This window comes from Calypte anna, chromosome 2, assembly GCF_003957555.1.
Source record: "Calypte anna isolate BGI_N300 chromosome 2, bCalAnn1_v1.p, whole genome shotgun sequence".
In the NCBI taxonomy this organism is placed as follows: Eukaryota; Metazoa; Chordata; class Aves; order Apodiformes; family Trochilidae; genus Calypte; species Calypte anna.
Window position 1 is genome coordinate 145,776,732 of NC_044245.1, and position 288,358 is coordinate 146,065,089.

The 288,358-nt window shown below is 41.3% G+C and overlaps 1 protein-coding gene across 1 annotated transcript; it reads right to left on the minus strand.

Moving 5' to 3' along the window:
* Positions 1-3,350: 3,350 nt before the first annotated feature.
* Positions 3,351-211,764, minus strand: COL22A1 (collagen type XXII alpha 1 chain). The gene is made up of 63 exons (XM_030445839.1): positions 211,674-211,764; positions 206,594-207,160; positions 162,362-162,436; positions 146,042-146,153; positions 139,450-139,573; positions 136,756-137,031; positions 135,631-135,711; positions 134,898-135,011; positions 134,346-134,390; positions 128,099-128,152; positions 127,290-127,325; positions 108,300-108,353; positions 106,943-106,996; positions 102,539-102,592; positions 100,430-100,474; positions 94,694-94,747; positions 92,844-92,897; positions 91,123-91,158; positions 89,932-89,961; positions 88,992-89,045; positions 88,083-88,136; positions 80,488-80,541; positions 70,438-70,491; positions 70,023-70,076; positions 68,998-69,051; positions 67,996-68,049; positions 67,556-67,591; positions 64,836-64,898; positions 63,359-63,412; positions 62,051-62,092; positions 60,052-60,084; positions 56,051-56,104; positions 55,477-55,530; positions 54,314-54,367; positions 52,300-52,353; positions 49,688-49,741; positions 48,907-49,011; positions 48,330-48,374; positions 46,179-46,256; positions 39,319-39,354; positions 38,358-38,411; positions 29,270-29,314; positions 28,778-28,825; positions 26,810-26,923; positions 26,592-26,645; positions 24,568-24,621; positions 23,729-23,782; positions 22,199-22,252; positions 20,955-21,008; positions 20,040-20,093; positions 18,428-18,481; positions 17,813-17,857; positions 16,788-16,841; positions 15,742-15,795; positions 13,749-13,802; positions 11,228-11,299; positions 9,410-9,445; positions 9,078-9,122; positions 8,593-8,772; positions 6,125-6,191; positions 4,750-4,932; positions 4,471-4,548; positions 3,351-3,778 (listed from the first exon to the last, which is right to left on the minus strand). The coding sequence occupies exons 1-63, from the start codon at positions 211,762-211,764 to the stop codon at positions 3,591-3,593; spliced, it is 4,791 nt and encodes a 1,596-aa protein (XP_030301699.1). The 3' UTR covers positions 3,351-3,590.
* Positions 211,765-288,358: the final 76,594 nt, after the last annotated feature.

The window sequence follows — 288,358 nt, forward strand, 5'->3', positions numbered from 1 at the left end:
CTTCATAGCAGCAGCTAATTCAAAAAAGCTTAGAAAACAAGCAGAAATTGTTAAATAATTTAACAGAAAAAAAGATACTTGCCCCAACTTATATTGGTATTTTGGTTTTTAAATTTATTTGAAAAGCAAAAAATCTTAATGAAATATTGATCTATTTGCTATAATTGCAATAATTTATACACTTGATTTTTTTAAAAAAACAACCCAAACCATCCAAAATGGTGTCATAAACCCCATGTGCACATTTTCAATATGTAAATAATACATTGGCTCTCTAATGCAATTTTAACAATGTAGCCTCTCTCACCACAGGACCAGAAAAAAACAAAAGTTCAACAAAAAGATCAGTGTATTCACAGGTTTTAACCTCAGGCTTGCTGAGTGGGCTTTGTGGTGATGCACCAGTGTGGTGGTGTTGCAGAGACTGGAACTCTGAGAAGGAAAAGCCACAGCATTCCCTTATTCAGGAGCATGCATGGGAGAGCCCATCATAGCATTTCCTCTGCCCTTCCTGCCACCTCCTGCCTACATGGTCCCCTTGCAGGATGCTGCTTGTCACCTCCCAGCACACACAATCACCTGTGTAGGGACAGAGGCATCTGCATTTTCTGAGGGCAGCTTCTGACCATGCCTGAGGCTGTACTTGTAGCTTTACTCTCTCACCAGATGGCAGACCTACTTTGGAAAATAATCTCAGGTCTCTTTTCCAAAGACTGTAAATATACAGAAACAGGCTGAGGCAAAACCTGTTGTAGCTTTTGGTGTTCGTGCTTGGAGGACAAATTCTGCCAATACACCCTCCTGTCTTACCTTTCTTACCTTTTATTGCAGGTGACTTTTTAGGCACATTCACATTGAGTTTGCTTCTGGAAGAGGTGGCACCTATGGGAACTTCCCTTTGATGGCTCTATCCATGGAAACTGGGTGGACACAAACACACAGGGCTTGACCTGGGTCTGCAGCATGTGTCTGGTACTCCTTTCACTAGCAAGAGTTTATGCTGGTAAATGCCATTTAACTGGCTGGGGAGAAAAAGAGATCTAAAAAAAGAAAAAGCAGGGAAATGGCACCCACTGAGTTCAGGGCACAGAAAGTCTGAGGTGTCTCCAGAAACAGAATGAACAGACAGCCATATGCTGGGGAATATGCTGGAGCAAAGGGAATTAGGCTGTGTCCCCTTTTCAGGGTGAAGTTGTAGAGCAGGAGTCTGTGCCTAACCCAGACAGATCTTTAAATTGCTACTAAAGACACAGGTCTGGCCCTCGTGTTACTAACACAGGCAATGGTCAAGAGACATTCAAATGAAAAGGGTTATGCAAAAAAAAATATAAAGCTCACCCTAGATCTTCTTCAACTGGATCCCACTGAACTATCTCAGAGTGGGGAACGACTCTGAAATTTGTTTAATAGAACATAAGTACATACAAACCCTATGCATGGTGTATTAAAGTGTATGTCAGGCACAGTGCATGCAGACACCCATGACAGATAATCTACAGAGGCTGAGGAGTCACTATCCTGACCAGAATTAAATGTCACATTAACATGGCCTGGTTAACATGACTGACCTGAAATCTGATCACTGCCATCACATTTCTTCACACTCGTGCCATGTTGGGAAAGATCTATTGCTTAGGAAACTTGTCCAGCCTCACCACTGGAGGGATGAAATCTTAATCAGCCTGGAATGCTAAATAAAAAGTGGTCAATGTGCTTGCTGAATACTGACATACAGCAAGCTGACCTAAGATGGTGTAGAGTAACAGATATACCACTGAGAATTACTTAAAAGCAGTATGCTTTTCACTTCATGCTTTCACTTTGATTGGTCTTTCCATAGGAAGAAACACAGTAAAATCAAATCAAAGAGTTTATTTGCATAGGAAATAGCAAAAAATAGCACCACTGAGAGCTGAACAGTAAAGATTTTGTTTAACTCTGGCATGTGAACATGTTATTTAATATCATTTTTCAGTAAAGCAGAGGCAGATTGTATCTCCTACTGGGTGAGAAAAATGCTCCAACACTGGCAAATGGTTATTTCTGGGCTCTGGCCTCAGATTCTGGGGTAGTTAGAGACAGATGTGACTTCTGCTTGGCTTAGCCAGCTTGGCAGCACCATGCCATGTGGTTAACATGCCAGCAGGGCATGGTGCCTCATTTCTGTCTCCAAAAGACCTGATGAGATTTCCAATACACATTCAGCATTTAGTGCCTGTGTCAGGTTCGTTTCTCTGATCCCCAACACAAACTGTTCTGTGCAGAAGAGCTTTGCTGACTGACACATAGGTCCAAGGCCTTACCACCTCTCAGCTCTGCACCTTTGTGAGTGGGTTTGTTTTGGGTTAAACTCATAAATGCCCCATTGTGAAGGTCTTTTCAGACTCCATCCCCTCTTTGTTTTCTCCTTGCATTTTTTGGGTTGAATTTGGCAATGAGCTGATAAGGGAAAAGGGACAGTGTCTGCCTTTTTGCTTTCACCATCAAACACAATTTCCTCCAAGGTTTCTGAACATCTTTTTGCTCTTACCCTTTTATCAGAGATCAACCTTCTCCTAGACCAGACTGCAACTTCTCATCTATCTTCTAAAACACAACTTTACCAAGTTACTGCCATAGTGGATCATCCAAAAGAGTGAAGCTGGGTCACTTTGGCTTCCTGAGATTTTTTATGTCATCTCCCTGTGCTGCTCTGGCTGATTTTTGGGTGAAGCAGCAGTAGGGAGCTGTGTGTGCACTGATAATTTAAAGGAGTTTTGGCAGCATTGAGTTGGCAGAGTACAGACACACAGCTTCTTGTAGAGGTATTTGCCTGACAGAACAAAGCTCAGCTCCATCTGATGGGACCAAACCCATACTGAAGTTCTTGCCCAGGGAGCAATAGGGAGGTATAAGTCATCTCTGTGGTCTCTCTTCAGGTGTTATGGTGAGATTCCACATGGTCCCATAAAAAGTATTTCCTGTAACATACAGATTCACTTATGACCAGAAAACCAGTACATTTAATAGGGATCTTCTGGGAAACACACATTGGGTGCTCCTAACTCTCTGTCCACTATGAGTTGAATGTATTGGAGACCCCTTCCCCAGCTTTGGCATGGCTTTGCCTTTCTTCTCTCCAAGTGAATGACAGATAGCACCAACAATCCTGCAATCAGCCTGTGCCTCACAGTTATGCCCCAGGCTGCACAGTGCAGGATTTTTGCTTTTAGTTTCAAGGGTAAGGGGTGAAGCTTTGGAAAGAAGTAACCAGAAAGCAAACAAAAATTTTGGCACTGGAATGGTTTTGTGTAAACAGCTACACAGTGTGTTGATATTATATGCTCTTCAAAAGGGGAAAAAACACTTACTTTTAATGTTTTAATATGCCCTGATGTTAGAGAAAACAAAAACAAATTCACATATCACATCAAAGATAACAATAATAATAATTATAATAATTATAAATCATAAAAATAATCTGACCGACCGGCAGCATTTGTTGGCTTTAGGAGGTCTCCCATGAAAGAAACACAGTTGACATCTGAGAGCTCTTGGCAGGCATGATGGATTCAAGTTTTAAAAACAAGTCTGGGGATACTCCCTTCATGCTAGGGCCCTTTGACGTTGGCAGGTCTGGCAGCCAGGCTTGCATAGTAAGCACACTGAGTGGGATGACATTGTCCATTGGCTCCTGGAGGTCCCTGGGGACCCATGAGACCAGGCACCCCAGCTTCACCTTGAGGGCCAGGTGGTCCTGGCATCCCATCTTTGGCATAGCCAGGCTCCCCTGGGAGGCCTGAAATACAAACAAAATAAATGCCCTTGGTGAGTGACCCCCCCAGGGTGCAGTACTCAGCAGTGTAACATCACAGGAGATGGCTTTGCTGCCAAACTGGGATGCAGACATCAGCTTCCAGAGATTCAGGCCTGGCTGGCATGTCTCTCTGCAGGGATGTATAAGTGTGGCTCATCTGAAGACTTCCACCCCATCTGCCATCCTTGCTTTGCACAACCCTGCTGTGTCTGCACTTCCTCTCTGTCACCACGTAGAAGTTGTGTAGCTGCAAGAACCAACCAGTAACATCCCATCCTCATAGAGAGGAGGTGAAGATGGCAAAGCTTGAGGCAAGACCCAACTTTGGGCAGTGACTTATTTGTACAAAGCACAGTTGGTTCATTGTTATTTTAAGGCAGAGGGCAACAAATGAAGCCCATGGAGTTATGAAGGCTTCCCATAGTTTCCTCCCCCAACAAAGCTGAATGAATGCAAAACTGATCAATGGTTCCTAATTTCAACTTAGAAACGAAATATATTTGCTGGCAGAGCAAAGGCTGACAAACGAGCTGTACACCTGAGACACAGGTGTTGGATGTGACCTTTTATCTACCCAGATCTCTGCGTTCAGCCTGGTGAAAATATGGGACAGACCTGTGTCTTTCTCGTGTTTCTGAGTGATTTGTTTTGTGAAGTGCGCTGAATTAACACACCTGGAATTCCTGGAAGACCTATTTCCCCTCGTTGGCCAACACCTGTATCTCCTTTTTCACCCTTTGCTCCTCTTTCTCCTGTAGAGAAGGAAAGAAAAATAATGAACAGAATGGTGGAACACCCCAGCTGGTCCCATTCACTGGTTCAACAGACTGAGCCTGTCTCTACCATACTTGTTTTGAGGACCGTTGAGATACTACTCACAGGAAAAGTAGATGCCCAAGTGTGGTGGACACATCCTTTTATTTGACTTACCAAACACACCAAGTTTCACTCACCTTTAGGACCCATAGGTCCAGGAGGCCCTTCAGACCCAGTTTGTCCAGGCCGGCCAGGCTCTCCTGGAGGACCAGTCCTTCCTGGGAGTCCTTCCTTCCCAGGGGGTCCAGGAGGTCCTGGTCTGCCATGGGATGCTTTCACATGTGCAGGCTGTAGCTGAGCTAGCAGATAGTCTAACTTTGCTGTAAAGAGAAGGAAATGGGTTTGTTAGACCAGAAGGTCAGTGCTCCAAGACATGGTGACCCAGAATCAGTGGCCCAGTAAAGTTCAAGTCTTATCACAGATCAGTTTTTCAGGGCCACCTGTTTATTGACCCCATGCAATCCTTCCCCATAAGCCATGCCAGTGCCTCTCTGACCCTCTCAGAATTATTTAAATCTCATTTCTCAGTAGCTTTAAAATTCTTCTAATTTTCCTACTTAATCCTAAACACTTGTCTCATCCTGAGTTCTGAAAGCCTTATCCAAGGCAACAAAATGTGCTTTCCTAAAGCTGTGCAGGCAGTGGTTGTTTGTCAAACTGGAGTAATTGGTGCTCAGAAACGAAGAGCACATTTCCACTCTGCTGCATAGATTGCGATGCTACATGGATGCTCTGCAGGAAGAAAGCCTCCTTTCCTTGTTCTGGAGTGTAGCACATGTGGAGTTAAAGCTGATGTACCCATCTCTGGCTGTGAAGTCAGAAACTGTAACCAAGGCAGCTCCCTGCATCAGCATATTCTCCTGTTTCCATACAGGCAGCCTGCTTGCCACTTCCAGATTCAGACCCTGAGCAGCCTTGAGAGCTCTTAAGGCATACTCAGCATCATAAAACCATCTCACAGAATGGAGGGATAAGGGGTTTCTGTCTTCTCTTCATTAACCCAAAATCTTGAGTGCAGGGAATCTGAAGGCAGGGAGGATGTAAATAGAATCCTTCAACTAAAATCATTCAATGGAACCATGACCTTTAGCCTCTGTAAAATGCCTGCAGCTACTCTAGCAGTTGTGTGAGATAAAACAATACAGCTCAGGATTTCACTGTTGAGGAGGTCAGTGATGATCTGCAAACCATGCACTTTGAGAGAAGCAGCAGTCCCCATCTACTCCACTGCTGCTTCTCATACTGATCAGTATCAAATGTCACAGCCAAAAATCAGGAATATTTCTCCTCCACCTCAAAAACAAGTTTACATGGTCCTCTGATTAGTGTTCTGCCTGAGGGTAGAAAGGCTCCAGAGAGGGACCTGGATTGATGGGCTGAGGCTAATTGTATGCAACACTACTTTCTGTAAGCAGGAAAGATTCAGGTGCAAGTTACACCACCACAACTATGGAAAATTATTTTTTCATAATCTCAGATATACCTCCTGGCTTCCCAGAGCTGATTACTTACCATCTAGCTGCTTGGTTAACTCCTCTTGGATGAGTCTTCTCAAAGTCTCTAGCGATGGGGGTTCCCCCTAGAAAATAATCAGAGAAATAATGAGACCTCATCAGGGAATGTTAAAATGAAAAACTCCACAAATTTGGGGAGCCACAGGGCTGCAGTGGCTGCCTGAAAGAAGAATGTAAAAGGACTCAACACATCCCAGATTCCCCACCTGCTGGCAAACCATGGGCTCAATGATGTAAGCAGGGAGCCTGGTGAAAGGGCTTGACTGGTACAGTGTTCCTGCTCCTAGGGAAAATCTCCCTCCTATAAACTCACAGGAGAAGCAGTAGAAATTACATCAAGAAGCATGTCTTTACTGAGGGAGTAGTTAGGCATTGGAATGGGCTGTCCAGGGAGGTGGTGGACTCACCATCCCTAGAAGTATTTAAAAACCATGTAGACGAGGGACTTCAGGACATGCTCTGGTGATACAGATATTGATAAATATAATTTATTGTGTGGGGGGGATGTTAACAGTTGGATGTGGTGATCTCAGAGGTCTTTTCTAGCCATGGTAATTCTGTGATTCTGTAATACATCAGGAGACATCTTCTGGCCTACTAGACCATAGTGGAAAGACTGCCTCCTTCCTCAGCACTGCACACTTCCTTGCACAGTGAAGCACACATATGAGTACACATATGTACTTCCAGGGTGGTCAGAGGGGGTGTCTGGACATGCTACAAACACTCATACTGGATGCACTGCCTGCTGACAAGTCTTATCTTGGAAAAAAGAAACCAGTTTACACATATGATACCCATCCTTCCAAACAAGTATTAAAAAAAAAGATGTAGGGAGTTGGGCACACACAGCTCAGATGGACCTGCCTGGCCTTGGTCACCTTCCCAGCCTCCATAAGATGGGATCTTTCATCCTCTCTCTCAGCTCTTTTGTCCACCAGTGCTGTTGTACAGCTGTAATAGCTGTCACAGCTCATCTCTGTCACTCAGCATCCATCAAACTGAAAAAATGTTGAAGACCTTTTTGGTGGGCTGAAAGAAGAATTTTTTAGATTGTACCTTTGCATATAAATTGTAAAAAGTGCTTCTTGGGTAACCAGACTCTCATCTTTACATAAACTCAAAATAAAAATTTCAGCTGTGCTTAAAAAATATTTTGAACCAACAAAACCAAATATTTTCCTTTGGAAATCACCAAGTGAGTTGTTTCAGTCTTAATACACTTCTCTTTTTTTGGCATCAATGATTTTTTTGAATTTCTGCCAATTTTTAAAATACTTCTGGTCAACCTAAAAATTGCATTCTTCTCTGAATTTGCCTGAAATTCAGCTATTTGCCTGAAAGTGGTGTTTTTACCTCTTACCTATCCTTTTCAATACAAGGCTGCACTCTATGTCCTGCCTGTTTATAATTAAGTCTTCTGACCCAGAAGTTACTCTACATTTTTAAAAGTACATTTTATTAAATAGCTACAAGACATCTCAGTTTTAACCAACAACATTGTTGATAAGTACAAAGTTGGCCTATTTGCTGCCTCCTTCCCAATACAAATGTTCCGTTAGAAAAAAGAAGTGTTTTCTGGTGACAAAAGAAACACTTCTGTCTATAAGTACTAACCATTTGTGATGCCTCTTAGTAAATATCCCAGTAAGTAAATATGATTGTGGAACATACTTTGAAGGCTTAAAAAAATACCTTTTCAATTTTTAGCCCTATTAAGTTGCATTAGGTCTCCATAATCATCACTGGTTTTCATCAAATCTCTGTATTGTTGAGACACGCAAAGCAATGCTTTGCCTAAAATTTACCCAGGAACTTTTTACATCAGGAATTATTTCACTGTTTATTCCTCTCTGTGGTAACCTCAAAACCAGCCTCAGGATAGGCATAGCAGCTTCACTAGTGTTGACAGTTTTTCTCATTTTTCTACATGCATTACCCTCAGGCAATCTCAGTAGCGAGATCGTTTCCCGTTAGGAAAAAAAAATTAAAAAAAAAAAAAGAGAATATTAAACAAAAAAAGGATTTCATGACTACTGATGAGCTGACTCCAGGATTTCCAGGAATAGAGCAGTGACCTTTCCACGGCTCAGCATTTTGTCTCTCATAACAACCAGCAGCAGAGGAAGGTGTAAGACCTCAGGGTGAAATGCATTAACACCCTTACAGAAAAGAAGCTTTTTCAGCCTCCAGACTTGTGGCCACATTACCTCATTTAGGCTTCTAGGTGTATAAAGTGTCAGGGATGTGGATAGAGGTCAGGATTGCTCAGCTCTCCTGAAGTTCAGGTCAGTTTTCCCACAACACATCCCTGAGATATGTTACAGCATCTCCCTTTTAGGTCTCATGAGCTATAATCCCATTACAACCCACACTTGCTCTGATTTCTGTCACCCTTACTGCAATCTTAGGTACTTTTCTGATCACACATTCTGGCAGTACAAATTACTTCTCTGGCAGTCTTACCCTTGGTCCTGGAAATCCTGGTTGTCCTGGGGGACCAGGAGGTCCAACTTGCCCAGTGTCTCCTGGGGGTCCATGAGGACCCATCAGTCCTGGATGGCCTTTATGGCCAGGTATCCCAGGATCACCTGGACGTCCCTTTTCTCCTTGAGGGCCTTTTTCACCTTTGATGCCTGGCTCTCCCTGAGTGAAAAAAAAAATGATGTTATCAACACAAAATAAGAGGCAAAGCACTGATTTCCAAGCACAGCAAAACACAAAGACCTGAGCTGGCAAAATTACTGAATACAACATCTGGTGCATTACAAATGATCCACAAGTTACTACTGACAGAGAATGATTAAAGAGAGGGTTGGGAGGGTGGGAAGCACAGCAGATCTCTACAGGCCACACTTTACTCTTGAATGACCTCTTCCCCCAGCCCCTAACTCAAACCAGACCTCTTTATTTCAATGTAATGAAATAGCCCATAATATTATCCAACCTACCCTCTCTCCTTTGGAACCAATTGCACCTGGTTTCCCTGGTGTACCCTGCAACAAAATAAGAATGAGTAAAAAAGAGCTATCCATAATAACAATAAATAATAAAACCCATGCCTCTGCAATTCTTGTGACCTGGGGAAAATTTATTTCCTTGTCAGTCCCACAGATTACTGAGTCCTTCCTATTTGCTCTCAAATATCAACAATTCATAGGAAAAAAAACAGTTACTTGCAGCCCAGGAATAAACCTTAATTTTTTATTTTATTTTATTTTTTTTCTTTTTTTTGTCTCGACACCAACCCTACTATGAAAGAAAAAATGGGTATTTATCTTACCTCTTTTCCAGGAGGACCTTTCTCTCCTGGTTCTCCCTGAGGGATACAGAGAGTGAAGTTAGCATCACACTACATGGAGTCAAAAGAAAGACCCCACATAATAACCACAAGTCTTGCTTCTTGTTTAGAGCCCAGGTTTTGTGCTGCCCTGTGGTGGGTTTGGATACTTGTCCTGCTGCTATAGATCATTCCTGGAAAGACAGAGTCTGCTATTTAGAAAAATGTTTATAAATAAAAGGAAGTAATTTCTACCAAACCAGCCAAGAGCAGGACAGATGCCTCCTTGCAAGCATGTTCCTGCTCTCAATGAATTTTTTTCCTTTTCCTTACAGATGTTTCACAAAGCTATGTACACTTTACTTGGGCTGGTTTACCTTAAGCATCACCAATGTTGTAGCCATAACAGCTGAAGATGTGAAGGAAACTGATTTTTTAAGTAGAAACACCATTTGGTATAACACCAGCTGAGATAAATCAACAGCCAGTGATAAATCAGGTTGAAACCTGAAGGCTTGACTGGGTTTCAGAACTATGTGAAAGAATCATAGAATGGGTTGGAAGGGACCCTTAAATGCTATTTAGTCCAATCCCCAATATCAAATAACCTCAATTTAAGCAAACACTCTATTCAGATTATTCTTTTTGGCATACTCTGCATTTATAATGTGATTATTAGGCTCTATAATCTTTGCATGTTATAATTTCAGTAAAAAAAATGTCCCTGCAGTCTTTAAATGAAGCAGAGCAAACATTACAACTAGTTATTGCTCAAATTCTGCCCACTTTCCTATACCATGAACGAAAAGATTAATCTTTATAGTCCATTTACAAACCACACACATGATCATATCTATAAGGTGGACTTGCAAGTGGTATTTTTCCCATAACCTGGAAAGACATATAACAAGCATACACCCATGTTTGCATGACCAATGTGACCAATAACAGATGTGTGATCACATCAGCTCCAAATTAGACAGTGTCAGAATCGCTCAATTATTTCTTGGGGCCACTTCACATTTAAATGGCCACCACGCTTACTGCTTTAAATTAATTTTCCAGAAGAATATTTCTTTCTCCTCTTTTTATCACGTAACTCTCTTTCCAATCATAAAAAGAAGAAGAAGAAAAAAACAAACAAACAAATCATCCTGTGGAAAATTCAGCTCTGCTAGGTTGACACAAAACCCTTTTAAATCTCATTTTAAGACACAACAGAGCTAGAAACAAAAATATTTACCTAACATTCACCTTTTCCATCCTTCCAGTAGAATGTAATATATTTTACTCATCCTTCAAAGGGCTAAAAATATTGGATTTCAAGGCTGTGATATTTTCACATGCATAGGTACTATTTTAGATGACTTTGGGACATGTGAGTGCTTCAATTGCAATGTACCTCTGTTGCTGGTAACAAAGGCATTTTCCTTGCAAAAGAAAATTATTAGAAACCCCTGTATTATTATCAACACTTACATTTTTCCTATTTATCCCTTCCAGGGTTCAGGCAGAGATTAATCTGACTAACTTAAATACCCTGTACACACATGAAGTAGACTACTGAACCATCCTGATTAAAAATGCATACATCACCATGGCTGACTGACAGGTATCAGCTCAGTAAATGAGATTATAGGTGCTTATACCTAAGAAAAATACTAAATTTGCAGTCCAGTTTCCTTTGATGGCTTCTGGATCTGTCAGATCTCCTGCTCATGTTTTTCTTTACCTACTTAAGGTGAACATGTCCCATCTTTATCAGTCCAGCATTTAAAGACAGGTAATTAGTGGGTCTAATCCATCACCAGACATACTTACAGGTCGTCCTTGGGGTCCTGTGAAGCCAGGGAGACCTGGGCTGCCATTTTCTCCTTTATTTCCTTTAGGACCCTTAGGAAAGAAACGAGACAGACACTAGCAGCCCTCTCTCCAACATCTCTCATCCAGAAAATGCATTTACAGAAATGCATACAGAACTAGAAACTTTCACTGTAGCAGCAGGACTCCCAAAACTGACAAGGAAAGGAAGAATAAAATAATATAGAAAAGAGGATTGCAAACACTATGCTTGCATGATTAATTACTTATGCAGGGTCCCTGTGAAAAGATGAAAAGGAGGTGACAATAATAGCAGTGAAAGGAAGTATTTTCAGTGGCTATTCTGGTGCTGTATGGTTTGTAAGGTGGAAATGCTGGGGTGGGTGACAACAAGGAAACAATGCAAGAGGGTCATGCTATTTGAATCTGAGAATAAATGCAACAGAAAGCTATGGAGTTTGGAGTTGCTCTTTTGCCTTTATTTCCAGGTTCAATTAAAAAAAAAAAAAAAAAAAAAAAAGTCTGTTTTTTTTAATTTATCTCTTGTGATATTCTGCCAAACTAGCCCTTCTTCTTACAGACCAGGGCAGCTTAAATGGCAGTTCATGCTACGGAGCCATTCCACATACACTTTTAATTTATTTCTTTTACTCTTATTTTAAGCTTTTCCTTTACAACCCAGCTTCCCCAACTCCTAATTCAGAATATAACTATTCTTATTATAATGTTATAGTAAAACATATCTACATTTAAGCCCTTCTTGTGCAAAGTGAGCACCAACACACCTGAGAAAACATCTGGATTTGGAGAGTGCAACCATCCCTGCAAGATGCAAATGCAAAAAGAGAAGACACCTAGCAGGTTTTAACTTTTGATTAGGAGTCAGCCATGGTGAAGGGAAAAAAGAACCCCTTCTTGCCATGATAACCTTTCTTGCTGCTTCTTTCTTATCAAAACAGAAAGACATCAGCTTGCCACAACACATCATACATTTCCAGTCAAGGAATGGAAATAAATGGACTCGTGTATAGCACAAGGAAATACTTCCTATAATAACTTTATGAAAGGGAGAGGATTCATTTTAATGACAGAGAAGGATGCCTATGAGATAACTGTCTGTTCTGCTGACCAACACTGTCTCACTGTTTCCCCTTCCTCATCCATCTGACTTTATCCTTTGTCAATCTCCTATGTTATTTTTGGTCAGTAAAACCTCTGAAGCAGAGGCTGCTGAAGTTCTGTGTTCTTGCAGAAAGCCACCTGGTTAGTCCCTGGGTCACTAGCTGACTACTAGGTAATGTGATAACATGAGGATGATTAAAAAATAGCTCCCATTGGGCACTGACAGAGAACCCCAAAAGTGTCCTGGCAAAGACTCAGGAAACAAAAAAAACCCAAACCCACAGTAACAGGAACTGGGAAAGGGTTAGGCAGGATGAGGAGAAGAAAGGAAGGTTGAGAAAAGCAACAGCAGGGATCTGCAGGCAGTAGTCCCAGGATGGCAAGAAGTTACATCAAGGACAAGAAAGCAGCAGTGTTAATTCTTGGCTGCAGAAAGGCTGGGAGGCTGCACCACTCCCTGTCATCTCCCCAGGCAGAGAGGTGTTGCTTTATTCACTGAGACCATTTAGGAGGCAACAACCCTGCAGCAAAGCAAGAGATGCTCAGGGCACACAAGTCTTGTGGCAAGGCTGAAGTTGCTCTCCAGCATTGTAAGGGCCACAAATCATGCAGGCTTGCTGCAGTTTTTCAGATTCTCCTCTTATGCCTTTGTTTCTATCTGAATCTAACAGCCCAGCTGTAATGTCTGGGCAGATAAAGAAATGCTGCTGGATACAAGGGTATTTGCATGGATTTGCTAAGTCCTGAACAATTTTCAGTGGCAGAACAGAGAGAGAAAAAAAAGACCAAAAATCAAACATAAAACAAAAAAAACCCCACCACAACTCTTCACTCTCCTTCTTCTTACAGCTCTTCATTGCCATGCTGTTCCACACAGGATGGCCTCACAGGGGTTTCACTCTGCTTCATTATCTTGGTTTACTGCCCACTGTCTGCTCTTTCCCCAGGTGCCTGGGGAGGAATTTTCTGCTGCTGCTATTCCTAGATGGCAGCCTGCCAGCTCCCCCAGGCTCCCTCCTTCCTTGTGACAACTCCTCTCTGGCTGTACATTCTCTGCTCAGCAAAATTAAATCCACTGGTGAAGATGAGGCATACCAGGCATACCAATGTTTGTTTCTTTTTATTTTTTTCATTTCAGGTAATCAGTCATTTCCTTTTTCTGTGAACACTTAACTTTTGCTGGGGAAAAATGATGACCCAGCTAGCAGCTCAATTCCAGGGATGTAGCCAAACTCCCTTCCATGTCTTGGCCAGCCAGTGATTTTCAGATCACAGATCTTCAGATGTGGCAACTTCAGGGGTGGCAAATACCTACACATAACCTACTGCATCTACACTTCATCAGTCACCTGCCCTTGACATAACTACTTGCTGCACGGTTTCCCTTTGTGGTACTTACTGGGTTACCTGGTGGGCCAGGTTCTCCTGCAGGTCCAGGAGATCCATTCTTTCCCTATGTCAAAACAAAAAAGGTTAGTGAAATAATGTATACTGCATTAAAAATATCCGCTACAGCTACACCAGTAGAGATTTCTTTTGCATTTTGCACTTTTGCATTGTCCAACCTCCTCTCTTAGCAGACTGAAGAGCAAGTGTTTATCGTTTCAAATTGACTCCACAACTTCTGCATCCCTTCTTTCATTGGTAAACCCATCTCAGGACAAAAACTTACAGATTTGGTCCCAAATCTCTCAGTCTGAAGACAACCACACAAGCACTCCTTTTCTTCACCCTTAATCCTATTGAATGCAGCATCCCACTGGATAGATGGAGCCACTTACTATGGCTGCTCCAAGTCACCAGTGTTCAAACAAGCCTCTTTAACCCATCTTTGCAGCACCTCTTGGAAACTCACTGATCAATGTTAAAGTGCTCTGCACAAGTTTCTAGGTATGTTCAGATTCCCCCACACCTTCCTGTATTAGAAAACTTTCTCCAATGACTGAGGCAGTCACTGGAAAGTATTGCCTACCACCCTCTTTCTCAGGGCTGACATCTGAATCTGAGTCCAGAGGCCAAACATCTATTTCTTAATCACCTCAGGCATCCCCATTTTGGGGCAAATGGGGTAAACATTTATTCCAAAAGCTTAAGTCATTTGATATTTAATCAGACATCTCAGAACAAGCCAAATCATCCTCTAAGAGGAGCTGTTTCTCACCATTCCTTATCAAAGTTGCTGAGCTGACCACCTGCACTGCCTGAAGTTTTGCAAGATAAAACCCTTCTCTTCTGACCTCCCAGGACACCATGCAGAGATATTTTTCCTTGCATTGGAGCTGACCATGAAAACCAGCCCTTCACTGGCAATATTCAAAATCATGCTTAACTCCCCTTGTTAGAGAAGAAACAAAGCAGAGGAACAAGATAAAATGATACATTGCCTTCCAGCATATAAAGCCCCAAGCATCTCTTCTCCAAAAAATAATATGGCCTGGAGTTATGATAATTTCTGTCTCTTCAAATCTTTGTATTCATTGCTAGGGTTGTGCAGGGGCACCACACATTACTGAGAGATGCCAACAGTACAGGAACAATGACATAAATTACAACCTAGGCACAGAAGTTCTCCATATGTTCCTGAAGCCTAATTTAAACCCCTACCCTTCCAGCTCAGAGGGACCTGCTGCTCCAGCTCTTGGCATTGCTGGCTGAATCAGCATTTTGCCCTGATTATGGAACATGCTGTAGAATCTGTTTGACTAACAGGTCTTCCAAAAAAGGAAAGGACATCACTCACTGAAGGATATTGAAGATGTGTCCAGGTTCAACAACTGAGACCTGCATTCAAATTTGGTAAGGGCTGATTTTTAAGAGAGAATTGAGAACCCCGTGAAATTAATAAAAGTAATTTGTCAGCCATCTTATATGACCCTTTCTGAAATGTCACTGAATTTGCCATTTCTCCACTCTATAGGTGTTCAATTAAACAAATATTTTCCTAACTTTATGCCTTTTTTATTTCTCTCAGAAAAAATTACAGAGAGCATGACAAAAATGGCTAATGTCACAACGGGACCCCACATATCTCAAACTAGGCACCCACAATTGTTTTTTACCTTTGACAGCTGAGGCCACATGAGAAGCAAGACAAATGCCAGAGGCAGGACTGGAATATGAGCCCTTCTGATACTGCAGTCCTGGCAGAATCCATTAAGCTCTTCCTCCCACCAAGTCAGCTACATCACCCCATTGCACTATTATCAGCCTTCAGCAGCTTCTAGCAATAGCATTCTGACCTGTTGTTCTCAAAGTACACAAAAAGTTTTTCTCAAACATCACCTGAATCCCATTTAAGCCTCTTCTTCCAAAACAGAGCTCTCCACTGCAGAACATTCCCACTATACACAGTGAACATCCAGAAATGGCTTTTGTCAGGAGAGAAAACTCACCGGTTGCCCTCTGAGTCCTCGAGGGCCCTGTGGGCCTATGGGACCAGTATCACCCTGAAATGAAGAGTATTCAGGTGAGTGAAAAAGGCAAGTAAAAAAGCACTGAAAAATGTTCCTGCTAAAATACACTGTTCACATACTAGAGGAAAACAGCAAAGAAGTCTCTTTGCCCCTTTCAGTTATGAATGAGGAAGACCAGTCTTTTGAGTTTTAAAGATCTGTCAGTTAATGCAGTCTGATTACAAGCAGAAACCATTTTTATCAGGTTTTCTTAAAGCTGGATTTCTTAGGGACAGATATTACCTCGTATTTCTGAAGAACTGACAGCTTTGTTCTCTCTGTAGGGAGGCTTAGGACCTGTTTCTATCTTCTCCGAGACATTCCTTAGGCTTGTCTTCCATTTTACTTTCTAGGGTACCATTTACAGCACAACAGTTTTCCCATGATATAAGGGGTTGGAAATGAGAAACCACTTCCCCAAGTCCCATGGCAATGGCCCATCAGCCCTTGCCACATTGCTCAGCAGATCCTCTGTCAGCTACCCTCTCCCAGGGCTTTGTTATGTGACTGCAATTCACACCAATAATGTCAGAGGATCTGCTTGTACCACCTCTCTTTCCTCTGAGCAGCAGCATCTTATTCCACAGGTATTTCCCAGCTTTCAGTAGAGCTATGCAGGCAGCAAGGAACAGCTTTTGCAGCAGAAACCTGGCAGAACCTGGCTCAGTGGGAACTGCAGAATGAAGCACTACTTAGAGAGGGGTGGCAGAATCCCAGGTGGCAGCCTGGGATACAAAAAGTGCAGCCTTGTCTGCTTTTCCAAAGATAGAGTTGACATTTGAGTGCCAGCAGCTGAGCCCTGACAAAGGTCCTCCAGTTCTTTGTCACCCTAATGATCTTTGAACGAATCATTCCCTGTGCATCAGTGCAGTAATTCACCTTTTATTGCAGTTTCCACAGCTGCTTTAGGTCAGGGTCAATGTGAATTAAAATCTTCATTTGTCATGGAGAAAGAAATTAGTTTCAGCTCAAAATGGAACACTTACATCTTTCCCTGGTGGCCCTTCCCGACCAGCAGGACCTGTTGCACCTGGTTCCCCCTGAAATTCAGCAAAAAGGAAAGTAAAATCTTTCAGGAAAGTGATATCTTTCAGCTGATGGTGACCTCTAATGACCTCTCAGCTGAAGGGCAAAGACAGACCAGTAACACAATTGTGAGTGGAACGGGGTTTCTGCAAGACTGGACTGAGCTCCGTGAAAACTTTTGAGAAACAACAAGAACCTTGTACATCATATATGGCACATGGATTACAAAAATAACTCAAAAGTAACTTCTGTAAGTGATGCACAAGGCAGTGCACTGCTTTCCAGCAGAATATTTGCTGCTGATAATTTAGTGACTAGAAACCATCAACCTACACGTGACACAGAAACTACTATGGCAAGGAAGAGATGAGAAATGCTGGCACTGGAATTTTCAGTTAAATTCCTGCAAGAAGAGCATTTTATTCCCCTGTAAAAAGCCAGAATTAGGCATAAGGACATTTATTTTTGTATTCCACTTCCTACACCAGGGAGTTTTTTGTATTGCATTGCTCAGAACTGAGAGCAGACCAAGTTTTCATGTAAGACTTGAGTTTTGTGTTTTATGATCCAGAAGTGACTAAGTCAAAGGGCAAGTGACATTTCTAGCCTGATTTCTGTAAGTTCAGCTCACTTTACCTTTCTTAGGCATTTTTGGTGGAGCACTGACCTTGCCCAACAAGTGCAGTAGCGCTCCTCACCTTGTACACCAGCATTTGTACCAGAGGGATGTGGTTTGGAGGCACTCTTGAAACTTTTTACAAAGGGGTATTTCAAAGAGAGCTTCAGAAGACTCAGTTCTACCATCTGCCTCACCTTACCTGGACCCACAACTTCAGCAGAAGGAATGAAGACAGATGCTGTGATTTTATGCCATGGATGTGACTCATGAGAGTTGCAGTTGAAAACAATTGCCTCAGAAATATGAAATTCAATTCACACACTCTTTTGTCAAAGGATCACCATGCATGTAGTACATGCTACTTACCCGTGGACCTGGGGGACCTGTATCTCCTCTCTGTCCCTTGAAACCCTGCAAAAGAGAATTAAATCAATAATGATCAATGCCCCGGATGCAGAAAACACTAAGAAAATCCTAGCTTGAGTGTATACTTAATAACATATCAATTTTGGCTGGGGAATGGTCAGAATGGAGTTTCCCTGTCCCATGGAGCAAGTAGGAAGGGACAAAGGAAGAGCTTTCCAAAGCTCCCTAGGCTGCAAGACTAAGACTGTACTGTGTGTTTTCTTGGTTTGACCAACCAATAGATAATTTAACTACAAATTTCATTATTCCCATCCTTTCAGAGGACATGTAACAGCACCAAGGCTACAGCTGTGACCATGCCCTCTGGTAGAAGGGGTGTCATGAGGTTATGGACTTTAACTTCTAGGTAACTTCCACTCTCCTACAAGTGTGAAGGATTTGGAAGTGCCTGTGTTCCATGATTGTTGATGATTTAGTTAGATACAATGCCATGAGTATTCTCAGCTAGGCCAGATCTTTATTTACATGTCTGCATCAGTAAAGGACCTCAGCTGCTGGACAAAAGCTTCCCAGCTACAGCAGAATGGAGTCTGAACCCTTCAGAGCTGCACCTACCGGCAAACCTCTGGCTCCCTCCTGGCCTGGGAGCCCTGGTTCTCCAGGCTTTCCCTATGGGAAACAATGACATTCATGTTAGTGAGAGTCTCAGGTACATCTCTCTGCTGTTCAAAAACTTCCCTCTCTTCTCCCTTAGATGTAACAGCACTGAGAGCTCTGTTTGCTCAGGGTTTCTTAAGCAACTTTTTTACTCTGCATTGGTGTGGCCCCATATTGAGCACTGTGTGCACATTTTTGAGCTCCACAGTACGGAAAGGATGCAAAGATACTAAAGAGTGTCCAGAGGAGGGCTGTGAGGTTGGTGAAGGATTTAGAGGGACAGCTGTATAAGGAGCAGCTAAAGGCACTTGGTCTGTTCAGCCTGGAGAAGAGTATACTGAGGGGAGACCCCATGGCAGCTCACTGCTTCCTCACTAGGGGAGGAGGAGGAGCAGGTGCTGACCTCTTCTCTCTGGTCATCAATGATAGGACCAAAGGAATGGTAGGAAGATGTGCTGGGGGAAGTTTAGGTTAGATATAAGGAAAAAGTTTTTCACCAGAGGGCAGCTGAGTCAGTGGAACCCATGGAAGTAGTTATGGCACTAAGCCTGCCTGAGTTCAAGAAGTGTTTGGATGGTGCTTTCAGGCACATGTGATTCCTGGGTTCCCCTACACAGGGACAGGAGTTGAACTTGATGATCCTGATGGGTCCCTTCCAACTCAGCAAATTCTATGATTCTATGAACATTGGAGTCTGAGCAAGGAGAACAGTAGCCAGACATTCCCTCCATGTCCTGTGATGAATGCAGCCTTTGAGGTTCAAAGGCAGCTTACAGCTTTGGACTGCTGCACTTTTACAGCATTTTAATGTTGGAGGGGTAAGACCCATAACTGGACCAATACTTGATCAACACACACAAAATCAATATCTACACATAGAAACCAGGGGTTTTGATGCAAGCACACAGCTCTACAGCTGCTGGAAAAGCCCTGCTCCATGTATTGGTTGTTCTAATGACCAGGGATTTGGCTCTTCACAGAACTACTAAATCCCATTTCACAGTTCACAGGAGGAGGCTGGCAGTGCCAGACACTGGAATCATATTCACCCCACAACAAACAGTCACAGCCCAATTTATTAACATTTACTTTTGGCTGACAACTTCATGGCTCAGCTTTTTTCCCCTCAGCAAACACAAGTATAGACCAAGTAAAGAAAATAAAATACAAAACCTCTAATCCTGGACAACAGGACTGTCAGAGAAATCCCAAAAAGGCTTCTTCTCCTCTAAACTTTTTATGGCCCATAATCTTCTGCCTAAAAAACTGATCACTAGGTTACAAGACAACCTCCCTTCTCTGCAGTATTTACGTTAGTTGTAAAAGTAGAATTGCTACGTTTTAGTGCATTTATTGTAGCTGTAAAAGTAAAAGAACCCAGTTTCTTTTTAAGATTGGTAATGTGTGACTCTTACAAATTGCTCAAGACAATATAGTCCTTCTGGCGTTTAAAAAGACATGGAAAGAGACTCCCTGCCCTGTTTAAGGAGTTCATAGATAGATAACTCCAAAAGCAATAACTGGATGCAGGCTCTGATTGCCTGAGAAAAACAGTTGTAAATTACATTACCGGTTCCCCAAGAGATCCTGGCTTGCCATCTTTGCCATCACTCCCTGCAATGCCCTGTAAATAAAATGCAAAATAGGGCATAAAGAGGGAGTCAGTAGGAAAGATTGGTGAGGGTTTTGTCAGTGTCAGTTCCATAGTGACAGCTCTGCTTCCTCATGGCTTCAGTTTGCCTAACCCGTCAAAACCTACTGTATTTTTGTAGCTCCAGGCAGAAACATCTCTTTGCCACAGGACTGTAACATGAACTGTTTCTCTTTCCAGCATGGAAAATCTAAGGGATTTCCTCCTTTTCAGTGAGGCGAGTACTTAAAAAAAACTTAAAACAGGATTCTAAAACCAGCTGTTCTAAATAATTATAAAGCCATTTTCATCATTCAGTTAAGCTACTTTGCACCAGAAATATCTCTGGCCCTATTCCAATGACAGATTAAAAAAAAACAAACCTCAAAATGTTGTACTAATACATTTGCTAGAAGAGAAGAACCTATGCCCAAGATGCACTTGGACTTGAGTTACTGCAAACGAATTAGTTTGCCTGTGGATTCAGATGAAGAGGGTATTCAGGTACATGAATCCTTGTGCCCTTGCACTGAAGCTCTTCATTTCTGTGCTCTGTGTAAGAGTATATTTGCCATAGAATGAGGCATATGAAGAATAGACCTGTTTCATGTTAGGCATTAGCACTTAGCTTTAAAGATATATACATTTATATAAAATACAGCATTAACGCCGTCCTGGATCAAGGATACAGCATCAACCTGACAGATATCATTACATATCATGCCTAACTTTCAAAGCTAAAAATATCTAAATGTTTAAAATGTCTAAAAATTATTAAAAATATCAACGGTTTGTTTTACATCCCTATATGCACAGTTCAATGTACTGAATGAAAAGGAGATGAACTGCACTCACTGGAATTCCAGGCAATCCTGGTGGTCCCTGTGGACCTGGAGGGCCATCTTTACCCTGGAAAGAAAAAAGAAACACCACAGCTCAGACAGATCTTGCTCTTCAGATCCTTCTATCAGATGAACATTTAGAAAATGTAGAGTTTGACAAGGATCAATTGTGAGATGTTTCAAGCCTATGTCACACAGCACACAAAGTTCCCTTGAACTTCTGGTTGAAACTGCAAGGTTTTATTTTCACATAATACATCTGGTGTTAGTTATATGTTGTTAGTGATGGAGAAACTTCTGAAATCACTGATAATTCTTCCTGAAGTCTAATTATATATAATATTGAGTCCTTAACTTCTTGCATGAGGTGTCCAGCTAGGAAACAGAGGGCCTGTATTTTATTCCCATCAAATCAGTAGTTATGAAAAGTGTCTCACTGACAACCCCAAGAAATCCCCTCTTGCTCTACAGTATTGGACAGGAGCATCCACTGTCTCAACCTTGATCACCTATTTAAAAGAAAATTCCAGCAAGCCTGCCCTGGCCTCTCTGCTAAGAGTGCTCACTCATTTCATAGTAGTCACCAGAAGGACCATCACTGTTCACTTCTGATCAAGTTCTGGTTGAAATGGATCTCCAAAAGGCATCTTGCTAATTAGGAAACCTGCTCTAGGAATTTATCATGGAATTACAGTCTCAGGCAGATTTCCTGTCTCTCCTTGGGTTTTCTGATGTGTTTAACACAAAGCAGCATCTGAGCTCCCTTCAAATTAAACACCAGTAGCAAAATTCTTCATGGACTCCTCAAAGTTTACATCTGTGCTGGTATTTTCAGTGGTGCCACTGAATGGTTTTAGGCTCTGATATCTGAGTAGTGGGTTCTGTGACATCTTTCAGCAGGTTGCTGGTTTCATTTTGCCAGTTTACACACAGAGTTCAGGTGTCATCCCAGGTCATGAAGCATTCTAAAAGATTTAATCTCCCTATTCTAGAGGCTAAGAGATGTTAATAGCAAGGACAGTCAAACAAGAGGTACTAGACCCTCCTTATAGAGGTCCCATGGACTGGATTATGGCAAAACCTGCAAGAACCAAGCAATCTGTGGTTATTTGTGGAGGTCCTTGCAGGTGTAGAGTTGACTAAGGCAGAATAGTTTGGGGATATGTCAAAGAACATCATATGGATTCCAGCTCAGTTTTACTTCACAGAAGGAAATATGGGTGAAGATGGTGATGAAACACACAGCTTAGAGCTTACTATGTCTCCTGGATTTCCTGCTGGTCCTATTGGCCCCGGTGCCCCATCTGATCCCTAAAAAAATAAACCAGAAACAACACAAGTGATTAAGGCAATTTGTACATTTGTTAACATACACCCTACAACAGCTGACAACATGGAAGTTTTCTTCAGTCATTCAGTTCAACATTCCTTCCATCATTTCTTTGTTCATCACAGAAAAACAGTGCCAACCTCTGCATTCAATCAGTCTCCAAAGCCAGAAATAATCAGAAAATAGAAAATTAGTGAAAATAGAAGATTAGGAAAAAGCCAATCATGTGACAAAAGTAACTTTGAAAAACATAAATTATGTGAGCAGTTTGAAGCATATTCTGTAGCAGGCAAAACCCTGAAGCCATGGGTCAGTGGAGATTGGGGGAAAAGTGATCAAAAATTGAAGAAAAATAATCTACATAACATTTTGCTCTGCCTTGACAAAAATAATTTTAGTTTGTCATTTCCTCTGACTCTGAGTCTATTCCAATAGTATCACAGGCCAATTTTAGGAGTTTTAATCTTACTGGAATAACCCTATGTGGCAGTAAGAGGTTAAAACAGATATAGCAAATGTGTCTGTCTTACTACTGTCTCCTAAAATAATGCCCATGGGAGCCTGTGGCCCACAAAGCAGGTCCACATGTTGTCCCAGGGGCAAAGCATTCAGCATCCTTTAGGCACTGTTGCAATCTGGAAAGAGAATTCTAAACTAATCCTAATTTCTGGTACATCTTGTCAGTTAGTCAGTCCAATGTAAATTCATCTTTGAAGAGCCTGTGCTGATCCCCTATGGAGATGAAGGCTGCACATCCTCAGCCTGGCAGAGCCAAACTTTGCTGTAGGCAGCAATTTGAGTGGTGATGGCTGTGGGCAAAGAAAAGTCCTTCACTCAGGAAGAGTCCCAACACTTGGAAGGTGTAAGCAGTGATAGCACAAGCAGGAGAGACAAGTTATTTCAGCCCTGCTTCTGCATGTGTTCCCCCTTTCTAAATACAAAGAAGCATAATGGTATTTGTGGAGAGTAGAGCTACTACTAAGGAGAAAGCATGTAATGGGGAAGTATGCATGTAAGAGACCTTTAAATTCAAAAAGGTTATGAAAATTGGAGAAAATCCAGACTCATAGCTGTGTAAAACTGAGAATTAAAATTATTATTTTATCTTCTGACTCTAGGTTGACAACTTATTCCACATATAAGAAGACACCTATACAAATGCCACTAAGTAGTCTATGGGGAAGAGCATTCATGATCCCATCCTTGCATAAAGACAACACTGAAGCCTGGCATCCATTTACAGAGTGAGTTGAAGCAATAACTGAAAAGTGGCCAATGTATGAAATAGTAATTAGCATGATTGGGGGACTCAAAGGACCATCAGGAAATGCATATATTGGAAAATGCAAATGCAAGGCACAGAAGGTAGGAATGGTCCTTTGTTTCTATGGAGCTTGAAACGACCTTTATTCATAAGGAAAATACAGAATAATCTTCTTTGCAACAGAGGAACTTACAGGTGGACCAGGGTTTCCAGGAGCCCCTGAGAAGCCAGGCATTCCAGGATGGCCCTGCAGAATGAAAAGAGACTTGCTTTAGCTATTATTCACATCTCTAATTATATAAAAGTTAACTGGTGTTTTAACATTGTGAGGTAACAGCAAATTAAGACAATATGCAGAGAACTGGTTATAGGAAACTGTGGGTTTTTAAAGCAAAACCTTGGTTTTCAAAGTATACACTTCAGAAAACATAGTTTGATTTAAGGTGTATTTTTAGTAATGTATACTTCAATCTATGCTAATGGCAGATGAAAACAGATATTGTGGTTTTGCATAAGGCAGGAGATCAGCCAGAAAAGCAAACTTGTTTACAAATCTGATTGAAGAGGTGCTGATTTGCACCTTCAGCCTTTGACTCAGCCTTTGGCAAAATTAACCATGAAAGCTGGCTCTAGTTTAGTCCATTCTCCTCTTCCCTTTAGCATCTCAGTCCTTCCTAAAAGAGGTGACCTTCATTTAGTTTTTAGGACAAACTGTCTTTTTTATGCCAAAGACACCTGTCCTCCTCCTTGGCATTATTTGGGGAAATTATGAGAGGTTGAGGAATGTTGGGAGTTGAATGCCACCCATCTAGAGGTGAGGGAACAGATTATATGGGGGTGTTTATTAGAGATGGGGACAGAAGTCTGTGGAGAACTGCTACAGTTCCACTCCTCAGCCTATTTGAGGCTTATCAGAGATGAAGAACTCCCTCCTCTGCCTCTCTGAAGGACATTTCTATGCCAGTAACACAGGGTTTACTGATAAGAAACACTCACAGTCAATGGCACAGTTGGGAAACACACTGTTTTTACCTGTTCACCTTTTTCTCCTGCATCCCCAGTCATACCACGGTCTCCTTTAGCACCCTGAAAATATGAAGAAGAAAACCAAACCAAACCACTGAAAGTCACTTAGATTTACTATTGTATCAGCTTTTTCGCCCTTTCCATAAAACACTTGGACATCTGAGCATAAAAATCATAAATTAGGACAGAGTCCTGCCTGCCCTCCTCTTAATTTCTTCCCTACACTTTCACTACCAATCCTGGAGCCAGAAATATATGTGAAGAATGGCCTTTGAGAAGCCCCAGAACTTCCTCTTTTATTGTGTTGTATTCTCATGGACATGAAGAGGACATACACATCCTTATAAAGTAGACAGGATGTTAACAACTTCACTAAATCAGATCTTGGTAAGGAATCATCTGGCACAACACAGGCATCCACAGTATGAGGAACAGCAGCAATAAAAAAGCCATTGATAAGGTGTGGTCAGAAAATTCATACCCAGGAAGTGCTCTCCCCCTCCCGCCCCCCCGCCCGTTAATACTCTGGTTTGCCTCCTGAGAGCTGGGAGACCAGTGGGGAAGGGTGGACTGCTATTCATTAATTAAAAAAAAAGAGTAATTCACAGTGCCAGAAGGCATGAAGCTGCTCAAGAGCAAAGATTGGCAGTTCTAGTGCTCTGTTTCAGAATGGGACCTAATACTAATTTGGATGGTGTTGGTCTGGAAAAATATACTACATTGTCAAAAGAGCAGAGCTCTTTGGGTCTTTCACTGCAAGGATCCTCCTAATTTCAAAATGAGTCACAAATACTGTCTTTGTGTTTGCACCTTCTCAGGAGTCTTGTAATATTTTCTTCAAAATTTGTAAACTCTGTAACTATGTCTTTTTACTGGCTAGGAGTTAGACTATCAATTACTTGATTTTATTACATGCATGTGCCCAGTTTAAAAATGATTCTGTTACTTCACCTAAAAATCCATTTTGATGCTCAAATCTCTGCTTTCTCAAAGCAGCAGACACAGTATGTTTCAGATTGATATTTCTGCCAGCTCTTGTCCTTATGGGTTACTAATTCTTTTGCAAATCTTATCCTGGAACTTACTTTTATTTCAATCAACCCTATATTTACTTTTGAGATGCTACTGCTCTCCCCATCACACTTTTAATTATAAGAGACACAATTAATTCATGAACCTCTATTAGCTTGTCTTACACTAATAAGTGCAAATGCAAAGATGATAAAATAGCAGAAGCTATTTTAGACAGGTCAGTAATGCAGTTAAGCCTGGAGGGAACTGTGGTCTGTCAAGAAATCACCTTATCTCTCCCCCCATTGATTTCTTTTGGTTTATTTCACATTAAGCAGTAATAAAGGTTTTGATTATGACCAGGCATTGGCACTGTGAACAAACTGATGACAGACCTCTTCATGGGAAATGCTTGAAATGTGTAATTACTGGAATCCTTCAGACATTGGAAGATTTATGTTTGTTTATGTCTCTAGACCACTAGGCAGAAGGAAACTCAAACAAGGAGTTCTTCCTATAGAGTGCTTATTCTTCCTATAAGCATGCAGAATCCACATGGTTTTATCTACATGGTGGATAAAATGACCATGGCAGATAATGTATATGGAGCCCAGTAAACTTCACCCTGAATTTAAATGATTCAATCATATAGGATTCAAAGAGGAGAGGGACAGACAGGGTGGTGACTGCTGAGGCTGTAACATCTTCCTCAACTGATCTGGACTGAAACTTATTTTCAATTCCTTATGTTATCAAAATACTATCATAACGAAATTTAACATCAAGAAGCAGGTCCTTCACTTGTGTGTGTGTGAACAAAGGGATGGTAAAAGACACTATTTAAGTGACAGAGTCTTCACGTGGGTAACTGGGCAGTCCAGTGATTTGCCAGTACATGGCCCACCCAGCAGGTCAGTCCTACCTCTTTACACAGAGATGGATGCCACCAAGATCCTGATTCAGTGTACTAACTATTCACAAATAAGTTTTCATTAGAAAACTGAAAAAAAACAACCAACCTTTGGGCCATCCAGCCCAGGTGGGCCTGCAGGACCTCTGGGGCCAGCAATCCCCTGCAATGCAGAAGAAGTAAACACTAGTTTAGTCCATTGACCCCACAGACATCTGAAAAAAGATTCTGTAGGTTGTTGATGGAAAAAAAAATTAAGAATATAAAAATATAATAAAAACAAGGCTGCACCACATCCCAAGGCAGTCACTTCCCCAGCTCTCTTACCATTTTCCCATCCTGGCCATCTCTACCTGGTGGTCCTCGGATACCTTTATCACCTTTGAAACCTGGGATACCTGGCAGTCCTGGTGGGCCAGGAGGGCATTCACTGCACACATCCTAGGAGAGAACACGGAGAAATAAATCAGGGATAGACTGAAGGCACTTAGCAGACCCTACAACACCAATCATGAATACAGCCTTGGCAGTTTGACCATACTGGGTAGAATCTGGGTTACTTTGCCTTACAGAACTGGAATAAGGGCATTAAGTAACCCATTAAATGAGAGCAGAGCAAGGGAAAACAGCTGAGCTCACACACATTTCCATGGGAGTTTCCTATCAGCTCCAGCTGAACATGTCCTGAATGATCATCCAGGATTGAGAAATCGAGCAAAAGCTCTTGCCAGTGGGGAGGACACAGAGCTGCAGAGACAGACTGTCAAAACCAACTTTGCTTTGAAGACAGAAGACAACTAAAAAACTGTGCCTATACCCCTCGGAAAGAGCTGGGTTGCTGCTCAGAGGACAGATTGCTATGGAAAGCCCAGGTGCAGCACAGTGTCAGAAAGGTTGTTCTGCAAGGTAAAATATTCAACAGACAGCATGACCAAGGAGAACTCATCCAGTGGAGTTTGTGAAGACAAAAAGAACATCATAATATCCTGGCCAAATTCTGTCATGGAGAATTACTACCTCCTTCCTTCCAAAACTCTTTGAAGCATCATCTCAGTAGTCTTCACATTCCTACAATCCTCAGGAAATTAAATGCCATGGGAATGACATTTCCATTTCAAAGGAAGGCTCCCATCAGTGAATCCTGCCTCTAAGAGACAGCATAGACAGAACATCAGGCTGAGTGTTAGGAGTCCTTGCTCCAACACCCAACTCTGCTGAAAAATTGTGGGGTAAATTGTCTTTCCAAGTCTCAGTCCCTTCAGGCACAGTTACCTACAGACAATGTAAGTGCCTGAGAAACACTCAGAAAGACAGAAATCCCTAATCTGGGATTTCAAGGTGCTGCTTTATATAGATCTGTACCAAGTGTGGAGTGAAAAAGTACCAAGCAGAAAGACTATGTGAGGTATATGAGTGTGTTTAACCAGAAGGTAATAAAAGAAAGAAAACAAAGGAACATCATCAAAATGCCATCCTGTACCCATACCAGTGTCCTGCTATTGTCCTGATCAGAAATGCCAAATAATACCATAAAATAATATCTCCAGGAAAATATTTGTCTCCTTCAGTGAAGCCATTTCACAGTAGTGATTTTTAAAGTAGTGATCCTTTTGTTAACGGGTTAGTTTAAAAGGGCAATTTTTTAGTTTCTTTTAATCAATAAGAACAGATTTCTTGCAATGTTCCAAGGCTGCTTAGAAGTCTCCCAACTCAGCCCATGTAAATCTACAAAGATTTTGCAGTCAGGACCTATTGAATACTTATTTCCCAGACAACTCTCTATGTGGAGTGTAAAAGCAGACAGACAGATCATCACTTTTGAAGCATGGGTGCATCTGGGGCTAATTACCTGCATCCTTTTAGATGCACTATGCCAACTGGCTTCACACCCACAGCTCAAAAGCATACCAGTCACTCTTGAAGGTATACATGAAAAATCAGACGTTTTATTTAAATGGTTTCCATTTTCTGGCTTAGGCAATACATCTTGACAATGTTTATTTCTCTTTGGGAGTGCATGCTTCAGAAAGAGCTTTTGTAACATCCATCATTTTATAAAGGTCTTTGTAGGTCATTTCACTGCTGGGATGGTCAAAAGGCACTGGTTTTTCATCTCCAGCATGTGCTCTACTGTCCCAATGCCAGTGGCAAGTAGACCTGTAAGTTTCAAGGTTTAACACAGTGTTTAAAGGCACCTTTTGCACTTGTAGCTCAGTCACTTTCCTATCACAGAGTGTTAGTCAGGTATGAATCAAATGTACAGATAAGCTCCCACAATTGTTAAAGGCTGATTACCTTCACTAAGAGATTTATGTCTTCTGGAGAGAGAGGGGGTGAAGAACCCTGTGGAATAAGAAATTCATTATCTCAGGCAATTTTAAAAGGCATCAAGGTATACAAAATTTTCCTGAACATGCTTAGATTCTCATTGGTTTCCCTCATCCTGACTAGGGCTCACTGGGCCAGACACATACTTCTGCCCTTCATTATCAATGCCCTTCATCACACCTGGGATGAGGGCACTGTATAGTGGTTCTAAGAAAGGGCCTTTAAAATGTTTGCTTTTGTTTACATGCAGAATATCCAGTTATTTCCATACTGTTCTGAATGCATTACTTCAGTGATGGCTATTTTTATCATAACCCCTTAGTATTTCTCAGTGTATTTTTCCAATTGCTCTGCTGGGAAGAGCAGCAGTGGAAATGCACTGAAATGCATTTTTGAGGTGAGGTGTCCAGGTGGAGACTGAGTTAAAGGAAGATGAAACATAGAAGTGAAGTTACATACTGGTTTTCCAGGAGGTCCTCTTTCCCCTGGATTTCCAGGTAGACCCTACAGAGTAAGAGAAAGAAAGAATTGTGAAATTATCATGGAATAACCCCCTTGATGCTTCCACATTCTACTGACTTCTCTGGATAAGCACACATTTTAGTTTCTAGCAGTGAGCACCACTGCTCCTTGCATGAGACAAACAGGAAACTCCTTTAAATATCTGCAACTTTACCATCCTCTGAAACCCTCCTAAATCACACTGTGTGACCTTGTTAAATTCATCTGGGTCACACACAGACTGAAATTGCTTTAGTTTGTCTGCTGGTCACAGCAAACACTATGAATTGCAACAGTGAGAAGGTTGTTTAAATCCTTGAAGATTCCTGTAACATGCAAAGTTAAGACCCTGCTTTGCATGTACTTTGTGGACAAGTCCCTTGCACCTGAAATAGCAATGAGCCTGTTTGTTTGTTTGTTTGTGGGGGTGTATTGGTTTCAGTTCTCATGAGATGAAGGTATAGAAATGATCAGCATCCTTAGAATTTAAGGTCCAGGAAGTCACAGTTTTGAAAAGAGACACCCTCTGCCCCCATGGGCACTTCTTGCTTGTCATTAACAGGTTATTAATTTGTTAATTAAAACCAACATAACATTTCAAAAAAGAAGATTTTTGAAACTTTGCATAAAGTAATGCTCACATGGGAAACCAAATCTTTTGAACAGGACAGCTGGTCACTTTCCATATGGTGACAGAAATGTGCATTGCAAGGATCCTTGCTGTGATGTTTTAAGTTGGAGTGGGTGAGATTTCCCCAAACAATTCTCTGCTAAATTCCTGTACCTCCCTGTTTTCACCATGTGTCATCACTCAAATATATGCATATTTTATCCATATTGAGTCCCTGAAAGAACACACAAAATATCTTCAAACTCCTAACCACATACAAAAGGCTGTCCTACTTTACCATTTTTGCAGCTGCAGGAAATATTTCCACTGACCATTTAAAAACGTCTTATCTGGGTTTGATTTTTCTCAATTTTAAAGGAGAAATCACTTGAAGAAGTTTCTGGGATGGTTCCCCACCCAGGAAGTTAATCAACACATCAAAGATACAAGCAGTGGTTTTCAATTGGGGTAGGCTCAGGAGGTTTTACCTAAGGGAATCTCTGACATGACCCAAAATTTCCACTTGGAAAGCTCCTTTAAAAATTGGCCAACTGCTTTGCCAGGAACGGGACCAGGCGTTCAGCCAATCACCTTGTCTCTTGTTGATCCTTGGTCTCCAATCAGATCATTTTGTTGTATGCAGAAAATCAGATGCTGCTGCCTGGGGATTAATGATTTCAGCACATGCAGGAAAAGTCATGATACTCTGCTACATCACAATTATAGTACAGAGTAAACTTGAAATTTCATCCTTGTATCTCACTTCAATTAAGATCTCTTACCTCTTGCTAGAGGAGAGAGAAAGTGGGAAATTTATTGATTGTTATTTTTCTATGTCTACACTAAAAACTCCTGGGTGAACAACAATCCTTCAGTTACCTTGACTTCCTAGGAAGTGAATATTAAATATGAACTGAAGTGGAGTTAAAGAGGAACTGAAGTGGTACTAAAGCCCAAGGACTAAAGCTTATTTCCCAAGGAACTAAACCCTCAGCAGGTGAGGATCAAGAGAAAAGGTGTGAAGAAAATTCTTAGCTCATCATTCCCCACAAATGTCTTCTTGGACAACTGTGAAAATATAAGGGAACATAGCAACCATTTATAGTTTTGCTTCTTCTACAGAGCAGCAGTGTGAATGTAGAAGACTGGGATGTTCCCAAAGTTTCTTCTCTTTCACAGGTGGTAGTTGTCAGATCATGCTTTCAGCATCTTCATCACTGTGGTTCTCAAACACTTCCGCAAGTGGGAAGAGGGTTGTCTAAATAACAATTACACAGAACTTTTATTCCCAGACCTTTTTTTGGGGAAGACTCACACAGCACTTCCTTTAAGGAGTGTGGTGTAAAGATTAGAGCTATGAGAATCATCCTGTATCAGAAAACAACACAGAAAAGACAATTCAGAAGTGTCTTTCTTGCTGACTATTAATGTAACTAGAAATAAACTGTTTCCACCATAGGCCTGACTGGCAGATTTTGCTTAGGGATCTTCAATATGACATAGTACTAGTAGCGGACCTTGAGCACTTGAAGAATATTTAAATAATATAAGGAAATATTTCCTTTCCTCCTTAGTTATGAGAAATGACACACAAGAAGGGAGTGGCTAAAACTGAAATCCTAGGCAAGATTGAAGCATGGCTTTGATATCCACATGGTATCAGATTGCTTTGAGGCAAAAAAGGTTGGACTTGCTTTCTTGAGCACTGTATGATGTGGAGCTTACGATGTCTTTAACAAGGTGCAAATAAGGCTGGATAAGAAATTAAGCTGTGTGCCATGGCTGACATCTGCAAACCACTGCATCCCCAGGAAAAATCAAACAGTTGAAAGGTACAAGTCTGCAAAAAGTGTATTCTTTAAAAATATTTGTGTGAGCTGAAATGAACATATCAAATAGAGGATGATGGCATTTCCATGTGCTGCATCATCAGAGTTCAGGCTCATGGAAGCAGAGTCCAGCTGGATGTCTGTAGGCCCCTAGAGGACTGGGGTTAGAAAAGGCTGACAACAAAGGTCAAGCTACAAACATTGCTCAGAGTAGAATGAAAATGCTGGAAGACAGAAAGGGAATAATTGCACCTGACAAGCTAACTAATAGGGGAAGAAACTGGAAAAGAGAAAGCCAGAACATAAAAAAAGAACATGAAAGAGTCTTCCCTGCATGGCACTGAAAGAAACGTTACAAATGCAATATGGAAACATGCACAGACCCAACTAATAATCAGTGTCAGGAACACTGGAAGACTGTCAGGAGTTTGCAGCCAGCAGTGGCTGGCACAAAGTAGAATATGCAATGAGTGGCACAGCATAGCAGTGCAGGAAGAAGATGTCAGCAGTGAGGAGGTACCACAGGATCCAGGGTGCTCTGTCTGTCAGTCTGGAAAATCAGACACATAGGAATGGTCTCTGACTGGGAACTGGTGGAACTTGTGCAGATGATACACTGAAAAATGATGCTAAGGTAAGTGATGTATAAAATAAAATAAAATAAAATAAATAATAAAATAATAAAATAATAAAATAAATGGGATGAGGAAACCAGTCACATAGGGTTTGGTGGGGTAAGATTTATTACAAGACTTAAAAATTAAACTTGAAATGCAGTAGCTTAAGCAGGTTATAAATCCCAGGAAGAAAAGTATAAGAGGTTTAATAAGTGTCCTGTGGTTTGGGCTGTATGTACCTTAAAACAAATGCAAAGGCTTCCTGGAACTGCCCTTTTGAGGGTATGGGAAAATCAACCCCAAACAGAAAATTCTGCTTTTCAGATCTGATGGCAGCAATTTATGAATCCACAACGTTTTTGTAATTATGATAATGAATGCAAAGGAAGATTAACTTCCTGGTAGTACTGGAACTTAGTTATAAATAATTAACATAATTTAAAAGTGTTTAATTCAGTGCTTATGTTAATTGAAATTATCATAATCAGAATACAGAAAGAGCCTATTAAATGTGTGACCTCACTGCTAACAGTAGGATAAGAGAATGTCTCATTCTGTTGTTTTCTAATCTAAGGGAACTAAGTAGGTGTGTGGAACAGAAACATTTTGTCTTTCATCTGACAGACAGAGGGGAGTGGATGCTTCCTGAAAAATGTGTATCTTTAGAGTATTTGGCAAAAGAGTGTCTGTCCCCTTGGAGAAAGCTGGTCCAGGACTTTTTTCAACTAGGAAAAATAAGGAGGACACCATCATGGCCCAAACCTGACCAGCAAAGAAGGGAGGCAGTGGTAGGAACCGAACCTGGACAGTCACAATAATTGATGAAGGCATGGAGGGGTTTGAGAAGGTTTCTCCTAGCAAGGTTATCTGGTCTGAGACCTTGTTTATGTGGAAACTAAGGGAAAATGAGGAAATAAGAAACAAAACATACCAAGACATAGACACATAACAAGAACCAAAGCTTGCCACTCACACTGCTGGACTATCAAGCAACCACAGGTGGGAATTCCAGGAAGACCAACCTGGACTTTCCAAGTAATAAGATTGTAAACCAAAGGGATTCTGAACTGGGAGGGGTTCAGGAACTGGTAGAGCCATGGAGATGCATGAGGAGATGTGCAAGGGAAGCTGGAGCAGAGGAGTACAAACAAGAGAGTAGACAGAAAAGGGTATAAAAAGATCAGTAACATGTAAAACAGGGCTAGTCAGTGAACTTGTCTGGCTGAACCCTGCACCTAACACTATGTTTTGTCCTATCATCTTATATCTTCATATAAAACTTTTATCAGCTTTCTCTCTGCATAATATGGATGTGTGCTGCAAGGACTAAGTGTGAGCTACTGGGGAAGAGAAGGTTTCTGGAAGATCTCATAGTAACCTTGATTACCTGGAGGGGGCCTGCAAGAAAGCTGGGAAGAGACTTTTACAGGAACATGAACAGTTAAGATGGGGGGGGGGGCTTAGGGGGCAGTTCTAAGCTGAAAGAGGGTAGATTTAGATTACATTAGATATTAGGAAGAAAATTTTTCCTGTGAGGGTGCTGAGACACTGGCACAGGCTGTCCAGTGTCCAGGGAAATCATGGATGCCCCAGCCCTGGAAGTGTTCAAGGCTGGGTTGGATGGGGCTTGGAGCAACCTGCTCTAGTGGGAGGTGTCCCTGCCAATGGCAGGGGGGTTGGACCTGGATGATCTTAAGGTCTCTTCCAACCCAAAGCATACTATGATTCCGTGTATCTGTGAGTGAAAACTGGTTCCAGCTACTGGAGTCAGACTGGGGGATGTAGGTTCCCCGAGCTTCTGCAGTCAGCTTCTGAAGTGAGTGGTTGAAATGCGTGCTGAGGTATTTAACCCCCAGCCACCGAGGCAGAAGTGGCTTGTGTTCCCAAAACCACTGCTCAGGTCATGTGAGTGAGGGGCTCCACACTGGTGACTCGTGTGGGACCACCAGCCTGTGTGTCTGGTACGGTACCAGTTGGGATGGGGCAAGTGTCTGCATCTTCCCTAGTCCTGGTGTGGTTGTGTGTTCATTGGAAAAGTTCAAGCTGGACAAAGTGATAAGCAGGAGGACTTGGGTCCACTCTGGGTTATCAGGTGGGCAATGGATACATGCTTGTATGCCCTTGGAGAACTGCAAATGTGGGGTGCATGAGGGACAAGCTTTGTATATTTGCAGTGAGCAAATAGCAGGCAAATAGGGGAACCATGGGATGGGTAAGGGGGGCTGGGATTTGGGCAGGGGTTCCAGGGAAGAGGGGCTGTGCCATTGCTCAAAGGATTTGCAAATGCATGTATGAACCTCGAGTGCTCTGTGTGTGTGTGCCAACACCAGTCACCTCCTGCCAGCTGAAGAGAGCAGGGGGCCTGGCTGTCTGTGCTTATCATGGAATAATTCTGATTGGAAAAGACCCTTAGGATCATCAAGTCCAACCATTAACCTAACAGCTGAATCCAGTGCTAAATCATAGCCTTAAGCACCACATCAACATGTCTTTTAAAATACCTCCAGGGATAGTGAGTCAACTCCCTGAGCATCCTGCTCTAGTGTTTGATAACCCTTTCAGTGAAGAAGTTTCTTCTAATATCCGATCTAAACCTCTCCTCAAGCAACTTGAGGCTATTTCCTCTCATTCTACCACTTGTCACTAGGGAGAAAAGCCCAAAGCTCACTTCACTAAAGCCTCATTTCAGGTCATTATAGAGAACAATAAAATTTCTTTGAGCCCAGTTCCCTCATATGCTCCTCATAAGACTTGTGCTCCAGACCCTTCACCAGCTTTACTGGACTTGCTGGACTTGCTCCAGCACCTAAATGTTCTTCTTGTAGTGAGGGGCACAGAAATTAACACTATTTGAGGTACAAGCACATCAGTGCCAAGTGCAGGGGGCAATCATTTCCATGTGCTGCTGGCCACACTACAGCTGATACAAGCTAGGATGTTGTTGGTCTTCTTGGCCACCTGGGCACACTGCTGGCTCATATTCATCCCCTGCAGAACAACACCCCCTAGTCCTTTTCCAATGGTCACTTTCCAGACACTCTTCCCCAAGCCCATAGCATTGCTGGGGCTGTAGTGACCCAAGTGCAGGGTTATTATGTTGTCTGTGAATCCTGTAAGTATTGGTGCTGTTGAAGGCATCACCATGTCTGTGGCAATCTGTGTGTCCATGTCTGCATCTCTGGGATTCATGTGCAGCTTTGTTGCTGGTTGAATCTAAAAGCATGAAAGCAGCAGCTGCATCCCTCCACCTGGGCACCACAGGCCAAGCAGGAGGGACCTGGTCTGGAGGAGGTGGCCATGAACATAATAACATCACTTAGCATGTAGAAATATTTTTTGTAACTTAGAACATGAAACTGGGCAATTTCTCAGAAAGAAGGTACCCAAAGCTATAAAGTTTTAATATGAGATAGAGGAATATTGACAGCTTAGACTGTGATTTGGAATTTTTTTTTTTTCCAAAAGCAGGTAGACCCAATATATACTAGTCCTGTTAGGAAACAAATTAGTCCTACTATAGCGAAAAATAAAGACCACAAAAAAGCCTAGAGAAAGCACTTTTCAGGTTTTAAGAACTGAAGCTTTAGTTAATAAAAAAAAAAATAAATTGCAAATTTAAAGAAAAAAATGTAATTTATATGGAACAAGACAATATGTCCCAGCTTTGTCCCCGAAGAAGAGAATCTGTAGGGATTTATGGACACACTGAACTCTAGAGAACAAATAAATATTAAGCCTTTGCAAAGAGGAACAGAACAAAGCCAAGCCAGCACAACTCTATTGTAAACCTAGACAAGGATTTACAAACCTAAATTTTAATAAAATACCACCACACAGAATACTCTTGATACTTAACTAAGCTGCCAACAGATGGTTCAAGAGGTGTTCCTATGCAGTACTATTGCAGAAAATATAGCACATGTTTTTAGGGAACTAGAGAGAGCTAGAATGTAATAATGAAGAAACTAAAACTATGCACCCATGATAATTCTGGCCAAATCTATTGCAAAAGAAGTATTAATTCTTCCATCTCCCCGAATACAACTGTAAATCTGATCTGCAGTATCAGGGAACTCAGCATCTTGTAGTAAATATTTCCAAGAGCATCTGATGAATCTGTAACTGGAAAAAAATAATGCAGAGAATAGCCTAGTATATGTAAATGTGATTTAAAAGAATTATTCAGTCTCAAAGAAGCAAGGAATACATTTGCAAAGAGCACAGCAAAAAAACAAGACATTGTAGCAAGTCATTAAGGCTATTGCCACTGAATGGCTTGGGAATTGCATGGCAAATTCATATTAGCAATTCAAATTGGAGCTTTCCTAACTGATGACACACTGTTTAAACACAACAGAGTACAAAAATGGGCATGCTTCAAAAACCTACATGAACACTATGCTGATATAAAAGAGTGCAAATGCAGAACAAAAAAAATCTCTTGTACTAGTCAGAAATGAAAGTGGAGATGAAGAAACTGCAAAGGCAGGATCTTGTAGAGACAGGCATCCCTACTGCTATCCCCAAAAATGCTGGAATGTGCTCTGCAGTTGGGTTTGCACTCCTAAAACAGAGGGAGAATTGGGTCAACAGGTGATCAACCAGTTCCTAAAAGATATTTTGAGTGCAGTTAAAACACTGGGAAAAAGGATGTGTTTTGTAAGTACCTTAAGAAATGGTTCTATTTGGGGAATTTTCTGTAGGGAAAAAAGATATAATGATTGCAGTACTGCCTCTCCAAGAGCTGCCCAGTCAATCCTGATTTGAGTAGAGCCAGAAAGACTCAGAAAAGCTGGCTCTGTCACTCTCCTAACACAATACAGTTGTAATAAACCCATCTACTGGTTCTCCTGTTTAAAACTTCTGAATTAAAAATCTTGAGACCAGGTGAGGAGATGTAGGGGCAGTCAGCAGGTCACAATCAATCCTGAATTTCTGGTTGCTCAGATTCACAGGGGGGCTGGAGACAAAGGACCATTCCTATTATAATGGACTGTGGAAGAATACTATGGCCATAATCAGTTGTGTCTTGGGATAAAGTATATGGGAAGAAAACTAGATCTTCTTCTCCAAACACTACAGGAGGACAGCAGATCCACCCCATAGGAAAGTACACCCCTTGGGGGCTAGCTACTGTGTGTCAAAAAAGCCACATAGGCTGAAAATCACTTGCCATGAATTTCCTGAAAACATGTACCCATTTCAGGCATGACAGCACCACAAAGCAGAGCTGAGAAGGGGAGTTGCAAAAGGCCACTGCCCCCAACCCACAGCATTCCTTCAGCAGCCACAAATCCAAAGATGAATCCCTCTGAAATCTTCAGACCCTCCTTGCTGGTTTTCCTCTAGGACTTTTTCCACATCAAAGAGCTGGCTGACCAGCAGAGAAACAAAACCACAAAACAAACACCTCTCCTCTTTCTAATTCAACACTGCAAAAAAGCCAGACAGTGAGAGGGGTCAGGTTCCCATCTGGGAGTCTGCTGTGTTTTTCTCTATCCCTCAGCCGCATGATTCACCCTCTGAGATGGCAGGAGCAAGGACAACACACCAAGAGTTTAAAATGCCATCTCTCATGCACAGTAGTAGCAGTAAAACAAACTCAATAAAGAGCTTTTTAACAGCTGTTGCCCTTTTTCATAGAAATATTACAGGTTACTTATCTCAACAGCTTGTAAGAGCTTTCTACACTACTTAACAATCATCCTTTTCCACTGTAGGACTGCTCCCCTGCATATGCTGTCAAGTCTGTTCTCCAGTCATTTTAAAATGGTTCAGTGGTAAAGTCCAACACTTGTGACAAACCTCCTTAGAAGAATTGTTTCCCCCCCTGACATCCTAACTCATTACATCTCCACTTATGTGAATCATCTCCCTTGGACCATCCCAGTAATACTCAATGACGTCAGTTGACTATGAGGACAATTTTTAAGGAAATTACATTCAAGCATTGGCACATTCCTCAATGTGTACACTTTTGTTCTACTTACATCCTGCCCAGGAGGTCCCTGTGGTCCAGGAATACCAGGTAGACCTCGGGGACCCTGGTAGGGAGAGAAGAGTCAAACCCAATCACGTGTACAGTACTTATGAGGTGCTTCTTAGCTGAAGAGAAAAAATCCTCAACCCAATAGCTATTGGGAACAAAATTAACTACCAGTTCAACAACTAGGAGAGAGTTTATTAAGAAAGAAATAAATCTCACGTTGTGCTATCACAGTATCAGTCATTTCTGTGCCTCAAGGGACTTTCTTTGCATCACCAGAGTGAAGTCTCACAGATCTTGATTGGAAAATAATGATGTCTCTTTTTAGGGGGCAATTTTATGAACAGGGAGAAAATATGAGTGAGCACAGGACTGCAGAGAAGAAAAGAAGGTCCTCAGTACCAAGCTAGTACACTGCCTAGGACTGGCTGTTGTGCTGGAAATTCATGCCAGTGTATATTGAGACCACAGTACACAGGTATTTGTCTCACACTAATGGACTGCATCCTTATAAAATTTCATGTGTACTAAATGTATTTGGTCAACACCAAAATGCAAGGTTTTCTGTAAGATTCAAGAAAAATGCTTTAAAATGATGTATTTTAAACCTTTGAGGCCTTGGCTATAAGGATCAGCAGCGTACCTTGAGTTACATGCCTTGAAATACTTTTTTCTTTTTTTTAAAAAATTGAATCATTCTTTCTTTTGTAGGAATATTGACAGGTAAGGTAAAAGTTGTCATCATGCCAAGAGTCTCAATCAGCTCTTTCTCACAACTCAATATAGCAGAGAAGCAGCTGGTAATGTGCAAGTCTGCTTTGGAGCATCAGCTACCCTGGGACCCTGCCACCCTTGGGCTAAAAGAAACTAATTAAACATGCCTTCATGAAATCAGAAAGTGAAAAAATGAATGTGATTGTCCCCTTCCCATAAAATCTGGGTGTAGTTAGAAAGACATACTGTACCAAGGATCCTTTGTCTCCTGGGGGTCCCACAGGGCCCTGCAAAGAGAGAAGACGCAACAATCAAAACATTTAAAATTAACAAACACACACACACTCTCCTTGGCTGAACAAGGTGGGTCCTGAAGTACCAAAATAACAAAAGTTGGGCAAGGAAGGGTGAGGAAAATCAGAAAGTCTGACAGCCTGCTCACACAGAAATTTTCAGAGTGTGTAATATAGCAGGATGTTTAGGTGAAGGATCAAAGGCAGAGAAAAAAGAAATACAAGTGGATCACAAAGGATAAAATGTGAGGGGAAAAAAAAAAAGCACAAAAGGGTTCAGAGAGGTCAGCTGTGTGCTAACAGGATGCTTGTCTGACTGAGCCCTGTGTTTTGTCACCACAGTCATAGAATCATAGAATGGCCCAAGTTGGAAGGGACCCATGAGAACAGTTGAGTCCAATTCCCTGCTCCTTACAGGGCTTCCTAAAACTCAACCATATGCTCACTGTCAACATGAGCATTGTCCAGATGCTCCTGGTGCTCTAACAGGTTTGGTACCATGACCACTTCCCTGGGGAGCCTGTTCCAGTGACTGACCACCTTCTCAGAGAAGAACCTTTTTGCTGGTCACCAAAGAGAGAAGATCAGAACCTCCCCCTCTGCTGCAAACCTATGATGAGATCACCCTCAATCTTCTCTTCTTCAAGATGAACAAAACAAGTGATCCCAGCCATGGGCCTTGCCCTCAAGATCTTTCACCAACTTGGTTGCCCTCTCCAGGACATACTCTAACAGTTTGATGTTTTCTTCCTACTGAGGCACCCAAAACTTTACACAGCACTCAAGGTGGGACTGGATCAATGTAGAGTGAGACAACCCCTTCCCTTGCCCAGATTAAGGATGCTTGATGTACCCCAGGACACAGAGCACACTGCTGACTCCTTTTCAACTTGCCATCAACCCAAATGCTCAGATCTTTTCCATGGGGCTGCTATCCAGTCTCTCATTCCCCAGTTTGTATGTATAACCAGGATTATTCTGTCCCAGGTGGAGCTGAATTTCACACAGCTGGTGATTGCCCAGATTTCTGATCTATGCAGATCTCTCTGTAAGGTCTCTTTACCTTTGAGGGAGTCCACTATCACCTCAGAGTTTAGTATCATTGGCAAACTAACTTAGGGACCATAAATTCCTGCATTCAGATCATTTGTAAGAACATTAAAGAGCACTGGCCCAAAAACTGAGCCCGGGGGAGCCCCACTGGTTAACCGTCCATAAGCATGATGTTGCCCCACTTACTATATTTTCATTAAAGCCAATCTGTAACACTCCTCAGCATGGGTAAGCCCTTAAAACTGAGCCCATGTGGTTGCATTTCAGTAAGATTTAAGCCAAATGAACTTCTGAGTAGAAAAGGTCTGGGTGCCAGGAACTGTGTTGCAAGGCTCTGAACCCAAGGGGCTCACTCACAGGTTCAGGTGCCAGCAATGGGAGGACACTGGGGAGCAGAGGCCTGGGTACTGTGCAGATCAAGACCATCTGCTGGAAAGATCCATTTTTCATGTATATATTCCACTAGTGGTCTTCAGACCTCATTGGTGGGATCAAAGCATCCTTGCCCATGTGTCTGAGAGTGCTTTTTAGGTTCACATGAGTGCTGACAATGGCACTGTCCTCTGTGTATGTACATGTTTTTCCTGGCTCACTGGGGACATCCCAGATGATTGGAAGTTGGCGAATGTCACGCCAATCCACAAAAAGGGCCGGAAAGAGGACCCAGGAAACTACAGGCCCGTCAGCCTGACCTCAGTGCCTGGCAGGGTCATGGAACAGATCATCCTCGGTGCAATCACACAGCACCTGCAGGATGGGCAAGGGATCAGACCCAGCCAGCACGGTTTTAGGAAGGGCAGGTCATGCCTGACCAACCTGATCTCCTTTTATGATCAGGTGACCCGACTGGTGGATGAGGGGAGGGCTGTGGATGTGGTCTACCTAGACTTCAGCAAAGCCTTTGACACCGTCTCCCACAGCATCCTCCTGAAAAAACTGTCAGCCCGCAGCTTGGACAGGAGCACCCTGTGCTGGGTTAGGAACTGGCTGGAGGGCCGGGCCCAGAGAGTGGTGCTGAACGGGGCTGCATCCAGTTGGCGGCCGGTCACTAGTGGTGTCCCCCAGGGATCAGTGTTGGGCCCAGTTCTGTTCAACATCTTCATTGATGATTTAGATGAGGGGATTGAGTCCATCATCAGCAAATTCGCAGACGACACTAAGCTGGGGGGGAGTGTTGATCAACTAGAAGGCAGGAGGGCTCTGCAGAGGGACCTGGACAGACTAGAGAGTTGGGCTGATTCCAACGGGATGAGATTTAACACGGCCAAGTGCCGGGTCCTGCACTTTGGCCACAACAACCCCATGCAGCGTTACAGGCTGGGGACAGAGTGGCTGGAGAGCAGCCAGGCAGAAAAGGACCTGGGAGTCTGGATCGACAAGAAGCTGAACATGAGCCAGCAGTGTGCCCAGGTGGCCAAGAAAGCCAATGGTATCCTGGCCTGTATCCGGAACAGCATTGCCAGCAGGTCCAAGGAAGTGATTCTGCCCCTGTACTCAGCCCTCGTGAGGCCACACCTTGAGTACTGTGTCCAGTTCTGGGCCCCCCAGTTCAGGAAGGATATCGAGGTTCTGGAGCAGGTCCAAAGAAGGGCAACCAGGCTGGTGAAGGGACTCGAGCATAGACCCTACGAGGAGAGGCTGAGAGAACTGGGGTTGTTCAGCCTAAAGAAGAGGCGGCTCAGGGGAGACCTTATCGCTCTCTACAACTACCTGAAAGGAGGGTGTAGCCAGGTGGGGGTTGGGCTCTTTTACCAAACAACTTTCAACAAGACAAGAGGGCATGGACTTAAGTTGTGCCAGGGGAAGTTTAGGTTAGATATTAGAAAGAATTTCTTTACGGAAAGAGTGATCCGTCATTGGAATGGGCTGCCCAGGGAAGTGGTGGATTCTCCGTCCCTGGAGATATTTAAAAAAAGACTGGATGTGGTACTCAGTGCCATGGTCTAGCAACCGCAACGGTGGTTCAAGGGTTGGACTCGATGATCTCTGAGGTCCCTTCCAACCCAGCCAATTCTATGATTCTATGATTCTATGTTTATGTGTGTGCATGGCATATGCATATGCCCACTGGCAATAAGTGCTCAGCCTCACTACTGGATGGACCTGAGGGCACATAACCACAGCACCTTCTCATCTGTTGGCATGGGACAAGACAATTCCCCAAAATCCTGAAGACCAGCATATTCAGCTACCTCCAACACAAGGAAGAACACCCCACAGGACCAGTGTGCTCTTTAAATGAGGTCAAAAAAGGTAATCCAGTGGGTTTGCATATACCTTCATTTGGAGGTATAACTTTAAAAGGTGCAGCTGAGTAGCATGAGCTACTATAAGGTAGTATATACCTACTTCTATAGGAATACCACAGAAGTGATGCAGTTCCTATATCAAGCATGGATGAGTCTATCTGGTATTCCAAACACACCCAAAACAAGGCTTGATCTCACATCTCTGGGGCTGTGTTTGAATAAATTGGCTCACACTGTGACTCCTCTCTCTTTGGTATCTATTTCAGGCACAATAATTCACCATTCCTCATACCATCCTCCATACAAGATACCTTAATATTCTGCCCAGGCAAAGGCTAAATACACAATTCTGAACCCACAGTTACATAAACAGGGCAAGGCAGAGCAAGAGCAAAACCCTGTTACTTATGCAGCACATGTATCCATTAGGCAACTTCAGCATAAACATGGAAATTCACTCTATTTCTCCAAGCAGTCCCCTCTTCTGCTTCTGGTTCAGTTGAGAAATACTCCACTAATAGTTTATGGCTCAGTGTTATGTAAATAGTAAATACTTCAGCAAATAAAGTAAAAAAATCTTCATCTATATATATATATGTCTTATGCAGGGAGCAAAGCCTGAGAGAGGGTAAGGGCACAGGAAAAAATAGGGTGAGGAAGGACTCAAATTAAACAGTTGTCAGCTCTTAGCTCTGAAGCTGAAAGTATTATACACACAATTTTGTGGCGTTGCTAAAAAGGGTATAAGCTGACACCTTTAATTCAGCACATAATATGTATGCACTGAAGAAGCTCCACTGTCTTCTCTATTTTTTTTTCTGTCAGACTCAGTTTTTGTGAAAGCCTGGTGGATTCAAGGTTATTCAGGGTTTCTTTCAAATTTCAGAATCTCTACACTGGAACTAAGGTTATGATGAATCTACTGTGAAGAAAACCATCATAACAGTTGGTAAAAAAAGTATTCAGTGAAGTAGGTAAATAAATAAAAATTAATTTGGAACAGTGTAGTATGGAGGTGGCTGCTCATCCTGACAATGGTCAAACAATAAAATAAATTTCAGGTATGAGATGAGTGATGTCAACATTTGAATTCAAATTCTTAGCCATTTGTGTTCATGGAGATGCAGAATCTAAAGTGCAAGTGAAGAATAACTTTGTCATCTGTATGTCAGTATGCAGAAGTAAACTCATCTATCCCTGTACTGAATCTTTGAAGAGTAATTAAAAACTAGCCACAGCCTAGTGTCTTTCAAACAAGCCAGGTACTAACTTACTATTTTCATTTAAAATTTAATTCTAATGATGAAACATTAAGAAAAGCAAGAACACCACTGCTCCTTGGATAAACCATAACAAATAACACCCAGCAAATCTTCAGTCATCAATAACTCCATGAGGATCACAAAAGCTATGATAGTCACCATGCTTTACCTTAGTAAAAATTCAGCATGGTAAAAGCAAATATTAAGTGGAGACACAGCTCAGAAAGCTGGATTTGTCAACCACTACTGCACAACAATATGACTCATCATTTCAAGGTAATTTCCTGTACTAATCCTGTACTACAACTGGAAACTTGTATCTAGATTACCAGAGCGTGAAAACATCGACTGTGTTTGGCACAGTGTGGTGGCACTTACAGGAGATGCAAAAAGAATGCAGGGTCTCAGGTGTCCTCTAGCAATTACAGCTAGGAAAGAATTTTGTGTCCTAAACTTATTTCAGTTGGAAATTCAGTGTACATTTGGAGGACTCTGAGCAGGGCTACAGACAGAGCCCTCCCAAATCCCCCTCATCTCAAGAGGAGCTGAAAGCTGCTGTGATTGCAGAAATCAGACCCTGTCCTGGGCTATATGGACACCCAGTAAAGGGAGGGGATTCTCCCCCTCTATTCTGCTCTTGTGAGACCCCACCTGGAGTTCTGTGTCCAGTTCTGGAGTCCTCAGCATAAGAAGGACACAGAGCTTCTGGAATGTCTCCCATGGAGAGCCACTAAAATGATCAGAGGGCTGGAGCACCTCTTCTATGAAAACAGGGGGAGGAAGTTGGGGTTGTTTAGCCTGGAGAAGAGGAGGCTCCAAGGTGACCTTATAGCAATGATCCAATATCTGAAGGGGTCCTACAAGAAAGCTGGGGCAGGGCTTTTTACATGGGTGTGTAGTGAGAGAACAAGGGGAGATGGTTTAAAAGTTGAAGATGGGAGATTTAAGTCAGACATTAGAATGAAAATTTTCACTATCAGGGTGGTGAGACACTGGCACAGGCTGCAGTGGATGCCCCATCCTGGGAAGTGTTCAAGACCGGGTTGGATGGGGCCTTGAGCAACTTGATCCAGTGCCAAGGGTGTCCCTGCCCATGGCAAGGGGATTGAACTAGATGACCTTTAATATCCTTTCCAACCCTATGGTTTTATGATTACAGGTACTGCAATGATCAGACCTCAGTGATATGAGAATCCAAACTTTCCAGAGCAAACTCACAGATAAACCATGTGGTCTACTGGTAAACAGGTAAGGACAGAGATAGATGAGGTCCAACAAAATATTTGTGGGATGTCACAGGGACAATGGCTCTCATGCAACTCAGTAATTTAAGCAATCTGATTTTGCATTTCTCTATCAGAGTGCTGACTATGTCACTGATGTAGGCAGGTGTGTCACACTTGTCCCTTCTAATAGAATAACAGCAAGGTTACATCTGCCCAGTAGACCAAACCTGCTGGCTCAGGACAGATGTCATTCACATCCACAGTCAATCTGTCAAGATGAGGCAGAAAAGTCAGGAGTATCAATGGTATCAGTGGTACCATCCAGTGGTGTAAATCACCCCCACAGCACTTCTCTGCCTTCCTCTGTCAGCTAAAACTGGATGCACCAAGAAAACCTCACTACAGATGTGTAGACATGGCAAACTCTGAGCCAGTTTATAGCTTTCATCTTCAGAGGGTAGAACATCCCACAAGCTCTTGGCCCATCTGTGTACAAGCAATGAATTCCCCAGGTGGTCATGGGTAGGTTTTCATCTTTTTCAGGTGCAGGAGGTGCTAGAGAAGGTCCAGCACAGAGCCACTGAGATGACTGGAGAACTGGAGCATCTGCCATATGAGAAAAGGCTGAGATCTGTATCTGTTCAGCCTGGGGAAGAGGAGACTGAGAGGGATCTCATCAGTGATTACAAGTATCTAAAGGAAGGTGTCAGGAGGATGGGACCAAACTCTTTTCATTTTTGTCCAATGACAGGACAAGGGGCAATGGTCACACATGGGAACATAGGAGGTTAAACTGAAACATAAAGAAATTGTTTACTGAAAGAGTAACAGGGCACTGGAGTAGGCTGCCCAGAGAGATGGTGGAGTCTGCATCTCTGGAGATGTTCAAACCCCACCTGGAATCCACCCTGTGAAACCTACTCTAGCTGAACCTGCTCTGGCAGAGGGGGTGGACTAGATGATCTCCAGAAGTTTTTTCCAACCCCTGACATTCCATGATTCTGTGATTTTGTGATTTTGCTACTTACAGGGGGTCCAGCCAGCCCAATTCCTGGCACACCTCTGTCCCCTGGCTGTCCAGGGAGGCCAGGAGCTCCCCTCTCACCCTGAAAAAGAGGAAGAAGTTAAAGGTTTCATGTGCTGGTGAGAAAACATGATGGAATATGTCAGCTTTTACAACAGGATAGAACACTGATACATGCTGGATCTGGCCCACAGAGGAATGGCATCAAGTCATGGCAGTTGCCATCACATCATGCCAAGAAAACTGCCCATTCCCTTCACAGCACCCCAGCCCACCTTTGTGAGCACCCACACAATATCAGTGTGTGCCCTGTAACACAACTGAGTGGGAAAACAGCCTCTACAGGTATTTTAATTTATTGTAATGCACAACATCCAGTTTCCAGCATTTGCAGTTGCCTGTAGTGCATCAAGCACCCCCTTGGCTTGGGGAAACACTCAGCACCATCACATGCTTTGCTTTCTCTGTGTTTCTGTGGTAGATGCCTGCAAACACTGCTAAATACAGATTATTTATGCAGGGAAGAAAGAACTGAGGATTTTTGGTTACATCTTCATGTTCTCTTTCCTTTACAAACATCGTCCTTCTCACAGAAAGGGATGAATAATTTTTGGTAAAAAAATAATTTAAAAGTTCTATCACTCTCTCTAGAGGACTGTGCTGCTAAAGGAGATATGTCACTTCTAGACAACAGGATTTTCAACAGTAAAACCTAACTTATAGAGAACAGGAAACCACTCTAAATCATTTAATAGACATTGTAGACCGAGGGTTAAGAAAGAATTCAGCTTCAATACTGGAATTTAATGTCTGTTGTTTTGTTATAGGGAGAAGTCAAATAAGATTTTTATGGATTTTATTGCAGCTGTGAGATTCAGTCTCATGTTGGCAGTAGACTTACAACAATGAATCTTATTTATGTTATTTATTATGACACTATTTCCAGTTATATAGAAGCATGATAGAAAAATTGTTACTCAGGGATTTTGCTCCCCCCCATTCAGTTGGCAATATCTCCTTTTCTTTCAGTCTCCTTAAATTAATCATATATTACAAAGAAACAATACTTCAAGGACAGTGATAGAAAATGTATTCTGACTAGTTCAAACACTCCAGCAGATCCCTTATCTGTTATTCAAGACTGTAATTTCAGTCCAAGAAGTTCAACAGTATTTTCCCATGCACAATTAAGATTCTTACCATCCTGTGTTGATATTAAATAGAATATTTCATGAGATTCTTTTAGGGGTTTTTTCCTTGCTTTTATATTAATTCTCCATCTATTCTTGTGTGTTCTGAATTGTCTAAGATACATGCAACAGAGTACAATGCATTTATACAGCATGTAATAAAACCAAAATAAAATACTTCATAACAATTTGGTTATTTAAAAATAATTGAACTTAGATGGGCTTGGTCTCATACTGCTATATTCCTAATTATGTAGTTTAAAAATCTATTTCAACATCCTCACCTTCTTCCAATCCAGATCAGGACATGGTCATTTCAAAAAGATTTTCTGACATCTGTGATTGGAGATTCAAGCACAATCCAGATGCTCCCAGAAGCAGATATTTTTGCTGTTTATCCTTTTCTCTATTTTTTGAATACTTATAAGGGAATAAGCATTATTTTCAGGTGAAATTAGTATCCTTAACCACCTACCTTGTCTTAGCCTTAGCTATGAAATAGGAGGGTAAACCAGGATTATCTGGTCCCACAGGAAAATAATTTCTATCCTCCTTGAAAGAGGTGAAGGAAATGAGTGCTAAAGAGGTCTGCCCTTTGAGGGGCTGCCAGGTAGTGTAGGACTTGGTCATCCTCTAGCTATGCAAGGTCTCTCTTGCTGTCTGGATTATCTGTGATCCCTAGTCATAATTGCCCTGAAAAAGAGTGCATTTAGTCCTTACTCTTTTAGTTGAATTCACATAATGCTGGAAGATATTTTACATGTGGGAAGTGAACACAGCCAATTAATATTATAATATTTACATCTGCAAATATATTGGAATAAAAAAGGGACCTTCTAAACAGCTCAAAGTGCATTTTTGAGTGAAAACTTCACATTTCCCAGTGAAGGAAAAACAGGTCGTGTTTTCATCACAACTTTTCTCCAGTTCCAGTGATGGAGAGGAGCAATAAAACCCATGCTCACCTTAAGTCCAAAGGGTCCTGGCAAACCTGGTGGGCCTCTTGGCCCCTAAAGTGACAAAGACAAAACCAGAATATAGTCACTATGCAGCCAAAGAGAAGCCTGGACTTTGAGACAGTAAAGGCAGCAACCATCCTCATCCCCACCTTCCTTAGAGGTCTGGGTTGAAGGGACCTTTTTAAAGGTGATATTTTACTGATAGCATGCAAGCAAATTAAATACTCTGTAAATTCAGCTAGAATTAAATACTTTTAGGGAACTTTTGTCAAGTTCAGCATTTTTGTACTGGTCACAAGTACAAAGGTTGCTCCTCGTGGAGATCTCAAATCTCAAGGGCCACCATAGCAGACTGAAGGATTAATGTTCATAAATAAAGCTTCAGTTCTCTGTGCCTTTTTGGATGCAGCAGTGTGATCTGCAGCATCTTGTACAATCAGGCCTTTTGTGTCTTCAGTAAGCAACTTGCAAGCACTTATGACAATGCAGCCTAATTCTACCAAGAATCCACTCCTCTGCAGAAGTCATGCTCCCCTGTTCCACGTTGAAATGCTCAAATGCAGAGTTTTCTGGCAGTACTTACCTGTTCTCCATCTTTACCCCTACCAGGCAAACCTGGTGCTCCAGCAGGCCCAGGTTCACCACGTGGCCCAGGCAAACCAACTTTTCCTTCTTCTCCAGGATCACCCTGTAAAAGACAAATCAGCAAAACTGTTAGCAACATCCTGAAGACCTTCTCACCTTAGTTTCTCCTCTTCCCTCCTTAAAAGGAACCTTTTTCCTTTTGTAACCTCCAGAAATTTGTAATTTTCCTTAAGGATAACAAGGCTTCAAAATGTTTTGGGCTGTATCAAACAGTTCTCAAACATGATGCTGGGGTAGATCTCAGCAATTTGGAAGATGATCTTACTGCAGGGGCTATTTCAGCAAAGATCAGGACTCCAGCATGCTGGGCAATTAATGGTCCAGTTACAATAGCTCGTTAAGAAAGCAGAAATCTCACTTTCCTAACCATGAAAGGCAGATTCAGGAGATACTTAAAACATCAAATCCTGCTCTCATCAGGCAGCAGGACAGTAGAAGATCATAACTACATAAATGTGTAGCAGTCACTTCACTGTATCCAGCTTTATCTCTGTATCTCAGTGGTTTTATAAAGTAAATTATAAACAGGGTTTATACGTAGCAGGGTGAAAATTTCATATCGTGTAACAGAGGAGGTAAGACAAGATGATCTAATAAGCTCACATCTTTTAACCATCTACAAACTTATAAAATAATTACCCACTTCAGACTGCTTCTGTTCCAGGTTATTTAAAATGCCCAAGAAGAAAAGAAACGAATCCATGAAAGAACAAACTCACCTTTTCCCCCTTTTCTCCTTCCCTTCCTGGTAGTCCTGGGTTTCCAGGCACACCCTGGAGAGAAAAGAATGCTACAGCTTAAAACTTTCTTTTTAGGCAGTATTTGATCCTAAAGCAAATGGAAAGACCTGTGGGTTCAGTACTATCTATCTCAAGGATTAGTATTAGTTTAACATTTCCTGCTACAGACAAAGTGCAATCCAGAGAGCACCATGGAAGAGCTGTGTACCAAGTACTCAAAGCTTAGTTACTTTTTTTTTCAGTATAAAAAAGAGCTGAACAGCAAAAGGAGAAATAGAGCTAATCCCAGAGCTGTGCATTCTCCTTCTACCTGCTGTAAAATCATCAGCAGTTCCTAATCCATTACCAACAAACCCAAACCTATGTATCGGAGAGGCCAATATTATTTTTCAATCCTATTGCTCTCCAAAGCTATACAATTAGAAACAGAGCTATGTTCACTTTACTATCTATCTCAGTTTTCAATCTGTTTCTCTTTTTGGCAGAACTCAATGGATTCCTTGTCAAAACAGAGATTATTTAGAGGTTCAAATTGAATGCTCTGTCTTCCTAACTCACCAATACACATTATGGAATGGTAGTACATTTTAAGATGTGAAATGCTATCTTGGCACCAGTAAGATTGGATTGACCTCCTTGAAGATGGATATGATAATTATAATTATTTTCCTTTTTGCACAAGTAAAAATTATTTCCAACTCTATTAACTTTTATGGGTAATATATTGGTATTACTGGTATAGAAGTTTGATGAAAGGAATATTAAATTGCAAAAGGACTTTTTTGATATCTTCTTTCACTTAGAAATTAAATTGCTACCTTAATACAATTAAATCAAATCTATCCTACCAACTAGTTGAAAGGCAATTTAGACTTTCTTGGATTGCTTAGGTAATAAACTCTGTTTTCAAGAGCCACCTGTGCTAAACCACTCTGTCTGAATATATTATAACATGGGGTCTAACTATTGCTTTCCACTTACTCAGGTTTAAACCTAGACAGAATCCATGCACTAGAAAGAAAATTAAACTGGTGGAGTATGGATTAGAGTTAGTACAAAGATTTATTTGCAAACATGAAAAGCTCTATCACACACAACTACATAATGCTGATGAACATCTACCAAGGTAAGGAGGACAGCAGATTTCAAAGCTCTGACTGCAGGGTCAAATGGTTTAGAACAGCAGAGAACAGAACAGAATAGAACACAGTTTAATTATTTTGCTTGAAAAAGACACCTAAAATCATTAAGTCCAACTGGTAACCTAAGCATGCTGCCAAGTCCACCACTACATTTGTCTGAACACTATATATAACACCTTTTAAATGCCTACAGAGATGGTGACTCCATCACTTCCCTGGACAGCTGGTTCCAGGGGTTGACAACCCTTTCAGTGAATAAATTTTTCCTAACATCCAATCTAAACCTTCTCTTGATCAGCTTGAACCATTTGCAATTGTTCTATTGCTTCTTACTAGGAAGAAGAGAATGATCCCCCACCTCACTATAACCTTCTTTCAGATATTTGTAGACACCAGTAAGGTCTCCCTCAGCCTCCTTTTCTCCAGACTAAAAAACCCCAGTTCCCTCAGGCACTCCTCTTAAGTTCTCTAGACCCTCACCAGCTTGTTGCCCTTCTCAGGATGTTGTCCAGGCCCTTAATGTCCTTCCTGTAGTGAGGGACCCAGAGCTGAAGACAGAATTTGGAGTGTGGCCAAGCACAGGGATCACTGTCCTAATCCTGTTGGCCACACTATAGCTGATCCATGCTTTCATCATAAAAATGGGAGTTTGCCATGTAAGTTTATATGAAGGGGCTCGAGCACAGACCCTATGAGGAGAGGCTGAGGGAGCTGGGGCTGTTCAGCCTGGAGAAGAGGAGGCTCAGAGGAGACCGCATCGCTCTCACAACTCCCTGAAAGGAGGTTGGAGCCACGGGGGGGTTTGTCTCTTTTCCCAGGCAACTCTCAGCAAGACAAGAGGGCACGGTCTCAAGTTGTGCCAGGGAAGGTTTAGGTTGGATATTAGAAAGAATTTCTTTACAGAGTGGGTGATCAGACATTGGAATGGGCTGCCCAGGGAAGTAGTGGATTCTCCATCCCTGGAGATATTTACAAAGGGACTGGACATGGCACTCAGTGCCATGGGCTGGGAACCACAGTGGCAGTGGATCAAGGGTTGGACTTGATGATCTCTGAGGTCCCTTCCAACCCAGCCAATTCTATGATTCTAAGAAGAAGTCAGGTTTTCAAAGGAAAGGAGAAATGAAAATGAGGCAAGGTAAAACCAAAAGACAACAACAAACATTGCTGGTTTTCTCTGGAAAAACTGGCAGCAAAAATTGCTTTTGAAAATCTGATGAGGAATGAAGCAGCTCTGTGTCTCCCTCTTGCTGCAAATGAACATAAGAATATGTTTCATGGATATGCCATTCCCAGGTGCCTCCAAGGCTTTCAGTACAACTATAAAAACAGTGTCATGAAACACAGACTTTTGAGCCTGATCATAAACCTGGTGCAAAGAAAAACTGAAGACTTAAATAAAGAAATCAGGGCACAGATGGGAAAGTAAATATATTGGTGCATACATACCACATTTCCTGGCAAGCCTCTTGGACCTGGAGGCCCTGCTGGTCCAGTAACACCCTGTTTTAAGAAAATGAAGTGTGTGTACATATGTAATTCACAACTTGTACCACTACCAGAACAAGATGTTCCAAGTAAAATTGGAGTTCCTGTCAGAGAAAGTTTTGTAAAAGCTTAAAGCAAAAACCAGCACTTTTGTGAAGCACTTTGCAGTGTAAAGAATCATGAAACAACAAAAAATGGGCAAAGATTCTCTTTGGGAGCTTAAAATCACATTTCATCAAAATTAATTCTAAATCTAGCTGAGGTAAAGGAAGAAAAGTGTGGGCCTGAAACATCAAAAGAACAGAGCAAAGTACATTGATTTACCATAAAACAACTAGATATACAAAATATGCTTTGCTGACAATTCTACTGAAAACACTCATTTGCTCTAAATAGATGAACAACACAAACTCTACAGAGTGCTACATCTCTGAAATGCAGGCCTTTCAGTCTGCTAGTGGAAGGTTCTCAGGTGGGAAAGCCCATGTGTGTTCCTAGAATCTCATGTGGGACATGAGAGGACATATATTTGGGGATTTAGGCTGCCATAGAGATGACTGTTTGGGGTTCCCAGGCTATATTTAGACATTTTCTTTTACACTTGACCATATCAAGTTGAAGTCGCTACCCCTGTAGTCTCTTGACACCCAAACTAGGTTCACCTCTCACCACAGCTTTGCAAGGAAAAGGATTTATATCAGCATGCCTAATATCCATGGAGGGCTGAACCAGACAGACTGTCTAAAAACATCTGCACCAGCAGACTGAAATAATATATCTGTCCTGGAGCAGAGTACAGAGGAATCTCTTCTGCTGGAGGGGCTAGGCAGCTATATATTACAGAAGGACAGATGATGAAAATCTTCCACAGCACAGCTCTTCACAAAGTGAATGTCTATCTGCTGCATTTGGCTTTCTAAAAAAACCCTAAATGTTTCCTCATTTCTGTGTTATTTACAGTCACAGGTCTGTGAGCCAATGGTAGTTGATAAAAGTTTGGGGGGAAAAAAAAAGATGCCTGCATATGGACCTGTACTCCCATATTATTGACATCCTCCAAGCCACCAGGTCATACAATGGAAAAAAAAATAGATGAGGTTAGTGGAAGGGGGATGGGTGGGATTTGTCTTTTTATTTATTTATTATTATTCTGGCCAGAAATATTAGAGTCCTTCAAACAAGAGTGAGAGCAATTCAGAGTTTAGTGTCAGCACTGCTGGAGACAATATCTAAGAACAAGCCCAAGACTTACAATCATGAACACAAAAGTGGAAGAAGAAATTTCAGTACTCTAGGATGCTTGATTTGTATTTCCTATTCCCTCCTTCTCCCAGACACAAATATCCTATTTTCTCAACTTTTATTTCACACAGTTCTTTAGTTTTCCCTTTCTGCTTGCACAGAAAGTTTCCGGCCTCTTACTCAGCTGCAAAGTGCTTGCACACTCTCAAAATAACAAAATGATTCTTGAACACTTTGCTGTTCTTTAGCTCATAGTCAGGCAATAGCAGCATTCCCTACAACATCCGCCTCAAAAAGCGGCCAGAGATGTTTCCTCTGGAGTATTAAAGCAGAATTGACTAAGAAGCCTAAAAGCAACTGTGAACAAAAACTTATTCAAGCTGCTGATGAGAAGTGAGCTCCCTGCACCAGCTGCTGCCTGGGCTTGGTTGATAGCACAGTGCAGTAACAAAGCTCTGCCAGAGCCTCACCCAGCAAAGAGGGCACTTTGTTAGAGATGGAGAGGTTGGGCCAACAAAAGATGCACAATTGAGAACTGGGATGACTGGGACATTGATCTGCTCGGTGCAGCTGTGCCAGTTTGCTCACAAGCAGGGACTCTTCCAGCTGCAGCTTAGGATGTGCCCTGGGAACAAGCAAGCCAGGCAATGGGTATCTGCAAGGAGTTGATTTCAGCATCCCTACAGGTGTGTTACTACCAGGAAAAAATGCTGAAAGGGAAGCAGTTACTCACAGCTTCTCCAGGGGCTCCAGATTCACCTCGGGCTCCTTTCTGGCCCTTTGTGCCCTATTTGAAAAGAAGAGAGAGCAGCTGATTAGAGATGGGATGACTGTCTGCCAGACAAAAAGACCTCAAGATGACTGAACCTGAACTAGGTAATGGTTTTCATTAATCAATTCACAGAGAAGTTTAACATCTCGAGGAAATGGCTCCCAGTGCTCTGTGCAGTGAGAAAATGAAATATAAAAATAAAACCCTGAGACATAAGAAGAATTACTAATGACTGAGTGGCTCAGAGGCTGTTTCTCAGCACAGGATGCTGAAACTTGCAGACACCCCTGTGGGTGAAACATCCTCAGGCCCACCAGTTACTTCATTTCCAGCTCAACTCTGATGATCTCCCTGCACAAAGGAAGTTTTGCCTGCAGTTGTCAGATACAAACAACAGCAATTTAAAAATGGCCTGACTAGGTCACAATGCAGGGGATTTGTCCCTGTCCTACATATCATGTAGCCCTTTCTGAAGGATTTTGGCAGAACAGTCTACTCACTGAACAGTCCCCCATTTAGCAAAGGTTATTTAAAAGTTCCTTGTTATTACTCTTTTTTTTCATAATTCAGAGACTGCTGCTAAGCTGGTCAAGCTGTTGATGGACAAGCAATAGCTGACTCTATGGCTTTGGGCACAGCACAGATGACGGCAGAGTGAACATCCATCCAATCTGATGTGAATACCAAACCTCAGTGATGACTGGACATAGAAATTTTCAGAAGATAATTGAGATTACAAAACGATTTCACATGAGCCATAGTGCCTTCAGGGTCAAGTGGGGTTTGAATCTGAATGCTCTGAACAGTTTTGCCAATGTACTGCAGTAAGTTATCTGAAAGACCTGTGGTGCAATGGTATCAATACAAGATGCTCTCTGGAAGGAGTCTCTCAGACAATACTGAACATACCATAGAGGTTCCATGTTTCTGCTTTGGTTCTCCCAAGGTTGTCTTGATGCCCAGCATAAGTAAATATCTCTGCAGAAGTCCCTGAACTTACAACAATGAGGAGGGAGAAAAGGGCTGCTGGTGTATAGGGGAATAATTACTTACAGGGCTACAGACCTTGAAAGTACCCCCCTCTGGGCATGTCAAAGATATTCTTAAAGTCTGGGCCCTCTTACCGGTAGTCCTGCAGGTCCTGGAGCACCCTTTACTCCTGGGATTCCAGGTAGTCCCTGTAAAAACAGAGGGTGGTTCAAAGGAGTGTCAGAAAACGTCTAATTTATTTTTCTGAGGAAAAGGAGATGTTTCTCCTTCCTCCCAGTGAGAAAAAAAAGGGTGTTTTTCACAGATGCTGTGACTGCACAAGGCTGTCTTTTTTGAGGGATCCATCCAGAACACGAGCAAGGCAGGAAACAAATTGAGTAATCAAATGCATGATCCACCTGAGCCACGTAACTTCAATAACAGTAAATCCTGCACAACCTTGCTGTCAGCAAAACTCTGTGTGTAGCCAGCCCCATAGTCCCCTTCTCAGTTACTAAGGCCCGGAGTTATAAATTAGGTTCTGAGTTTCATGTTATTATTTAGATCCCTGTACAGTCATTACAAATCCGAGCACCACTATATCCATTTCTGATTCGAGGAGCATCCCAACAATTCATGTTCTCCCCTCTCCCTCCAAAACAGGCAACTCTCATGTCCTCTCCTTCCTAAATGTCAAAACCACCAGAAGAAATGCTTGAATGTGCTTACAGGTTCTCCGCTTGTTCCTCGATCTCCTTTCTCCCCTTTTGGTCCAGGTTCACCCTGATACAAAGCAATAAGAGAATTAAGAGCTGTTTTCATAGCTGAAGTCACACCAGTCTTGCTTGGGAAGAGAGCTCTTTCAATCAGTTACCTATTTCAGACATGAAACATCTTCCTCAAGGACCTTGAGGACAGTGAATCAAAACTACCTATATTGCATACTAAGATTTGGAGACCTTTGTCTGGACTTCTGAGACTGTTATGATACCAACAGCAAAGATATTCAGTTTAAAGAGAGAGAAGTTTTCCCTCAGAGAGAGCAGTAGTCAAAGGATTTACTATTCCAAAATTCAAGCAGCTTCAGTGCATTAAAAGGTCAGATGGTGCGACCCAGAGCAAAAGCACCAACACCACTGCTCTGCCTCTCTGTAGGACCACAGACCTAAAATCAACCTACAGCTGGGGAAATTTCCCCTCATAGATGGAGTTCCATATTCCATCTATAAAAGAGGACTGTTCAGGGTCTCATCTTTACCAGTTCCAGGGATGTACACAGCTTTTCCTGATCTCTAGTCCTGTTAACATCTCCAAACATTCATGCAGCTTCCCCTCCCTCCTGCAGTGTCAGTACATTATTTCATGCACCACCATCACTGACTAATAGTATTAATTTATTCCTGTCCTTTCTCCTTACAGGAAATTGAAGATGCTTTCAGACAGAAGTTCATCACTTTTGTTCTGAGTTCGAGAATAATAATCAATAAGTCCATATTTATCCATTTTACAAGTTGAAAAGGAACAGCACACATTTGTGGAACTAGCTCAAATAGTGGAACAGGGACTACATGAATACTCACATTTGTGTATTTATATGAACATATGTATTCAGTCAACAGCAATCATTTATTATTCATTATTTATCATGCAAGGGTTTTCAATTATGCAATCAAGGAATAGGAAGAACATCAGTGATTTAAGCTACATATAAATGCAAGGAATAGTGATCAGTCAAAATGCAGAGCCCAAGACAAATCAGCTTGAATTTTATTCACAACAGCTATTTACTCCTGCAACACCTGGGAATTCAAAGTCCATTTGCACATGATTATCTAACAGAGCAAATAAATGTAACTGCGTAAATAGTACTCATATCTGTATTTATTATGCATTATGGATAAGTATTATCACCTGTGATAAATAATAGGAGGAATTTTACTCCACAAGTAGCACCTCGTTAGAGCAACTTTTAATCAGGCAGTCCCTTGTGCCATCTGCTGGCCTTCAGGAAGATAACGGGACCACCTGAAGGTCGAGCAAACAACAAATTCTGCAACAAACCTGGATGGTTGTGACTGGAAGTTGGTTTGGGCAATGACCCAAACCCTTTTGAGAGCTGCAACCTTTTTGAGAACAACAAAGCACAGACATACAGCGAAAAATCTGTAGGCAGGGATGGTGTTACGGTGTGGGAATAGGGGCACATATTACCAGTAATAAAAAAAAAGCCTGCAAAGGGAAGAAGTAACTCAACAGGTAAAAGAAAAAAGCTTTTTTTAAATATTTTCCTTTCCCCCACTTCTTCTACGGAGCTTAATTTGCATGGTAATGCAAAATTGGCAAAATTCTGATCCAGTGTCCTTGCTCAGATATAAACATGGTACTTACAATGTGTTTTTGTGGTGGAGTTGGCAGTGCTACACTAATGGTTGAACTTGATGATCTTAAAGGTGTTTTCCAACTATAACTCTTGCATGATTCTATGATTCTAAGCATGGGTAGATGCAGCATTTCTAGATGAAACCTGCCAGCAAATCTGCTTGTGAATCATTTCAAATTTGCTGAATTCATGACTGCCTGTCAAGACCACTAACACTATCTGCTAGTCCTGCACCCTGCAGAGACCTCTCCCCCCCGGCAGCTGGGCTTAATCCACTGCCACCTCCACTTCTTCCAGTGAACAGAAATGACATGGTGACAGCTAACAGCTGCTACCAACCTGAGCCTGCTCAGTGCTTACAGCCTCCCTGACCTGCCCTCAGAAACATCTTCCTGTAGTCCCAATTAAGGCTTTACTTATTTTTGTGTCACTTCAGGGAGAGCAAAGGCAGTGGGGGCTCAGCTGTGCCCCCACAGTGGAGGCCAAGGGAGAAGCCACCCCCTGCTTTGCTGCTTTTGCCTCTTCCCACCCTGACCACCACTGTGGTTCTCACACTCCTCATCTCCAAGAAATATTTAACTTAGTGGCCTAAATACACATGAAAAAGTTCCCCCCTGGAAAAAAACTGACCACACCCCCACTCCCCCCCTATGCCATGCTGCATCAGTGAGTTTCTGCAGGGTGTCCCAAAACACACAACAGAGATGCTGCGGTTGGTGAATGGGAGCTGTCCTGGTTTGGGCCAGGATAAAGGTAATTTTTCTGTCTTGTACTTTGCTTTCAGCTAAGTCTCTTGTAAGGAGCTGCACTTGCTGACATTAACAGCAAGTTTCTCAGTCAATGTCTGCTTCTGGGACTGATCACACATCGATGTCTATAGTTACAGCTGGAGAATGGTGTGCAGAACCAAGGCCACTGCTCAGCTCTGAGGAACATTTTACCCTCTGGAAGGAGAAAAGGAGTAAAGAGGTGCAGCCCTCTTTTGGGGAGGAACAGACAAGATAGATGCCAGAATTGATCGAACAGAGTATTCCATCCCATACACCTCATACTCAGTATAAACTGGGGGGATCACCAGATCACCAGGGTCAAGCAAGCCTCGTGCTTCCTGCCTTTCCTGCTTCCCTTTCTTCACCCGTTCCCTGTTTTGCTTCAGCATCCTGGGAGGATTCCATCCATTCCTCTGCCTGTGCTCCTGATCCATGCCAGCCTGAATCTGTGTGTTCCTGCCTCCAGCTCCCCACTGCTGCTGACCCCAGGAGTCCAGCCTGGACTTTCCCAGGGCTGCCCTGCAGCCTCGGTGGTGATGTGAAAGTTATTGGGGGGAAGGGGGGAGGAATGTGGGATCATTTTTCCTGTATATTTGTATATATTTAGTAAATTTTTTCCTGTTTATCATTACTGTTTCATTAAAGCTGTGTAGTTTAGTTTCCAACCTCTAAGTCTCTCTCCCTTATTCTCTCTCCTTTGCATCACCCTACTGGTCCTACAGCCTCTCTAACGTGACCTACACTCTCCTTGGGCTTACTACTACCTTCTGACACTTGAATTTGTAAAGCTGTAAACCAAAGGTAACTCCTTTCTGCCCCTTCTCTCAAAGCTTGCAATATTCTGTGCTGACCCCTGCTACAGAACATAGCATTGCATTCACCTTGAGGATGGGGAAATTCCCATGATCTAAACTACTGACACACTTCAAGATTTTTACTCTTTACTGTCTTGCAACTCATTTACAAAAGTAATGCTGCCAAAGCAAGAGAGAACTCCTTCTGGGATTGCAGCACTGCACAGACCACATAAGAAGTCATAGTTTGCCTGTTTCCTTAGTGTATATGTTAGCAAACCATTAGGCAAGGTGAAAAGTGAGCCAAAGAAATCTTGTCTCTATTCCCACTACTACCTCACATTCCTGTTTCCTTCTTTGGCCTCTAAAGAACATGGCATATGCAGTTTCCTGTTTGATGGCACTCTCACAACCTACCTGTGCATATACATGCCAGAAAGCCTCCTGATCCTTAACAAGCTTATTCACACACCAGTGGTGTGATCCTACCTAATGCCAAACATTTCCCACTGTGCACCGCAAGTGGGAAATAAAACTTCATTTTAAAGTTTATTTAGGAGGCTGGGACAGCTGGGACACAATTATGTCCTGGTCACAGTTGGCTACAATGCTGCTGTTACCAGGACCGCATGGTTAGTGATGATGATGAAGTTGACCAGAAGCAGACTCAAGCTGAGTTCTTTACTGAAAGCATTGAAATAACATGGAAAATATCAAGGTGCTGTGTGTCTGTCAGATACAAGTGGAAATAAGCCAGGGGCCATGTGGGTTAGAGATGTTACTTACAGGAATCCTAGGGTGTGGGGTGAAGAAGGCTGTCTGGAAGAGAGACAGGATTGTTAAAAGAAGCACTGCCAATTTTTCTTGAAATTCAATAATTTAGGTATTCTCCTTGTCATTACATATTACACATTCCATACATCCACCCGCAGGTTTATAAGTGAGCAACTTACTGTAACATCTGGCTGCTTGGAAAAAAGCCCACAAATATCTGACATATCCCAGAGTATTTGAAATATGAACATGAAATAAAAAAAGCCCTGCAGGTCCCACAGCTTTGGAAAACTAAACCATTAAACCTTGAGCTTTTAGCAATCTCCAGCTTACTTTTCCACTTGGAGCCACCCTCACTATTATTTAATTTCCTGACTCCATGGATGAGCTTGGGTGTGTTTTCTGCACCACATACAAACCATTTAGAACTCAACATAGTTGTCTTGGGGATTAAAAAGTCACCTTGAAGGACTAGCAGCAAAAAAAAAAAGGATCAAGTTTTGTAGAGAGGAAGTATCTTTATCAAATGGTTTAAGTTATGAAACAAATAGTCCTTGATGAAAGGAAGAAACTTTAAAATTGTCACTGACTTTCACAGCTGAAATAGAAATTATTTCTCCCTGCAAACACGGGAAGCTTGAGCAGTTGGGCACAGCTTCTCTATATTTGAGCATGTTGTGCTGTGTTTGTAAGCTGCTTTCTCTACCTTTACTAAGTCAGATTTATCCTTGATGTTGTGACTGGAACATTCTTGTGTGATACACACGGAGTGTTTCTACACAAATCCGTGAAGCACAGTTTGGCACAGACTAAAAAAGCCCAACTGACAGTAGGGAATAAATTACAGCACCTCCTCCATAGCTGCAAGAAACTCTGTAGGCACTTGATTTTCAGGTTCTCTCCATCATCTGTGGATGTGGCAGCTGTAACCAGCTGTGATAAGCAAAGCTGACAAGTGGATATCTGCCATTTTTTTGAGGATCTGTGGCTGGCATCAGCCTTCCTGCTGCAATGACAGGCTTGTTCCTAATGCTCACTCAGATTTTGCTAGAGGAAACTGAGGTTTCTCTCTTACATTCTCTGGATGCTGTTTAATTGTCAGAGAACTTCCTTGCCATTATGCTCAAGCTCTCAAAAGTAATTTTGCAGACTCGTTTGAAAAACAATGGGGTTTTTTGTCTCTTGTTTGTTTAGGTTGTTTTTTTTTGTTTGTTTGTTTGTTTTGTTGTTGCTGTTGTTTTTTTGTTCTGTTTGTGTTGTGTGTGTTTTTTGGGGGTTTTCTTGGGGGGTGTATTTTTGGTTGCTTTTTTTACATTTTTTTTTTTTATTAGGTTTTTTTTTTCTTTGGCTTGTTTTTTGTTATTGACGGAAATGCTATGTGCAATCAGGTATGAGTGGTTTGTATGCTGGATCCAGTACTGAACTGGAAGGTCTTTCTGGGGTCACAGCACAGCATGGCACTGTCAGGGATGGAGGCTCTGGGAGGCCACAGCACCACTGATGCTGAATTCTCCACTCATGTCAATGCGAAGGGGAATCCTCTGCTATTACTGGAAGAAGTGACCTAAGAAGGAAAGTTGTTGTTCACTGGTATCACTGGTATCACTGTTGAGAGTATGACTGTCTTACCCTAAGATCCCAGTGGGAAAAATCCAGTTTACCCAGGAAAATCTAAGAATTTATCCTCCTTTTTCAACCATGACCTCCAAACAGACCCCAGATAGATGTTAAACAAGTCACAAATTCAATTTAGGTGCGGCCACAAGGCAAGGCCATACAAAAATACTATTTGCAAAGAGGCAGACGAGGGCAAAACCTCCTCCAAAAATAAAAAGACTAAATACAACTTGAAATTGATTCTCTGAAGCAAAAGGAAATAATCTCAGAGTAAAGGGGTCCTGAAGTTTCTGCAGAGAAGTAAAGATCTTGAAAAGTTTTCTTCTGAGGAATTTGTGTTCAGGAAGTCTGATGGTGTTTTGAATATTATAACCCAGAACAGAATCTCACTTACTGTTCCAGGTAAGCCTGGTGGTCCAGGGGAACCCATCTCACCCTAGAGAGGGGAGAGAAATACAAGTAAGAGTATAAAAAGACACCCAAATGAAACTTAACATTATCAGTTAGAAGATGGAACATTACCAGGTGAGATGTTCCCAATGACAGCCTATCAGCTCAGTGACAGAAAATCTCATAGCATTTCTCTGCTGGGTAGAATTTACCCCAGAATTTCTGCTCTTCTTGCTTTGCTGCAATCAGGATGCTCACTTGGTTGTCTTTATCACTTTATGACTTTATCAGTGACCTGACCTCACAGATTTCTAATGTTATCTCATCCAAGATAAGAGTGATATTGACTTTAATTTGCATCTTATGCTAAAGCTGATAAAAATTCTTGATTGAAAAACATGTTTCAGCTGAATTTGTGTGGATGTAAAAACCATCCTCTTTTTCATAACAAGGTAAAATTCTAAATCCAGTTCTCCCTTTAATTTTTGAGTGAAAACTATACTGTTGCTGGAGTATTTCATGAGAGTTACAGTCCAGGTGTCTTAGTTGCCATTGACTTTCCTGTGGGCTGGGGTCCACAAACAAGGTCAGCCCCCCTGACACTTCTAACCCAAGAACTATGAATAAAATCTGTTAACGTCCCAGACACAGGAAATCCAGGTGTTTCATTGGAGATGTCATTTGACCACCCATAAAAGAATTACCAACTCCACAGATAGTTAAAGTCACTGGTAAACTGAGTGATGATGTGTAATATGAAGGAAAACTAAGTGGTACCCACTGCCTCATGGCTATTGCCACCATAATGGCAGCAAACTTTGCACCATATGCACAGGCATCTGCAAGGTCACTGCTTCATCTTCACCTCCATGTTCATAGGGACCAAATATAAATTTTAGTGGGCATCATCTTTGTCTAGATCTCTCATTTTCACTGAATTAGTGCTGTGATGGCAGAAACCCCAACTAATCCTTAAATTATTGTTCTAGCACATCACAGGCAAGCACATAAAACCTGTTTAGAATGTAATTCCAGGTTCATTTATATCAGACAATTCTAAAGCAAAGAATATATTCCTTGCATTAAGAAATTTTCCTTTCATTTCATCAGCTGCTTCCTGTTTTTTGCAGTACTTAAGAACTTATTGTCTCCACATCACACACAGCATTTTCTGTTGCTTCCCTGGAAAGACCAACTAAAAGACTTCCAATGTTTCTAGCCCTCCTCAGATACTTTCCTCTACCACTTCTTTCTTCCCCTTGTCTCTTTTCCTGCCTTGCCTAAAGAGGAGCATGCTCATTTCATGACTTACCTTTTCTCCTCTTTCACCTTTCAGTCCTGGGAAACCATCTTTTCCTTTTTCTCCCTAAGAAGAGGGAAGGAAAGCAGGATATACACATTTCTATCTAAATCCATCAGTCCCACTAGAATATTTTACATTTTCAGTTGATCTTACCTGTCCTCCAAGATATAGTGCAAGCAACTAACTTCCCAAAAGTCAATGAATAGCAATTGAGTTCATGGAAAGGAAATTACCAGTCTTATAATAACTTGCATGTAGAAGATCTTATTGCCTGATGCAGCTTTAAAAAACTTACTTGTTTTCTATTTGGTCCAGAGGAACCAGAACAGTAATTATAGCCAAAAGTGGACATTTATCCTACTGTTTATATACAGTATTATTTAGTATATTTAGTATATTTAGTTTATATACAAGATTTGGGAATCATCCATTCAGTCTTTATCTTGCCAAGGTAACCTGACTGGAAGATGCTTAACAGGGCTTATGTGAGTACTCAAAGTGCATGCACAAAATATATTTGTCTTGCATTCAAACAGGCACTATCTGACCCACACTTCCATGAAACTTGAAGAGAGGAGATTTAGGTTTTACCCTTGCACAGGATGTCCAGGGAAGTTGTGGATGCCCCCTCTCTGGAAGTGTTCAAGGCCAGGTTGGATGGGGCTCTGAGCAACCTGAACTAGTGGAGATGTCGCTGCCTATGGCAAGGGGGCTGGAACAAGATGATCTTTAAGGTCCCTTCCAACTCTACACATTCTGTGATTCTATAATTCTATGATTTTATACATAGAGTATCTTATACATAGAATATTTTTAATCTCTACACTCTGCTCTGCAATACATACAATGCAGAAAACTGAATGACAAGACCTCAGTTCATTTTAGGTCCTTTTCAATAGCCTGCAAGCATGCAGTCAATTATCAGGAGCTCAGGCCTCATTTACACGGCAAAATTTACTGTCAGGCTCCCAGTCCTGCAATTTCCCAGTATGAAGATTCCTCTGGAAATCTGGAGCTGCCCAGAGGAAGAAGTAGACACCAGGACTTGGGTAGAAGTTAAGCCATCAAAAAATGATGTAGCCATGTGAAGCCTTCCCCAGGGCTGAGTGACAAGGGAGATTTGTGAATTATGTTTTGTTGTTGTTAATACAATTTTTTTATTTTCTTAGATCAGGCATTTAACTCTGAGACCTAAAGAGCACTGGACCTCTTCTACAGCCTCACAAACAGCACAGTCATAACCTTCTGCATTGAGGGTAGGCACTGTTCATTAACACCTCTGCTGTAATTAGGAACAACACCAGGCACTAAGGTACCCTCTGGGAAGGGGTATTTGGTGATTTTGCTGGATACCAATCAGCTGCTTATCACAGCAGCCACACCAAGACAAAACATCACCTGGGTACACTCAAGATTAGTCCTCCTGGTACCAAATGGGCAAAAAAAAACCTAACAAAAAATCAAGCTGTAGCTCAGAGCCACTTACTTGGTCTCCTTTTTCTCCTCTCAGCCCAGGTAAGCCCTGAAGTCCAGGAAGACCTGCTTCACCCTGGAAGTAAGAGAAAAAGTGTGTGAAATCCAGGAAGAGGCATCAACCATGACTTCCAGGGAGAAATCCCATTACTCTCAAATATATTTAGGAATAAAAAAGCAGCATGGGGGGGCCAAACACTTCTCTTACTCATGTCAGGTAGGAATGCATCAAGTCTGGTCCTCAGCGTGGGCTAATGTGGCCACAGTGCCCTTAAGCTGGGGAGCATGAGACCTTGATTTATCTCTCTGTCTCTTCACATGTCTGACTGTGTGGCTCTGAATTGTTCAGAACTCATAACTGCAGATGATTGCTTCTTCACATCATCATACATACATGCTGCCTATGCTGTAGGTCAGAACGTGCCTCAGTGTTTTCCTGCCTTATATAGCTTGCTGGGAGTGAATGGGATTAGTTTGATTATCAAATAATTACTTATTCTTGAAAATTATTACTTTAAACAGCAGGTAAGACCTCTCTTTTTTTCTTTTTTTTTCTTTTATTCTTTTTTTTTTTTTTTTGCTTTTACACTGTTAACTGATGCCATGGAATTTGGGGCATGGGTACTGTGTGATTGCTACTAAGCAAGCAAGTAAAAACAGCTTAAAAAAATAATCTAACTTTTCTTTTCATATTTAATCATCTGATGTACCATGGAAATAGAAAACCTGCACTGTATTAATCTGAAAGGTAAAGATATTACCTGGCAAACAGATGTAGAATTTTCTGGATGTACTATTGCATATTCAGATAATGTGATATCTGAAGATTCTGATCTGATTCAGATCTCCGTGTCATGTGGTTTGTACTAAATATTTGAAGTATTCTAAAAGTTTGCTTCTGGTTGACCCAGTTTGTCATCTGAAAATAACAACGGGGTTTCTTTTATTCTGCTACCTGCATTTGTACTGCGATAGCACAAAGGATCTCAGGCATGAACAGGGCAAAAATACACCAAGTGCTGTACAAATACTGAACCAAGTAAAGGGGATCCTTTGAGATGGCAAGACTCAAAATATTATCATGATATAGATACAATGAATCCGCAGAAGAAATCAGGTGAGGAATGCAATGCTGTGGTGTCTGAGTGAGCAGAACATCAGAGTGATATTTGGAGATTTCTAAAAAAAAGTGACTTTGGAGGACAGAGGGGGTGGTGCTTTATGAGAGCCACTTCAGGATCCTGGGTGGTGATGAGATCTCAGAGATTATGAGGACAAACAGAGGGCCTAATACTAAGGAAGAAAAAAGAAAACATTTATGAATGTATAGAAAACATTACACTGTGGAAAGAGAGGCAAGTGTAATGGAAGATGCTATTAGACTTCAGAACATTCCTGTGTGGGGAGACAATACAGACTGAGAAGCAATGCTTTGGTTGAGGATCTGACCCTTCTTTGCACTGGGCTCCAGCTTGCCTGGAAGCCTCAGAGTTTGTCTGACAGCAACATTGAAATGACAGCACTGGGCAGTGACCACAGAAACCAAGGAGGAGAGGTTTAGAACCCCCTCTCCAAGAGCCGGGTGTGATTGATCTTGATGAAAGGCTGACCCACACCACAGTGGTCTCTCCTTACTTGGGGGGATTAGGTAGATTATAAAGAATTAAGTAGATTATAAAGAATTTTGGAATAGAAGCAGAATAATCTGTATTCACAGAGTGGTGTAATTGTTATACACTTAGGAAGTGCCTTATCCCAATAAACCTCACTGCCACAGCTTATGGAAAGCTGTTAAATGAGACTCCATAGAGTGCTTGTTCCTGTTCTGCTCTTAGGTCCAGTTTTTGGTGCATGTTCTGCTTTATTGCACACGACAGCATAGGAGCTGAGGTCATGACCATTCTCCCATTTTACCTTTATAGTAGGTGATAGGACTGAGACTGGTAGGAGTAAGAGAAGAATGAGGCTCTGTATATAGATATAGAGAGATATAGATAATAGATACTCTGTCTTATGCAGATTTTTCTTTCTACAGATTTTCATACTACAGCTGAAAATTTGGGACATGGACAACAATGTTAATACCTATGGTTAGTGCTTCTGAATGGGCTCTAGAGAGCTGTGTGGTTTAGAAAATGACAGAACTTTTCCTTGGTTCTTCACTGAGTTCAGCAGTTCTGCTGAAACCCAAATCCTAGTACAAAAAGACTAAACTTACTGTGTAACTTCTAACAGTCATAGAAAATATTTACAACTTAGAAATGATGGAATCACTCCTGGCATCACATAGCTACAAATAAGTTTCTTGAATCCTATAACTCGAACCCTGGGTTAACATGAGGTGTGAAGGAAAACAACCACTTTTAAGCCACTTTGCCTTCCTTTTCTTCCCTTTCCACTGGAAACAATGTGGTTTTTTGGTTTTTTTGTTTGGTTTGTTTTTTTCCAAGATACAATTTTCCAGGACACAATGAAATATTTGACTTAGCATATTTTTATTCTGGAATTTTTGTATTACTCTGTCCAACCATGCATCTCATCTCATCTCATCTCATCTCATCTCATCTCATCTCATCTCATCTCATCTCATCTTATCTCATCTCATCTTCAACCACAGATGCAAATGATATGCACAGATGTTGTTATAGGCAAATCTTTTTTGTTGTTGTTGTTGTGGTCACTTCATATCATCCTGACAGGGCCTTGCTGCTAAGAAATATTTTTCCTGCTCACCTGCTCACCAGGTTGTCCACGGCTCCCTGGCTCACCCTGAAAAACAAAAGCAAACTTTAACATTGCAAGAACCTGATCCTTTTGGAAGAACACTTTCTCATGAGTAAAGTGTGTCCCTTACTGGCCTGTCCTGTTTTGTTCTACCTACTTCCCATAAGGCATTAAATTTGCCCTCTTGGTGGCTTGGGAAGTCAGAACACAGGGAGCCAACACAAGGGCCAGCTCAGATCTTACTACCCATGTAGAACTGAGAGAGAAGCATCAAACAGGTCTTGGTGATTTGGAACATGAATTCTGAAAAGCAGTGAGCCAGACTGGCATGTCTCTTATGCCTCCAACTTTAAAGGAATCTTACTCTCCTGAATTCAATATAAGACCCTCCAAAAGCACACCTTGACTGACTCAATGGCTACAGGAAACCATGAAATTAAATTCCATACCTTAGGGCCAGCTTTTCCTGGAAAGCCTTCCTCACCCTTTTCCCCTCGTTCTCCCTACAGGGAATACAAGAAGTTAATATAGAAAATCCTCTGGTAGTGCAGCATGTTTTCAGGTAATCACAAGGAATATTTTGACTCAGATCCTCCATATCAGCCTCAGGATGTGCACAGAGCCATATAAGAAAAAGTTTCCTGGGACATTTTTCCCTTCTAGCACTTTTGCAATCAGATCTCCAGCATTGGTCACTCTTCTGGAATAACACCAAGTCAGCCACTGTTACATGGGAGCTGGGGACTCAGCTGGCCTCAAGCATTCAGTGGGTTGAGAGAGGCAAATAAAACTGCAGTGTGTTCCTGGAACAAGTACAGGTCATTGTACTCAAGTATCAGAGGGAACAAGAATGCTGCCAATGCAGTTCAAGGCAGGAGGTAGTTAAGTGTTGCTCTCCTTATTCCAGTATAATCTCATCATCCCTTAAGCCTACCTTAGCCTTCATAAGTAAAATATGGCACATTTCTTTGACACTTATTTACACAGTGATGGCCATTCAACCAAAGTGCCTCCTTCCTCTAAATCTCCCATCTCCCTTTTCCCACTGGAGGGAAGAAAGTAAGATTTTTGGAGCCTGCCACACTTCTTTCTTCTTCTTCTTTGTGCCTTGGACACATGCCCTGACTGCCACTTGGCTTTCCTGAGAGACAGTAGAAACTTCTCTGTTTGCAGTGCTCAGCTGTGTTTGCCAAATAGGATGCCCTAGTTGAATATTGGAAGAGGATCTCTCATCCCTGCTCTATTTCCAGCTTCACCTTCACCAGGACTCAGTCCCATGCAGCCCCAGCAGCTGACTTGGCCCTGGAGCTTCATCAGTGTCTCAGTGATGTGGGGTTGCTAAGGTGGAGTTTGCCTCTGGAGATGTCCCCCATCCCATTATATTTGCTACTTCACCCTGATGTGCTGCTCAGGTAAGCAGCTTCATGCCAGTGGGCATTGGTGTCACTTGCCTTTTGACCTGGTAGCCCAGGAAGCCCATTCAATCCATCTTTGCCAGGCAATCCCTAAGCAAGAGAGAATTAGAAACTGTGAGTGCCTCTCTAAGAAATCATTAACATCCAGCTCAGCAGAAACGTGCTCAGTTCTTCCCCCTTTCCACCGACCTAAGTTTTTAGAAGAAGCACTTTATGGGTTTTGTTTGACTTCTTCCTTCTTTCCAAAATATGAAAAAGTTCTTACAATTCCCATCCCTTCTCTGTCTTTTTTCCAGCATCCCAGTTTGGGTGAATGACCACTGGATGTCAGTGTTGTTACACAGAAACAGCACTATAGAGTTTTTATCCACTGTGGATTTATAAATAACTTTAAAATTACATTTTTACTTATCATTCTCTGGAAGTCTCTATTATCTGTAGCCATAAAGATTTTTGAAAGTCTATTCCTCCTTTAAATATTGGTAATTTCTTATACAATACACAGACTCCTGAAATTAAATTATACAACACATAGTGACAGAACAGTTCAGTAAGATAAGAATTTAAATTACTTCCTTTAATGCATTTTAAATTATGAGGAAAAGTTTTTTTCCCCTTTCCTAGTGTCATTCTCTCCCCAAATACTGCAGGCTGTAGGTGGTACTTCTTATTACCAAGCATTTCATAATTCACTTTTTTTGAATTAACAGCCAACAGAAATTGCTCTGTTCAGCTAAATCTGAGATTTTAATTGGGATTTGATTTTTTTTGGCCTGATTTAGGAAACTCCAGGAAGAATAATGTCTTACCAAATGCAAAATTACTTTTGAAAGGAATAATTAAATAAAACATCATAGTTCTAGGTGTGCAGTGATAGTGGAGGTGCATCTGGTAAAATTATTATTAGAAAAAGGTATCAGAAGCTAATGTCTGCATTAGAGGCAGCAGTGTTAGAGCCCACATTAAACCTTGTGTGAAGACACACTGCAGGAAATGAAACAAGAACTTAAATAAGGTATCTGAAGGCATGGAGACAAGGGAAGCAGTTCCTCAACACTTACAGGTGGTCCTGGTGGTCCAGTTCTACCAGAAACTCCAATTTCTCCTGGCAGTCCCTGAAAAATGAAACCAGAACAAAAAAAGAAATAAATCAGTGTTTCTCTTTTTTTTTGCAGCTACCTTAATAGAGGTGCTGCTTTCAATTTAAATGCAATTTTCCCTTCCTCAGCAGTCAGGGCTCTGCTGTAAGGGGTCCTGCAGACACTGACTTATCCCCAGGTAGCATTGAAAATGGTTCCAATGCTTGGGATGGAGAAGCTGTGGCTTTATAGGGAGAAAATAAAAGATAAAACATACATTGCCAGAGTCCTTGATTTAGTTCTTCCTGAAACTAGTCCATGACCTAAACTTCTCCCCACATGTTGTTTTTTTTCCTTCATATAAAACAAAAATAAAAACCCAAGCCTGTTTTCTTACTGGTGCTCCAGGTGGTCCAGGGGGTCCAACATTGCCAGGTGGCCCTGTAGGTCCCTGTAAGAAAGGAAGCAAAACCAGTTTATCAAACTCTGATAGTGGCTAAAAGCCTCAGGTCTCCTCCCGTGCATTGGGGTCCTATTCAAAAGAGCAAAAACACTGAGATCTATTTCATTAACTTATTTAAAAAAAAAAAAAATCAAGATAGCAAACTGAGCTCCCAGGGAACCATGCTAACCAGCAGAGCTGGGGCTCTGGCTTAAGCCACTAATTCCTCCTGACAGAAGATCCATCCTCCACTCCAGTACAAGAGATGGAGTTCAAGGCTATCAGTGGTGAAGTACAACACAAAACTTCTCCAATAAGATCCTTTATAACATACAACCTAATTTAATTTTTATAAAAGTTGTTTCAAAGTGAACAATTTGCCTGTGCAAAAATATCTCTGAAGTAAGAAATAGGCGGAACAGGCTTGTGGTTTGGGCATTTTTAGGAGGGATGTAAAAATATGAATACAGGAGTATGAAGCAACAGTGAAGTGGATCAAGTGTTTCACAACAAAAGCACCACCATTTTAGTGTTCTACATCAACGTTGTTGGTAGTAAAAGGTCCTCTCAGACTTCAACTCCACTCTAGTGCACACATTCAGGTGGAAATGGCCTTGCAGTCTTTATTTCTCATCTCCCTGCAGCAGCTGTTCCCTCAGGGAAAGTCTTCTCTTTTCACTCAGTTTTCAGAGGGATTTATTTTTGTGCATTGAGCAAATTATTAAATTTGGCTTCCTAGCTGGGAAATGTTTTTCCATACTCGACAGATCTTAACAGGTTCCCTGAGTTGCAGAGGTGTTTCTTACTTCCAGCTTCCACTGCAGACAATATTTCTCCTGTGCTCAGAATAAATAATGGGTTTGTGTATTTTTTGGATCAGGACCTAAGCAAACAACATGAGGATGAGATGAGAAATGAAAATATCACTTTGTTGAAATTTGTACCCTGGCTTTCTCTTTCTGTCTTTATAACACAATTATTTCATTTGTTTTAATTTTTCAGCATAGAGAGAGTTTTGGTGTGTTTGTACTTAAAATAAAAACAGCAAACATTGCCTCCCTCCCCCAAACTGGAGTATATAAAGAATTGAAACAAAGCAACTGATAGAAGATAGAAAATGGCCAGTCAGCATTTTCCCTGCTACACCTGTGTCACCATTTTATATCCCAGAGCAGAGTTTTTGTGAGTAAAGTATTAGAAGTCATGGATTAATATTAGCATCTCACATTTAAGGAAAAATGTAGCTGAAGAGAAGAAAATGCTGTGTACAACTGAGGACAAGGAGTTGTTGGTGCCATGGTTTGACAGAGAAGGAAGCAGTTAAGCAGTCTTCAGAACACATGGATAAATTACAGCCAGAAGATAACTGCTTCTCACCAATAGATGGGGCAAAGTGACCAAAAAAGGGACCTGCAGATGAACTTGGCTCCTGTGATAAGCTGTCACTGCATCTCAGAACAGCCATGGAGTCATCCCACAAACGACAGCACTTGTAGTGTCCCAAATGTGAACACCACGTATAAATCCCCAGAAAGATGTCCTGTGGAATGCATCGATGCTCCTGACATAATTCCTGGGAAGCCCTGCACCAGCTTTTTGGAGATGGTGATTCAGATGCTATTGCAGAAAGTTAAGGAGTTAAGTTAAGGAGTTCTAGTCTCATCAGGGGACTTGTGGTTGAGACCATCCAACACTTAAAAAGGGCCTTGCCATTCAAAGGAAAGAATTGACAGTCCAAATTAACACAGTCTAAATGCCACACTGTGGACACCCCTCTGCCAGGGGTCTGGAAGTTCTGCTTGGCCCTACTCCATCCCTTCAAGAAAGGTATTGCTTAGCTGCCCCACAGAAGGTATGGGCTGAAAGAAGGGTGGTTCATGAAAAGTTTGTGCAACATGGAGAGAGGAGGCAAAGGTACCTTTAGAAAAAAACCAACAGACTGATTCTGCAGCAGAGTGGACCATGCGTAAGTAGAGGAAAGAAAGTGCAAAACCTGCCTTTGCACTGACTTTTCTTGCCAATTCCACTGGTTCCTCCCAAATAGCCTAATTTTCTCTCCCTCTGCCAATAACTAAACCACCTCCCACCACAAAACACTTCTCCTCCATGTCCCTACAACAGGCAGTTTCTATCAAGAAGTGAGAAATGCCAACCAGAACCCAGTCTCAGCCCATTCCTAGTATGTTCCAAGCTACCCCACCCAGTACAGACAGGGCTCCATTTAGCCTAAATCAGTCTCACTCAAGCATCTGTCAGCAACCAGCAAAATCCCTGAAACATGAGGTCCTACATTCCAACTATTTCTCCTAGTAACTCTTTATGTTTGTGCTACCCAAGACCTTTTCTAATTATTTTCCCATACTTTCTATATTCTGGACTGCAATAACCTTATGCAACCATAAGCCTGGAAACTGAATCACCCTGATCCTTTCCCTAAATTGCCATTAGTAATTCATTTTCATTGCTCTCCATGAGAGCAAACATACAATCATAGAATAGTTTGAGTTGGAAAGGACCTTTAAAGGTCATCTAGTCCAAGCCCCTGTAGTGAGCATGGGCACCTGCAATTAGATCAGGTTGCTCAAAGCCCTGTCCAGCCTGATCTTCAATATTTCCAGTCATGGGGCATTTACCATGACCCTGGACAACCTGGTCCAGTGCTTCACCCCCCTCCTCATAAAAAATTTCTTCGTTAAATCTAGAATAAATCTACCCTCTTTCATTTAAAAACCATTTTCCCTTGTCCAAACACTGCAGGCCCTGATAAAAAGTTTGTCCCCATCTTTCTTGTAAGCCTCTTTTAAGTACTGGAAGGCCACTTCCTCTTCTCCAGGCTGAAAAATCCCAACTTTCTCACCCTGTCTTCACAGCAGACGTGCTTTCAGATCATTTTTCTGGCACGCCTCTGGACTCCATCCAACAGCTCCAGGTCTTCCCTGAGCTGGGGATTCCAGAGCTGGATGCAGAAAACCAATGCTAGTTTACTGATGTAGCTTCACCACATGTTGCACCAACAGATGTTACACCCACTAATGGAAAGATCTTCTGGTAAAAGCCTCCCTGAGACGGGTGCAGGAAGAGCAGTTTCATGTAATTATAAAATAGCAGAGTCACATGAAAGCTGAAGAAATACATCGTACAGGTCCTTTACAGAGCCCTCCCTTTTGCTTCTGTCCAGAGCAAATCAGTTTCACTTATGCATCAATTTCAGGTTTTGTAACTCTTCCCCTGACTTCTGAGTATATTTCAGAGCAAGGAGCATCCTTTCTAAGTATTTTAAAAGGACAGCACTGACACCATTTACTTGCACTTACAAAGCAAAGCAAAACTACAACATAAAATAGCAGGACATCTTGTAATGCTTAACCCCAAAATCTCACATCATCTGTTTTCTTCTCTTCCCTTTTAAAACCGAATCCAGAGTGAAGTACTTGATTTTAATAATCACCTTTTCCAGTGATCATTTGATGAATTACACAAATGAGAGCCCGAGTCCCCAGCACTGTTCCTTTAAAACTCTGATCTAGAAGCAAACAATCATGGAGTGCTTTGGTTTTTGGGTTTTCTTTTTTTTTTTTTTTTTTCCTGTCAGATGAAAACTAATGTGTGCTACCTACACATTGAAGGTAAAACTGATCTATGAAAATTTTATTCTACAACAGGCCTACACATACTCAGTTTGGAAGGACATACAAAACACAGATCTTTTATCAAAATGTTCAAACCACAGTATTTTCAAACTGTTGTTCTGAAAAAAAAACATTAGTTAAAAACCAAATAGTGCATAGTGGGATGTGTGTGTTGTGAGGTAGGACATCTCTGAAAACATTGGTTGAGGAGGTGGATTTTGTCAGGCTTTTGCCTCCATTCCTTAGATAAATATAATGTAGGGACAGTTCTCAGGAAAGAATCTGACACTGTCCATACCAGAAGAACATCTGTGCCTGTCCTCCAGGATCCACTAAAGGATGCTCTCTTCCAGTGGGCATCTAGCTGAAAGACGAGCTAGGAAAGGCAGAGCTATTAACGTTTGAGTTCTGAGCTCTCTAAAGGAAGCTCTGTGACTGCATCAGTGGGCTGCTTGGCCTAAATTTCTTTTCCATGAAAAAAGGGATGGCTATGTTTTAGAGGGAGGTGAATAGCTGCCATTCCAAGATGGAAACTCAAGTCTGATGGCTTTTCAAGATAGCTGTCTCTGGAGGCAAAGCTTGCACAGACATTTTTTCTGCATATTATTCCATGCTGATGACTGGATACTCTTACACTATGAGAAAGCCTTAGATAAGACCTTAACCTATGTCAACCCAGAGTGTAGTCTGAGCGCTCTGGGCAGAATGCCAGTTTTGTGAAGAAGAACCTGCAGGATACACAGGAGCATCCTGACTGCTGCCACAATGATACTGAAAAGCACAACTATGGTGCCAGCAGCCTTTTCCCCTCCAGTGTCTCTGCTTGTCTCTACTTCAAACCAAATTTCTCCCTACAATTTTACATCACAGGGAGTTCCCACAGCTCCTGCCTGTTGGCTTTGCACTGTCTCCCCTTTATTTCTTTTTTTCCCATCAGAAATGAGGCTGTTGCTGTTGTTCTATGGAGTAGTCTGTGCCTCTCACTATAACCCTTGCTACTTCATTTTTCCATTCCTCCTCTGCTGTTTCTGACTGTGTTCTGGGATCAGCTCCTCAGATCTGCTCTTCATATCTCACCCCAGGCACTACAGTACCCACCAGCACTACTACTGTGAATTATTTTCAGTAATGCTGCCTTAGACCACTGTGTTGCTCTTACCTTGAACTGTCCCTTATAAACCAAGAAAAGATAAGAGGATATAGAAAAGGCTTTTGCTGATGACACAGAACCAAAAGATCCAACAGATCTGAACATTTACCTATGATGCATGCCCGATAATCTCTTCCTGTACTAGCATCAGAAGTAGAGTACCAACATTTGTGAAAAGTAAGGTGTTTTCTTTTAAAAAAAAACATTCTCTAAACTGTCTTTCCAGCTCTGTGAAAGAGCTGAATAAAGTTGAATTTGTACAGAGAAGTCTCTCCAGGAGAATTTTTTCTTCCACTGAAAGGCAGTATTTGTTTAATTTCATCATTTAATGAAAGATATGGACATGATCTCTTTTGTCTACAGAGGAAGATTTATTCCTCTTTGTGTTCACCTTGAGCTGGTTTACTGAGTCAGTGCAGCAAATGAAAAAAACAACTAAAAAACCCTCCCTTATAGTCTTTCATTTCAGTACTATTAGTGATCTGCACTGGTGAAGCCTTTTATTTTTTACCTTTTATTTTTGTTAAAGGCATAGATCTTATTAAAGATAGGTCTGAGCAATACCTTCCAGTTTCAAGCAGCACTGGCATAGTTTGAATGCAACCTGAGCTTTGCATTATTAACTTGCATTGCCAAAAAGGAGCTCAGGACACTGCACTTTGAGAGGATATAATTTATTTTCTGAATTACATAAGTAAAGCTGGTCTTGAGTTCACACCCTACAGACAAGTCTATGCTAATTAAATCACTGCCAGCCACAACTGTAAAAGGTACAGCTTGTACCAGTCTTCCTTGCAGGTCTCAGATATACCACCAGGTTATCCTGGCTCCAGGCAAACCTCAGTAACAGCCCAGAGACCCTGCAAATGTGAGGTATGGCATTTTCACTGAAAACTTAGAGTTTTGACTTGTTTTGCTCCCTCACAGATGGACAGCATGTGCCTGCTTAGCTTGGAAAATATAGAAGGTGGCTGAATGGAACCTTTGTAGAATCATAGAATCGGCTGGGTTGGAAGGGACCTCAGAGATCATCAAGTCCAACCCTTGATCCACTACCACTGTGGATCCCAGCCCATGGCACTGAGTGCCACATCCAGTCCCTTTGTAAATATCTCCAGGGATGGAGAATCCACTACTTCCCTGGGCAGCCCATTCCAATGTCTGATCACCTGCTCTGTAAAGAAATTCTTCCTAATATCCAATCTAAACCTTCCCTGACACAACTTGAGACCCTGCCCTCTTGTCTTGCTGAGAGTTGCCTGGGAAAAGAGACCAACCCCCCCCTGGCTCCAACCTCCTTTCAGGGAGTTGCAGAGAGTGATGAGGTCTCCCCTGAGCCTCCTCTTCTCCAGGCTGAACACCCCCAGCTCCCTCAGCCTCTCCTCATAGGATCTGTGCTTGAGTCCCTTCACCAGCCCAGTTGCCCTCCTTTGGACCCACTCCAGCACCTCAATCTCCTTCCTGAACTGAGGGGCCCAGAAGCACCTGCTTTAGGAGAGCTTCAGCCTCCACTGATGATATTTTCTGGATCTTCATCTGCTGAGCTCTGACACCTGCATCCCCATCTTTAACCCAACAAGTGCTGGGATTTGGAGCTGAATCTCAGCCCTGGTATTTCAGTGGCACAGCTCAGAATATCTGAGCCCTGAGTTATCACTGGGGTATCAGCTCCCCTCTCTGCTGTGCCTGCCAACACAGCCTCCACAGCTCACTGAGCATACAGTGCCCAGCTGCAAGACTTCTTTCTTCCCAGGATGCTCATCTTGCCTAGAAAGGCATTTGCAATGACACCCCATGAACTGCCTTCAGCCCCTTCTCTGACTCCTCATCTCACCAGATGATGGGATGGATGAGCTGTACAGACATCACGGGTGTCAATGCAGAAATCCCCTGCCCCGTTGTTTTTATCCTTCTATTTCAACTGAAAGTGCTTTACAGAAATGCCCATTTTTCAGTCTGCATTTCAACAGCTTACTGCAGTGGAAATAAACTATTCCATGGTTAAGGTTCCAGGAAACTAAAATAGTACAAATAAATAATAACAACATAAATACATTATGAGTTCAGATGGCTGTGCCCTTGCAGCAGGAAAATTATTCATATCCAGGGGGGACATAAGCCCCAGAGTGTCTAATTCAGGGCTTAATGAGGTTTCAAAATGCACCATTTCTGAAGGCCCCTGGAAAATATAATCCCATTTTTGGGGATCCTGACTGGACATTATGGAACAAATAAGTACATGGGGCTTGTTCAGCACGACAGCTGATTTAGAAGGAACAAAAATAATTTAAAAATCTGTTCAGATTAAAATTTAATTTGAATTAGTGTGTGCAAGAACTAAGAGGCAAAATAAGGCTGCCCCACTGTCACAAAGCAGGTTCCCAGGCTACCTGAAAAGTTGCTGCTGCTTCAGGATTTGACACTTCATTACCTCTGAAATGTGACCACACTGTCAGTGGTCCCTCACTGTCAGACTGACATCATCTCTACTGATATTCATCACTGGATCTGCTCCAGAGAAGTCCTTGCACAGCTTTCTGATCCTTCTCTGGCTTCTCACTTGAACTGGGCATACCACCAGATGCTTTTCCTGATAAAGCCCCCAAATAACCACAGATATCTCACTTTGTCTGTGTACACCTCAACACAAGTCCCCATCATCCACCTCAGTAGGAGGAAGGGTTTCCTACCACACCTCACTAGGAAATGTAGCATCTCTCTGGAGGTGCTTCAGGAATTCAGAGATTGGACCAATTTACCCTAAGGCTTCCCTGGGTACAGAGAACAGGGGATCAGGACCTCCTGGCACCTTTACACAGTCTCTTCAGGGTTTCTACAGCTCCTATATCCACTCCTTCCTTTTGCCCATACAGCTATCAATGGGGAATTTAGGCCAGAAAACAAAGGGATATATAAATTTTAAATAGCAGAAGAAATGAGGTTATTTTAGTTTCCTAATCTATCTTATGTATGGCCAGTTCAAATCCCATGGACTTCAGTGCCATGGAGATAGCAGATGAGCAGGTGACAGATCTCCCATACATGGCTTGGGAGAATATCCATGTGACTACAGCATGAGGAAACCATTTTTCTTTTTGATATTTTCAGGCATGGTCTGATCAAGACTAATAAAAATGTTGATGAAGTGCCAAAAAACCCTCTTATGTCGCCAAAGCTGCTGTTAGGATGAAAAGGAGTTTTGTCACTAACTAAATGTAAACTCTTTCTCCCAAAAGAAATATGGAAATCTGTAGTTATATGCCCAGAACAGTGTGCCACTGCAGGAAGAGGAACATTATATTTCCATTCTTAGACTTAGCTTGGGGGAAAGGTCAATTTAAGTATCTTTCAATGAAGCTAGCATTATATGCAGCCTTAATTAAAATAGCATTGGCTAATTTTATTTTGCCTGTGTGGAAAGGAAAACTACTTAATGCTATGTCAGCAGTTTTCTCAGATAATTTTCTAAAATTGCTAACACACACACACATATATGTATATTAAAAGTTAAAGGGAACTTGATCAAGTATGACTTTGTTTGGATGGATAGTGTCAGGTATCTCAGAAGCAACTCATGGAGAAAAATCTTCCCCTAAGAGCAAGGAAAATCCTGTCCCAATGGCTGCACAGAGGTTTCAGAAGACCTGGCAGGAGCTTTTAATGTTATCCAGTGAAACAAAACAACAACAAAAAAACAAAAATAAAAACCAACAAATAAACATGAAAACAAAACTCCAAAAAACAACAAAACCAAACCAACCCAAAAAGAAACACAAAAAACCCCCTAACTGAAACACAAATAAAAAAATCCCTGAACAATCAAACAAAAACAAAACAGAGAAACATCAAAAGATTTAAAATCCATTAGAAATACTTTCTTCATTCTCCTTGAAGGCAGCTGATGAAATACTTGCAAGCCACACACTGTGCCAGAGAAAAAAGGTCTTAAAAATGTATAAAGCAGAATCAAGTGGTGTTTTGCAGGGCAAAGTTCCCAGCTAGACACAAGGGTCCTTACCTGCACAGATGTCCCTGACAACCCAGCAGCCATGTGAACAGCTCATTACTGTCTGCTACAGAAGCCATTTCTAGATCATGTTTCCTGGTGACCAGGGCATAGTTTGCCAGAGGAAATAGAAGAAAAATCAGCATTTGCTGTCTGGCACTGTGCTGTTTATTACAATACATCATCAACAGATGTAGTAATGGAGGTTCTTCATTCCTGCCTAAAATATAACTGAAAATCGACAGAAAATACCAAAGCCAAATACTTGGTTTGTTAATTTATGATTAAAAATACAATGAATGAAATGCTTTGTTTTATCCTGCATGCTCAGTTTAAAGTGAGGTTGTATCTTTGCTGTGCAAGGTCATTCACACAGATATTTTTTTGTATTTCAGTGTGACCCTACAAAGCGACTCAGGTCAGTTGAATCTGGCTACAAAGTCAGGATGAAATCAACCCAGAGGCAAGTGTCAGTATTATAATACAGAGCAGCATGGATTGATCCATGATGGAGCCAAATCCTCTCTGAGGATGCTTAGCACACACAGCACTATTTTGCCCTTGTGAAGTTATAGGCGGTGCTATATGGAACACTGTCTTGCCAAAAGCTTTTTTAATAAAGGAGCCAAGGAGTCATTAAATTTAAATATCCTTCCTCAAGGGGAGAATAAAAATTTAGTTTTAAGCCCCTGTCTCTACTTTTCCCAATAAGCCAACACCTAGCCCTCTATAACGAGTGGAAATGTGAGGAACAAAGCCACAAGAAAAGACTTCTGCTCAAAGATGTGTGCTTTCCAAATAGCAAAAGCCTTTTAACTGTTTCTTCCCTCAACAGAGGAGGTAGATCTGCAACCAATCCACACAGCCAACAATTAGGTGAGACACTCTCCTAAATATTACAAACCCCAAATTGTTGCTTTCCCTCTGGGATGCTCTACATACAAGCAATGGGGGAAGCACATAGAAAACATCTCCTTATGCCCCTGTTCGAATATTCTGAAAAACTGGAAGGAAAAATAATTGCTGCCAGACAGGCAGACTTCTCTCAATCAGAACAGGATAAATTATTTTGGCTCTTAATGGAGAAACAGCAGCTTCAGAGATGGTGCAGATGAGAAGAGAACAAGGTCACAGAGTGCTGCATTGTGGTTCCAAGTCACCTGTTGTCACAAAATATGTTTTTCCACATATGATATAAAAATAAAGAAATCATCACCTACCTGAGGGCCAATTAGACCATTGATTCCTGGGAATCCTGGTTCTCCCTTTTTTCCCTGTATGTTCAACAGAAGAGCAAGTGTTAGATACCAGGGCAAAGACTACTGCTGACTTTCCTTTCCCCCTCAAACTGGTAAATCCTTGTACTGTGGGTACACAAAACACAAAAGTTAGAAACAAAGTCAGAAGAAACCATCTGGATCTGAAACTCTTTGACAGGTCTGCATCTCCCAGATGAGGGCTGGTTTCATGCTCATCTTGGTGTCTCTTAAATTCTGCAGCCCCACAGTGCTGAGAGGCAGCCAAGAGAGGTACCAAATGTAGACAAATGCTAAGAGGCACTTTCCTTGCTGCAGTCCAGCCCCTCACCTCTTCTCAGCAAAGCCAAATAATACCCCTTGTACTCTTTGCACTGTTTTCACTCAATAAGTAAGAAAATAATGAAGAACTCTGATGCATGGATGAACAGAGAAGATTCATAATCTCTAAGCCAGAAAACAGGAACCCATGAGCCATTTCTACCAAGGGTTGTCATTACCTCCAATGGATGAAGCTCACTGACTCCTCTGCAAGCAGAAAAAATAAAGATTCCTCCAGAGGAACCAGAGAGCTTCAACAGTGCAAGAGAAGGATAAGCCAGGAGCTGGGGTATAACCTTGAGACAAGTTCACCTATAAGGATGCTGTGGCACTTGTGTTCCACATGGTTTGACCTCAAATTGTTCACAGGGAAAAGTTCTAGATGAGAAAAAAGAGGAAGAAAGAGTGGAGCCTAGATGCATGAAGCACTGGAGTTAAGGCCAAAGATGGATTTGTTTCTGAACAAAACAGCTGACTTGATATGTTACTTTGGGCACGTCAACATATTTTGTGACTCAGTTTCTTGTAAAAATCTATCCTTCCTTGGTGTATAATGGACACTGAATCATTAATGCTTCTGAAGTTGTTACTAATACACTAGGAGGATATAAGAGGAGTTGTGTAAATATCTGAAAGACAAAGAGAAGTGATCTATTCTTCCACCATTTCTACTTTTTCTCCAATATAAATTTCTGTTTAGAAGAATGTTACATGTAATCAAGTTTCATCTCACGGATGATGGAGTTGGTCATTCAGATGTATGAGCCCAGTATAGAATTATGCCTTTATTTTTCTCTATTGAGATATGTCTAGAAACAGTACCTGTAAACAACAGCTTCTTGCTGACTTAAATGAGTGAAAAAGCAAAGATATCATGAGTGGAACAAGTTTTCATCATGTTTTCCTTGGTTTTAACTAAGCTGCATTATCTGGTCCATGAAGGTGACTGGTTCCACAACTACAACACTGAGGCCAGCACACACTCCAGTGTAGCTGAATCCTTCATGTCCCACCAACCTTCTTGGTCACTGGGTATATTTATGAGTCACTTTGTATTTCTCCTTTCAATATTTCTGCACCTCTTCAGACTACAATTCAGAGACTGCATTAGAGGTAGGAACCTGATACAAACACTTTTGATAACCCAGATATCACAAGTTGAAGAGCATGAACACTCTCCCTTGTGCACTCTCTATGAAACCCCAATGGGTGATAATTACAGCAGTGTTCAGGACAACAAAATCCCAATGAGCCTTGTAACCTTGCAAGTGAAGAGATGCAAGTAATACATCCGGACCTTATTCTGGAGGTCCATAGGATGAGGCTTAAGCAGCTTTATAGCTTAAGGGCTTTATCTTGTAATAGTTTGATCTTGTAATAGTTTGCAAGCTTGATTCCACCTGAAAAATATAACTTGAGGAATCTCAGGAAGGATGTAGCAGCATCACCTTCTACTCAAAAGAATATCAAAAGCTGAGAAGGGGAAACTAGGATCTTGCCTCCTGTGATAAGTATCCATGGGTTGTTCTGTTTCCACACTGATGGCCAGACATGATAATCTGTGTGAAAGGAACTTATTCTTTCCTTGAGTACAATGTTAAGAAAGTTTGGTGCTTTTTGAAAACACTGAGAAATCCCTTAAAGTAGCATATAATTATAGTGACAGGGAGGTTGAGAGTGTAATTTCCCATTATGAAGGGGACATTTTGGCCACTCAGAGGTCAGACAAAACCAAACTGCAATAGATTTGCTCCATGAGATTGCAACCTGTGTAAAGTACAGAAATACTTGCTGGGAGAAATTATATTTATGAGAGCAAAGCACAGCAAAATGTCACTTCACCAAATAATATGACAGAGAAAACCAGCAATTATGCTCTGTTAGTTATAGTAAGAATCAGACAGGTGTATAAGAATGAGTTCTTTCTGACAATATGAAATACACTATTTGCCTTGATCAGCAATTTGTACAATAGTACAGTTTAAAAAGGTGTGGTTTATTGGAAACATATTTACCTCTCTGACAATTACTGTTTCACTGTGGATTTAATCTATGCCATCAATCTCTTTTTCCTTCTTTCTGTTCATTTGCTTGTAGTTCTGTATCTTCACTGTTGAACTTTGCAAGGACAGGTGATGCCATCTGAACATTCCAAGCACCCACAAATATAAACAAACACAACTTTCCATTGGAAAGATCTCCATATAGAAGAATGGAGACCAAGGGAAAATACTGGCTCCTCTCTGCTGGAGGGAAATTTTGGAAGGTATCATTTTTTCCCCTACTAATAAGGCTATTGCTACTGCTATATAAGAACTGTCTATTTTAATTTCTTTTTTTTTTTTTTTGCTTGTTAGCTTGTTTTGCAGCAATTGTTCTTTGAACATGAGAGAATTTTGTCAATGCAAATTTAGGAAACCAGGCTGCAGTACAGCACATGAGACTGGAAAAGGTTCTGGGTAGCTGTTACCTCATGGATATGAAGAAAGTACCACAATAGGATAAACAGATGTTTTATTCAGGTTTCTTTCTGAAATTTCAATCACTTGGATGAACTTGCATTATTTCAAAAGAAGGTAAACTCTTGAATTTCAACTTATTTGGAACACGCTTGGGAAGAACCCTGTGTTTAGGCTGGGTTGCCCAAAGATATGCATGCTTCCAGGAGTATGTCATGCATCAGCACCTCCTGTGTCTATCAAGTAAAAAGAATTGAACTTACTTCCAACAAATATTTCAGTGGATCAGGTGTCAAAAAACTTAAGAGCAGAATCAAAGCAATCCAATTCTCTTCAATTTTAAAGAAGAAAGAAGAGGACAAGAAGATCTCTTTTTCAGGCAGTTTTCATAAAATCCAAGATCCAGTACTGTCAATCACTGACAGGTCAGATGGTACAAATGAGAACAGCAAAGCTTCTTTCTTCTCACTGCTTGCTCTTGATATGAGACCATTGTTGTCAAAATAGAGATATCAAGTGCCAGCCAGGGCCAGGCACTTGGAAGCAGCTGTCTAATAAAATGAACATAAAAACTTATGTCCTGGTTGAGGTTTGGAACTCTTATCTCCTGTCCCAGACAGGATCATAGAATCTGCCAAGTTGGAAGGCACTCATCAGGATCATCAAAAGTTCAACTTCTGTCCTTGTGTAGGGCACCCCAAGCATCACACCATGTGCCTGAGAGTCTCATCCAAACACTTCTTGAACTCAGGAAGCCTTGGTGCCATAACTACTTCCCTAGGAATCTTGTTCCACTGCTCAGCAGTCCTCTGGGTGAAAAATTATCTCTTGTATCTATCAGGATCAAAGCATGGACATGAATTGTCAGATGAGGAATCCAATAGATGTACCTGTGAGACTGTGTATTTTTTCTGTGCCCATAAAGTACTTCAAGACCTGCAACTAAAGCAGGATGACCAAAAAGTGTTTTTAATAACTGAAAGACAATCTGTTTCCCCAGATCCTCTTGTGTTGCCACTATTGAACCACTGCCCAAAATGTAAGCAAGCCTATGAATAGCCTTCCACATTAAAGAATTATCTTTAGGAGTGTGAAGTATTAAAACTACATTGAAAGCACACTGTACATATTGAAGCTTCTGAGAATGGGCTGCAGCATGGAGATCTGATAAATTTGGCAATCAAATCTCTACAACATCACCACCTTTTTTTAGAGAAAAACAATCCCTTCCCTCTCTCCTCCCAAACACATTTGGATTCACTTTTTCTAAATAGAACATTAGGAGGATGCTCTATCACATTCCTCACTCAGCTCAGGAGCCTTTTTTTTTTCTAAAGCCATCTAGGCTCTGGGAGTGTCTTCTTTAGTCTGTCCCCCACTCCCTCAGACCTCATCCTCCTGCAGAGCAGTGAATCCCAGCCTTCAGCCACAATTTGTCACTCACCAGCAACCTTCGTGCTTTCAAGAACAGCAGTGACCACTCTGCTCTCTTGTCTGCAACTTCTGGAAAATTTGTCTGATAGCAAAATGGTGGTGCTTTAAACTGCTCAAAAGTGACCTGCTGGGTATAGCTGGGCTGTACTTAAAACTCTCAGTGCCTGTAGATGGTGAGGCTGGCTTGGTAGCAAGCCCCCAAAAGGCAACAGAGACTTTGTCTTAAGAAAATCTGTAATACCTAGGCCAGAAGACGACTTGGGCCATCAGAATTCCTGGTGACAGGGCTTCTTCTCAAGTGGTTATTCAGCCACATTTGTACCCCATGTTAGCCTATTACTTTATGACTGCTTCAAGAAACGTGCATTCTATGTAGGAGTATTGGGAAAACTTTTATGCAAGTACAGTGAATGTATTTAAAAGATAGATTCAGCTTGCAGTAGCCAAAATTAAACTGACACATTTTTTTACTATAACAGAATGGTGACTCTGTAAAGAGTACGTGCTGTTTATTGGCAACCCTACTATCCCATGTACTATTTGATTTTTTTTCAGCAATAACAGGAACAGCAGCTTCAGGCCAAAAAAATACCATGCATCCTCCTTCCTCCTTTCCTAAAAAAATCTAAAATGTACAGCCCTATTCCTGTCAGCCAAATGGTCACTAAGGTATTTGGCACAATATGTCATCTTCTATGAAATCTACACAGTGTGTAGGTGGCTCCTGCATCACATTTCTAACATCACCCAAATTGCCTCTGTCCTTGCACAGCTCAGGCTCCTTCACTTCCCATGGACTGTGTTATGAGACCTGAATCCCTCTATTAAATGTTCCCAAACACAACTTTAATCCATTATTAGTTTATGCTGCTTGCATTACAGCCAAATAAAGTACTGCAGGCTTCTAAGAACTCCAACAAATGGTGATATCACACAGCATCCCTGTGTCTGGACATGGAATCTGTGCAGTGCTGGCTTTGTTTACACCTTGATTGAGGCCCAGAGAGCAAAACTGAGGTTGGATCATTCTGCTGTATGATTCAACTTCTCACAAAAAAAATGGCCCTTGTCATCCAGCCTGCCAGACACAGTCACCCTGTAATGCAGGGACATTTGTGAGAGACAACTACTTGTCACAGCCCAAAGATGTGCTGAGGAACATGCTCAGTGACACACAAACCCCTGTCCATGTGGCTGCTCTGACTGTCTGGTTTGCCCACATGATTCTACACCCTTACACCCCTACACCTAATTACACCCCTACACCTAATTACGAGGGATGCAGAAGGGAAGAGGTGTTATGGGTGTCTTCCAACAAGCCAAGGCTGGAGCCACAAATGAAACTGAAGCCTTATGATGCTCTCCATGTCCTCAACACCAGGCTGTGGTGCTAGGGAGCATTCTTGCTTGGGTGTGTGCAAAAAGGCTCCAGCTCTGAGCTGAGCCTCCAGGGCCTGACCCCACCTCACATCCAGTCACTTAAACTTAGCCTCAAACAAATACTTGATGAGGTTCCTGCTCCTGGCATTTTAATGTCAAAGCCTGACTAGAGAAATGCTTTCTACAGCCAAATTTATGTAAGACAATAATCAATGTCTGGATTTATATCTGTGCTTTGTCAAGAACTTTACTAATGCTGAATAAGTAGTATCTGCTCATTTGTTCTCTCCCCCACATGTAGGTTTTCCAAATAGGTTTACCAAGCTTGGGACTTTGATTCATTTCAGGTATTGAGTTACTGAATAATGATCTTTAATTAAAAAAATATATTTGTCCACCTAAGATGCCTAGTGACTAATAAAGACCCTTAGGAGAAGAAATCTAACTAGCTAGACACAACAGAGTCGAGAGAAACATTCAAGGACAGTATGGATCAAGTGACATTTCTAATCAAATGATCATTAGCAGGAGCATTTTGTGTCCTGTTACAGATCTGACAGATCACTGTCCTTTCCCCAGCTAATATTGTCTATTAATCTTATGCAAGAAACAATGTTCACAGCAGGCCTTAAAACTGGGACAATGCAGAACCTGTCAGCTCATAAGCAAAGCACAGCACAGTTATTTGCTAAAGTGATAGGGTGATATTTTATGAAGGCTGGAAAAGTACAAGAAAGCAAGTAAGTGCCTTTTTCCACTGCAACATTAACACAAGGCTGCGTGCCCCATCTTTTCATGGAATCCTAGAATGGCTGGAAGGGACATTAAAGATATCTAGTTCCCCCCATCCAACCTGGCTTCAATGGCTTCCAGGGATGGGGCAACCACAGTTTCTTTGGGCAAACTGATCCAGTGTCTCACCACCCTCTCACACTGAAGAATTTCTTCTTAATATCCTATCTAAATCCAGCCTTTTTCAGTTTGAAACCCTTCACCCTCATCCATGCTCACAGCTAAATTTAGTATCATGCAATGCACTGGAAATTCTGCAGAAAACTACCTACCAAGGAACTTATTTCTTCTTATTTATTTCTTTATTTATTTCATCCTTTGCCCATAGCCCTCCCATGCTCACAAGCAGCACTCTCACATCCACACTCATCACTCAGTGTCCACACACTGGTGCTGACACAAGTGCAGGGCATTACAGGCACCTCCCATGATCTCCTCTGTGGATTAAGCTATGATCAGGCCCTGTGCCTATTTAAAAAAGTAACTCATCAAACAGCAGTACTGAGACTGACATGACTGCCTCCTCAAAGGTTAAACAGTTATCTCACTTCCACCCTTATCTCTTGTCTAGTCAGATATTCATCATTCAAATGGGCTGAAGCAAGGAAAGGCAGATTCAGAGCATTCATGTGATGTGGTCAGGCCCACTGTGAAACTTGTTCTTTATCAGTATTTGAATATTTCAAGACATAATGCTGAGTCAGAAAAAAATCCAATTTTTTTTTTTTAACAAGGGGAAACTATCAAAGCTCCCAGTGCAGAATGGTACATCAGCTTCCATTCTGTGGGAACTTCTGTTTGAATACTGACCAAACTGAATAGAAAGCAGTGAGTATTTCAAGCATCTTTGCATTTATTTGACTTCCAGGTCAATAGCATTTCTCTGAGCTTCCAACAGTTCCATATTACTGGTGGCTCTACATGCTCAGAGTCACCTCAAGAATCCACAAGGAGCAGAAAAAAAGACAGGAGAACAAATGACAAAAAGCAACCTTAGAGTCCCACAGGGCACTCCAAGATGTACTGAAAATTTCTGAATGATAAAGAAAGAATAGAGGAAAGGATCACGGCCTTCAGAAACCTTAAATAAGTAGAAAAGTATATGTAAGGTTGGTAAAACTGAGCAAAGCTGTCCCCAGGCTCTTGAGACTTTAAATAAAAACAGCAACTCACCCTTTGACCTGGTAAGCCAGGGACTCCAGGCTTGCCTTCTGGACCAGCCTCACCCTTAAAAAGTGAAAAGTTTTAGGAAATTAACTGAGCAAGAAGACCTCAGGAACTATAAAACCACTTCCTAGCTGTGTTATGTACTGTTCTTGCGCGACTACCCAGACAGCCCTTACCTGATAAGTGTGTTGTCCTGTGAGAAGATGAGAATAAGGAAACAGGATAGAGAAAAGTGACAATGCCCTGATTAAATACAGAGCACACAACTAGATTTAAATGACATAATTAAAACCAGATTTACCTAAGTAATGCATCTTCACAATGCTATCAGTTTTATGAAACTCAACAAACAGTGAAACACAACAATTCAGAAGTGAGAAAACAGGGTATTTGTAAATGAGGTAGTAGTGACAGCTTGAACTGAGACACCCTGCAGAGCTGGGTTATAAAATATAACTAGAAGAAGCTACAATTAAGTAAAAAAAAAGTCAAAATTAATTTAAAAATTGTGTCCAAATACAAATACACATACCCAGCTTCTATTTTTCATCTACAAAATTAATCTAGTACCTTGTGGCATAACACCAAGCTCTTTCACAGCAATAGCTCTCTGACCTTCATTACTTCTGAGTTACCAGTGAGTGCCTCTCTGAGGTGTGCTGAGTGCCCATAGAGCTCTTCAGCACATTAGAAACAGAAAACCAATCAAACAATTTTTGCCCCCTCTGTACAAAGACTGCCCACACCCTGGGTGCCACCTCCATGTGTCCAAAGTGGCCACCCAGAGCAGGAGACCTCTCAGCAGTGAAGAGAAGAGGCTGGGGGCACTGCATAAGAGCTTAGTGCCTGAATAATGTCTAAGGTTTTGCATGGATGTCTCAGCTTCTGAAACTGCAAGTGAGAAAAAACACTTACTGGAGGTCCAGGAAGTCCAGGTTGGCCTTGTGGTCCTCGTGGCCCAGGTTCTCCCTACAGAAATGGGTTTTTTTGTTTGTTTTAAAGAAGTGTTAAAATATCTGTATGAAAAAGTATATGAGCACATTACTCATGTTTGCCATCTGTGCAGGACCAATACCACCTTTTTGCTCATAGGTCCCAAGGAACCAGCTCAGAGACCAGCTGGGTTTCTCCTTAATCCTTCAGCTGCTTCAATTATCAGCACTCATTAGGCTGCCCACAGACACATTCACCCACACTCAGCAGGCATCTATCCATTACTGGCTCTGGTTTTCCAAGGCTATAACTCTGCTGAAGACACTGAGCTATCCTGGATATTCCACTAAAACATCGTGGGCTGGGGTTCAGTACTGGAGAAAAGAAATTCTTGCCAAAACAGCTTCCACGGGCATTTCCCTTGAGCTAGCACAGCTGTGAAGGGCTTCAAAGCATCATTTATATGATACATATCAGTATATTAAATAACAATTAAATACAAATTATGCACCCACCAAGACCAAATCAAAATTTAAATGTATTTTATTTTTATGTAGGACTAATAGATTGAATAATGGACATTTCTCCTCTATTTGTCTGCCAAGATTAGGAGTAAAACATAGCATTAAACATAAAGTTTAACTTTTATATTAACACTTCTCTGGACTTAAAGAATTGCATAGTTGACCCTCCAGTTTATATTTATCACTGACGTTAGATTCACTGCACTTGAAAAGGACTTAGTTATTTTTTATTTCTTATTTTCTCCATTCTAAATAAGAAACTTGTTTCTTGATGGCCTAACAAGGCTTTTATCCACCTTAATTTTGAAACACAATTTTAAAACAAAACCCAATCTAAAAGGCAATTGAACTATATGCAAGCATCCTTTCGATGGAAGAATAGATATTGAATCTCTTACTTGCTCTCCTTTTAGGCCTTCAATATGCACCTGCAATAAAAATGCAGAGTCATAAAGGAGAAAAAGAGGAAAGACAACATAGGAGGAGCCTGGGGCATGGTGGTGCCCTCTCCCTTTACCATTCCCTTGAGATGTACACTAAGTGCTGCAGCTTCAGGCTGGGGGATGCTCTCTATGTAAGCAGCTCAGAGGTTTGCTCACACAAGGTTTTGCTCACTCAGCTACCTATGAAGTGATTTATGTGGCTATATAAACAGTAAGAACCTTTTTCATTAGCTCAACCTGATAAATAAGTTAGTAAGTTCCCCAGCACTTGTCTGATTTCAAATGACAAAAACATATCAAATGAAGAAGCAGCCTGTAAACAGCAGCCTGACTTTGGGTACCTGCATGGTTCAGGCTTTCCTTTGGCTCCTTGGTACCTCCCCCATCTGTGACATACACCTGTCCATCTACTCAGCCTTGTTTTCACCCAAATCCTGGAATTTCAGGGTCATATTCAGGTGTTATCCATATTTTCCAAAAATCTCTCAGCAATTACTGTCACATCACTGATTTCATATTCAAAGAGGATCTCACCCAAACAGGTTTCTTTCAGAGCTCTCTCTTTCTCCTTCCTTTGCTTTCTAACAAATTATGGGTAAGGAAAAGGCCTTCTGACTTTCTCATGATGACCAGGGAGCTTCTCATCCTTGACTTTAACACCCAGGTTTCTTTGGCACAGTGCTACAGTTCACGCTGCTGGTCTCAGTGGCCCTTGAATGCTTTCCAACAGTCAACTCTCGAAACTCCCACATCCAGCCCATGACAAATGTGCTCAGTAATTCAGCTCCTGAACTCATTTGCTGCTATAACTTTCACAGGCTCTACTTTCCAAAGGCCACCAGAAATCCTGGAAATCACACAGTCCTGACTGTGTTGCTCTCTTTGATGCACCTGAGACAATTGCTTTCATTTCAAGTCCTAATCTTCACATTCTGAAATCTCACTAAATTGTGGCAGTGCATCTCCTTGTTGGAACCCATCCCTTGCCTTCCTCAGGAATCTTCACTATATTTAACTTCCCTTTTTAAAAAAAAATATTTAAGAACATCTCTCATTTAGCAAAGTCACCCACCCCCAGCTTCTACCTCTCTTCTTGTGCAATAATTCCTGCAATGTTTGAGAAAGCTTAAAAAAAATAAATCTTACTTTAGAGCCAGGCAGTCCTGGAAGTCCTGGTTCACCCTGCAAAGAAATACAAAACAAATGAAAACACTTAACAAAAAACACATCTTAGCCCAATACTTAACACGAAACAAAAGCAAACATCTGAGTGCCTTGTCACTATTTTCAGTGCCTGCCTGTACTTAGCATATGTGAACATTCAGTCTCAATTAGCTCTGTTTTTCCTACCCTTTAGGTGAATACAGGCAGGAACTGGTTGTGTACTATGATGTAACACATGGATTTTAACGAATTTTAATGACTTAAAATGAATGATGCACTGGATGCACAGTAACATTACCTTTTATCTTCAAATGTCTTATATCTGCTGTACCAACTACACCACGTAGCACATAAATAAGCCTCACTGATGCTTAGATCCCTAATAGAGTCTACTGGATGGATATTTAGGATGTATATTTACTATGGATGGATATTTATTTGTTTAACAATGTAGAAACAAACTTTGCAAAGAGAAAAACGAATGAGAAATGGTTACCATTTTCCCCAAGTCATTTTATAGAGCACAAACATACAGTAAGTGTTTGCAGGACTCTGAGATGTTTAACCCTCTTTACTTTACATTACTTACTGACATCTAAGCTATCATTCTTTTTCCAGAGCATATTTTTCCAGCTGTGCCCATTTTCAGAGTAAGCCTCCAGAAGGTATCTCCTTTACTTTAGGTATAGATTAATGCAAAAATTATCACATAACTTCCTTTCACACTCTAATTACTGATTACTCATGTAGGTCCCATGACCCAACATATCTCACATCCTATTTCCTCTTAAGGCAAGTTTAATTATGATCTGTTATTTATTTTGAAATGAGTCCATACTGTGGCAGAAGCAGACACACATCAGCTGCACTGAGAAAGCAAGGAGCTAAATATAATCTGGAAACATCAAAATGCAGCCACTTCCAAGACATAGATGAAGTGTTCTGCACCCAAGGCTGCTCTCTACTGCACCCATAGTTTATCACCATAATTGACGTGCCCTTCTTGTTGGTGCTTCTGCAACCTTCTCTTTTAGCTGTTGAATCTGAGTGGGAAAGCAATGAGAAACACAGAGATTTCCTTCTGATCTCTGCATTCTTGGATAAGGGTCACTGCCTTATCTAGAGGAGAAAAGGAGAAAGAAAATCCAGATGTGGACATGCCTTTGCACTCATGCCAAAGAATTAGGAAATATCAAACCCACATCACCTCTGGCAGAATCATAAAGTTGCATTGGAAAAGCTAATGACTGCTAAACAAAGAGGTCAACTTTGCTGCTGGAGCAGTGAATAATTATTTTATAGGTAAGAGGATTGGTCTTGTTTGATCGGCACTTTCTGACTGAATTCTACATCTCCTGGTTCAGAAAACTGGCATCTGTACAAACACACTGGCATTTCCAGTCACCTTCCTTAGGTGAGGAAGATTCCTCCAGTCCATATTACGCCTCATTTCCTTCTACTCCCACTCCCAGGCTCAAACCAAAAGTACAGGAGCTATACCCAGAATTGATTGAACACTCACTTATACCCTTTGGAGAGTGAAGCAACATCAGAAAAGCAAAACATTTAAGTGCATACAAGCTTCACTTATACACAATTAAGACAAACATTAGGGAAACATCCCTCATATTCCAGCACTGGGAACCCAAGGAGGAATTAATGGATGTGTATCCAACCCTCCCCTATGCCCTGTCTCAACTCACCTTTTCTCCTTTGGTCCCACTGGCACCTGGAGGGCCCGGATTGCCAGGAGGGCCCTATAAACAGGTAAAATGGAGAGAAAAAAATTGGTTTATATACTCCAGGTCATCGATTGCAGGCCCCTCTTAACATACAGGAGAAACATAAGGTTTCAGGTTTGGGTATCAGCAGCACAGTTGTGCCCTCTCATGTTAAAGTCATAAGTAACTCCATACACAAGGATGCTTTGATTGTGTTGCATGGAGAGGAGGAGGAATAAGGATGAAGATAGCACAGGAGCCACGATAACAACAATCCAATTTCAGCTACTTCAGAATGATTGCAGTTCAGGGAGTACATCAGTGCCTACCACAAAATTTAGGATAAAATTCAGGCATGAAGATGTGCCCATTGCTAGGTGTCTAGACAGGAAAAAGGCCAAAAAATTGAGAAAAATCAGACTTCAGTAATAGGGTGTCACTTGGGGAAATTGTTCCTTAGAAGTAGTAAACAATCAGCATCCACCTTCACATCCCTCTGCAAGTTCTCACTTTATCCACATTTGCTGCAAGTATAAACCAGTCCTGTAAACAGTGTAATGGGCATTGTGAACATTGTTCACTGTGATTCCAGTGTGACTTTAAGTATTAGAAAACATTTCCATCTTATAAAGATAGTGATAAACACTAAATAGACACATACTTCTCTGTTTAGGGCAAACTGGCTGAGGAACAGAACTGGCAAAAAGTAATCATTAAATGTCAAATCCCCCATGGAGAAGCAGGAAAAAAAAATAAAATTGTGCAATAATCTCGTTCACCTCCCAGAGAGGAAGATGCAGATTTAACAAAGATTAAAGCTGCTAATGACACTATTATTTGCCATCTAAATACAAAAAGACTTGTCAGATATGGAAATAAAAATACTTCCCACCAAAGTCAAGTTGAAATTCTGGTTACTAAGAGAGCAAAGCACTGTGGCAGCACATGGCTTCAGGACTGGTACATCCTGTTCAGCTCAGCACCCAGCAGCCACCTTGTCTGAGAAGCAGCACGATAACCTGAGCTAGCCTGAGGATTTGACATGCAGCTCCTCCACTTCTTAAAATGCAAAAAAGGGCCTCTAAAATTATCCTTTCCAAAGAGGCAAACATCAAGAGCTAGTGAATAGGATGCAGACACAGCAGCCTGGAGGTTTCAGGCTCCAGGGTGGCAATGATTAGCTGCATTACTTTTGGAAAATCACTTTTAGCCTCTGCTTCTTACTCTGTCCTTTGCTATTTAGACCAGAAGATCCTTTGGAAGAAAGGATGCATCTCATTAAATGTCATACTCTGAGTATGAAAACAGTCTTGTGGCATATACAGATAACAGGTTCAGACAAAGCTTTATCTGTCTAATCAGCAGATACATGCTGATCTTTTAAATCATTTCTGGTTTCATCTTGTCTTAAAAATGCAAATAGTTTTGAGTTCTTTTATTGAAAACAAACCAAATATATTAAAGCCAGTTCTTCCCCCTTTCATGCTGTGGAAGGGAAAAAAGAGATTATAAAAATCAGGTTTAAACAATTGATTTTTTTATATGTGCTTCCTTATGTCTTTAATGAAAATTAAGATGAACATCAAACCTATCATGATTAAAAGGCTGACATTTCCTTTAAGTGCATATTGCCTTACATTTTATTTCTAAAAGGAAACAAACGAAAAAAGAAAACTGTCCCAACAAAGATTTTAGAATAAGGAATACAAAAACTTTTGATGCAGTGGGATTCTACCATGACTCAGCAGCCACCCTGAAAAAGACTCAGCTTTAGAGTCAACTTCCACTTGTTCCAAGTAAAAGCCTCCAGTCACTGAGTATTTGCCACGTACCTGTCTCCCCTCCACACCTGGTTTTCCAGGGAACCCATCCAGGCCTCGTTCTCCCTGGAGAAAGAAGAGAAGGAACCACTATAACTCATATCTATGGTCTTGAAGTCACCATTCTGCAAGAGATGTCCGTGTTATCATCTCCTCCAAGAGTAAGGAAGAAGGAAAGAGATTCAAGTGAGTCAAACATAGAGAATGTTTGAAGTCCCCACACCTGTGCAACAGAAAGTTGCTGGGAGCCTCCATGCAGTATCAAGGAGGTGATACAAGTGCAGTCAGGAGTAAATATTTATCCTCACTTACTCTGCTGAATGTTGGAACTTGTCTGCCTAGAAAATTTGACACCAGTAGCTGGGATGTGACTTTAGAAGCACTTGTGTGCCAGCTTTACAGGTAGGCATCATCCCTCTGTCTGCTGAGGTGGGTTCATGTAAATTGAATAAAGTGCACCAGGAGAGCATCAGTCTGGAACAGTTCTTACAAAACTAATGAATCTGCAATGCTGCAACAGCTCATTTTTACCCAGATAAGCAAAACCTTTCATTTTTCACCTTTCCATAACCCTGGGAGAAGGATACATCTAGTCCTATGTGTCTTCAGAGTTGGACAGTCCATGAAGTTCAGAGGCAATCTATTGTACTACTTTATTTTTACTACCTGGAAATCTGTACCTAAATGATGTTTTCTCACCATACTTTCAGACTAGTAAGTCTTTCCCTAACCCCCCACAAACAGAGATTGTCCCTTCATCTTTACAACAGCCTTTCATGTATTTGAAGACTCACAAAACTCCCCCTTTAGACTTCTCTAAGCAACCTCAATTCTTTTAATTTTGCTGCATGGGGATTTTTTTCAGACTTCTGATCATTTTTGTTGCTCTCGTTTGTATCCTGACTGATTTTTCTGGGTGTTCAGCAGCCAGATGCCCAAAGCAAGACACAGCCAAGGCTAACCCTGAGCAGAAAGATTGTTTCATGTTTTTCAGAGTATTCTTCTGGTTAAATCTGGATAATGTTTAATTCAAAGCCCTTTCTGCTGGACACCTCTTTAATCAGTTGTTTCCAATCTGTAGCAGTGTGAAATTTGATGTCCTACACACAGGCAGTGTCCTGCAGCTGCCTCTTCTCCATGTCATCTCCTGCTTTGTGGGAGGTTTGATATGAAGATCACTTTGAATTCTGACCTTGACCTCCACCATAGTTCCACATTTAAATGTAACATATTCCATATCCTATAGTCCAGGTCCTCCATAGGGATGACGATGAGATCAGTGACACACTCCCTCTGAACTTCACCTTTTTCTTACAGCTCGTGGCCCTTGCTCACTTCAGCCTCTTAAGTTTAAAACTCTTTGAAATGGGGACTTTCTCTTACTGTGCAAATGCTTAAACCTCTGTAAAATGAGACACTGATTTTTCTTGGACTTGCACAAACAGCTGAATACAAATTACCAAATACACACACACCTCTACTATTATTATAAATGGGCACATAAAAAAAATCTACAAGTACATTGGAGTGAGAATAAAATAATATTTTAGTCTATTTTTTAAATGTTTCAGACATTTTAATTCTGATTACTATCCCATAGGATCTCTTTAGACCTCTATTATCTGTAAACCTACACTTATGACATGGGATTTAATTAGCTATCTTTGAAAACTACATTGATTCCGAATGTCAGAAAATGGATTTGCAAATGAATCTATTTATTTTCCCCTTTAGAAAGTAAATCAGTCTTGTAAAGGAAATGTTATTTCAAAATGATGCATCTGAGGCATGAAATTAGAGACCTGTACCCTACAGACAGCTGCTGAAAAACAGCATCAGACATCCAGATCTATTTGCTTTTGGGGAAATAGTTTCCACATTAATGGTTTCCTTTGCGCTGACTGAACTCTGAGTATCCTGAATTTGAGACTTTCAGTAAGCAACAGTCTGGTGGATTGCTGACAAAATGTGCAGTGGATTCTCAGGAGAATTTTTAACATCAGTACACTGCAGCAACGAGCACTTCACACATGCTGTTTCAGCTGCCAAAACAGAAAAATGTCTATGTTCTTGCTGCTAGTAATGGGGGCTGGGAAAGGCAAATGTATTATTTATACAAATGTATACAATAAAGCTGTTTGAAAACAATCCAAACTATTTTGCTTTCAGTTGTTTCAAAAAAATCTATCATTATAAGTATTTTTTCCCATTCTAAAAAACACAAAACAAAAAACAAAACAAAACAAAACAAACAAACAAAAAAAAAAAGGTTGGAGAAAAGGTTTGGGCTTGCTTTTTTTTTCCCAAAAGAAAGAAAAACCATTAAAAGTTTTATAAGTTTTATTCTCAAATTTTCACATCGGGACTGTAAACCCACTGCACAGAGGGACCTGGCAGCAGCAGCCCAGCTCCACTGCCTGCTTACAGGAGCTCTTCCCCAATACAACAGGCAAAGATTTACTGAAGGGACAGGTGCTTATGCAGCAAAAACAATTCCCCATGTCAAGCTCAACTGCTGCACATATCTAAATTAACATACAAAGTTTAGCGTATAAATAGTCCTAGTTTGGGCCAGGATAAAGGTGATTTTTCTGTACACATGGCAGTGTACTGTCTTGTACTCAGCTGAGTCTCTTGTAAGGAGCTGCACTTGCTGAAATGAACAGCAAGTTTCTCAGTCAGTGTCTGCTTCTGGGACTGATACCACTCGACGTTTAGAGTTCAGCTGGAGAATGGGGTGCAGAACCAAGACCACTGCTCAGCTCTGAGGAACATTTTACCCTCCAGAAGGAATAAAGAGGTCACACCTGCAGCCCTCCTTTGGGGAGGAACGGACACGATAGATGCCAGAACTGACCAGAGGATTCCATCCCATACATGTCATATTCAGTATAAATTGGAGGGATCACCAGGGTCAAGCAAGCTTCCTGCTTCCTGCCCTTCCTGCTTCCCTTTCTTCACTGGTTCCCTGTTTTGCTTCAGCATCCTGGGAGGATTCCATCCATTCCTCTGCCTGTGCTCCTGATCCATGCCAGCCTGAATCTGTGTGTTCCTGCCTCCAGCTCCCCACTGCTGCTGACTCCAGGAGTCCAGCCTGGACTTTCCCAGGGCTGCCCTGCAGCCTCGGTGGTGACATGAGAGTTATTGGGGGAGAGGGGGGGAAGGAACATGGTATCAATTTTCCTGTATATTTGTATATATTTAGTAATTTTTCCTATTTATCATTACTGTTTCATTAAAGTTGTGTACTTTGGTTTCCAATCCATCAGTCTCTCTCCCTGATTCTCTTTCTTTATCAGGGAAGGGAGGGGGATTAATAGACAAGTATTTGTTACTCGGTTTAATTGCCAGGCCAGTGTTATATGAAATCATAGAATAGCTTGGGTTGGAAGGGACCTTAAAGATCATCCAGTTCCAGCACAGGGACATCTCCCACTCAACCAGATTGCTCCAAACCCCATCTAACTTGGCCTTGAACACTCGTAGGGATGGGCCACCCACAGTTCTTCTGGGGAGCCTGATCCAGTGTCTCACCAGCCTCACAGTGAAGAAATTCTTCCTAATATCCAGTCTACATCTCCCCTTTTCAGTTTGGAGCCATCCCTCCTTGTCCTATCACCACATGCCTTTGTAAAAAAATCCCTCCCCAGCTTTCATTGAGGAAAGAAGGAAGCACTGGTTTACACAGGCAGGGAGATGCCTCGTGCTTATCTCTGCAGAGTCTGTCCTGGTGCCTATCAGATGCAAAAGGAGGGGCAAGATCATTCCCACTGTGCAGTGGCTCTCCTGAAGTGCAGGTGTAATCAATAATACTGCTTTTGGAAACCTCACCATTAAACCTCAGTATTCACATCTGAAGTCTCAAGATATAGGAATATAGCAGCAAGGTGTATTATGGGGTGTTTAGCCTTCTTTCATACTAAGGTGCAGATTCAACAGATCAATGTTCAGGGCATGGGCTACTGCTCTCAATTAATGTAACAAACACATTTCTCCCCAAGCATCAAGGAACACGGATTGTGTAGGTGTCAGTGTTCAAGTTACAGACTGAAGAGCAGACAAGGAAATATTTGGCCCATGGAGTTTACGCCCACTCTTTTCACAGTAGCAGTGACTGGTAGAAGCTAAAGCAATGATAGTGGATGCTCCAAAACCAGAATTAAAGCCTGGAAAAAAATTACAATCATTGTAGCAGAGATCTGGCTGCTCCAGGAAAAAAAAAAAAAAAAAAAAAAATTAAAAAGGGAGCTCTAATTATGTGTATCCTCTTAACGAAATAAAATCTAATCCATTTCTTCACCACTCTAATCTTCCTCTAGCTTAGTCAGCTGCCTGCCCACACACAGCTCCAGCTTCCTCTCCCATCCCAGCGATGCCAGAAAGATGGATTTTCTTCCGGGAGCCAAATATTCCAGCAGGTCAGACAACCTCACCTCCAGAAAAGCAGCAGCTAGACACAACACACTGAGCCAATCCTGTCAAGGGCTGAAGAAAAAGAACAAGAAACACAGAGCACGAGCCAGCAGTTTGCTCTGGCTGCAACAGCATGGATGGATATCCAGGACATGGTCATGGCTAATAGACACTGGGAATGGCCACCAGGACACATGGTAAAGCAAAATGCAGCACCTCACACTAAGGGTCTATTGATTATTTTTACCAGTAGGCAAAATCATGGTGTAAGTCTCCAGGTGTCTTTTCCAGAAGGAGACAGAGACTGAGAAATGGGAAGAGGGCCACATCACACACTTGTAACTCCTTCCTTTGGGAAAAACACAATTAGCCAGACATCAGCAATGACAGCTGGAACACAGGCAAAGCTGCCAGGCTGGCACTGAGATATCCCTGTCTCAGGACCAGCATGAGACTGCTCAGGGTTACAAGCCAGAAGTTGGTGACAGAGGCCCATCATGAGAAAAGGAGACAGTTTGGGCTGGGAGCCTGTGGATGCCTCCTCATCTCCAGCTGCTTACTGGGATGCAGGACTGGACCAGTACCCACCCCTGGCAGGGGCAGCAAACTGCACTTCTGGTGACATTTCTGGGAAGCCTTGAGCATTGTCTGGCACACCTGCAGCAGAATTGTGGACACCCTGAGGTCTCATTGAACACAATGACCTAACTGAAATAATGAAAGACTTTGGGTCTGCTCAGCTCTCCTTTTAAATGCTTATTCTGGTAATGAGAGGCACTTGGCCTCTTCCTTGAAAATAATGTGGTTCAAACCCCAGAGTGTCCTGTGCTGTGTAAAACGGCAACTCCCAGACAAGAGAGAGCAGAGAACTGGGAAGAAGCTCCAGCTGGATGAAGCCTTTAATATAGAAACTACCAAATACTCATTAAAAATTGAGTTTGTGGTGATGAGAGAAGACATAAACATAAGAAGCTGGATAATCTGAACAACTGGAGTGAGGTGAGGAGATGTAGGATGCAGCCATGATCAGCAGCAGTCAAAGGCCATTCACAGACCTCAGGATATGTGGACACCCCACTAGATCTCCCCAGTGGCATGTCTGTACCCTACTCCTCCTCTCTCACCTCCATCCCCAGCTACACACAGACAAGAAGTCCCTAAATGTGTGCTCAGGAGACAGCAGAGATCTGTAAAGCCCTCCTGCACTCCCATGGGAGATCCTTCCCCAACAGCACCAGGATCCATCAGTCGGTCTGGCAGCCCAGCCCACCCCACCCCACCTCATAGGGAAAGGCAAAGAGCAGCTTGGCTTTTCCTAGCATGCAGCAGGAATACCTTGTCTCCTCGTGTTCCCTTTTCTCCTCTTTCTCCTTGTAGACCCTAAAAATAAAAATAAAATTAAAAAAAGATTATAAAGCTCAGTCTAAGCAGAGCCATAGTTACCTCCCTTAGTTATTCACCAAAACATTCTGCAGGTCTGCACAACCCATTCAAGTGAACCTCAAGGACATTTAGCTGCATTGCCAGTCCTCAAAGTTGGCTGCATGCATGGTCCAAGCAGACTCACAGAGCAAGGATGACCCATGGACCCAAGAACTTCTGTAATATTATATTGCCTGCAGATACAGGACCCTCCTGCCAGCAGCAGCATGGAGGGATAGGAATACACCACAGCTGCAGATGGTCTGGAAAACAACCAGTGCTCTGTGTTTTTCATGGTGCTTGTAAACAATGAGGACTTAGGTAGAGGACAATACTGATGGAAAAACCTATTGCATAAAGTAAAAATGCCTGTTCCTGGTGGGTTTGGATGAAGTAGCTAGGCAGACAGCAGGTACCTCTGAGAACTGGCAAATGTTAGATAATTTCTGTCCTGGAGGCCCAAGCAGATTTTTGTCCTGACTCCAATATCAGTGTTCATCTGGACTGCATGATTCATCTCCTCCCAGGTACACCAGAACCATTTGCTGGGGCTTAATTTGATGAAACACAGTGATGGTAACGCAAGCAATGGACTCAATGGGCAGGAACAGACCTCACCTTCCTTTGGCATGGGAAAGCACCTTGTATTTCAACTTTATGGCAGCAATTGAGCAACCAGCTAATGGCTACAGGCAGACAAATATAGTCAATCAGTAGTTTCCTGTTTAAAACTGACAAAGCTTAAAATTCTTCTTATTCTAACAACATATTTGTATTTAAACTTCAATTCATTCTCCAGTATAGTAGACATTTACCTCCAAACTAATGAGAACTACCTGTCTGGGTATATTTGGCCTGTGTAGGATGATTTAGATAATTACAGTTTTCATATTTGAGGCCACGGGTGACTGTGAGCAAACTCTATACAACCCTGCTCTTCTCTAACAACCCAAATGGAGCCAGCAGAACTTCCCAGGCTGCAATGTATCACTAATATTATTTCCAAAAAACAAATGTCAGCAGGTTTATAATTATGACTCTTTTAATGCACTAATAACTATGGAGCTCACGTGTAGGATGAGCAGATGCTCCTCCACAGCAGTTCAAGCCAAATGTCAATCTTATGACAGAAATAGTTAGGACCTTCAATAACTCTGTGCCACATGTGAGTTCTTAGCTTCTTCCATAAAACAGTGATTCAAGGAGTAGGAAGGAAGTGTTCATATAGCTTTACCCATTTATCTCAGTATTGCAAGAGTCTGTGGCAGAGCCAACCCTATATTCCTTTCATCATCTTCAAGTCTAACACAGTTCAGCCCTACACCCTACAGAGAAACCCCATGCACCTGCTGAAGCACTTTGAAAGACATTTAGTCCCTTTGCAGTGGGTTGTAAAGCAAGTTCTCAGCCATCAGGGAAATCTCTCAGTGCATGAGCATGTCTGGTGTGCCACTAAAGCAAACCCATGTATAGTTGGGTCATTAAACCTCACAAAATCCAATCAGACTTTACAACACCAGCCTAAAGGCTGCCACCATAATTACCAAGATGAGATCACAAGACAGATATGCTAACTTGATAGAATCTGAGTTATATTCATCTTGATGCCCATTCATTCAACACAGATTTGTCCCCTGAGCCCTGATACTTTTGAAAATATGATTGGAAACTTACTGAGAGGTGGTATTTTTTCTTGATATTATGATGAGGTTTCCAAGCACCATATAGATGGTGCATCAGTATAGACCAAAGCAATTTCATTACAGTGGGTGCATCACAAAATCACCAGCTGTTATCTTGGTAATCAAATAATTCTTACTGATATCTCTCTACTGGCCACAGGTTTGTTCTGCTTTAAAGTAGTCAGAAGAAACTCAATGAAGTCAAGAAACTGTCACTGTTTGGGCACAGTATGGGTAAGTGGTCAAACACACACTATACTGTTTAACAAAAATTAAAAAAAAATTAAAAAGTGGAAAAAGTTTCTAAAGTGTTAAAAAATTATTAAGATCCATGACTTACCGGTGCACCTACATAGCCTTTAATTCCTGGAGGCCCCTGTTTGCCCTCGGATCCCTGTCAAGAAATTGAGATACAGTAAAATACCAGAAACTGCCTCACATACAAGACAAAGAATAAGAACAGTTATTCAGAAATGTAGCTGGCACTCCTGGGCCCCCAGGGGCTGTTGAGGCTTCTCAGCTGTTGCAGTGTTAATACCCAGAGCAGTGTTTGACTTTCCAGCTACTTCCCCAAAGTGACACCCAATGTGTTCTCCTGTCCTCAGTCCTCAGACATCACCAAGTTTTATCCTTCAGTCTTGCCCCAGAGAGGCAAATTATCCCATGCCAATTCCTTTACAGGTTATTTCAGAAGTTTTGGTAATTGTAGTTATTGCCTGCCTGTTGTACAGAGAGTGGCTCAGCTCCTGAACATCATGTTGGGGAACAAAGCACAGGGGAACACTGCTGCAAATGCTGCATCCCAGCATAAACAGACCACAGACTTCAAAGTGTTCCATATTTTGAAGGGTAAATGAAAAGAAACATATCAGAACTATATTCTTCAGTTTGCTTTCAGCATAAATGAGAGAAATTCAGCAGAATTTCATCTGGTTACACACTGAACCTCTGCCTGGAGAATGTAAACTGAAATGGAGAGCAGTCTCACTGTGCTTTTATGAGCCTTACAATTACTGAAGTTAGTTTGGATTCTCAGCTAAACAGGATGAGCCCTCAGAGCCATCCTGAGCAGACAGCCTGGGCCTGACAAGGTGGCCATGAGAGCTGGTTTCTTATACCTATTATATCACCTTTTTGTATGATTATTTTGAAACTAATCTCCTTTTCCTCGTTCCTTTTTTTTTTCTCATCTTCTTAACTCCCTGTCCTGGGTTGCTGTAGTGGATCAGGATCAAGATTTAATCTTAAATAATGTCTACTTTTCATACTAATGGATGATTCTTATTAGAAAATAAATAAATAAAAAAATTGAGATGTCTTTGCAGTGAACTGTTAGCAGAATGAATTGCTTTTTTAGCTGTGCATGTCCTATAACAGCTGGCAGAAAGGATCAGGCATTCACTTAAATCTCAGCCTTCAGCATGCAGAAAAACACTGCTACTAAAGTCCAGGCAAAAAACTCTACAGAAATAAAGACCTGGTCCAGGTTGTCTGGATTATCAAAGTCCAACTCAATACCATTACATAAAATGTTGTTGTAACACACAGCAAAAATTATAGAGGAACTGGGTCTGTCTGGATAAGAAGACTTCCTGATCCCACTCAAGGCCTGTGTTGAGATCATGTCTGGTAAACCAGAGAAGAGTGAGACCTTCAACAGCTGAAGTAAACGAGAAGAAGGGAATTTGTCAAAATGAAACTCTTAACCTACTATATTTCAAAGCCTTGATTTTCTTTCCCCTCGCTCTGTTTTTTCTATCAAGTGCAGATAACTGTCAGTTCAGATGGGAACACCACAGATACAGTGATGCTGTAGCAATGACAGCCACAAAAAAAGTCTCTTTAAACTTTTATTAAAAATACAGGTAAAAAGAAAGGAAAAGTTGAATATTTGCTCAGGATTTTACAAGCTAAAGGGCCTGGCATCAAAAATTCAAGCTTTGCTTCACTGCTACAGTATCATACAGTGACTCGTGCCATGGCCTTTTTTTTCTGGACCCACAGACTCCATTTAAATTAACCTGCCAAGTCCCACATATTTATGTGGGAGACCTTTTCCATTAAGCAGTGAATATTTCTTGCCATTCAGACCACTGTGGCATCTTCTATAACCAGAAGTTCAAACACTGATTAGCACAGCTCTGACTTTGAGACTTCTTCTTTGCTTCCATCAGCTCGTAACCAGAAAGATCATTTGTCCTTCTTGGTGAGCTATGAAGTTTACCCACCAAGTGTTAAGAAAAAAACCACCACCAAAAAGGCAAAATACAAAAAAACCCAAAAAAACAAAACCAAAAAAAAACCAAAAAAACAAACCACATTTTTATGATAAAAACATTGAGCTGGGAACAATCTCCCCTAGGGACTTCCCAGAGCAGCAAAAAGCAGTAAAACTGGAGATAATATATTGAGGCCATTTCATTCCTGTAACCCATCCGTGTACCCTAATGGGCTCATCATGCATTACAGTACCTCTGTGGTTTGAAGTCCTATTACCAGAAGACTGCAGGACCTTTATCTGTGCTACTGGAAGCTTCACACCATTAATGAGATCTGTAAAAGTTCCTTAAAAGAGAGTGCTGGCAATTCCCACTGAGGCAAAAGACTGGAAATCCCTCAGCCAAGCCTGGAGCCTGATGTAGACCCCACAGACACTGTATTGGTGCTGATGATTTTAAGTCAAAAGAAGGGGTCTGGCAAAAAAATTATTATTACAACAGAAATTGGACATGTGACCTTCCAACTGCTCCACCTCTGCCCACCTCTACACACCTTGTTTCACACTGGGAAGGTGTCTGGGCTTTACACCAAGGAGTAGATCCACATTTTAGATTTTAAAGCCCTGTCAGCAGTCAGGATTATTTCTTAATATAGCTCAGGACCAGTCCAGCTCAAAGACACTGCATATAGTCAGTGCATTCACTGAAGTAAATAAAAATCATTGTGAAAGCTCATGAACATTATATATTTAACCACTGTAGTTGAGAGGCTGAGGTTAGCCAGCTCTTCCCTGAGAACACTTGGAATTGTTTAGTAAGACTTCTTCAGGTCCAGCCCTACCAGCACCTAAACTGCTCATCCAAGAATTCAGAACTTCTTTTTGTTCAACATTGCTTCATTTCCTGGCTGAACTGTATGTGCCTGATCATCCCAGTGGGAAATAAGGAACATTTTCCAGAAACAAGCCCTTCTAGAGGTAGATGTAGATGCCTTAGTTTAGGTTGGTTTATAAACACTTTGCAAAGCAAGGAAAAGGAACTCCACACCATGAGGTGCATCGTGAAGTCTGCTGGGTTTTAATGACATGTGGTTAATATCCAGGACAGAAAATATTTATTTATTGATATGATAGGAGAGATACAACTGACAGGCATTTGTGGGTGATGAATCCAGCTTAATTTTATCCACCCCCAAATCCCACTGGAGGACAAAACAATAACAAGGGTGACTCCAGTCAGCCCAGCCCTGCTTTGGAGCTGTCATTTATTCATCCTCTGAGTGTGCTGCCATGTAGCTTGCACAATCCAACCCTTCATGTTGCTGAAGGCAAGATGGATCCCACAGAGAACCATGGGATGGCTGCCAACTATTGATGCTAATCCACAAACACACCATTAGTTCCAGTACTCTTCTGATGAGACTTTCGGAAATGATGAACATTTCCCTCTATAAAAAAAAAACAAACAAACATTTGGAGCAAGCACCTCACCAGAGCTGAGAAACCAAGAAGAAGCTACAAAAATTAACTGCTTCATGGAGACCTGGGAGAGAGCCACATGACAATCAGGACTACATATGTCTAATTGCAGGTGTTTAAGTCCTGTTTGAGAACAAAGGCATCAGTGAACCTAATAGGAGGTTCAGATGACCAGATACAGCTCTTCCAGAAAGACCTTTGTACAGGAACAGAACTGGGTAAAACAATCTGCTGTCCTTGCAGCACCTTTCATAGGCTGAGCTAAACTTGCTATGCATGACCCCTGAAAACACACTTGTCAATCCAGTGCACCATCTTCTTTTATTATATTATTACATTATAATATTTTATTATGTTCTTGTTGTTATATATATATATATATATATATATTCTTCTATTCTATTCTATTCTTTCATTATATTCTTGTTGTTGTAACAAGGCTGAAACCAGCAGATGGGTAGTTACCCTCTTGGCTACCAGTGAGCAAAGCAAGGAGAGCTGAGGTTTTTAAAGAAGATCAATGAGAAACACTTCAAAATTTAGGCACATTTCTGATGCTCAGCTAAATCTCACTAGATCCATGCTGAGAAGCATCTTGTTTGAAATAAACCCAGTGATATAAGCATTAGTTCAGGTTATGTATCACTTTGCAGCTGTCTACTGAAGCTCCTAAAATAGAAACATCCATGCTAGGATATCTCCATGGGTTTATTCTTTTCCCAGTCATAGAGTAGAGATAAATAATAATTGTCACTTCCATCTTTGCAGGAGTTGGGAAGGCTTACTGAAAACATGAAGCAAGCCTTGTGTGCTCCAAAACAAGTTCTCCATCTATGCTGTTGATTAAACAAATGGTATTTCCTCTTATATACATTGCCTAATTGCTGATACCTCCGCAGACCTTTGATGAAAATGAGAATTTTGGGTTGATTAAGCAGTGAGAATATGAAAAGTCACAACCAAAAAGTAATTCAAAGAACCCATGCTTACAAAAAGTTAGTGAAAAAAATATACCTTTCCATATAAAGAAGAAAATGGAAAGCTTACCTTTGGACCTGCTGGGCCAGGAAGTCCAAATGCTCCTGGTCGTCCTGGTTCACCCTTCAAGTAACAGAAATATAGTTGGTAAATTCTAACCTTTTCTATATAAAGGCTAGGATGGCTCAAAGCAGGCATTATGTAAAGCTTTACAAACAGAAGCTCCAGTCAGTATCTACAGACCTGCATATCACTATCCAGAGATCTGAAAGTTTGCCATGTGCTGTCATCACAAAAAGAAAAGTAGACAAACTGAAACCTGAAGCAGCTGCTCATCTGCTTGTCAAACACAACCACCTGAGTAGCAAGAAGTGAGTTCCATAAGCTGAGAACACCTTGCACCAACTGCAATCTACAAACATGGATTCCCTGGAGGTAACGCATTTGGTCTCTAATTGTGACCTTTTACTGCAAGAATCACATCCTATAGGAAATTCTGGAAGTCACTGCCTGATCTCAGACTATGCCATGTGTGATGTGATGAAGTAGCATCAGTCCTGGAAGCTATTTCGGAAAATTATCATGGCTTTTCTGAAGTGGGACAGGCAGGCACAAAGCAGAAACAAGATGAAAGTAACAGGAAAAAAAAGAGCTACTACATTTGCATGTATCTGACCTTCCAAAGGGTCTTTTCCCCAAGTTCCTCCAGTCACCACCAAATGACCACAAAAAGACAGTGACAAATGTCCTGATAAATGTCCACCATTGGGATGCAGATAACTCAAAGGGATGGTGCTCAAGCAGAAGAAAGGAGAGGAAAGTCTAAAACACATTTATGAGATGCTGGAAAATGTGTTTGTAGCTTTATGCATCAACTGTAGTCCTTTAGGGGCACTATTTGGTATGCTTCATCCCTTGAGCTCACCCTACACCTCTTCTTTGCTCTTACCTTTTACCACAAGAGGAATTCAGGTCCTTGTTTCTGTGACCAAGATACCTTTTTTCATTCACCTCTGCCCACTGTGGAAGCCCAAGATGTTCCCCTGCATGCCCTGCTACCTCCACTACCTGGTGACTCTTTGTCAAGCAAATGTCCAAGCTCTGCAGCAGCAGCTATTACCCAACAGAGCCAAAGCAGTAAGTCCTAAACCACAGGCTGCTACCACTGCCCCCTTTTTCACCTTAATGAACAGAACCAGAGGTGCCCTGGGAGCCTCTCAGGGTGGTTTATCCGTGTGATTCCTTCCATTACTGCAAGCATGTGAGGGAGAGTGCTGGGGCTATTAACCTCTTGCTATTTGTTTCTGCCACTCCTCCAGTGGCCATACAAATCCCCAAGCCACGTCCCACTCAATACAGATTGATTTCCACTGCCTGCCTTGCATGGAAAGGCAAGGATTACATGGAAGGCACAAAAAAGGCTTACGGCTTCTCCTTTTGCTCCATCCCTCCCAGGAGGACCAGGTGGGCCCAGGGACCCCTGTAACAAGAACAGAATGACCATCAGCACGGTGTTAACACCCACTGCAAGCATGAGGGCATGAGTAAATATCAAGACAAGAATAAGGTATGAGGAGAATCATTTCAGGACAAACAGTTATTATTTACTGTCTCTGGAGGAGCTGCTGCTGACATTAACACACCATGGCCAATTGGTGAGATGATAATATGGAACTAGGTACTCTTGGCTACTTAATTCACTCAAGAATGAATTAATATAAAAGCTCTGTAGCTAATTAGACATGTAACCCTTGAGTCATCTCCCCTCAGCCTCTCTGTCCACTATTCCATTGTCACAAAACATGATGTTTTGTCACTAAATAACCATTAATTTTAAAATGTTTTTTTCTTAATTCCATGTTCATACAGCATCCATCCCAAAATTTAAAAGCCTCCAGGCACAGCTATGATGCACATAAGTAATGAGCCTAAAAGCAAACAGAAAAGAAGTCTTGTAAAACTTAAGCAGCCCTCAGAAACTACCCTGGCCACTGGGAATTTTCAGAGCTGTGAATGTGCAAAGCTGTGGAAAACAAAGTAATAGAAAAGCAGGCACCACTTTTTAAATCTTCCTATGCATCAAGAGGAGTGGGACTAAATTATTGAGGTTGGCAGCACCACAGCTAATGGGGACTGCAGCAAGCACAGAGGAAAGGGAAGTTTTGCTGCATGCAGCTGGCAGTATAAAGAATAAACAGAGAATGGAAAGGTAATCACCACACAACAGGCATGCCAATGTACAGGGTGATGAACTGACTCAGTGATTTTACTTGTAGGCACTGCAGCAATTTGTTTTGAAGTGCATTGTGAAAAAAGGCACAAACCAGAAACAGACCTGGGCACTGCAAACTGCCCCTCTGGGCTCTGATTAACCTGATTTGGCTTGCTGTGCACTGCTTGGTGGGGGATTTTTACCTTGCAATCCTGAACATTTGCTGGTTTACAAGAGGTGGAAAAAGTTTAAACTCCAAAAATCCCTCCTGTAAATGTGGTTTAAGGCATATCTGACAAATGTGTCCAAAGCAAACACAAGTCAGTAAGAGTAAGCTCGGCACAGGCTAATTAGGATAATTATTTTATTTTTAAGATCGTGACATAGTAAGCAATTAAAGACCATCTCAGCCCAAAATTTACTTATGTTCAGTGCAAGAAAGAGCATGATAATCTTCATCCTTCAGCACCTCATATCAAAGCACCACTGATGTTCTGTATGTGGAGGCATTAGCACTGTGCTTATATTCTGCTTTAGACTCCTACTCCATTTTGGAGTTTTTCAAAGTTTAGATAAAGTTCATGCCCTTGAAATCTCCAAACATTTGTAAAATTTGGCTGAGCACTATCCAAAAGCTTAAAGATTTTAAGGTGCACTGAAAAATAGTACAACAGCATAGTGTAACAGAGGTAAAACAAAAGAATTAGAGAGCAGCCTGTTTCATTAGCTTTCCACAATAGCTTAGATGTAACTTTTCACAATGTAATTAATAAAGACTCAGGCTTACTTTTTCTCCTTTATCACCTTTCAGTCCAGGGAAGCCAGGGAGGCCTTCTTCACCCTAAAGCACCGATGGAAAAAAAAACTTCCATGAAATGCCAAAGCATACTGAGGTATTTTTGTGTATTTTAGGTGGGACAGTCATCATCTGTTGAGTCTTGAGTCCAAATTCTCTGCATTGCTGTGATGATGCTGTTTACAGTCACCTGTAACTTTTTATAAGGGCAGATAGGGACATGATGAAGGGAATAGTGTCAGACAGGAAGATGATAGATTTAGACTGGAAATTAGGAAGAAATTCCTCACTGTTAGAGTGGTGAGACACTGGCACAGGCTTCCCAGGAAAACCATGGATGCTCCCTCCCTGGAAGTGTTCGAGGCCAGGTTTTATGGGGCTTGGAGCAGCCTGGTCTAGTAAGATGTGTTCTTGCCCCATGGCACGGGGGTTGGAAATGGATGAACTTTAAAACCTTCCCAACCAAACCATTCTGATTCTCTGATAGTCCACAGCTATCTTCACCAAAGATTCAAAAGCAGGTTTCAGGCAGAGCTCTGGGGATGGAGGAGGATTATGCCTGCTGCCATGGGGTACTTGGTGGTGATCCAGCAGCCTGCTTATGTTCATGCTCCAACTGATGTCTCCCAGGTTTTAACATTGCTGGATTTTACAAGAGATGTTGACATGAGTCCTTCAATGGACTCTTACCAGTGCCTCTGCTGCCTGAAGCACTGGACATCAATTTGTGGGATGTAAAACCACTGGCACTTCTGGCAAAGCAGAGCTAAGCAGCTGAGAGCTTTATCCTCATCAGCTTTTGTGAAAACCTAATAACATAGAAGAATCCTATTGAAAAAGCATTAAAGTGGCTAAGTCGATGTAAATATTTCTAAGTTGCCCGTGTAAGTATATAAGTGGTGACCACCATGGAAGTGGTCGCTTACATATTTAGATAAATTCAGGCTAAATTCCACCACTCTCAGTCTTTGTATTTCTTTCCTGAATGAGTAGTCAGAAGACCTAAATAGATGTATTCATTGAGCAAGGTTCCAGGCAGTGTCAGACAGTATGACAAAATCTGGCCTTATATATTTTTAAGTATATTTGTCACTTAGAGGTTAATAAAAGAATGTATCTGTAAAGTATTTGTACTGTATATGCAGTTGAAGTCATTCAATACTTTTATAATCACATTTCTTGGTAACTGAATCTTTGTGAAGCACTCAGTCTAGAATTTGCAGTGCAGCTCGTGGTAAAAATCTGATTTTCTATATTTGAATGCTTCTCTAATGAGATAGAAAACCCATCAAATACCAAATATGATTTTTAAGGAAATTACTTGCTCTAAGAGATCAATATAACTTGAAGGAACTGCTGTTCTATGGCAAAGTGTTCAACATAAGAAGGAAAACTATTTATATCTTTTTTATGCAAAGTAAAGAAAAACAGTTAATTAGCCCTTTGCTTGCCTTTTTTTCTTCCCCATGAAGTAACTACTCCTTCACACAGCTGAAGAAATGAATGGCAGCTGCAGTCAGTAACTCTGATGCACAGTGCCCATAGAGCCTTTCCTGCTGGGCAGGACCTCTTGAGGTTTCAAGTCCAACTTCCCAGTCCAAGCAACAAGAAATTCAGATCCAGTTCTTTGAATTTAATCAAATTTCATGTGGAAAACCTCCAACAATAAGGTTACTCCTTTTCCCAGATGCACATGGCAGCTTGCCTCCAAAGCCAATAGCATCCCAGGAAGAGAAAAATACTTCTGCATCTCTTTTCTTAACTAAAGCAGTATGATTTTGTCCTTTTGACTTATAACAGATCTCAAGCAGCTGCCTAAAAGATGGTAAGCCCAGAGCAGATCTCTTCACCCTCACAGCTGAGAGGCTGTATGGGCATTTGCAGGACAGTGCTGTAGACTTTTCCCACTTTAGTGACTCTTCATGCCAGCTTATCTGCCTGAATTGACAGCCACTGACCAGGTCACCAAGCAGGGAATTTGTGATACAGCAAAGCCCAGCATTACAAGAAGCTCACTAAAGAAATTTTTTTCACCTGTTTCTACTTCCATCGTTCTCTCTGCTGCATAAACTGGAGCACCACATGCCACACATTGGACAGTCTGGGACAGAGCTGATCCTTAAAACAAAATTTTTCCTCCTTGTAGTAGAAATCTTCTTGTGTCCACCTCAGGATAAAACTGCACAAAAGCAACTTGGGCTTTAGACATAGGCTTTAACTTCTCCTGGAGAGCAACCACTGAACCCCACCAGGCTACAGAATGGAAAGGGTCCCTAATTTTTGCTCTTTCTACTGACTCCCCATTAACCCTTGGCTAAAGCTTTCTACCCTTCACTGAGCAGAAAAACCTGTCAGGCTAAAGGTAGCTTTGGCAAATGTCTGAAACCTAATACAAGCACAAGAAGAGATTATGTTGCCTGTGTCAACATGCTCCTGTTCACAAAGTAAACTGTAAATTACAGGAGTAAGCAGCAGAAGAGAGGAAGAAGCAGAAAAGCATCAGCTCTGCTGTGCTTGCAGAGTGCCAGAGCAGCTGTGAGAAGCAGGGATGGGAAAGCAACCAACAGCTCACACACTGAACTCCCAGCCAGTTGCCAAAAACCTCTGCTGAGGATGCAGCAAACTGGAGCAAAGTCTTGTTGCCACAGTAATTTACACCAGGAAACTCTTTTACTTTTTTTCAGCTACAAACCTTCATGAATTGCATCACAGAACAATCAACTTCTCACTTGCCTACCAGATTTTTTGATCAGGTAAAATCCCAAATATTGTGCTCAGCAACCTGCTCAGACCTAGGGAAGCACCCAAAAGATGTCTGTTCCCTCCCATCACCCCCTCCAATTAAGTCAGTTTAGGTGTCAAAAGAACTTACTTCCTTCTCCAGCACTTCTGGTCTGAAGGGCTCTGCTACTGCATCTATCTTTGGAAGGGATCTTAAAGCTCATCTAGTTCCAACCCCCCTGGCCATGGGTAGGAAAACCTTGGAAACCATTTTCTAAAGCCAGGGAAAGTTGCAATGGGAGAATGACAAAAATGGCCAAAGAAGATATCACAGAAGCCTGAACTAACATCGTTCAAGAGGAGTTCTTGCTAGGGAGGTTACATCTCCAGTAACTAACCCCAAAAGAGAGGGAAGAGGTTTTCCTAAGAAGTGTCCCCTTTCCAGGCTCTTGAGCATGTTGTCCTTTTCATATGCACTGGAAAGGACTGCTTCATGCTCTGTGCTTCACAGCCAATGGCCTTTGATTGAACATTTACACAGATGAAGACAGTAAACACCTCCATTAGCTCAACATTGACAAAATATTTGTCAAAAGATCCTAGGTGTGGCAAGTTGCCATCTGACCAAAAGCAACCAGAGGACTTTTCTTGTAAATCTGGCTGAGGAGATAGCGGTGAGCAAGAGAGGTCCTGCAAGCATTGAGTCCATATACTGACACAGAATTTAGATTACTTAGCACACAGCCAGCTACCTGATTCTACAAATGCCATTTTTTCCCTTTTCCTTAGTTATTCTATAATTAGTTACTTGAATTATAGCAACGCCTCATTTGTTCCCTGCTTGGGTCACTCTGCTGGACACTGGATGAATAAACATTAAATGACAGTCACTACACCACAAAGCTGAGTTCAAAACTACAAGCAGTGTGTAAATATAATAAATAGCAGAGGCAGAGTGCACGGGCCAGAGGAATAGCTGCCAAGCAGACATGGCCTCCAAGTGCACTGGGCTGAAGGATCCAGGCACCACACTGGGAAAACAGGGCAGGCTTCAGCAGCTGGCATCGAGCCCTGAGGAAGAAAAGCTTCTGGCATTCCTTGCACCAAGGCCAAACCTAGCTATGCCACTGAGAGGGATAAAAAGGATACTTTATACCCACAGAGTGGCTGGGTTCCCAGCTTCAATACAATGAGATTCTGGGGGTGACATGAAAACCACACCTGCTAATGCCACGCTTGACTACTGCCACCCATCTGCTTCGTGAATATCTGAACCTCGAAGGCTGTCCCGTTCTGGAGAAACATCTGGGTAAAAATAGGATGGTAACAAGGGCCTCCAGGGAAGTGGGAACAAGCAGCAAAGGCAGAAAAGACTCTTGTTAAGGAGGTCAACAGAACAGAGTTTTCAAGGCAGCTTCCCTTAGTCTCAGCCTGCACTTTCTGGAGTATTTTTATGCTGTAGGTGGTGTGACCTTTTGCTTCCTTGGACACTAGTTTTTTGGACAAAAACTTGAATGTGTAGGTGGTGTTACCATTGAGGAAATGTCTTAATAAATATGTCAGCTTGGCTAAAGAAGTTCCTAAAATACTGAGTACTGCAAGCTCTGAGAATGTAGCACTAGACAAATCACTCTGAAAACTCCATCTTTAATTCCTCAAAGAATTGATATAAATTCTGCAAGCAATTTAGGAAGGGTTTTTTGAGCTATTCTGAAACAAAATATTTAGGCAGAGTTCAATAAAAAAGAGTGAATTTTGAATTTGCTTTTATTTATTTTTTAATGAAAGTGTTCAGTGACACACACATGATACAGAGCAAGACCTAAGCCCTACCTCTGCCTTTCCTGGGGGTCTCAAAGTGGGTCTTACATGGGTATATGGTGTGCTTAGATCCAATGGACAAAAGCAAATGCCACATCATAAGGAAATTCACAGCACAGAAATCTTTTGGCTGCTACATACAAAGTACTGGGTGACAAACAATCAAGATACTTCCATTGTCCTCAAGTGTATAATTCATTAAAAATATGGAAGTATGGACACACACAGATAGGTTCCTTTATTATATTGTGTTCATCAGCAGTGTTATCCCATTCCTGCATTTGAGCAAGGATGTCTTCTTGGCTTGGCACATGGCTTTACCAGATCACACCAGGTTAGTGATCCCTCCATGGTCATAAAGGTTGGGGATTTTTTAAAACTTCCATTACATGCTCACCATATGCACATATAGCTTAATTTGTTGCATATCATCCAACACTTCATCTCACTTGAATTATATTGAACCTCATCACCCCACAAAATTGCCTGAACATTCTGTGTATGGTTTGTGATCCATTTATACTTACATCCCTTGTAGATCCTCAGATGACTGAATGGAGATAACTATGAAATGACAAGGTAGATAACCTGGACTGCTAGCTGAAATATTTCCTCCTGAATAGGAACAAGTAATACAGGGATTTTGCCATATCCAGCCTCATTGTACAATTTCTCTGAAATGAAAGAGACCTAAAATAAAGAAGGAAGGGATCTGCAGGTATATGGAAATATACAGACATAGAACACTTCAGTATTACCTGATCCTAGAGAGACATAAATAACACCAAAAGGAATAAACCCTTGCTGAAGTTTTCAAGCAATCTACTCAAGTTTAATGCTTTTCTTTCCTCCACTTGCAGCTCTTCAAGAGCTGCCAAGTTTACAAACATTTCTTCCAACTTGAGAACAGCTGTGCCCTATAATCACATATTTTATTTCCAACTCTGGGTTGTGGTCTATGTTAATGGAAATGAGAGCAAAATAAATGAGAAAATAACGGGGGAAAATCAGTCCAAAACACATGGTTAGACTCCCATTAGCCTGTCAAATTTAAGTAAATCACTAGACTTTTCTTTCAGTTTATAGAGCAGATGACAGAAGATGGATCACTTTAAGATCAATTCTATACATTTTCTTTATTTTCTCTTCCAAAGTGGTCGACATTTAACACAAAAGTGCCACTTTTCTAATCCTAAGATGAAAAATAAAAATTCTAGCCCTGTCACATAACATCAATAAAGGTGGTGTTGGGAGACCTTCAGAAATCTACCAAGCAGAACCCCACAAATCATACATCCAAAATATTGGCAGCTCTGCAAACCTGGGGATCTATATCTACATAGGAGACAAAATAACAAGAACTGGTAAGACACAGAACAACAGGGCCAAGATGAAATGGAAACCCAAGCAAAGCTGAACTGTGCAGTGTTACTACTTCACCATTAATCCACTTTTCTTTCCTTTGTTTAACTTCACAGCATCTCTGTTAAATAAGAAGGAAGTTACAGCAGCTGTAATATTGCTTTCATCTCATGAGGGTGGCACCTCAGAGGTACCACTGAGCAGAAGACAAATGGAATGTCACAGAGTTTGGGACTAAAATAGAAATTCACTCCAGGTTTCCTGTGACTTCGGTCAGTGCTCTAATTTTGCTCTTCTCCTCTCCTGGGTCTTTGGCCTGCGTTTACCTTGACAACCTGATGTTCATAAAGAATAAACCAGAAGACCATCAATGAGTGGCCTACTGCTGATCTTTAGTTACTACTAGACCATTGGTAAAGGAGAAGAGAAGAGATATTGCATACTGGGGGTGGTCTTCATGATCAAATGCCTGAAAACATTTCCTTGAGACTATGTGTGTCTGGGAGGATGTAATATCTTTCTTTTCTAGTTGTTTTTTAATTATTATTATTTAGAAGCTACAAACTTGAGGAAGCTGAAACAAAAGATCTTACAACTTTGCCTTCAGCAGCCATACAAAATAAATACTTTCTTGGAAAATATTGTAAATTAAGAGTTTGTCTTAGAGTGGCAAGGCAAAGCAAAAGGTTTCATTAAAAGTCAGGGGTGATCTGCAGATCAATTGAGAGGCAGTGCTGCAGTGGATATATCTCACCCAACTCCATTTTCAAAAGCTGCTGACCAGACAGGCAGCACAAATGACTGCCATTCTCCAACTCAGAGATGCAGAATTCTATTAGCTTAATGATGCTAAAACCCTATTAATACCTTGGAAAATTTTACACCAAAACTGGCATTATCTTGTGCTTCCCCAAGATAAAAAATATCCTTCTCATCTTAGAGTTCACTTTGCTTCACTCTAAGAAGTGAAAAACATCTCCTCTGTTGGGTCTCTGTATTACATTCGAATGTAATCAACAGCAAGGTCATGTGGATATGACACACAAGGGACAGTAGAAATGACAGGTTTAGCTAGTCTATCAGGAGACTCAGTCCTGTGTTCATACAGCTGGTTAAATTATAGCTATGGGCATTTTTTTTTACTGCAAACATATCAATTATTCAATACATTGCAGAGAAGTCAACTGTCTCCAAAAATTACTTCCCTAGAAGAAATTCAGCTATCTTTCAAGGGTCTCTGAACCCCTGAACCTTATCATTAACAATATGGACCCTGCCACAAGACTAGAAGGCTCCATCATGACATGATGCTATTCATTGAATGTTCTTCTGGGGAGAGCATGTGACTAATTTTTCAGGAATACCAACATATGTCTTTCTCTGAAGAAACATTAACAAAATAAGTAAAACAACAGCTATGTAGCAGTTAATTTGACACATGGTCACTCATAAACCTGATACTGCAGAAGAGAGGATGCATCAGAGCTTCTTGATCTGAGCTTACCCTGATCAAGCTCACTGTAGAGTTCAGAATAGCAGAGAAACATCCTAAAGCCTTCAGTGATAGACTGCTTGCATCCCCACCATGATATACTGCCACTTGCTATGTTAAGAGATTTTTGAGAAACTGGGGTGGTCAGACAACTCTGACAACTCTTCAACTGCTGGTTCCCCTGTGACCAAGACAGGGCCAAGTGAGTACTCGCTTGAAGAAAACATCTGCAACAGAGAGAGCACAGCCAACTGCAGGGGGAAATTCTTGTGTTTGAAATATTTCTGATTAACAGCTAGAACACTTGCTCAATCAGCTGATGAAATCCGCAAATTAAGAAACAGACAAATTGTTTACAGATCCATTTAGGAGTGAATGTACTGAAGAGGAGGTAGAATCTCACAGAGGAACAGCCTGAGAAATAAACTGGACTACAATTTGCTCAGTTATCAGAAGCAGAATTAGTTGCTCCTGAAATTCCAGATTTTTTTTCTTGCATGGTTGGGGCAACTGGATCCTAAATTAAAGATATATTTTTCAGAGAGTTTGAGATGTGAAAAACATAACAGCTCTGTTACAAAAACTTCCTTGTCTCAAAGTACAAGTTGATGCTTTTCCTGGCATCTGCCACTGCCCAGGACCAGAAAAGCAGCTTGCCAAGTGCTAAAGGGAAGTGTTCATTGAAGTAGAAAAATAACCCAGTCATGTATCATGACATTGATTAATTTCTGTTCTTACATCCATAAATAGTACACAGAAAATCATTCTGGTCTTGTGGACAATTTGCCATGTACTGGTTGATATTGTGCATTGCAAGAAAAATCTGTCAATTTCTTTTGCTGTGCGTCTGGGAAGTTCCAGATACTTCAGATCTCCACACAGCAGTCAAATATTTCAGTGGTTCTGAGCACGTTATGGCAGAGGACTGTGTCAGAGTAGTCTAAACTCCATTGCCAATCTGCTCTTAAACATCTGTTGCTACTGATAGTTCACATTCACCCCTTTGAGTTTATTCTGGCACCTCACTGAAGTACAAAGAAAGCTTTTCCTCACTGTTAACACATCAACTACTCGATTATTATTCCCCTCTTTTCAGAGCCCTTTCTTTCCAGTTTCTCCCTGTTGGTTAAATGTGCAAAATCACTGATCAGTCTTATTGCTCTCTGCAATGAGCAACATCTCTCCACATCTGTCTTTAAAAGTCATGCCCAAAGTGGAGATAAAATCTTGCCTGAATTCTTATCACCACCTACTTCAAACTTGCAGTGATTTGTCTCTGCTGACTGCCAAACATACCTGAGGCTGCTTAGTCAAGTCTTTGCCAAATTTATAAAACTGTTTTGTCGAACTAGACTTTCTTGTTTATAAAATGATGCTGCTCTCTAGGTATTCTTCATCTCATAGTGTGTTGCAAAGCTCATGATCATTCTTTCTAATGGGAAATTGAGGTACAAGAAGGGGAAAAGCTAAGGCTAAGTTCCCCTGTGGAGCCAATGATATAAAGCCACAAAAGAAAACTGGGTCTGCGGGGACCCAGATCTAGTCACAGAACCAAATGCATCATGTTCTCTTGAAATAATGACCCCTTATGGCCCACTCACCATTTCATCAGGAAAATATTTTCTACAAAAAACCCACCACATTTTCCTCATCAGGCTCTTGCTACAATGTGTGTGTTCATTATCCAGCAGGATAGGCTCTGACACACAAATCACCATCCTTCTGTCAAAGCACAGACAACAGGCCTGAGGAACTTTGAAGACATAAATCTGAAGGCTTTTAAGGACATAAAAGAGGAAATTAAAGATGTCCAGGGCATCTTGCCCACTGGGCAAATAAAGAACAGCATGAAACACAGGGGTGCCATGGTCCCATCTGCACCTTCAGAGCGCCCATGAACAAGGTACCTGCACCTTCCCAGCCATGAAGGAGGGAACTCAGCCAGGCAACACCTTTGATCAATGGAAAAGGAAAAAATCTGCCTGCTTTTCTGGACAGATGTGATAATATGTAGCAGGGGGAGGGGTAAGGAACACTTAAAATGCCTTTGATAGGCTAGTGATAGCAACTTGTTTGGGGTGATACTTCAGCTCTCTGTGATTCATTAGGTTGTGAGATCCGCTTCAGAGCATATACTGCATACTGATAGGAAAGCTTTTTTGTTTTCCACCTAACAGACAGCTAATCCTTATCCATCCACTGCAAAATTGCTCTCAGGAACATCCTGCAACCAAGCAACAGCTATCGATGACAGAACCAAGGCAATCTGTTTCCCCCTCCCCTCTCCCAGCTCTTCAGGCAGAAGGACAAAGTTGGAAAATCTTGATCTCACATGCTTGCTTTCTACACTGCCACTGGATCTTGTCAGAGAAATACTCTAAACAAGTGCTAGAGACTTTGCAAACTTCTGCTTGCCAGTAGATGTCATTATATACCAGCAATGTACATGCCAGCCAGAGGCCAGTGCTGAAAAGAAATGTTTGCTAAGTTTATGTAAGACAAAACCCCCAAGTTTCTGGTGTCCTTGGACTGCTGAGAATTAAGCTGTCATGATGCACATTTAGTTTGTGATCTGGCTTTGTGTTGTTTATTACAATCTGCAGCTGTTATTCTGGGTCACATAAAACCACACAATATATATAAACCCCTCTAATTATTGTTAGGAAAAAGAACTGAATCAAGCCATGGTTATTTAGTTGTGCAGAACATACTTTACTGTAGCTAAGAGAACTCTAAAATGCTCCTCAAGCAGACTGAAGTTGCCTGCATACACAAAAGGATTTAGAATTTACTCAAAGCACTAAGCCAGATACTATACTAGTAATATACCTCACTTTTTAATCAGAAGGCTTAATACCTCACTTTTAATCAGAATTCAGGAAAGAAATGACAGATATGAATGACTCCTGTGAGATGCATGGCAGCTTTGGATATAGATGATTAATCATTATAGAGATGTTTAAGTGTTGGACTGAGAAGTTCAGTGTTGAGAAACCTTAACCAGATGAATTCAGTAGCTAAGAATGGCTCCTGAGAGATATGATTTCCAGCACAAAAAAATAAGTAAAAACCTGCTAATTTTGCACATTCATTTTTCATTGCCAGGTCAGTTTGAGCTATGCTCCCATCAGTTTTTTCTTCTGCAATAAAACAAGATCTGAGTGCTAAGAATCAGACCCTGAGGAGGCAACATTTCCACTGCCAGTCTCAAATCACTGGGTGGTTGGGGTTTGGTTTTCAAATCTCAAATTCAATAGCATCTCTAAACTTGGAGATGTTATCCCATCTTCATACTGGCAAGATGTGCTGGGGGAAAGAGCACCTGCAGGCTGATTCACAAAGGTTCTTGCTGTCTCCTTAGACTCTCAGAGCCACCCTTCATCTTACTAACCCCAGGTAATGTCCATGGTGGCATTTAAGAGTTTTGGAACTTGATGGCAATGTCTCAACACCACAGCAGCCCAAGCAAGGCCTGTAACTTAGCTGGAGCATCTTCCCTGCAGTGGGCTCAAGGTTCTAGCAGTGAAAGGACACACAAATAATCTCCTGGAATGATAACTTTTTTTAGGGGGGAAGTTGTAGGACTAAGGACTAATTCTTAGTTCATACAAGCTCAGGCTACACATCATGTAAGTGCTCAGAGAGCACTTATCCTGCCTCTAGAAGTTCAGGTGGCTGTTCACCCTCCTTTCCATTATTTTAAGCAGAGGCTCTCTCACCTTTGGTTTTTGCTTCAACCACCCTGCAGCAACCTGACCAGATATCCTGCTAATCCTCACCCTAACTTGAAGAATCACCTTCCTGTTTTGGTCTTAGAATTTATTTCTGACTTGGGACCAGACTGGTAATCTGGATTCTCATCTGAACCTGTCTGCCATCACTAACCTGATGCTCCCTTGCTGGGGTGCTGAGGAGGTCCCTGTCCTCCCAACTCCACTTTGCTTGGGGTACAGCTGGTCCTTACTGTACCCAGACAACCAGAGACCTGACTTTCAAACATAATCATGGCTCTGTGTATCTAAAATACCACTTCCAACCTAAGCCTTACCTGCAACCAAGTCCTTCTGGTGCCAAATTCATAGAATTCATAGAATGGTTTAGGTTGGAAGGGACCTTAAAGACCATCAAATTCAGATCCCCCTGTCATGGGCAGGGACACCTCCCACTAGACCAGGTTTCTTAAAATCACATCCTACCTGGCCTTGAACACTTCCAGGAAGGGGCCATTCAGAATTCCCTTGGGAAACTTGTGTCAGAGTCTCAACACCCTCACACCAAATAATTTATTCCTAATGTCTAACCCTATTATCCCCCATTCCATTGTCCTGTCACCACGTGTCTTTGTAAAAAAATCCCTCCCCAGCTTTCCTGTATCCCCTTCAGATACTGGAAGACCACTCGAAGATCTCACTGGAACCTCCTTTTCTCTAGGCTGAGCAAACTTAAATCTTTCAGCCTGTCTCCATGGGAGAGGTGCTCCAGCCCTCAGACCATCTTCCTGACATCCTTTAAAAACACCCAAGCAAAAGCTCTCCTTCACCATCCAACCAGCATGCAATATCAGACAAGGTCCCTGTGTTTTGTCTGCCACACCTTTTGTAGGCTCATTGCCTTTTCCCCCAAGTTACTGGGTGCCACTCAGCCCCATCCCAGAGGCACTGTGCTCCTGATAATTTTTCTCAGAATTTCTGACAGCACAGCACAGAGGTAAAAGCAGTGATGGGACCCTCAGGTCAGAGATTTCTTCTATTCAGCTGCCTTGGAGCACTGACAGAGAGCACAGTGCCCTGTGTGGATAGAAACCATCCAACAGGGAAGATTTTCACAGCTTTTCCAGAAGCCCTAAAATAGGCAGTAACCACAACTTGGAAGATAAGTGAGGGGAGGCAAAACCATTGTTTGAAAGGTCTAGCAGGAAAGATACACAAAGCCTGGAGGAGAAGAATTTCTATGGTTTCATTTTACAGGAACAAAGAGAAGCTGCTTTGACCAAGGTCAGCAAATCTGTTGGAGCCAAGTTTCAAGTCTGAGACTCCTTCAGGCCTAGCCCAGAGCCTTAACTATATGCCTGCTTTTCTCCTCTGTGCTTGATCTTGCAGTCACTGAATCTCTAATAAGTCAAACCTCTTCAGAGGCTTTATTCCCATCAGAAATCCTAGAATAATCCCGCATTTTTTATTAGAGCAAGTAATTTCCATGAAAGAAACATAATGTAAGGAGAACATAGACATAATCTTCTAAAGTTGTTTCTCATACTTGTTGCTGCAAATGTGATTATTAGCATGAAAGGAAACAAACAAAGCACAGAAGGAAAGCTTGGATACTCCTCAAAGCACTGAGGGAAGACCCAGTGTAAACCATAATGAAACCTTCATCCACAATCTCTCCAGAAGGTGTGTGTTTCTGGTTAGAGCTTCCTCCAAGTCAAACATGTCCAGGAGCCACAAAGATGGTGAAAGGTTTAGAGGACAAGTTTTATGAGGAGTGGCTTAGGGACCTGGGATTGTTCAGACTGGAGAAAAGAAGGCTGAAGGGAAACCTTCTGACTCTACAGCTCAATGGAAGGAGGTTGTAGCAAGGTGGGTATTGATCTCTTCTTCCAAGTAACAGGCAGAACAAGAGGAAATGGTCTCAAGTTGTACCAGGGGAAATTTAAATTGCCTAATAGGAGTGATTTTTTTCACTGAAAGGGTTTTCAAGCACTGGAAAAAGTTGCCCAGGGAAGTGGTCAAGTCACCATCCCTGGAATTATTTAAAAGCTATGTAGATGTGGTGCTTAGGGACATGGCTTAGTGGCTGATTTGGCAGCACTGGTTTAATGGTTGGACTTGATGATCTTAAAGGTCTTTTCCAACCAGAACAGTTCTGTGATTCTCCTCTGACAGAATGGTTTCCAGTGGTAAAATCCCCATAGTGATCACTTGACCAAATTGTTTCATGACACCTCTCTTGTGCTTCCTACTGTTCTTCAAGAGCTGCAGACAGCACTGGCCCACAGCCTCAGTGGGCTATGGGAACCTCTATCCCCTCCTAGGCAGTGAGGGTGTTAGGGATATACAAGAGCTGTACAGAAGTCTTAGAATAGCTCCCAGCATCCATCAAGCAGTCCAAGGGCTGGCTATCCCACACCCCATCTGCAGCAGTGGCCTTATGGGAGGCTTCTCCAGCTCACTGTACTGCTGTCCCTGATCACATTTTGCAGAGCCTCACTGATGTCTTGAAGTAAAGACAATGCCTTTGTGTTGACTAGATGTTCACAGGTGTCTCTCTTTAACTCATATGCACTTTTTTAAGCACAAAAAGTATTAACCTCCAGAGCAGACTGCAGAGAGGAGCTCCAATACCTACTGCAAGAAAAGCAGCTTCAATGAGTTCATTTTAAAACTTGCCATCAGCTAGTTTCACTTGTTTCCCCTTAGTTTTTACAACAGAAGAAATAGTGAAAAATAATTTCCTACTGATAACCACATTCCACTCAATGTGTGACAGAATCTCATCATATCCTCTCCAAAGTTACTGCTTTTCCAACCTTCATCTCTGGCCTTTAGGATGCTAGGATAGTGGCTCAGCACCATCATATAATAACCTGTATTTTGCAAGACAAGGATGTAAGTTTTTGAAAGCTTGTAAGTTCAACTTTGCTTCAAGGCATTAGAAAAGCAGGCTGGGTCATGATGTGGATGGCTGTGCCCCAGGAATGTAAACCTCATACTCTACAGAACCACCTTTGTCAAACATCATTTCCCTGACTTTGATCAAGAGTCACTGAAACCCCGTCTTGCTTGATTCATCCTCAAAAATGCTACACAGCTGTTCCTTCTGCCCTCTCTCCTCTCCTGCACCTACTCCCCTTAGATCCACAGGAGGCTGAATATTTAAGTTATAGCCATTGCAGGTCCAGGCCACCTGGTCCAGCAAATATCCAAGGGCTGAAAGATTGGAGTAAATAGAGGAAATTTACAATATAGAGCAGTGACAGCTGAATCCCAGCTATCCAGGAAGTCCTCTGGAGAGCACTTTACACAAGCACTTGTACATGTATAAAGCCATTTTCTTTTTTTTTATATCTATGCACAATTATTTGGGATGCACATACAGGTTTCTGTACACAAAAATCATTCTCTACCAAACTGAGATATTTAGGGCTAACAAAACATGCTAGGCTGTAGCTTGAGCCATCACAGTGAATTTATTGGTTTTCAAAGTCACACAGGACCTCATATTGACATAAATTTATCCACAGGTGCTATTATCTTTTGGTTTACCTCTAATGATGTGCTTGACATATTATGTATTCTAATACAAGCACCATTTTGGCTTTAACTTCATGTTATAACTGAGGTAATGGCCTAGAGAAGCAAGGCCAGGGTCTCTGCCATCCTTCTGGAAAAGCACTGGATTTGTCCTCTTACAAATGCCTCAGACCTCACATAATTTCCCTATACACAGTAACGTGACCTGGCAGGTGTTTGGTACTGGCACAGCTGGAGAAAAATTCAAAAGTAGGGGGATGATTTTAATCCCATAATCTCTGTGATTTCCTGACTTTATTCTGTCAACACTTAGCATGTCAGCTTTGTCCTTGTAAAGGAGCCCACAGCACATGCACAGCTGCAGTGGTTGGAAGTCCAGCATCTCTGATCCAGTTCCCTATCACTGGTCCATACCCATAGAAATCCAGGGAACATAAAGCTGTCACAGCAAGGAGGAAATGGAATGAAGTTGTGTCAGGGGAAATTCAGACTAGACATCAGGAAAAGGTTCTTCACTGAGAAAGTGTTCAGTCACTGGAACAAGCTGCCCAGAGAAGTGGTCCCAGAATCACAGAATTATCAGAATAGGAAGGGACCTCTTGAGATCATCTAGTCCAACCCTCCTACTAAAGCAGGATCACCTAGAGCACATTACACAGGACTGCATCCAGGTGGGTTTTAAATACTCCAGAGAAGGGGACTACACAACCTTCCTGGGCATCCTGTGCCAGTGCCTTGTCACCCTTATAGTAAAGAAGTTTTTTCTCATGTTTAAATGGAACTTCCTATGTTCAAGCTTGAGCCCATTGCCCCTTGTCCTGTCACTGGGAGCTACTGAGAAGAATTCAGCTCCATCTTCCTTGCACACTTGTCATGTCACCAAGTTTGTCAGAGTTCAGAGAGTCTGTGGATGATGCTCTTAGTCATATAGTTTAATTTTAGGCAGCCCTGTGAGAAGCAGGGAATTGGATTCAATGGTCCTTATGGGTCCTTTCAACTTGACATGTTTTATGATTCTGTATTCCCAGGCTCCCTTTCCAATCAAGCCAGCTATGTATAGATGATTTATCTTTTCTCCCCACCAGCAACAGTTGTGGCACTCAACCATTGGGCAAACATGGGGTACAAACACACCAGGTACCAAATGCTCTTCACCCACAGATGAGGACAAGCTGCTTCAACTGGCAGGAGTACCAAAGAAACCATAAAAGCTGTCCATAAACTCAGGGATCACATTCATTTGGGACAGTCAGAGTTCTTCAGGTATCCCAGTCAAAGAAGTCTTGAATACACTGTGGGGTATTTTTATTTTTTTCCTCCCCATTCAGACTTGCAGAGCTTTTTTCCTAGGCATGACAATGACACAGATGGGGTGATGTTTTCCAACACAACTCTGCAGAGATCAAAACATAAAACAAGAACTTGCTTCAACTGCAGCACAACTCATAAACACCACGTTTCCCATCAGATTACTGACTCTCACCACCTGCCAAACATGAGCTGGTTTCCAAAGGCTGAATCTGGAGTCTCAGAGGCTAAATAGTGGCTGTCAGGGGCAGAACTGCAGGAAGATGGATGCAGAAAAGTGTGCTTTACAACCCCCATGTCTTCAGCCTGGCTCAATAATATTTCCTGCCCTGAGCAACCCTCATTTAGATTGTAATTTCACATGATGCATCACCACTATACACAATCAATATATCATAATCACAGAAAGAACAAATGAGAAGATGCAATAACCATAAATGCCATGTTCTCACTAGTACAGCATTCTTCCTTTCAGACCACAACCCATTATTAATCTAAATTCCCTGATCAATTGAGTAGCCACAGATGCTCTGGAAAACAGATCTGAGGATTCTTAATCCCATTTTGAGTGTAAGCACTTACTTATTAGTTTAAAAATCCATTCAAAACCTAGACCATCATGTCAACCTTTTTTACATTTTTCCCCACAACTTGAAATTTAATTTTTGTAATAAGGAAAATTCCCACAACCAGGTATGATATGGAGCTACAGGGAGAAAGAAGGTGCAGAGAGAAAAAGAGTCCTCTGCAGACTAGGTCTGCAGCCTCATTTCATTTTGGAGAATGGAAAATTTACAGTCATAATTGCCTAGAACCAAATATCTTTGTAAATGCAAATTATTCTAGCATGCTAGACCAACTTGTTGTTGCTCACCACTGAATGTATTTTCCAAGATAGACAACTTAGCAATTTTCAGTGTTTTTTTCTGTATCCTCAGTTTTAACCTCTAAGCCTTAATACTCTGTCCTACCTAATACTTGCGGCAACAAAAAATTCCACTTTTTTCCTTTAGGTTATAAATGAAAACATCCAATGAAAAGAAACAATGTGGCAATCACCTCATGACCAAAATTTAATCCTGTTGAAAAATTCAATGAACTCAAAATTACACTTTCCCTTTGGTTTTCATCCTTCCAGACAGCTTCTTTACCACATTATCCTCCATGAACTCACCAATTCTTCCACAACACAAAAATTATTATTTTAATGTGATAGCATTTTACATGACCAGTGAGTAATGGGAACTCAAAAACCATGAAAGGGAATAGCACTGAACACCCAAAAGTTTTTCTGCAGAATGAGACATAGCACAAAGAAAAAGTGCCCCACAAAGATCCAGCTGTATCCCATCTGCCTCTTGTGTACTCCAGAAGAAACCTCTGAGCTACGAAAGGAAAAAAGTGACTGTCATTTAATTAGTACAATGAAGCAATGAAGGATTAGATCCTACCTTTTCTCCTTTCTCTCCTCTGAAATAGGGGCTGCCCTAGAAAAAAAAGGAGAAAATTTATATTAGATGGCAACAATGTCAAACAACACTATAAATAATTATTTAATATTTTCCTTGTTATATATCTGAGAGTTACCTATATATCCATATATATATATATATATTCATACATCACAGGACAGCTACTATAGGAAAAGTATTTTTTTTTGGCCATAATTCCTTGGTAATAATTCAGTGACAAATTAAAATAGAAAACCTATCTGTGATTCTCCTACTGCAGCCAGGAAAACATCTTATTTTCTATTCAGGGTAGAGTCTGATATTACATTTCCAAAATCAAAGATGCCAACAACCCTTATTCGAATGAATTTTACATGGGGTTAAAGTTTTTCTCTCCTAAAAACTCAGTCTGGCATTTGCATTAATTGCAGCTGGGGAAAGCAGCATCTTGGTCATCTGAATGTAAAAGTAGAGAGAGAGATTTGCATCTTCTTTGTGTTCAGTTGCCTCATACTGTTCTCATTGGATGTGTAACTGTTCTAAAATCAAATATTCACAAGTCAGTTTTGGCCTTCTAATTAAAATATATGGGTCCATTATTGTTGAATTCAGGGAGGAAGCCATTCATTTCCCCATTCCCAAAAACTGCCAGTGGCTTCCAGAAAGTTCAGCTTTTCTCTTAGGATCCATCAGTGAGAACAAATTCAACAGAGCACATTGACATTGTGAGCAAGTGCTCACCATAAAGGAGAAAATAATTACTTTTATTTCCATCTTTATGTAAAATCATTCTCATATTTCTTACTTACTGACTCTCCTTTTTCTCCCTTGAGTCCAGGAAGCCCGTAGCTTCCAGTTTCTCCCTTGAAAAAGAAGAAAGGGTGTTAATCCCATGGAGTTAACTCGTTCCTTGCTAGACAGGCATAGAAATAACAAATGAGATTTCCTTTTGCACCCTCCTGTTGGACTCATTTGTGGGGCATGTTTGTATTTTGTGATCAGCTTTCTATTGCTTTGATTTTTTGGGAGGAAAGAAATACAAGGTTTTGACTGAGCTGGTGGATGGTTCTGGTCTCATTTGTCTCTGCTCCTACCATAAGGACTGGGTGTACCTCATTGCATCTATACTGACTTGAATGTCCAAGTTCTCAAATGGATTCTATTTTTCAAATAGAAATCCTGCTAGAGGCCTTCAGAGCACACTGGTAAGGCAGAGAGCTTTCTCCTGTGGGACACTTCAGAAGTCCTTGTTTTCTATCAAGCCAGGAAGGACTTTGAAAGGTGGTTTGCATAAGGCCTAGAGGGTGCACACCAAACAATATGGAAAATATAAACCTGTAAATATTGTCAAGATTTTAGAGCTGTTTAAAAAAAAAATAATGCAAGGCCTATTTTTTTCAATAATGCTCAATTTTCATGACCAGCTGACTCCTTCCTCCCCTCACTGGAGTGAGCAATACACACAAAGTCACTCTTCCTTGATTGCTCTAATGCAAGAGAGGGAAGGAATCCCAGAAAAAACACAGTTGAAAACATAAAAATTATGATGGGTAGAGGAATGAAAACCAGAGATGCAAATACATAAGGAGGAAAAGAGAAAAATCGTCAGTCAATAACCAATGAAATTTTCTTCACTTGCCTCCTAAAAAGAACAGAGGTGAAAGGGATAAAGAATCGAAGATACATCACTTTATAAATACTCATCAGATACAGAACTAAAAATTGTAACAAAACAGCAATTGCAGGAAAAAAACCCTGCAAAACATTTCCACATAAGGCCCTTCCCTGCAGGAAGAAGGAACACCTGAAGATAGACTCTTTGCCAAGACTTCCATCATCTGTTGCTTGTAGGAAGTTCAGGTGCCTTGGGCTTCAGTATAGACATGGCACCAACCAAAAACTGTGCCATATCTGGTGCAGGACCTTCCACCTTCCACTCATGGTAGCACTAAGTCCAATGAACCCTGTACTCCTCAAATCTTCCTATAAGGACCACAGTAGAATTTAATTTTGTTGTTCTATTCAATTTGTCCTGACCTATGGCCCAAAAGATGTGCTTAGCTACACCTGACTCTGGAACATTTTTCAGGATATACTTTCTTTTCCTCAGATGGAGACAGGCTTTTGTAATCACAAGAAATATGAAAGTTTCTTTCTTCAACCTGTGATTTTTTTTTTTCCCAAAAGAAAGAAACCTCACAGAGCGAAAAGCATGTATGCAGAAAAAATTTCATAGTCAATTCAAGCAGGCCATGGCAAAACTGGTAAAAATTTTTGAGCAGCCATCTCTATTAAATCACTTAAGTTCATAGAATCATAGAATTGGCTGGCTTGGAAGGGACCTCAGAGATCATCGAGTCCAACCCTTGAACCACCGTTGCGGTTACTAGACCATGGCACTGAGTGCCACATCCAGTCTCTTTTTAAATATCTCCAGACACGGAGAATCCACCCCTTCCCTGGGCAGCCCATTCCAATGTCTGATCACCCTCTCTGTAAAGAAATTCTTTCTAATATCTAACCTAAATTTCCCTTGGCACAACTTAAGACCATGCCCTCTTGTCTTGTTGAAAGTCGTCTGGCAAAAGAGCCCAACCCCCACCTGGCTCCAACCTCCTTTCAGGGAGTTGTAGAGAGTGATGAGGTCTCCCCTGAGCCTCCTCTTCTCCAGGCTGAACAGCCCCAGCTCCCTCAGCCTCTCCTCATAGGGTCTGTGCTCGAGTCCCTTCACCAGCCTGGTTGCCCTCCTTTGGACCTGCTCCAGGACCTCAATATCCTTCCTGAACTGGGGGGCCCAGAACTGGACACAGTACTCGAGGTGTGGCCTCACCAGGGCTGAGTACAGGGGCAGAATCACTTCCTTGGACCTGCTGGCGACGCTGTTCCGGATACAGGCCAGGATGCCATTGGCTTTCTTGGCTACCTGGGCGCACTGCTGGCTCATGTTCAGCTTCCTGTCAATACAGACTCCCAGGTCCCTTTCTGCCTGGCTGCTCTCCAGCCACTCTGTCCCCAGCCTGTAGCGCTGCATGGGGTTGTTGTGGCCAAAGTGCGGGACCCGGCACTTGGCTGTGTTAAACCTCATCCCATTGGAATCAGCCCAACTCTCCAGTCTGTCCAGGTCCCTCTGCAGAGCCCTCCTGCCTTCCAGCTGATCCATACTCCCCCCCAGCTTAGTGTCATCCTCACATTTGCTGATGATGGACTCAATCCCCTCATCTAAATCATCAATGAAGATATTGAACAGAACCGGGCCCAACACTGATCCCTGGGGGACACCACTAGTGACCAGCTGCCAACTGGATGCAGCCCCATTCAGCACCACTCCAGCCAGTTCTTAACCCAGCACAGGGTGCTCCTGTCCAAGCCACGGGCTGATAGTTTTTTCAGGAGGATGCTGTGGGAAACAGTGTCAAAGGCCTTGCTGAAGTCCAGGTAGACCACATCCACAGCCTTCCCCTCATCCACCAGTTGGGTCACCTGATCATAAAAGGAGATCAGGTTGGTCAGGCATGACCTGCCCTTCCTAAAGGGGAAAAATTCCTTTCAAATTTGGAGGAAAAAAATACACATTCCAATAGAGCATGTCTGACATACAGGACTTCATAAACTTCCTGCAAGCAAGTAAGCAATGTCATCTCTATGATGTGGGCAAAACCAGCTCTCACAGACAAGTGATTTTCTCTAAACTCAGATCAGTCTCAGCTCTGGAAGAGAGCAGGAGCCTTTTGACCATCAGCCTAGAGCTTCAGCCAGGCAGCCTTCAAACACCACAACATCCAGAGCAAGCATGAAAGGAAAGCAAATTAGACTTCACTGTCATCAGCATCCAAAATTTATCAACAGAACATATTAGACAATTCTTCCAAAGCCACCTCCTGCCTCCTTTGTCCCCAGTATCATCCTTAACTGTGTCTCCTTCCAAAACACATCCCCTCCCCTGAAAGACAGGATAAGCTATAGGGGCTCAGGATAGCAAAGCCTGAACCTCAATCTCTCCATCTTCAATTCAGAGAGAAAACAGCCACATTCATTTTACTTAATAGACCCTTACAGTGGTATTTTTAAAAAGAAAGCAAAAAGAACCATGTAGTCATTATTTCTTCTTTGAATAAACAGTAAAAAAACCACTCAGGCTCCTCTCCTTTCCCCCTAAAAAAAACCCACAAAAAACCCCAATCAAATGAACAAAACCACAAAACTAAACCTAAAAACTAAACGTAAAAACTGTCTTAGCTTAGAGATGGTTATTTACAGTCTACTTACCTTTGTCATCCTCTCCAAAGATCTCTGTTTTGGGGTAAAGGAGGTATTTTGTGTTTTTTAACTCTGACCTCTCTTCCTATTAGTATTCCCTGGTGGGATTCATTTCTCTGGTGACTCCCACCAGCTGATGGTGTTTTTTTGATACAACTGAATCTGCTGATTTCCTGGGTTCTTGTAGAGTCATTCTGTCTCTCATAGGGCATTTCTCACTACCTGCCAGCAAAATATTTTTGGATAAAGCTCAAGTACCTGCAGCCTACCTGAATATCCTTTCAGCCCTTGTTATTTAGGAGTTGATTCCATATTTGCAATTCATTTCAAATAAAAGATGTTCACTAGTGACAATGCCTATAGAGAAAACGATGAATTTTGACTCAAAACCCTGATGACACTTTTTCTATTTTTTTCTCATAATTTCTTTCCTTATTCATTTGCTTACTCCCACCACTCTGCTTAGTGAACTCTTGCTTGGTCTTTTCTTATGCTGTACTTAACTTTCTAGCATGTTTTCATCAAACTTAAAAGTATAATAGAGATTTTTCAATACTTTTTTTTCCTGTTGCTTGAAGCCCCAGCTCTTGGATTCAAGTAACAAATGAAAATCTTTGGTATTTGTTATCTTAAAAAATCTTTCCAGCCCTCCTCATTACACAACAACAAAGCTTTAAAGCACAGCCTTTGCAAATTAGAAATTAGGAGACAAGCTGAATGATCCTAAACCATATTTCGGGCCACATAATGTATAAACCACATAATGTATAAACCACTCATATTTTTGTGGGGCCTCAGTCTTTCATTAAGTGCTAGTTGGTAATATAGGGGAGTTGCAAACAGCATTCTTTTTCTTCCCCATGGCCAGAATTTTAGCCTGGGTAACTCAGTAATGTTGCAGAGAGAGAGAGAGAGAGGAGGAGAAAAATATTAGTTCCTGCACACAGAGCTGGGAGTGTGACATGCTAGGCCTTGGAAATAGAAATGCAATAACTTCTTTCAAGAGTGGTATATGTTATTTAATCACATTTTTGCAAGTCAGGAGACAAATCTATTACTCTCCTTATTTAGCAGACAGAGAAGCTATGCCATTCGTCTCAAATCATTACATTTATATCAAATTGTTGTCAGAGCCTGGATTCAAATGGCCTCATCCTCAGCTCCCTGAGATTGTGACCCAGTCCTGCAATGGCTTTATCCAAGTCTTGGACCACTACAGACAGGGAAAAGCCACACACACCTGCAGAGCTCTTCAGTAACTCACCCACAGGAGTGGGGCAGCCATTTGGGGAGCTGTAACAGAAAACCTGTCGGTGCTGTGCTTGGATAGACACTTTTTTGTACTTGACTGGTATCTCCTGCACCCCAGCAGCATCCCATGCTATACAGACCTTGTCAAAGCAGTGAAAGACAAGGGGATGTTACTGCAGGGTGCTTTTATTATTATCATCATTGTCCTTCTGCAACCTCCTCACAACATTCATGGCTCTGCCATTCTTCAGTACAGCCCATCATCATTTAAGCTGTCAAGAATTCAAATAGAAAGTTGCTATTTGTATGCACATAGAAGCATAAGGAAACGTTTTAGCGGTTTCAGTCAGGCACATCTGAGCATTAATCCACCCATGTTCTTTCATGCCAGCAGAAAACAAATTCCAAAACACATCTCCTCATCATCCAAAACTCCTCCCTGCAGACAGCAGACCAAGCTTTGCCAAAAAAACCTACAACATATTGCTGAGGATATCTGACCTTCCAAGGCTCAGGGTCTTCTCCCTTCTTGTCCCACACAGTTTCACAACTGAGCAACTTCTGGTGGGATGAAATTTGTTTCTTCATCAAATTTGGTGACTGAATTTTTGGAAGTGATTCAGATGGAAATAGTTCTGAATACAAATTGCTTCCAAACACCTTAATCACACAGATGGTGAACCTGGGAGCCACCAACCAGCAACTTTCACCTCTTCAGCAACATTTTGAAACTTTGATTCCTACCAGTACAAAGGCTGCCTTTAAGTCAATTGTCTCACAGCTCTATTGGTAAATGAGCACACAATTAAAATGGATGCTGAATGCACGTGTGCATATCAAAGAAGCTTGAAGAATATGTGGGATAACACAGAGGTTGCACTGTGAAACTTTAAGCAGACATCACAACAACTCTCCCACCCTGTTAACTAGGAGGAAGAGTATTGAGGAAAGTGGCCTATATTTAACATCATGATTCAGACAGTCTTGCTGAGAATAACATATTGTGGCAAAACCTTTGCCCCATTCTCTGGAAAATTTGTAGAGGGTGGCTGTGTGGCTGCTACTTAACCTGTGGATATCTGATATTACTGAGCAAGGCACAACACAGAAACTGCACATGGTTATCTAGGAGACTCCTGAAAGCTGTGTGTGACCTAGTGAATGACACTAAACTGCAGAAAAGCCAGGTTAGGAGCCACAGGAAAAGATTCTGAAACATAGTTTATGGAATGACATAAAGCAGCCCCAGAGAAGCACAGATGCAAACCTAGAACAGAGATACAAGGTGGTCAGAGTCTCTTGTGATCTAAAACTACCTGAATTCAGTAATTTGCCAAACTGACTCTTACTTCTCAAATCTTCAGCTTCTCAACTGACTCCAAAAATGTTGAGGATTTTGTTTGTGGGGTTTTTTGGTTTTGTTTTGGGTTTTTGTTTTTTTTTCTTTTGTTGTTGTTTTTTTTTTGTTTGTTTGTTTGGGGTCTTTTTTTGTGTGTGTGTTTGTTTGTTTGCTTTTATTAATTAAATTAACTAGCATGAATTACTGACCTTTTGACCTTTAGGACCTGCAGGGCCAAATGGACCTCTCTCCCCCTAAGAACAAAAAAAAAAAAAAAATTATTCTGATGGATCTACTCATTATATAAGAAAGTGAGGGGACCAATACTACAACAACTGAGGACAACAGAAATGGTTTTAGGTTTTAGTGGAGAACTGACATATCCTCCAGACCAATGTCAACAAAGCTGGCCTCCCAGTGGTCCCAATCACAGACAGCAAAGCAAGAAAACTTATTTTTAAAACTACTCTTCCTTTTTATTTGAAGAAGGATGAACACAACTGGAATGCATAAGAATAACCACCTGGTTTTCAAGGCTGTCACCAGGAGTACCAGCATGATCAAAATCACTGAATAAGTTAAAGAGAATTATCCCTACAGACATCCCACCTGTGAACAACACATCTCTGTCTCTTTCTGTGAAGTGTTTCTACCTCTGGGTCCTGAACTGCTTCACAAACAAATACAGCCCTTCTTACACCTCACTTGCATGGTGTCATACCACAATGCTTCAAATGAAACACACTCATCTCATCACTCACCTTTTGGCCAGCAGGACAGGAGCAGTTGAAAGTCTTGAGGTGGCCAACTTGCTCGCTGCCAACAGTTGGCCTCACTTCCAGGGGAGGTGCTTCTGTCAGGACTGTGACCTGGCACTACATCCAAATACCCAAGGTCATGACAGGTTATGATGAATCCTTTGATTGCTAGAAAGCTGAATTTTCCACCCACTTCAGAGAAACCAAATAGGCATTACTGGATAACACGCTGTTAAACATATTCTAGCGAGGAAGAAAATCCCACGAAAGCCTTTCATTCAAGCAATAGGGAAAAAAGTGGCAAAATGAACAATGAATCTCTTTAACCAAGATCGAGAGGAGAAGAGGAAAGAGGGTGGAAGTTTCTAATGAGAGTTGGGCACAGGAAACTAAGCAGCAACTGGCACCATTTTAGCTTTTTCCAAAGAAAACCAGTGGGAAACATGTTGATAGTTTCATTCATGCTTTTCTGTTGTTCCATCATCACTTCAGGGTTTTGTTTCCCCTGACAGTTTGTCAAGAAAAGATCAATGTGGAAACTTCAAAGAAACTTCAAATTCCTCATACTCAACCCTCTGCAGTGGTCCTCTACTGGCACTGCTGCATTACCAATCTTCATTCACCACCAGTAAAAAAATTACAATCCCACCCTGTCATATATTCCCTGATTTATGTAACAAGATTTACACAAAGAATGTTCATGTGAAAATGAATAAATGACAAAAAAGAAGCTCACTGGTCCAGAGGGAATGTCACAGCAGGTCTCAAGCTCAGCATGCCGAGAATCACAGTAAATAACCATCCGCTGAAGATCAAACTAGAAGACAAAGTGAAGCAATACTCTCAGAGATAGTGAATTATTAAAGACCCCATGTCCTTTTGCTTGGATGCAAACAGAGCAGATGAATACAAATGAAAACCAGAGGGGGCTAAATTCATAGCGATTCTGTGGATCCTGTAGTCAATATCTATCTCCTTCTACCAACAATGCACCAATTTCTCAGTGTCCTCTAAGTGTACTGATCTAATGAGACCCTGAATATGCTTATTGGCATTCTAGTACAGGTTTTCATGCAAATGAGGAGGCATGGTAATCCTTATGTCCTGGCCAAGTTTCTGTCTGAGAAGACACATTCTGGCCACCTCTATCCGTCCTGGAATTTCATCTAGACATAAATTTTTTCTCCTGTTGTGCCGTGCATCTTCTGACTGGTTACCCCTGCGTGAGAAACGCTATGAGAAGATTTAATATGCACATTTCGTCCACTTTGCACAGCTAAGAAAGATTAGACAAGTCTCAAAACACCAAATGATCATGTATAAGTTACATTAGTTTAACACTGCTGCTGGATGATCACATCCAACACAGAGATCTCAACTTCAGCTTAATTGGAGCAAGAGTGATTTATTCTCAGATATCTTTTCTGAGAAACTGAGAATATATCGTGACTCTCCTCAGTTAGCAAGATTTATTTTATATCTCATCTCTTCCTATTGCAGATTGAAACATTCACAGTGCCAAGATCGGATAGCAAAAGGCCTTTACATGTGTTCAGTACCCAGTTTGATGGTATTTGTGGATGTTTCTATCTCCAGTTTTAGCTATAACACATTCTGGTACTAGACAGAAAGATGAAATAGTTTATTTTTAATCCTTATTACCAAGATACTGACAGTCTCACACCAAAAGATGACAAGTCTTATGCATGATGAGATGCCAATCTGTCTTAGCTGTGTAGCACAGGTAACATTTCAGAGGTGCTGCATCAGGAAAGGGTCATAACCCCCAAAACTTCATTGACATACTGCAAACCCAACGCTGAATGTTACCCCAGCTCCAACAGGCACAGGCAATACTTACATCAATGGGAACGCTGTCATATAAGCGTTTGCCAATCACTGTCTTTCCTTGAATGTCAATATTTTCTCTGTCTTCAATAGGCAGAACCTGCACAAGTTTGCAGTCTATGTACAATGAGACAGCCTTGGACTGAATGCTGAGGGCAATTTTGTGCCAGTTGCGGTCAAAAAGGTCGCTGACTCGTGCGTTTCGGAAGACGACTCTGACAGCATCCTTAGTGAGCCCGATGGCATTGTACTCCAGAGCTTTGTTCTCCCCATCCAGTCGGATCGAGACCTGCAAGCAGACAGAAGTGATTTTTCTAAGAAAGTACAAAGCCTTCTCCTTCCTCCTGCCTGCTTTCTAACATGACTGACATCCCAAAGTGAAGGATGGTGCGGGATGTGGTAAGAAGTGCAAGCAAACAGCAAAGGACAGAAGCTTGTGGGAGAAAGGGACAAGTAGCCTATTTTAGCCAATAAGACAGGGCAGGACACAAGCTTGGGTGCAGATCCATGATCATCTAAAGCCTTCTCTTGTGAGGATATAATCCTTGACACAGTTTCTGTACATTCACCATCAGTAAAAAAATTACAATCCCAATTGTAATGTACAATTCTTTACATTCCACCATGATACCTCCCAAGCAATGCTTGGCCATGACTCAGTGATAGCACATGTCAGAGGGAAATAGACAGAGGCAAACAGAAAAAAAAAAAAAGGCAAAGGCAATTGCTCAAAGGCAAATACACAAAGCTGACCATGTTTTGAATCCCTCTATCCTGTGCACTCTTCCAGTACTTCCCAGCAGGCTCTGTGCTTTTTAGAATAACAGAATTTTAGAATCATTTTGGTTGGGAAAGACGTTTAAGATTATTAAGTCCAACCATTAACCGAGCATGCTGCAAAATTCACCACTAAACCATTTCCATAAGCACCACATCTAGACACCTTTAAATACCTCCAATAATGGTGACTCAACCACTTCCCTGGGCAGCCTGTTCCAGTGCCTGAAAACCTTTTCAGTGAAGAAAGTTTTCCTAACATCCAATCTAAACTTCCACAGGTGAAACTTGAGGCCATTTATTCTTGTTCTATCACTTGCTACTTGGGAGAAGAGACCAAAACCCACTTTGCCACAACTTCCTTTCAGGTAGTTGTAGAGATTTAGTCCCATCATTTGCCCTCAACCATCCTATGGGACATAAACAAATGCCTCATTCCCTGGGATGAAAATAGTCTGCTGAGCTGTAGCACCAATCACATTTTACTTCAGAAGCTTTGAATAGAAAAACACAGCTACAAGCTATGAAGCAGGAAAAACAGGTGTTTGAAGACATTATATTTTAGTTCATTTACAGAATGATTTCTTCTTTTATCAAAGACAGGCAGTTACCAGCAAGCATCAGGGAATGGAGCAAATTACAGAGCCAGAGGACTAAACTGCATCCACAAGCTGCAGAGATGGAAGGAGTTTGGCCACCTCAGCACAGAGCTGTGCCTGATACAAGCAGCCCAGGGTATGCTGGAGATCTGACCCAACATCTCCATGCAGCTGAGTGCTGTGCTGAGATGCCAGCTGGTAGCAGCATTAGCTCAGAAGCGTTTGAAGCCTGAAAGCTACACAGGTCTGCAATGTGATGGCCAAACTATTACTAACTGTATGTGAAACAAGACTTGTGAGGCTCTGAGGCACTTCTGACATCACAATTTAAGGCTCTTTTAAAATACTAGATAGTCTTGAGTGCTTTTTCTCTCCCTAGGGAAGCTGTTTAGTTTTCAGCTGTCTCTAGGAAATGCTGAGTGATACACACATTCCTGCTCCACAGGAATTAGGAATGAATGTAGCACAGTAAATCATGTTTCACTTAACAATCTGCAGCTGATAATAATTTTCATATAAACCTTTTACCATTGTCTGAAACTCATCTAAGTCCTCAAAGTGCACCTATGCTTTACTGTGAATTCCCCAAATCCTTTTGAATACCAGTCCCAAAACAGCAATACTGCATTACATAGCTACATGAGCCCAAGCTGACAAGCCCAGTTGAAGTCATGGGTAAAGCCATCAGCATCATGTTTGTGCTGAGCAGAAAACCAGATATCCCATCCAAACCACTCCCACCTCAAGCACACTCAACCCCCTAAGCTGCAGCATGCTGCTAGAACATGGTAGCTATGAATAGACAGCTCCTTATTACATTCTGATGATATTTTTCTTCTGAGAACCCGAGAGTACTTCAAATTCTGCAGCAGTGATGACTCAGGGTTGTGGAGCCATGGTAGATTTTGCATCCATGTCCTAAGTAGGGAACCCAAAATGTATTTGTAAGATATTTAGAAGTCTGTGCAAAACCTTGGTATAGATTACTGCCCAGGAGTACATCTGTGAAAATCTTTCCAAACAAGCAAAACATTTCCTTTAAATAGAACTGCCTGAACAAAAAAACCAAATCCAAAACTGCTGTCAAGAGCAAGGATTGTGGATTTTCTCCCCCTTTCCAAGTAGCACATCTATCTGCAAGCTAACAACAATCAAGGTCTATGCAAAGCTTCCTTCAGGGATTGAATTAAAGGCAAAAAAAGTTCAATAAAATGAAGTGAAAGGTGGGAAAAGGGATTTTTACTAATCTACAAGGAAAAAAGAGTGGGAGGCTAAGACAAGAAAGCAGAAGATAAGAACGTTGTTCTTGCTGGCTGAAAAAGGCCTCGTACCTGTGGTATGCCATATTTGTCAATAATCTGCCAAATATACCAGTCTTCTTTCTTGGAAGCTTTCCGGAATTTGAAGGTAGTTACAAAGGCATATTCATCAGGGAGACCTTGTGGAAATACATCCCTGGCATGAGAAGGGGGAAAGAGAGCAATGTATCAGACTTAGCAATGAAGAGCAGAACTTCTAAAACACTCTGCATGTCCCAGCAGCACTTCCCAAAATTATCATATGGTTCCTACAAAATCTGTTTTTTTGGCAGCCTGCAGAGAGATGAATGTGGGCTTGTGCTCTGCAGGTAGTTCTGCCCTTGAGGATCCCATTTGCATTCCAATGGTGAAGTTCCCAAATTAAATAAGAAAGAGTGAAAATCTGCCCTCTAGTATCCATCATTTCAAAACAGTTGCTTTTCACTTGATGCTTCAGTTCATGCAATTTGTTCATCATTCTCTTTTCCAGATGCACTGGAGACCTGAGACATCTGAGAATGGTCAGGATGATCTGAACACCTCTATAAATGTACCAAGTTAGAAAAACATACATTGCAATATTTGCCCCAAAACAGGCACTACACCTCATGCCTGTCCAAGTCAATGTTCCTTGGCTGATAGCTTGAGAGAACAAAAGAATCTTCCCAAACACTGAAATTAGGCAACACATAAGTCAGAAATTTACTTAGACACCATCATCTGGAAATCTGAAGTAACCAAACCCAGTATTTTTTGATTCAGTCCCATAAGAACATAAGAATGTACCATAACATGAGCACACAGGGCTGGACATAAGGGATAACTGGCCCAATATCATTATTATTTTTTTGTTACTAACATTACTGGATGCCTAAGAATGAGAATGAACAAACAAACATACCCCCAGCTCCTTCCCACTCTTTGGGATCCAGGGGTCAAATTCAGAGACAGTGGCAATTTTTACATTAATAATTTTTTATGCATTTTTCTTCTATGGACTCCTTTGGTCTCCCCTTGAACTCAGGTAAACTTAATACATTGACAGCATTCTCTGGCAAGGAATCACACAGCTCTGTCTAATGAGCCTCCTCTTGTTTGTGTAGCTCAGTTCTTGCAAGGGACAAAACAATGAATCTATTCTTTTTCTATTTTTATGCCATTCATGATTTTGCATCTATAATGTCCCTAAGCCATTTCTTTTCCCAGCTAACTTCATTGTTCCCCACACCCAAGACCAGCCTGCTCTGATCATTCCTAAATAGACCCTTCCTAAATATCATGGCTTTGCTTCCGGACACTGAGCAGTCAGGCATAAGCACCCATTAGAAAACAAAACAAAACACAAGGGCAGCAATTAATGAAGAGACAAACAATGCAGACAGATTCTCTGAAGGAATATTTGACATAGTCCATCACTATGCAGAAACTAGCAAAACTAGTGGCTCATAGAGAGTGTTTAAGGAAGAAATACTCAACATTTCCAAAATGTTTTGCAACTATGGTCATCTTTTAATCTGTGATTTGAATTTTTTATCTTTTTAGCCAATTTAAAAATTCAGAACACTGTGGTTTCATCCATTACTGTGGCTTTTGCTGTACAAAATCTCCATGGAGCCTATGTACCATTACAAGCTGGTTTTCCTTGTCTTCCTACTGATGTCTCAGACACTCTCTCATGTCTTCCAACATAAAAGGTAACTGAACCAGGCTCCCACCACCTCCATTATGACTGAGGAGAACAGAAAAGGCTTTCTCATTTCTTGATGCTAACTATTCACAAACCCTCCCTCTCTGGTCACAGATCTATATCTCCCATGGTACAAAATAGCCAGACACTTCCTCCCTTCATGACAAAACAAGAAGTGTGTCAGTTGTCACTTCTCTGGTGGAGTTGCCATGGAGAATACAGCTGGCATGACTGGGTCCTTTTGAAAGCCACCAAGAAAGTCTACAGAATGTTTGGCAAGAGAAAGTCAGCTCAGTCACACTGGTCCTCCCAACAGGGCACCCTGCCAAGACTCCTTCACCATTGGCAAGCCTTAGTGCAAAGTTCCTGTCAAATGTCCAGCTTTTCCTGAGAAGAAGATGCATGGTGCAGCTCTTAACATCCAACTCTTCAAGAAACTTCAGCAAGATTCTAATGTTGACAGTAGAAAGGCCTTTCTTATCACTCCATCCTCTTGGAAGGAAACCATGGATGTTTGCACATGAGATTGTGGCCACTGGGGGGATTTCCTTGTGGCTTGGCTTCCAAAACTCTATTAGTTCAGAATGCATGCCAAGTGCATTCATCTTCACTCACTCCTCATGACATAACTTCACCCTCACAATGGGTTTTACTGAGTTACCTTCAAGCCTATTCACTTTTTGGACAGATACAGGCCTATTGAACTACTCTCCTATCTACAGCCCACCATCATCTTATTTAATCCACTGGTGCCACAAAGAAGGGGAGTTATAGCTCTGGGAGTGCTTTTTCTCTTCCTGATCCATAGTGCATTTGCTACTATCCCATGAGCAGCAGCAGGATGCATACCTTCCATGTTGCCTTCCATTTTCCTAATGTTTTTTCCACTCAGCATATGCAGGTGTGCTTGGTTCCAAGCCCAAATTAAAAGCAGTTCCCGTAAGTGTAGTATCACTGCTTTGCTGAGCAGGGAGGTACAGGAGCAGGTGGTTGAAATCAATCCCCAAACATATCACTTTGAACCTTGAGCCTGACAACCTACAACCAAACTGGAAGAGCCAACTGCTGCCTTCTGTGCTGTCTCTCTGGATATCTGAGAGCTTAGAGCAGCTGTACCACCATGTGAGCTTAAGTTAAAAAACAGCTTTTCAGATGCTTAGGGCTCTCAGAAATAGCTGGGAGTTAGGTACCTAAATATCCTTGTGAGTCTGGCTCATCACTCATAGGCTGACAAATGACCTATCAGGTAGATTTAAACTTACAGAAAGCCATAATGACCTATTACCTGTCACCCCCAGCTAGCTTCTAAAAGTGTCAAGGAACTGGCTGCAAGTTCCTGATGGAGAAAGGCTTTGTGCCAAAAGCAACTCTAAAGACACTTCTGTTGCCCTGAAGATATGATAAAAGCTGTTTCTAAAGTCCTTGGTCCCTGCATCCTTTACAGAGATGCTTTACTACCTAAATAACAGAAACTTTGCTGACGCCTTTTCATTTATTCCCTCACTAAGAAGTGATCTCCTGCAAAAGCTCAGCTTTACTTGGGAATCCAAGGGCAGGATTGCTGTCCCCAGGAATGTTTTATTTCCTTCTCTGACCCAAGGCTGAATTGAACTGATGATCCATATTATGGAGTTTTGCTGGATGCCTGGTACCTACAGGGAGCACTCTGCCAGCTCCTTGGTCTATAACTCTGACAACAGGATAGATTGCAGAAGAGGCCATTATAAAACTCCAAGACAAGTGCTGCAAGTCAGTCTAGGAGTTGATTAACCCAGCTGCATGGTCAGGTGAATCACAGCTTCTACAAAGAAAAAAAGTATAATACCTAGGCAGAAGACTCATTTAGCCATTGCTCACTTTCAGTACATAGCCTGATACTTACACGTGTTTGGCATAAAAGCCCCCATCTGTGACAATCAACATGAGATCCTACATTTGTAATAATAACAAAGTGGAGAAAAATAAGGTTCTCTCTTCACATTTCAACCACTGAACACATCAACAATCAGCAGGGTGCCTGCACTTGGTGAGGAAGGGCATTTTTGATGGATTTGGGAAATCTGACCACGCTTACAACAGCTAAAAAATGCTAATTCTTAGTGTCACTCATTAACTATTAGTGGTTTTCATGTCTGAAACCCAGGTAGAGGAACGCTGCTCATATCCCTAAGCATCACATCATCAGAGGCTTGTGACATGACAGGAAAAAAAAAGAAAAAGAAAAAGAAAAAGAAAAAGAAAAAAAAAAAAAAAAAAAAAAAAAAAAAAAAAAAAAAAAAGGAAAAGAAAAAGCTATAGAAAGATTGTCTCACAACAGAGAATCAACCCCACCCATATACCCTTTGCAGACATTTCTCTGTCCTCTACTTCAGTGATGGAACAGATACAATCTCCTTAGGTAATTTCTTCCTATGTTTAGGAAGAAATTTCTTCCTGTGTTTTTCTACAAAAAAAGGTGTATCCTAAATCTCACTTGCTGCAGTTTAATCTTCCTGAAACAGCTTTTTTCCACAAGGAACTATGCAAAAAAGCTATTTTCCCCCTTTGGCTGCAGCCTTCTCTATTTTTATCAGCTCTCACCTCAGTCTTCTATTGCCTAAAAAAACCCCAAAAAATGTCTTCAGTCATTTCACCTTAGCCATGCCCCTTCTCCTTTACCTTGTTAGAAGACTCTGTCCACACCAGTAAATAACAGTCGGGGTCCATTCACTAGCAAGGAGTGCAGTTGGACTGAATGTTCCTTTTCCAGAGAGAGTGATCTTACTCAAATTCTGCATTCTCTATCCTTCACACCAGGCTGTGTAACCTCCACACCACTGTCTTTGTAATCACTGCTTAAAACTGGCCAAAACTAACTTGACATGAGCACATGAACAGGTAGAGCACAAATGCTATGGGTCTAACACTGGGACCCATGTTTTATTGGCTAATAAAGAAGCCTACAAAGAATTCCTGAGCCTACGCTGGCACAACTGAACCCATTTAGCCTTGTCACTAGGGAGAAGAGGGAAATACCTCTCAGCCTCCTTTCAGGTAGCTGTACAGAGCAATAAGGTCTCACTTCAGTCTCCTCCAGGCTGAACAGCCCCAGCTCCTTCAGCCTCTCCTTGTTCTCCAGATCTCTTACCAGCCTAGTTGCCCCTCTCTGTGCACCCTCTGTTTATTACATTAATTTCTAAAAGTCCATGCTGAGTTTAGATGTCCTTAACAGGTTGCCACTGACTTTCAATCTACCACTATCCTCAGCACCAAAGAACCTTTCCTAAAGTTTGATTCCCCCAAAGTCCTTACAGAGAGGAATCACCCCAGATAATAACCACTTCTTACATTTACCTGACTCCACTGCACTGCTTGAAGTTCTCACTGTTCAGCTTGCTTACCATTTTTTTGAACTTTCATTCATCCCATTCCTATCTACTCAGTTATGGAAACTCAGATCGGACTCAGCATCCCAGCAGTGGAGACTGAGTTGCATGATACAGTCAGGTCATACTTGACATCTCCTGCTCATACACCCAAGGACTGTACCAGTCTTTTTTGTCATAGTAAAACCTAGAGCTCAGCTTCCATAGACGATCACTTCCAGAATTTTTAAGGTGTAAACTGGATTTCTTCACTTCAAAGTCATCTTTCTAAGTAGTCTTGGTAGTAACGCTTTGCAGTGATAAAGCACACAACCTGCAGCAAGCAGAGATTCCTCCCAGAAACTGCTGTGAGCCAAACAAAATAAGATTATTCCCCTCCTCACACACAGCAGTTATGTGTATACTGCTTATCAAGATCAAGGTGTCTTTCTCACAGATCATAAATTTACTTACCCTGAGACCTGAACATCATTTATGGACTTTAGAACAAGCAGTTTTCCTTTCAGTATGTCATATTTGTTTGTTTTGTTGGGTTGGGTTTTTGTTTTGTTGGGATTTTTTTGTTGATGGCTTTTTTTTTTCTTTATTTTTGTGCTTTTGTGGGATTGTTTTGTGGTTTTTTATTTTGTATTTTTGTTTTCGTTTTGTGGGTTTTGTGAGTTTTTTTGTTTTGTTTTGATTTTAGCGACTCTGAATTTATATGGAGAAAGAGGGAGAGGATAAAAGAACAAATCAATCCAGGTTGGATCCAGAACAAAAGGAATACTATGAAATCAAGGATACGTAAGTCAATCAATATGTAAGGACAATCTCAAAGACACAGTGAAAGCTCAAGGATACAATGAGCTGAGTAAAAGAGTTAAAACAGAATAAAAAATTACAGCCCTCATCCATAAGAAGGAAACGATTCACTATGGACTTCCTGAGGTAAGTTCAAACCAGCAGAGAGAAATTTACTGCAAAAAAACATTAATGATGACAATTCAATCTATGGCTCATGGTTACTCAGTGAAACTATGCACTCACTCTTTCCAAGGCTAATTCTAGCAGGGCTCAGATGACAACCCAAAGAGAAACCATCCTGATAGACCACAGCACAACTGGCAGCCTGGGGTCATAGAAGACTCCAAGGACTGAATCTATGTTGACACAATATTTAAAACTGATCAGTCTCCTAAGATAAGCCAAGAGGCATATCAGTTAATTGATGACAGCACCAACGAGGAACTGGTCTTGTGTGATTAGCAAATAGATATCTCAATGGCAGTGCTACCAATTAGTCCTTTAAGAAGCTATTTATTAAGTCCGAAGCTATATTGTGAATTTCTTGATACTGCTCCTGACAATAAATAACTGAGGAACATGGAAACTAACTCATACTCCACCAGGATGGAGGACACAGTTGGTGCAGAGGTTCCTGACCACATGACATAAATTCTGTGCCAGGAGAAGCAAAAGACCTGGTCAAAGAAGCAATATATCTGCAGGTACTACTACAAGGTTAACCTAAAGGAACCAAATACTGTAAAGTCCAGCCTCGGATGAAAACAAGGTTAAAAAGCAGGGTACTCACTCAGTTTTCTGAACAACAGGGAAGCTTCCAAGTCGTACATAAGCACTCTGAATTCCATTTTCTTTCATTCCAAAAATCTGTTTCACGCTGAATGAATCCATCAGATCAAATCCTGTCCATAACAGAAGTGTAAACAGGAGACATTGATCAGGGAGTACAATGTCTTCAATTGCACTTACATAGTTATTTTAGCCCACCAACACAGCAATTCAGAGATAAACCTTGTTCTTCTTGGGAAATGAGAGAATAAAATCCTGATGTGGTCTAATCTGCTTAGTCAAAAAATTCAAAACAAAGCTCAGATCCAAACAGTAACAATTTCTGAAGAGATTAGAAAAGAATTCTCCATAAATCAAAAGCTATTTTTTGTAATTCCACAATACCCTAAAAATCATCTACAATTCATTAATCTCTGTAGAAAAACACTCTAGGGGCAGACTCAAAGATTTATTTATAGAATGACAGATCCATAGAATTCCAGAATGGCTTGGGTTGGAAGAGACATTAAATATCATCTAGCTCCAGTCCCCCTGCATGGGAAGGGACATAATTCTACTAGACTGAGTTGCTCCAAGCCCCATCCAACCTGGCCTTCAACACTTCCAGGAATGGGACAGCCACAACTTCTCTAGGTAGCCTCTGCCAGGGTCTCACCACCCTTGTAAAATTTTTTTCTCCATCTCCAAGTAATCCTACTCTCTCTCAGTTCAAAACTGTTGCGCCTTGTCCTGTCACTACAGACCCTTGTAAAAACTCCCCCTCTGTCTTTCTTAGAAGCCCCTTTTATATAGGAAAAAGCTTCACTGAAACCTTCTCTTCAGGCTGAACAATCCAGCTCTCTCAGCCTGTCTTCATAGGAGAGGTGTTCCAGCCTCTGATCATTTTTCTGTACCTCCTCTGGATACACTCTAATAAGTCCATGTCTTTACTGAAAACCACTTGTCCAAACCATTTCACTTACAGACACTTTTCATATGATTTTAATAAAACTTAGTCCAATCAACTCATCGTTGTAATGAGCTATTAATCGTGACTGCAGGCATCTGTGTAAAGCTTCTGACTTTGTTCTGACAAGGCTTATTAGCTCAAGAATAAACCACATATGGGAGTCTACACAGCTCCAGTGTCAATATGGTCCCAGCCAATGAACCCATCTTTTTGTGACACAAAATCCCAGCTGCTAAACTCTGCCAGGGGCACTTAGGGTACAATTGTGTCATAGTCCTGAATGCATCCAGCTCTTGGAAGTGCAGAACTCTATGGATGAGTCCATCCTACTTGTAGCTCCAAACTGGCTCCACGAGAAGCACACCCAAAATAATAATCCCCCTCAGAACCAGACACATTGTGGAGTTAGAAGCAAAGACACTGGAAAAAGGCAGGCTGAGAGTGGATAACTTATGATTTCCTTCTAGTTGGACTATTCCAACCTCTTCTCTCCCTTACACATGCACAATTACACTTATTAGGTCCCATGTGTGTAATTCCAGCACAAAAACCTGGTGATTTTACAGTATCTTATTTAGATAAATTGATTTGAAACTATAGCAGTGCTTTTAACTTACTGAGCTCCTAAAACTTCCATTGTATAGATCAACATTTTAGTGTAGTAAAATTAGGCCCTAAATGCTTTAGTTTCTTAGTTGTATTCATGAACCTTTAACAGCCTGCAGGCTGTAAGGCACCCCAGGGCTTCAAAAAGCCTGCAACAGGAAAAGGCACCCACCTAACAATATTATGCTTAGAATTTATAGGAAAAAACAAGTCTAACAGACCTGTGTGGGTGATCCCAAGGCAAATCAATATGAGACAGCAGGCATCAAATAAAAAATATACTTCCATCATGGAGCTTTTTCTGAGGAAATAGCTTTTTCTGAGGAGATACCATTTTAATTGTTTGCAAAGACAGAAATGGTTGCCTGGTGCCAATTTAAGGCCTTTTCTATCACAGTAACTTTCCTGGCTGTCAACAGCTTTTCCCTCCTGTCCACTCTGTTTTCAGCTATTACTGGACATTCAGGAGGGCAAATCAGACAGTTAAGATGCTCCAGGGTCTCGTGGCTCCACCTCATAATCACCTCTGCAACAACCTGGACCTTTCTGACAGGCTGTAATCAACCACAATTGCAGCTATAAATTGTAGCAAATAGAACCAACCAGAACATGAAAGCTCCCTTCTGGCTGTCACATGAAAAAAAGTATGACCTGTCCACAAAAACCCACTCATAGATCATTTCACTGTGCAGTCCATAACCCTCTTCTATTCCAACCAGAGCAATGCGAGGGAGGCTGTGGAGTTTTGCACATCTCATGGAGCTCATAAAACTCAAACTACACAAGTGCAAGACACAGTGGCAAGGACACCTTGCTAAGTTTTCCCATCATCAGCACAGATGCAAACTTAGCCCCATCTTTCTCTGACAACTCAATCTCACATTCTCATCATGAGCAGCTGTGAAGATGTGCACAGGACCCTGCTTTTCCAATGGAAACAACATAAGAGTCAGATTTAATCAGTCCTTTTTTTTTTCCTTTTTCCCCTGAGCCTTCCTGACAACATGCAGGCTAGAAAACCTAAATAACACCATGAAACATATGCAAGGTTATTAAAGCTCTTTTGTAAGCAGAGCTAGCAGTAATGAAAATAAGGCATGCTCATAAATTAGACTATCTCATTTGTATTCAGGATTGAAGAAAGAACACAGGTAAATCATAATAGGATTTTTCTTATTCAGGCTATGAATAGGCATATTACAAATCTCTTGATATATTTTTTCAGTAAAGAATGGATGAGGATTGTTTTCTGAAAAGTGTGACATAGATCCACTGGAAAGCTAAACCTTAGATGTGTCAGAGTCCACACTCAAACCCAGCAAATGATTTGGGTTTAGTCACACTATTAATTTGTGCTGTGTCAAATTGAAATATTGTCTCCACTTTCCTTAGAGAGGGCCATAAAGCAACCAAATTCATGTTTACAGAGCACTTCACATGGGGTTCATCTGGCTAAATGTCAGCTCTCTAGGCAGGGTAATACACAGAGACTCTCATTCAGCTGGGCACAAATATTCAAATACAGGCACTTTTAGGGAAAGATTGATCTCCTACTAAAACAGATTCCAAAAGTGCATGTTTTTCCTCATTGACATAGAGAGAGTTTAGGATGTCCAGGCTTCATGCTGAACTTCCTTAGTAAAGGTCTAGAGCTGGAGAGAGAACCTCCACTCTTAGATACTTCATTGCCAACCAAAGCCCATGAAGAAATGGCACTTCAGTTGTTGAAGAATTTCAATTTCAATTTTCAATTGAATTAAAAAAAATGTGGCCATAAACTAAGCAACAAGGAGCTGTGCTGAGGAGACAATGCATTTCAGCTGCCTGAAAAGGAGATGTCTGATGTTCAGCAAGTTGCTTTGGTTCATTTGTGGGTGAGCAGAGAAATATTGGAACCTTTAGAAGGATGATTCTTCACATCTGTATCTGACCTAACCCAAGACAAGCTGAATCACTCTTTGGCAGTGCCTCCCTCCTGCCATGAAGCAGAAAGGGAGTCCATACAGACAGTAATTTGTAGACTGCCGAGTATGTTCCTGTGTTGACTTTAGGACTGGAACTGGGATAGTGAGGGAGACAGCATGATGCTTTTAGTTTAGTCTTGAACAAAAATGTTAATGTAGGCAATGATGTGATCATCTCTCCAGCACCTGCAGAGGAGTTTACACCAGGCACTGTCTAGTTGCTAATAGTGTAGTGGAAAAAGCTCACTTAGGTCTTTCCCCATTATCTTGTTGGCCATTTAATTTTTCAGACAGTGTATCTGAGCTGCAAATATAGCAAAAATATGGGCTGTCTGAAGATTTTCTACCACAAAGGAGGGACCATGGTGTCGGTGTGAAATGAGGTATTACATGTAGCTCCCCCGTCCCCTCCACAGCTGAAATGGGAAAGAACCAACCTGCCATAATTATCAAGGACAAAGCCACTGTTACCAGTCACTGCACCACACTCTAGTGGAGGATGAAAGGGTGGGACTTTCCTCTTCTCTGTTGCTTTGATTTAAAACATGCTTTGGTTTTGGTTTTTTTTTTTTTTGTGTACCAGGGCAGGCGTGGTTTCCCAGTTGGCTTATAAGCTATTTAATCAGTAATGGCATAAATATGGCAATTTATAAGATGAATAATGCTTTTTGATCATAGGCCTACTTCATTATAGCTACTAGAACAATATGGGGCCACTGAAACCTTCTAACATGATTACATCTCCTGAAAAGCAGCACACCCTAGTCCATTAACATTAAAATTAAAATAGTGACCTGAAATGGCAGCTCAGATTTCTAACAGCATTCTTGGCTCAAAATGCAATTTCTTCTGCACTGCTCTGCTGATCAAATCAACCGAATGCCTTTTTACTTGGGAGCCTTAACTCCCTTCCAGGAAGCAGCTCATTTTTCCAGCATCAGAAAACACTCTCAATGTTACAGGGAGAAGATCAGCAAAACTTGGCACTGGACGATTTCTACATCATCCAACTGTAATTTGCAGCCAGGTTCTCTTTTACAGGAAAGATGCCCACACTGCACCAAATCCCACCAGAAGCATGGCCAAAGGATGATCAAGCAGCTTTGTACTTGCTCAGAGGTCCTATGACTTTTATTTCAAGTTAATGATTTCAAAATTAGGATAAAGGGGCTGTGGTTGGCTGCCCTGAGTATCATCTGGGTTTCTGCCTGGCTCCACTAAGGATCCAATCTGGGCAGCATGATGGGAGCCAGTGTGTATGTTCAGATTTTCCTGTCTGTCTTGTCTTCAGCTGCAAACATCATCCACTCCCCCCCAAATTAAAACAGCACCCAAACCTAGAAAACCAGAGTAACTTTTAATAGCAAAAAACCACATGAGTATGCATATTTGGAAGCCTTCTCAAAAGCAGGACAGAACCATTAACTTCTTCTTTAGGCTAAAGGAATGTTATGAGAAAAGTCTCCTGCTTTGCATTCCCAAGGTAACTCTCATAGAGGTACCACTGGGCTGCTTCTAATTGTGAGTTTCTGGTGAGACAACAGCCTGAAGGGAAATGTGGACAGAAGGCTAGAGAGGACTCAAGAAAGGCACTGGACATCAGAGGCTCAGGTGATGTGCCTGGAATATATTTATTACGTAGGATTTCCAGCCACAAGCTCTAATATAAAACAAAGCAGCTTTTGCAGGAAATGTTCCATATTCTGGCCATGGTTAAAATCTCAGCTGAATTATCAGCCTTGTCAAGCTATTGATGGAGTATCACCAATAGGCAAGGTCAGGGAGGTTGTCATCAGCTACTGTTTCTCTGAGACTTCTGAAAATAGCAATCTGTGGTAAACCAGCACATGTTACTTTTACCAGAGGGAGGTGGATGGCAATGAACTTTATGGTAGGCTAGAGGAGTGTATAGCATTACCACCTGGGGGTCTTTCAGCAAGTACAAGATCTTATCAATTTTCTTGCCTGCCATTTCTGCAGTCTTGAAAGTTAAGCTCCTGTGGCTTTCCTGTGCTCACAAGGAAGGGCCCACACGTTCACCAGATCCTGAATATCCCCTTTAATTCCTCCAGTATGGTCTGCAAGGCTCTTACTACTATACAGCCCTCATTTTTTACCTGTCTTAGTTATTTTCTCTGCTAATATACACTTTAAAAACAACAGAAAATACAAGATGTTATCATGGTATTTTTAAAAGTTAAACAGTGCATTTAACCAGCTCTGTCTGGCAATTAGTTACTTGAAGCCAATCTAGATGAGGGTTGTTTTTCTCTTACTGGATCTAAACCTTTGGCATCCCCACCTTCCACAATGCTCTAGGCTGAAAGCAGCTATTTCTGGTTAGCCAAGATGTGTCTCAGTTCAGGGCTGGAAGTCAAAGTGTCCAACCATTGAAAGAAAGATCTCCTAGTTCATTCAACATCTGTTACTGTTATTATAGTATCCATAATCTGCTACAGCATTTTTGCTGTTCTTTACATTCATTCCTCATGGGAAAGGAAATCCTGGAAAGACCTGGCAGGGCATCAGATACTAGGGATATTTTTAAGAGCTCAGTGAAGTTTCCATCTCCAATGCTCTTCACCATGTAAAAATTACCTACATCCATATCACTGCCCCAACCATAGTTCCACTTGGCAACAAGAAAAACTCTTAAACAGGAGGTGAGGAGCACTCTGATGCTCTCATCCTTCACTGTCCCAGACTTTCTGGCACACTGAGAGGGGGCAGGCACAAAGCCCTTTTCCTTCTTCTGGATAACCATCTGCTTGGGTTGGTTAGATGTCTGTGATAACACAGGGGTCAGTGTCAGAGCATCCAGACACAGTCTCTTCCCATTGTCCCAGAATCCTCCTGGGACACAGAGGTAATCTGGATACTAGGTAACATCAGAGTCCTGCATCTCAAATACTGTTTAGAGCCCTTTCATTGCAAATGACTGTAAAAAGAATGTAAAAGAATGTCTTTTGCTGGACTATTTTTTTTAACTCTTTCTGTCAGTCAAAATAGGTGATTTCCAGACTTGGAACAAGATGATGGATAAGAATTCTTCTTGCACTGCTTTATTCCCCTATACTTCACCTCTCCAATGAAGACAGAAAAAGGAGCAGCTTATTTTCTTTTTTTCTATTGATAATTCACTCCATATCTACAACTCCCAGCTCAACAGTTTCATTCAGCAGTGGTTATCCTATTCCCAAAGCATTAAGGACTGAACCTCTGAGAAAGAAACCTGAAAGATTTACTGCTTGCCCACAATCTCTGCATGAAGTAGCGTAGAGAGTAAAGGGTTGCTCAAGTCATTATAAAAATTAACTTGCTATATTTTACAGGCAGCTTGCAAGGGATTTTTGGAACTATAAAATTTTCCAAAGCCTATGAATTAAATGACCGCAAAAGTGTTTCAAAGAGGTACTTGGTATTAACCAGTTGCCCTCTGTTTTCACAGATCTTACAGCTGGGATTTAGGTATCACTTTCTGTTGGTCTGATTTCCTTCTCACCAGATCCACCAGACTTGAGTCAAAGAATCACAGAATAGTCATGGTTGGAAAGGACCTCTGAGATCACTGAGTCCCACCAGTGATCCCTAAACCCTAAAACACACAAAACCGCACCAAAAAATAACTACAAACAAACAAACAGCAGACACAGTCCACTAAATAACACCCCCATCCAGTCAGGAGAGCAGCAAAGAGCTGAGGCTAACAATGAGGCTGTGTAGAAGAACATGGAACAGCTCTTAGACCAACAAGAAGATGGTGTCTTTCAGCAATCACTTCCAGGTGATCCTCCATAAGATGTCTTAGAGGATTCTTTAGATGGTTTCAGTTTTAAAGCAATAAAAATCCCACTTTACCCCAAGTACTCAATGCCACTACTCAGGCTGTTGTTATACTGATCCTGGATTGTTTCTTCTACATCAGGGCACCTGGGAGACTCAATATCTGCTTTCCCTGGGAGTCTGCAAGGAGGCAACACAAGACTCCTATGCAGACCACAAAAAGGGCTTGATCTCAGCTCAAGCACAAACACATTTGGGATCATGAGAACCAGAAACTTTTCTTGAGGTATATAATAGTTATACCTCATAAAGGAGTGAGCTTCAAGAGCAGTGAGGCAGCTTAGCAGATGGTCACTGGGTTGAACTATGGGGCCACTTTGTTTCAGACACGTCAGATTAAAACTTCAGTGAAAACCAGAGAGGATAGATAAAGCCGTTGGTACCCTTACAAAGGAAAGATAAGACTTCAGGGAAGAAAAAAACAGATATAAAATAAGTAAGAAAATTAGTCCAAAGAGTGTATGAAAGAGAGAGAGGTCAAAGCCACAAGCAAATAAATGGATACAGACCCAGAGTTATCTCACCTGGTGGAAAGGGCTGTTGTAATCTAACCCCCAGCCAGCTGTAAGAAACAGGAAACAAATACAGCTCTACAGAGGCAGCACCTTTCAACACCTGATCTCATGTTAATACCACACCACTTTATGTGATGCACTGTTCTGTTTATCTGCATCAGTTCCCTCTTTGCTTCTCAGCTTTCAGGCAGTTGCAAGTGGCATATTGAACAACACTGAAAGCTGGTTTTGCCACTGAACTCTTTGCCTCATTACTGAAGGCTTTTCTGTGTTGAAGTAATTCTCCATTTTCTCAGTGATGGACATTTGGCTTCATGCCATGAGCCCTCTTTCAGCTCCTTTCCTGCTCCAGTGATTTACAAGATTAAACAGGAGTTCATTATTCCTTTGATGTCCTCGTATGCCAGATAGGCTTGCACCAGCTGAATTTACCAGGACTATTTGTATTAGGTTCTTATTTTAGTTAGCTCCTCTATTTTGAAGTTCCCTGGGCCCTAAGGTGTTCTGTGCTCATCTGGAAAGCCACAAAATGGCATTAGCTGCACACTCATCACTTGGGATAGCAGTGGAGAGGGAGGGACTCCACACTTCTTCAAATAAAGGTTTTGTTGGTAGCTCTCAAGAGGATTCTATGCACATCTCTGAGAAAAATGACAGTGGAGAAGTGTTGATGAGAGCAGAGTGGCAGGACTGATGACATCTGGCAATAATTCTTGCTGCTTGTTTGTGCAAGGGGCTACTATTATTTTTATACATGTCTTAATAAGAAATAACCTGCTAGATTCTCCTTGTAATCCTACTAACTGGGCTGTAGAAAAACACCATCAAGATGTTATTCATGAAAATAAGAATATCCCCATTAATTTTAAGTGCTACGAGCAAGGTCTAATATGAAAGCAGATAGGGAATGCTCTTAAAGAGACTGTGGTAGCTGTTTTGTGCCAGATGATCAGTACAAAACAGATTAGACCTACATGTACACCAAACCCTGGCCACAGCTGTCCTTAGGAACCATTCACATCAGAAAGATTGACTGAACTCCAAGTGTTAGAAGGAGTTTATTAAAACTGTATATTCACCTTTTTCCATCATGTGTACCTAATGGGCAAAAAGCTTGCACTGATAAAAAGACTATAAGATGTTTTCTCCTGGCCCTTCTTTTGCAGCCATATCTTTCTGAAGCAGAATTAATCTAAAAACTTTGAACCAAGAAATATCTGGAAGTCTCACATAGTTAGCCAATCTTTGAATAGTAAAAAAATGCAACTTATTTCCTTTTTATCAACATCAAATACACAGGAATAAGAAAAGATCCTGGAGTGTTTACCTTCTGGGAGAAAGCAAATAATACTTTTTTTTTTTAATAGTCTTTTGAGATATATTTATTTATTTTAATATACAGAGAGATATGAACACTTCATATGCACATTCCTGTGCATGGTTAACCCTTTCTAAGCCTTTTATGTGAATGGAGAAGTAAAATCTGTCACTGCTGGGGTTCAGACCAGGGAAAATCATCCGTAGGGACTGAACTCAGCTATTCCCCATTTTCTTCCTGCAGTAGCAGATTCTAAAGTAACTTCAGCATTCAACCTCCATGTTTCCTGCTGCCACTGAGTGGGTCAGCCAGGCTACCTGCTCCAACCCAGACCTAATGCCTTAGCATTGATCAGATGATTCACAACACCAGAAGTGCACTGAGATCCAGGACACTGGGAGGTAGCAACATCTCTGACAGCACTAGTAAAAAGACTAATTTAAATCATGAGCATTTAATTCAAGGAACTCAGACCAGCTCTGATGGTGACATCAGGAATACAGAATCATAGAATGATTTGGGTTGGAAGGGACTTCAAAGATCATCATTGAGGTCCAACCCCCCTGCATGGACAAGGACCTCAATGGCTAAACACTAAATGCACATTTTGCAGAATGCTTGAGAGCTTCCAGGCTTTTAATCCAGATGCAAATTTTGGTGATTGTACACTTTCACTCCTCAATCCTTTAGTTTGTGTAGAAGGGAAATTCCTTGGTACATAAGATCAAAAGAAATCACAGGTCCCCATGCTGGGTAACATGGATCTGGACATGGTTTAGAGCCAACCCGTAGGACTGCACTGGTTACACTTACAAGTCATAGTCAAATTGTTAGTAATTATTTCTCTACTTGACCTATCTTCTCAGAATTTGCTGGGTATTAACATGTCCTTTAATGGAGGTGAATCACTTTGAAAAGATCTTTTAGGTGCAATGATCTAGGCTATAATGTTGAGATCAGCTTTTTACTCCTAGAAAGTGAAGTTAAATAGGTCTCTCAAGGTCACCTGCACTAAAGATATCCCACCTGCCAGCCTATTTTCTACCCCCTACCATTTTCTGCAGCTCAGAGGAAACTTACTCTTAGCACTGCAATTACAAGTCAGCTGCTACTTTATCTGTTTGCTTCTCATGGACATAGAGCAGCTATAGACAGATGGATTTGCTTAAGGAATCCCATTTAAAATTCAGAAATTCAGATCTGCAGATCCTTAGAGAATGGAGAACACAGAATTCAAGGCACTGCTAATTACTCTTTATGAAATTTTGTAGGGGGGGGGGGGGGCTTTCCAGGGCAAGTTTTTGTGGGAGAAGAAAACAAGAAGCTCTTAGCACTGACCCCGTTATCATTGCCTAGTGATGGGTCACTGAAAACATTACAGCAAAGTGACAGTGCCATGACACAGCAAAGCTCAATCCTTCTGTCCCATAAACATCACATCTGCATCCAGTCCTATCCATACAGGTATAAGACTGAGGACAGAGAGGAGGGTAGCAGGTGTCCATATAAATAGCCAGCTTCTCCATCCTTACGTACATCCAGTCTTTGGTGGTCACCACCGTGTCTGTGCATCTACTGTCTAAAGACACTGATCCATAACAAATCTCTGCAGCTATTCATGGATTTGTCACTTGCCCCTCAGGGGTTTCCCAAGGAGACTGTGAGAGGGACTGTGTTACAGACTGCCAAGTGCAAAGGGAGGCCAAAATGTCCATCACACAAGCACCACAAAAACACTTCTGTCCCTGGGAGGACATCAATCTAATGTGCTCGTTTGGGAGGTTCAGCAGCCTGGACACTCCAATTTCCTCCTGCTACCACATGTTTTAGTGGGCAAATATAAATAGTCTCTGGGATATTGTAATTAGCTAGTGAATCACTGGCATCTCTGGAATGCAAACCCTGTTCTGCAAACCACAGGACACTGGAGACATGCTGACAGTTAAACACAACCACTGAAGTCTATAATTGTAGTGTACTCATTTTTACAACCAGTGCCTCCATCAGAAAATACCCCAACATCCCTTATAGAGCTACAGAAAAACACAGAGGTCATAAACATGCTGGCATTTTTGCTCATTTACACATTGGAGGTTTTCAAGATGGAGAAGAATTAGAAGCTGGGGTCAATGTGTGGTACAGTTTCCTTGTGCAGTTTCTGCTGTTCTTTCTACATCCAGCCTGCAACTACTTAGACTCAGGGCTTTTACTCCTTGCCCCATGAACACCATCCAGCTTAGGATGTATGATGTGATGTGGTGGTTGGAAGTATCCCTCCCCTAGGTAAATTTTTTTAGCACTTTATGGAAATCATTGTAGGTCTGATTTTATTTCTATGGCAGATGCCTTCTGAAAACAGCAGTCAGGATTTGCTGAGTGTCATCTCCTCTGGTGGATAATGTTGAGGACTAGAGTTCAGCCCATTTTTAAGTCTAGAGATCATGCAGATCTCTGCATGCAAATCACACGTGCCATGGGTCTAGTTTAAATACAAGTAATTCAAATATCAAGTTTTAAAACTTCAAGAAGTACAATTCCTTCCCCATACTTTCCATGTGCTGTTTCAACGTAATATAATGGTTCATAAAAATACACAAAGAGTGTATCTGTAGGGTGCAAAATGTCATAATTGTCTTTTCCTGCCTGATCATGATTAATTGTAGGCCCATGATCTCTTGTTAAATGCTGGTGGAACCAAATAGACAATTCAGCAATGAAAAGGTATTGAGTATCACAAATGGGTTTTTAGCTTGAGTCCTTTGAGGCAGATGAGTGCAACCATCTTCTACCTTCATTTTTCTGCTTGACAAAGAAACCCACAGTACCCACAAGGATGCTGTAAGAACTTTGTTAAAAATACCATCCAACATTACTTTAAAATATCAGTCTTTCTGGAGGAGAAACAGTGTTTATCCTTATATTCTAACCATATTTCTCACTCTTTCAAAATTCCCTGTGAAATTTCTAATGCATGCGGCAATATTTATATTCTGGATTTAAGTGTGATGAACCCTGAAGCAGATGCTGCTTTGCTTCACTTCACTGCCAAAATTTGTATCAGTAGTAAAGTAAAGCTGCCTATGTATTCTTACCTCTTGCAATCCTGTTTCACTGTGGCAGCCCTGAGTGCTAGTGATTTTTTAATTTAAATGATATCAGAAGGTCATAAGGTACAATTCTCTGTTATGAGAGGCCTCATGACTAGACATTGATGTTCATTTCTCTCCATTACTCCTACTTCAGGGCTTTTCCAGTGCTTCAGATCTCTGACAAGTTGAAACCTTCTGATGTCTTGAATGTATCTCTCAAACAGCTGATACACATTTCTTTCTCTACTGTTTGTCCTTTAGCTTGAATGATTTCCCTGTTTCCCTCCCACTGTTCTCCTCATCTATTCACAGAACACAGCAGTATCTCCCCTTTCCACCTGTACACTTCAAGATTAACCAAACAATATTTTCAGTCTTTTGTTTGAAAATAGTCTCTCTGGCCCCTCAACACACAACTACCTCATCAAGGCAGGACCCATCTTTCCTGAGCTCAGGAGGTCTGAGCACACTTTTCCAGATAAGATGTAACCAAAGCCCTGTCAATTAATTCTTCCCTATCTCTACAAGCCCTACTTTACCTTGTCTGATAAAAACCTTTGGTTTTTTCCCCAGCTGTACAGCACTGCAACTTACAAACATCAGCTGACCAAGGCACCATCAGTTTCCAGAGTGAGTATACAAAACAAAATAACTAAGAGTTAATATAGTTAATAGTTAATTTAAAATAATAGTCCCAATTCAGATGGGAAAAATCCCAGGGTTTTGAGGCTCCTTCTTCAAGTATATTCTGATCTCAGGCTATGTAGTAGAAACTCACAGAGAAGATCAGACCTAAAACTACCCCCTGAGGACTCTCTGTTCTCTGGCTTGTTATTCCCTTTTCTAGAAGCTGCATCATTATCTCCCTGCTAGCCAGTTTGTGGCTCACTTTACAATGCTTATTAATCTCTATGCTTTTTCACTTTAGCAGTGATTTTCTCTACAGTACTCCAACAAATGATTGCTGAAGGCCAGATAGAAGAGATTTACTGAGTTCTGTTTGTCTAAATAAAAAAAAAACAACAGCCTTTTAAAAGGAAAATATTAGTTTAGTTTGTTGGCTGTCCTCCATCTCATAATGAGTTTTTTGATGCAGTTACTCATTTGATTATGCATGAAGCCATCCTTCCTACCCGAAGTCCTACTCTCAGCATCTGATTTTTAAAATTCCACATATATTCCAACTCTCAGTCATAACATTGGACCTCTTGCCTCACAAAGTTTGTCCTTTTATAGCTTATTTTATTATTTACTTTCTATTTTTACTTCTACTAATCCAGAGTTACTCCATGCACATTCACTTTACTGCAGGCACTGACTCAAAGGTAGCAGGTGATGCTACAACCTGGATGCAGGTATTGGGCAGTGGAAAGGGCACTGGTGATGTTTCTGTCTGAAACAATTTCCTAAGCTATCTGCTGGTGAATTTTACCCAATAAAAATGTAAGAAAAAAAAAATTCCCAGCAAGACTTCAGTCCCTCTTACTTCCAGTTCTAATGTCTTGTCCCTGACTTAAAGAGGGAAGAAGTGTTTAATCTGAGGTCTTTCCTGCCCCCCAAATGAGATTTACTGCAACTTCCACTCCATGGGCTCTACTTTGCATCCACCTAGAAACAACCTTGTGCAAGATGCAGCTGTGAAGTTCTGTGTTAGGAGCCTGCTGGGCAAGGGTCAGTTTTGCTTGTCATTAAGCTTCCAAACAGACCACAACATCCAGGTGTTCACTTAAAATCCTGAACATGTGAGGACATGGGTAGCAGAGGAACCATCTCCCTCCAGTGCTGAACTACTCTCACAAATGGAAAGGAGAAGGAGACAGTCTGCTTCTCAGAACTCAGGTGCAGTTGTCCTCTTTGCAGCAGAATACAAAATCCCCTCAGCAGAAACTAAGAGAACAAAACATCCTTTTGGAAGGGGAACCAAACCTTACAGAGCCAACAGAAAGTTTCCAACTACTTTAGTTGCAAGAAGGCAAGGATTTTCTGCTGGATTTGGCCCCGGGGCCCACAGTCTTTGGAAAATGCTGTAGAGTATGTAAGAAGTACATAAGAAGAGGAATAATATTTTGGTCCTATGGTGATCCATCTCCAGCAGCACAGTGACCCTCATCGGACCCAGAATATCCATTCAGCTTTTTCCAGAGAGAAGACAAACATTTTCCTAATCACCAGGAGCAGGAAAAGAAAGAAATTATTGTTGTCACACCATGTAAGAGCAATCAGAGGACTTCAAAAATCCTTTTATTTTGGTGAAGAGGGACCAGAGACGTCACTTCAACCAAACTGTATAAAAATACAGCTATTAAGTTGCATCATGTAAATGTCTGTACCTCACAGAGAACAGAGGTTCCCTGGGTCAAAGAAATTACAACCCTGTGTTCTCCACCTAACCAGGGGAATGGACATGTCACAAAAAAAGGAAATTTTGATCAGGTATTGGAAAAAAAAAAACCATCAGTGTCATAGTGACCAAACTGGAACAGGTGCCCAGAGGATTGGAGATTCCACCATCTTTGGAGATACACAAAACTCAACTGCACAGGGTTCTAACATCAAAGTGGACATAACTTTGAAGCAAGCCTTATTTTGAGGAGGTTGGAGCAGATATTTCTATAGTTCCGACCAATCTGAAGCAGTTTACAGATATAAGATTGTAAAGAGTCAACTTTGTACTTAAAATGCTGAGTACTGACTTGCTGTCTAGGACACAAGTGGGATTTGAAGATAGAAGTAAAATAAGTCAAAACTTTTACAGAAGATCTTAACTATTAGATACATAAATACTTATTCATGTATGTATCTACACCTCACTGTACTCAAAACTTTTGCACCAGACCTGAAGTGAGATGCTTGTCCTTTATACTGCTCAACAGAATATATATTTAACAGTCAGATAATAGCATAGAGTTTATTAATTAGCACATGACTTAAAATTCCACTCAGATAAACACATAGACAACCACTGGCAACATTTTCTGGAAAGGGTCACACAGAAGATGGATCATCTGAGGAGGCACAAAATCATTCTGCTCATTTTGAGCCGCATCTTCCACTGCAAACAGGTTCATTCAGAATCTGTATTTGCTGAGTACAGCCCAGTGACAGAAGGACTGTCAGAAATGGTTGATGCAAGCCCTAACAAGAGACAACAGCTGAAAATGAGTGTCTGGAGATTAGGAGTTTGGGTCTAATGACAAGAAAAGATGTTACCACCCAGCATTATCACAGGCTTAGATGTAATCAAACTGCAGCCAAAATAAGCTGCCTACAGACAGCAAAGTTCCAATGGGTATTTTGTGTAGGCAATGAAAATCTCTCCGTGAAAAAACCGTGAGTGAGTAACAGAGCTGTAACAGAGCTGTCAAACCTTGACCATTTCTACTCATAACCAAGTGGCAGAAGAACTTCCAGCCTCCCACTGCACTGACTTATGTTCTTCAGTCAGTCACAGACACTCCCAGTACATGATGGGCAGGTTTTTTCTGCCAAAAGTCTTGGGGGGCTAGGAAAAAGGTGCAGCCCACACATAAATCAGACAAATTAAATCCTTCAGTTGTCTGGAATGACATATCAGAACTCACAGAAAAGCAAAGATAAGCACCAGACTAGCTTTCCTTTTGATTTCTCAGCAGTATTTCAGAAGACATTGCTCTTCTTAGGAGTTTTATTGTTTATTTTTCTTTCTTTCTTATATACACATAAATAAGCATTCCTTCAGTGGAGGAACTCACCAAATGTGAAGTAGTAAAAAAAAAAATTATCTTCAAGACTTATTGCATTCCCCTATCTACTACACTAAGCTTCACTGGTTTTTTAGTTTGCTGGTGTATCAAAAAGAAAGCTCATGATTAATTTGCTGTTGATAGGTAACTCTTTTCCAACCCTGCAGTTTCTAATGTAATTCTCCACCACTGAATATGTGTTGGATTAAGAAAACGCCTACTAGGAAAGGTGTAATGAAATAGAACATTATACCAAGAAAAGTAGTTATATTATTTTATTTCCCAGACGTGGAGCAGAAAATTGTGCCTCTTTACCTGGAATCTCATCAGTGCCTCCTTTGGTGTGTTTGAATCGATCTCCTTCCACATGGACATTGGGACAAAGAACATCTGGAAAGTAAAAGAACAAGTATAAAGTTACCACAGGTAAACCCATCATTTTGGATGCTATAGTACTAACAAAAGGAACTCTTGAACTTTATCCAACACTTGTATATGGTTTCACAGCAATAAATCTGGTCCCAGTCTGTGCACCCTAAAAATCCTTCCCCTATTCTATCCCTTAGCCACATGCTGGGCAAGAGATCCAGTACATTGTGTCTATTTTGGTGACAATTTTGTTGACTGTCCAGCCAAGCAGCAAACAGAAAAAAATGACCAGAGACTTCTCTCAGCTAGGAAATCATTCTGGGTTTTTCTCTTTCACAGCTCTGTAAATCCGCATGAAAGACAGAAAAAAAATTTAAGAAAATATAGAATATTATTTCCTTCTCAGTTGGTTGGAAGAGAGTTTCTGAAGGCCCAGCTGCCACTGGGGTTCTGCCTGAGCTTCTCAGACAGGAGAGCTCATACTCAGAAAATCTTCAAACCTAAAGTGCTAAGATAGGAAAGGAAATGCAGAGCAACTGTTGTAATACCAAGGACCCATCATGGGCCAGTGTCAAAGACAAAAACTGAAGTGTTATCTTACTGTATTCTGTATGATTTTCCCTGTTAACACTCCTCTGGGCCCATCACTGTTCCAATGTCTTCCCCTTAAATTTGTTCAAGCAGAAAGCAGCATTAAACATGACTAAAACTTTGAACAATATTCACCCCTGACACAGGTTTTTAAAAAAAAAAAAATCATGAAAATACCCAGCCTTTGTCAGCCGTTTCTCATGGTCCCAATTAGTGTCAACACAATTGCTGGTAAATGTTTCTCTGCAGAGAACTGTCTACCTATCCACCTCTTCCCTGCAATACCTTTGAAGTAACATTTATTTATGCTTCGTTTTCCCAGATCAATAGGTAATTGCACACTTGTATAAACAAAAGGGACAGGTAGCTCAAGGAATCGTTTTAATGGGAATATAGAAATAAATCTCTGACTCTTCCCCACTTCCACAGCTCCACATTCATGTCCCTTCTCTGAGCAATAGAACCGCCAGGAGAGGACTGCCAAGTCCCATGCCATCCCTTGCCCAGCTGCACACAGGATAACACACATATCCCCTGCAGTTGCAGTACTCTTCTGGATGCATATGTGATTTAGTGTCATCTCCACCTGGTGTTAATTATGTTGTTCTTTCAACATCATAAGCATTTTTTGTGCTTCTAAAGGAGCAGCAAGGGCCAACTTCTTCCTAAAGGATGGGGAATCAGGAGCTGACCCAAGCCTGGGCAACGACCTCATTGATGGGGCACAGTCTCACAGGTCTCTATGAAGATTTTCTACAGCAGATCCACCTTGATTTGTTTGTGAAGTACCATCCAAAATCTTGATATAAATACAACTTTTCTGAGAACATTGCCAGCAGGCCCTGTATCTCTCCTCCGGCTTCATGACTCCCAGTAAAAAAATCCAATATTCCACAACATTTGGTTAAGCCTAGCAATGAAATGAGATATTTTCCCAGCTTTATGGTGCTAATAAATTTACGTTCCAGATTATCAACTGCAGATGAGGCTGTCAGCTCAGTGGAAAGAAGGAGGACTGTAAAAAACATTGCCAGAAGCCCCAGAAGCCAATGCAGCTGTCAATGTTGCGTGTCAGTGTTATCCAGGGCATTTCAGATTTTTTGGGGGCCATCTTTAGGGCTCCTGCATCTCTATATGAATATCACAGCAGTAGGTTTTTTTTCCCCCCAGCACACCAGGAACCAACACTGACTGATGCACAGGGTCACACTGTGTAAATTTTAGCCAGAGGTCTCTTGTGTTCTCTGATGTTGGTTTGAAAGCCAGGAAACTTCCCTCAAACCTGCTTATGTCTTAACAGTAGACAGGTAAAACTATGTGGAAAGGTTCCTCTCCATCAGAGGTATGAACCTCTTTCCTGCTCGGAGAATTTTAAACATTGAAAAAATTCTAAAATATTAAAACTTCCAAGAGTCAAAGTTAGGCCACTTTTATTCCCATATCAAACCAAGTTGTTCAGACAAAAGATTTGCTTGCAAGTGTCAGAAGTCATGTGTAGATATTACAGTGATCCTTTAAATTTAGGCACGAATGCTGTCTCAGATAGAGGCAATGAGTCAGTGCAGTAAAATGCACTTCTGAGCCCCAGTCTCGGAACTGGAAGATGTATGGCTATGCAGTAAAATAAGCAATGTAAGAAATCAGGACAGCCAAAATTTCCCTAAATGAAGACTAAACAAATGGAAGACACAAATAAAATCACAAAAAAATTTCATTCAATGCTGCTGCTCACAACTCCTGAGAGATACTCAGGGAAGAATAAAACATCTCAGACACTGTGCCTCTTCATGCATCAGAGAGGCAATGTCTGCATTATAGGTATATAAATTAACCCTCCAACCTTTAATGACATGATACACCCTCCACCAGGTCCAATTATAAAGAACAATGGCTTGCTAGGAGAGAAGTATGAGCTAGGAAAATCTTTATTGCTTTAACTCCTATTTTGAAACTAGGACTATGCACCAAACTCATGTGTTTGGCCTTATTATAGAACTTTCTTGACAAAAAATAGAAATGGTAATGTTAATAAAATGATCCTCTCATTCCAACACTGCCATGTATCTCATTACTTCTCAAAGACCTGTGGCATGGCTTTGGCCTTCATTTTACAAATGTCCTGTTCTCCTTTAGGCTTCTCTTTTCCTATCTGCACCTAAGGCACAACCCTAAATAGTCCACAAGGGGAATAAAATATTTTCAATGCTCACTTTTGGAATAAATGCAGAATAAAATAATAGGTACAGAATAATTTGTAAACAGATTAGTAACTAATCATAAAGAGATTGTAAACTAATTTTTACACATATTGCAATACAGAAAATATGACTGACCTGAGCTTTCAGCCACTGGTCTTTACTACATCCTCTCTAGCCATGCAATTCAAATCTACATATATTTGTATGCCTGCAGTCACTTTGAAATGCATACTATTTAAAACTGCTTCCTTGTCCTCAGCTTTATGTAATATTCTGTTAATCCTTTCTTTGATCCATAGCTTTTATTAGCAAAGATTTAATGTTTATGCCCAGACTGTTCATGGAAATTTTTAACAACACCAGAACTGCTATATATCCCTTTTACAGTTGCACTAGAAATGATGACTTTTCACTGACACCTGCTATATGAGATCAGTCAGTTCTTTATACATTACAGAGTGTTACTTTTAAATGCAAATGTCATTCAATAGACAATAGCAATGACTAAGAACAAATGTATTATAGCTAGGTAGTTACCATATCAACCAAACTCTGTCCACAGAAAGAAATTAGTTTTGTTAGAGATGACCTCTTTCTCATAAAAATATAATCCTTTACTAGAGATGTATAACAATTCCCATTCTGTAATACTTTATTCACTGCTTTGATGTCAGTTATTTTTTTTTCTAAGTGAGATCAGGCAAACTGGTCTAGAGCTGTCCATATGAATTATTTTTTTAACAGCATCAGATCATCCTCATTTCAAAGCTTTAAAATTAGTGTTGTACTAAGAAGCTGGATACTTTCTGGGGTATTTTTCTTCTCTTTTACTCTTGTTAGGCTCTAGTAGTGCAAATTTGTCAAAGACAACTCTGTGTTTTGTTATGAGGGCTGGTGAATTTCTCTTAGCAGAGGAATTACAACCAGAAGGTCCATCCAGGGCTGTCACCTAAAACATCATCTCCTGCCTTTAGAGACAGACTCCTCAGCAGATGACTTTTTCACAGATCCCCACATTTTTCAGAACTGTTTGTGTTTCCTCATCAGTGAGGAAAGAGAGAATCCAACCCAGCATTGCAGAAGCCTGGGTGCTACCTCCAGTTCAACTGTTCTCTACCTGCCCTGTTCCTGGTGGGATCTTTACCACAGACACCCAGAAGTGACAGAAGATGAGTGGTCTTTTCCACTCTGGTCTTTTCCACTCTGATACCTTTCCTTCTTCACTCAAACCTTCATGGTCCTCTGGGAAAGAGGGGCATTGATCATGGCTGCTGGAGGAGCTGCTTCTACGAGTAACTGAAAATATTGGGAAATGATATTGCAGTCAGAGTGACCACTGAATCTCCCACAGAAATTGACACAGTGTATCTGCAGTCAATCATTTCAAGGTATCAGGCACGTTTGCTTATGAAAAACGTATCCTGGGTGTTTCCAAAAGATGTTCTTGCATCTTATAGTGACTGTATCATCTGGAGTGTTAGTGGGTTTGATGAAAGAAGATGAGTCAGGGCTGCCATTTACAAAGATGAGATTTCACATAAAAGGAAAACACTCCATAGAATTCCTCCACAGTCAAGCCAGAAATAATCTTTTGTGATTGATGATTTATAGAAAAAAGACAAAAACACCTAAGAGTTTTTGTTTCTCCAGCAAGAATAGACTTTCAGGAGATGCCCTTACTCACAGTCAGACTGAGACCTTGGCAGTGCTTCATTTCAGTGAGGATATACCAAGAAGTGATGTAATACACTGGGCACTGAGAAACTCTTACCTCATGTGAGCTATCTTAACATCCTCTGCAGAAGTCTTTGACAATGACTTCAGAATGGAACTCAGCCTTCCCTGGAGATGTCTCTCTCTTTGCTCTGCATATGGACAGAGCTTGAGTCTCTCTTTTCCCATAGTTACTTCCATTTAAAGCAGGTTGAGTCAGGTGAGGCAATTTCCATCATCAAAGCACTTACAAACCTGAACCTGAAGGACATAGAACTTTCTGTCCTCTTTTGTGTGACCATGAAATCCTCCTCTGAATCCTTCTCATCACTGTGCAAGCTGACCTGGTACATCTGAGATTCTTGGTTCAAGGAAGCACAAAGTAGTTGTCTAAAAATTATCTAAATGCAGATAACGTCCTTTTTTCTTAAGCAAATAATACCAGGATATGTTTCATGATATTGAGTGATTTAAACATCCGTTTTATGTATCACCCTTTAAACTATTCCCTATCAAAAATTCCCATAGCTGCCACACATTTTAAAATTAAGAGACAATGTGTCTTACAGAGTATATGTAAGAAAAAGAGGTGTCAGCAGAGGATGTCAGCTCACTAGCACTAAATTAGCATTAATAACATACTGTTGCAAAATCATAATAATAGAGCTTTAGGGGGGAAAAAAAAAAAAGAAAAACCAAAAAATTTCAAGACCAGGAAAAAGGATAGAGAAAAGAGAAAACAGGGGACAGGGAAGGGAAGGGAAGGGAAGGGAAGGGAAGGGAAGGGAAGGGAAGGGAAGGGAAGGGAAGGGAAGGGAAGGGAAGGGAAGGAAGGAAAGGGAAGGAAAGGAAAGGAAAGGAAAGGAAAGGAAAGGAAAGGAAAGGAAAGGAAAGGAAAGGAAAGGAAAGGAAAGGAAAGGAAAGGAAAGGAAAGGAAAGGAAAGGAAAGGAAAGGAAAGGAAAGGAAAGGAAAGGAAGGAAAGGAAGGAAAGGAAAGGAAAGGAAAGGAAAGGAAAGGAAAGGAAAGGAGAGGAAAGGAGAGGAAAGGAGAGGAAAGGAAAGGAGAGGAGAGGAGAGGAGAGGAGAGGAGAGGAAAGGAGAGGAGAGGAGAGGAGAGGAGAGGAGAGGAGAGGAGAGGAGAGGAGAGGGAAAAAGGAAGATATAAAAATGAGAGAAAGAGAAAGAAGCAAAGGGAAAAGGCAAAAGTTTGACACACAGAGATTAATTTAGGGTCTACAAACATACAAATGGAGAAACAATTTTGCACTGTAGGTGTTTATTAAATCTGCCATCTCTCCCTTTAAACTGAAGCAAGTCTGACTCAAACCATGATTTTTCCTTTCTGATATTTTCTTTTGCAGCCTCTGGTCTAGCCTACATGAGGAGGCCACAAAGCTCTCACTCCACTGAAAAACCCAGCCCCAATCTGTGCTCTGCCTGGGGGCTGAGCAGTGACAGCCAGAGCTGAGGGGCTGGTGGTGCATGGGGCACTGCACAGCCTAAAGTTGTGTTTTCTCCTCACCCCACCAGCTCATCAACCCCCATTTCTTTTTCTACCCTGCCAAACATGTAATTATTAGAAGAACTGACTGCTTCATGAGGTCAGCCTGAGTAGATCTCTCCTAAAACACCTCTTTGAAGAAAAGTCCCTCATTTGAAAAGTTTGGTTCAAGTCACAGCACTCTGTCTGCCACAGCCATCCCTGGCCAGGAATGGTGTGATCCTGGAGCTTCTCAGGGTTTTCTATTGAGAAAACTTCCAAGTGATGCACCAAACACAAATCCCAGATGCCAGCACTCCATTCTTTTGTCCCTAGGACTCAATTTTCATTTTCATTCTTTCCAGAATAAGTAAGCCTTGAGCTGAGCTGACAAGTGCTCCTCCAGGGACTCGTGGATAATGAATGCCAAACACATGTAGCTGTCAAGTTACACAAGGATACAGTGGAGAGGTGAGAAGAGAAACACAAGAAGGTTAAAACAAACATCTCATCCTCTGACACTAATATTTAGCCCATCACAATGTCTATCCATGGGTAAGGAAATAGTCTGGCAAATGCAGTCCTCATGAGTGATGTTTCCCAAAACTTTAGACCAGACTTCAAAATATTTCCACTATTGTTCTTTAGCCAACATCCAAAGATGAATTATGGATCTTGTGTGTTTTTTAAACCCAAACTGTAATGAAAAAGAGATATTTGGGATGAGGATGTAGGGGCACCTGCACTGCAACTTTTTTTTCCTATACTTAGTATTGCAGATTTCTTCTACTTTTTCTTTTTTTTTTTTTAATTTAAAAATTTTCCTATTGAAGCCTCCAATTAAAGAGGAAGGGCCTGATGTAAACACTTTGAAAATATGACACTGAACTTTTTTTCTACTCTTTTAAAAATATATCAAACTTACTCTCAATTAACAGATTTTTACCCCAAACTTAGCTAGCTTCTGGTTTGTATCATGCATGGCAGGCACCTATAGATAAGAATGCTTATCAGAAGGACTCCTGATACATTGTCAATACAAAGATAATAAATTTAGTAAGGTAACAAGGACTGAAGGATTCCACTAATTAAAAGAGAAGTTCTTGGGATGGCAAATCTCTGCCAGTGTGTGCCAGTGATTTATGAAAAGATAGATCCCTTTCTTGCTGTATAAAAACTCAAAGGGAAAAGGAGAAGATTCTGGCTCTCTCTTCCCTCCCTCCCTCTCTCACCACTTCAGCTTCAGCTACAGGACAGCAACAGCAGAGAAGGAAAAAAAAAATCAGAGAACAACAGCAGAGCAGGAACCATGGATCCTACACCCCTCCACCCCCCATCCAGAGACCAGGGCTGGAGGTTGGTGATAAAACTTCATTGCTCTCTTGGTTTTTATTTTCTTTTCTTAACAGCTTTCTCCCCCAGACTGACTAATTTATGTAAAATCTCTCCTCTTGTAAACTTTGTTTTTTCCTTTCATAGGTGGTGTTATTGTCTCCTTTCCCTGAAATAATCTTTGTAATTTACTTAAATCATAAAGCCTGTTATTTTTGTGAATTCATGTGATGTCTCTGAGTAGTGGCTGATTTTTCTCCACAAACAAAATCTAAAATAGTAGCTTGGATCATAACAGGGCCTAATGAGAAATTTTTTCTTAAAGTTAAGAAGGGCATGGCATGTAGTGACAGGCTTAGAGGGAATGGTTTTAAGCTGAAAAAGGGGAGATATAGATTAGACATTAGAAAGAAGTTCTTTAGTGTGAGGGTGGTGAGACACTGACACAGGTTTCCCAGAGAAGCTGTGGCTGCCCCATCCCTGGATGTGTTCAAGGCCAGGTTGGATGGGGCTTGGAGCAACCTGGTCTAGTGGGAGGTGTCCCTGCCCATGCCAGGGAGGTGGAACTAGCTGATCTTCAAGGTCCTTTCTAACCCAAACCATCCTGTGATTCTGTGATTTCATGAAAGTAGTTTCTCAGAGGAGCTTCCTCAGATCCCTTTAGCTTTGCAATTATTTCATTTGCTGTGCAAAGTTCCTCCTGGACACTTAACTCCTTCCAGTCAGTTGATGACAAAAGTGACTCCCATATATAGCACCACCTTTCTTTGGGTTTTTTTGTTTGTATGTGGTTTATTAAGAAGCCTCAGCATTTTATTTTTTGTTTTTATTCCTCCCCCACTCTTAAAAATACTTCCTTTAAAAGAATACCTCTGTGCTCTGCCCCTATTCACTAAATACTGCTTGCAAGGGTTCATTGTCAGATATTCTTTCCCAGAAAATGAACCAATCCTTAAAGTGCCACCCACCACTAGAAACAAATTCATAAGGAAAAAACCTGACATATCTTTCAACTACGGTGGTGGCACTGACAGTGTAATGATACTGAAATTGTTTCTATACTAACATTATAAGTTTTAGCAAGGCATAGGTAAAACATCACATCACAGCAATTATGTGAGTCCACCTTGCAGTTTAATGCTTTATGCAATTCTCTCTTTCTTCCTGAAATCACACTGTATCTTCATACTGTGAAGTCACCATTCACAGGCGCTGCAGCCCAGATGAATCTTGCCTTTTTATTCTCAAATAATGTTTATACTGATTTGGGAAGAGGTTTCCATATCCATGAGTGTATACAATGAAATGGAAAGGGAATAACAAACCCCACAGCACAGCTTACAGACTGAGCAAACACAGCTATGGGCCACCTTGTTCCTCATAATACCCCAAGGCTGTGCCATTGTCATGTTTTTCCCACTAAAATATTATTCTAAAAGATGCAACAACACCTAGCACAGAAGCTGTCCAGACTCCCTTGGCTGCTGAGGATGTCCCAGGTGACTACAGTGTAGATAACTGCATTCATGGGGCTCCCTCCCTCTTATCACAGCTCTTGGGATAACCACACATCCAGTGCCCTCCACTCTGCAGGAGAGGTTATATTTTATATTCCACAGAGAGGGCAGGCAAAACATGTGTAAGATGTCAGGCAAGAGGACACCCTTCTTTGGTTCCTTCTACAGAAATGAAGAAGCAATGTCCAAGCAAAGGTCAAGTTTAGATTACCCTAATTTTCCCCTTTTCCTGTTTTTTACAGTGGGAACTTAAGGACACATTTTCCAAGTCAGGCATCTATCAAAGCCATCACAGCTACATCCATCCAAAGAGAAAAAGCATGGTTGGGTTCCCTCCTGGGCACTGAGGCCAACAGCCCATTTCTGTGCTAGCAAAATGATCTTAGCCTCTAAAACAAGGTAGCTGCTGACCATGAACACTCCCTGGCACGTGGCAAGTAACCATATGGGCCTTAGGAATGTTTCAACCCAGTGTTAGCTTCTCTAGGCCAAAACATGCCAGACACCAGGGTAGACAAATTCATTACATTGTCTGGGAACGCTTCTGGTCACCTTTATGGTTACTGGTTCAGATGCAGCCAGTAAATATCATCCTTTGCTAAGAGCTCTGTAATAAAGATCAAAAGGAGCCTCTTGGTCAATAAAATTCATTTTGTGGTCACAGGTCACCAATTTTTAAGTTCATCTACTTCAAAGAATAAAGTGAGAAGGGGCAGAGTGCACTGCCAAGAAATATTGCATCTTATTTAAGTAGGGACAGGGAAAATGTGAGTTCTGGCATTTGCAAAATTCTTGAAGTCCTTTTGAAGGAGAAAAAATAAAAAGTTATATCCTTTTCCCACACTTTTCTTCCTGTCTTTCTTCACTTACACTGAAAGCATTCACATAAATGTGAAAAATATTTTCCCCACAATGTGGCAGGATGTGCTATGCATTTATCCCATCTTCTCATGCTGGATCCAAGCTTCTCTCCTCCTCCTCTTGTCACAGTCCACTGCATTTTTTATATCTGATATCTCACTCATTCTCTGGATCTTGATTAGGGGACCATCCTGCTACAAGTACTGAAACCCAGCAGCACAGATGATAATTACATAACCCCATTAACACAGGGAAGATTGAACAGCCCAACAGCCTTATCTCCAGGTTGATCCCATGTTCTAAACTTTATCCCATCCTCAGATCTCCATTAAAATTTCCCAGAAAAGCTCCTGTAGCTTCGTGAAGACTCATCTTTCCAAGAGATACCTACACTTCAGGATTCACTGATAGCCTCTCCCTCCCTAACACACCCCCAGAAATTCAAGAAGCTGTTGGACAGCTGACAGCATTGTCAAGAGGACTGATGTAATTAGCACCATTTAAGTGAGCAGCATACAGGATTAATTTGCACATGCTCCCATGGGGAATAAGTGGCACTATGGGAACCATGGATATAGCATCAGGCCTCAGCACTTCCAAGCTAATTTGCTTGGGTCTGTCCCTAAACAAACACACAGACTGTGTGCCAAGGAGCTTGTCAGCAAACAGCAGAAGGTTTTGAGGAAAGCAATTAGCAGCTGCAGCACTTTCCATCCAGGCTGGGAGCTGACTGCTGCTCCAGACCATCAGCCCATCCCTTTCTGGTTCACCCATCTTGGGAAGGAGATGAAGCTTCTCCTTCCACAGTGTGCTTGATCCATGGAAATGGCTTCATGCTGATGGCCTGTAAGATATCCAATGGATGACAGTATGGAGCTGCTTTGGAGCACACCCTCCAGAGTGGATGTTCTATGGGAATGGATGGACCATGTCACTCCTAACCCAACTCCTGGGCTTCTCAGGCCAATTTTAGCTGTATTCACTGCCTGTGCTTCACAGGATGGAGAGAGCAGGGTGCTGCCAGGATGAGAAAGTTTCCTGCTTGCTCCTTTGCCCCAGATGAAGAACAAGGATTAAAGCTACTGCTTCCCTAGATGTGGGGAGACAAAGCTACACCACCTACCAAGGTGAGGATCCCAAAAGTTAAGAAAAGAGCTCAGCACATTGTGCCCCTCTAGGGATGGTGGTGAGGATGAATAATCTGTGGATGTCAACCAAAAGCACTCTGAGGAGACTGCCTAACCTGCTGACCATCTCCTGGCTGCAGAACAGCCAAGCATCCAAAAATTCCATTGTTCCCTCTCCTCTTCCCACTCACAAATTTTTACAAATAATTGTATCCATCAGTGTAATGAACAAATAAGATTTCTGTGGTCTGTAAGAAGAGCTGAGATGAAACATCTGTGCTTTTTACTCCTTTAAAAACTTCTAAGGATCGACACATGTACAAGTGTTGATTGTAGTAATAGTGGGAAAAGCATTTCCACTAAAAAAATTGATGTCTCTTATCTTTTTTCCTTTGCTATGAAGTTAGTAATATGGAAGCAAATTTTTGCCAGCAGGAAATTTCGCAGCAGGGAGATGGCAGAAATAGTTAAAAAAACTTGAAACAGTTTTTAAAAAATGGGGAAAAAATAAAAAAACCACCCTTAATTCTGTTATAGTAATGGCTGGTTTTAGGATAGACTCAAATGTCCATGCTATTCACCCAGTGGAGAAGGTGTTTTTGTTTCATTTGGGTTTTACAGTAACAATTCTGTCTTGGTTGTGTATTTGAAACAAGTGAGATTAAAAATAAAATCAGTCCAAAGCTCTGGTAGGCTGGCTCTCACTGACTGGGAACATTACCATATTTCTGCTATAAAACCCCATTAATCTCACTTGCACACAGTATTCATGAAAGGCAAATTCCCCAAAGGAGTCCAGCAGAGCAGTAGAGCTACGGATCTCCTGGAGCCATCAGTTCCCACTGCTGGCAGGAGGTACCAGCCTGGCTGCCCCCTTCCCTCCCACATCCCACGACAGGGACAAGGCTAGAAAGCTGAGATGTCAACGTGGGGAGATGCCAAGACAAACTTTGTCATTGATTTTCAAAAAGCAAATCCAGAGAAGACTAAAAGCATTATTTTATTTGTTAAGTTGCTATAAAACCCCTGACTTCTCCAGAATAATAAAAAGAAATCCAGCCTCCCGTTACTTCATGGCAGTTCCAAAAGTGAATTAATTAGAAATAACTAGGTTCAAAGCTAGGGCCTGTTCAGCTGATCAATAAATGCATACTGTTCATTCTCAAATAATTTTCAAGAGAGAAATACAGCTCAAGGACATGTTTAAGAGAGACTCTTACTGACATTACTCTTCTGGTGTAATTATACAACTGCAAATTGAACAGCAGCATCTTCCATGTGGGTATTTTTGGGGGCTACTGTAACACTGGCTTTGGGACTTTAAGCAGCAGCAGTGAAATTATATCTGAAGAGCAAACTAAGGAAATTTCCACATAAATATAAGGCTTGACTGGTTAAGAGTTTGTTTTTTGTTTCGTAAAGCATTACAGAATCACAGAATCACAGAATGTTAAGGTTGGAAGAGACCTCCAAGATCATCCAGTCCAACCTTTGACTAATACCACAGTCAACTGCTAAACCCTGTCTTTAAGGACCAGGTCCAAATGCCTTTTAAATGCCTCCAGGGATGGTGACTCCACCACTGTCCTGGGAAGGCCATTCCAATGCCTGACAATCTTCTGAGGGAAAAAATATTTCCTAACATCTACCCTAAGCCTCCCCTGAGGAGGAGTGAGTTTACAATGCATATTATGTGGATATTATGTGGATATAATGCATAATCTCTTCTGAAGAGTTCTACCAACAAAGAAGAGTTGTACTGTTCAGCACTTTGCCTGGTTGCTTCCACTGCCTGAACTTGTGACCTTCCCCAGGTGAGATGCTGATCTGGCCACACAGAGGCAGAGGGTAGGGGGTGGCATGTGCCAGTCCCCATCACCAGCTGGAGAAACCCATGGGACTCTTCTTTGGTGTCAAAGCTCTTCAGAAGAGATTTTGTAAGAACAAACCATTACCTTGATAACTGTCATGGGGATAAATAATGGGGACATGAGGGAGGTGGCAAAGTTAAGGTAGGTGCCTAGAAATGAATGTGGTGATGAAGTTACCATGGTGGAAAAGTACTGGAAAATAGCAGAAAAACACCAAGACCTTGGTGGGAGAAACCTGGAAGGGTCTTGAGGGCAGATCCTGGGGAATGGCTAAGAGTAAAAATAGGACCTTCAGATGAATAAAATTTGTCTTAACAAGGGTAACTTGTGAGTCTGTGAATTCTGCACCACAAAGACACCACTGGAAACAGCATGGGGATGAAGTGATTAATCATGTCAGTACAAGGGCTGGTAGCACCACAAGCTGCTGGTTTGCAGAACCCAGGAAACTCTGGTTCTGTCTTCCAATATGCTACAGAGTCCAGCTGGATAAAGAGAGCTGTTCAAGATGCCTGAAGGATGGTAGAATCAAGCCCAAGGCCTTCTTCCTTACACACAATGAGTTTAAAAACGTCATTGACATCAACATTTGGCATCTTTTATAATTTAAAGAACTACAAGAGACTAACAGTTATACAGCTTTTAAACACACCTGAAAAAAAAGCCAGGCTGAAAACACTAGGTTCACTTTTGATTTATGTTTTGAAACATAACTTCAGTCTATTATTAATTTCATTATCCACCTCAAGGTTCTCACACATGGCACCAGGTCCATGCTTTCTAGGGAAGTTTGCATCAGGTCTGGGCACTTTACTATCATGGGTACTTGCAGGAATCTCTCCTCTGAAGCCTAAAAGCAGCTGAAAGCAAAGGAACTAAGTGGGAAGTGATCTGAGGGCATCTGTCCCCTCCTCTCTCTCCTACACAAAGGATGTCAAAAACAGAGCCTTGAAAGCAAGCATTTCGGGGCTGTTAATCAAAGCAGGCACAACCTGAGCTCTGTTCCTTGAGCCAGCTGCACATAGTTCAGACACATTCTGCCTCTTCATTTCCCCCTCTACAGAATTTTCCCAGCTGAAAAAATGGCAATCACTCATATTTAAGGAGGGAAAAAAAAAAAAAAAAAAAGAGTTCTGAAGAGAAGGAGGTTCAGACAAGACAGCTCTCTGAGAGAGGGAAAGAATCAACCCAGAGTACAAAAAGGAAATAATCCAAGAGATAGAAAGCACAGAAGTATCAATCAGCAGCTACAGCCCTGCCACTTCTGGATACTGAGGTCTTCATCCCCCACTAAGAGCCCACCTGTGCCAAAACAGCTCCCATTTATCAAGCCCTGTGCCACAATACAGGACTGCCACATGCTGCAATGCACCTGGGCTTTCTTATTCATGTATTTGGAAGAAAATGGTGCTATTCATCTGCTAGCCTGCCAGCAATACAGCCTAGGCCTCCACACAGAGGTGCCAGGGTGAGTCAATGCTGTGAAAGTTTCAGCTACACAGCCACAAAAAGTGGAAAGGAGGAAAGAATAGATGCTGAGGACCTGCAAGCTTAAAGTGACTGTACCCATCCCCTGAGTTCCTCTCTAGGAAGCCAAGCACACTGCCTGTCTGCAAGAGAACAAGTTTGCATTGATTTTTAAAAAATTTATCAAGTAATCAACATTTGGAATTGAAAAGAGGACTTCTTCACTGCAGAAAAAAAAAGGATTCAAATAAGACATTTTAACAACTTCAAAACTTTTTCCCAGTCCCTGTTCATCACCAGCAATTTGTCAAAATTGGCTTCTCCCAGGAAGTTTCAATCTGGACAAATTAGTATTTTTCCTATGGCAGGCCTTTAATTAAGAGGTCCCAAACCAGTTGCCAGAGGTTTCTTTTCCTACACATGTCTGCACATAGGGGTGTATGGTGAGGGAGGTGGATAATTTCATCTGCTGCTAGTTAGGAAAGACAGATTTGAAATTGATGTTTAAATCAGAAATCAAATAAAAATTGCAGGCAGAAGTACAGCATTTCAGCTTGACAGCTTCTGATGAGTCCTGAAGGACAACGTTCAGCTATTTCTCATGCTGCCCACTGCTCTCCAGTCTGAGAAGGAAAGTGGCTTCAGAAAAGCTCTTGTGGACTCAGGAAAGGACACATTTGCTATCACCAAATCCCTCAGCAGAAGTCATCTGTAGTGAAACTGATCTACAGAAGGTCCTTGCAGAGTCTCTGCACATTTTGAAGCAATAATTCCCACTGGTTTGGTATTGGGTTTTTTGGGGGTGGTTTTTTTTTCAATTTTTAAAAATTTTGTTTGTTTGTTTGATTTTATTTTTTTATCTTTTTTAATCTGATCACCCCTAATTTTTTTCAAGGACCCCTGTAACCTATATTTAAAATTCAGATCAAGTATCAATTCCTTTTGGTTTTTTTTTAAGCAATGCTTCTGCAGAGCAGAGGTTCTGGGAACTGCTGCATCAGGTGGGGCTACATAGTGGAGTTCCACAGTCAGCTCCCCACTGTGGGACCACATCACCCAGCATGGGGATCTGGGATGCTATTCTTCAGCAAAACTCACTGTGTCCCACCCCATCACCTCCCTTTTCCCCAGCAGAACACTGGGTAGACAAAGTCACCCCCCGCCTCAGGACCCTCACTGGTCTATGCCTTTGTACAGTGCTAAAATGAAGATGCTCTCCTTGCACCAGAGAGCCACACAGGCAAAGAGAACTGGGAAGACTCTACTGCCTGAATTTCTTTTTTTTTTTCCTATTGCATCCTATTTTTCCTATTCATATTTATGTTTCCTATCAGATATTGCTTCCCCTTTCTGCATTAGCATAGAGGAAGATAGGTATAGGTAATTCTTGGAGCTCCTTAGTGGTTATTTCCCACACTTCATACAGACTGTATTGGGCACAAAGAAAAAAAAAAATTCCAAACAGGGAGGAACAGGGGCAGAGCTTGGCTGGGATGTTCTACACACAAAGAGGGCACCATTGGAAGAGCTCACAAACACCTGGCAAGGGACAGGGCAATCAGCTTTGTTTTTTATCAGGGAGCACTACAGAAAAGCATCCCTGCAGGTCATCCCCAGTTGCCCATAAGATACAGAAGCAACAGGGAAGGTGTGTGGGTGCAAGTTACAGAGAGGTAAGACAGCTTTGCAGCTAGTGATCAATTCAGAGCTGTTAGCTGGCCTGGATTGTAACATCTGTCCCTCATGGGATATGGGAAAATTGTATCTCAACTTTAATTACTTGGGAAGTTGCCTACTCAGTGATGTTCAGCCTGCAGTTATACATCACCAGTGGAGAGGGAGAACTGCAAGAGGAACAAATGTTATCAGAGGGACTGCAGTGCCTAGGAAAGTTACCAGCAGCCTTTTGCAGACTGGATTCCTCACTCCACTCTTAAAGAGAGCCTTAAGCCTTCCCTAAATGTGTGGAAGGTTTGTGCATGTTTACCTGATGTAGCTGGAAGAGGTACAGCCTTGGGGAGTAGATATTTTATGTGCTGAGATGATGAAGATGGTTCTGGACAAGGATGGCAGGAGGATAAGTTTGTGGTTGCAGAAGTGCATCAGGGCATGTAGTGGGCTGGGATTTTGTGTGTGAGGGAAGGAACAGTGGTGAAGTTTGTGACACACTGAAGCTTTCATTAAAGATTTCTGATAAGATTATATTCTTTATAATTACCATTCACTAAAATGGCCAGAAGCATGAAGTGGCAGAAAGTATAAGTCCATTATAAAAATTATGCAGAATACACATGAGAGGGGGGATGCAGAGAATGAAAATTAGAGCTAAGAAAGTGAATCCATTTCTTAAAAAAAAAATAATTTAATAATTCCAAAACACACCCCACAAGTCCCAGTGTGGACCAGTTGGCCCTTTGCCACCTTCTACTTCAGGGCAGAGGAAAGGGGATCCATCAGCTCAGCACATACCAATGGTGAACAAAGCCCCCACTGCCAGGGTTTCCTGGCACCAGCACCATTCCCACGCATCCCCTCCGGAGAGCAGGACTATGGATAACATGTTTAGCCCAAGTGTCCCTGCCTGGCACCAGCTTTGTCCTCTTCCCTTCCCTGATTTTCCCTCGGGTCCTTTGGAGGCTTGAGCTGTCTGAACCATCCAAGGGGGTTCCCTCACACACTGAGCTGACCTCATTGTGCTCTGCCCCAGTGAGCACAACTAATAACCACAGCCTGACGCCTTTAATTGTGGCTCTGAATAACCCAGAGCAAGAACCAACCCCTCTGACAAAGGCAAAGCAACTCTCACCAAAGAGCCCAGCTGCCACTCACACAGCTCTGTGCTGGCAGTTCACAAAAGCTGCTCTATCTGGGTGGAAAGCAGTATGACAAAAAAAACAGCTCTGAGCAAACGGCTGCCAGCATGAATTCCAGGGAAGTCCCCATGGCAGAGCAGGGACTCTGTGTCCCCACCCTTCCTGAGCACCAGCAGCTTGGCGAAGTTATTTTGTCCTGCATCAGGCTTTTCTAAGCAGCTGTGGAATCCACATCCCAGAGGAATGACATCCACGCTGGTGATGAACATCTCTGACAACCAGAGGGTGTTTTTCAGCTTGGAATACAAAACAGATTGGTTTTTCTGCAGGCACCGGTAAGAAATATCCTAATTAGTGCAAAGTGCAATGATAGGCCAAGTCTCTTGCTTAGTTACGCATTCATTAAAGTGAAATTAATCTGGATTTAGATCAATGTAAATGAGTGCAGAATGTAGCTGGGTGTTTTGTTTTGCAAACACCCCTCTGCTGCTATTGCTGACAAGAGAGAAAGGAAGCTAAAAGCACAACATGGGACACCAGAAACTAAGCCTATCCCTAAAGACCAAGACATTCTGTGGCACTGCCGTGTGTCCTGTTATGGCTGCTAGCCCCCAAAACTCAAGCCAGGGATGTGAAGACAACAAGGTAAGCAGAGATTAATCAAGATTTGGCTCACACAGATTTACTGGGGAGCAAAGGAAAGAGGCAGGAAAGGCAGCATGCCTCCAGTTCCCCAAGTTCTCTCAAGTGTTGAGAGGTCAAAGATAGTCTTTAGCTTGATAAAAAGTGAAAAACTTTTATAAACAATACATCACATTCTTGACTTTGGCCATGAGGTTCCAAAGCTTCTGTATTTCACTGTGCTCCTCATCCCAGAAATATCTCAGATTAGACTTTACTGTTGATTGCACAAAATAACAACTTGACAGTGAAGAAGACACCATGAAGGATGTGATGAACATAAGGATTGGGTACAAATCCGAGAGCTTTTCTGCTAACAGAAAGAAGATGACAGCATTCAGGACTAGCTGAGGGAACTCCCATTCACACATCCAAAATAGTGCTGTATGGCCCAATGCTTCCACACTCAAACATCCCATCTGTTTTCCAGTGCTCAGCACTTCTGGATTTCTATACAAACCAAACTCATTCTTTGGCCAGGAAGGCAAGGAGGCAGAGCCAAGATATTCTCCCCACTCTCATCCACCCAAAAATAGGATGCCACATTTCTACTGCCTATTAGGGAAAGGTTCCTGACCTGGGGCTGTGCAACTCCCTGAACCATGTCTGATCATTGTTCTGAAAGAGCTCATTAGCACAGGGTGAACCCATCCCACTGACTGTCCCATGGACTATGGTGGGACAGTGCCAACGCCCAGGCCTTGAACTTGTAGTTGTGTAGCTTCCAAAGGCCACAGCACATATCTCTGGCTTGCATTTCTCCTTGCTCAGCTGTGCATGAACGTGTAGAGTGAGGCTCTCCATCACTGCTCCTCAGCACTGTCATCCACAGAGAAGGATGCCTGTTTTAAAGTGGTTGCCTCAGTCCCAGAGCTCATTCTGTGCTAGTTAAAACCAGTATGGAAGTGGTTGAGTTATTCCAGCACTGATTGCAACAGACCACAAAGGAGACAAGTATATGCTAAGGCCTCATGTATCAGTAGTAGCTATTACTGGTAGCTAAACCTTCACCAGGACATTGACTTAAGCCACCAGTGGCAGCCATCCTGACAGACAAGAGGCAGAATGGCTTCCACATGACAGTGACTCCATCCTACAAAGATCTACACAGGGGCACTTCTCTGGGCAGGGAATGTTTTTTATGTGACATAGGGTGTTACAGAGAGAATGATCCTATAAGAAGGAAGACAATATAGGACTGAGCCTAATCAAAGTGAGACTTGATCCATCTTCGAGTTTTTCTTCCCTAGCCATGTGCCAGCCATCATGTCATTAGCCTCACAGCAAAAATGACTGTTTTTACAGTGATGAGTCCCAAGGCCAGCTTTTCTTGAACTGTTCCATCACTGCCTATCTGGGAAGCAGAGAAGTCAGAGGGAGCAATATGGACCCAGTGCTCCTGGTGGGAAAGTCAGAGCTTTTTCTCTGCAGTGATCACAAGCACCAGCATATGTCCTCTTAACTTGTTAAGTGTTAGATATATAACAGTGTTTCTGTGCCTATAACTCACTTAGGATTCAAGAAACTTATTCAGAAACATCTTGGCAGCCTTCCAGATCATCACACAAGAAAACCATTCCATTGCTTTATGGACAAAGTCTCTAATCATGTCCATGAGAGCAGTTTTCCTTCTAATCAAAACATGTTTTCCATTTTTTCCTTCTTTCCATCTTCAACCCATACAAGGGCTAAGATGCTGCAAACAACCATATATATATATATATATATATATATATATATTTTCATATATATATATATATATTCAAATGTCCCTCCCACCAGAATATGAAAGCTCAGAGTCTAGGAGAGAGATGCTCTCGTGGCTTTTCTGCTGGGATAATGCGTAAGTCAAATATTTTGGTGATCTCTCAACAAGGGGCTATTTCTCAGCTCTCTGCCAGATCCTCAGATTTTACAGCTGCAGAAAACTATGACCAGCATCAATGGCTCTTGCACAGGACATCAGATATCTCATGTCCCACAGAAATGTCTGCTCATTTGGAAATTAGTCTCTCTCAGAAGCAAATGTTGTTAAATGCAGCAGTTTGAGGCTGAGCTAAACAAGACCACATCTCTTACAAAGGTGTCAGTCTGCATTGTTAAGAAGCCAGAGGAACACATCTACATTTACCATTAGGGATCTTTTTCCAGTGATTAAATATCCTCAAAAAATAATCTTACTTGCCCTTTGAGAAGCAACCTTTAGTTTCCAAGTTTGTCTTGCTAAAGGGATTCAGATGATCATTATTTTTCAAAGTGTTTACTGTCTGTCTTGTAGCACAGAGGTTTCCATCTACTCAATTATTACCAAAAGTGAAAGAAGTCTGACCATAGCTGATGGGACCACTGTTTTCATGTTTCTGTTCTTCCTCAAAGGCATGATGGGCGTTGATTGTCATATCTCTAAATATATTGTTCCACAAGAGGTTTGGGAATTTTGATCATTAGCTATACTGGTGTTTAATGTGGCGTGAATTTTCCAAGTCATTGCAAGGTCATTTACAACTCTAAATAAAAGAGTAAATTATAGGTAAGACTCAGATTCAGCCCCAAGCAATGAGTGATACACTAAACACTGTCAGTCTTGTTCAAAGGGAAGTGTATTTCTAACTGTTTCCTTAGACTAGGATAACTAAAAAACCCAAAATGTCCATTCTTTTAATCAGAATATGTTACTGAGATCATGTTTTTCCAAATATAATAAAGGTGAGAAGCTCCACAGACACTCTGCAGTCCTTTTAGTAAACATTCAAGAGCATAAAGAATCATAGAATCATTTTGATTGGAAAAGACCTTTAAGGTGATCAAAATCAGATGTTAACCTGGCACATTGCCAAGTCCACCACTAACCCATGTCCCTCAGCATCACATCTACATGACATTTAAATACCTCCAGAGATGGTGACCCCACCAGTTCCCTGGGCAGCCTGCTTCAATGCCTTAAGAGAGAATGTCAGTGAAGATGAACCTGGACAGTGAAGTTCTTCTAATGAAAGGACAGATTCATCCCTGGCTAGAAACAACTCTTGAATCAGGAGGCAGATTCACACCTGCTGGAACTACTCAACAAAAATGAATTTGAATCTATAGACAGAAAAGAGACACAAAACTATGCTACAGGAACAGCTCTCCTGATTTGAGAGGGTTGAGCACGCAACAGCTAAGGACAGGACTGGGTTTCACTGGGCTTCTATGGGAGGCAGTGGCTCTACCATGTCCACAGATCCATGATTCTCTTGAGTCCTTGCACAAATACTGAGCAAATTTTCAGCGCAAACTACCTGTCCAGACAACCATAAATTGCACATATAGATCAAATGTATTATTTGCATTAACTACATGGTAGCTAAAGTGTAATTGCTTTGGAATTGATGTTGCCATGGTGTACCTTACTAGAATCACTTCCTGAGCTAGCAAATTTAACTAAGAGTATCCAACTCCCAGAGTTGGATTTCATCTTTTTCTGCTTCACCTTCATTGAAAAGAGCTGCCATAGAAGAAAGAGGATATCTAGCAGGGAAGGTTAAATAATGCCAGAAAGAACTGTAGGGAAGTAAGCCCTCTGTTACGTTTTCCTTGGTAAAATATATTAAATATTTCTTCATGTACTTTTTGCATCCTTGCACCGCTCCTTCACAGATACAAACCCAAAAGTGCAGGAAGAAATAAAATTAGCAAGGTCCTTCACCTGGGTCAGGGCTATACCAAGGTAAAGGTTGGGCTGAGAATGGATTGAGAACAACCCTGAAGAGAAGGACTTGGGAGTGTCCGTTGATGGGAAGTTCAACATAAGTGGGCAATGTGGGTTTGCAGGCCAGAAAGCCAACCATATCCTGGGCTGCACCAGAAGAAGCACAGGCAGCAGGTCAAGGGAGGTGATGCTCCCTCTCTACTCTGCTCTCCTGAGAACCCACCTGGAGTGGTGTCCAGTTCTGGAGCCCCTAACACAAAAAGGACACGGAGCTGTTGGAGTGAGTCCAGAGGAGGGCCACGAACATGGTCAGAGGGCTGGAGAACCTTCCTATGAAGCCAGGATGAGACAGTTGGGGTTGTTCAGCTTGAAGAAAAGAAACCTCCGAGGATGCCTTATAGTACCTGAAGGGGCTGCAGGAAAGCTGGAGAGAGATTTTTTACAAGGGCAGAGAGTGATAGGAAAAGGGGTAATGCCTTTAAAATGGAAGATGTTTAGGTTAGACTTTAGGTTAGACTTTAGGAAGAAACTTTTCACTGTGAGGGTAATAAGACACCAGCATGGGTTGTCCAGGATTGTGGATGGGTCCTTCCTGGAAGTGTTCTGAAGGCCAAGTTGGATGGGGCTTGGAGCAACCTGGTCTAGTGGGAGGTGACCCTGACCATGCAGGGGAGTTGGAACTAGGTGATCTTTAAGGTCCCTTCCAACCCAAACCATTCTGTGATTCTGTGATCCATTCTGACACTTCAGACAGAAAGTGAAATGAAAAGCTCTGCCTAAGAGCAGGAAAATAGCCAAACACTGGGTTCTCTTCACTGACCTCAGCTGCTTTTTCATAGGCCCTACCAACCCTAAGAAAATAATCCAAAACATGTTGAACAAGCCCCACAACCCAACAGCAAAAAACCAACAGCAATACAGAAATGATTATGCAATTATAGATGAGCTGCAGATACACATGGCTACATTCTCCACTTTCCCATCCAAAATTATATAATTAAATATCTACCAATTTAATGAAAACTCAGTCTGTACTATTCTGAAACTAGGACACTCCTCTATCTACTGTGGGAACACAGATCCACCCAGCATGAATAGCATGTTTAGGCACCCCTGTGGTTTCCATTCCCTGGATTTTATTTGCATTTCCTGAAAGAAAATCACTTGATTCGCTTCCAGTTAAATATATATAGAAGCATATATATACAAAAAATAGTAAATGCTATAAAAAGAACTGAGTATAGAAGAGGAGAGAAGAAAGGTTGCTGAATAGAGCCTGTACACACAAAGAGGCTGATTTCAGGGTAGGTTTGTGGAGGCTTCTCAAGTCTATGTGAAATGTGGCATCTCCCATCAGAGACCACCAGGAAGGGCACCATCTCCACTATCAGCTGAGCAGCTGGCACCTTCCACTTAGTGATTTGATCAATACTTCATCTCCTGCTTGCTTTGAAATAATCCAATCACAGGCAGTAGCTCCCTGGGGAAAAATCTGAAGCAGGGTGTGCCCTTGGTGCCCTCTGTCCCCTTGTTTTCTGGTGACAGCAGGTTGCTTTGAAGCTTAAGCCGTAATGAAGTGTGGGTGAGGGGAGAGAAGCCACAGAGAAACCACCTCCCCATGACTATGAACCTATTGGCATAAATTTATCTGCTTTTCTTGGCATTCCTCACTCTTGTTCCACCGCATCAGAGAGTTACGGGTAGAAAACACTTTTCCTGAAAAGCTGTTTTTCTCCTGTACATTTTGTGGTGAAGGGAAGGTAATTATTGAGAAGCAAAAAGAAGAAAAGAACAGAAGATGAAGGAGCTGGCCTTGAACAATTATGGCCTCAAGGGCTCCTGCACCACTCCTGAGCACCACACCAACACAGCATTGTCCTGGCATGACATTGGCATTGCCTGTCAACCAGATGTAGAATAGTCATGGAAAGAAACCCCATCTGGAAACCTGCAGAGCCAGACCAGGTCCATCCTGAGTGCTGGACTCTGCTAAACACATTGGGAAGATGTAGGGACATATCCCCCATGCCTAATTCCTCCATATATACCCAGAAGTGAGGAACAATCTGCTAAGAAGAATTTCTACATTTCTTTCACATATCTTCCCTGATAGTAGGACAAGACTTATTTTAGGACTGAAGAAGTTGGATCTGACATCAGGACCTCTAATCCCCTACTTTTCTATGTTTGGGTGCACCAAACATCTATGAAAATTCTTTAGAGTCGTCCATAAGGAAGGAAACTGTCTCACATGTAAATCAGGTCAACAGAGGGTTTTTGTACTGCCCTGATCTGTGACTTTAAGAAAATGATTGGATTCACTCTAAAATAACTCAGAATTGATGTAAGTAGCTGCCTAGAATTGTGGCAAATCAGAGTCTAATACTTTCTCAGACGTCTGGTTAATTAAACAATTCTCTGGCTAGGTCTTGGGAAATAATTAGAAGTGAGATATTAGTGAATATAAACACAGATGAGTGAAACTACTCCAGATGAGAGTCCTAAAATAAAAACTGCTGCTTTGGTTATTAATCTAAAATACGACCATTGATGTTAAAAGAAATGAAAAAAAGGAAGCAACCTGCAATTGGATTGAAATGAGGAAAAGCCTCCTTGCCACTGTGAAACCAAGAGATGAGCTCGGAAATTTCAGCAGGCCCTAACAGTCTATGATCAAGGCATGCACCCATGAAAAGCAAAGAAAAAAGCTGAGATTTTTCTTTATTCCAAACCCTATACACTAAAACAAATAAAAATACCCACCTCCAAAGCCAACTTTCTTGAGAGATGTAATCATCTCACAAATAGTTTATAGAGAGGAATGTGGTGGCAGGGTGCATGACCCATCCACAAATTACATTTGTTTAGCAGCCCTGCATTGTATTTTTGTGTTGTCAGCAAGCACTCAGGGCAGTATTTTTAACTAAATCATAATATACAAAAGGATTTATAATGAAAAAAACCCCAAAATACCAACCAAAAAACCCCATCCCACCCACTAGGATAAGCTGCTTATTATAGATGATAAAAATCCTTGATTCTGAACCAGGCACAAAATAAAGATATTCCTATGCACAATCCTACATTGCATGAAACTGCAGTCTCAGAGCATATAAAGCTGTGAATATGTAAATGTAAAGTTGGTGATAAATATAACATTAGCTCAAGGAAAATAATTCTTCAGGATGCTATCAAGACCACTACAGAGTCAAAGAACAACTAATCAGACAGGTACACAAGGCTAGAATCAGCTTCTATGCTTTCTAATAGGAATAGAAAGAGCTAGAGGAAATGATGTTAAATTTTGAAAGGATGTGTAGGTTTACACATTTTACATTTTTCCTTAAACAGCTCTGCTAAAAAATTAACATGCATGACTTGCTATTCCAGCACAGAGCTTTGGAGGAATAGTTAGCAGACACCTCCCTGAATATATTGATTTGTAACTAACACAGTAAATTTTCCATGACACTTTGCCTTTTTTTCATGAGATGTTATATACTCAAAGTTCAAGTAAGTCTCATGATCCATTTGATACAGCTAAGGAAATGATGACTTTTTCTGGCTTTATATTTGGTCAGCCTTTTCATGACAGCAGTGAGCTCTGAATAAATAGGGCAAACAAGTATGGAAGGGGGGATGCTTCTCTCTAAGAGGAGTAGTGATTGAAGGTTGTTGATAAGCTAGGAGCACCATCCCCAGGTGTTCATACTCTGACAGTACTCCTGAGGCAGGGTGCTGCCAAATATGTAGGGAAATACAGAGGCAGGGATTGGGGAAAAAATAGAAATCCAAAGTTATTAGTCTAGACCTAAAGGACATTCCTTCCCAAAGTGCCAAGCAGACCTTTTTACCTCTGCTGAAGCTCTGAAGTGTGTTGCACCAAAGAACACTGAGGATGCATTTAAGAATTCTGAGGCTCAAAGGCTGACCACTGAAGTGATCCCAGTCCCCTGGGAATGTCTGCCCTGAGTACATCTTCTCTCTCTCTACCATGACCTTAGGATGTTTGCCATGTTTATACAAGAGTCAAAATATTTAAAACAAGTGGTGCTGTCTTCCAGCAGAGCAGAGAATACAGCAGAGCTACAAGTCACAGGGACATTTCTAGAACCTGCAGTGGATTCATGGAAAAACTTGAACAAACATTTCTTCAGTTACCTAAACGCATACTTAGGAACTCTGCTGGTTAAAAGTCAATTATCAGCTTTTCAGTCCCATTCAGAGCTTCAAACCCACAATATGCATCAACAGTTCTTCCACTGGGATTTTTTCAACATGTCCCACAAGTGAATTCTTATCTTATCTGTTTGGGAGGACAATACTTATAGCCAGTAACACAGACCTGGCTAACATGCAAGCTGGTCTGATCTGATATCCTTCCCATTTTGATTCCTGTAGAGTACAGTTTGGTTTAGGGTCTGACTTTGTAAGGGTGAAAACCAGAAAGATCATTAAGCAAGAGTGGATTTGTGGGCTTGTCTCAGGATGCAACCTTCATGCTTCATCTAACAACAACAACAACAACACAAAGGCTATTTTCCAGTAAAAGTGTCTTTTGACACATTAATTAAAATAGCTGTCTTCTTCTCTGCTACTCTTAATTTCATCCATTAGGGTTTTTTTTAAGCATTATCTACTTGCTGTATCTAATGAGTCAACAGACTGCAGCAGGCAGCATCACAATGCACTTTACTTCAAGGGCCAATTTATCACAACATTTAGGAAGAAGGCCAAGATAAGGGAGAGGAGCCCATTCTCTGCACTAGAGTAGTCTCTTAGGAATGAAGTACAATTTAGCAGCTTGATGTTTCACCCAAAACATATGGCAAGACTTGGCAATCCTTCTCTGAACTGGCATTGCCTCCTGCAACTGCTTGAATCTGAGAGCTGGAGGAGAAATGGAACTCACACACCTGAGCTGGCAACCCCACTGGCCTGTAAACACATCACTAATGTAAATCCCAACAGATTGGGGGTGTTTTTATTGGATTTAGGAACCAAATATGGTATTTCTAGATGGGGGTGTCTTTACTGAATTTAGGAACCAAATATTGTATTTCTAGAACACGGGGGGAAGATTCAGCTCTTCCTTTTGGCCCTCAAAATGAGCATTCTGGTGTGAGCAGATTATCTGAGCTCTCTCAAAAGTTAATGAAAAGAGACAGACACCCTTGCCATATTTTGGACAGTCTTTGAAAAGGATGAATCCCTCTCTGGAGGTGTCTATTCCTTTCCACTGACTATCAAAATAGCCTAGACAAACAATTTTCAGGCCACTGCAGTTCAGTGATATGAATCTCACTAAAGATAGTTAAATAGAAAGATGAGATATTGTTTAATTAAATTTGCCAATCTCAGTTTTTAACCCCCATCTGTTTAAAACTCAGAAACAACCTCAAGCTATTAGACTCATTTGCCAGAAAGCACTAGCACTAGTGACTAAAATTCTGTTGCACCATCCTACTTGTGTCATATTAGTATTGCAGCCTCTCACAGAACTGTTATGTCTTCCCTGGCAAAACTGAGAGGTTTTTATAGTAGATAACTAATATATGATATCCATCTTGTTATAAAATCATGCTGGAACACAGCACAGTGATTTCTACTGCAATGTAGCTAAATAAAGTCTTGCCCAGAGGTGGTGAATTGGGTTGATCATGTCTAGTTACACTGCAGTAAAAATGTCCTGTATTTCATCTTCACTGGGGCTTTTATGTGTTATGGCTTTTTATTTACCTCACTGTTAAAAAAAGCCTTTGATGCTTCAAGATGAAAGGACAACTTTCTTTTCCAGTCTTTACCTCTATATGTGTATACATATATATAGATACATATATATATAAAAGGTGTCCTGGTTTGGACCAGGATAAAGGTGGTTTTCTGTTTCTGTGCTTTTGTTTTCAGCTGAGCCTCTTTAAGTAGTTGCATTTGCTGAGGTTAACAGTAAGTTTCTCAGACAGTGTGTGTGCTTTTAGAACTGATAATACTTGATGTTTATAGTTACTGCTAGAGACTGGTATGCAGGGCCAAGGACACTGATCAGCTCTGCATGAAAACATTTTACCGTCCAGGAGGATACAGAGGTCCCACCAGAGCCCTCCTTTAGGGAGGATCAGACAAGATAGATGCCAGAATTGACCAAACAGAGTATTCCATCCCATATACGTCACACTCAGTATAAATTTGAGGCATCACGTGGGCCGAGCCAGATCTTTTCCTGATTTCCTGCTTCCCTTCCTCCCCGGCATCCTGGAAGGATCCTGTCCGTTTGTCTGCCTGTGGTCCTAATCCGTGCCAGCCCATATCTGTGTGTTCCTGCCTCCGGTTCCCGACTGCTGCCGACTCCAGGAGTCCAGCCTGGACTTTCCCAGGGCTGCCCTATAGCCTCGGTGGTGACGTGAGAGTTATTGGGGGAAAGGGGGGAGGAATGTGGTTTCCATTTTCCTGTATATTTGTATATATATATAGTAATTTTTCCCTATTTACCATTACTGTTTCATTAAAGTTGTGTAGTTTAGTTTCCAACTCATAAGTCTCTCTCCCTTATTCTCTCTCCTTTCTTCATCGAGGGGAGAGAGAGATTAAAGAGAGCGTCTGTTATTCGGTTTAATTGCCGGGCCAGTGTTAAACCGTGACAGATTTTTTTGGCGCCCAACGTGGGGCCCGAGCTACTTGGCTCGAGTCCAGTTTAAATTTTGACCAACTTGCCTGAACAGTTTGAATTCCAACTCCAGTGAAAGAATGGCTTTCCTCAGCTGGAATCAGACCTTGTTCTTTGGAAATTTCACAGGGTTGGAAATTAAACCAATCATGCCGTACCTCTGGTATTTAGGGTATGCAATCTGCTTATTCGCAGCTGGAATTGCTGTTACTATGTGGTTTTTCTTCCGTAAGAAATGCTTAAGAACCATCGTTGCAATATGGTCCTCAATACTGATGTATATCATCGTGCATGGTGTAGTGGTGTTTCATAGAAGGATTAAGAACTTTGTTGGTAATTACATTTTCAGCCTGCTTTTGAGGAAATACACCACTCTTGGGCTGAGTTCAATGGATTCTAGTCAAAATGGCATTATGATTGTTATAGTTTTGAACCTCCTGATTCTTGTAGGCATTGTTGTTCAGGTGTCTGTGAATATTTTCATGTGCTACCATATGTTGGTGAGGAATAAGACAATTACAACTAGGGGAACGAGCACACCTCGTAAAGAGAGCACCCCCACTCCTGCCTCTGCAGCCGCTTCTCGCCCCCCCTCACGCAAGGGCACAACTCAGATAAAGCCGGCCAGCATTGCCAGCTTATCGGCTGCAGCTCCAGTTGCTGTGTCTACTCCCACAGACACTGCCGCTGCTCAGAAAGCAAGCCCTGCTGCTGCTACTGCTGCAGATGCCTCAGCCTCTCCCCCTCAGCCCACACAGTTACTTGTTGGCCCTGTAACTAGGAAAAAAGGAAAACAAGGGAAATCAGAAATTAACCCTTCCAAGTCTGAACAAGATGACCAGGTGATAGAGGAAACAGAGGAAACAGGGGATACTGCCTCTCCTCGTACAGCATTCCCTAGAGCAGAGTCAGATGAGGACTCAGACTCAGAATCTACTCAGCCCTATTCCATGAGAGACTTGCGTACTCTGAGAAAAGACTACAGCCGTTTTACAGGTGAACCACTCCTCTCTTGGTTATTCCGATGCTGGAATGATGGGGCTGCTACCATAACATTAACTCAGAAGGAAGCCAGGCAGCTGGGCCCTGTAGCCAAAGATGCAGCTATTGATCGGGCATTTGGGGAAAAGGCTGGAACTACTAGCCTGTGGAAACGACTCTTGTCAGCTGTCAGGGAGAGATATCCCTATAAAGAGGCAATAGATTGCCCACAGGTCAAAGCAGCCACACTTGGAAAAGCTATCAGGTATCTGGAAGAATTGGCTGTACGAGAAGTGATCTATAATGATGATGACATTGAAGACCCTTATCACGTACCATGTCCTAAACCTATGTTGCAAAGGTTTGTGCATGCTGCACCATCACCTTTTAACCATACTCTATCAGTACTGCTATGGGTTCCTGTAGAAGTGGATACAACTGTGGGTGATGTGATTAAAACTGCACGAGAGTGTGAAGAGGCTGTCACAGCCCCTCATCGGGCCTGGGTCTCAGCTATCAAGAGAGCATCTGAGAAACTGCATTCACCCCTTTTTCCTCAGACAGACGGAGGACGCCCCATTGCCACCATTAAGAGGAGACGCCCTCCTATGAGACAGAATCGAGGGAAACAGAATATCCCAAGAGGAATTCTATGGGCACTCCTGTGTGAGTGTGGAGAGGACATGACAAAGTGGGACAAGAAACCTACTGCTGACCTACAGGACCGAGTGATTAAGTTGATGAGTAAGCCGAAGGCAAAAGGAGGTCCTTCTAAAAAGATGGCCGCTCAAGTGTCCAGTGTGGAATTACCCAACCCAAAAGTGCTGGTGACTCAAGATCCATGCACATCAGGTGTGAGTACTGGGGATGCAAGCTCCAGTAATGCACATACTGACAATGCTGTATGTGCTCAAGCTTAGAGGTGCCCTGCCTCCAGCCAGGTGGAGGAGAGGGACAACCGAATCTATTGGATTGTGTGGATTCGATGGCCTGGCACATTAGAGCCACAAAAGTATAAAGCCTTGGTGGACACTGGTGCACAGTGCACCCTAATGCCATCGAATCAGAAAGGCACAGACTCCGTCACTATTTCTGGAGTGACGGGGGGATCTAAAGAACTGACTATTGTGAAGGCTGATGTGAGCCTCACTGGAATAAAGTGGCATAAACACCCAATAGTGACTGGTCCAGATGCTCCGTGCATCCTTGGCATAGACTACCTCAAGGGAGGTGATTTTGAGGATCCGAAAGGGTACCGCTGGTCCTTTGGTACTGCAGCTATTAAGACTGAGAACGCAGAATGGCTGCATACTTTGTTTGGCCTTTCAGATAAATCCTTTGTAGTGGGATTGCTGAGGACTACAAACCAGCGTCTGCCAACTGCTACTTCAGTAGTGCATCGTAGACAATATCGTGTCAACAGGGATGCTGTGGTCCCCATTCACAAGCTGATCCGGCAACTAGAGAGCCAAGGAGTGATCAGCAAGACTCATTCACCCTTCAACAGTCCTGTATGGCCAGTGAAAAAGCCGAATGGAGAGTGGAGGCTGACAGTGGACTATCGTGCCTTGAATGAGGTTACACCACCACTAAGTGCTGCTGTGCCGGACATGCTAGAACTTCAGTATGAGCTGGAGTCAAAGGCAGCCAAGTGGTATGCTACTATTGACATTGCTAATGCGTTTTTTGCTATTCCTATAGCACCAGAATGCAGAGCACAATTTGCCTTCACCTGGAGAGGTGTCCAGTACACTTGGAATCGACTGCCCCAGGGGTGGAAACACAGTCCTACCATCTGCCATGGACTGATCCATGACACCTTGGAAAAGGGTGGAGCTCCAGAACATCTACAGTACATCGATGACATCATTGTGTGGGGTGACACATCAAAGGAAGTCTACGAGAAAGGTAAGAAGATAATTGAAATCCTTCTAGAGGCTGGTTTTGCTATTAAAAGAAGCAAGGTCAAGGGACCTGCACAAGAGATACAGTTTCTGGGAGTTAAGTGGCAAGATGGACGTCGCCACATCCCAATGGACGTGATTAACAAAATAACAGCTATGGCCCCACCAACTACCAAAAAGGAAACTCAGTCCTTTTTAGGAACTGTTGGTTTCTGGAGAATGCATATTCCTCTTTATAATCAGATTGTGAAACCTCTCTATGAGGTTACCCGGAAGAAGAAAGACTTTAAATGGGGCTCAGAACAACAAGCTGCTTTTGAGAATATTAAACAGGAGATTGTACAGGCAATGGCCCTTGGACCAATTCGAACAGGGCCAGACATCAAAAATATTCTTTACACCGGAGATGGAGGTGATGGTCCTACATGGAGCCTCTGGCAGAAAGCTCCAGGAGAAACTCGAGGCCGACCTCTAGGATTTTGGGGTCGAAACTACAAAGGCTCCGAAGCCAACTACACAGCCACTGAGAAAGAGATACTGGCCGCATACGAAGGAGTCAGAGCTGCTTCAGAAGTGATTGGTACTGAAGCACAGCTCCTCCTAGTACCACGATTACCTGTACTGGGTTTTATGTACACAGGTAGAGAATCTTCCCATCATGCTACCGATGCTACCTGGAGTAAATGGATTGCTTTAATCTCACAGAGAGCTAGGATAGGAAGACTTAATCGTCCAGGAATTGTAGAAGCAATAACACATTGGCCAGAAGGCAAACACTTTGGAATGCCACCAGGAAAAGTGGTAAAACGGGCTGAAGAAGCCCCACCATACGACCAACTACCAGAGAGTGAGAAACAATATGCTCTTTTCACTGATGGATCCTGTCGTCTGGTAGGAGGCCATCGAAGGTGGAAAGCTGCCGTATGGAATCCTACACGACTAGTTGCAAAAACAGATGAAGGAGATGGTGAATCAAGTCAATTTGCAGAGGTAAAAGCTATCCAATTGGCTTTGGACATTGCTGAACAAGAAAAGTGGCCGAGACTTTATCTCTATACTGACTCATGGATGGTAGCAAATGCCTTATGGGGTTGGTTAAAGCAGTGGAAGCAAAACAACTGGCAACGTAGAGATAAACCTATCTGGGCTGCTGAACTTTGGAAAGACATTGCTACTAGGTTAGAGAAACTTGATGTAAAAGTGCGTCACGTAGATGCCCACGTACCTTCATATCGAGCTACTGAGGAACATCGAAACAACCAACGAGCAGATGAGGCTGCTCAAGTGTTCCAAATAGATCTGGACTGGGACCATAAAGGTGAACTGTTTTTGGCCAAATGGGCCCACAATGCTTCAGGTCATCAAGGCAGGGATGGAACATATCGATGGGCTCGTGACCGAGGGGTGGATTTATCTTTGGACTCTATTATGCAGGTTATCCACGACTGTGACATATGTGCTGCAATTAAGCAAGCTAAAAGGTTGAAACCTCTTTGGTATGAAGGGAGATGGTCAAAATATAGGTATGGGGAGGCCTGGCAAGTCGACTACATCACATTGCCTCAAACTCGCCAGGGTAAGCGCTATGTGCTTACAATGGTGGAGGCAAGTACAGGATGGCTGGAAACATATCCTGTGCCTCATGCCACAGCCCGGAACACTATCCTGGGCCTAGAGAAACAAGTCTTGTGGAGACATGGTACACCAGAGAGAATTGAGTCAGATAATGGAACTCATTTCAAAAATAGTCTCATAAATAACTGGGCCAAAGAACATGGTATTGAGTGGATATACCATATCCCCTATCATGCACCAGCCTCAGGTAAAATTGAAAGGTACAATGGTCTGTTAAAAACTACCTTAAAAGCAATGGGTGGTGGAACTTTCAAAAATTGGGACAAGCACTTGGCAAAAGCCACCTGGTTAGTTAATACCAGGGGTTCCATCAATCGAGCTGGTCCTGCTCAGTCAGATCTTCTACATACAGTAGATGGGGACAAAGTGCCTGTGGTGCATGAGAAGAATCTGCTAGGGAAAACAGTTTGGATTTATCCTGCCTCGGGCAAAGGTAAACCCATTCGTGGGGTTGCTTTCGCTCAAGGGCCTGGACACACTTGGTGGGTGATGATGAAAGATGGAGAAGTACAATGTGTACCACAAGGGAATCTAACACTAGGTGAGAATTCCTAATTTCTGCTTGTCTAGTTTAATCAGTAATGCATGGACTCTTTGGGAGTCATGAACTTGTATCCCACCATAACTACTGTTATGTGAACTGTTGTATAAACTAACAGTGTTCTATGAGTGTTTTTCAGGATGATTTTGTGGTGATAAAACCAGAACTAGGTTCATCGGCTGGCATCCAGTAACTTCCTTGAAATTACCATCTGCAATCTGCAACTTGTGGACCATGGACATGAACTGTAAAATTGGTCCTTCTTTTGAGAATCTGCTACAATAGATGAACATCTGCAATTGTAGACTGAATTACTTAGTGATTTTTAGCACAGAGAGATAGTAGTAATTTGTGTATAGATATGTTTAAGGATAAGAGTTAGTAATGATTGGAGCATGACGCAAATGGTATGGAATAAGGGGTGGAATGTCCTGGTTTGGACCAGGATAAAGGTGGTTTTCTGTTTCTGTGCTTTTGTTTTCAGCTGAGCCTCTTTAAGTAGTTGCATTTGCTGAGGTTAACAGTAAGTTTCTCAGACAGTGTGTGTGCTTTTAGAACTGATAATACTTGATGTTTATAGTTACTGCTAGAGACTGGTATGCAGGGCCAAGGACACTGATCAGCTCTGCATGAAAACATTTTACCGTCCAGGAGGATACAGAGGTCCCACCAGAGCCCTCCTTTAGGGAGGATCAGACAAGATAGATGCCAGAATTGACCAAACAGAGTATTCCATCCCATATACGTCACACTCAGTATAAATTTGAGGCATCACGTGGGCCGAGCCAGATCTTTTCCTGCTTCCCTTCCTCCCCGGCATCCTGGAAGGATCCTGTCCGTTTGTCTGCCTGTGGTCCTAATCCGTGCCAGCCCATATCTGTGTGTTCCTGCCTCCGGTTCCCGACTGCTGCCGACTCCAGGAGTCCAGCCTGGACTTTCCCAGGGCTGCCCTATAGCCTCGGTGGTGACGTGAGAGTTATTGGGGGAAAGGGGGGAGGAATGTGGTTTCCATTTTCCTGTATATTTGTATATATATAGTAATTTTTCCCTATTTACCATTACTGTTTCATTAAAGTTGTGTAGTTTAGTTTCCAACTCATAAGTCTCTCTCCCTTATTCTCTCTCCTTTCTTCATCGAGGGGAGAGAGAGATTAAAGAGAGCGTCTGTTATTCGGTTTAATTGCCGGGCCAGTGTTAAACCGTGACAAAAGGACAGGTTGGATGGGGCTTTGAGAAACCCAGTCTCGTAGGAGGTGTCCCTGCCCATGCACAGGGATTGGAACTGGAAGATCTTGAAGGTCCCTTCCAACTCAAATCATTCTGTGATTCTGTTATATATTTATATGGTATATTTTTATATATATACATATATAAAAATACACACACATACATATATTTATACATAATTTTTTTAGCTGTATACAGTATAGATCAAGTTACAGCCAAAGTGCCACTAAATATTGAGTATTGAGCTATAATGTAATGAACAAGGTTTTGAAACCTGACATCACACGAGGCTGCTGTTTTAACAATTCAGGACAGCAAGTGACAAAAACCACAGTGACCCACTGAGCTACCTTCCCTGAAAAATACCCTCCCCACTTCTGGTCAACAGCAGCACCAGTGGTCACAGTTCCCAAAATTGAGAGCATGTCAAAAGAAATTTTATGCAGAAACTCTGGAACCCTCCTCCATCAGTTTTAGCTACATGAATACAGCAGAGCCTGTTACAATCTCTTGTTTGCATTTTAAAGAATCTAATTACTACTTTATCAAAAAAGCAGTTCTCCTAGGTATTCAAAATGCTCCCACTGCTTTTGTTCCACATTATAAACAAGATTACTGATTTGAAAAGGAATTTAGTCTTTGGGTGTAACGTGCAGGGAACTTGACGGGATTGAAACACTAACCCTACAATTTACTACCAAAAATAGCCCACCAACTAAACCATGCTTCAGCTCTACCACTGGGGAAGAAATATTCTCAGCAGACCAGTACATTACAATTCAATTTTGCCTGTTGCCTCAGTTCATTTGAAAATAAAATTGAAAATTGAAATTCAGCAGCAGAAAGGCTGATACCCTTTACAAACTCCCACAGAAGAGGGGATACAGCAGTTCAAGTTCCCAAAGGATTAAAAAGGATACTCTTAAGCCATTTGAGTTTCAACTGCAATAAAACCACAAGGATCTCTTTTGCAAAGAGTCCATGAAAGTTTACATGTTTTAGAAATCTACACAGAACTTCAAAATAAGCCCTTAGAAATTTAAATGACAAGCTTTGCTTCGGTCTTGGGCACAGAGATGAACAACATAGGTTTCTAAAGACAGCTCAGCAAAACACAGAGCTGAAAGCAATGGTTTCATCACAGATCTTAAAAAAAAGGTGGTGCTGCCCATTTTGTTTCAGGTGTTACTGTGACAGCTTATCGAGGTCTGAGCATGGTTTTGTTTTTTCAGCTCACCTCTGGCTGCAAAATTGTTTCCAAAATCCACTTAACTTCAAGATGATGCAAATACCTTGAATCTGTACTGCAAAAAGTTGCAAATTTTCCTGTGAAGCTATTTGATGAGAAAGTGGCCATTTACCTAGGCCAGAGTTTTTGTGCCTACATGTCACAGGCAATTTGTGACCAGTTCCAATTAGTGACCAGTCCCTCCTGTGAGACCCAGCACCCTCTATGGTACCTCCCTCATTACCTGGAGTATTGGGATCTGCAGCCCCCATTAGAGTTATGCATCACAAGGCTTTGAGACTTGAATATAGGGAGCCAGAAGAAAAAAAAAAAAACAAAACCAAAAAAAACCTAACAACCCAGCCCTGAAAGATCTGAAAGACCAAGCCCACCACTTTTTAATAGAAATTTTATTAATTTCATAAGATGGCACTGGGTTCAGGAAGCCCATTGGCTTTCAGGAAAAGTCTAATATGCTGTGATAAGACCTTTGATGTACTACATGGGGTATTGCATGCTCTTCATTCACACCTCTCTGTCATTAGCAGTAGATTCTACCACCTCCACCAGAAGAACTGGAACTAAATCTCCATAGCACTTTTCTAGACTTGGTTTTCCCTGTGCAAAATAGAAATGCATCCCCCAATCAAGGGAAAACAGGCAAAATTTATTTTACAGGTGCACCTAACCATGGCAGGAGATGTTGTAGCTTCATTTATAGCCTCTGCTGACAGATACCATTAGATTATTATGGGAATAGCCAAGGAACATGAAATAGGTGGTGTGCTTTAAGTTGGAGGCCAGTTTAAGGCTGTTAGTAGAGGAGGAAAGCCTTGACTGCAGAAGAGGACACATAGCAAGGGGTTTTTTCCTTCATCTCTCTGTTTTCCTTGGACAGAAAGCCTGTAACTAAACCTGAAACCTCAGAAATTTTTGCATGCCTTGCCCCAGCCTCCTGCTGAGTATCTGCCCTGCTTCAGAGGTTATTCTTTCTTTGGAACATTCCCTATCTGCTCAGCAGAAAGCAAATCCCAAGCTAGGCAGTCCTGCTCCAAGGGTGAATTCTCTCTCTTTACCCTGTCTCTTGGACTCCCTTGGAGCAGACAGAAAATGTCCTTCTGACTGCAGCTGGATAAGTATTGGACTCCACAGCCTAATTTTAAGAGTGCTGAGCACCCACAGCTCCTGGAAATCAATGAGGGCTGCAGGCAGTGTTGAAAACCAAGCTACTAATAACTTTCAGCTCATGACAATATATTCCAGCTTTTTGCCTGTTCCTATTTCTGTATTTCTCTTTCATTCCTACACTATTTAGAAATGGCTCCCATAGTCACCATATTTTTCCTCTTTTTGTTCGCTAAATGGCACATTACTTTTTCATAAGATATAATTTCTCCTGCCACTGAGACTCATACTTTTCCTGATTGTCTCAATGCTTCTTCTTAATGCGTGGGCCTTACTTTTATTTGTCATGAGTCTAATCTTCTCTCTGCCTTTACAATTAGTTTTACTGTACATCAAACATTGATCACAAAGATTTCTTACCTGAAATGCAGGAAAAAACCATTAACAACAAGGGGAGATGTTATCATTCAGTTAGATTCTGTGATCTCAGACAAGACATTGCTGGAAGTCAGGAGATTCATTGCCTTATGTAAAGTGATTGTCCATGCTTTATGATGCTACTATTTGTGTGCAACTGCTGGAGCAAGAAACTGGAGATCAGGAAGGAAAGCGCAAAAGGTTTAATCAGTCTCATTTTATTCCACTTCTACCTTCAACATCCCTTATTAAAGTTTCCAGTGGTCCATATGAAGCTGCAGGTTTGGAACAGCTCTATCAAAGAAGAATAGCAATAACACCACTCTCTGCCATGGAAGATGTCTAAAATTACATTGTTTGGATGACTGTTGGATTCAGACATCCCTAAGCTAAAAGAGGAATCAGACCACAGTTGCTGCAAGGTTGAATTTCCTCCTCATCTGAAGGCAATGTCTAAGACAATGCTTTTTCCAATGTAAAGGGAAAATAAAACAGATTGATAAATCACTTTCCAATCCTGTAACAGATCTGTAACATCCATTCAGGGGGACAGAAGGTACTCAGGTGCAGGATCACAGAAAGATGAAAGTGGTGCCTGGAGGGACCAACATAAGGTCTGTACAGAAGTGAAGATGGTACCCAGCCTGTTCATCCCACCTACCAGTGACTGCCAGCATGATGCTTCCAGCAAGACAGAGCATGTGGCCCAGGTGAGAGAGCTCTGTCATTGCAGCTATGCCAGCAAACAGCTAAGTCAATAGGAAAGGACCAATAGTTAAGTATGCTGAAAAGCCCACTGAAGGAAAATGGAACAGAATCATTAAGAGATCTGTCTGTGGTGGGATATTTTTGTTAAATATTCAGTTTATCCAAGGCAAGCAAGCTGTGCTGAAGCCTACAAGTGGAGTTTGAATGGGAAGAACCTGCCCAGCAAACCCACTTCATGCCCACTTAAACCAGAGGAAAGCAGAGCACAGGCTTCTGTTTACAGTGGGAATACATGGAGGGTTTTCCTCAGATTCTGAAGTCCTTAGCTAATGTTCATCAAGCTGATATGAACTAGCTTTTTACTGAAAGGTGCAGTCCAGGTCTTCTTGCTGCCCCTTGTTATTTGTTCTCAAACTGTGCCAGTTCCTCCCCTGAGACAGCAAATGCCCATGTTAGTGCAGGGTGAACTAAAGCTGAGTAGAAACTAATCTGGGAAATAAAACAAGTTCATTCATTGGCTCCCTGCTGTAGTTCACAGTGAGGCTACATAAATATCTGTGCTGGCAGATGGGAGAAGGAAGTAAGGAAGAATAAAGTTATATTTTAGCATCAGAGCTGGTTTTGTTTGTAAAACTACACTGTTGTTAATCTTAGAATAAACCTATTGATTTCAGAGTCCCAAGCAAAATAGGAAATTATGCAAATGACATGGAGATTGCACAGTGACAGAACAGAACTGTAGTCATGATCTGGGAAAGCATTTACTACTACATTATCTGTGGAGGAGCTGAGGAGCAACCAGCAGACACTGCTCACTGCTTGAGCTCAAGGATCTGTGCCTGCCAGAGACCAGAACTGTCTTGCTTGAGGCTGGTGTTGGCTGGAGCAATTAGAAAATATCTGAGAGCTTTAGGTGTTTGATTTGAGAAACAAATGTTGTAGGAGAAAAGAATTTTTGCTGTGCTTCCTTCCATAATCGAAGACACCAGGCTGTCCTTCAACCCACCCCTGGCAGAAGAAAGTTGTATAATGTCATTAGCACTAACCCCATCAAATACTTTATCTCCTCACAGCACATTATCTTTGAAAAGTGATGTTTTTTTCTTTGTCAAGCAAAAGATAAAGCAGTCAAAAATTCTATCATGGGCCTTTTATACCTTCACAGGAAACCACAGTTAGCCAGCAAATGTGGGGATGAAAGGATGTGTGATCCTGTGATCTGAGATATGAGAGACTGCTACAAGTTGAAGGTGTTACAGAGCTTGAGAAAGCCACCACTGCAAGTAGAGGAGAAGAGCATCAAGAAGCAATGGGAGATATCAGAGGTGATAGCAGCTGGGTCACTGCCTAGCTGCAGTTTTTAAAAGAGCAGCAGTTGTCCGCTGAACTTTTATCAGACTGCCCAAACCATCTAGGAGTTACTAGATTTTCAAGTCAGAAACAAAATGTCAGTATCTGCCCTTACCCTTCACATGCTATTAAGTAGGTGAGTGTGGAATGTTCCACTAAGAATGCTGCCTGTTGTCAGGTGTGACAGATACATGGGACAGAAGCACAAGGGTCAGATTATCTTAAAGGAAAATATTGTGCTAATCACACTTTAAACAGGCTTTTAGACATCAGTGATTACCCCAAAACACCTCACCCTGGTCTGCATTCAACACAGAGCTGCGTCCCACAGATTTTTGCCAGTAAATGTTTAGGTGCACTTGTGGCATGTCCCAATTTCTGCTATATTACAAGAAGCCATGTTGACATTTTTAAGAGGTCTCTACCAGTCATGACAACAATGAAAAAGAGCTCTTACAATAAGACTAACCAAGACTTGGAACTATGCCTAAGCTGAACTTTTTAAGAACTCAAAGACAGCCATACTCCAGCTATGAAAATAAAACCAGTCAACAAATTCCCACATCCACAAATTCTGCTCAACAAATTAAAAGAATTAAAACTGCTACCTCAGCTGAGTTCATTAAAAAACTAGGATTCTCACTGCTGCTTCTGTGTTGAGTTCTATCACCTTTCCTGTTCTATGATGTGTCATGCAAAACCATCTAGAATTGAATGTTTTTACAGTGAAACCTCAGAGCTTAACAGAAAGTATAAAATGGAGGTCAGCAATTTGCTGATGTATTCAGATACTTCAGTACTCGCATAAGATTTTAAAATATTTATAAGCCTCTTAGGAACTGTCAGTGAAGATATGGCAATTCAGACATCTGCCCTTTGTCATGGTCTCTATGCATAAGATATTTTTAACATTGAAGGTCAAGAAGAAACAGCTTGTATTTTCTGTCAAGATACCATGGACCTGAGCAAAGCTAACTTCAGAAAGACATCTCTGAAGCTTTTTGACTATTATTTTGAATGCTGTTCAAGGTGTTCCCTTGAATGCTGGAAGCCCTTTTGAATCAGTAACAGAACAGTGATATTACAGGACATGTATTTTATGTATTGTGTAAACAACACAGATACAATAAAGACGTACAAATAGAAAAATAAACGTTATGAACAATATGAATAAGTGACTGATTTTGATATTTTATCACAGGTCTCACTATATCAACTGAAATCGATGACAAACCCTTGTTACTGACCAGTCACTGATTCACTTCAGCTTCATTTCCCTGTGTTTCCAACGAATTTCAGATTCAGATCATCATAGTCCTTTGGTCTTCCATGCTTGTGCAGAGGTATTCATCAAGACAAGCAGCTCATCAAGCTCACAAACAAGTAAAAACTGGTTGCAGAAAGGGCTACATAATACATGGAAGTCACTACTGGACTTGTCAGTCCAATGTTGAGCACAATACTCCTGCAGTACTTCCTTAGAAAACATCTGCTTGTGTTTCTCCTATTACTGGCTGTTGGAAAAAAAAATCATAGCAGAGGCTTTATTTCTAAAGCCAAATTTATTTTCAAGCTGAGAAATCTGGCTTTTGCAGTAGAGAAGAGGCTTAGTAATCACACAGAGCATATACTCTGATGGTGTCAAGTCCCAGGCTTCTAATTTACAGCGCCAGTAAATACTGAGAATGTTTTTGGAGAATGTTTTTGCCTGGCTTTGCAAACAATATCTTATCACCTGCCTGGCTTAATGATAACAGAATAAACTCAAATATTACAGTATCCAAAGCACTGCAACCAGGGTTTTTTAAGAAACTATTACCTCTGAGCAGATTTGGGTCTTTTGCAGCATCTCACACACTGAGTTTAAAATGTCATATGATACAGTCAAACCCCAGTGCTACCAGTTTCAAGCCAGCTTGACAACTTTGTGCATGCACTGACTTATCAGATCCACTTTTAAATTGAATCTGGGTTGAAATCAAAGCATTCAGTTCTCTTTGACAAGTTTTAAACCTACTATTTACCTACCAGAAGCAGATGCTGGTCTATTTTTAAGTATTCCATAGCTGCCTGTTAAAACATATAAACAGAAACCCTATTTAGGAAGCATGTAGCATCTCCGGAATTTTTAGCAGAATGCATCTCTCCTGCTTTCTTCTGAAAGCATCACCCATTTTTTCCTGCTAACTATAGTCTAGAATGTAACGGAGATGTTTGGCAAAAATATCTCACAAAAAATATCTCACAGTGCCACAATGTTCCACTGAGCAGACATGTTACTTTTCAATTCTGTTATGCTTAATTCCAGATCAAATGAGAGCTAAAATGCTATTAATGCACTTAATGCCAAGTTCTTAGCAATAAATTCAGTCAAATATAGCAAGATACAATGACTGAGTCTAGGACAGACATCCAGTGAGACCTCAGATAAGTGATTTTGACAGCTGCTGGGAAGAAATCCAGTATTTGCAGCACTGGACGACTCTTCAGGTTTCAGTAGAACAAGGACTGGAAGACTCATCACAGGCCAGTGTGACAAAAAACTTTCCCTTAGCCATTTCCACTCTTTGATTCATGTGTCTCTCTGGGGCTTACAAAGGATTATGTCTACTATAAAACATACCTTGGCTGTGGCAATATGTATTTTTGTCTTAAAATGTGCACGAACTAAACAGCAGTTTGGCATGTGCCCTTGTCACGTCTTCCACCCACCCAGTGCTTTGAATGTTCCTGTTTTAAGCAATGCTTTCATTAAAACCACAGAAAGTGAACTACAACAGCTATTAAAAGTTTTACCTTCTAAATATGTGTAAGGCATAGCCCTTACAGTGAACTCCTTGCTTATTCCTACTGTGCTAACACGAAAGTTAAAAGGGGCACACATGTAAGAAAACACTTAGTCCTCTTCATCACCAGCCCTCTCTCACTTCCTAAAACAGGTCTCACCTTACACATCCAGACATCAAAAAAAGTTACCTGATCTCCATGTTAATACTTCTGCTGCTGCTGCTCTCACTGCCTCATCCTCTGTCTCAGTGGTCAGCTTCATCTTTATTGCAAGAATTTCTTGTTTGGTTAGACATGATCTAAACATCATGTCCATTAAAAGCATTTTGCATTCACACTAATAAGTTAAATAAATAAATACAACAAGACTGGCAAAGAGCAGCTTCCTTGCTTTAAATATAGGAAGAAAAGACTTAGGAAGGATATGCAATGACTTTACAAACTGAAATGGTTGATGTAGAGAGGAGGAGAATAATCAAATGGTTTGGCTTGGAGGGGACCTTACAGGTCACATAATTCCAATCCTCCTCAGTGGGCACAGACACTAGATCAAGTGCCTCAAAGCCTGGTACAGATTATCCACTTTCCTAGATTAAAAAAAAAAACAAAACAAAAAACAAAAAAGGAAAGAGTCCTTTGCTGGCCCTTTTTGCAGCCATACCCTTCCCAATTGTGGAATCACCAGCACTGGAGTTGGTCTCCTCAGCGAGTGAGAAATTTTCCCCTTTAAGTCTTCCCCTTAAAAGTTCCCTCTATCTAGGAAAACTAAACCTTTCCCCTTACCTTATTCTTTTGGAGCCTTTATTGTTTCCATCAAAACCCACAAGTGCAGGTGTAAGTAAACACCCTGAAGATTGACTGCTGTCACACACAGGATGATGGATGCTTGAAGTAATCCTCTGCAGTCTAACAATGTGTGGCAGGCACAGACACATGTTCACACTGTGGCCTCAGACACAGACAAATGTCATTACACTTTGACTGATAAGTAAATGATTTTTTGAGAAGTTGATAAAGCAGAGCCAGGTGGAAAGCAGTGACAACACTTGCTCTAGAAAAGGGATGTATTACAATTTAAAAAAAAATAATAATTAAAAATAATTTAAAAAAAAATCACAGTTTGTCAATTCAGCAGCTGCAGTAAGAAGCTGAGTTGGTAGAGTTTGTCCACCAGAAGGGTTTGCCCTATATTCTACCACAATCATGTGTGTGACTACACAAGATTTTCAGGGTAAAAGACACAGCTCCTTCAGTCTGCATAGTTTACAGTCAATACCCACCATACCATAATGTGTATTTGGATCACACTAGCCCACTACCCATACTATTTTTTTTTTCCTGCAAGGGCATGTAGTCATACGACAGGGGGTAGCAGCCCTGAACTGATCAGACAGTTGGACCAGATGACCCTTGTAGGTCCCTTCCAACTGAAATATTATGTTCTGTTCTATTTTATCCTACCCTACCTGACCCTTCCTAAGCTATCCAATGCTACTTGACAGTAACACAAGTTCCTGGCCTGAGGACCTGGGCATTGTAACACTGAAATGTATTACTGAATCATAAAGGGAGTCATGTCTTTTAAGTTCAGATCTAGGAACCAGAGCAGTGTCTCTTGATTTTGAGCCACAGAACTCACAGTAGCTACAACACACACTTAAAAAAAGCAGCAAAACAAGGTAACTTTAATATAGTCACTAAGAATGAGAGTGATTCATCTGTGATGGAAGGCACTTATTCAGTGTGAATTTCACACACTTGCTCCATTAAAAGCTGTTCAAAACATCACCAAGCTTTATGCTGATAGCCAGAGAACTAGTGAACACCAGTAGAGTTGGGATTCTGAAAGGCAGAAAAGCACAAGTATCGTTTTGCTTCCAAAAGGATCATTTTCAGCAGCCTCCAGAACACTTTTTTTCACAGTAAAATGACAGAAATTAAGGAGGAAAACCCCTGTTCCCACCCAAAATTAACCAAATTCTGCATATAAATGTCACCCTTCATATTCTGTAGTCAAAAATATTATAAAGTAACAGAACCAAAGGGGTTCCACTTTTTGGCCTCTAGTTGACCACTAGAAACTGACCTACATTTAATGGTGGCTTGGGCAAGAAAACCCAGAAGTGAGAACCTCATCGTACTCTAGGTAGTAAAATGACTTCTTACAGAATGGAAGACACTAAAATAAACAATTATCAGCATAGAATTATAAAAATGAAAGAAAACAATCAGTGCTCATAGATGTAGAAGAACTGGAAGCTCTACTTACTTTCACAGAGACGTCTTCTCAGCTTCCCCCGAATTTTATCAATGGCATTGTAATCGGAGACATGAAACACGTGAGCAGACTTGGGTTCTGAAGCAATCTCATCCAGTTCTTCTTTTAAGACTTCACCAACACCGACGACGAAGATTCTAATCCCAGCCTGATGGGCTGCAGTGGCTGCATCCAAGACATGATCCTGGCTCCTTCCATCGGTTAAAAGGATCGCCACTTTTTTAACGGTCCGATCACTAAGTCTTCCACCAGCTTCTTTGGAAAAACTGTAGGTGTTGATGTACCTGAGAGCATCTCCAGTGTTTGTGTTACCCCCGTAATACTTAATGTTGCGTGCAGCCTCCTTGATTTCCTCACGAGTTTTGTACTTTCCCAGGTCAAACTCTGTGCTTGGGCGATCACTGTATCGCACCACACCTACGCGGGTTTTGTCTGGGCCAATCTCAAAAGTTTCCACCAAATTAGACACCCACTGCCTAACTTTCTCAAAATCTTCTTTTCCAACACTGGAGGAGGCATCCAAGATGAAAACAAGGTCATAGTGAACATTCTTGCAACCTGCAAGAGTGGAAGAAAGTATCGCTAAGGGAGGATGAAAGAAGAGTACCAGACATACTAAATATTCTCTAGGCAGGGCTCCCTAGTGAGCAATTTGGAGGAAGAAGCAAAACCTTGCTTTCCTGCAGAGAATATCCTGATTCTCACTCTCTTCCTTGTGATTCACCTCCTCTCTTTCAGGACATCTTACAGTAGATCAGCACAGAATTCACTTTGAAATGCAAACCCCTTCTCTTCCTGTACTACTAAAAGCCTCTGCTCAGTCCTACACCTACACCACCTGCATGCATATGAAGCTCATTTTCTCAGACTTTATAGCAGTGCCTGTGCTCAAGAAATACTCTGAAATGACCTTGGCAGATGAAGAGACCTTTCCTGACCTTGCTTATGCCAATCCTGACCATAAGTAGTGAAGCCTCCATGTTCCCTCTTGCATTAACATTATAATTTATTTATTCTTAGCTAGAAGCAATTCTTTTGCTCAGTATGGTATCTTAGTGAAGCAAGTTCATAACAAGATCATTTTGAGGCTCTCTCAACCATTGACTATTGGCTGAAGGATGATTGACTCAATACTGAGATGGCTTCCTTGACAAGAAAGAGTAGTTGTTTTATAAGGGAAAAGTTCTCCTGTCCTTACAACCACCCTTCTGGCTCCAGCCATGATACTGGTAATCTGAGGTTTGTGTAATCCAAAAGGCAAATGAATTTCAATTGCAGCTTTCTTGCTCTATGAAGCCAAGCTAGTCATATATTTCCAAGATCCTTGCCAAGTAAGTAGATCTCCCAGGAAATGTTTTTTTAGCTCTTTCTGAAGATACAGAAGCCAAGAAAGAGGCAATATAGTCATAATGTTCTGCAGATGTCAGATTTATCAACATAATGCCCCAGCAGGACAAAATGTATAAATATATCCTTATGTTTACTTAATTAACTCTTATAGACAGTAATGCCTAACCAAATTATGAGTTTCAAGATCAAAAGTTGCTCTACAAAGTCAATTTGTCTATGGTCACAATCACCAACCATTGTTGCTCCATAGTTCTTGCCTCACCTCATCTCACAAAGCACAACTTTTTGTTTGAACCAGTGGTAAAAAGTTAATTTGACCAGACCTCTGGAAAACAAATCACATGTGATACAAGACAGAGATCTGGTCCAGACAGTGCCTGTGCCACTTTATTTCTCTAGGAATAACAGGTCTTTCCCACGTCCTGCTGAACTGGAGATGTTGTGCCTGTCCCCTGAACTGCTGACTATTGCCTTTAAACTCTGCTGCTTTACCAGCGTCTGAGTTTGTAGCCCCTATCTACCCACATCCACTGAGAGCAGATCTTTCTCTCAACTCATGTTTCACTGCAGGAGCCTGATTCACCCAACCCTTCCACTATCACCATGTTCATGACCTCCTCTAGGCTCTGATGTGGACTAAACAACCTATCTCTTTGGGTCAGAAAATCTGAGTATTTTTGAGAACACATAACTGTAGAGTATGGCCACTGAGGACAGTCTTTTCCTCCGTATATTAAAATGTGACCTTCCTGCTGTACAGTTTGTGTGTTTTCACATCAGACTTGTTCCAGCCAGGTCCCAGCAACTCAATGCCCCTCAGTGACTAAGATCTCAGACCGACCCCACCCCTGTGGACCTCCCTGACTGCTGCTTTTATACCTGATCCAGTCTGTGATTTCCTGACTCATGTTCCTGACTTGATCTTGAACCTGCTTCACCTCTATGAGCTTATCTGGAACTTTGGATTGTCTGTTGAGCCTGGCTCCCAACCTCAGCTTGCCCTCCTCCCTCTTTGGGAGTGATGGAACAGGCTCTGGGTGGTGAGACCCTGTCCTGCCAGCCCAGAGACCCCCAGCTACTGGCTTCCCAGGCCTTAGGAAGTAGTCTGTCCTCACTGCACTCCCTACCAGAGCTACAGCACTGACATCTAGAGCCCTGACACAATGTGTATGTCAGCTGAGGACTACAAGATGTTCCCCTGGAATAGACCAAAGAGTATGGAGGTACCATAGAGAAAAATGAATCATGCTACCCAGAGGGCAGGTGATGATGCTGTTGCCAGATTTCCTCAGTGAGTTCCAGCTTTTGAGCTTACAGTAAGGTCATAGTGTAGTGTAACAAGGCAACCAGGTGCCACTAATTGCCAGGGAGTGAGCATGAGCTTGTGTCAAGACCACCTGTGCCCAATTATGGTGGGCCCCCACTGCGCATGAGCAGGACCAGGGGGCCAATAAAAGGCCTCAGGGTGAGTCTCTGGTGGCACAGCTGGCTAAGCTGCAGTAGTGCAATGCCGAGGCCCTGGGTTCATGACTCCTCAGAGCCTCACCCTGAGGGCAATTAGTGCTAGTGGTGCAATGAAGGTAATACAGTGCTCCAAGAGCAACTGACCTCGCTGCAAAGCATGCTCAGGACTGAGCTGAGCCTGTGTCTCAGGACTCACCTTTTATTGGCCCTCTGGTCCTGCTCATGCGCAGTGGGGGCCCACCCTAATTAGGCACAGGTGGGCTTGCCACAAGCTCATGCTCACTCCCTGGCAATTAGTGGCACCTGGTTGCCTCATTACACTACATCATAGAATCCTAGAATGGCCTGGGTTGGGATGCATCTTGAAAAGTGACCAAGTCCAACTCCCCTGCAGTGAGCAGTGACATATTCAACTGGATCAGGTTGCTCAGAGCCCTGTTAAACCTGATCTTGAATGTTGCCAGGGAGGGGACTCTACTACTTCTCTGGGCAACCTGTGACAGTGTTTCACCACTCTCATTGTAAAAAAAATTCTTCTTGATATGCTAAGATCACTAAGTCTTCTCCCAAACCCAGATTTTACCTTACAGTTCATAACTACATTTGGTGCCTTTGGCCATCCTCAGATCCTACACTTGCCCTGAAGATGACTGAAACCCCAAAACACTTCACAGCTCTGGAAAGGAGAGTGTGGGTAGCTCAGCTCCATGAAGATTATGTGCCCTCAGATAATAGTAAAAGCATTGTAACACCATATGTGCTCGTGCTATTGCATGATGCCCATGAATATACACCTGGTGTGTTGTAGGTGATGTTGAAAAATGATCTGTTGCTCTGCCAGCTTCCAAATCAGTCTGCATCCCAGGTTCTCCTTTTCTTTCAGTGTCTATAAGAACAACCTATGCCCATGGAGTTGGGATCACAAGGAACAACCCATTCACATAGGATCACAGTGGAAACAATCTGTGCACATGTTCTGTGGTGTAAGTAATTTTTTTGTTTACAGACTTGATGGCAGTGAGATGAAATGCAGCAGAAAAGCTTCTAGTAAATATTAATATGCATTTTTAGAAAAATAATGTCCACTGCTGGACAAAATAGTTTGCTTTCTAAGAATGCTGTAACAATTTTATTTACTGACAGAAACAGTTCTCATTTAGAGAATATGGGAGATAATTCACAGAAAATAAACTTTCAGCTCTGTAATTACAGAGCTTTCTCTCTGGAGTGAGAAATTTTCTCTGGAAGCATAATTCCAGGAGCTGTGTTCATCTGCGTAGACATTGAGTCAACCCTTTTGTCATACTGCCATCAAAAATAGTTCACAAACAAGCCATAAGCCCCAAATTATTTCAAATCATCTCAAAATGAACATATAAATTGTACCACCACATCCTTCCTGCAACTGAAGGAAGAAAGAAAAAGATATTCTGCTTTGTTTAGTTACTAAGTACTCATTCTAGTTAAACTTCATCAAGCCTTACCTAGATCATGTAACAAAGCTGTAAAGAAGCTATTCCTGAGAACAGCTCAGACTTAGCTGTGCTCTCAGACTGAGAGGAGAGTCTAAAAAGTCCTCTTTTTTCTTATAAATTACCCAGGAATAGAATCTTTCCTAGAAAAAGAGACAGAAACTACCTCAGAAGTAGTTTTTGGCTTCTATCAGTTAGCTGTGTGTGTCTACAACCATTTTCTGTCCCTGAGGTACAGCATCATTCACATCCAGATAACTCTTCCTACTCCCCCTCCAAAAAACAACAGGTCCTTGTCAAGTCCCTCAGCTGCACCACCCCCTGATGCATTCAGTGGCATCTGGGGGAGAGTGCTCTTTTACAAAGGCCAGAAGCCACACCAAGGACTATGTGAGCAGTGAGACAAGATGAACCAAGAGAGAGCATGAACAGTGTCTCCAGCCCTGCTCAGCTCACTGGGAAAGTCCCAGCCAGATCCATCCAATCTAATCTGAATTGTTTGAATGCAATGGAAGTGATCTCCATGCCAGTGTGGGGTGATGGAAGCATGTTCAGAGCAAACTTCATGCTTCTCCCCTCACTCTGGTTTGCTGAGATAATCATGCTAAGCCTGCATCAGAACTAGAGATGCTACTTAAATCATCACATTTTGCCCTGAGCTACCATCACCCCTCTTGTCTATTTTGCTTGCTTTCCATATTGTTTTCCTCCTGACAATACCTTCTCAGCCACATCAAAGCCACAGCAGCTGCCCAGCACAAGGCAGGCAGCAGAACAGCACCTACCTGCTCTCTGTGCCTCAGTTCTCTCCCCACTGAACACAAATGTGAGAAGAACCAGGAGATGAGGCACTCGGCATCTCCCCGTAATGAACATATCTCCTTCCTCACATCAGTCTTTCCTCTGTGGTGAGAAGCTCGCTAGAAATCCAAGCCGTAGCCTAGAAAGAAAATAAAAAGCAAGTGTTATCTCATAGAAAAACAAACAGAAGTAATGATGCAAGTCATGGGAGCAACGTTTTGGGGAGCTGTCTCCTCTGCCTGTCATTTTACTTGACCAGACAAACCGCTCAGACAAAGAGGCGGGAGTTCACCTACTTTTCAAAAGCTATAGCCTTTCACTGGCTCTATTCAGTGTGCAGCAGCCTGAATGGAAAAAAAGAGAGAGATTACCAGATTATTATACTTTAATTGAGCCCACTGCCAACTACACAATCAACGCACTGGAGTGGAAACCATTCCTGACCTGGCCCTCCCACACATTCATCATTAGGAGATGCACAGGGCAGAGCTGGGATACAAACCACTGCAACTCCCACACAACCAGTTGCCACTTCACCCATTGCTCCTGCCACTTGCTGAGCCTCAGAAATGACCAATACTAAAAATACGTGGATGCATCCATATACATATTTCTTGCAATCAGTCCTTCTCTATTGGAGGGAGCTCAGCAGCTTCAGAATGCATCTCTCAGCTGTTTAGTTGGAAAGCTCAGGTGGATGATGTCCAGCTTGAGGTCACTGGTTTGCATTTACCTTGTCTGAAGCCACTGAAGTCAGTCAGTACTGTAACAAGCCAGGCAAAGTGGCTGGGCTGTTAAAAGTTTAACAATTTTTAACACTAGACCAACTCATTTAAAAAAATAATAATAAAAAAATATATTACTTACTTATGGCTGTTTTCCTATCTTTATATTAGAGAGACCATAAATTGTAATTCTATATGATACGTACACACAGGGGAAGAATAATTTCCACTCTGCAGCTCTTAGCAGCTTAAGGAATCATTTTGGAAAACTTTCTCTCAGATCCTGAATCCATCTTTTTGTCTTTAATGCAGAGATTTATTTGTTAATGTTTTTAGGGAATTTCTGCTTCCTCTGTACTTTAACATGCTCATCAGCTTCCTGCTGTTGATAACTGGGTAAAAGAGGCACGAAGGGGACATGGTATGTTGTGGATCATTGCTGCAGGGTCGATTATGCATTCTAGGATATTTCTTTTCAAAGCAACGGGGTTCTGTGGGAATCACAGACAAAAAGAATGGTGGTGTCAGCATTTGTTCAAAACCAGTCTTGATCAGTCAAACGTTGGGCCTGTCTCTACTGTGTACCTCAGAAATAATGTGCACATCATTCTGGCTTACAAAATAAAAAAGGGGAAAATCTTAGGAAGCTGCTGAGAGATGTTTTTCCCCTGGACAAAACACAGGCTGCTGTATTTCAAAAAATTCCTTATCATATGCAGAGAGGGAGAAAGCAATACACTTAATAAATTCTGAACTCAGCAAATAAGATTTGGAAGTATCTGCCAGCAGTGCACCATAAATTCATGAAAAAAAAAAAATTAAAACCCAAAAAGCATGGCTATTGAAGTACCATCCCTAAGTCCAGAGGGCAGGAGCAGGTGCTGTAGTTTACATCTCAGCCAGATGGTGTCCCTACAAGACAGTGAGGTGCTCAGGTTTGAGCCAGGATGCAAGGTAAAGGGACATGGAAATACCACCATGCCCTACAGTAGTTAGAATTTCATTTTAAATAAGCACATTACTGAAATGCCGACCCGACAGCCGCCTGCAGAGGGATCAGCACAAGCATTACTTAAAATAGCTATGGGCGCCTTTAGACCAAGGTTTTTCCTGCTTTGTATTTTTTTAGGAAACACTGGTTCTGGTGATGGCAGAGCAGGTTAGAGGCAGATCAAGAGATAGGAAACCAGATCTGCCATGCAGCATCCTGCACTTCCAGAGCTGAGAGCTCAAAATGTCCTTTCTCTGTGTCTGGGCTTGCAAGGCTGCAACGTTTTATAAATACATTATTAAAAACAGTATTTGCCAGCTGCTATCCTGTATGAGGCCAGGATAAAAGGAGCAGAGCACCAGCTGGTGTCAGTCAGGATGGGCTGACACTGGCTCCACAAGCAGCAGACACGACGTGATGGGGAGCTTGGAGGACCTTGGCTTACTTGGTACACATGGCTCATGTACCCAAGTCCTACATGTCCAGCTCTGAGAGATGTGCAGCTAAGGTGCCATTCATCTCCAGTCTTTGCCAAAACATTTCAAGAGCTCATTGCTGCCTTATGAATGCTGAAAGGTGTCTGAAAACACTCATTTAAGCTAAAAATAGTGAAAAAACCCCAACCCAAATCTAATCAGAACATCTGCTTAAAATCTATACTCATAACCCAGCGTGGCTTTAATACACATTTGTGGTTCAATATTATCCTTGTGTTCAGGCCAAAATACATCATTTTATCCATTTTTTTAGCAGGAAGAATTGAATCAAGTGTATTAATTTACAACTGCTCTATGTATTAATATGTCAGTGAGAGAAAACTCACATCACCTCATGCAGAAAATGCCTCATTCACATCAACAGGACTCATATCATAGCCAGAAGTCTTCAGGGATATTAGAAGAAAGGTTGAAGATAAAGCATTTTTAGTGATGGTTTTTCCACACTGGTTTCTTCCCACTGCAGTCTGTCACTGTGAGACTAAGCCCAGTTTGAGATTACATCATCTGGTCAACATGTTCCCCCTCCCAGAAGAAGGGGTCAAAAAGTAGAACAATTTAAGTTCACAGTGATCCAAGAACAAGAAATTCTGCTTAGTGGACCCTATTTCCAAGTGGCCAGTGTGGATTTTTTTTTAATGCAACTTATTTTAGTTCATCTTACCATGCAGGAATTTTTCCTCAAAGTACCCTAGTGTCAATGTAGATCCTTTAACCATGTCTTTTTTTTTTCTTTTTATCTCACAAACATCACTTTGGGATTCCCTTGTGATACATTTATAGGTATTAAGTGCTATTGCAAAAAGAAATGATAAATTCTATCATGTCAGATTTATTGCCAAACTGTGGACTTTGTGTGTGAGGCAGTTTTTAATAGTTTAATGGGAAGAGAGGTGAATAATTCTGACTACATGAAACATCATGTGGGAATGGCATCCAGGCTGGAAAGCATGCTGGTAAATGGTAAGTGAGCTATCTACACTTAAAATACAGGCATAGTACTAAGCTAACCATCCCACCCCACAGCTGAATAAACAATATGCAAAAGATAGACACAAGCTCTATATAACTTCAGCTTTGTATGGCTTTTCCAGGGGGGATGGTATAGAGTTTTAGGTCAGTGAGCATCCCTGGTAGGGCGAACAAAAAGTAAACACTCCTTGGGAAATGTACACTCATAAAAAGCAGCATTTAAAAAAAAATTGCTGAAGGAGAACTATCTCTTGTCATCTCAAAAGTATTTTAATCTTTTGCTCACTCTTAGGCTTCTCTTGCATTTTCAGGGACACTGCTTTGTCTCCTTGAGCTTTATCCCTTGAGGCTGGGACCGGAGCTAGGGATCTGCTGTCTGAATTACCAAGTACAAATCCAGGACCAAATTGCAAAGCTGGGCTACATTTTATTATGGGGTTTATTCCTTATTGAACCAAAGTCAAAGAATATCATGGCATCTGTTTATTTAGAAAAAGAAACCCTGGTCTATTATAAATAAGACAATGGAGTTTTCTATCTTCTCTGTCTTTGTCCTGCCAGAGCCTGATGCTGACAGGACATTCAGGGACTCTATTCTATCCTTGCGGTAGCATCATTATAATTCAGGGGACAAGGAGGAAAACCTTGTATGAAAGGAGAGAAGCAAAACTATTTGTTTAGAAATGGCATGTTTGGAAAACGAAGGGAAAACAATGGGAGGACACAAATAATGTGGCAGAGAAGAAAACTTCATGGCATGTCTAGGACAAGCAATTTAAATAAATGATCTGGATATTCCCTATCACAGCTCTCCAGAGTCTGCTTGTCTCTCCTGGTTTGAGATATATCATCTACACCAAAACACACATGAGTTAGAGTTGGAAAAAACCAAAACACTTTCTGTGATCTCTTTCATTCTTCAGAGGAGCAATTCAGTCTCAAAATCGTATTAACAAAATTAAACAAACAAGTAAAATGTAGTCAGTAGTAAAATGAGCATTTCAGAAACATTATCTGATAATACTGCTTCTGCCTCAAGAGAACAAAAGTTCAAAGACCCTACAGGGAGAATGCAAAGATGAATGTAAAAACATGTCCAGTTATGGACTCTGTTGTGTTGTTTAAGATGTTTAAGCTTTAGCTTACATTTTACTAAATTATACCACTAAAATACTCATCTTACTGTTAAATTCAAGGGGGTTTGATGCTACTCTTGTGCTTAATTTCATCCATTCATCTTCTGTCACTGAACGCCACCAAAGACCATATGAGTGTTCTAACTATGCTGGCATTCATAATGTGATTTTAAATGTCTTTAGTATGGTCCTCTGAAGAAGAGGTTATCCTGGGTGAAAAAGACAGTGTCCAATTATACAGCTTTTCACACACACACAAAGAAGAAAAAAAGACCAACAACCCAGAACACAAATACATCTGACATCTTGGTAGAGTCAGCTTGTTGATCATGCCTCTTCCAACAACTGAACTAAGCAATTTAATTATCTAAATTATTGCTGATATGAGCAGGAAGTGAACCATATAAAAGAGAGATGGGATTCTCTTCCTTCACATAAGCCCATGCAGTTGTATATTTTTTTCCATGTTTTATAAAGAAATCATTCTATGGCATTTCTGGAAGATGCGCATCTTCCCAGGCCTGATCCAACGCCAACTATAGTTAATGAAAAGAGGGTCATTGATTTCAGTGGGAATAATTTCAGAACCCTATATAAGTAATAGAGCATAAAATTCCCTGCTAACACCAGAGCTGTTCCTGAGGTATTGTGTTCAACTACAACTGATCAAAATTCTCTTTAAATAAAGGACAAGACTGTCAGCATCTCCACATTATGTTGGATGGGGATATTTGTGCACACTGCTAGCAAACAACTCTCCAAGTGCCAGCAAGGAGGCAGAGGCTGAGATGTTTCAGTATCACATCTCAAGACCAAATTTTACCCCAGTCTCTAAAAAAAAATCATCAGCTGCAAGTTAACATGAATGCTGTCAGATCTGTAAGAGATTAAACGGGGTGGTGGGAAGGATTAGAAGATGATTCAAATCCATTGATTTCTTTGCCTTAGCTGAACTCCATTACTGCTCAGAAGTGCTTGGTGCTGGAACTTCCAGGGCACATGGATGATTAATATCACTGCTTGTGGATATAAACTTGATATTAAACAAGAAATAAAGTCCATGCTGAACAATGAGGAAGGGAAGATAATAAATAGCTGTTTCCTATTGTCTGTCCAAGAGACAGAACAAGAAAGGAATGGGACAGGAGAAAATATCATACAGAGGAGCATAACCAAGAGTCTTAGAGGGCCATAAAGCACACTCCAAGGGGGGAATAGATTAACACAGCATGGGCATTTCCTTATTTCTGCATGCTCCACTTTGCAGCCTTAGAAACATTCTTTTAACCTCTTCAGTGTTGCACATGAATGCGCAGGGGAACCTGAGAAAAGGTCAGAATTAGAATTCCTGATTCCTTTCCTGATTCATTAACTTATGGATAGATCATACAACCCTCCAACTGACCCTTTTTTTAAATGCATCTACAACAGATGCTTTAAAGCAGGCTCTTACTGGTTGCCTGCCAAATCACTGCAATTCTAAAATACCCTGAGTGCTAGACCAGGACTTTGCAATTTATTTTTGCCTGCTGCAGCCACGCAGTGTCTACAGGCTAAAACCTTGATGCAATACCCCCGAGTATAGCTTTTGAATGATTTGTTCAGAGGAAGTAATTCCAGGTTTAAATTGTACACTTGCATGTCAAGCTGAGAAATCTTTCAACTTGATTGATTATGAAAACCCAAAACTAACCTGGGATATAAAGTCTCTATGACAGAATCTCCCAAATCCGGAGGTCTTTGCTTATGGTACTACCAAATCCACACCACCATTCCCAAATTAGTTTTGTTACCTCTCCTATAAATAAGCTGAACTCAGACAGTGGGACCAGTTGTGTGCTGTGTGTACATCCCAGCTCCCTCATGGGATAAGACATAGGTGCACTCTATTCAACTACTGTGCTCAGCAGAACAGATGCCATAAAGTGGTGCCCCAAACCTTTTAGATCAAACCAAAGGGGTAAAAAAATTCTTAAGGACATGCTATGGAGTACAACTGCCTTTTAGACTGCCAACATAACTTACCAGGAGCTAGAGTCAAGCTACATCCCTCACTAGTGCAGAAAAAGCACATTCTCAAGTGATGTTTCAGAAAGTTATGCTCAGAAGTTCTTTGGCTTTGGAATCATCAATCAGTCTGAAAGGAAAATACACACTGCATCATAGGAACACATGTTTATTGACCAGCCAAGCAATAGCCCTGTCTCACTTCACATAATGAGGAGATAGAATTTGAAAAGAAATTCTGCACTTCAGCAGCTGGCTCTGTGTAAAACACTGGTCTGCAAGCATCTCAGTAAACCTGATTGAAATAATTATCACAGAAAAGACTCATGGGAATTGTCTCAGAGTGTCTGTGGGGCCCAGGGGACAAGGAGGGCTGATAAAGGGAAGCTTTGCCTGTCTACTTTGGGAAAGCAATGCCTGGAAAGGAGGGTTTGCCCAAGAACCAGGCACCAGCACCTGCAGTGCTCATACTGACAGGTTTTTTCCCCAGGTTTATTTACTAGATGGAAAAAACAGAAAGAATATCTTGAACTTAAAACTTAATAATCAGTTTGATACTTCTAGATGCATTTTTTTTTACAGAAAAGTACCTCTCAGTGCTGAATTTTTCTACATTTCAGCCTCTCCCTCCCCCCCCTTCCTAATTTTCACTCCATTTGCTTTGGAAAGCAGTAGCCTGAAACTCTTTAGGATGGATCAGGAAATTAGGAACAAAACAGGAGACTCAAAAGTAATTTGCCATAATCTTAAGTAGCACCCACCCTCTCCCATCCCTGAAATATTCCTCAAAATATAATTTGAGCCATATAGATAGCAAATCATTTATATAGCATGTTACCACATACTGTGCTTCTGCAGTGGCTCATCTATTGGGCCACACATGTATTTGAATCCAGTGGATATTAATATAATTATTAGATACATGATAATTAATATAATTATTAGATACATAATAATTTATTAATGGTCATAGACTTACTAGGGGGCAAACACACTCCAAACTACATGACAGTAACAGCTGCACAACTCATGCATCCCAACAACTCCATCACACCACAGCTAAGTTACAAATCTTTGTCCATGCTCTCTTGTCTATTTCTTGTAAACTCAGCAGAGCTCTGAAACCTCTCTCATGTTATCACTGAAGCAGGGTTTGCAGCATCCATGTCCTAGAACTGGAAAGTCCACCAGCTGTGTACAATAAAAGGCTATTTAGAGTAATAGACAAGGTTACTCACTCACCTTCACAGGAAGAGGATCCTAATTCACATACATTTAAATTAACAGCTACAGCTGGCTGCAGGATGTCCAGATTAATGAGGAGTGATGTAAGCAAAGATCACCCACAGACGAAGCATACAGATCAAGCTGTAGAAATAGTTTGCTGTGGAGTGGAAAACCCAAAGGTTTGCCTCCAGTACTACATACTCAGACTGTTCTTTCTGCTGCACATGAGGAGCAAATCGATTTATTACAGGGGCACAGCATACCAGTCTTTTGGTCTAAGCCCTACAACCTGTATGGGGAAAGTTCCTCAAATCCCATTCCCTCCTGAGCAGGGACAGAGTTGTTCCAGCCCACATTCACTTTTAGGAAGAAACCCTTAACATTGACCCCCTTGAGGCTATTCAATAGAAGAATCCTCTACTCTTACAGGACCCATTTCCTGCTTTTTATATCCTCATGGAAGTTCTTCCAGCTCTTGGAATGAAACCTAATATTTTCTTTTTTAGTACAGTAGAGGATTATGTCAGTAAAAAGGCCCATATGTCATGGCTTTATATAGTCAGCTAGCAGAGTTGGAGCAAGGAGTCAGGATGGGCTAACAGCCTAAATCTGTTTGGAAAATAGGCAACATACTTTCTAAGAGGAGCCTGGTGAATGCATTTCCCAGAACTCCAACTGGAGCCAATGCAAGGAGGAATTTCTTTGGACTCCTTCCCTATGCCTTATGACAATGGCATCAGTAAGGATTGCCAAAATCCCTACAAGCTCCAGAAATTAGCTCATACCAATCCTCTGTCACTCTCAGAGTTATTAACAGGGCTACAGTGATTTGAAATGCACCTCATGCTCACCCACCACTTCCTTGACTTCTGCTGAACTGTCCAGATGATAGAAAGTTTCCCAAATATAGGAATGTAAGTGTTCTTACTTGCACTATATGGGTGAATTTCTCCTCCATATGTTCCAATAAGTTGATGGCCATCCCATTTCATAAAAGTTTGCACAGAAACAGCTGCTACATTTGATTAACAGATTTGGTATTTCAAAGCTTTTCCAAAGTCTAATTTCCATGGTCTTGGCCTTTGTAATGAAACTTAGAACTCTACACCATCAAAAGTGAAAGATAAAATCTTAGAATTGTTTTGGTTGGAAAAGAGCTTGAAGATCATCAGGTCTAACTGTTAACCCAACTCTGCCAAGTCCACCACTAAACCACCTCTTTCCACACATCTACCCCTATATCAGCACATCTATATCTACATCTATATCTGCATCCACCTCTTTTAAGCATCTCCAGGGATGGTGACTCCAGCACTTCCATGCTGTTCCAGTGCCTGACAACCTGATCTTTAAATACATCAGTTCTGGGCCCCTCAGTTCAGGAAGGAGATTGAGGTCTTGGAGCAGGTCCAGAAAAGAGCAAGGAGGCTGTGAAGGGATCCAGCACAAGTCCTGTGAGGAAGGGCTGAGGGAGCTGGGGGTGTTCAGCCTGGAGAAGAGGAGGCTCAGGGGAGACCTCATCACTCTCTACAACTTCCTGAAAGGAGGTTGGAGCCGGGGGGGGGGTTGGGCTCTTTTCCCAGGCAACTCTCAGCAAGACAAGAGGGCATGGTCTCAAGTTGTGCCAGGGGAAGTTTAGGTTGGACATTAGAAAGAATTTCTTTATGGAGAGGGTGATCAGGCATTGGAATGGGCTGCCCAGGGAAGTAGTGGATTCTCCATCCCTGGAGATATTTAAAAAGAGACTGGATGTGGCACTCAGTGTCATGGACTGCTAACCGCAGCGGTAGTGGATCGAAGGTTGGACTTGATGATCTCAGAGGTCCCTTCCAACCCAGCTGATTCTATGATTCTATGCTCTGTGCTTGTGACCCTGGAGTGCTGTGTGTGTTTGCCACCATTAGTGACCTTCTGGCTGTAAAGGAGGGGTTCTGGGTGCTGTGCTTATCAAAGAATCACAGAACTGTTCTGGTAGGAAAAGACCTTTAAGATTACCAAGTCCAACCATTAACCTACCTCTACTGAATCAAGTGCTAAACCATGTCCCTAAGCCCCACACCTACATGTCTTAAAATATCTCTAGGGGCAGTGACTCAGCCACTTCCCTGGACAGATGCTTCAGTGCCTGACAACCTTTCAATGAAGAAACTGTTCCTAATATCCAATCTAAACCTCTCCTAGCACAACTTAAGCCCATTTCATCTTGTTCTGTAGTTTGTTTATTGGGACAAGACACTTCCTTTCAGGTAGCTGTAGAAGAGCAGGAAGGTCTCTTCTCAGCCTCCTTATCTCCAGACCAAACAATCCCAGTTCCCTCAGACTCTCTGCATAAGACTTGAGCTCCAGACCCTTCATTGTCTTTTTCTGGACACTCTCAAGCACCTCAGTGTCTTGTAGATCTGTGAGCAGAGGCCATGAAGACATGAGATACCTGTTGTTACTTAAAGAGGTGCAGATAACAGGGTTAAATCCACAGCCTTGGCCCTTCCTGGAGCTTTTCCTCTTTCCTCAGCACTTTTAGGAGGTATTGTCCCCCCTGCAGTATTCAGCCAAGCTGAGCATCTCCATGCTCTTGTCTACTGAAAATAAGCACTGACAACTCCCTTTCAAAACATAAAAAAGAAAGAAAACAGTTTATACAGTGTGACAGTGATCAGAGTCTGAAACTGAGATGAAATACACTTTACTCCTCTGCATTTCTCAATGCAGTACACAGGAAATCACTGCCTGTGAATCCTTCCATGAGCTAGGCATGATCCTGGAAGTGGGTAATCTGCAACAAGGGTATTTCCCTACCCTTTTGTTGTCATTGCTGCTCCTAGGGCTGTGAGTAAGAAGGAAAACAAGCAGCTGATGAAGTCAGTCTTGTGCTTAAGTCAAGAGCAAGGTGGGGACAGTGTCACGTTAATAATCCTGACATTGGCTTGAAAGGTTTTGAACCATCTCAACTCCCATACTATCCCCTCCACTCTGGTTCTATTTCTTCCCATAAGCCTCAGAAACAGCAGGAGTCACTCTGTTGCAGGATAGAGAAAGCAGAAAGGAGAAGTTCATGAAAGAAGTAAAGGGGCATAAGAATCACATGGATAAATCATGGAACAAACATGGGGCTTCCTAACATTCTCATTTTTTCCTATCTCAAATTCTCATAATTAACTGTAGGAAGAAATATGGTATCAATGTGACTCAGAAAAGCCTGAAAACTTACCTGATTCCCCTTCTTTACCTGTTCATATTTAATACACTGGACTTGTACCATAACAGATGGTAGCTGTTGGGTAGGCAATAGTAGATATCCAATATTTTACTCTATAGTTATAGGGAGTATATTTTCAAATGGATAAGGACTTTTTGAAGTTCACATTACCTTCAAAACTGATGACAACCTTGCAGACAGAAATATTATTTCAGTACTCATCTTTACATGTAGGTGATATATCTGTGTACTTTGTTCTGGTAAGATGGCCAAGGGCTACATGATGCCATCAGGAAAGCAGTATTTACTTGAAAACAGAGAGAATTGAAAATGATAGAGCCAGGATCAGAGAGCAGGGCATACAGCAGTTGCCAGGAAAATAATAGCAAATAAAAAATTGGAAACTGTGGTGGAGGAGAAAGGACATGGAAAAATTATAGAAATGGGAAAGAGGTACCCTCTTAGATAGAAGTGCTAGAACTTAAAACACACTTCTGTCTTTCTGGACTTTAAAGATTATTAAAAATACTCTCTCACACCAGCCTATTTCCTAAGGCACTGCAGTTTGGATGAAATTAATGTCATTTAAGTTTAGATTGTAGGTAACTAACATTGTATATAGGTTTTACACTTGAGCTCCTCAGGGTGAGTTCCCTTTCCAGTTTCATAGCCAGATTGATTTCATTTATTTCTAAGAAATACAAGTAAAATAAATGAACTATACACAAGAAGTGCTCATTTTCCCCAGATGCAGTAAGAGTGTCTGAACAAATAGCTGAAATGTAGATATTGATATTTTAACAGACACCAATATTTCACCAGATGTCTATCTGGTCAAGGTGACATAAGAAACTCTGCCCAAATCAGTAAGAAATGACATAATAATGGTAATAACAGAAACCTTCAGAAAGTTCAGAGCCAGAGGGTGAAAAGACTTGAGTATTGTCTTCATCTAATGAGGAATAGATGATGCACATCTAGATTTCTAAAAAGATATCCCTTCCTAATGAAATTGTCTTATAAAAGCAAGTTTGGGCCAAAGGACCAATATGGAGTTTGGAAAAGCAGCATCTTTTTGAGCTTATACAAAGTGAATTTTGTCAGCTAGTTTGCACAAAGAGAATTTAAGATCATCTTGTGCAGGATTTAGTTCAGTTCCTGGGTGACTGAGAATGGAGATGGGAATTAAAACTATGCAGCATTCATAGATTCTAGATTGCCTGTGGAGTTAGACTTCAGTCTCAATTTTCAGTGTTCACAAAATCTAAATGCCAGTGGGTGATGCTTTGCTCTCACTGACTCAAAAGTAGTCTTGGAGGCCTGAAGAGAGTATTCACCAATAAAATAAAGTTTATGTAAAGGCACTGAGTACTTGGCTTTTCTGCATCCTTTTTCCCACTAGGTTTCCTGCCCCACAGAGCAGTGATCAGATACATTTTCTATTGCTATTTTAATGCCAAGGAAAAAGCCTAAGTACTAATAAGCCTTCATGATGGGCAGAGATGCATATGAATTTAACCCATACACAGATAAAAAAATGCTTCAAGTACAGTCCTTCTCTTAAGAGTAATTGTTTTAATCTCTTGCTAATACAACAAAGATGACGGAATTGTGCTTGTTTTGCTCTTTTGTCTCTCGGTTAGCAAGACTGACAGCCTACTTTTTGTTAGATAAAACAGATGTTACAACTCCTTTTCTCTGGGTAAGTATAAGACCTAATTTAACATATGGAAGTTTTTCATATTTCTGTTGATACATTCAGGGAATAACTCTTATTTATAGATTATTACAGATGAAAGTGACAATTACGTCCAGTCTGAGTGCTTGGTTAATATAAGCTTAAAGTTATTCTTAGCAATACCAGCATCTCATCTATAACTTCTACAAAACCTGAAGTACTTTTCCTGCTTTAAAGCAGCCTTGATTTACTGGGCTGAATATTCCAGCACCAGAAGTTGTCCAAGTGCTCAATTACCATTATCTGATGTACTTCATCTCTAGAATGAATGCATAGATTTTTCTATTTGTAGTCTGCTTCCACCTCATCATATTTTAATCTGAAAATCTTCCCTGGCTTCTGGGGCCCAGAACAAGCTGCTAGGCTGGTGGTTAATAATTAAAGAATTTGAATTTTTTTGCTTCTGAGGAACACACAAAACCCCACAGTGCTACCAGCTATTCCTCAGCCTAAAAAAATCCCTAAGCAGACAAACAAGAAGTCAAACAAACATTAGCAATGTTTCACTTGTGCAATAAAGAGAGAAAAATAAGGATCAACATATTGCCTTTTTCTACTCTCTCCAGAAATTCTGAACACTGCTGGTGCTTAATACTGGCAGCTTAAATGTTTTAGAAGAGAATCCAAACACAAGGTGATGCTGAATCCTTAGACTAAAAAAAAAAAAAAAAAAAAAAAGAAGGCATAAAAGGCATTTGTGTACAATTAAACAGTATCTCAAGAAGTTCTCTTCATAACCCTGCTGGTAGCTATAGCAACTGCATTCACTGTATTTGTACAAGAAAGAATTTTTTAAAGCTACTTAGGAAAGTCCATTTTTCAGCCATTATTTATATATCTAATTTTCAGGCCCTTAGATGCAGTCTAAGCTTCCACCCTTCCGCTTCCACTTGGCATGTGTGGTACATGAGTTGCTGGGGTGACCCCCAGATTCAGGGAAGGAATTTTTCAGTCCAAAAATTCAGCAGGCCTAAATCTAGAGCTGCTGAACTCTGGCTTTCATTTCCAGTGAAATGCCATAGCAGCACAAACACACCTCTCAAGCAAATCAGACATCCACAGAGAATGACACTTAAAGCAGTAACAGATGTTAGTCCCAGAAAACTATAAAGGGGATTGGAAAAGAAATAATCTTTAGGAATCATTAAAGAGGTTTCTTTGTTGGAGATGGAGAAAGATTTGCTATATCAGAATTCTTACTTACTTACTTAGCAGCAAGTGTTATTAAGCAACAAAACTCCAGTGCATGCCTCTCCATGCATCTCCTCTCCATGCATCTCCTTGGCATGGTCTTCTCTATATGACTGGCATCATAGAGTATGTCCCTGTTTAACATTTATCTGTCAAAAGGGATTTAAAAATAGCTATGTGAGACCAGGTGAGAGTGCTGCTGGGTCCCTGTATTCTCAGAATCAAGCACCTGAGCAGAAGATTGCTGTGGGTTTGACATTTTCTCTCTGCTGCTTCCACCTGTATGAACAATAGTTTTGACTCTCCAGTCTGAGAGAGAAGTAATACTAGCACTTCATATTTGGTCTCTGTTTTTTTAAAAAGACAGAATTTTCTCTGTTTCTTACACTTCAGAGGGAGCTAAATATTGAAAAGATAATGCAGCTCTTCAGTCTTGACGTAGACCTTCCACTTCTGAAGTAACTGGAAAAATATCTGTAAGAGCAAATTGAAAAGTGTATCTGCTGTCCCCTCTTCCCCCTAATACCACTGACTGTGGACTGCTTCTTACTTTTCCAAACCACTGTATTAGTTTGATGTATTGATTAATTTATTCACATATAGTAGCTTGTTTAATTTGCCCATGACTTCACTAGCTGAATGATGAAGAGTTCACCATGAAAAACAAAACCAAACCCAGAATAAAATCCTTCATACACTACAATTAGATTTCTTCTAAAAGCTTTGCTTTGGGATGGTGTTTAATAAAAGCTAGCCCATTACTTTTATCGAGCATTCAGTGGTATCCACAGAAATACCATTAGACAGCCATGAGATCAGTGTTTTCCCTAATTTTGAGTGCCTCATAAGTGAAGTCCCTGTAAGGCTGAAAGCATTAAAAGAAAAAAAAAATATGTAAAAAGCCATAACAGTTTTCAGAATGAAGACTTTCAATGTCCACCTTAAACTAGTAAAAAAATAGCTGCAATTCACTGTAACAGCAGCACTAATTCTTCTGTCACACGTTACTGGGATGTTATCAACACTGTTATTCAACATTCCAAGACACTAAAGCATTATCATACCTGGAAAATATTCACAAGTTGTCATCTTGTTCCTAATAACATCCTAGAGGCAAAAGAGTTCTTCCTCACATACCAATGTACAAGACTGTCAGCTTTATGACTCCTGACTATGAATTAAATCAGGAGGACTCTGTTTCACTGGCAACAATTCAAGAACAGGAAAGTCAGGACAGTGAAATGACTTCAAAAGAACATGAGTTATTAAAAAGATCATGCAAGTGCAGGCTAAGTATTCAACCTCAACAAATTTCAGTTTCCAGATTCCACATAGCAAGAATCAATTATTTTTTTCCTAGCAGCAAATCTCTGGTATCTCAGAGCCTGGCTCCATCCTGATGTGCAGCTGCCACTCTGTTTTAGCATACATCAAAAAGAAAAAGCAAAAATAAAACCAGCAACAAGAAAAACCCCAAAACCCCAGTGGAATCACACAAGTGCAAAGGATGAACAAAGCCACACAGCCCCTGATGCTGGGGCTAACCCACCCTTCTGCAGAGGGCAAGCTCTTCACACAAGTATGTTAGCAAAGCATTTAAAGCCATTCAACACTTACTCTAAGACGACTTAATGAGAGACTTCTCTTCAACCACAAGTTATAAATAGGAGCATTGCCTTTGCATAGTGTGAATATTGCAGCAAAGGGGACATTTCTAGGGGAAATGCAAAGATTTCACCTAGGAACAGATTATATTCTCATTTTAGGAAAAGAATGAGAGGAGGGAAAAGTACCACCACATGGCTCTCAGCTATGTGAGACCTACCTTATTTCTGAGCTCTGTCCTGCAGCAGAAAAATGCCTTTCTTGCAGGCTAGAGCCCTGCAAGTAAACAGGCAGGGACAAGCAGGATGTGGGCAGAACTTGGGATCTACTCTACCCCTCCCAGGGACTAAAGTAGCCTCAGAGCCACCACAAAGGCAGAAGCAGAAGGATGGTAAGGAAAGGCAATCCCAGCTCAGTGCCTCCCACTGCCCTCACCACCTGCCTGGACCAGGACAACAAAGCAAAGCTCTGCTTAACATCCCCCTCATCTGCAGGCTGATCCAGCAGCCTCCCTGCTGGTCCCAGTACTGGCATTTGTGTACTGGGGAATGCAGATACCTGTTTAATTCAGATTGCTGACAGGCAGTCAGAGGGCAGTGGCATCTAGTTTGTGATCTCAAGCATTTCCTGCTGCAATCCCCTAGAAAGGATATTGCCAGAAATATTCCAGCTCACCTGCTTTTGCTGTACAGAGCAGTCTGGGGGCACTATTTTTTAATTTTTATTTTTGTAACTTGTCATATAAAAATTTGATAAAACTCATTCAAGCCTTAATTTTAAACATAAAATTTTCAAAAATTATTGAAAACATCTGAAAAGTTATGTATTTAAAAAAAAAATGTGGTTTTATTACTTCAATTGTTCACACTGAACTCATCACATCAGTGGAGGCCAAAGCAGCCAATTTATTTTTTCTTTTTTACATACCACACTCTGAATTATGTAATTCCAAAAGGACTACAGTCTTTGCTAGCTCTGCTGATTTAGTAACACAGCTTGCAAAAAAGATCAATGTTCAGACAGTCCCACTGGTACCTCAGCATTCCTCCTAGCAGATTAAAGCACTCCATAATTTTTTACTGGAGTGACAGAATCTGTGCCTAAATAAAGACACCACAGTGGAAGCCTCAATAAATTGGAAGTCATTTTCCACTTAAGTCTGTCTAACACCAAACACACTTCTAAAACCTTAAATCACAGATAACTATTGCTAGTGACAGAGCCCTTCTTAGACTTCATGGATTTATTCCCAGAAAGCGTTAAACTTAAGGGAAGGATTGCATTAGTTTTCCTACCACTATTTAGCATGCTGTTCAGATACAATTTTAAACCATATGCCAAAGAATTAATTTTTACTGTTGAAGTGTGAACAAGGTGAGAGGCCTTTCCCTGAGCTCAGGTGAGAAGGAAAGATTCTGGAGAAAGAGATATCTGTGCCTTAAATACACAGCATATGGCAGGCAAGGTGCACATCACAATTTTTATTCTTGGTCAGCAAAGGATGCAACTTGCATTTGCAAATGTATCTTCAGAGTTTCACTTCAGTAGAACCACTGATGGAAGATTTAAGTCTTTGTTCTCCTTCAAGTCTCAGGTGATTTTTTTTTTGTTTAATAAGACATGGGTACCATATTTCTCCTAGAAAAAGAATAGCACAATCTTTTGAAAATTTGCCCTTGGTATCTCATGCTTGACAATCTCCTTTTGCAAATCCTAGCTTTTAAATCCTATTCTTTTCACTTTTTGTGGTATATATCAAAGTGATTTTGTACTCCAGGGGATGAAATTCAAGAGTCTTTGTGGTTTAGTTTGACTTCTCCAAGAAGGCCAAAAGCTTGTCTTGTGTGAAAAAACCTAAGTTTAAAAGGACAGAAGATTGCACAGCTCCAAGAATCAAAGGACAGCGCTGTTTCCATGTTCATTAGGTGTTCTTAAAAAGGAAAAAGCAAGCCAAATCATCATCCAGATACCTAGGAAGAAGACTCTGCCCTTGGCAGTAGACAACACACTTGAAACAGTAGCAATGCCAGGAGCATGAACTGGTGATAACCAACCCTTTTTAAAACCCAGTAAAAAAGTAGAGTTGTGAGACCTAGTGTAAAGCCTACCAGACCTTCCTGGTCACTTGGCTACTGCTCAGGAGTCTGGGTGCTTGTCTTGACATGGTCACAGCTCCCAGGAGTGGTATACTACTGAAATGAAGGTTTTGAGGAAGAAAGGGGAGGTAGTCAATGAATAATAAAAAAAAAAACAGGTATCTGTTGGGGTACCTAAGGATATGCTGGACAAATACATCCCCCAGCTCCTTTTTCAGCCTGTAAGTCTCCTGAAGCATAATTGTATTTATCCTAACACTAAATTTTGTTTCAGTGCCAGTGCCTTTAAAACACCTTGGGAGATTTTGGCAGAACAGTTCAAAGTCAATCTTTACCCTAAAGAGTTACCCGTGAATTTCCTACAGTAGCTCATTCAAGTTTCTCTATCCTGAGTGAGTCTTTCAAAGTCATAAAGTAAAATGCTCTCTCATCTGATCTGAAAGATGCCATCATGCCTCAAGTCTTCCATTAGGATACATCTCCCAGAAAGTCTCTGTTGTGATCTGAACTGGAAACAGGTCCTGGAGAAAGAAGTATTATAACTAGGTTCTTTATCTGTCACCTGGTCTTTAAAATGCCATTGTACACTGAAGGATTTGTTTTACATAAGGTTACTGTGACAGAGCAGGAATTAAGCTCAATCCAGCAGTCCAAGTCTTGTACCAAAAAAAAAGGCTCTCCTCTCCCAGATTATCTCTGCTGGGACAGGAGAGAAAGGTGACTTGTTTACCAGTCACGATCCCTGTCTCAAAAGAGTTTGCCATCTAGTAGGATAATCTAATTGACAGGATTTCACAAATACACAGCCAGCAAGGATTCAAAGGGGATTAGTAACCTCCTCACCCTCCCCATTCTTACAGAAGGTACTTAAGTATTAAAACTCCACTGGCTTCTCTGCCATCTGATAGAGCATCATGTCACAGAACAGAGACTGTATTAGCACTTAGCACCTGGTCAGGCAAACAAGTTAACTGAACAAGAAGAGCTTGTAATGAGGCAGAAAAGCTGTATGCAGGACAGCAGGGATCCTCCCACCTAGGCATGGATCGAGAGTATTCATAATACTCTGATTTAACTGAGAGACGTCACAGATAAAGGTCAATTTTTCCAGGTAATGTAGGAGGAAAAATCCATGGCCTGTGGAGCCTGTTAATGACAAATCAGGTTTAATAAACATTATCCAATTTATTATAGGGATAGGTAAAATGATCATTTGTTCAAGTGTCTGTTTATCAGGAATTTGTCATCATGCTGGGACAATAATTTTTCTGGCTGGTTTCAGTGCAAGAGAAACAGTGTATTCATGTCAATGATGTCTTAAATTGGTTATGGGGTACAACTAAATAAAGTCAAAAGCTAATGTAGTCCTTCTTCTGGCATGGGCCCTGTGGGAGAGAAAGAGGAGATTTCTTAAGATAATGTGCAGTTCAACAGACAAATAATACCTACATTACCTCCATCATCATGGATCACTTAGCTACATGACTTCACTCTCACACCACAGATCTAGAAAGATCCTAAATCAAATACCTGGGATAGAATTGTCACATCACCCTACTACAGCTATTCCAAGCCCTCCTGCTCACCTAAACCACTGGATGTAATCAATACAAAACTTTTCTGCAGTGCTCATTTCTTGAGAGATGCCACTGCACTGTTGGTCAACAGATATGGGCTGCCCCAGCCTGGCTGTGGGCAATGCAGTCCTGCTAGTTAACTCTGCTGAGCACTGCACTGATGCCTTATTGAATTTAAGGGAATTAATTTGACCAAATACAGAGATTTGCAGTGTGGCTGTCTATAAATGAGTAAGCCACTTACCAGCTCTTCATAATTCATACAGAAAAGCAAACGCTTCTAGAGAGTAACACATTTCAAACAGGTCAGATGAATCATCCTGCAAACCCTCCTGGTTTTCCTCATTTCTAAAGGCAGCAAGGGGTGTCTGGCTGAGGACTAAAATCCCCAACACATCTCTAAAACTGGGTGAGGTGACCCATCATGACATTTTGGGTGGACAGGGCTCATCCCCAGACATACAGACCCCCTCTGCTCAAGGAAGACGGAACCAAGACAGGTTAATTGCCACACAAATCAGTAGCACAGCCATTGCCCCAGGGGCTATGCCCATCCATGCCACAGAAAGTATTTAAGGGAATTCAGCCCATGCCAGCAGGTCCAAAGAAGTGATTCTGCCCCTGTACTCAGCCCCGGTGAGGCCACACCTCGAGTACTGTGTCCAGTTGTGGGCCCCTCAGTTTAGGAAGGGTATCGAGGTCCTGGAGAGGGTCCAAAGGAGGGCAACCAGGCTGGTGAAGGGACTCAAGCACAGATCCTATGAGGAGAGGCTGAGGGAGCTGGGGGTGTTCAGCCTGGAGAAGAGGAGGCTCAGGGGAGACCTCATCACTCTCTACAATTCCCTGAAAGAAGGTTGGAGCCAGGTGGGGGTTGGACTCTTTTCCCAGACAACTTTCAACAAGACAAGAGGGCATGGTCTTAAGTTGTGCCAGGGGTGATCTAGGTTGGATATTAGAAAGAATTTCTTTACAGAGAGGGTGATCAGACATTGGAATGGGCTGCCCAGGGAAGGGGTGGATTCTCCGTGTCTGGAGATATTTAAAAAGAGACTGGATGTGACACTCCATGCCATGGTCTAGCAACCGCAACAGTGGTTCAAGGGTTGGACTTGATGATCTCAGAGGTCCCTTCCAACCCAGCCAATTCTATGATTCTATGAGTCTATGATTCAAGTCATTAATGAAGAGAAGGACAGAAACATACAGCTCAGGGAAGAAGTGACACTGGTTAAAATAGAATTATTCCTGCTTATTTCTGGTGTTTTGTGTTTTTTTCTTGTTTTGGTTAACTTTTTTTTCCTTCTGAATCCTGAAGACCTACAAAGCTGCCAGCAACTCCTCCAACCGGGGGGACAGACCCCCCAAAATTCAGTATACCTATAAGCTCCCTCTGTGGCTTCCTTGGCTGGCTAAAACCTGCCTTATGGGACATGACCTTAAAAAATTCTCTCTGGGAGAAAGACAGGGAGCAAAAACATACACAGAGAAATGAAGGGAAATTGAAGTAAGAGTGAAGCATTTTAAGTAGCTTGTCATACCGTGGAATCTGGCATAAGGGTGCATTATATTTCATCTCTTTTCCTGCCTACTGCTACCAGTCTGAGCTCAGAGACTGCTGAAGCCTCTCTTTATGTTAGTATACAGCTTGATTGGATGGCGTCCTGGAAAGCTGCTTTTCTCTGACTTCTCTGTATTGTCGCATCTAAAAATAGCAATTTAATTTTATAGCCCACTCATAACTGCCTCAGCCTTTCTGGGGTCATGGCCCAAAGTCTGGGGACAGCTGCTGTGGGAAGTGAAAGGGATGCTAAGGGAAGACAACGTGACAATAGAGATATCTACTGAGAAGGGGAAAAGTCAAAGGTGGCAATAAAAAAAGACAGAAGAGTGAATTAAAACAAGGAAGAAACTACTCAGAAATGCACAAATCACTTGAGTGGGGAAAAAAGAACAGAAAATGCACTCAGTAACAAACCCAAGGGATGTCAAAGAATGAATCTTAAATAAGCCCTTTCGTAAACTGTTTTAATTTCAGGTATCAGTCATGACAGTACTTAGCCGTATAATTAAGAAAAGCCTCCAGAAAACATAAAACCCACTCTTAGAAAGACTCTAGAGATGGTATCATAGCAAAACAGCAAATCAGGACAGAGGACATTAGTTTGAAACAACTCAAGCAGACGGTGGCTTATGAAATGTCAAGATTTGAACAGAGGTTGTCAACCCATCTGTTAGGAATGAGCAATTCACTCCTGCCCTAGCCTCCAAGGGTGGTTCAGCAGTTTTATTACCTACACTAAAGCATTGTTCTTTACAAAAGGAATGGCTTGGGTTTTGTTTTGGTTTGTTTTTTTCCTGCTTCTGGATCATGAAGTCACTGGTCACTGCAGGACTAAAGCATCAGGTCCCATGTTCAGACTGAGAGCATCCTGAGCTGTGATGCAGTAGAACACATCACTTGAGTAGATTTGAACTTTGCCAGCACTCCCACAGGACCAGCTGCATTTCAGTTGCTACAGAAGAGCTGTGCTTGCTGCCCCTTTGGAGGTACTGAATTAATTTCCCAGTCAGGAGTTAAAACCACTGTGCCTGACCACCCTGTCTACATCTAGTATATGGGGTTTGCTGAGGATTCTCTGGTATGTTTTGCAAAGATCAGCCCTGAGTGCCCTTCTCTTATCAAGTACTAGAATGGACTGAAACCAACCCAGTCCTTTGTATCCATGAGGGTATTCTACTGTGGGGAGGGGAAAATCTGTGTCCTACCAGTGAAACAGATACAGGATTGCAGGGATGCCCACTGCAAGTGCTTTGGAATGGATACCAGCTGCTGTTTCATTTCTAAGAATTGTGGTGATAATCAAGATAGTTCATGCAGAATAGTTGTAGCCTTTATCTGCTGATGAAATTGGATTTACTGAAGTTCTGTCACATAAGTGGCAATTCGTTTTTTACTAAATATGAAGGCAACAGAGATCCCCCAGTTCCTCTATCTCTAAACTTTCCAGCTCAAGGAAAATCTTTGCAATTGATATGCAGAATAATTCTTCTTATGAAAATCAATATAAACCTGGTTTCTCTGGAAGGAAATACTTAGGTGCTACCAGCAGGCACATAATTCAACATGGTTAAGCAAAGAGCACTGCAAAAATTGCGCTTGGGTAATAAGCAGTCAAACCACAAACAAGTGTTGGCTAAGCTTAGATCAAAGAGCATAAGTCCAAAAATATGTAAAATGATCAATGGCTTAAACTTCCCCTCAAATACAATGTGAACTATGGCAGTTTTGGCATCTTGGATTAAAATCACTTAAGAATCGATATTCAGGACATAATAATCAAATCCAGTTGCTTAAACCAAACTCAAGGTATCCTTCTATTTTGCAAAGAATCAAAGATTAGTGTCTAAGGAACTGAATCAATGCAAAATAAATAGATTCTGATAAGCTGGGGAAGGATAGATCACATCTTCTGCATAGTAGATAAGCTCTGTGATAGCAGCACTCCCTGAGCACAGGAAATCTGGACAACTGCATAATCAGGACTGACAGCACTTGCAAAATATGACCCTTAACTCAATTTCATTCATTCCTAATGAGTTGTCAAGGCTAACATAGCTGGGAGAAGTTTTGTGATATGTAACCAGATGAGCTCCAGGTTGTGCCCTTCTTGGCCAGCTCTGCAGCCACATCCAACTCAAGTGGGACTTGCGGCTCTTCTTCAATGGGCTCTCAGGACAGGCTGCATCCCTAGTTCTGTAGCATGAGGATTTGTGTGCAAGGGCTCACAGGCACCTGTCCTTTCTTTATCTCTAAGTTTCCTCCTTGCCAAGGAAGAAAGTGGAGGAATAAAAAAATATTCATCCTGTTTTACAGTAAGAATCCTTTTAAAGTCAAAATATGGAAATCTCAGGGTCTTGTTCATCCCCATAAACAAAGATACCAAGTATTAGCCATGAAAACCTCAATGGTTTTAATTGAATAAATTAGATGATAAATTAGACAATAATAGAATGGCAACCCAGCTTTCTTCCAGTCTCCCAAGGAAATAAACTATTTTATTTTTTGTTTGTTTGTTTCTCAAAGCACAAGGAAATACAAACTATCTCACTACTTGCATCACCTGCCACATGAAATTATTTTTTTTCTAACCAGTAGGACATAACACATCTGTTTTGTATCAGTAATGCTTATAATAAAGGTTTCTTTTTTCACCCTTTCCAGATTAAATCCCTGTTCTACACCACAAGTACCTGGGAGGTCATCTACCCACCATCTACTCCCCCGCTGCCAGTCCTGAAAGAGTTTTCTCAATGCAATAATAATGTGGACAGACTGCTTCCTTGCTAGGTGAAGCATCAGATATTTAATCCTCATGGACCTTTTAGTGGTCCTTAAAAATAAATATTATCAGCCCCCTCCCACCCTCATATTCAGACAAGGAATGGATGAGCAACTTTTCCCTTAATCAGAACTACTGATGCTGTTTTGCAGATCATATTCACATGCTAAAATATGGCAGCCTGGTCAGTGGAGCTGGACAGCAGGAGTGGAGTGAGGAGAAGAAATCCATGCACATTCCCTCCCCTCATCCCCCCACTGCAATTTGCAATTTGGGATTTGCAATTGCTGGTCACAGCCCCCAGGGTAGCCAGCACCAGCAAGTGCAAAGGAGATCATAAAAAGAAAAGGAAAAGTCCTAAGATGGAAAACATGGATTGTAGGGTTGTATTGCTGTCTCTGAAGGGACAACCAGGTCATTTTTGTCCACATTTCTGAATAACTGGAGTCCAGACACACTGCAAGAGTTATGGAAGTGGGCTGGAAGCTCAGTAAAGTAACTTTGTGTACTTCAGACACAAAAAAAGGGAGCCTGCCTGCCCCATTCTGCACCTTCCTTATTCTTCATGCCTTCAGAGCCATGCCAGGGTAAATCCAGGTTCCCAAAGTCTCATTCCCCCATACAAAATAACTATGGCCAGAGTTTTTAATCAATGAGGGTTTCTCCCTTTCAGGGCAGAAAGGGAGAAAAATGAGATGTTCAGGAACATTCCATACTTCCCTAAAATGTATCCAGAAAGTCTCTCCTGGCAACTTAAATTCTGGAGATGTTGACAATCATTAGAGTTTACTATTCAGTGAAGAAGCAGTCTCTATGCTTTACACAGATGAAAACCTTTTTTCATTTTAATTTTTTGTTTTAGGATCTCAAAATCAGAATTGCTTTAAGACCTCCTTCTGATATGATCTGTCATTCACTGGTGGAAGAACTGACTTGCTAAAGCCTGTGCAGCATGACTGCCAGAGCAAGATCCTCTTGTCCATGGCCCCTGAATACAGTTCAGGGGCCTTTTTAGCTGTAAGGTAAAGGCAAAAATCCTTTATTTCATCTGTAATTACCAACACTTGTTGTCATTTATAAATCAAATTCATTAGGACAACACCTCCTCTACCCTGAGAAGAGAACAAAAACCTAGGAGGGTTGGGGGTTTTTTTAAATGAAATGTAAAGCTGTCAAATAAATGTTATCATTTATTACCTCAAAAGATATCACACTTGCTTGTCAAGGAGAACATAATACTTCAAGGTTTTTAGATATATAATCTCCCAGAAGTACACCAGAGAAGCTGGCAGAAGCTTCTCTCCCTGCAAAATGCACTCCCCTGTCTGGCTCCGCTAAGTGAGCTGGGACAGAGTCATGTCAGTCAGACTTTGTCTGTGCCAACTTCAGAAGCCTGATGACTTCCACTGAAGGAGATCACAAAACCTTCAGCAACAACTAGAACAAGCCATTAGGAAGACACAAAATAAAATTAAATACATGAAGGAGGAAAATAGCAAAGTGGGCTTGCATCCAGATATGATCAGACAGTTTGTAACATGTTCATTTGCCTTCCCTTTTCCTGTTCTGCCTGGATTTGCTGCAAGAATTTCAAAATATGTTTCTCAGTTACAGCTTAGTGATTTCTGTAGATACTGTCTCCCCGTTTCCTTAACTCCAAAACTCCATGACATCCTTGTAACTGTTGGTAATGCCTAATACTAAGTAAGCAGTAGCCATTAGGCACCCAAAATTATTACCTTAGACTCATTTGGACAAGGGAAAACCTGCAGAAATGTCTTCTCTCTAAAGAGCTAGTTGTAAAGGCAGAGATGCACAGCTATATCTTCCTTGCTAGAGAAAGCAGAATTGGAAAGGCTGGAAGGGGATGTTTCAGTGTTATGGGAGACAATATAGAATTAAAGTGTATCAAAGAAACATTGGGGAATTTGGCATTTCCTGAGCATCTGGAAATAGCCCAGTATCACCTGTATTATTCAGACATGGAGGAGCAGGCAAGATGTTGATACAATGCAGTTTTATTCTTTAAAGGTTTTGCTCTTCAGTATGAGAAAAGAGAAGAATTTAAGTATGGTTTTTAAATGGGAGGAATTGCATTCATCCAGCAGTGATTAATCAAAACAGGTTTGAGAAGAAAGCCTTGCAGTATGACAAATTGAAATATCCTTTGAAGCCAAGATAATTACTGAGCACATCTTAGATATGTATTTTAGCAAGGAAGTTATCACATGCTGGAAACAAAAGCATTATTTTATTCCTATTATTTTCAGTATCATAATCAAAGGCTAGCTCTGGCACATTGCAAAGGTATTTTCCTTAAAATTGTACGAAATGTCAGCAGAAGGATAAAAAGACTTATGTGTATGTAAAGGTGCTACAGACACACCCACCCACACATTGTCTGGGTCTCTGGAATCAGAAAAAGCTTCCCAAGCCCACAGGAACAAATACTCTCACTTAGTTCTTCCTCTGTTATGTCCCCATTGGGGATCTTGTTCTTCCACCATACTGAAATGAGTCATATTCATGAGTCATCCTGATACTTCCCCCCCCCATCAGAGGTACTATTCCAAGCCAAGGCCTCATTCATGGCATTGGTTTCACTCAGGTTTGAGAAACAGACACTGAAATTAAGAGACAGCACTATTTGCACTGATTTAAAAAAAACAAGATTTGGCCCCAGACTGATTCCTGGAGAGATCAGCACCATCATCTGCTGTCCTGGAAGTCAGAAGACCTGGTTTCTTTTCTCCACTTTGCAATATGTTGAGTACTGCCTTTCTGCAGGTTTCATGGAGTGCTTCTACCAGGTGACATTCAGCAGCTGGCAGGCTGCCAATTGCTAAGTTTAGGCTGGGACTCTCAACTTCTCCAAGCCTCAGTTTCACAGAAAGGATCCCCAAAAAGCACATTTCTTCTTCTTAGAAGCCACAGCAACACAACACATGCGGTGAAGATACACAGTGAACCTGCAATACATACTCAGAACTTTCTTTTGTAACAATAGTCCATGAGCACTTCACTGATGTAAATTCTAGTATATATTTTCATATACTTAATATGTCTCGCTGGAAATTAATTCAGAGCACCTTTCCAGCACAATCTTTCCAAAATCAGAATAGCAGCATCATTCATACGCATGGCAGTCTGCAGAAGTATTGAAACTTCAGTAAAAACTACTAAACACTAAAAGATAAAAGTCATGGAGCTTTGAAATAAACCTTGCAATCACCTACTTAACCTATTTGAAAAACTGTGCCTACTGTTTTACCAGTTAGTATTTCTTCTATTTATACAAAATCCCTCCAAATTAGATGTCTAAACAAGCACTTGTAAGTGAAAAAGGAGGCTTGGGCATGCAACTAGAGTAATTCTGGGTGGCAATTAAGCAACACAATTACACAGATAGATTCTGCAGGTGCATCTTCCTGAGAATGATTCCATTGGTGTCCACACTGAGCAGATGGGCTGTGTTATTTTAAGGTCTTAATCAAAATACGTGCAAACAGACACAGCCCCATGCATATTAATGCCTGTGAAGAGTCAGCTGTGAAGCAGTCGGTACACTTTTTTAAGAGCACTAGAAATGTAAAAATACAGAAGCTAAATAACTGCTGAATTAGGCAGCTTAGGGAAAGACTTAGAGGCTAGGAAGTGATGCACAGCACATTTGTAATAAATTTGAACTGAAGGAAACATCCTGTTAACATGGAATAATATTCCCACGTCTTGATAGCAACTGAGGTGTCAAACAGATGGAACACAAGGTGTCAGGTCATCAAAATCCCAAGGTGCATATAATTAGGAAAACCAATCCTAAAAACAGTAATTAAAATGCAAAGTTGACATTTGTATACCTGCTGTCAGTTCTGAACGTTTTCAATGGCTCTTCTCAATAAGGGCATTACCCATTCCTCAGCCTCTGCTTTATCCCCTGCAATGAAGGCACTCGGCATCCCCAAATCACGGCTGAAACCAACCCAAGTGCAGAGACACTCACCTAGCAGCCTGTGGTCTGAAAACTTTGTTGACTAAATAAAAAATAAATAACCCCCTTTTAAGAATAATGCAACACCATTCCTTCTGAGATTTCATTTTAAAAGACAGATCTTGTCCCTGCATGTCTGCATACTTGGAAAAAATTCACTTCTGAACTTGAGCACTCACCCTTTGCAAGGAAAAAGGAGAAAAGGACAAAGTAGAGTTTGTGTTCTTAGCCACAGTGCCCCGGGTGCCAGGCTTGTAAACCCAAAAGTGCCCCCTTACCTGCACAAATACAGCACCCCCCGAAGTGGGGGCTGGTGCCCCGCTCCTGAGCCCCGCTCAGCCCGCAGCCGAGGTGCCCTGAGCCGAGCTGCGAGGGACGTGCAGGGGCGGGAGGGCACAGAGAGGGACACACGGACAGACAGAAGGACATAAAGATACAGGCACACACACGGCCCGACCTCCCCGTGCACACACACGAGCTCACAGGGACATGCAGGTGACAGAGGGGAGTGGGCAGCCACCCATATCCCGGCCGGAGAGGAGAGAAAGCAAGAAAAAACCAAAAAAGAAAAAAAAAAAAACAAAAAAAAAACCACAAAAAAAAAAAAAAAAAAAAAAACAAAAAAAAAAAAACAAAAGAGAAGAGAAGAGAAGAGAAGAGAAGAGAAGAGAAGAGAAGAGAAGAGAAGAGAAGAGAAGAGAAGAGAAGAGAAGAGAAGAAGGGAGGAAGGGAGGAAATGGGATGAAGGAAATGGGAGAAAGGGGAAGAAAGAAGAAATAAGGAAGAAAGAGAAAAAAAGAAAAAAAAGAAAAAAAAAAAAAAAAAAAAAAAAAAAAAAAAAAAAAAAGAAAGAGGAAAGGAGATAGATGGGACCGTAGGAAGGTCGAGGCCAGGAAGCGCGGCAGAGCGGGCCGGGCGGGTCGGAAGGAGGTAGCGGGACCTGGCGGCAGCGGGATCGGGGCCGGGCCGGGAGCCGAGGCGAGAGAGGGTCCGGGGCGGGCGGCTGCGGGGTTTAAGGAGCGAGGGAGGGGAAGGGGTTGGGCGGGGAGGGCTGAGGGCCCCGCCGGCGGCCGGGGCGGGGGGGAATGCCTGGGGATGGGGATGGGAGGTGTGAAGGCACGGGGTTGGGAGCCCGCGGGCTGTGGGACCCGGGGGGTGAGGGATACGGGGAATCCTAGAATGAGGGAAAAAGTTTGAGAAAGAAAGGAGAAAGGAAGTGCCACTCCAAGGGGCTTGTGAGGCAATCTGAGCTCCCTGCTCTCCAAGCGGAGGGGAAGAGAAATGTTTCCCTCGGAGGAAACAGAACCGGGGGGAGATGTGTGCCAAGCCGTGTGGGGAAAAAATGCCCTTTCTAGTTTAGCGAACAGGTGGCCTTTGCTTTTACCTCCTCCTGGAGCTCATTGTCTAAATAAAAAGCCCTCATCTGGGAAATTTTTTGCTTGTATTTCAACTCCGACTTGTGTGCTAGAACCACCGGTTCTTCACCCCCTCCCTCCAGACGCATCCCTCCGCTGCCAAACACCCTGGAGCTTCTCCCCCTTTAGGAAGCATTTCCATAGCTGTCCCTGCTGTTTGACTGGGGATGGATGTCCACCAAAACAGCAGGATGTGAGGCTCACAAAGTATTCCTGTCATTCCCAAAGTGCTACTCTCCAATGGGGGCCAAAGGATGCCCTGCATCCACACATACTTGTTTAGCATTGCTGTGAATGCAGGTGCATCTAGAGCAGGGCTGTGACCCTGGATCTAGACCAGGTTATGGAGAAGTTTCTGCAGCTTCTAAAATTTCTCAGTGCAGGCAGCTCAGCTTCATGAGCATGACTACAGCTTTGGTGACAGGTGACAGTTTTGTTTTGTCAGCAGATGAAGAAACTGATTTCTGTTGTTACAGCTCACCCTTAACCTGAGGGAGGACTGAAGGAGACCTCTGCACAAAATTTTGAGCTTTCCAAAGGGAAATCATTGACCAAATTCAGTTTGTCATATTTCAAAATTTATTGAGGAACGTATACTTGCATTATGTGTGTATATATCTATATATATATATATGCACACATATATTCACACACATATATAGGAATACACACACTATATACACATGTGTGTGTGTCACTTCAGTTTTTAAAAACATACACTCACTTCCAAGGGCTTGGGAACAAATAATTATTGAAATAATATTTTTTACATTTTTTTTAATTAACAAAATAAATCTTTACAATAAAATATTTTAGCATTATCATAGCAGTCACTGGCAAGTGGGAGACTGGTCTGAAGTAGATGTCATTGGGCCTCTTGCCATGTGATGTCTGGCAAGTCCTGGCTGTAAACTAACCCAAAGGAAGAAGTCCCCACTGGCATCTGCTAGGCAGGTGACTTTGCCTCCTGTTACTGTGGAAAGGGAGCAGAGTTACACAGGGCAGGTTATGTGGTGCTGACCAATTACCCCTGAGTGTTTTAGGGCATCCAGGGCACTCAGGAGGTCAGTGGGACACTCTGTACCTCTTCTAAGAGTTTAGTACCTGGATAATAGCTCCAGAAAAATAAAGGTCTCTTTCACACCAGGTTATTCATAGAGCTAAACATCTTTTGACAAACACAGAGATTAAGTGGAGTGACTCCAGTATATTTCAGGGACCAAAGCCTGTGGTGCATACAGCTGAGACTTGTTCCAATGGAGAGGATTTCTGTCCTATAGGTTGGTTGGGGTATAGCAGCTCTATACCACTTGCTGTAAACCTTCTTGCCAGTGATGTTATTGTCACTCAAGTCTGTCACTTCTCTGCTACCAGTGAGACAAAGTTCAGTGCTCTTATTCTTTGGCTGTTTTTAAGAACAATTCACCACCATCCTTTAAGAGGACAATTACATCCACCAGTTCCTCCCTTCCTTGGGCAGAGCACATTCCTCAGATTCTGTGTGGGTATAGGAAGGCTTTGCTAATGAAGAAGGATCATCACCTTTGCTGTTCCCTTTCAGGTTACAGGATTATTACCTCAATACCACTGAAAGCCTGATTCTGCAAAGCACTTAGATGCACATTTACTGAATTGAGACCTGAAGTTAATGTTTGCAGTTTGTCTATTTAAGATTTCCTTGTAGGATTGCATTGTAGGCACAGGTTGTTAGAAAATCTGTTCAGAAATATTTTTTATCAGAAAGAATACATGTTTAAATGAGTGCAGGAAAGTGAAAGATATCTTGAAGACCCACAGCTTTCTTGAGCCCTATCGAGTGCATGGTTGCATGATCTGCCATCAAAATTAGCCTTTCATTAGGCTACAAAAAAAAATAGATGTTATATCTAATTCTGCACATGCATCTACAGCCCTAAGAAACATTTCTCTCAGACTGTTCTCATTCCAGTATTCATAAACTGCACCAAAAGTAATAGGAGGAAAGTGGGTTGCTGAAATGTAGACCAAAGTAGCAAACCTAATTTGTTTCCTTAATAGAGTGCTACAGTATCTATGCTGTATCAACTCAATATTTGATTCAATATTATCTTTACTTAATGACAAAAAGTTAAGTCTATGGATGCTGGTGGGTTTTTTCCTAAAGCTTCACCTTCACCAAGAATTTGGTGATACTAACAGGAGAAGGATCATTGCACCAACACATCAACTTAATCAACAGTAAGACATTAAACCAAGTGATTAATCAAAGATGAGTGTTGCATACAATGAAGAAATCTTAATATCTTCACTCTTTTTTTGACTGTGGCCTAGAATGTGTTCCTATTTTGCAGCAGTCAGTACTTCAGCTACTGCATATAATGTTCATCTGTCAACATCACACAAGCTCAGGTGTTAAAGTTGTTGCTTCTCCTTACATTATACAAAGATGATTAAAAGAAAGGGAATCGTTCTTCATTGTAGATATTCTCATTCCAGTGATCTGTTTTAAGAATATGTAGATGGTAATTTTAGATGCTATCTTATCAGAATTTCTACTGGCAACATCACTGAAGCAGTGGCAACCATCAGATGTATGGATACATAACAAAATTTCCCAAGATTTTACAGTTCTTTCTGTTCTGATTGTGAGCCCTTGATTTCCATTTTCACCCCGGGGTTAGGAATAAAAGTGATGTCTGTGCCAGGTCAGGGAGAAGGTCTGTGTAGGCTGATATCCTCAGGAATGGATGCCACAGCAGGTGAGTAAGAAAATATTAATCATTCCACAGTGCTTCCCCAGAACAGCTTCTCAGTCTGGGATTGTGGCACAGATGTTTCCTCACTATATAAGAATTATTTCCAAAAATTTTGTGGCAATGTATTCCTCAGTAGCTCACTCCTGAGAGCTATGCAGTCTCCAGATAGTGCCTTCACTGCCTGAAACTACTGGTTTGATCACAGATATAACCACATTACCAGGCAGTTTTTCTGCAATAACTTAGTTGAAATTGCACAGGATTTTTTTTTTCTTCAAACTGGTTAATGGTGTCTCAGGGCTCTGACAGGTGTCTTATACAAATTTCCTGAAAATTCTGCTGCTCAGATCAGTAGCTGTGTGTTGGAGACTCATAAATTCCTAGGAAGCAAGGAATGACATCATTGGAGAATACTCCTGTGCCTTTTATATTTTTATATATTTTTTCTTATATACATGATATGCTATAGCCCTAAATAGCTTATATTTCAAGGCATGAAGAAGACTTAAATGGCCTCTCTTAAAAAAAAAAAAATCTATCATTTTGCATAGAAATGGGTTTCTTGTTTCCTGCAGTGTAAAATTTTCCATGCCAAACACTACTACAAGTAATGAAAGAAAAATATGAAATTCTGCAATATAATATATGTGCTGTCTCGCGTTGCATTATGCATTGGGTGCTCTGTCAGGTTATTATGCTGCATGCCATGGTTTAGTTTGTTACAGTTTTTATATGATACATGTATCGTGACATTCTGACATTTTGGACTTACTCCTTATTATCTTACTTTGCTGATGTTAGAGAATTACAGAATTTGTAATTCCCAGATCCCTACTCAGAACTGATTTTTGTTTGTTAAGTGCTTCATGCAGCACTTCATCCAGTACTTCATGAATCCTCATATTTTATGGAAAAGATTCTTAAAGTCTCTCTTAACAATAAATTAAATTTCTACTTAATCCTACAGTGCTTTATGGAATAAATATTAGAGACTGAAGAGAAATAGCAATAAAAACAACAATAAAAAACCCACCATAATGAGCAAAGGTTTTCTAACTTTGCTGCCTGATCTTTGTAAAGATCATTCTTTCGTTGACTACTTGAGCCATATCTAATTAATTTATGTATTTAGAACACCAGCTACATCTAAATTCCATTTAATCTAAAGCAGTTGCAAAACCAATGTTAACTCACACATATAATTGTTCTTGTTATATGCTGAGTATTTCTTGTTTCCTGACTTATCTAAGGACAGATTTATGTTGCTCCATCTCTAATGCACAGTGTTTGTTTATCCATATCCTGTCACCATATTCTGACTCTTTGTTCAAAAATCACCTTTATAAAAACATTAACTTCATATTCCTGAGATAGGAGGTATTGTACCTAGACCATATCACAAATGCAGTATTTAATAAGAGTCTGTTTGTCTTCTGCATATGATTTGGGATAGAAAATGCTATCCTGTGAAAAAAGGAGAAAACTTTCTTTATGATGTCCCAGCCTTTGAAAACTCGATTTTGTAACAAATAATGGTTTAAAGCAGCTCATGGGACTGACATATGAGTAAGTTATATGTATATAATAATGTGTATATGTATATAATAAATGATTTATCACATGTCTGCCTCCACATATAATTCAGTTCTAGTTAGCTTTATAAATATCAGAGAGCCAAGTATCACATCATTTACATAGGTCAGATTTAATTATTAGAAATTAAGACTACAGGTAGATTTAGTAGCTTCTGTAAATCAGGTAGCTTATCACAGGTCACAGGACAGTTCTATAATTACTGTTTCTCCTCTCCAGCTACAGATGATAAACTTCTGGGGTGTCGAGTTCTGGAGCAAGGTAGTAAATCACATCCCTCTTGAAATCAGGACATGTTTAATGACACTGATGCAGTGGAAGGGGGCTTCTGAGTATAACTATGACCCAGTGGCTAAGCCTATGAATTGCAAAACAGAGTTTGCCTGATGGAGCAAGTTTTATTCCTTTTTATTGAATAACATTTCAAGGATTGCACTTCAATCTCACATTTCCTTTTAATATGGTAAATCAACATCTGTGCCTCTTTACTGGCATTTCAGCAGAGCCAGGCAAAGTGGACATGGAATTAATTGGTGAATGTAAAACATAAATAAAGTGCCCCACCTCTTCTAAGCCAGTGAGACATCTCTCTTCCCCTCTACCATTTATGTCTCAGTATCCCTAAAACCAGCAAAGAATATGGAATTCCACAGTCCTGATTCATTTACAAATATCCAGGCTCACCAAACTTAAAGGCATCTCATATGTCCAGAGTTGAACTGTGTGGTGAATCTCCCAAATATATTAATGTGTCTGGTTCATCTTTAATCATAGGTTGAGGTGGTTTGTTGTTTTTTGTTGTTTTTTTTCTTTCCCGGCCTCCTCTTCAGAATGTAATGCAGATTGAGAGAAAAGGTATGTGCTCTATGCCTTCATTCCAGGTGATCTTACTTTTGCCCATATTGCCTATTTCTTTAAAATTCTATAGTATTGAAATCTATTATTCTTTGACTACAGACAAAAGCAAAGGGAGCAGAAAAGGATCATGGATCATAGAATCATTTAGGTTGGATAAGACTTTTTAAATAATCATAAATCCAGTACACTGCCAAGTCCACCACTAAACTTTGTCCCCAAGTGCTGCTTCTACTCTCCTTTTAAATAACTCCAGGGATGCTGACTCCACCTCTTCCCTGAGAATCCTCTTCCAATGCATGGCAACCCTTTCAGTAAAGGAATTCCTCCTAATATCCAATTTAAACCTCCCCTGGCACAATTTAAAGCTTTTTCCTCTCATTCTATCACTTGTTACTGGGGAAAATAGACCCAGAAGAAGAAAATGTGTTATACCATAGATATGTTTATATAAAATATTGTAATCTATATTCTGAATGAGACAAAGTAACCATCTTCATGTCCTGGTGGTCATTCATGGCCTTGTAACAGTACTTATGAGAAAAGCAATTTATTCTGATATCACAGACATCACTGTGACCCTTATTCTGAAAAATTTTTTAGAAGAAGTTGAACTGAAATGTTTTGTTCTCCAACTTGTGCTGACTGATATATCCTGCAATATCTCCTCATCAGTAACACCTCTTCCTGTGCTGTTCCTGCTTCCTGTCCCTGCTTAATTCTAGAACCACTCTGGAGAATTTACACCTGAACTGAGCAGCAGTGTAAAAGCAATAAATCAGATGTAAGGGTCAGTGTGTGTTGTACACAGAGGAAATACATGAGGGTGAGCAGTACTCTGGGTGTAAAACCTTTCATAATGCACATGTGAGATGAGCCCATTACTCATAGACAAGGGAACTGAGTATCTTGAGCAACTGAGAATCCTATGGTTCCTTTTCCCAACCTATCAGCCATTTGTCTGGTATCTTAACTGGCTGGAGCTTGACCTTTTTTCTCCTATCAACCATTGATTCTCATGCTTAATCCATCCAAGTGTGCTTCTCTAATAAGGCATTTGAAAAACCCAGAAAGATTTCTATAACATTTTCCACCATATATTTTCATTGCAATGTAACATTCTCAATGCAGATATAACTTTCCAGTGTGAATAATTCCATACCTGAGTATTGTCTGGGTCTATAAGTCACATTTTTTATCCCATTGGGAGGCAAAAATCTCATTTCAACCAAAGACAAAGTCAAATTTCTTCTCTCATCACTTCCAGGAAACAAAGTTCTGCAGATTTTTGCATTCAAAAGACAAAAATAATGACCTAGACTGAATATGGCTTATTCATGGCCTCAAGCTGAGACAAACATAGGAGGAAATTTTTAAGGAATAAGTTTGAGACATTAAATAGTATTGATAACTTACTTTATACTTATTTTAAATGGCAATGACCTACTGTTTATTCTAAGTTTGAACTATTAAAATTAGTCCGGGGGAAAAAAAAAAAGTTAAAGAGTATTGTGCTGGTGAAATGGTCAAAGAATATATGAATTTATTTCATGGATTTCCATAAGTCATATAAAGTTTATTTACTGGAGAGGCTCTCTTTTTTTTTTTTTTTTTTTCCCATTAAACTTCAATATGCAGAGAAAAATCAGTGGCAGCAATGAAAACAGACAGAACATTTACCCAGTTCCTACATATTTACAGGCTGAGCAAGATGATGAAAAAAAAAAAATCTATGAATGTAAAATACATCTTTCAGGGAAGGAATTGATTTTATTACTTTTTGGTACCATTAAAGGAATATTAACATAGTAGCTGACATAGCTATTGAGAAAAGGTGTGAAAATTGAAAAAAGGCAAAGTTTTGAGAGAGAAGAGGACTGAAGACCAGGTTTGTCATATCAGACAGGTGGAATGAGGTGAGGTGAAAGGAGAGAGGAGTTAACTTTGAATGTTATTCCATATGTATAATACAGCACAAAGCTGGGAGATCCAAACTGTCCTGCTGGATGCAAGGAGCTGTGAGTTGAGTTCATGTAAAATATGAATGGGCGAAAAAAAATGAGAGGAGAAAGAACCAGGAGATTTCTGAAGGAACAATAAAGAAGCTTGAATTCTACATAGTGCACATCAGGCAGCTTGGGGGCAGGATAGTAGGGTGACTCAGGAGGGTGGTCAGTTAGAAGAGTTGCTCTTTGAAGACTGTGGAATAACAGACATGTTTTAGAAATTACAAGAATTTAAGAAGGGCTGGACTGACTTAGACCAAAGTTGGACTTAGCCCCTACCTTGACTCCACTAATAGCCAATGAGACATACATCAAGTAAAACAGGGGAAATCTACAGTGAAGTTTTCCCAGAATAATCTCTCTTGCTCCAGTAATTTGTAGTTTAGTTTGTTCCGAGATGAGAGAGTGCTATCTAGCAACTTCAAGTGGATTTCTCCCTCATGAAATATAAAATTTCCCTCTGGAGCCAGGCAAACATATCCTGCAGGCCTCTCAAGGAATGGTTGGTAGATCTCCTGGTATTTTCAGTAGAGGTCTTGTCCCAAGCATCTTCAGATACATCTCAGTTCAGTCTGTATTACTTAAGGCAACTGAGTTTGTCCCTGTACAGAGCAGCCTCCACATGTCAAGCTAAGCACTGGGACTCAGTTTGAGGAATCCTCCTTTGCAGTGCAAGTCATGGTAAACAATGTGGAAATTAGGTCAGTTTATCTGAAAGTAAACAATTCCATCCTTAACTGACAGCATAGACGTGTTTCTTCATAGATTATTCCCTGTTCATTTACTCTATCCCCCCTTGTCAATATTCTCTAGTGTGTAATGCCCAAAACAGCATCCAGTACTTCACACGGGGCCTCAAGGGTTCTCAGTGTAATGGATTAATTCATCCTCCTGCCCATTAACACTTCCCATAGTCAGGTTTTCCCTTTTCTGCAGCATAATTCTGCTTCTTATTGCCAGAAATCTACACGTGCAAATTAACTGCAGCAGAACAGACATAACCCAGACTTCAGGAAGAGGATGGAAAAAGAGGGGTTACTTGTGTTAGGGACATACACAGCCTCATTGAAAGTCACTGGGAAACAAATTGTACAGTGGGAGAAGCCCAGGAAATTCTGGAGGAGGATAAAGAACCATAATTTTTTACATTATTTATGTAGAAATAATAAAGCATGGAAAGAAAGACTCAGAATCAACATAAGATTAAAAGTATTACTAAAAATATTTCCTGTTGAATATCACCTTTTTTCTCTGTAGAATTCCCCAAACTTTTAATGTGAATATTATAATTTTCAGGATTTTTGCTAAAAGCTTATGTTGGGGAAAATCTTTATGAAGCAATCTAATGCTTCTTTAGATCCTTCTCAAAAAGCCTTTCTGATGAAGTCCTCTTGAATAGCCTGTCCACAGAAGAAATATCTGACCTTCAGGTGTGGGATTCCCAGGATACTCAGTTTTGATCCACATGAAGCACTGTACTTGGGGTCTAGCTTGGGCAAGGCCAGACCTTTATCTGGTAGCAAAAAAATGTGGTAAGTGTCAGACATAACAATCAGTCATGATCAGTAAGTGCAGCTAAGAAATGGGAAGGCAGATTTGACCTTTATCACCTCACTGCCCTCCCAAATGCCAGAGCAGTTAAAGAATTGCTCTTGTTTCATCAGATGGGACATTAATCTCTGTCTGCTCTTTTCAGCTTGTTATGTTCCTTTTACTGGGATGACAGTTCTGTGGGTCTGGTGAAAAGCCTCGTCACAACAGATTCTTCATGGGCTATTTATAGCTTTCTCACTAGTGATGAAAAGAAATATTACAATAGAGCCCAAACCTGCCCCAGTAATTTTAGTGAAGTGTTCAATGTGGTTTCAAAAATGTCTCCCTGTAGGATCTAACTCGTGGTCTCAAAGGGAGCCTGAGAAAACATTTTCCCTGCTTCTGTCACTGCTGAGTCTTCCTCTCCTAAACTGAAAATCCTAGTGAGATGTTAAAGCCTGTGATGACTGTAGGATGTCTCACTCCCATCACAAATGAAGTGAAATATCAGCAGTGAACACAGCAATACAGTTATAGTCTCTCCAACACAGTCTTAGAAGGAGTCTACATTGTAATTTAAAAACTCCAGAGTGGTCTTGCTACATGGTGTATCGGTCAGGTTCATTCCATGTGTCTCCAGTGAGTACATAAAGAATTGACGCCCCTATATAAAAATATGCCTGGTCTCAGGATATAGAGACTAAAGAGTCTAAAAGTTTGAATTTTCCCTATGTTCAGTGTCCGTTTCCATGTATTTTATCAGGCAACAATAAATTCCTCCATATAAATTAATTACTACACTACATGCAACTCAGAGAACAAAGCTTCTGATTAACTCTACTAGAAGTAATGGTTTTAAGTCACTTGTTAAATTACCTATGATTTAAAGTGATTGTGTTTTGAAGCAAATAAATAGCTCTGCAAGGTTCTTCTATTTAGCAGATATTTGAGTGGAGAGACAGGACAGTCTGGCACCTCATGGCTTGCACAAGCAACAATGTTGGGTCACACAGATTAGAAAAAAATGTGAAGATTTAGCTCTGCAAGTGATCTATTTCTGACCCAATTATTCTATAGAAAGTCACAGTTCCTCTAAAATGATCCCTGTAGTCAATCCTGTATCAGTGTCATCGGGTCTCAGCTGCCTTCCCAGGTGACTCCCAGTTTTGGAAGCTCCTGGTGAAAGTATCATTGCAATGTGAGTGATACTCTCAGAAATCTATTCTGGCTCAGGAAATGGTTTTAAACTACTCACATGGCATTTATTCCTCAAATAGATCTTCCAGTCTTCTACAGGAGGAAGGCTGTGAACAAGACAGAAGTGCTTTATGGGGTAAGTTTTCCATGTAAACCACCAAAGGAATATGATGACTATTTTCCTAATATTTAACAGTTACTAAAGTTAGAAAGTTTTTCCTAGATGTCCTTTTCTGTGGACTAAGATAGAGACTGTGTCTACAGAATGAACTGAGAAAAATTAATCATTACTTCTTTAAAACAAATAAATTATTTGATTAGACAGTGCTATTGGGTTCCCCCTCAGCACCCTCTTTTCTAGCCTGAACAAATCAGATTATTTTGTATTCCCCAAAGCTTTTGCCAGTCTTGTTCCTTTTGCTTATACCCCTCTGATTAGCCCACATATTGAAGTCTGTCTATGTCAGTAACCACACATTATTATCCATTTAAAAATAAACATGAATGAAGATAAATAATTCAATCTCAGATTTTTTTCCTCTATCATGGCATTAATTGAACATGTACAAGGTCACTCTCTTCCATCATCCAAGTTTTTTCTGAAGATAAATCAGTAACCATAGATTCAGTACAGATTGATACAAGCCTACTCAGCATCTCCATTCACACAACTAAATACTTTGGAGGCTGAATTTCCAATCTGTCTTCCACAAGTCATCTTTTTCTCATTGTGAATATCTAAAAACGTCACATAAGACTTTACCAGGAGCCAACAGAAGTCACGAAGTACCATTATGTTACTTCCTCTCACTCTACTAATCCATTATCTCTTAAGGAAGGTGAATAAATTGATTTAATGGGATGTGACATATTGCTGGACCCAACGATTTAGCAGTCTGAGAACTTGAACAAGCTTCATGAGTGGCAATTATACCATGCTTTTAAAAGGGGACAGAAACTATCAGACTTAAAAGCATTAGCCAACAGTCTCCTTCTCATGGAATTAAGACCCTTTCCCATGCCCACAGCATCCCACAGTGCTCACCTGTGAGATTAATCATACCTTCTTTAAATATCAAAGTTGTCAACTGTCAGACAGAAAATACTGCCCTGCTTGACCTATGGCTCTGTTTGTTCCTGCAATGTAGATGGGATGTGAAGGAGGACCTTTGAAATAATTTTCCAAGTATTTTTTTCCCCAGAGTACTTTTATGGGTTTCTGCACATCCCCAATATAAATTCCTATACAGTTACTTGGAATACAAGCAAATATGTTTAATCCCTTCACCTCTTCACCTGGAGCAGGCATTACACTAGCAGAAAAGAAAGGCACATATTAAATTGACAACAACCATATGGCAGAACAGGTGCTTTCCTGTGCACACCAAAAGATGCTTATCCAGTCCTATTAAACACCAGCTTTTTACAACACCCAGTGCTCTGTTCTGTTTCTGGTTCTGTGTTACAAAAATGAAGTGGCTGAACTGGATGGCATCCAGCGGGTGGGATGAATGCTCAGAAGACAGGAAAACATGACCTAAGGAAAGAGATTGAAAGGAATGGATTGTTTAGCCTAGCAAAGAGGAAATTGAGGGTGTACCTGAAAAAAAAACTTAAATATGTAGAAATATGATGAAAGGAGAAAGGTAGTAGATTTTTCTGCATACCCATCTGGGTTAAGTCAACAAGCAACGGATTCAGATGTCGTCAGGGAGATGAGGATAAATTGTCAAAAAAAAACCCCAAAAACGCCCCAACATATTGACAAGGCTACTGAAATAAACATGAAATATTTATTCTTGGGAAGTGTGGACTTTTTGGGTTGGTTGGGGTTTTTCTTTAGAATTCAAAAAAGCACTGCTAAAGCAGATAGGTGTAGGGCAGGAATATTGTCCAGATGAGGGTCTCTGCAAGTGCCTTAGCCTTGTTTTCTGTGGTTTACTGTGCTAGGGTGTTCCCCCCACAGCTGTGGTTCCCTGGCCATAACTTCACTCCTTTATTAAATGCAGTGGCAAAGATCAAATTGCCTGTCAGCTTCAATGTTGTAGAGGTGGCAGTGATGGTACCAGTGCATTACTTCTGGAGAAATTTCCAGGTATGTCATTTATGACACAAAAACTTTTCCCCTTGTTTTACTTCAGTAGTTGGGAAAAATTAATATTCACTTACTTTTGCATGCAATGAGGCTGAAAGCTGTTGAGCAGGCTCACTTTAATTTACAGATTTGAGTAATTTACAGATTATCTCAGCTGACTTTTTGTTCTTTCATCTTGCACTCTCAGTGAGACAAATCAGATCTGTTTGCTTCAATATATTCAGCCTTCTCCTTTTGGTTTTAGGGAAGGGGAGTAAATATTTTAACATGACCCAAAAAGAATCCATACAGAATAAAAGTCTTAAATACTCTAGAAGTAACAGGGTTTTTCAGTTTTTTTCTTTTGTTTGTATGGTTTGTTGGTTGGTGGTTTTTTGTTTGTTTGTTTGTCAATAGGGTTTTTTTAGTTTTTTTTCTTTTGAGTTTTTTTCTTTTTTTGATTTTTTTTAAAAAACCCTTTTTAAAAATGGAAAAAAATAGGAGAGCTGAAGCAGGAATGCAATTCAGTGTCTCTTCTTTAGGGGATAGTGAATCTTTTATTGTGATCTTTTTATTTGCTTCATCAGATTTGTCTCCCTTGAACTGCACTGCTTGTTTTTATTTCGAGTTTCATTAACAAATCCAAAGTGGGAAGAGAGATGCTGTATTCATCAACAGCCAAAGGAAAAAAAATCTCTTTTGTTCTCTGAAACCGTGCTGCTGCACGATGTGCTTTCCTTGGGAGAGTTTTATTCATGACAGAACTCAGCCATCTGCTGGAGCCCTGCTGCAATAACTCTTCCCAGGACTGCAGGACAGAGTTGTTTGATGATGTTTGGGGAAAAAAAAATCTAATTTTTTTCCAGCAAGCTATATGAAAAATAAACATCTTTAAACGAAGGTGAGACAAATGTGGATAAACCCTTTAAAATAAGCCATTAGACAGGTGTTAAATGCTGACAGAGGTGAAAATTTCTGTGACGAGCAGCGAAAGAGCACAAAGCATTAAGCACAGATTCACCATCTATCTACAGCCTAGCTTATATCCTCATGAAATCTTATTTATAGTTATCCTAAGTGCACATTCTAAGTATTCTGCATTTGAAGTGCACGTGTCCATGCTGGTGAGCTTTAAGATGGGTTGTCTGGTGGCTGAGAAAAAATGTCTGTGTAGGAGGAGACCATGATCCAGGGGCTGGGCACTGGGCAGACTGGAGCTTCCAGATGCTGCACAGACCCAAGTCCTGTGTGTATTCCAACATCAGCCTTCAATCTTGATCAGCCACAGGGGAGGAGAGGACTGAGCCATTGCTGCTCATGTTTCTGGGGATCATAGAATCATAGAATTGGCTGGGTTGGAATGGACCTCTGAGATCATCGACTCCAACCCTTGAACCACCCTTGTGGTTGCTAGACCATGGCACTGAGTGCCACATCCAGGCTCTTTTTAAATATCTCCAGACACGGAGAATCCACTACTTCCCTGGGCAGCCCATTCCAATGTCTGATCACCCTCTCCATAAAGAAATTCTTTCTAATATCCAACCTAAAACCACCCCTGGCACAACTTAAGACCATGTCCTCTCGTCTTGTTAAATGTCATCTGGGAAAAGAGACCAACCCCCCCCTGGCTCCAACCTCCTTTCAGGTAGTTGTAGAGAGTGATGAGGTCTCTCCTGAGCCTCCTCTTTTTCAGGCTGAAAACCCCAGCTCCCTCAGCCTCTCCTCATAGGGTCTGTGCTCGAGTCCCTTCACCAGCCTGGTTGTCCTCCTTTGGACCTGCTCCAGGACCTCGATATCCTTCCTGAACTGAGGGGCCCAGAACTGGACACAGTAATCGAGGTGTGGATGTGGGATGTGTGTGTGGGATGCTGGGTTTATTCATGTAACTGTTGATAATAAAAACAAATAATAATTAAAATAAAAAAAGTAATTTCTGCCTGCATTTATCTGTGTGTCAGATGTGTGGAGTCTGTAGTGTGTGCGTGTTTGTTGGGAACAGGTGCTCAGCCTCATTCCAGGATGGATCTGGGGACACAGAACCACAGCAGCCTCACAACGATGAGGTCGGGAGAGGGGGAAATGCTGTGGGTCCTGCAGCCCAGCAGGTTTGGCTGCCTGTGTCAAACTGGGAGGGCAATTCTGAGTCTGATGCTTTGGCTACTAAGGCCATGGAAGAAATCATCCAAGGCACCTAAGTGGCTTCACAGCATGCATTCAAGTTTTCACAGGTAACTGAAGGAAGAAGGGTAAGAAAGGTGGACTGAACTGACCATCGTGTTCAGCTAGGAAATTGGGACTGGTTTTGAATTATTTTCCTTCCTAGAAACTGTAGCCCCAGGTGGCAGGTGAAGAAGAGGTTAATTTATCTTGCTCCTGATTGCTCTGTTCTTTGTCCCAAACTTCAAGTTTCTATTTAGTTAAACTGTGTAGGAAGCCACAACTCAGAAGCAAAAAGCTGAGTACACTGGTTCAAGGCAAAGCTGATTTGCATCTTTACTTGGATGGAGAGGTGTGTCCCATTACCTAATGGGGCTGAAATAATGACTTGCTTAATAGTCTCTGGCAGGAACCTGGTGCAGCACTGCTTAGAAATGACAACTTGATGATAGGACAAACTGGCTGATTTAACAAGTGAATTACCACTGGAAGTGCACCCAGACCTCAAAGTGTGATTTTTAACTTAACACCAAATTTTCCTTCCCTCCCACACAACCCTGACTTACTTATATTTTCATTACCTTCCACTGACAGATCTCTAAAATGAGAAAATTATGAACAGAGGAAATCCAGTGATGGAAAAACATTAATTGGATTAAAGAGATGAAAAAGGATGCTGCCTTTCAAGAGAAAAAGAAGCAGAAAAATCTCCCACATCTCTGTTTTTAATATGGCAGTCTTGGTTTGCTGAGACTAAGAGTTTTTTCAAGGTGGTTTCACATTCTGCTACCTGTGGATATAGAGATTACTCAGCTGGCTGGGCCACCAGACTAAGGTCTGTCACTGGGTTTCCCATTTACAGAAGACTGGGAGGTCTTCTCTCCATGCATCCAGCTTGGCACTAGCACAGCTGATGGGGCTTTTCACAGATGGTGAAATAGTCTCACAGCTAAAAAATATGGACTCTAGAAAAGCAGTAAATCCAGATCATGGCCACATGAGCATCCACATGAGCATCTTGGGACAACTCAGGGGAGTAATGAGTGAATAGGTTTATGGGTGGCAGTCCCCAGACCCTGAGGAGGAAGAGGAGGAGGAGGGAAGGAGGTGATGCAGCCCTGGAGAGACCCTACTGGAGCTGAGGACTTGGGAGGGAAGGGGTGAAGGTGATCATGGGAAAGACCCCTGGGTGGAGAAAAGGTGTTGGTTTATGTTTTATCTTTGTTTCTCTCTACCAGAATTTATTTTAACTGGGAAAAAAAATTGAATACCCTGTTTAAATCTGGTTTTCCTCTGGTGGTAATTTTAGGGTCTTCCCCATTCCTTATCTCAAAGCACAAAGTGGAAATGGAAATTTAAGGAGAAAAGTCCCCTGAAACTTCCATTTTGTGGCTAATTTTGCTCCTCACTTTATTTTTCCACTGTGTGATCAGCAGACAAGCAATTCCTTTTATACATGATTTACCTCATACTCTCATGCTAAGCCTGCACCTACATCTTGAAATATGGAGCCTGAAAAAAACAAACACTTCCCAAACAAGTCTGCAAAGTCACCTGAAGTCAGGACTGTGGAAAGGATGCAGCTTATTCAACCCAAGTGAATTTCACTCAGGACATTTTGGGTTTTGCTTTTGAGGTGTTTTTAGAGCCTCTGGTAAGAGATATTTTCTCACTGTGCATTTGCCTGACCTCTAACACACAGTGTAGAACTATTAGAATAGATCCCTGTGCAGGTGCCTGTCTGGACTTGGGCAGGTGTGACTGCAGGAGGCCTAAGAAAAAAAAAAGAAATTGCCTTAGAAATTTGCTGAAGTCCTGCTGGTAGATTTTAATTGACTATAAAACCAAATAAAAAAGTCTTGATCACCACAAGACCTCATTTGTGCTCTTTGCTCATCTCAACTTTATTGGACTATTTGGATTTTTCTTGCTCTGAAAACCTGACAGATGCATTCACAATGTGCTTGCATGCTGCTTTATATTTCTTACTGGGCCAGGAACACTCAAAAGGCCTTTCTGAGCTTCTGTTACTATTTCTAGCAGGAATAAGCAAGAAAAGAAGTCTAAGGAACTAAAATACTCTGTGTTAATTGTGCCTCCAGCAGCCCATCCTTTGGATTTGCTTCTGAGTTTAGCTGGAGGCTCCACAAATCCTTAGTTTAAACTGAACCAATTTCATCTTCTGCTGCTATAATAAATTTCTGGAGACAGAAATGTCAGCAGCCTGCCCAGGATAGAAACCAATGTACTCAAGGAACAAAGTCAGAAGTATTCTCTAGTAATGATTTTACAGCACTGCTCCTTTTATTGATGTTTTTGCTGCAGTTGCCTGAGGCCACATCATCCCCCAGGGCCTCAGTGAATATTCAGAGGAAAAGACTGTGTTTAAAGTCATGTCTCTCACAAAGCAAAAATTAAGACAACCTGTTGGTACAAATGGCCTGAGAGCATCCACACACTGATCCCAAAGGCAAACACGGCACTGGCTCATTTCTGAAGTAGGACCCCAGTTGTAAGGCTCTTTTCTGAGAGTTTAATGTGCCTGGGTTATATGAACAGGAGAAATCAGAGTCAGTAATCATGTAAATACATGATCCCAGCCTCACATTGACAACTGGAAATCCTAGTTTAGAAGAGCAGAATTTTCCCTGTTGCTGCAATTGCTCCTTTCTTCTGGAAAGAATCCTAAACTCTACTGCTGGTTGAACTCCCAGCCAGGCAGTGCCAGTGGGATCACAGACTCCTGTGTGGGATTCTGTTCCCTGTCATTCACCTCAGATAAGTGCATGGACACACCTTAGACACATTCACTTATTATGGGGCCTAACTCTGGCTCCTCTAGACTTGCACCAACTGCTGGATGGAGATTTTAAGTGGAATTTTTAAAACCTTCAGTCTTTGCAATTTGAAGAAACTGGGACAAGCTTAGAGTAAGCAGGAATGGCAGTCAGAGTCAGAACAGTCTCTGGAGTGCCATGTTTCTTGTTTTTATTTTTCCTTCCTCTAGTCTGTTGGTGGCTGCAGTCGTGTCCTGTAATTCTCTACAAAATTGATATGGCAATCACTGACAGTGTAAGGGCAATTGCAAAGGAAATCTAATAGTAAGTAATAATAAAGATTAAAAAATCTTAGATTACTGCTCCAGGTCTTAATTTCTAGAAGCTTTCCTGAACCTCTTTTCTGTTGTCTTGCCTTCCATCCAAGTCTGAGTTTTCCTGCTGCAGGCTGAAAGGACAAAAAACTGCAAAACCTTCAGGCAGTGTCTCCAGGGATAATCCTTTACATTGTGGGGGACAGCCAAGACATTTGGCTATTCCTTAGTGTTGCCATCTGTTTCAAGTCATGACTGGGATCCAAATTATATCTGGGTTGTCCTCTTCATCCTTCTAATGAGCCACCATGTCTGGTTCTAGAGATCTCTGAGTCAATCAAGAATTTCTCCTCCTTTCTTCATTCCAGGAAGTGTTATTTTTCTCCGCTGTGAGGCCTCTAAAACTCTCTGGGGGTGGAAGGTGCTATTTATGAAATATACACTATTCCTAAATTAGATAATTGTGCCACTAGGCTGTAACTTCTGCTCATTACTCTGATTTGGAAAGGATCTCACTATTTTGTTTCCTTTGTGTTTGTAGTGTCTGCTCACTGTCTCTTCTTTTTACATTGAGACTAAAAGGTTTTTGTAGTGGAGACCATCTTTGTATTCTGCTTTTCCTTGGGGGAAAGGGATGGATCTTGTTTTTGCAATACAGGAAACAGATTACCTCATGGCTTCCTGATCTGCAAAACATTGGAAGATGAGGCAGAAAAGTGGAATAGGCAAAGAGGTTTTCTCTTGGAAAGACCTCCTCAGGTACATGGATATGGACAGTTAAAGCACTGTTTATTCCTTTATGAAATTTATTTGCATAAGACTGGATCCTCCTGATTATTTAGTCACCAGATATTTTTCCTCTTTATGCTCAATATTTGAGACTTCTTAATGGGTCAATTAGATCTCAGCTCCACTGATTGTGTCATCGCCAGTTGAAACTCATCACTGAGTCAGATTTAGTGTGGGATCAGTCTGAGCAAAGCAAGGGAATGGGCTTCAGGGAGCAATGATACACATGCAGCATGTGTTCCCCTCCACAGTATGTACCTTCATGAGGCCACAGTTCTCTGGCAAAAATCCCTCTTTTGCCCTACTCTTGATTTTTCAGTAGGATTCTAAATGGTATTTTATGTGTGCACAGGACTGCTTTTTCATCACTCCTTTTGTCCACTAGCAAGCACCAGGTAGCATCAAGTCACACCTATTTTACTAGCAAAGACAACATTGTGGGAGCAGCTTTCTCTAATCATTTGGATAAGCACGAGTTCCCCATATGCTCCTGCATTGACACAATTTTCTGCCATGGAAAACATTTGATTATCATCATAGTTCAGCCTGTGTACTCTTAAAACCATGGTAGAGGAGAAGGATACACAGATTGAGAAAGGAGAATGGAGACTGATATTCCCTGGACTGCTTTCCAGTTACACTGGCCTGGTGCTTCTAAACCAAAGCCCTTGTTGTTGCTCAATATACATAAGTCTAAGGATGGAGCCCAGATTTTTCATCTGTATCATGTCATGGAGCCCACTGCATGGTACTTTATTGCCTTTAGAGTTTAGACATACTTTAACATGAGAGAAGTACATTCAGTCACTATAAAGAATGTGTTCTTCCCTGTTCTTGCCTCCATCCTGATGCAAGCACTGCTGCTGCTGAAGTCATTCAGGAAATCATAACTAGGAAAGATCCCAGCTGAAAACTCATCTTATGGGGGAATTTGCTATGTTAAATTCCCTGTTCCAGGTCACTGTGCCACAGATTGAGAAGCAATGCAGATGTAAGGGAGTGGTGGGAAGGTCTGACCGGCATAAAGAACCAGGAGACCATGAATTTATATTGGGCTGCAGCTTCAGTTAAAGTGCTGCATGCAATTCCTGGATGAATTTCTCAAGATTCAGCTTCACTACATTTTTTATATGGATTTGGTTTTTTTTTTTTTTAGTTCTTTCAAAGAACCTGGGACAATCTCCAGATCAAAATTCTTCCCTGTCAAAAAGAAGGTAAGTTTCCTAGAATGCAGATAAGTCTTCTAGCATTTTTCCAATATGTGATCACACTTTTTGAAGCATAGGACACAGCATGAGAAATTTCATGTAAAGCTGGACACTGGATCCTGGAGCCATCATTTCAGCAATGACCTTGCTAATGCACTTTCTCTACTTAAAAGTACCCTTTTATTCTCTTCCCCTGATTAAAAGCCTCTTGCCTGTGCATCCAACAATTTGCCTCTGAAGCCACCAGATAAAATTGGGACTCCTTTTTGGTCTCACTGTTTTACATTTTTAAAGCAACATTTCATCACTTGTTCCTGGACACATGGTTTAATGCATTTAGTTAAATTGAAAGGGCTAAGGAGCAGTAGCATATATATACATATATGTATATATACATATAGTGACCTTCCCTCAGTTCCAGATGTTCAGGTTGTTCAACATAGTAGAGTTGTCACTTTTTTTTCCAAAGGAAGAGTCAACCAGATGGGCTCAAACACTCATCAGAGGAACTTCTCACATCATAGCTTAACAAAGGGCAAGAGCTTCTCAGGTGAGCCAGGTCAAATTCAATAGCTCAGCTGTTCTCTCATGCCATCCCTCTTTTCTTGAGGGAAAAGAAAAGAGGGATGATTTTCTTCATCCCTCAAATCTTAGTAGTGTTTGGAGATCTCATTAATGCTGCTTGGAATATTTTCTGGCTGGGAACTTGTGAGATGTCACAAGAACCCATTGGGATTGCAGGTTCATATTGGCAACTCAGGAGGTGCAGTGAGTCAGAGGTAAGTTAAATTTTAATTTTTCCTTACTCCCCAGACATCACAAGGACATACCTCTTGTATTTTTATTGCTGAGTTAGCATCTGATTTCTAATTCCCTGTTGAATTATTACAACAGTTCTTATTCAACTTGAACTGTCTGGCCTGCATAGCTTTGAGCACCCACTCCTCAGTTACTCTAAACACAGTAAATTGACTGAGAGAGCTGGTGGCAAGGCACAGGGTGACTGATTTGTGTAAATATTTCTACTGCTGCTGTGACAAACCTGGGCACAGTTTCAGTCCAGGTTTCTGCAATTGGTTTTCCTTCTATGTGGGAGAATCTGGGACCAGCACCAGAAAGTGTGTCCTGAGTGGTAACTTTGCTTCTTGAGGAAGCTTACAAGACAACTTGGTAAATACTATCTACTAGTAACTTTTTCTTTTTTTTTTTTTCTTTTTTTTTAAATTAATTTTTTTTCTTAAGAATGGTCAAAATCAGAATGAAAAATTATTTCTGCTTCTTGTTGCTACACATCCCCTCTACCTCAGATAGGTTCCTCATGTTTAGTCTGCTCCTATCTCTTTCTTCATCATTCCTCCCCCCATCTCCCTTCTCCTCCCTACACTGCTCCTACCCCCATCTTTATTTTTTTCTTACTCCATCAGAGGTTTCTGTGGTTTCTTTGTCCTCCTGTTCTAATTATTTTGCCTCATTTTATGCAACACAAATACTTGAAGCCTTTGCCTCTTGAAATAAGTTGCCTATGGAGGTCTATACAAAGGGCTGAGTGTTACAGAAGACCAAATTTGCTCCATTTTATTTGGAAGTGAACTATGAAATAAGGAACTGAAAGCTCTATGTGGGGTCAGTCATAGACTTCATGACATATTTGGGAGAACGTATGACCAAGGAACACATAAAGCAAAAAAGAAACTGAAGAGTAGGATGGCAGTCCCCAAAAAAACAGACATAAAAAGGCTGGAAAAAACCAAACATATAAGTGCAGACAGACCAGAACTGGGAAGAAGCAATGAAGGAACATGAACAAAAATGTCCAAAGCAAAAATCTTTTTTGTTTTCAGCAAGAAATACTTAAGAATGAATTCTAGAACACTTTCTGGATGCTGACTTTTCTCTTACTAAGAGAACAATCAGGGAACATGTCATCAAAAAAAAATTGCACATTTTCTGGTATTTTTGGAATACAGAAAGTAACTCAAATGCTTTTGAAGACCCCATCTTCTCAGCCTTTGGCTATCTTCAATATGTACATAGAGGAGTGAATAAAAGGCAAAAGTGGTGTTACCTCTTTTTCTATACAGAAGATACTTCATTCGTCTTTTCTCCCCCAAGGTCAGCGTGTTTAAAAGCTGAGTTCTGCTATTTCTAGACACCTTCTGTTTTTCCAAAAGTGTCATGTATTTTTGTCAACTATTGTAAATTTATGACAAGTGTCACCATTGGCTTTTTTAAGTCCCAGCCTCTAAGATCATTTGATAAGCAGCTAAGACAACCTTTACTAAAAAAACAAATAAAGCAAGTGAACTACAAGGAGAGTGAACAACCCAATTTTTACCGTAAAAAACAGTTACAAGGCAAATCTTATTACATGTTAATCTTATTAATAATATTTGCACTGTACTAGCATTGCTGGAAGCTCATAAAAATAGCTATCTAAAAAAAAAACCACCTCAGAATAGTTCTTGCTCCCTAAAAAAATATCTAGGACTACGCTGAGACTTTGTAACTTTGGTTTATTTTGTAATACACATAAAAATAATATTCTCTTTTCAAAAGTTTCTGATGATTTTAAAAGGTGACTAAAGGTGAACAGACAAAAAGTGCAAGACAAGAATTTTAGAGGCAAGACAATGAAAATATAAGGATTCCTCTCTTTACCAAGGAATTGGGAAAGGACAAAGAGAAGTAGGTCTGAAGAAATAAAGGAAAAAAGTCATCTATTAGATGCTGCTTTCTAAATATCTTGACACTAACTGTAAGACAATGAATATGAATCAGTGTGAAGTGAAAAGTTACTTTTATTATATATTTTTGCACTCCATGGCTTGCTTAGCAGCCCTGAAAATGGGCAACTGAAAAGATAGACCATACAATGTAAGAAAATAGAGACTGAAGGACATTATAGATCATCTGATCCATGTCATGTCTGAATGAAGGATTAACTTTCTGAAATCATCCTTGGCAGGTATTTGTTCAATGTATTATTTAAAATTTCAATGACAGAGATTCCCATCTATGTAAACAGTATTCTTCAGTGTTTATTGTGTTTAAAATTATTTCTCCTTTCCTCACTGAAGTGTCCCTTGCTAAGTCTTATGCTAATTACTTTTTGTTCTGCCAACAAAAGATATGAAGAACATTTTAATTTTGTCTTTCTGAAACAAGCTTCCTACAACTAAAAGTGGGAGGGCTGTATTTTCTAGAGCAAATGATGTTATTTCTTTTCATCTTCCCCCAGACACAGTATTTTCTAGGTTTCTGTTTTTCTCTTGGTCCCTCCATCCAGTCCACATCCAGATTTTCCCTGCATGGTCCACATGTCTTGAAAAGTTGTATTGAATGCTGGACTCAGGACTGTGGCTGGGGCCTTTCTAGTGTTGAGCAGTGCAGGAGGATATTTTTCCTTAGACCCACTTGTTTCTAAGATGTTTGAACATCTTAAAAATGCCAGAGATGTTCAACAATATTGACTTATTTTCACTTTGTGGTCTCCTAAGGTCTTCAGACACGCTTCTGAAAACTTATATCCAAACAGTCAGTCTAAAACATTTTATTGGGTAGTTATTGTGCCTAAATCTCCTGTGCATTACATGATGAGTGATATTCAGTCTTCATCCACCTGGATGATGTCTCCCAAGGCCATCCTTCGAGTAGTCTGCTTTTTCACAAGAGAGGCTTCATCCAACTCCCCTTGCTTTGCTCCTCGTTCCTTCTGTTTTTTGGCCATATTTTCAATGAGCTTGCTTGCATCACTGAGGGTTTTTTGTGTTCGTTGATGTGAAGATTTCTGCTTGCCTTCTCCTGCACTTGGATCTGTGGCCTTTAAGGGTTTAGCTTTCCCATGGTCTTCCTGCTGCTCTTTTGTGTGCTTTACTCTGAATCGGCGCCGAGAAACATTCTGGCAAGGATCAGGGATGCTGTCAGGGATGATGTCAGGGATGTTGGACTCTTCATGCACCTCAGATACATGGAGAATGGGGATTAGTGGCTTACGGAGTGTCTTGGGAACTTCTTCAACACCAGATTGTTTAGTCAACTTAGAGGTTGTCTCTGAAGGCAAAACAATTTGAATTTCTCCCAGGGGTTTGCTATGTTTCAGGGGTGGAGGATCATCTTTATTCTCCAGAGCAGCCTTCTCACTTAGCTTTATCTTTTGAAGGTTTTCCAGCTCCCCGTGAGCCAGATTCTTTACCCTTTTCACATTGGGTTCATTGCTGGTGGCTTTGATAGTGGTCAGCTTCTGAGCAGCCATTTGGACTTCCCTCTGGATGCTCATGATCTTTTGGAGTTGAGCTTCTTTGACTTCCACAGGGATCTCCAGAGGGGCCAACTTCACTGGCCTCTTCAGGGTGATGTTCTCTGTGCTACAAAACTCCTTTGCACGATGCAGGCTGGGAGATAAAGCCCCCTCTTTTTTCACCTTTTCTGGCCACAGTTTTTTCTCTCCCTGGGATAACCTCTTCTCTGAAATCTTTGGAGAAGGAGGATGTAAACCAAGGTTTCTATGGTCATTTCCTGTTTTCTCTCCTGGCAAGACAAGAGTGGGATTTTTCTCAGGTTTCAGGTTCACGATGGTGACTTCACTAACAGTGCAGTTAGGCTTGGGCTTTTCTTCAGCCATTGGGACACCCTGAAAGAAAGCAAACAGACATGGGAATCACTTTCATACAATCACTGCTGTTAGGTTTTTGTATGATGTTTGAGAGTTTGACAAGAGTGCCAGCTTGGTGTCCCTTGAAGCATACTCCTCAGAACCACAAATCCTAAACACTGTACTTCATATTTTGGCTTACCCCAGGCTAATCTAAAATGAAGGACAAATTTAGTCTCTGTATCTGGAGTCTAAATAAGCCTGACAGCTGAGAAAACAGGGCTTGTCTCCTCCCTTCCTGTCACCAAAGCATCTCAAACAGCATTGCAATTCTTTCTTCCACTCAGTCCCAAATACTGAATGTCCTTTCTAAGCAGTGAGAGTCACCAGACTGTACTTCAGTCACTCATTTAAAGGAAGGTCAGGACCTCCACAACACATGGAAAATACCAAAGACTTTGTTTTAGCTTTGAGAAGCTCCTACTTCAGGCTTAAGTGTGGGTCCTTCCTTTTCCCTCCATGATGAGCATCTCTGATGAGGGTGATCACTCCTGCTCACCCTGTTCAAATGCTGACATGTGGTTTATAGGACAGGGCAAGTATCTTCATTTCAGCCAAAATTCCACCTTATTTCACAAGGTACTTATCCATAAAGGATAGATAATTGAACCAATGATGATTTTGCTTGTGTCAGTAGGAAACAACCTTATCTGAGACTAGATGATTTTCAGAACACAGTGGATACTGTTCAGCTTTAAAAGCAATACTTCTGAGATGTTAAATAAAGGAACTGCTAAATGGCAAATGTGGCAAATCTGGAGATCAATTCTTGCCCTCGTTCAGAGAATCTTCATGCCATGGCTGGGAAAAGAACTGTATTTGCATCAATTATACAAGTATCTTGTAAAAATGGGTTTGGTTGATCAACTTTCTAGTGCTGTGTAGCATTGATTGGCTCATGGCTGGAATTCAGAGATGGACTTTTTGGTCCCTTTTCCATTCCTGCTCTCTGTTTCTATACATATTATGTGACAGTCAAGAGCAATATTCTTGACTGTGTCTTGGGCTTCTAGACCTTACTATCTTAAATATATTTCATTAAATGATAATATTAACTTGTTTGTTTCTGTGACAGAGAACATGAGATATTTTAATTCACAAATCCTCTCATCTCTCCTAATCAAATCTGCATTGGTACTTCCTATTCACTGATATTAGTGGAATTCTTCCAAGCACCTAAACCTAGTATCATTTTAATAAAAATAATACTCTTATTGCCCTTTCTGTGTCTTGCTGTGTTCCAGAAAAAGCAGTTAAGGATGCCTGCAACTCTGTAAATGTGAAGTGAGAGAAAATAAACATAAATAAACCTTTGTCCTAAAATGCAGTCACATAAAGCAATGACAGAATTAAAACTCCAGTGCAAAACGAGGCATTGGAATGGACAGGGAGATAAGGTAATCAATCTACTATCTACAAATTATAATTTTGAAAAGATCTTGATTGAGAAGCCTTTTAGCTGACTTTAAAAGGGAGTACCCAAATAAAACACAGTCACCTCTACAAGCCTATAGATCAAATTGCCTAGACAAAGCCTCTTTCTTTGTTTTCATGCCATTCTTTGTTTTCATGCCAGTTTCAGACCAGAGTGGCTATGTGATTGTATCATTCTCATCTTCATCTGAGAAAAATTGTGCCAAGTAAAGAAGCCTTTCAGAAATTTTACACACAACTTCAATACGATTGGAGTCCTGATGTTAATACACTTAAAACTCATCCAAGGCACAGATACAAGATTAGCTGCATTCTCTGTTACCCTGCACACATTACTCTCTGCCTCCTCAAAATGTCCATCTGCTGTGTATATGATCCTACTTAAAATTTAATTAAGTAATTGGCCCAATCTTGTGTTGGTAATTGCACTGTGCCCAAAATTCCCTTTGCAGTCAAGGAGATACCCGTACAAAGAATGAGTGGTTCAGGCTCTCAGGGTCAGATTATGATAGTGGTATTAGCAAAGGGACCATTGGCCTTTATTTAGAAACCACAGCCTTCATGTAATTTAAATACTTTCCTTCCCAGTCTCACCTTGCTGATCCCTCTGATACAAACTGCAGAGTAATGGAAGGGCAGAGACAAGAAGGGTCAGGGTACATTATTAGTTTTTAAATAAACTTATTGCTGCCACTGTAGCACAGTGACAAATTAGCATGGAGTGGCCTCAAGAGCTAGGAAATTTGATGTCCCCCATAAACAGAAATCCAATGACCCTTATCTTAGTGCCCAGGCTGGATGGTCTTCAGAGAGAGATGCTTCTGCTATTTTTACTTCACTTGGGTTTCAGGTGTCTCATTGCAGGGCAATAAACACTTGATTTAGAGGTAGAGAGAGAGATGTGCAATAGAGTCTTGGGGGAATCTGATGCTGTTTTGAAACCTTGTTCAGCAGCTTGATGACTTGATCAAGAAAATGGATTGAGTTGAGGTTTCTTTCCAGTCTTGGTCCTCAACCTCTGTCATTCTACAGCTGATGAAACCAGACAAATTTAAAGCAGCCTCAGGAGCCCGGACATCTTGGCTTGGTATGTACATGGCAGAAGTAGGGAGCAGTAAAATGGGCCAAGCATGGGATGCACATGGATATCCTAACAACCAGCTGGGCTTTAACCAGAAAGTCAATCCACTAGCAGGAAACAACAAGAGGTTGTTGTGGTGTCACAAAGTTCTGCAGGGTTTGAGCTCCAAAGCACTGTTTTAGTCAAACCCCTTGTCTGTCTGACTCCAAAATGCTTTACTGCCTTAGTCCCATTGTGAATATAATCACATGGAGACAATACTGGAATTATAACACACATGATTATAGAGATATCCACATCAAAAATAATTCTTTAAAAGTCTATACTTTCTTTAAAAATCTCTGATTCCTTAGTCAAACTTGTGAAGTTTCCTCTCCTTGCTCAATGAAACTGAAATTCCAGTGCATTACTTAAAACCAACAAAAAAAAAAAAAAACAAAGAAAAAACACAAATAAACAAACAAAAAACCCCTCACTAAACCCCAAGCTCTTACTACATAAGGAAAAGCTTTAATCTCATTGCTAAGGGATAATCTGTAGTGATAAGCAGATGTTACACAACTCAGATGCTTTTCCTTCCCATCATCACGTGTACTAAGTGCTTGCTGCAGTTCAAAGAGGAGGACAGAAATACCAAAGAAAGGAAGTTCCCAGATCAAATCCTCCAGCTTATCTGGTTGAAAGCTTGTCCCCAAAGCAGAGGGCTTTGAGTTCAATTCCAAAATAAATACCAAGCCTTCGGTGTACCTTAATTCTCCATGTGATGCCTGAAGCTCTGGTACTGAAAAGCCCCCTGGCATGTGGGGACACATTACACATTCTGTCATTCAACAGGGGAGAGAAGTGATTCAGTTTAAAGATCAGGCTTTGCTTCCACTGCAGATTCTGCATATGCAGTAAACTACTCAGCTCATTGTGAATGGGCAAAGCTATGAACAGAGCAAGCACTGGAATAATTCCCAGAAAAGCCTTAAATATCCAGCCCAGCAGTACACTGCTTTTGTCAGATAGAATAAAAGTCACAACTGCAATATTAGGGACTTATATGACCACAGGACAAGGAGCAATGGTTACAAGCTGAAAGAGGGTAGATTTAGGTTAGATATTAGGAAAAAATTCTTTAGTGTGAAGATAGTGAGACACTGCCATAGATTGCCCAAAGAAGCTGTGGCTGCCCCATCCCTGGAAGTGTTCAGGGCCAGGCTGAATGGGGCTTGGAGCAACTTGGTCCAGTGGGAGGTGTCCCTGCCCATAGCAGGGGGGTTGGAATCACAGAATCACAGAAAGTTAGGGGTTGGAAGTGACCTCAAAAGATCATCTAGTCCACTCCCCCTGTGAGAGCAGAAACTTAATGATCTTTAGGGTGCCTTCCAACCCAAACCATTCTATGATGATTCTATGATTTGCTGTACAAGGACAATTTAACAAAATTGAGTTGTCTGTGAGTCAGTGGGTCCTTAGAGGTCAGATGATCCATTATGTCGATGAGGCCGGATGCAGGTAAAGCATAAAAATGCCTGTAATCAGCAGTACTGAAGACAGTGCTAGCATCCCACTTAGCTGTCTTTGATCCCAAAATATCCAGGTACCAACGTAAAGTGAGTGAGGGGATTTAACACAAGCCCCTCCCAGGTCTCTTCAGTGCAAGATGCAGAGGTCATGTGTTATTCTGCCCCAACTCCCTTTCCATCACACTACTTGTTGACTTAAAACAACGAGAAGAACAATTTCAAAACAGCACAAAGGAAACAGTCAAATGGTTTGGACACCAATCCAGTATACAGAGAACCCACTTCAAATCCCTTTTCTATCACAAGTTGGTCATATGATGGTGGAGAAGATGTTTTGTCCCCCCGTGACTGTGTTTTCCACCTCTAAACTTGTTCCCATTCCTAACCCCTAGGTGCATTCTGGATGTACATATGCTAGAGAATATATGTTACTCAGCAACAGGTGAAATGGTGGTGTGATAGTTCCCAAAACAGGTCCAGTTCTAGATAAACTTTCAGAGAACAAGGACTCTACAGAAGGTGGTACCTGTTGAATAATCAAAGACAGAAGCATGAAAAGATCTGTATCAGTTGCAAATGATGTCACGTGATACTAAACATGTATGCAACATTTTTCTCAGTGCTGTTCTGTCAATTTCTTTATAGGGTTTTACCTATCTTAGTATAAGTTTTGCTTCATAGGGGCCTTGTTTTTACATTATCAGTTTTATTTTGTGAATGAGAATGTGAATGAGAAAATGATCAGACATGACTTACTCTTTGCAATCACTAACCTAAAAGAAGATTATGTAAAAACATATTTAAATTTGCAGGATCTTAAGAGGAATTCCACCATTTCATACAATTTGGCACTCTTATTCCTAAAGTTATCATTGCTCTAATAGCTCCTCTTAAGTCTGTTTTGCGTTACAGGAACCCTATAGCAGAGCTACTTTTGCAGGCACACCCAGTTTAGAAATTGTGGAATCTTCAGACTCCCAACATGATTTCCAAGCTTAATTGAACAATATAACTCTTGAGCAGCTTCTTGTAGGAATTTGCCATGTTGCAGGAAAGATTTGCAGACCTCCTGTCCTTCTTATTGGCATTCTGTGATAACAGGTAAGCCTTGTAGGCCAACCTTTCCAACTTCAACACCTAAATAGGGACATTGTTCTTTATTTAGACCAAGACAAAGATCTGCAAAAAATTAGCAACTAATTTTAGACTTCTAAATCCAGATTTAAGATATAAATAAATGACCTGTTTTCCCAAAGCAGCACTGGCTTTGCACTTAAATTCAGCCAACTTGTTTAAGAATCTAAATAATCACTCAAGACTCTAAATTCAGCTTCAGAAAAACCTCAGCTGTCAGAAGAAGGAGACTGATTTCCCAAAGTCCCAAGCACCTGCAAATCTGTACCATTTCAACAAGACCACACGAGCAGCAAAGATCTGCATCTGTAGCTGGACCCATGGTGTCCAGACCTCCTGGGCTGTGGGCTCTGTGTGTATGTGTGTGAAATTACAGCACTAGACTAAATCTCATTGCTGTTGAGTGGAGTGAAGCAGAAATGAAAAATGCTGAGTATCAGCTCCTGCTTACATCACAAGCCCAGAAAGACAGTGGTGTGAGCAGAGCTTGCAGAGACAAAGCAACCGAGCTCTTCCCTTGCCACTTTTTCTTAATTTAGAGCTTGGCACTCTAAAATCCAAAGAGATGGAGCTATCTGCCACAGTGCAAAGTCATGTCTAGGAATTCATCTGATATCCTGCAGTATCCCACTGATAAGAGAGGTCAGTACCTTGGAGGCAGTGAGAGCAACTGCAATCATTCAATCTGCCTGTTCTCTGGCTGCCACTCATCCATGGCACACAAAAATACCAAAAAATACAAACACCTATTCTCAGCTCTCCCCTGCAGTTATTTCATTCACTACAGAAGAATGAGCACCCTTGTCTTCTGAAAAGGAGGTGTCAGCAAAGTCATTTTTTTCTTAAAACATACAGGCTAGGAAGTTGGCTTCTGAGAAGAGAGACTCTCAAGTCTTTTCATACCCCATCTCCACAGCATTGTGGGGTCATTACTCCTGCCAGAATTATTCATTTTTGACTTATCAGCCCTATTAGTCCAGAAGTGAGAAACTGGCATGACTACACAGGCTGGCAAGAACACTTTTGAAGGTGCCCTTTGACAAGAACCAATTAATTTAAAGAGGTCCAGTCCTAAAGCCTTCTTGAGCATCCATCTCAAAGATTAAAAGTGACTTTACAACTTTCTTATCTCTTGCTACAATATGTTTTCAACACTGTAGCACCAGGACAAGGGGCTAGGATTGTTTCTATCTCAGGCTTGTAACACGTAGTAGTTAGGGCATGCTCCCAATGGGTTGCTTCAAGTGTAGTCTCATCACACTAGAAGATGCTTTGGGAAAATATTTATGACCTGTTTGAAGGCTGTGTAAAATGGAAAGGAATCAGCTCTACTCACTTCAGATGTTAAAGTCCAGTCTGAGCTAGATGTCTAAGGTACCTAGGGTACCCTCAATAGAAATGAAGAACGACCAGTTCATGGTCTCCAAAAATAGGTACTTCAGACAGTACCTCAGACAGTGGAGTAAGTTTTCTTCCAGGAAATCCTACCCCACTTCAATGACTTTGTGACACTAGTCGCTGAAGTGAAGGAGGAAAACTCAGACGAGGGAGCCAGCAGTGGACCAGAGCCTACAAAAGAGACCCCATCTCTAATGGCCTGGGACAAGCCCTGAATGTTTATTTTAACCTTTGTGGTAATTTTCTACCCACATTCTATGGCTGTTACTCACTTCATGCTGTCACTCCATGAATACATTTTTGAAATGTTCTTATTAAGCCCTAGGCAGCATTTACTTTTACACCAGTCTTGATGTTAAAGCAGAATTACCTCTTAGCCCTGTTAATCCACTGATGCTTTGACAGCAGGGGTATTACAAATAGACCTTCTTTGTGAAAAATTATTAAACATGACCTGAAAGTCCACAGCTTTCCAATTTCATGAAAACTTACCATTTCCTTGTTGAATGCTCTAGCATTTAAGGCTTGAAGAGTCAATGACAGCCCATCCTCTGATCCACTAATGACATGGCTGTTGAAAGATTTTGATGTCACTTCTTTTATCCTCAAGCGTATTATCTGACTCTTATCGCTTTTGCTCTTCAGAGGCAGCTTTATAGAGCAGTGCAGTGGGCAGGCAGGTGATGTAGGAACTGTTACTACACTTTCTATGGATTTTCTCCCCAGCCATAGAGGAATATCTGAACATCTCTATGCTTTGCAATCAATGGATGCCCTTTAGATATTTTGCACGAACTGGGAGTCTGTTAAATCTCCTGGGCTGCTTGAGAAAAACACTATAACCTCTTCCAACCTAAATTTGCCTCTAGCTTCAGCAGGATGCTGTTTGTTTTATGCCAACAGTCCTAAGTTATGCAGTGTTATTCAACTATTATGCTCTCCTCTGAGAAGGGTTACATTTCAATAACGTGTGGATCCGTGCACCATTTGGAGACCACTGTAGGACCTTCCAGATGGTAGGCAAAATATATTAATCTATGTCATGAAAATTTAATTCATATGAAAGTAATAAATTGTTTATGTAAAAAAGAGGCAGGACTAATACATTAGCATTCAGGGCTGAATTACACTAGGGTACAGGCACACACATCTCACAGTGAACTCAGCTTTTTTGGCTGTTATAACAAGAATAATTGAAAAGAATTATTAAGTACAGATACCCTGCATTTGGACAGAATATGCCAACACACTATCTACTGCACTGTTAAAACAACCCGCCCCTCTCCATAGTGAATTTAACTCAATCATAAGAAACCAGCTATGATTTAAGAGAGAAAAAAACCCACATAATAATAGAGAGAGCATGTAACAGCATGGGCTTACTGCTACATTTGCATTGACGTCAGAGCAAACAAGATTAAATGAAGGCGAGCACAGCTACAGAAATGTGACCTTAAACACAGCCCCAGAACTGCAGATATTGCCAAAATCTTAGCTGCATCCCCACCTGCTGTGCTGACATAGCCCCAGAGATGTCTTCAAGAAGCAGCTGAAGGTCCCCGTGGCAGCTTCATTTACCAAGGGCACATTGCCACAGAGAGGAATCAAGGATGGGGCAGAAAGGATCCTCCTGACATGTTCCCCCAGAAGGAACAAGTGAGACTGGCAGAATTTCCAGCAGCCTCTTAGTTGCTATAAGCTCTGCTGGGATGGCTTTGGCCTCTGTCTAGTCCCGGATTAGGGAGAAGATGAAAAAGGGCTTAATCTCATTTTCCCAGTCATTCACTCTCCCTTCCTTTGCCCCGTGCAACCTTGACACTTTGGAGTTGTAGTCTTGGAAGCCCAAGTCACATAGATAACCATGCCACTGGGAACAATGATTAATGCCACCTTCAAAAAGCTAACAACAGTTGCAGCTAAAAATCTGTTACCATAGGAGCAAAGCCCATTCAAGCCCACCCATTCAAATGAACTGTGATTACATGGTGAAATTGCCAAAATCTGTACCACTTTTCACTGAACAAAAAATAGAAAAAATATCCACAGCCAAGAAAAAAAAGACATTTTTGGCAAGAGAACATCCCTTCAAAAAAACTAAGCAGATAGATCCCAGCCTTCCCAGATATTGTGACTTAGAATGAACAAATGTGTTTCCTTTGACTTAAAGGATGGGATTACTCGAGTCTTTGCCTAGAAGAGTTGTTCTGGAATGGTTAAAGCATATTGTGAGAGCTTTGGCAGACAAGTAACACTGTAATACCTTCCCAAATCAATTTGTCCTAGCTGAAGAAAGCTGGAGATACTTTTTTCCATGAACTACTGAGAATTAAATTCTTATCCCATATCTTCCTTCATCTTTGTCTAGGTAAAACTAGCTGGGGAATTTTGTAGTTTTGTAGTTTCCTGAGTCCATAATATAACCAGGGAGTTTCCTTGTCAGGGGTAAAAAAAAAGAAAGATGAATTAATAAAACAACTGCATCATACTCAGGCTCCAACCAGATGCTCCTGTTGGAGTCACAGTACCAGGCCAAGCAGTGTGCTTTGAGGAGCTAAAAACCCTTTAAAAATTTTGATCCTCTGGCATAGAGAGATCCTGGGGGATTACTGCCTTTCTGGTCTTATTTCAGGCTCAATAGTCAGCTTATATTTTTAGGCAGGGCTGGAGATCTTTGAGAGCCTCTTGGATGAGCTTTAAGGATCTTATATCACTTTCTGATTTCAGCATGAAGAAAGGTGGTTTGGGTTTTTTTGTTTCATTTTGGTTTTTTTGTTTTTACCCATGCAGCTTTATGGGTGGAAGTATCTCTTGACAGATATTTGGTTTGATGATGGTGGGTTTTTAAAAAAGCAACACATCTCTAATCAAACTGCACCAAGCAATTTTTTCCCAGCCTTAGGACCCCAAGGAGATAAATTGTATTATGCCACCTAGCTTATTACTAAAAGCTCCCTGAAGATCTGATGGGTCCTTCACTGCATTTCCTCTCTCCTCTCTTTTAGATGTAGGATCTTAGCACTTCTGACTTGTGCTTTTGAGTGTTTTCCAGTCCAGCAGTCAAGAGACCTTTGTTGATTCAACATTTAGCAGTTGACTTTATCTGGAAGTGAAAATAGACTCTTTGCTTCATTCTGACTCTGTGCTCAACCCTTGGACAGTAGACAACTAATTTTAAAATAGATGAAAGCTCATTACAACTACAGCACTGGCTCTACTCTGTCTCCTGCCTTCCAAAGAACCATGTACAGCTTCTGAAATAAGGAGCACTCACTCTATCAAACCTAAGAGCATCTGAAATTTTATGTGTTTATTGTCATTCCAGTGCTTCTGACAACCTTTGCTTGCAAGTGCCCCTTAGTCCAAGTGTGCATTGGGAGTGGGATCTATTGATATCATTGTGGACTTTCTGAATTTGGTCCTTCCAGCTCCCTAGAAATGTTGATGGCTTTATTCACCTCTCTTTAATTTGTTTTCCTCTTTCCTGTTACCATAGCTTTACTCCTCAGAGTTAAGCACATTTCACTGCAAACAAACAAAGCCTGGAAAAACAGCAGATTTCCAGAACATTTCCAGGACTAACATTTCCAGTGCTTCTCTCGGTAAGCTGCTCTCCCTTTAATTAATGAGGAGCTCTTCTTCTACAAGAGCAGCTGGCCATGGAGGAATTCCAACCATCCTGTCTAAATTTGGAGCTAAAATGGAGCAAACTTCTCCAATATGGTCCATACCACCAGTCAAGTTCATTATATTATCCATGTGTTTTGAATACTCTCAGTGAACAGTAAGAGTTTTAAGGGACATTAAAGATCATCTGGTTCCAAACCCCCTGCATGGGCAGAGACTAACAAATTATTGTTGTTCTTCCCTTAGGACTATAACACTGCACTCAGACATTCAGCTCTCAGTGGTACTTTTTCTGTTCTCTTTGGTGTTAGAACTAAAACAACAAGATCTCCAGAACCATCCAAAGTTGGACGTATGTGTTGCAACACACAGGGACACCTTGGGAAATCCCTCTACATCCTACATCCTCTACATCCTAGAAGTTCTCAGTGCTGTACCTTTTACAATCAACGATGTTGCCTCTCACCCATGCCCCTCTTTGGCATTATGTATGTCCCTTAGCTGAGGATCAAGTCCACACACCTATCCATGTGGATCACTCCATACTTGCAACTGTTCCACCAAGCTTCCTTACAAGTGGACAACCATGAATATGAAACCTATCCCCTTTCTAAATTCCATACAAGGCCTCCAATTCAAGTGTTAGCAGAGCCTTGCCTAGTCCTGATCTGGAAATACATCACATTTACCTCTTTAAATAAAGTTACACATTATTTCAGTAGGATAAGCTTCTTGGCTCTGTTGAGTATCTGTCTATACCACCAGTTTTCTGGTCAGCATAAAGTAGTCACCAATAATGTCAGTATCCTCCAAACACCCCAAACTACTCTCTCTCTTAACACCTCTTAGCCCCTTAGCTTGCTCTTAGCTCTGGAACTTTCCTCCACCTCCTCAGAACTGTGGCTGCCCTTGCTCTGTCTTAACACAACTCCTGGTCCTGATCTCTGCAATTCACTTGTGAAGCAGGTAATTTCTCCTTATAAAACTTGGAATTATTTCTTGGGGGTTATTTTCTCTGATGAGAGGTACAGAGGGCTGCCTTAATCATTAGACTGCTGTGTCTTGACACACACACACATCCTCTGAGTGTCCACATTATTCCAACTCAGCTGCCCACTGTCCTATCTTGTCAGAGTGTTTTGAAAGGGAAATCCTATCAGAGAGAGCATAATAGGAATGGAAGTCACAGCTATTAGTCCATAGCACTTTCTAACAGGTCAGGGAACAGCAGGAGATCTAATCATCTCCAGACAGGTTTTCTTTTCTTTCTCATAGTCTTGAATAATAACTAAATATCAGCTCCTCTGGATGACTTTAAATGTTATTAACATATCTAATGAGTAACCCAGAAAGGCAGCTAAAAGGACAAGTACATGTGAACACGCATTGCAGGAGGGCATTGGCTATGGAGGAGCAGTGAATGTTTGTTCTGAGTCTATATCAACATCTTTAGGAGAAGGGAGCCACGATGAACAAAGTCAGGTGTTGTCTATCTTTCCTAACAATTTTTTTGCTGGTAGAACAAAATAGAGGCATGAAGAAGTCTAATGTGAGTCAGGAAGGCAATTCATGCCTTTAAAGAGGATGCCTCACTGAAGCAAGATATTTTTCCAATTTTGTCCTCTGAGTGTCAGAAGGGAGAGTCCTACTGCTATTCTTTGTCTCCTCCATAGTCCTGTATCCTGGGTTGGGTTGCTCACCTGTGAAGCTGTACGTCATAAGGAGAGGGAGAACTTTTTCCATGGCTATTTTTATTAATTACATTGATAATCTGTTTCCTTAAAGGGTTTCCTTCAGGTTTGAACTATTACTCACTCTTCATTTTGCCCAGTCCCCCACTGCCCTCATATTTTATTTTCAGCTTGGCAGTATGTGATGGCTGCTTTGATTGGGTAACTGGTACTGTGTCTCTTACTACCCTCAGTAAAGCCCCTGGTCAGGGTTGTTTTTAAGTATATCCTTTCCCAAGAAGGGCTGGAGCAAGGTTGTAGGAAAGGTCATCAGCATCATTCCAGATCTTTAGCCATTGCAGAGAAATAAATAATATCTTGTGTGCTGGAGGTGTTTACAAACTGTATACTAAACACAGAGGGATTTTGTTTTCTCTTGCCACATCAGACCAAAGCTGGACTTAAGTTGCACCTACTTACTTGTTTTAAATAATGACAAATCAAGCCCTCTGTGTGCTGCAGGTCATCTGGCCCAGTTCATCATGGCAGATTACAAAAAAAAAAAAAAAAAAAAAAAAAAAGGGAACTAGCAGAGATATCACATCTTAATCTCCAAATGCTCAGACTCAGGAGCAAAATCAAAGTTAACCTCTCTGATTGTGGTTCCCGTATTGAAAGGGGATTAGATAAATATCTCCATGATCTTAAGGCTAACATCAAATCATCATCTCATAAAAATAAGGTGGTTATTGGAAAGTAGGTGATGGATGGGTGTGGGAGGAAGTGGTTTTTGTCTAATGGTCTCTTACCTCTATCTGATTGTGAGGGTACATTCCCAAAACACTGTAATTTCTACACTGTGGTCTTAGTATGACTGTGGTACAGCCATTCTACTCTGGACTCATCTAAGAATCCAGATGGTACCAACACCAGCAATGCCACCGAGCAACCCCACATCCCAGATGTGCAGATTTGGTTTCACAGCATGGTTCTGCAGTTTTGTTATCCTCATCAGCTATGGAAACTTTGCATAGTTCAGGTAGAGAACACACCTTATGCCCTGTGTACTACACGGATTCCCTCTCAGCATTGTTCCTTGGGCCTCTCCCAGGTTTCTCTGTGCTCTTCCAGTTTTATAGCACATATGTGCTGGGAAAGCAGCATAACCAGCACCATTGAAATGAGAATAGCAATGCCAGGTCTTTCCCCATTTCTCCAAGAGGCTTCTGAATTGCTTTCCTCATTTGGAAAACCATCTAGTAGGACCCCAAGCTTACAAATTCCCTGTAACTAATAACCCTCTCATGGGATTTTTCTCTTTAACTGACTTTTTATATTGTGGAAATAAGACAAGCATCTGCTTCCCATTATTTTCGCCGTTCAGTTCCTGGATTTCGGAGATCTCCTTAAGGAAATTATGCAAGTCAGGCTTAAAATTCCCCTGAAAGCTTTCCCCAGTAGTGAAAAGCTGATGGTTGTTGTTATAAGTAGCTTGGCTTAAGCATTACTTACCTGACTGGATAAACTGGTCTATTTTTGCAGCAGTAATTATCTAATCTATCAGAAGGTACTAAGGATTTCAATAGAGAAGACAAATACATCATAAAAAGCTATAAACATGCTTTACTTATAGAAAAATCTTAAGAAATATAATAAGAAAATATACAGAAATTTCGTACTTTCATTATTTTTTTTTAATACATAGAATTTATGAGATTTCTTGGGCTTTACACCCATCCTGGAGTACTGAGGAAGACCAAACATTGTTAGGGATGCAATGAAGTTTGGGGAAAATAATTCCCTTTCATTCACAGCTATACAGTTCTTCTTCTAAAACTTAGACCAAGTGGAGCTTCAGAGAAAGATGCCAAAGACTGAACAACCATATTGTATAATGGGATATGGTCCCTGCCAGTGAAGAAATTTGTAGAGCTTAGACATTCACTTTCCAGCTGTCTGAAATTGTCATCCTGCTACTAATAACTAGAAGAATTGAGATTGCAAGCTTGTCTGGCATCTTTTGCCAGCATTAGTTTCAGTTTTTACATGCTCCAAAGATCACTGTTTCCTGTTCACAACCCCTGTTAAATATCCTGAATTATATCTCTTCTAGAAAATCTTTCTGTTTTAGCCATTCTTTTAAACAGATGTTTCCACAAGGAGGGACTTTTGGCCATTTTTTTGCTGTGCAGTTCATTGTTTCTAATCTCTCTATTGCCATTACTATGGCAATCAAGTGCCTGCACAATGCCCCAACTAGAAAATATCTTTTTTTATTTGATTAGCTCCCAAGTTCAATCTTATTATTTATTAATAACCTCATTGCATCCATGGTCAGCATTGATCTGTCTTATCAGCACTGGCTCCTGCTCTCTTCTCAGTTTTCAAAGGTAAAATATTCCAGACATTTCTCCAAGCAAGACTACTGTACAATCAATAAGAAGCCCATGGCTTCCCCACTCACCAGCCTGCCCGGCAGTTCTTGCTTTGCTCGTTGTTTTATCATTCCCAAGAAGTGTCTCCTCCTCCTGATAGTCAAGCTGTTCTGCCAAGGTTTTCAGAAACCAGGTGCTTTCCTGTCTCAGGAGAACTGAAAGGCTTAGAAATCCTACTGAGATATAAGAAGTGGGAGATTAAGGTCAGCACTGTTGCACTCACTTAGGGACTGAACAGATTCTGCATGATAAAAAAAAGGCAAATGTGAATGTGTGTATTCTTCTTGGTGCTTTAGAGAGGACCATTCTTTAAGTATCCATCTTGAAAGAATCCCCCTCCTTTACCTATCTTTTGCCCATCAGGCACTTTTTCATTGTTTTATTCTTTTTTCTTCTACCTTTTGCTTGTCTTTCACCTTTTGTCTTTTCTCTCTTTTCACTGGGCAATGTGATCCTAAAATCCAAAAATTATGCCTGCACTGCATTTAGATGTTGATTCCCAATATAATTCCCTACCTTTGGGTTTCAGCATCTAAGTAGAAGTTGTCTGCCTTTCAGCAGAATCAGTGAAGAGTTTTCTGAGTATATCTGGTTTCTGAACACTCTCTCATTTGTGTTACATCCAAATCCCAGTGAATGATGGGGTGCATAAGTCCAAGGAAGGGTGGTAGCCTACAGTGAGTTGTGTGGAGCAAGAGGTGTTTCCAGCCATATCAAGCCTCTCTTGCCTGCTCAGATACCTTGACTCTATGCATTAGTTGCACAGAGTACAAGAACTTTCATAAGGCCATGCTGAAAGTGCAGCAAGCTTTACCCCAGTATTTTCATCAGAATTTTAAATTTCCAACCCTGCCCTTCCATTGAAGGCCCTTCCATCTCTATGTTAAAAAGGAACCACTCAATGAAATCCAGGATCCTGATGGATCTGCGAGATTATGACGATGCAGGTATGGGCTAAACTGGTTAAAAGAAACATAGCAGAGTGACCAACCATCAAATAACAGCAGGGTTAGGTATCCTGAAGGTGAGGAGTGAAAGGCAGAGAGAGAACAGATTTATGTTGTGTCTTCATTGTGACTCTGAAACAGAGGTGTCCAGCTAAGGATAGAAAACTCCTGGTACCTGGCTTACTCTAGTTGCACCCTAAGAGCAACTTGTCCCTGCCAGCAGCCCTTAGGGGAGGACCAGGTGAAGACATGACTTGTGAATCCCTGTTCTTACCTGACAGAACCACTGTAGCAAGATGAGCATCTGTGTTTAGGCTTGTTTCTTCCAACAAATTCTGAAACCAGCAACACTTTGCTGTATTGTTTGGCTGTGTTCATTTGGTGCTGCTTAGCTACCCTGCTGTGTCACATGCCCAGCTCTTCTGCATTGTCCTCTTCCTCCATCCTGCCACCTCCAGGTTTTGCCTTCCCATAGTATAGTCCCATGGTGAGGTCATTGGAACTCCATGGATCTTCTGGCAGCACACAGATGCTTTAGTCTGTACTCTCTCACAACCACGAGTCTTTTTAAAAGAAAAGCTTGATTTCCAGATTTTTGCATTTTTTCAACTAATTCTTTTTTTGGAGAAGATGCAGATGTTTCCCATTTGGCCAATGACTCCCTGTATCTACAGGCAGAAGCTTGGCAGGCTCAGTGCTTGTTTGCAGACTCTCATCAGATGTACTGATGAGCATCACGTTTGCAGCAATGTTGTCTCTGATGTTTTTCTAAGCCACTCTATTGTGGCAAACAATCCTGTTCACAGTTTCTGTCAAGCAGTGGCTCTTCTGTAGCCAGTGGTTCATGAGCCTATTTTTCATTTCTGTCTTGAACAGCTAGGGGGAGTTGGGCTTTTATCAGAACCAACAGGAATAGTTCAGTTCGGTTCCAGATATTCAGCAGAGAAACTTTAGCAAAGAACTTTAGAAACACACTGGAGTTTAATCAGGATAAATCTATACAAATAAATTAGATGTGTTTGGGTGCATTCTTTCATACTGAAGTCAGTATACATGGTGCAGCCCGTGTCTGTGACTATAAAGTGTACCAGCCTACAAAACAGGTGATGGCATTCAAACCACCCAAGCTGTTTCTCTTGGACATTGCAGGTGACAAAATGAAAGTTTTTAATGTGATTAAAATTTCAAAGTACCAGTTCCTAAAGCCAAGTCCAGTCAGTTCACACACACAGCATGAAGAGCAAGTATCTTTCCAGGACCTAAATGTGCAGCTGCTGCTTCATGCAGGATCTGTGCATGCAACCCCAGACATCATCTGGTCAAGCTGGCTACCAGGACTTCCCAAAAGCTCCTGAGTCCTGTTGTGCTGGGCACAGCCTAAATACCATTAAACAGCAATTCTTCAGATATTTATAGCCCATATAGATACGAAGAGACCGAGAGAGAGGGCATGAAAGTAGCAGAGGGGAAGTGATCTATTGCAGTCACAACAGGAGGTTAATTGCAGCCATTTGGACAGCCCAGCTGATGCTGCCTTCCAGTTCCCTGGCTCTCATCATAGAATCACAGAATGGCTTGTGTTGGAAGGGACTTTAAAGATCATCTAGTTCCAACCTCCTGCCATGAACACAGACACCTTTCATGAGACCAAGTGCCTCAAACCCCATCTTCTCTGGCCTGGAACACTTCCAGGGGTAGAAGATCCCCAGCTTCTCTGGGCAACCTGTGCCTGTCTATCACCACACTCATCACCCACACAGTTATGGACTGTGTGTTTCTAACCTTTTGAGATCTGCTTCTTTCTTGCCATAATTTTTTTTTTTTTTTTAATTTATTTATTTTGAGCCTAATTGACCTGGCTAGCTCATTTTATGGTTGGACTTGATGATCCCAAGGGTCTCTTACAACCTGAAAGATTCTATGATTCTATGTTAGCCTTGGGAAATAACATTCTGTGCCAGTCCTACCTCCAGTGAGGAGTCAGTACTCCTGAGGGCTCCTAGGAATTCATGCTCCCAGAAAGACTTCTATTTGCCATGCAATTCCACAGCTAAAACAGCCCAATGAACTACTGTTTTGGGGTTTTTTTGTTTAAAATTCTGTTCTTTGTATTTCCACATTTGTTTTGCTGTTGTTTATCTGGAGTCCACCGAGTTGCTCTGAAGTGAAAAGACAAGACATGTGTGCTTACAGTTTAGTAGGGAATTGCTAAGCCTGGGAATTTTCAATACGGAAAAAAAAAAAAGCTGGAAATGCCTAAGTAGTTATTTTAATCAATTATTCTTTCTCATGAGAGCAGGTGATGGGGTGAAGTAAGCCAACATTGTGTATTAATATATAAAATCTTCCTAAATCAGAACTTTGAGTGGACTTTCTGGTTGGGAGTCAAACAAAAATTGACACTTGTCCACATATCCCTGAGGCCTTTTGGGAATGTGGTTTGTGTATATTAACATGAGTCTTTTTAAAAAAAAAGACTTAAAAGGATCTGAAAAGTATTGTTGACTGAAGACAGCAGTCAAAATCTCTGAGGCAGTGCATGGAGTTATTGAAGGATCTACCTGACTCCTCTCAGCTGTTTCAAGATCAGAAGTAGGGTACTTCCCCTTGGGTGATAAATACCCACCCTGTCTCCCTCATACTCTTGTTTGCACACATGCAGAACAATGTCAGTCCAGCCATGTTTAAGGCTCTTATGCCAATGTTCTGCTCTGTCTTTTCACCTGCCTTTGAAAACAAAATATTCAGAAAATGTCTGAGGCGCAACTGGATTTGGCTCTTGCACGATTATGTGGGGAGAAATAGAAAGGCTATTGCAAGAAAAGTTAAAAAAGAAAAAAAGAGGATTTAAATTTTTTAGAAAAAAAATGTATACAATCTTATTATGAAGTATATGTGACTAAAGAAATAGCATGTGAAATATGTGAATAAAGAAAGAGCAAAAACCAAATTACACCAAAGACTAAAATACAATGAAGATGGGGAATAATCAGCTTATAGGCTGCTTTATACAATAAAGTAAATCATAAATAATTTTCAGAGGAGTCTTCAGATACCACTGCCTTCAAACAACATCTTTTATGTAAGCAGAGGTTCATCAGAGCAGACCTGATCTGTTTTCTAACCTCCACTTACACCACTGTAGACATCAGCATAGAATCTGATCAGAGGCCTCTATTCTCATGAAAATGAGAAATAATTTCAGCTGCATCTATTGCACACAACATGCTAAATTAAAAATTAGTCATTGTCTGGAGAAAAGAAGGATAGGTAACCTCTTACACTTATGTATAATAATAGTGATCTACATAACTGTTTTCTTTTTAAGCCCAGGACAGTATTTTATGCAGAGTTTGCCTTCACTAAACTACTTACACAAGGAAAGGGAACTAATTATTTTCCTTTTTAAAATTTAATTTAAAATTTTAATTTAAAAATTTTGCACCTGTCTAAATGTTGCAGCAGCCAGAAGTCAGGAAGCTGAAAAGTAGATCTGGAGGAGAAAAGTGGAGCCAAGTGCATTCCTCTTTGCTGATGTCCATGTTTCTCTGGCAGATAATGAACTACACAAGTAGGTATCCAGAAATATCATCTGGTCTTCACTTGGACATCAGGACATTGACTGCAAGACTTTGATTGCAACTGTCCAGCCAATTCCTCATCCATCTGGTTGTCCATCCATCAAGTCCATGTCTCTCCAGTTCAGAGACAAGGATGTTGTGACTGACTCTGTCAAAATATGGAGCTACATGAAGCTATTGTTAGTCCAGTAAAAGTTTTCATGATCTAATAGGCCAAATTATTGGTCTGGTCTTAAAATTATGCTTGTATAGTCCAGATTAATTCAGAGAAGACTGAATAATACTGTAGAAATTGTTATTTAAGAAAAAAAAAGGGGGAAAAAAAGGAATTAAATCATCACCTTTTTGATATCTACCATTTTCTTTTCAGCACTGTCTTCATTCTTCAAATGCCTGCCTGGCTCTTATGGTTCAAACTTACTCAGAAAGACAGAGAGCTGGGTTGTGGTATGTTCTTAGTATCCTGAGATGTCTCCTATTAGTAATATGATATTTGTGGTGAGGCTCTTTTCATCCTCTCTCTTTGCTCTCTCTTTGCTCTTCCTCAGTTTTAGGTCTGCTAGGATTTCTTTTTATTAACATATTCCTTCTTGTGATTATGATAATTATACAATTTTCCTGTTCTTATTATGTCCAAAACTAGTTTTACCCAAGCAACACAAAGCTGCATTTCTGCAGTGACCACTGATTGGCAGCCTGGTTTCCTCTGGTATCATCCTATGTCTGTACTTTTCCACATCACAATTTATTCTGAATTCAGAGACTGTTCAATATGCACTGTAACCATTTGTTATCACTATAAACCAAATGTTATCTGAAACACACATAGACATAGGCAACAGTTACCAGACTGCAAGACAACTACTGTACTTAGGGAAAAAAAAAAAAAAAAAAAAATCTGACAAGTCCTCACTCTGGACTGACTAAGCCTTAACTGTCAGATCAACAGAGCCCATGGTCTTTAATTATAATAGCAGAAATCACAGCTGGTGGACTGCCAAATCAAGACTTGAATCCAAAACCTCTCTCAGATCTCTCTAGAAAGAGCCACTTCTTGGGACATTGCTACAGGCAGGTCCCAGCCACTCCCTGACTACTCCTACTCATGTGTCAGTTCAGCTGTGAAACCAAATCAGCCCTGGGTTCACACCACAAGTGGCTGCTCCTTGGCTGCTCTCTTGCCTCTTGTGCCTAATGCATCACTGAGCAGCTCTGCTGTTACATCAGCAGGAGGATTTTATAGATACTTTCCAAGTGTTTATCTGGAGCTGTTAATCACTGTTAAAGACCATTTCTAGTTTCCGGGATAAATCAGAAGGTTGAGAGTGCTCAAGCTTTGTCAGAATTTTATGCTACACGTTTGTGCTTTCTCTTATTTTTAATGTTGATTTCAGCTTCCTCTGAAGCTTCACACTGCAGTGCAGTTTTCTGGTTTGTCCTGCATTCTCTGTGTCAGTAAATGATACTTTTCTGTGTATTTCAAGCCCCATAAAAGAACCCAGCATCATAACTAACTTCTCCATCTCTGTTTCTGTCTCACTGTGGTACTCCAGTCTTTGAGTGCAGGATACTGTGAAGCAGGCACTTTCAATCGCATTCACAAATTCAGAAGCTTTACACAGGAGAACAAGTCCCAGGCTCCTTGACCAAGAAACCACTCACTGAACTGAAAAGGTAATTGAACATCACATACTTTGGCTCACTAAGTCCTATGAATTGAAGATAGAAAGAATATAAACTTTAGTTTTAAAAAAAGTAGCAACACAAAAAAGAAAAAAAACCCAAACAAAACAGAACAAAACCAAACATGAAACCAAGCTGGTGATTTGGAACCTTGCCTGGAATTTAGAGATGAAAATACCTGCAATCACAGAATCACTCCCATTGAACAAGACCTCTGGAGATCATCTTCTCCAACCTCCTTGCTCCAAGCAGGTACAGATAGAGCAGGTTGCTCAGGGCTGCGTCCTCCTGCCTGTACAATCTGACTCACTGCACAGCTCAGAGCTCTGGGGCTGATGTGCTGCTTGACCAGAGAAATTCTTCCATACATCTATTTTCATGCTTTGCAGAGATGGCAATGCTAATGTTTACTTTTGTAAGACATTCCTGCATGGAGACATGAAGAATGTAGAAGGGGAACCACCAGGTTTATAATCCCTGTATTCCCTGTGACCCGTGACCATGACCTTACTGCATGAGGACTGGCAGAGACCCTGAAAAGCCAAGAGGTTTCTGGCACAATGTGCCTCTGGATTTTCTATGCTGTGGCATGACTTTTTTTGGTCTAATATTGCAGTTTGGTAACACAGCTCTGGATAGCATCCTCTTTGCCCTAAAAGAATAATGCCTGGAGGCCTCTCTGATGTCTGGTGCAGTTTATATGATGAAGTAAAAGGCTGCAAAAATTGGCCCTTCTCTTTGTCTTTTGAAAACGTTAGCTGATGCTTATTATTATTAATACTGATATTAATATATATTTGAATAAATAGAAGACCATCTGTGTTCTTATTAACTAAAACTGCTCCTAAAGTAAAACCACTAGAAGCAGGCATTCACTTGTTCAAACTTTCTCTTGTTTTCTGCAATTTAGTGGTTCAAGCTGCCCACAGTGGTGGCCAACCAGGGCACACCGAGTGAAGCTGAACCTTCACCCCATGCATTTTCATGCTCTGTCAATGTTCACAATGGGAATGCTCATGGGGACCCATCCTCTTTCAGACTTCATGAACATACAGAAGAACTCTGAGTCTAAGCCACAAAACCCAAACACCCCCAAACACATCCAAATTCATTGCTGATGAATTAGCAAACAACAGTAAATCACAGAATTACTTTGGTTAGAAGCATGGAATAATTTTGGTTGGAAAAGACCCTTAAGATAACCAGGTCCAACCATTAACCCTGCACTGCCAAGTCCACCACTAAGCCTCATCCCTCAGCACCATACCTAGACATCTTTGAAATATTCCAGGGATGGTGATACAACCACTGCCCTGGACAGCTTGTTCCAGTGTTTGATAACCCTTTCAGTGGAGAGATGTCTCCTAATATCCAATCTAAACCTCCTCTGGCACAACTTGAGTTTATTCTCTCTTGGTCTGTTGTTTGTTGTGGATGTTGTGAGGGTGTCTGAAGATTTGTGATATGCCCCATGTTTTGACCTCCAGTTAAATTGGTCTTCCTTAGTACTGTCTTTACTGTCTTAAGCCTAACTTTTGTGATGGTAATTATCTGTTGTAGTCATTTCCTTAATCATTTGCGGGGAGCTGGATTAGTTGGATACCTAAAAGATACATCTGCACCTGCATCTGCATTTGATCTTTGGTCAGATCTCAAACTGAAGCTTCTCAACAATGGGCAAAATCAAGCTTCTCCATGTCCTGTGAGTGAAAAGTAAGTTTATTCTTATTAATTGTATGGAGGTACATTTTCTTCATCAATATCCTTTTATTTCACTAGGAGGGCTGGACTGGCCTCCAGGTAAATAGGGGACAGCTTCTCTGTATGCACCTCAAAAGAGCTGAGAAATGCAAATTGCAGAGATTTTCTCCTTGTCTCAGCATCTCAAACAAGTCTGTCTTTTCTCATGTGATTCTTGGTCAGGCAACTTCTTTTTCTGTCTCTTCTGTTTCCTTCAGCCTGAGCCCCTTCAATTCTCATTATTGGTTTTTTTGCATTGTTTAAGCAGAACTCCCAGGTCTGATCCCTGTTATCAGAACATCTGCAGGAGGTTTCTGCATAGGTTTCCAAGTAGTGTGAGTAGACCAATGATTGATCCAACTATCATCAAACTGAAAGAGCTCTTGTTATCTTCATAATCTTTCCCCTTCTGCACCTGTCCTCTGTTCTTCTAGTTCCAGACAAATCTCTGATGTCTTTGGAGATGTATAAAACTGCCTTTCCAAACTTCTACACTTTATGTACAAAGAAATGCACTCTATCTGTCTTTGAAATTGAAATTACAGATTAAAATCACTGTTCATCCCCATTGGACTAACACAGGATTGATTGTTCCACACAGAATATTACCCAATCTAATCATAAAGGACACAAATGACAGCTGGTTTAATGCTTTTTTCCCTGGGAGACTGTGCCACATCCTGATCAATGTCTTTGTAAAGAGCCTGTGCTGATAATCAGATTCAGTCTTTCAGTTTTACATTCAGCCTGTTGCTTTCAGTTGCATTTCCATTGTGGCCTTTAATCAGTTCATTATTATTGTCACTGCTTACGTTAATGAAGGAAGCAGTGGAAATGCTCAGCTCCTCTGTAATGTTTGTTATTTTACACATGTGTAATAGAAGTCTCCCTGACAATGAAGAGTTTGTAATCTCTTCCTGACTTAAGAAGATGATGCAAAACGCTGAGGATTTAAAGGACAAGGTGATGGTCAAAAAAATCCTCAATCTGAAAACATGTCATTCTGAAACCAGCTGTGTTTAACTTGATTATGAAAGTATTTAAAAGCTTACTCCGGGCTGTGACCACTCTCCTTTTGTGTTTTACACTACCCAAAGAAGTTTAAAGTCTAAGAAACAGGTTAGTCAAAGATATAGAGAGATATCTCTGCCTCAAGCACTACTTTCCTACATCTTTCTGAAGCAAACAAATAGATCTTCTAATATTTTAATAAGTAATTCAACCCAGAGTCTGACAGGGTGGGCCACAATGAAGCAAAACACAGCTGTGGGTTTTGAGTTACAACAAGATTTGAGAAACAGAGTGATGCAAGATGAATGTTTCTCTCTGTCTTAGTTGTATAGAGACCATTACATATGAACCCACCCTACTCATATGTCATTTTATCGACCTACACATCATGGTAAGTGGACAAAGGGCAGGAAACCTTCCCCTCATGTCATCTCTAACCTTTGAGCCTTGGTATTGCTTTTCTGAATACCCTTCTGCAAACCAAAACCTGCCTTAGAGCCTGCAAGTTCACATTTTGTCTGCTTGCATGGGTCCATCAAGCACCCGGTCCCTGAAAAACTGCCTTTTAGTTGCCTGTGGCTGCCTTCATCTGCAATGACAAAAGCAAACATCTGCAACACAAAACATGGTTTACTTATTCCTGTAAGGTACAATGCTTTCAGAACATAGTCTAACAGCCCCACTCAGGCGAAATGCATCTTCATAAATTTGCATCCTTTCATCCTTTAGAATCAGGCACATCTCACTCTGTCACATCTTTATCTCCCTGCTTTTCTGTAAGACAGGCAGACTGTCAGCCTTTCACTAACTTGAATTAGCCTCACTTA

Excerpts from the sequence above, each read along its gene's own strand:
- COL22A1 (XM_030445839.1), bottom strand. The coding sequence starts at position 211,764 with ATGTTCATTACGGGGAGATGCCGAGTGCCTCATCTCCTGGTTCTTCTC. Across the intron at positions 28,826-29,269 it reads GAGGACCTCCTGGAAAACCA|GGTTCTTCACCCCCTCTCTC; the intron begins GTATGTAACTTC and ends CTTATTCCACAG. Across the intron at positions 3,779-4,470 it reads AGGTCTTCCAGGAATTCCAG|GCCTCCCAGGGGAGCCTGGC; the intron begins GTGTGTTAATTC and ends TTTGTATTTCAG.